Source organism: Salvia miltiorrhiza, chromosome 8, assembly GCF_028751815.1.
Source record: "Salvia miltiorrhiza cultivar Shanhuang (shh) chromosome 8, IMPLAD_Smil_shh, whole genome shotgun sequence".
NCBI classification, from domain to species: Eukaryota; Viridiplantae; Streptophyta; class Magnoliopsida; order Lamiales; family Lamiaceae; genus Salvia; species Salvia miltiorrhiza.
The window spans coordinates 11,844,995-12,131,662 of record NC_080394.1 but is presented as its reverse complement, the minus strand read 5'-3'; the positions used below and the strand labels follow the sequence as shown (position 1 = coordinate 12,131,662).

Here is a 286,668-nt window from a genome sequence, read left to right as displayed (position 1 = left end):
AAAGTCCATATAAATCTGGGTGTATTCGTTTCAGACTTTTTAAAATCCATACAAATCTAGGTGTATTCGTTATTCCATTGACTTCAAATCCGGAATGACTTTCATGGATTTCATCCAAAAAATACACACGACGAAATCCGGCCAAGAACCACGAGAATTGAAATCCATGGAATTTTGAGCGTGCGCTGAGTTCCAGCGCCCGCGGCTAAGAAGCCAGCGAGCGCCTGAACTCAGCATACGTTGAGAAGGCCAGCGCTCGCTGGGTTTGAGCATGCGCTGGGTTCCCAGCGGCCGCTGGGTTGCAGCGGTCGTTGGGCCCAGGCAGCCCAGCCCAGCAACGCCTTTAAATATCCCTCTTCGATTTTTTTAGCCTCTCACATTCGGACGCCTACCACCCCTTCAAAACTCTCACATTCGGACGCCTACCACCCCTTCAAAGCAGAAGACAAGTTCAGGGTTCTACTTTAGCTTTTAGCCAGGTATTTTTTTCTTAAATTTTATATCTTCATAATATTTTAATTATGCAATTTTTCTATAGCATGAATCTTGTATCTTCATAAATTGTTAGCAACTGTATGCTATGTTTCTATTGCATGTGAGTTGATTTTAGTTTTTTGTTGATGTTTTTTTTTTTATTATTATTCATTCATATAGTACTGTTCGGAGTTTAGTAATATTATTATGGGAGACTCTCAACCACAAGATTCCAAAAAAAGGGCAGTGTATGAAGCATGGACGCAGGAACAAAGTGATGCTTTGTTACGAATTCTGGCTGAATCTGCAATTAGGGGATGGCGCGATAATAGTGGTATATTTAGCAAAGCAACAGTAGAGGAAAGGATATTGCCTGTTCTCAATGAAAAACTTAGGTCCAATAAAAATTATAATCACTACCAAAGTCGTATCAAATGGTTTAAGAGCCGTTGGAATGCGTATTCAACACTGTTGAAGTTTAACTCTGGTTTTGGTTATGACAACGACACCAAAAAATTCACGGCCCCAGATGAAGTATGGGATGCGTATATAGAGGTAAATTTGTTATCAATTATTTTTTAAACACAATTTAATTTAAATATTATAGTTAATTAATAATTTTCTTATTTATGTTTTTAGGCTCACCCAAAAGATGCATACTTACGCACTGGGAGTTTTTCGGATTATGATGAATTGAGGCTTGCTGTTGGAAACGGTGTAGCAGTAGGAAGAAACGCAATTGGAGTGGGCAGTGCTACTGATGCTAGGACAATAGGAGTTGATGAAAGTAGAGGTCCGCTCATAGAGGAGTTGAATTACGATACTGCTACTGAGGCGTTTGTAGTACTGGCTGAAGATGATCCACCGTTATCCGCCTCCAAATCACCTTTGGAGCCCACTGAAGTGCCTGTGGAGTCCACTCAGAGAAGAGCTCCCGCCAAAAGAAGCAGAGGCCAGTTTGAGACAAATTCAGGCCACACTGAAAATAGTTCGCATCAGGAGCTCATGGTAGAAATTAAAAAAGTCACTAGCACAATGGATCGAGTTGAAATCCTCTTCGTGAAACGAGATACTATGATGGAGAAAAGAGAAAAGGAAAAAAGTTTTACAACTTGGGATGCTATTGAAGAAATTCTTGATTTGAGTGAAGAGGACCGCTACACAGCATTTGACTTGCTTGTTACAAAGTCACAAAAAGATGGATTTATGAAAATGACTGTTCCTCAACGCAAAAGATGGATAGAATTCAAGACTAGGAAATAGATGATAGTTTAGTCATGTTTTTTGACCTATGTTTTATGAGTACATTGTTTTGTTGGTTTTATGTTTTAATACTTTATTTTGTTGATTAATGAATGGTTTTTTATGAGTATTTTTTAAAGGCTATTTTTTGTGAGTCCCTTTTATTCTTATTTCAATTATTGTTTCATTGTTTTAAATGGCAGCATGAATTATGAAGATAAAATTAACATTGCAATTGAAGAAGACATAGATGAAGAACTTGAAGATGAAATCGAAACAGAGATGGAGATTGAACTTTCTGTTCATGCTAGGCAACTGATGGAAGCAGCTAAGGTAGTTATCACTCTATTGGGGAATATGATGACGCATCATCCGACTGCTGACAACGCTCTGATGCGACGACCAAAGACTAGGGAAGGATTCCGTTTTATTACGAGAATGATGGATGGAGATCCGAGCCAGTTTCGACAGTTGTATAGAATGTATCCTGACGTCTTCATCAAATTATGCTAGATCATTAGGGAGAAAGCTCATGTGGATGATACACGATATACAACTGTTGAAGAAATGTTGGCAACATTCCTCATCATTGTAGGGCACAACGATCGTTATTGTAACGTTCGTAATAGGTTTGGTCGTTCGCATTTTGCTACTAGTCAGAACTTCAACAAAATATTGAGAGCATTGAACACCATAGCACCGGACATGATGGTTAAGCCGACTGGCGCAATACCCGCTAAAATTCGGGAAAGTACCAGATTTTATCCTTACTTCAAGGTATAATATTTCTGCTCTTGTATTATATTAAATATTTTTTGTTTTTGTATAACACATTCACCTATTATTTTAGGATTGTATCGGGGCTATAGATGGCACTCATATCCCGGCCACGATAATAGGTAAAGACGTGAGTTGTTATCGTAACCGTCATGGGGTGAATTCGCAAAATGTTTTGGCAGCTTGCAACTTTGATTTGCAGTTCATCTATGTGCTTAGTGGATGGGAAGGCTCAGCCCATGATTCCAAAATTTTAAGTGATGCGTTGTCTAGAACAAATGGACTCCACGTGCCTCAAGGTAAATATTTTCTAGTAGATTGTGGATTTGCTAATCGTCGTCAGTTTTTGGCTCCGTTACGTGGCGTTCGATATCATCTCAAAGATTTCGGTGGTGACGGTCGTAATCCAAGAAATGCAGATGAGTTGTTCAATCTTCGACACGCATCATTGCGAAACGTGATTGAACGCATTTTTGGAATCTTCAAATCACGTTTCACAATTTTCAAAACAGCTCCTCCGTTCCCTTTTCAGACACAAGCAGAGTTAGTTTTGGCTTGTGCTGGATTGCATAACTTTCTCCGAAATGAGTGTCGTTCTGATGAATTTCCTGTCGAAGTTGAAGAAGGAAATGTTGCAGCAGATGTTGAAAACGATGCGAACATTTTGGATTATCTTTCTCAAAGCCAGCTGTCTCAGAGGAATGAAGCTAATGCATGGAGAACAAGTATTGCTAATGCTATGTGGGAAAATAGACAAATAACTGAAACCGATCAAGACACACAGGCGGAGACCGAAGATAATAGTTAGGGAGGTGTTCTGATGGATGTCGTTGAATTAACGCTTGTTTTTTCAATTTGGAATTTTTATGGATGTTGACGTTATTTTTTTTTTTTATGGATATTGATTGATTTTATTGAGCATGAATTATATAATTAGGGGTGTATTAGTTGGGTATTTGATGAATTCCACGGAATTGAGCATGAATCAGGGGGTATTTGTTTGGGATTTGATTAAAATCCGAGAATTGGAGCATTCTAAAATAGGTGTCCAGCGTCCGCTGGAAGGCAGCACACGCTGGGTTCCCAGCGCTCGCTGGGTTCCCAGTGTGTTCTGCCTTCCAGCGGCCGCTGGACCCCTAATTCAGAATGCTCGAATTCTGTGGATTTTAATCAAATCCCACACAAATACCCCCTGATTTATGCTCAATTCCGTGGAATTCATATTTTTTTGGGTTGCTTATGTTAATAATTTGTGTGAATTTTTTTTTATTATGATCATAAAAATTCTTTAACATGATTAAAATGTAATGAAAACATGAAACTCATGAATCAAATGCAAACATAATTCATGAAAACAAACATTAATCATTGTTCAAAAGATAAAATTATCCAAACTTATAAAATAATGTCAACATTAATATAAAAACTCAGAAACGTGGTCTCCAAGAATTCCACTGGCGCTGCAGCTCGGCAATCTGCTGGTCTTGTGCATCAAAGCGAGCATTCATATCATTCCTCATTGATGTCATCGATGAGTCAAAATGAGCTCGGAATGCTCCCATGGATGAATCAAAGTGTGCACGGAATGATGTGAGATCATTCTGAACCTGCTGATGGTAGTCTCTCGACATTGAACCACCAGCTGCTCGCTCTCCATTCCCCTCGTCTTCTTCCTCTGCCTCTTCGGCTTCCTCTTCAGCTTCTTCTTCGTTCTCCTCTTCTTCATCATCACCGGCGGTCCCAGATGGACCAGCACCAGGATCAATGCGGGGACGACGGCCTGCTGCAATCTCGGAGTGTATGTAGTTAACTACACAAGTCCTCTTCGCATGAGGAACCAGCGTGTATTGGTCAGAAATCAATTGAGCTGCTCTGAGCTCATTATAATCAATGTACTCCGCATCCAGCTCATCCTGACCATGGATAGGCCCTTCTGTCGCAGCAAGAACTCCATTCTTGTGTGCCAAACCAGTGATAATAGCAGCGAAAGAAGCATGGGCAGTAGGGCGCTTCTTCGCCCGAATCATAGCAGCCCAAATAAACTTTGAGATGCACACTTTTGTGCCATCTAAAGCACACTCCAGCAAAAATACCTCAACTGCATTAACCTTATTCGCCTGCTCCTTTCCAGACACATTATATGCAAGAAATTTATGAACAATAGCCAATGCCGGATCCTTAATGTACCCACTAGGCATACCCGAACTATCCCAATTATCACAGTCAGTCAATCGATTCCACGCTTGATTAACATTCCATCCCCGAGTTTTATCAGATAATCCACCAATACTGAAACCAAAAACAGCTTTCATTCTAGCCAAACTAATGCGATACTCTCGCTCATACATCCTAGCTTTAATCCATTTCATATCACCAGCCATTTCCACAGTAGTCATGAACTCATAACATAAAGGATCATACCCAGAAAAATCAATATTTTTAGCATATTCTTTCATCCCTAGATTTTGCAAATACAACTCAACTTGCTCCTCAAGATTCAAATCAGTAATCAACTCCCAATCAAAGTAATGCGGAGGAGTAATATAGTTCTCGTTAAATTTCTTAAATATTTCTCCCTCTAATTCGCTTTGCAATTCAAATGGACATTCATACCTTTGGCTCAAAGTAAGCTCCCCTCTACCGACGTTTACGTTCTTCGTTCGGACCATTATATCGTTGAAGGTGATTTTAGAGGGTAGTGGTATGAAAAAATTGTAGTTGAAGGTGATTTTTTGGGGGGGAGGTTGTGGAGCGGCGCTGGAGAGGAGAGGAGAGGAATGAAATTAGGGCACCAGCGCTCGCTGGCCCTTTATATAGCATTTATTTGGTCCCAGCGCTCGCTGGATTCCCAGCGGTGCTGGGTTTCAGCGTGCGTTGGCATCATGGATTTCAATTCAAGAATTATCCCCCAAATTCTTCGAAAATCTGTGAAAATCGGGGTGAAATCCAACCACGAATTCTTTGAAAGTCGTCTGGAATCTATGTGAATTCCATGGAATTTAAAATCCATGGACTTTTTAAAGTATGTGAAAATCCACAACGAATACACCCCCTGAGAGAATGAAGAGACATATAGAATCACCAACTGATCGATTTTAACCCATTTGAATCTGATCTAATCTTAGTCTAAATCTTATAACTTCTCTTAAAGATTGTGTATAAGTTGACAGTGTACATAACCGTGATAACTTGATCAAAGAAATACCTATTTATTGACGCTTTTATCGCTATCAAGAAAGCCAACATTACAAGTTTAGTATTTTCTCTAATGAAAGAGAGTGGAAGCTGTAACTAGGCTATTTTTATATATCTTACTCCTTTGCCATTCACACGCAATCATAATGCGTAATCTATACATATATAAAAGCTGGTCCATCTAGCCAAAAAAATTTCCCGCCCTTTTACTCAATTTATTTTTGGAAAGTTGATCTATATTTGGAAAGTTGACTAATTTATAGGATGATATATATATATACATTTATATTTATATATTTATATTCTTAATTAAATGTAATTAAATCTACATTTAATTGAACGACATTTATTCCCATCATCTATATATGAAATTTATATGTAAAAATTTGTAGATCACTAATTTCAATTAAATCTTTTGTGAGAAATATTTATCCAATAAATAAAATTCAAAATATAAATACATATAAATTGCATGGGATCTTGTAGTCATTTGCAAAAGTGAATATTCTTTTTGATTTACACGCAATTTTAGACTATAGATTGTTTTTGAATTCAAGAGAATAAAAAATTATTTACGAACTCGTAGCAATATCTCATATAAATTATTTTTGATTTACACGCTATCTCATAGATTGATTTCTAATTATTTTCAATTAAATCTTTTGGAGATAAACAAAAGAAGGGCTATATAAGGCGGCTATTAATTTTTTGTTGTGATTTTGCAAAGTATGACAAATAATAATAATCTATACATATATAAAAGCTGGTCCATCTAGCCAAAAAAATTTCCCGCCTTTTACTCAATTTATTTTTGGAAAGTTGATCTATATTTGGAAAGTTGACTAATTTATAGGATGATATATATATATATACATTTATATTTATATATTTATATTCTTAATTAAATGTAATTAAATCTATACATATATAAAAGCTGGTCCATCTAGCCAAAAAAATTTCCCGCCCTTTTACTCAATTTATTTTTGGAAAGTTGATCTATATTTGGAAAGTTGACTAATTTATAGGATGATATATATATATATATATATACATTTATATTTATATATTTATATTCTTAATTAAATGTAATTAAATCTACATTTAATTGAACGACATTTATTCCCATCATCTATATATGAAATTTATATGTAAAAATTTGTAGATCACTAATCTATACATATATAAAAGCTGGTCCATCTAGCCAAAAAAATTTCCCGCCCTTTTACTCAATTTATTTTTGGAAAGTTGATCTATATTTGGAAAGTTGACTAATTTATAGGATGATATATATATATATATATATATATATATATATATACATTTATATTTATATATTTATATTCTTAATTAAATGTAATTAAATCTACATTTAATTGAACGACATTTATTCCCATCATCTATATATGAAATTTATATGTAAAAATTTGTAGATCACTAATTTCAATTAAATCTTTTGTGAGAAATATTTATCCAATAAATAAAATTCAAAATATAAATACATATAAATTGCATGGGATCTTGTAGTCATTTGCAAAAGTGAATATTCTTTTTGATTTACACGCAATTTTAGACTATAGATTGTTTTTGAATTCAAGAGAATAAAAAATTATTTACGAACTCGTAGCAATATCTCATATAAATTATTTTTGATTTACACGCTATCTCATAGATTGATTTCTAATTATTTTCAATTAAATCTTTTGGAGATAAACAAAAGAAGGGCTATATAAGGCGGCTATTAATTTTTTGTTGTGATTTTGCAAAGTATGACAAATAATAATAATAATAATAATAATAATAATAATAATAATAATAATAATAATAATAATAATAATAATAATAATAATAATAATAATAATAATAATAATAATATTCTTACTAATGCTAAACACGACACAATAGATCATCCAATCATATCTCCATAAATCATGACTCACATTGATTATGTTTCTATGTTCTGTCTAACAAATCAAAATACCAATATACCAATCAACTATCAACGAAATTATGAAATACATATTAAGTAGAGTAAGGTATTGATTGGTATGCATGATTAATGGGATTTTTGTATCATCTTTACAGCTAAACAAAGGAGACGAAGAAGAAGCCCTATCTCAGGCATGCATAACATCAGATCTAAGAGAGAGAGAGGTGATAGTGTGAAATGTGTAATTTGGCAACATTCCATATATATCTCCAAAAAATGTAACAACTTTTTATTATCGTCAAACCAAAATCAACTCCATTATCAAAGCATCTCATTCAATATAATATATTAAATATATAAGTTTCATATATATTTCCCATCAAATGTGTATCCCCGTGGCCTATATAAACTAACTTTTGGTGTGAAATTTTTACTTGTACTCACTTCTTCTTTTGATATTCATCATTTCTCTAATCACAAACATGCCGACCATGTGGTCTTTAGTAAAAAAAAATTGCAACCAAATAATGCCAGATCTGCAATGAATTAAATATGAGGCTATTTTATTTTGGAAGGGAAAGTTCTCACAGACCATAATGCAGGACATCAAGTATTGATACTAAGGATGACACTGATACCAGTTGATCCAAGACTACCACTCAAGTTTCAACGGCAGCAGTTCCCTATTATTGTTTCTTATGCAATGACTATAAACAAAAGTCAAGGTCAATCACTCTCTCATGTGGGTTTATTTTTTAATAAGCCTGTTTTTAGTCACAGTTAGTTTTATGTAGCTATTTCTAGAGTTACAAGTCGAAGGAGTCTGAAAATCTTGATATGTAATGAAGACAAAGTAGATTATTAATTCTACAAATGTTGTATATAAATTATAAAGAAGTGTTCCAAAATTTATAATAATAAGATGACAAGTTTGCAATTGTCTTTTCATGTATTATTATTTTCACCTTTATTTTTAAGCTATGATGCACGGATTCTTAAAAAATTAGCATGTACGGCGAATCGGATTCTTTTAGGGTGCGATTTTCTCGGATTCTCGTCGGATTCGCACCCGATTCGCCACGTGGCGTATCTTTTAAAATAATTTATAAAAATAAACCGGATTCGCAAATTCTATAGGCGAAATTCACGTATCTCCTGCATGAAAGGCCTACACAAGGTTATTTTGATAATTTTATTTTCAGTTATGACTTATATATTGGGACTAATAATATTTGAATCGTTATATTGTTGCTCAATTAACTTATATAATTGAAAATGCTTAACTTTTGGGTAAAATAAAATGTAAATTACATATAATTAATTTAAGAAAATTTAAATTGTATATATTTTATAAGCATTATATATCATAAAATTTTAATAATTAGATGTATCATTGCCGAATCGCACCCTATAATTTTTAAAAATCCGTATTCCCGTACTCGTATCGTATCGCCCCCGCATCCGCACCCCCGTTTCTATGCAACATAGTTTTTAAGTAATTTAAAATGTTAGTCTTAAATACATTTTAGCAGTAACATAGTTGGTATAACAATTGTATAATAAAATATTTTAAAATCATTTATTTTAGAGATTATACAAAAGTGTCTTTCAGAATGTTACAATAAAATGTTTATATTGTTCGATGTCTTACTTAATCAGGTATAGACATCCTATGAACTTTTACGTAAATGGATGAATTTTAAAATAAATTATGATATTTTTTATTATTTTATATCTTTATTTTAATTTTAATAACTTTCAACAAAAATATATTCATATTTCTTTTAAAAAATTAGTTAAGCAAAACCAAATTTTAACAATATATGTAATCCCGTGCATCGCACGGGTAAAACACTAGTTAAGCTGTATTTTACCACTAACAAACTTTCCGCCCTTGTATCATGAGTACTAAATAACCATTCGAGTTTTCACTATAAATTCGTGAATTAAGAATTGCAAATGAATGGGTAACAACAAAATAAAGAGATATTAAAATAAGGTGATAAATGAAGGAAACATGTAATAAATCCAATCTACAATGGATCCGTTTGAGTAACCAAAATGGGGCTCCGAACGAGTCGCTTCCCATCCCCCCAAGTAAGCGACCCGAACACCACACCCGAATCACCCACCACCAAATTCTTCCCATCAACCGTCACATTCACATAGTAACCCAGCCTCCTATTTATCTCCGAAAATACCAGCTTCCTTGGCTTCACGCTCACCTCCACCCCCTTTGGCGGGTCGACCCTGACCCGGTACACCGCGTTCGCCTCCCCAACGTTTGTCACCATCCGGAAAAACATCTGGCTCGACGACCCGCCCGCCGGAAACACCGCCGCGATGGACGGATAGTTGAGATTCTCCGGCAACGGCTTCCTCATCGGGCAATTCACCCGCGAGCGCGTGATCACCTGGATCGTCTTGGGCCCGTACTGGATGGCACACAGGAAACTAACGTAGTCGTCGTTGGTGAGGTCGTAGACCAGCCCCGGATCCATGGCTAGTTCCAGGTTCAAGTGCCCGGCGCCGTAATCGTACGGAGTCGCCGCCTTTTTGCTGGCCTCGTCGATCATCGGGTTCATGGAGTTGTCCCCCACGCTCGCCGTCGTCATCATTGCCGACCTGATCACCGCCGGGCTCCAATCGGGGTGAGCCGATTTCAGCAGCGCCGCCGCGCCGCTCACGTGAGGGCAAGCCATGGAAGTTCCGGACAAGATGTTGAACTCTGCTTTCCGGGTGTCCGAATCCAGACCCGTCGGCCCCACTGCCTCCGTCCATGCAGCTAAGATGTTGACGCCGGGGGCGATCAGATCGGGCTTTAGGATCTCCGGGTTCTGCCCGTTCGGACCCCTGCCGGAGAATGACGCCACCACCGGCGCTGGTTTGGTTCCGATCACCGTGCCGCGGAATCTGATGGTTGCTTTTGCTTTTGGATTGGAAGCTAGATAAGCCTTGATTCCAACTCCTTGGGAAAAGCCAAGGGCGCAGGTTGGAATCAAATGAGCGTCTCCGACTAAACCCTCGCCGTTGGAAGCTCCGTTGGCGAGGATCATTCCGACGCCTCCGGCTTTCTTCACCACCAATCCCTTGGCGACACGTGGGCTGCTGCCGCGATCGCAGATGACGATTTTACCCCGAACTTGATTAGGATCGAGCGAGTTCTCCAAACAGAGGGAGGCAGAGAGCAACCCTAACTTTCCCGGATATACGACATGGTACATTTTGCCTTTCAGTGGCTTTCCGGCGTACAGAGACACGCCGGAGAAGTTTCTCCCGTCCCTGAGAATCACATCCGCCGGGAAATTCCGATCAATCGTTCCAGCTCCGACTGTGGTGAGCCAGGGGGCGAGATTAGTCACCGACATTCCATTAGGCCCGTCGTTGCCGGCCGAGGAGGAAACGAAAATCCCCCTCGATACGGCGCCATATGACCCTATCGCGATCGGGTCCAGGTAGTACGGCGAGGAAATGCCGTCGCTGCCGCCGATAGAAATCGAGATAACGTCGACTCCGTCGTTGGCGGCGGCGTCGAATGCAGCTAAGATATCAGAATCGAAGCAGCCTGCATCCTTCCAGCACACTTTATAGATAGCCAAACGAGCTTTCGGCGCTACACCTTTGGCTATGCCGGCGGCGTACCCCTCCATGCTAGCTCTGTAAACATATCTCCCGGCTGCGGTGGAAGCAGTGTGCGTGCCGTGTCCATCGGCATCTCTCGGCGACTTAAACTCGATCGTCTCGTTGATTCCGGCGACCGCAGGGTTGCCGACTCCCGCCGCCTCATGGCCTTTGGCGAAAAACCTAGCTCCGATAATTTTTCTGTTGCAATTACTTGCGCTGAATTTGACGCCTGTGTGACACGTTCCTCGCCACCGTCTGGGAACAGGGCCGAGATTGCGGTCGGAGAAGCTCCGCCGCTCCGGCCAAATTCCGGTGTCGAAGACTCCAATGATGACATCGGAGCCGTAATCGGATTCCGACCATAGGCCGCGCTGGTTGCGGAGGCCGAGGAATTGGGGAGAGCGAGTGGTGTGGAGTTGGCGGCGGTGGTCTTGGAAGGCGGTGAGGACGGAAGGGTGGCGGCGAATGGCGGCGAGTCGAGATGGAGTGAGGACGGCGGAGAAGCCGTGGAAAACGGTGTCGTAGGTGTGGAGGATGGCGGAGGGGTCGGTGAACTCGGCGGTGTACCAGTGCAGATGAGTTGGGAAAATGGAGGGCTTGGATGAAGTGTCTACTCTGATGATGTAGGTTTTGACTGTTCCGTCATCTGCTGAGGATTGTGCGAGTGAAAGAATCAGCAGTAGCAGTTGAAGAAGATGAAGAACCATGCCTGGCTAGTAGCTACAGAGAGAGAGAGTTTTAGTGAGAGAAGATGGAGTGATTACCATTTTGTGAATCAGTTATATATTGTGTATCATCAGTGATTTAAGCCGTACTTGTTTGTTTTAATCCTTAGTAATCAATGTTGTTGCATGTTAAATAAATGATTAATTACAAACAAAGTGATTATTAGTGAGATATATGGGGACATGATTTTGTCTCGAGCTAGCATGACATATTATTCTGCACAATCACATATTTTGCTGCGGAAATGGCGGGAGACAATATACGCACACAAAATACATTTAAATTAATTCATCACGAATACAAGCATGGTGTATCTATTAGTTGGGATGATTTACGATAATACCCATTGGGCAATATTTGATCTACTATCATAGATTCTCTCAAAATCCATCAGGTTTCTACTTTATGGATTGTTTTGTAATACTATGTACAGTTACGTAATGATCTGTTTGGAATTGCCAAGGAGATAAAAGCCCAGGGCCAGACGGATTTAACTTCACCTTCATGAAAAATTGTTGGGAGATTATCAAAGGTGATCTGATGGAAGTTTTGTTCGAATTTCACTCCCATGGCAAACTTGCTAAAGGCTGCAACTCTTCGTTCATTGCCCTTATTCCGAAAAAACAAGATGCAACGGAATTGAGAGATTTTAGGCCTATTTCCTTGATTACCTGCATGTATAAAGTCATTTCAAAGGTTCTCTCATCCAGGTTGATTCAAGTTATACCAAACATCATTTCAGAAGTCCAAAGTGCCTTCATTGAAGGGAGGAACATTTTAGATGGAGTTATCGTGCTTAACGAAATAATCGAAGAAGCCAAGAGAAGGAAAAAAGGTATCTCTTTATTCAAGATTGATTTTGAAAAAGCTTTTGATACTGTCGACTGGGATTTCCTGGACTCTATGCTGGTACATATGAATTTTGGTCTCAAGTGGAGGAGGTGGATTTCTGGCTGCCTTCGTTCGGCTTCGACAAACGTGCTTGTTAACGGAAGTCCATCAGGGGAGTTTTCTCTTGAAAGAGGTTTGAGGCAAGGCGATCCTCTCTCGCCTTTCTTGTTCCTGATTGTGGCGGAAGGATTGAATCTCCTCATTGAAAGAGCTATTCTCAAAGGGCACCTGGAACCGATTTCAGTTGGAAGTGGCTCACTTAAAATCTCACACCTTCAATATGCTGATGATACGATCCTTTTGGCAACCGACAAGAAAGAAAATGCATGGGCTTTCAAAAGCATCCTCAAGCTTTTTGAACTCCTTTCGGGTCTCAAGGTGAACTTCGACAAAAGCAACCTTGTGGGCCTTGGAATGGAGGATTGTTCTCGCGATGATATGGCAAGGACTCTTAACTGTCGAATCGGTGAGCTGCCAATCAACTATCTCGGCATCAAGGTTGGAAAAAGTCTTTTTCGAGCCTCGGAGTGGAACTATCTGGTTGAAAAAATCAAGAGAAGGATTGGCAAATGGAATAACCGAAAGATTTCTTTCGCGAGGAGAGTTACCTTACTTCGTTCGGTTCTGACATCTCTTCCTATCTACCAGCTGTCTTTTTCAATTGTTAATAAGAGTACGTTGTCTCAAATCCGCTCTGTTATGAGTCAGTTCCTCTGGGGTGGGGGGGACATATCGGGGAGGAAAATACACTGGTTTAAGTGGGAGGACTTGTGTCTGGATCTCCAAGATGGGGGACTGGGATTTAAACATCCTGAATGGTTCAATAAGGCTTTGATGTCCAAGTGGTTATGGAGATTTCTTACGGAGAAAGACTCATTTTGGGTTCGGGTTATTAGGGCGTGTCAAGGTGAAATTGGTTGGGATGGCGTTGGCTTCTCCATTGAAGGGAAGAGGATGATGAGACCGGGATGGTGGAAGAAGGTGTTGAGTTTGAGTTGGGGGGAATCGGGCAAGTGGCTGAGAGATAACATGGTTGCTAAGGTTGGAGAGGGCGATTTCTTTTCTTTTTGGCACCACTGTTGGAGTGGGGATAAGAGTTTGAAGGAACGATTTCCTAGGCTTTTCCGTCTCAATAATAATCAGGAAGGGTCAGTTTTGAGCATGGGTGAATGGGTTGAGGGAGTGTGGAAATGGAAACTTGATTGGGATCGGGAGTTGAGGGGGAGAGAAACAGATTCTTTACATGATCTTTTGTCTTTCCTTAATAATGTTGTTATTACAGCAGGTAAGCGTGATGGATGGAGCTGGATGGCAGACAGGAACGGAACTTACTCGGTCAAATCGGCATATAAAGTGCTAAGTGCGGCAGCAACTTCATCCCTCCAGCAAGAGACCTCCACTGAGCTCTCACAGATTTGGAAAGTCCAAGTGCCGTTCAAAGCAAAAACTTTCTCGTGGAGACTATTGAAAAGAAGGCTTCCAACCTGTGACAACCTTCTTCGTAGACAGGTACCTCTTTCGGCTTCGGATATTCTTTGTACGACGTGCGAAGAGGAGAATGAGTCAGCTGAGCACTTCTTTTTCGTATGCAAAAGATCGTGTGATTTGTGGAATGCCATTCTACTTTGGATTGGAAAATCTACAGCTCTTCATTTCAAGGCTAGTGAGCATTTTGCGGCTTTTTGCAATATTGGAGATAAAAAGGACATCCCCTTACTTACTGGGATCTGGATTTGCACCACTTGGTCTTTGTGGAAAGGTAGGAACGACTGCAGATTCAATCAAGGCAAATGGAATTTTGACAAAATGTTGGCGGAGATTAAGTCGAGAGTTTGGGGATGGAATGAAGTTTATGGCCTGATGTCACGTTCGTGTGAGTTTGGAGCTTGGTTTTCAAGCACAAATTTGCTTGGCTAGTTGCTGTATTGCTGATTGTTTGGGGGTCTGTTGTTTGCTCTGCTCTTCTTTTGTTTTCTGCTCTCTTTTCCTGAAGAATTGGTTCCTGTTTAGGGTGCCTTTTCTTTTCTCTTGTACTGTGTTGGTACTGCTGGTACCATTGTGGTTTTATTTAATTACTCTTTTTCAGATCAAAAAAAAAAACGTAATGATATCATCAATTTCTTTTCTAGTGATATAATCATATGTTCATATTCATTTATTGTAAATTAGTTAATTAATTTACTTTACCCCTTCAAAATAAAATAGGGACAGAAGTGTATAAAAGTTTTTCGAAGAGACTTCTGTGTTGGAAATGATGTATGATATACGTACTCCCTCCATATCTAATAGTAACATACTGCGTGGGTGCACATAGATACAAATTCTAATACTAAATTACTTATAAATTTCTTATTAAAGTGTGTAATAAAATATTTATGAATGTGAGTATTTGTATGTGTGTGGAGGTTCCCGTAGAACACATCTTCTATCAATTTTTTAGATTGAAATTTATTTGGAGGTAATTTAGATATTCATCGTTTTAGAAAGATAACAAAAAATATCAATTGTGTCTTGTGTTAAAAGATTGTGGCTCATTTCTAAATGTCTCCGGAAAAAATGAAAAAGCGTTGATCAAATTCAGTTAGTGGCAGTCGCTTTCTCAATATGTGTATGTGTTTCTTTCTTTATTTCCTCCTCTTTTTGCCTTTCTTGTTTGGAGAGCCAGGGTTATATATATTTTTATCTATTTATTTTGTAAGGGGATCGGAGTATATATATGTAGGTGTTCTACATGTTATGCAAGAAAATTGATGATAGAAAAAACAGCTAACTAAACCTATAAAGAATTAATCCTATATATATATATATATATAAAGGTTCAACAAAGAACCACTAAATAAAAGAAGAACGGAAAATTATTTTCAGCCATTTCATCATCAAAATATACGGTGGATGCATGATCTTGTTGGATGAATGTTGATCCTGAGTTCGAACTTTGAAGGGAGCAATTTTTTTTATTTTTTTTGAGTGCATTAATTTTAATAGTGAATGCATTAATTTTTACAGTGAATGCATTAGATTTGATGGTTTTCACGTTCTCACAAATAATATAGTTATCTCTTGAACCACACCATATATATGTATATATATATATATATATATATGGAGTGATTTATAATCGAGGTTTGCTACCTGGCGAGTGCCTACTAGGCCAGGATCTTTAAGTAAAACTATTTCTAACTAATATCACTGGTATTGTTATTATTATTAAAATGCAGTTTTATTAAAAAATAAGAAAGAAAAAAGAACCTAAAACCCTTGAAAGCACAAAAAAGCGGACTAAGGGCCGAGCCTCATTAAAACCTTTTCATGGAAAACCCAAAGGGAAAAACCAGAAAAGGAAAAAGAGTGCTCGTCTAGAGACAGAAAACCACGACCAGAAGAGCGGAAAGGGAAGTTTCTGAAACTCCGGCCTAACCATCGTCCCAAAACAATCCCGGCTCAAACCAGTCACAACCGAAACACAAAAACACAAAGCAAAAAGAATGATGGCCGGTGAGACGCCGTCGCCATCGTCCAAAAAAGAAAAGCAGGTATTCCTCAGCCGGTTATACGCCGTCGCTGAGTAAACCAGAAAAGACCAAATAAAACCGAGACATAGGCCGGTAAAACGCCGTCGCCCATGTCCAAACAAACGCCAAGTGAGAAGGGAATTTGGCCGGTTATATGCCGTCGCCAGAACTCTCGCCCTCACCCAAAACAGCCTCAAGGCCGTAAGCCAAGACCACCTGAAACCGAGCATCATTCCAACCAAAAGCCGGTTGAGAATCCGCTTCGAACTAAACCAACAGCACGCCAAACAAACGAGACAAAGGCCGGTGATACGCCGTCGCCGTTGTCTCCGAAAACTCCAGGTGAGAAGAGAGCTAGGCCGGTTATACGCCGTCGCCAAAGCTCTCTCTCTCGCCCAAAGCGTACCCAAATCAGCAGACCAGAAATCGATCTCCCACCAGAAAGCAAACACCCTCCCAACACAAATCCGAGACAAAGTCCGCATCCGAACTCCAACGGACGAGGAAACACCCACCGAACAGCAACCACACCAAGAACCCAGCTCAAGACAGCCCCGCAGCATCACACCTTAATACGAACACGACTGTGCGTGGCCATATCAAGAGCCACCGCAGTCTTAATATCCTCAATAGCAAAAGGCCACCACCCTTCGATCCGGGCATGATTAGCCATGATATCCGCCGCACTGTTTCCTTCTCAATAAATATGCGATATCTGAAGCCAAAAGTTCGAGAGCCAACTTAAAGTCTGTTTCCAAAGCGGTAAAAAACGCCAAGGAACATTCAAAGAACGTGAATGTAGGAGCTGAACAACATAAGACGAATCCGCCTCAATCCAAAGCCAGTGCCAACCACGAAAGTTAGCAATACGAACAGCATGCATGACCGCCAAAAGTTCTGCTTCGAAAGCAAGCCCCGCACCTCCTTTATAATGAAAACAACCACGCACTGCGCCCCAGTTATCACGAAACACTCCACCTGCCGCAATGCTCCCAGGATTCCCGAGCGCCGAACCATCAGTATTGACCTTAATCCACTGCCCAGCCGGAGGCCACCAGTGAACCTCAATCATCATAGGAGGAGGAACAGCACGCATGGCAACCCCAATCCGCCTAAGAACCAGATAATCCTGCCAAGAATTATGAGAACGCCCAAGCTTAGGGAAATTAGAATCCATCTCCTTAAACGAGACTTTAAGAAAACCGAGAATCATATTCGAATGGAAGCTAGCATCATTAAAAGTCACTTGATTGCGGCAGTCCCAAATTTTCCAAATAAGATTAATCACCCCAGCCTTCCAAAAGGACCTAACCAACGGACTGAAGTCAGTGTTCCAGATAGCAGCCAACACGCTATGAATATCTAAGCAATCCAGGATGTGCGCCTTGTCAAACCAATCAAGGAAAATCCCCCAAATCTGCCGAATCACACCACAATTCCAGAATAAATGGTCGATAGACTCCTCAGCCAATCCACACATCACACATCTATTGGGGCCGTACATGCCCCTTTTGATAAGACCATCCAAAGTCGGCATCTTCATGTGTAGAACCCGCCAGGTGACCAGAGATCTTCTGTCAGCATCTTCAATGGTATTGTTATTATAAATATACGTGACGGCTAAAAGAAAATATACCATTTTTAGTGTTTCACAATTCACATAACAAATATACCAATTTTTAGTCTTTCCTCATCACTGTGTTTCTATTTAATGGCTATGCTCACTATGTTATTTGGCATTCAAATGACATTTCTCGATGAAATTTAGCATCTTCGAAGATGCTAAATTTCAAGCAAATTAAGTATCATTAATGTACAAACGTAATTGCATTAAGTGACTGATGCTAGACAATCACATTGCGATTGCCCATAAATTAATTAAATAAAGAAATTATTTATATAATTTAGTATTGTAAATAAATAAATAAAAAATTACAATGTAGACAATATAATAAAATATTTATTTTTTTATTCTTAAAAATAAATTAAATAAATTAAAAAATATATTTAATTAATTTGTGGGCAGCCACAGTATTGTTGCAGAGATTTATTGTTGTACACTTAATACACATATTGGATTTGTATCTCAAAAAGAAAAGGAAGCTTTTCTTGATTTTGGTATGTTGCAAGTATGCCATATGTTTTCTAATTAAAATGCATGCAGGTTTAAATATCGAGGGTGCATAAATGCATGAACCAACTTATATAAAGTGAAACTGATATTTGCATGAGTCAACAACACATTTTAATTTAGTGCGTGCTCGTTATACGCATAAGTGGCAAAGTTTACCTAACAAGCAAAAATAAATTATTTATCAAAAATAATAAAATTGGGGAATATTGATCCACGCAGTTACGTTCGTATGAAGTGTTCTGATGTGTTCTCTTTGATGGATAAATTTATCATGCAAAAATGATGAATAATAAATATTAATGTCTTTAAATATTTTTCTTCTTTTCCCTCATTTTCTACAAAAGAAAAGTTTGTACCATTTTTCATTCTTTCTTTTCACTTCTAAGAAGAGATAATATTATCACATCAAAAATGGGGTGATCATATTATCCCTTCTTAAAGTTAAAATAAAGAATAAAAAATTGTGAACTTCTATTTTGTAGAAAATGAGGAAAAAGAAATGAGATATTTAAATGCATAAATTTTGTTATATTCCTCCTTTTCTCATGATCAATTTATCCATAAAAAAGAACACACTCTTAAGGTTGCGTTTATTTTGATGGATAAATTTATCCCTGGAAAAAGATTAATAATAAAAAATTTTGTAATGTCTCATTTCTTTCCGACATTTTACACAAAAGAGAAGTTCACCATTTTTTCTTCCTTATTTTCACTTCAAGGATGGATAATATTATATCCATCCTTAAAGTGAAAATAAGGAAGGAAAAATGCTTCTGTGTCAAATGTTGGAAAAAAAAATGAGACATTTAAAGGCATAAATTTTTATTATCCATCATTTTCCATGAATAAATTTATTCATCAAAGTATGCGCAGTCTAAAATTAATTTAAGCTAATTATAAAAGGTAATGATCTTCCCTGGCCTACAATAGATAATAATCCAAGTTTAACTGACTTTTGCAAAAACAATTGATTTTTAACTCTGTTCACTACAAATTAATATCAAATCATAAACATTTAAATGCATTTGTAAAAATAAAAATGATGTTTATATCGAGATTAATTAAACCTGCTGAGATGAAAGAGGCGGCTGTAATCCCTCATTTATCGTGTTAATCCCAAAGAAAGAGGCGGCTGCTGAGATGAAAGACTACTGACCTATTTCTCTCATAAATTGTCTCTACAAGGTGATCGCTAAAGTGTTGGCTTCGAGAATCAAACAGGTTATGCACTTTATCATCTCTGATTGTCAGAGTGCTTTTGTGGAGGGAAGGTTCATCCTTGATAGTGTTATTGTGTTGAATGAGATTATTGAGGATGCTAGGAAAAGGAATTTTGGAGTTTCTTTGTTTAAAGTGGACTTCGCAAAGGCTTATGATACTGTCGATTGGTCTTTCCTTGATTTTATGCTGGAGAAGATGAACTTCAGCCCCAAATGGCGCCAATGGATCTCGGGCTGCCTGACTTCTGCAACTGCCAATGTGTTGGTTAACGGCAGCCCGTCGGGTGAGTTTCCTCTTCAGCGTGGTCTTAGACAAGGCGACCCCATTTCGCCCTTCCTTTTCCTTATCGTCGCAGAAGGCCTGAACCTCCTTATTGAAAGAGCAATCCACAAGAATCTGCTGGAGCCGGTTAAGATCGGAAATTCTGGATGCCAAATCTCCCATCTGCAATATGCCGACGACACGATGTTTGTGGCTCCGGCCAAGAAAGAAAAGATCTGGGCGTTTAAATGTATCCTTAAACTTTTCGCTTTGATTTCAGGTCTCAAGGTTAACTTCGATAAAAGTACCCTCTTTGGAGTCCGGACTGAATTGGCTATTGTGAAAGAAATGGCGGATCAACTTAATTGCACAGCAGGGGTCCTTCCGACTAATTATCTGGGAATACAGATTGGAACTCGACTGACACGGGTGGCAGACTCTAAGCATATCGTCGAAAAAATCAAGAATAGAATTTCAAAATGGAAGAACCGAAAGATTTCTTTGGCCGGCAGGATTACCCTGATACGCTCAGTACTCTCTTCGATCCTAATTTACCAGCTATCTTATCTTTTACTCCCCAAGAGTATTCTGACTGAGATCCGGGTGATGGTGGGTAATTTTCTTTGGGGAGGAGGTACGCTTCAGAGGAAGATCCACTGTTTAAATGGGAGAACCTCTGTGCAGAGAAGGATACAGGTGGGTTGGGAATCAAAGACATGGAGAAATTCAATAAGGCCTTGATGGCTAAGTGGATTTGGCGTTTCCTCACCGAAAAAGAGTCCCTTTGGGCTCGGGTGGTCAGGGCAGTCAAGGGTGATATTGAATGGGACAAAGATGGGATTACCTTGAAAGGGGGGAGGGAATCGGCTTCTTGCTGGTGGAATAAAGTGTTGAGTCTGAGCAAGGGGGAAAGTGGCAGATGGTTCATGGAAAATCTGGAATTTCAGTTAGGAGAGGGTGAGCCAACATCTTTTTGGAATCACCACTGGACAGGGAGTTTGACACTTGCTGACCAATTTCCAAGACTTTTTCGCCTCAGTAACAACCCTGGGGGCAGCATTAAAAGTATGGGAACATGGAACGATGGAGTCTGGGAATGGAATCTTGAGTGGAGAAGAATCCTGCTTGATAGAGAGAAAGACCAAGTTTCTGCTCTCCTGTCCTCTATCAACAATTTTAAGTTGGTGAAGGGGAAACCGGATGGTTGGAAATGGAAACTTTCGCCGGATGGTTGTTTCACTGTTAAGTCGGCATACAAGGCAATCTGCGACGGGGTTTGTGCTCCTCAACAGAAGAATCATGCCTTATCTGTCATTTGGAATGCACCGGCTACACACAACGCTAAAGTGACTGCTTGGAGGATGATGTGTGGAAGAATGGCGACGATCGACAATCTCTTGAAGAGGCAGGTTCCTATCCCGAACTCGGAGACTGCTTGTAAACTCTGTTACCTAGAGGATGAAGACACAGAGCATCTTTTTTTCTCTTGCCAAAAGTCCACTGAAATCTGGTATGTGATCCTCTCCTGGCTCGGTGTTCAGTCGGCTCTTCCTTCTTCTAAAACTGCCCATTTTCTCGCCTTTATTAATCTGGGGCGTAAGAAGGATGTTAGATTCCTTTCTGGGGCCTGGATCTGTGTGGTTTGGTGTATTTGGAAACAAAGGAATAGATGCATTTTTGACCAGGGGAGTTGGATCAAAGAAAAAATTGTTGCAGAAATCAAATCTCGTCTGTGGGGATGGCAGAAGACTTTCCAAATGGGCTCTCTTCCTTCTGATTTCAGATCTTGGTTTGAAGCAGTTAGCTTAGTGGACTGATCTCGTTTCTCTTCTTCTTTTGTTTTTCTCCTTCGTCTTGTGACGATTGCTCTTCTTCCCTCCCATTCTGATGTTCTTCTTTTGGTACCTCTGGTACCTTTCGATCTTTCAATATATTTTCCCTTATCAAAAAAAAATTAAACCTGCTGATAGAATACCACTATTACTAAAAGTGATATTTGCAATTTCAAAATACAGTTGGTATCTTTTTCAAAATGGCTGATTTATAAATTACGAATAGCACCCAAAAACTTGTAGGAAAATTCAAATTGACGTAAATTAATTATGATGAGCTGCTGAATATATGACATTTTCATTTATCCTTACACATAAATACTTACGGCAAATATCGGTAATATTGTTAATGGAACCACTGTCAAACAAAGTACTAACACAACTAGAAACTTTATTCTGAAATTGGTTTTTCGGCTCGGTGATAATACATTTATGCTTAGAGTACCTTGTCCAGGAAAAACGAGTTGCTATTTGAAATTAAGATACAAAATAACTTATACAATAAGACTTTCTCTTTTACTATGCAATCGAACCTTCCCAAAACTTCATATGTGATAGACAATTGAAAATCACGACTTACTACCTAGGTGTGAACTCAACTCGTTCACCACCTAATCCCTTAATGATCATTTTATTAATCCTTTAGCTAGTAAAGTAATACTCTTTTGGAAGATCTAAATCTATTTATATTATGAATAAACAAGCACTCATTCGACATAATCAGTTATATTATTTGTTTGATAATATATGGGATAAGGTTTCATATATTTGGTTGGGATCACGGGCGGATCCAGATTCCTAAGGACTAAGGGCATTTTTGCCTATTAACACTTTTTTTTTCTTAAGAGAGAAGAATAGATCATAGAGAAAGAAGAAAATATAACACACTGTTTTAATAGTCGAAGTTAGCAAGAAAAAATCAGTTCCTACTTTTTAATACAAGCACTTTTTTTATATATAGAAAAAATTGTTCTCATTTTATGGCTCGTAGCATCCACGTTAATTGTTTAATATTTTGTGATGATTTGTTATATTAGTTTTTTAAGTTTTAGTCAATCCACTAATTGAAATAAGATTATGAACTATTAATAATAAAAATTAGTTGTAATTTATTTTCGTAGATGATGGAACAAGTTTTTAGAAAAATGTGTAAAGATGATTCTTCATGTGCTTTCAATGTACATGTCATTGAATCAATGAAAAAAAAATACTATAACAAGTGACTGAACCTTAATCCTAAGCCCATAAGCTCAGTCCCCCGTAGACAATTTCTGGATTTGTCATCAATTGAACATGTTATATTGTATGAGACGTAATATAATTTTTTGTTAAATGTATTAAATTATCCTCTTTACAAATAAATTATAGAAGAGGGAAGTCCTCTCTTGTTAATGATATCAAAGGTAGGATGTGGAGTTGGAATAAGTTGTATCACATAGTGGAGTCAAATGTACATTTTTCCAAGTGGTGCTCTAATGAGTATTCACCTCTGGCTTGATTTGGTTTGGTACTCCTGGTACCAAATTCTTTTCTTGAATAAAATTTTGATTGATCAAAAAAAAAAAAATTATAGAAGAGGGAAATCTGGCAATTGAATATATTAAACGTAATGGTTGAACATGTATTTATAAGCAATTAATTAAGCCCTAAAACCTAAGCCAATAAGTTAAATCATCAGAGTTAAACTCTACTGTTCAGTAACTTTAAGGTCTATCCAGTCCAACAACATATCCATATTTCAATATAAACATACGCAACATATTGTATATGTGGTAATTTTACCATAGTCAATTCACTAAACTGCATATCCATAATCCATCATTTTCCATCATTTTATTATCCTTTAAAATAGTAACTAGGATGGAATAACTGTGGGCTTTTGTTCTACTCCCTCCGTCCCAAATGAAATGGCCTATTTCGAAATGGCCTATTTCTTTTCGGCACGGAGATTAAGAAATGTGTATAAAGTAGATAAAGTGGGTTGGTGGAAATTATTTAAATATTAAGTGTAGAGAGAGTGTATTGCCAAAAAAAGAAACATGACATTTCGTTTGGGACAGCCCAAAAAGAAAAACAGAACATTTCATTTGGGACGGAGGGAGTATTTATTAAACAAGGCGATTCCATTCATATTTCATGGGCCGCCTTCATTACGCTGGGCTAGGCCTATCCCTTCCTTGTAGTATATGATCTCCCTAGCCTACGCTTAATTAAATAGTTGATGCATGGACTCTACTAATCATATTTCCACACGTCTGGAAATGTCAATCTAGTTCAAAAAATTTCGATTAGCTCGAGTAAATCGACAATTCCAGAAGAATTGAGTTAAAAAAAATTAGTTCGATAAAATTTCAACTTGAATAATCTATAATTTAATAGCATGATAATTTGATGAGATTAGCTCAAAAATAGCCGTCCCTAAAATAAGTTCATCTTTTTCCTTTTTGGGACATCCCCAAATAAGTTCATCTTTATTTCTTTTCATTTTTGGACAATTACGCCACACTAATAATACTTTATTTATTCTTACTTTTCACTTTTTCACCACTCTCAATACTAATTATAACACTTTTTCACCTTTTCACCACTCTCAATACTAATTATAACATATTTTTCTCCACTATCAATACACTTTATCACTTTTTCTTAAAACACGTGTCGTTCCCAAAGAGGAACTTATTTTGGGGACGGAGGGACTATGTGATAAGCGTAACTAATTAATGCAACTATTTTTATATCCTCGTTGCTCCTAATTGTAGTATATTGTAATTAATAATGTTTCCTCTCTTGTGTGAAAGAGAATGAACTTAATTAATTCATCTGGTACTGCCAATCTTTTGATTTTCACTGAGTTCATGCTTAGTTTTATTTTTATCTTTTTTTTTCTTTGTTGTAAATATTATTTTAAATGTACTTAAATAATCAAATCGTGTTAGAAATATGTCGTTACAAATCATGTCATAGGCTCGAGCTAATTGTTGAGAGATAAAATCCTCTGAATATGTGACAAACATGGTTTTCGTACCTCAATTCCACATGATTTGTTGTCATTTTCCTTCATGTTTTGTTTGCCAATGCGTGTTTGTACCATAATGTTGAGTTTTATGAAGATTTGATGTCTTGGTGTAGTTTTGGAGTAATTTCAGGAAAAATCAAAGATTAATTGGAGGATTTTGAAGATATGAGATTGAAGTACGTCTCGAGAGGAATCCGTGAGCGCAAACGGCGACCAAATCCGAGTCCGGACGAGGGAGAACGGAGCAAAACGAGCGGACTGTGCAAAACGCCCAGTACCCCGCGGTCACCACCCGCGGCCGCGGGGTGGGACCGCGGGTCAGCTGTTCCCGACTCCAGGAGTCACCCGCGGTCACCACCCGCGGCCGCGGGGCGGGACCGCGGGTCCCCTGACTCTCCCCCACGTTTGCCGGCCGCGGGCGCGGGCCAGGACCGCGGGAAAAGGACGGAGCCTCCCCAAGTGGGCCCCAGTCGGGTTTTTAACCCCTTTCTCCCCCTTTTCCTCACATCTTTCATCTTCCCCAACCTCATACTCACCCATTTTCCATCTTCCCCAATTCCTCCACACCAACCCTAGCCTCCATTACCACATCTTTTTACCAAGATTGAAGGCATTGAAGAGGAGAGAAGATTGAAGAAAGCTCATTAATAGGATTTGTCACTTCTTACTCTCTCTTTCATTTATGTATTTCTTTGATTTAGGATTGTTGTTTGTGCACATGTTAGGCTAAAATCCCCCATTGGTTTGGGGATTAGGCTAGTAGATTATGTAATTGATTGATTATTATGCTCAATATTTGTCTTTGATTATGCCTTCTTCATTATCTTTTCAAGCCCTAGCTTTAATTCTTGTATGGATTGTTGGCCACTTTCTATGCATTTCTAATTTGTGATTTGAATTGGGAGAGGATAATCATAATAGATTAGGAGCTTGAAACATATTGACTCAATAAACCGGGAGGTTGAGAGTTGGGTGAGAATTTACCGATCATTTGTGTTCTTGGGAGTTATAGGTTAGAAGTTGACCGGGGACGGCAACTATGACCCGTAATCTACAGTTTTAGTCGTCCGGGAGGGGGCTAGAACTAGTGGGGAGATCACTCTAGATAAATAGGAATATCAAGACTAATATTGAGCTAATTTGAAGTCCATTGCTAATCCATCGATGCCTAATCCCTAAACCACCTTCATCACTTAATTAATCCACTTTGTTTGATTGTTCTTATTTTGTCTTTAAATTTGTTAGTTAATCAAACCACTCACCTCCTTGTTTAGTCTAAATAGCTCTAGCATAATGACTTAAGGTGATCACTAGAATTTGACTTCTAATCCTTGTGGAATACGACCTTGCTTCCCTATATTGCAACTACACCGTATACTTGCGGCGTAGTAAAAATAATAGCGAACAATATGTATTTTAAAAAAATTATAAATAAGTATTTTATAGGTACAAGTTCATTTCTTATTTACTAAGGGCTCGTTTGATTTGCAGTTTAGGATTGATTAGAATTAAATTTATCTTGAGAAATTAGTATGGATTAGTGTGGATTTATACTATTTCATGGGTGTTTGATATCATGGCTACTTAATCCTATATTGTGTTTGATATCCATAGGATTATGTTGGATTATATTATCTAATACCAAAACTATCCTCATATAATTTTAAAAATACCATGTGTGTCCACCATTACTTGGGCATTTGCATCGATATGCGTGAGAAAGGGTAGAAGAATTTTTATCCAACTTCGCAGTATTAAAGTTATCCGAGGGGGAGGCCGGTTTAGTAGTATGGGTTATTCCCACAAAATAGAACATAGAAGTGAGATTAAGTAGGAGTTGACCACATTAATATAATATGATATCAAATATCACAATCTGTATTAATTTAATTTATCCTACCTATAAACTCATATCAAACATATCCTTAGTTACTAATATTTATCCCATCAAGAGAGGTTGGAGAATAATTTACTCTACTTTTCATTGATTGGAAAAGTCCGAAAATAAAGTTAGCATTGATATTTATTTATATACCTAAAAGCTGCTATGTCGTTGCACTTTTTAAATAACGTTTCAGCTATTCCCTTAGAAAGGAAGTCACAAAAGATAGGCCATAGCATCATCAACACCTATCAAGACTAAATTTATTGACAAAATTGTCTATATTAGGGAAAAATAAAAAGCGTAAGGAACATTGTCCTTTTCAAATCCACCACAATTAATTAAATAAATAGACTGGATCAGTAGCTTGCATATCTCAATTATTTTGACACCGACACCACCCACTTTAACATGATCTTGATTATGGGTGGGCCGATACGGTATGCTAAAAAAAAATTGTCATACTGTATACCGTATCATAAATTGTAGTATAAGATTTTTCATACGGTTGTCGAATCAAACTCTTTAGTATATCGAAGATCGGTATATCAAAAAATTCAGTATGAACTTTTTCATGCTGATATCGTGCCAATAGTGTGGTATACCGTTCCAAAATTCGATATACTATATTTGACGGTGTATCAAAATTATGGGTATGTTGTTTTATGTCTAAATCATCAAAATTATTAATGAATTTATATTTTGTAAGTTGTCATTAATTCTTTAATAATTATGATTTTTTATATATATAATTTATCACTAATTATATATATACATAATTTGTTTCAATTGATACGGTATGCCGGTTCGGTATATACCGATTATATCGGTTATATCGTTTTTTCAATATATACCGCAGTATCGGTATATAACAGTATACCGCGGTATAAAGAAAATCGATACCATTATTGTACCGAAATTTTTCCGTACAGTACCATGTCGTACCAAGATTTACGGTATACCAAAAATTCGGTATTTTGGTCCACCCCTAATCTTGATGCTCAAGTATGATTATACCTAATATAATATTATGTATTCTTATTGAGATATATATTATGTGAATTATGTGTACTTAATATATATATATATATATATATATATATATATATATATATATATATATATATATATATATATATATATATGATAGGGGGCCGCTCCAATGAGACCCCCTAATTTTAGTGAGATTTAGGGCACGATCTGGTGCGTTTATTTTATCAATCCTATGGCTGATATTGTATCTGGAGGGTGATTTTTTTTCGCAGGGTTCGAATCCTGAAGGGAGCAAAATATTTTAAATTTTGTTATTCTTCAGTATATACTGTATTGTTCATCAGTATATACGGCCATGTTCATCAGTATATATGTCTTATTCATTACGAATTTTTTAAATTTTATTTTTCATCAGTATATACATCTTGTTCATTAGATATACATTTTGTTCATTAGTATTATATGTCTTATTCATTGTACTCATGTTATACGAAAAATAGGGGGTCTCACTGGAGCGCGCCCATATATATATATAAAGGCTCGCTCCAGTGAGAACCCCTATTTTTCGTGAGACACTGGAAACAATGAATAAGACATATATATTGATGAACAAGGGTCACAAGACAATATATACCGATGAACAATGCAATATATAATGATGAATAACGAAATTTAAAATATTTCGCTCCCTCCAGGATTCGAACCTTGAGAAAAAAAATTCTCCCTCTAGATACAATATCAGTTATAGAATTGATGAAATAAACGCACGAGATCATGTCTCAGGTCTCACTAAAAATAGGGAGTCCCATTGGAGCGCTCTCATATATATATATATATATATATATATATATATATATAGAAAGGTTAAACAGAGAATGACAAATATGTAGAGAAAGAAGAATTAATCTAGAGCCTCCAAAATTATCAATCCAATGGCCGGTTTTTTTTTTCTGTTTCTTTTCCTTAATTATAGCCGAAAGGCTATATATGTAATTCAATAATTTTATGCAGCCGCTAATTAAGGATTATAAATCTTTAATTATCTTTTTTATTTTGGTAAGATATTATCTTTCCATATCTTCTTCTTTTTTCTTTTCTTTTTTCCGTCCATATCTGAAATCTTCAACATATTTTTCTCTCAAATCTCTGCATACTATAAAAAACAATCATCATTAACAATTTTTTTCTCTCTCCAATCTATTCGACCCCATTCCCCCACTTGTTTATCAATCTTGTTCAAAAATAGTGTTCGTAATTTTTTTAATCCTGTTCAAAATATTTTGTGTTAAATATTTTATGTCAGTAAGAAAAAATTCATATATTTTTTTTAGCTGTTCATAATTTGTTTATGCTTGTTCAAAATATTTATATCAGCAAGAAAAATTCAAAATATTTTATTTAGTTGTTCGTAATTTTTTACGCTTTGTTCGAAATGTTTTATGTGTAATATTTTATGCCAGCAAGAAACATTCGAATATTTTGTTTAGACGTTCGTAATATTATTACACTTGTTCGAAATTTTTTATGTTAATTTGGTGAATAATGTTTCTGAATAATCATAATAAGATTATTGAAAATTCATAAATATAACATGTAAGGAATAATAACAATTTTTAAATGAACAGATTACACTTTCTTAATGAACAAAACATAATTCTAAGGAACAGAAATTAGAAATTCAGATGAAAATCCAAATAATTCCCCTAATTTCGATGAAAAGAATTCAAGCCTGAGATTTCACCAAACACCCAACCCAACTGGTTCAGAAAAGAGAAGAAGAAACGAGGCAAACATGGTCGCGTTTTCACCGCCTGCGAGCGACTGCAACATCAACTCAGCCGTTCACGGCGTCGCGCAATTCTCAGATCTCACGCCGTGCGAGTTTCGGAGCAGATGCCGGTGAACGAAGCGACGATCCACCCTACTGTTTTAGTTTCGGAGCAGATGCCGGCGAACGAAACGACGATCCACCCAACTGTTTTGCACTACGTCGATGAGGAGATGGCGGGCGTTGCCGTTCACCGCTGCTATTGCCGGCGAGGGGGACGTGAATCGTCGTGGAAAATCCGTCGAATGGGGAGAAGGGATGAGGGAGGCGGCTGAGGGATTTGAAAGAGAGAGAGAGAGAGAGATTAAAATGGGGGAGTAAATTTCGCCCCATCCGTTTTTATCATTTTGAAAGTTTCTTAATTGTCATTTACCAATTAAAACAAATAAATAGAAATTTGGTAATAATAAATTAAAAGCTGGAAATCAGATTTATCTCAACCACATGATTAAGCGGTTTTAATGGTAGAGATTAATTCTTTATTCTCTATACATAGGATCATTCTTTGTTTAACTTGACCATATATATATATATATATATAGGGAGAGGTTCAAGAAAGAACCATAAATAAAAGAAGACCGGAGAACCATTTTCAGCCATTCGATCATCAAGATCTACGGTGGATGCATCATCTTGTTGAATGAATGCAGATCCTGGGTTCGAATCCTGAAGGGAGCATTTTTTTTTAGTGCATTAATTTTAACAGCGAATGCATTAATTTTTACAGTGGATGCATTAGATTTGATAGTTCTCCCTTTCTCACAAATAATGTAGTTCTCTCTAGAACCACACCCTATATATATATATATTCGTATGTTCGTCAGTTATATTTGGTATGTTCAAAGAATTTATTGATCTACATCATGTTCATCAAAATGTATTAACATGTTCATCTATTAGATTGCTTCTCAACTTCTCAACACATTATATATATATATATATATATATATATATATATATATATATAGGGGGCGGTTATTCAATAAACCACCCTTATTTTAAGAATTACGAACCAGCAAAAATGCATGAATTTTATGTATAACACGCATGAATGAACTGTATAAAGGTCTGAATTGCGAAAAATATTTTTTTGCTACCTTTGGGATTCGAACTCAGGACCATGAATTTATCCAACAAGATGATGAATCAACCGTAGATCTTGATGATCTAAGGGCTGAAAATGGTTCATAATTTATATTTTAAGAAGCGTTCTTATTTTAGCCTTCCCCTATATATATATATATATATATATATATATATATATATATATATAGGGGAAGGCTAAAATAAAAATCAAAGTTTGACTATAAAATAGGAACCATTTTCAGCCATTGGATCATCAAGATCTATTGTTAATTCATCACCTTGTTGGAATAATTTATGGTCTTGAGTTCGAATCTCATAGGTAGCAAAAATTTAATTTTCGTAATTCATACATTTACACAGCGGATTCATGAGTGTTCTACATATAATTCATACATTTTAATTAGTTTATAGTTTATAGTCTAAGAGAAGTTTTTTGAATAGCCCACCCCTATATATATATATATATATAGGGGTGGGCTACCGTGAGAACACATCTTAAAATAAGAAATAAGAGCAATTTCTAATGTATGAATTTTATGTAAAACACGTATGAATTCGCAGTATAAAGGTATGAATTGTGAGAAATAAATTTTTGCCACCTATGAGATTCAAACTCAGGACCATAAATCCATCCAATAGGGTTACGAATCAATCGTTAGATCTTGATGATCTAAGAGTTGAAAATAATTCTTATTTTATATCTTAAGAAAGTGAACTACATTATTTGTGAGAACGGGAGAACCATCAAATATAATGCATTCACTGTAAAAATTAATGCATCAGCTGTTAAAATTAATGCACTCAAAAAAATAAAAAAAAATGCTCCCTTCAGGATTCGAACCTAGGATCTGCATTCATCCAACAAGATGATGCATCCACCGTAGATCTTGATGATCGAATGGCTGAAAATGGTTCTCCGGTCTTCTTTTATTTATGGTTCTTTCCTGAACCTCTCCCTATATATATATATATATATATATAATCAATGGGGGCGGTTATTCAATAAACCACCCTTATTTTAAGAATTACGAACCAGCAAAAATGCATGAATTTTATGTATAACACGCATGAATAAACTGTATAAATGCATGAATTGCGAAAAATAATTTTTTACTATCTTTGGGATTCGAACTCAGGACCATGAATTTATCCAACAAGGTGATGAATCAACCGTAGATATTAATGATCTAAGGGCTGAAAATGGTTCCTAATTTATATTTTAAGAAGCGTTCTTATTTTAGCCTTCCCCTATAATCAATATACGTATCTTTAATTAGTATAAAGTGAACCGAAGTTTTAAATATCACAATCAAGATGGATCATTATACGCATATTTTACCTTAGCTCGTCAAATAAATAAATCAAATTTTAACATATGTAACATCCAACTACAGGCTACATCGAGCTTGAACTATGGTTGGAAGCTGTAATGACTAATGAGATAATAAAATGCAGATGCATTATTTAATCCGCAATAATTGAGTTTTGATTAATCATTCGTTCACATCCTCGAATTACACCCCTACTCTAATTTGGAATTAGAGCATCCATATAATAATAGTACAAAAAAATCCCCTCTAAACATAAGCTGCAAACATAATTTTCGCTATTATAAAATTTAAAATTTAAAAGGTAATTCTATAAGGGTCAAAATTTAAAATACCCACCTTCATAACCTATCTATCAAAAATGCCCACTTTCACAAAACACATATCAACCATATCCAACTCATTATTAATGCCAAATCTACCCTTCAACAAATCCTCAACAAATCCATCATTAAACCATTTCATGTTCAAATTATCAATTAATTTAAGACATAATCAGGCCCAACATGCATGCTTCCGTACAACTTCAAAATAAATCAAATCATAAATCAACAGTATACCTCTTGCCGACTGGTCACCTTCCGGAGCTTTAATCGCTTTTTACGGACTTCTTGCCTCCTCGGCCTTCGTCCAACCACACACTCGCAAGTGATGGTTGCAACCTTCTCCCTTCACTGTGTTCCGGCTTTCGCCGAATGGTCACCTTCAGGAATCAGTTTCCCTCCTTCACTGTGTCTCGACGCCAAATATTTTTGTTGAAAAATGAAAAGAAAATATTTTTACTAAACCGGAATAGTTGGACAAAAACTAAGTGTTTATAGAGGAATTATATAATAATTAATTTATTTCATAAAATACTCCCCAAGGGAGGAGACTAACTTGTTTTAGCTACTCATAGTAGCTAATACTTGTGTACATAAAAATAAAAAGGAACTAAAACTAAAAACGAAAAAACTTTGAAAATTAAAAATTACAAAGATAGTTTCTAGAGAGAGGAAGTGGTGTGTGAAAATGTTGTGAATTTTCGGATGTCTTTCTTCTCTCCAGCACTTGGGTTTATATAGAGGTTTGATCCCCTCTATAATTGCTTGGTTGTTGGCCTCGGATTCCATCCTCGTGGCCAGCTTGTTTGAATATGACATCCACCTTCTTTTGTCGGCCTTGATTGCCGACACTTGTTAGTGGCATCACATGGTGCTGGACCCTTGCTTTATCGCCTTGTGATAATGCTGGTAGGGGCCGACTACTTTTCTTTTTCCATTCACTTTTGTCCTGGAGCGTTTGGTGAGTGGTCCTCCTGTTCTTCCACCCACTTTTGTCGTTTCTTTTGTGGGTGCGATCCTTGCTGTGAATCACATGATTCACTAAGTTTTGTCGGCCACCTTACTTTTTTGGTGCCCGAGGTGTCCTTCCCTTTGGAGTCTGATGCTTGTCATATTCATCAGACCGGAACCTCCTTTTATCCGGCTTTGGAAAGAATCCTTTGCTGAACTCTGGCTCCTTCTGCGATGAGCATTGATCGCAGATTTTCTCGGTCCAATGGCCTAGATGAGCCATATTGCAAAACTTGCGACGAGTCTCCTGACTCCCCGCAATCCTGTTTTTCCAAATCATTTGCCGTTTCTTCTCGAAGGATTCTTCGGCAAAAGGAGTTGTTGTTCCTGTCATTGTATTAACTAGGAACGTTCCCAGATCCGAGCTTTGATAGAACTTGAATCTGGACTTCATTTTGTCCATCTCTGTGAGACAGACCCATAGACCCCATGCTCGCCTAGTGGAGATTTGATCCTCCGTGAATGTTGAGACGATTGCGGCCTGGAATTCGAGAACTTTGATCCTGTTAAGGGCTCCCGTATCAAGTCTCTGAAGCTTAATGAAGTGGAAAGCTTCACGGATTCCTTTTCCGACTGGCTCTGGTGCTGCACTGAAACAATACAATTCCAGAACATCTCCCCTTTTGAGGGACTCGTTGTTCTCCCATGTGTCGAACACCGTTTTCTGGATCCATTTTGGTAGACCCTTGATTTCGGTGAAGGCTGGGGCGGTGGTATAAACTGAGGCCAAAGCCCCGAACTCATACCATTCCTTGACATTGTTTGGATTAGCTCCTGGAGTCGTCCAAACCCTTGGATATTTTCCGGCAACATCAACCCGGCAATTTCCCGGATTAATGTCCTTCCTCGTGAGAAGTTTCTCCCACCTGTCCTGGTACATCTGCCAAGAAGGAGAAATTTCAATAAAGTCAGTATCAATCTTAACTTGGCCTGTCATGGGCCTAAGATTGATCTCTCCCTCTTTTACCCCAGAGGTGGAGGGTTGACATGTTGATTCAGGGTGTGACCCCTTAACAACATCTTTTCCTCGAGAGTCTGGCTGTGAAACCATTGTCTCAGGACTTGTGCTAGGGGTACTTGAATCCCCTGCTACAGGTAATCCGCCCTGTACGGAAAGCATTGCTTTAGCCCGATTTTCACGGACAGCGCGCAAGAGCGACTTGTTGGTTGCTTCCTGAAGATTGAACATTTTCATGAAGCAAACATCGATTTGGCTAGATACTTTGGCTTCGTCAGCCGCTTGTATCTTTCCTGCCTGTTTGGTATGCAGCACACACTTGTGCCACTCTTGTTGTAGCAGCTCTAAACTTTCAAAGAGCTGCCCCTGTATTGTCTCGATGGCCTCCACTTCAGGGAGCTCCATCCCTTGTAAGGAAATCTGCAAGAACATTCTGATCAGATTTCAAAACGACAATATCATAATCATAATATTGGCATTCTGCTTGCCATCTAATCAATCTAGCCTTTTCAGGTTTAGATTCAATCTTTTTAGTTAAGAAAGCTTTAACGTTAGTGTTATCTACTTTCAAAACAAATTTTTTAGCAAGTAAGAATAGCGGCCATTTTTTGAACGCCTTCCTGACTGCAAAAAACTCTTTCTCGTTTATGTGCCATCGCACACCCTCGTCGTTGGAGAAAAGACCGCTACAGTATCTGCAAGGTTCTTCTCCATAAGGGGTGATCTTTGTGAGCACTGTTGCCCACCATGAATCACTTGCGTCAGTGTAGAGGACCAAGTCATCCTCGTCTTGTGGTATTGAAAGTTTTGGGAGATTTTTGCAAATCTCTTTCAACTTCTTCATACCCTCCCGATGCTCCTCTTTCCATATGAATGGAACATCTTTTTTCAGTAGTGGACTGAAAATCTTTCTGTGTTCTGCAAGGTTTTTGATAAACATCCCTGCAAAATTGACAACTCCGAGAAAGCTTTGGAGCTGTTTTTTCTCCTTGAGATCCTCCGGAAATCCCTGGACTTTTTCTACAATATGATCTTGTAGAATTATTCCAGATTCATCGATCTCAATCCCCAGAAATTCCATCTTCTGGGTGGCTATGACTGCCTTCTTTTCAGACAGCACTAATCCTTCTTGTTGACAAACATCCGCAAAGATCTCCAGATGCCTGACATGTTCATGAATGTTCTTTGATGCAATGAGAATGTCATCAATATAAACAAACATAAACGAGGAATAATCTTTGAAGAGATTATCCATATTCCTTTGGAATATCTGAGGCGCATTGGCTAGCCCCATTGCCATGACATTCCAAACATAATGTCCTTGAGGAGTTGAGAAGGCTGTGAACTTCTTACTCCCTTCCTCCATGCGAATCTGGTAGAAACCTGATTTGCAATCGAACTTTGAGAATACCCTTGCACTTCTAATGCAGTTGATAAGGTGTTCTCTGCTTGGGATGAAATATCCATCGAACTCAAGAATGTCATTAATCCCTTTATAATTAATGACCAATCTTGGCTTTCCTCGCTTGATCTCCCCATGATTTCTCACCAGAAATCCAGGACTGCTGTAGGGTGATCTTCCTTCTTCGATCAGCTTTAAATCAAGGTGTTCCTTGATTATACTCATCATATCCTGTTGATCTCGAGGGTTCATCAGGATAGGTCTGAACCTTACGAACTCATGCTCCTTTCCAGTTTTGACTTTCAAGGTTGCTCTGAGCTGGTTCTTGTCCCACCATGCCAAAGGATCCTCGTGGTAACACTTCTGGATTCTTCTTTTGACGTCGGCAATGGACACCTGTTCTTCTTCCTTGATATCTTTGTGTGATATCAGAGATACTTTGAGGATTTGAGTTTCTTCCTCGGAGAGATTTGGAAATCCCTCAGTTCTGCATTTGAGCAAAACTTCTCCGAATCTCCTTTGATCCTTCATCTAAGGTCTCCGGAGTCTGCCATCATCACCACGCTTGCTGCGGAATTTGATTGGCATCGATCGATGAAAAGCTCCATTGAGCCTTTGCACAATGATTTTGTGGTCACAATTGGTTGTGAACACTAGCCTCCTGGCTTCATTGTCTTGTATATACCGCTTGAAGCTTTGCAGAAAATTATTTCCGAATAATATATCTGCTCCGGTATCATGGAAATAAATTGGTGGAGTCTTGACCTTGTACCAAGGTGTCTGACCTGCTCCGCCGATCAATATTTCCGTTTGTCTCACTCCCTTTGATAGAAGTAAGATCTTTTTGGAGAAATCCCTTCCTGCAATTCGAGGTAGATTTTCTTCCACTTCTGCTGGAAAAACTCCTCGTTTTGCTGTACAGATTCCTGCTCCTGAATCCACATAAGCAGCAAAATATTCTGCTTTGTATCTTTCGTATAACATCCCCACCGAGATGTATATTGAGAATGGACTTGTCATTGGATCATCACTCTTTGGCGTCCAATTGTAATCTCCATTCCTCCTGATTTCCATGACCATGGTTTATATTTGTCAAGGAAATCTCGTCCTAAGATCAGGACGTCTGCTTCTTGTCCGGCTTGGCCTTCAGTCTGGATTTCAAAACCTCCAACCTCCAGAGTTCCGATGTATCGGTTGTCTCCTGGATTTGCCAAATAATACAACGAGCTACAAGAAAATTTGTTCTCCTTGTTAGTTGTATCAAATCTTGTGGAAACCTGTCTCCATCCTTCGGGACATTTAAGCTTGACTTTCATGTCCGGAACTGGGGTTTCCTGAATCGCCCTTCTCTCATACGAATGAGAGAAACTTCTTGTTATAGGCCCTGAAGTTAGCCTATTTCCTTGGAATGATAGCCTTGGTGCTCCTAGTCTGAGACTTTGAGTATGGCTAAGCACCGGCTTGTCTCCGATGTCGATGTCGATTTCTCTAATTTGAGGAATCTCCACTTGGTTTTGATTGACTACCTTGGCAACCTCCTTGAATATTTCTGGAATTTCAATAAATTCCTTTCCCAGAAATAATTCCGTGTGATGGGAATTTGATAAGGCATACGAGACTTGATAAGTCAGTGAGTATGGCCTATTTCCATCTGTCATATACTCCTTCTTTTTGTAGTCCTGATAGAGAGTCAGAGCTCGGCTGAAGGATGAATCCTGTAGATTATAAGCGATTTGGGGATAGAACTCGGTTATAATCTTCTTGGCATAGAGATTGGCATCTCTAATCCTTTTGTCGCAAAGTGCGACGTCAATTGGTTGGTCTGTCCCTGGGAAGAGGGAAGATTTGATTACCAATTGAATTGCTCCAATATGAATCCATTTCATCCTGCTTGCGACTTCTGGCTTCATTTTCTTAAGATCCTGCTTTATATCTTCGGCAGGAACCAGCTGGATTTCCACCTGATTGCTAGTGATCTCGATTGGAAGCGCCATTTCTTGGCTTGTAACGCCAAAATAGACATGATGCTTCCTTTTGGTTGGAATCAAGCTATAAAGAACTCGATTCAATCTTCCATTAGAAAACCCTTGGTAGGTTTGTACCTCCTCGGTTTCCTTCTTGAGTTTTTTCACGAGCTTCTTCACCACCTCTTCTTGTGGAATCAGAAAATGGCTAGTGAATCCCTTCTGGTCCTCCTTCTGGATGTGGTGGACCTCGTGTTCTTTAGTCTGACTCGTCTCCGGTTGATCCATCGGTCATCTCCGAATCTTCAGAACTAAAGACTTCTTCTTGCTCATATATACTCTCATCAGAGGATATATCTTCAAATTGATACACGAGTATCAATTCCTGGTGGTAGATGGCGTCTTCGATATCCGGTATGGATTCGAATCTTAACATCTTTTTCTTGTTGTCTGGGCAATTGGTGGAAATATGCCCCTTTGCACCGCACGTCCAGCAGTTGCAATCCTTAAAACTTTCATTTGTTTTGGCTTGAGTACGCCTGAAAGTTTTTCTCACCGGATTCCTCTTTTGAGAAGGAAAACGGTTCCTGGATGGTCCGCTCCTTTGGCCTGATTTGTAGGAGCGCGCCTTCTGTCTAGTCCACATAGTTCTTGGCTTCCAAGAATTTCTTCTGGACTTTCTTTCATAGGGTTGATACCTATATTTCTTTCGGCTCCTCCTTTGATATAGCAATTCAGCACCAATCTCTGTTGGAAGATCAATGTTGTCGCACATCAATGGGGATTTCTTGTTGAGTCTTCTCAATCTCTTGAGATTCCTCTGGTCCGCCGCCTTCTGGCACCATTCGGACAGCTTCTTGTGAACATAAGACATCCTTCTTGAAGCACTGTCAAGTGGATATCCTCTTGGTGAAACATACTCATTGATGAGCATCTCCCTCCATGGACTTGGAAACTTTGGGAAAAAGAGGTCCATGGCCTTCTGATCTTCCACTTCCCCCATATGGACATATAGGGTATACAGACGCAGAAATTCATCGAGAGCTTTAGGCTCTAGCACCATCAATCTTAGATTGTAAAGTGCCTGTTGATATTTCTTGCGCTTCTCCTCTGCGGATCCCTCGAAAAAACCCATTCCCAAGAAATGGATTTTAATTTGTTTAGTAGTTTCTTTGATGACGTCATATAATGACGTTCCACTAAACAATTCTTCCCTGGTCATAACTTCAAGTTTTTCCCAGTATTGTTTTGCCATGCCTGCCAAGCTAGCTTCGAAGACCCTGGCAAATTCTTTTTTGTCGTAATCAATTGTAGCAACCACGACTTTTAATGATGAAGCCCATTCGTCGATGAGACCCTCCCATTCTTTGAAACTGGCTTCGTCAAGATTAAGAATCAATCCGTATGGATGAATTGGTTCTAGTGTGACCTTTCCTACAGGAGTATCCTGCATCTGAGGCCTCCGTCGCCTGGTTCTTTGGAACTGGCTTGCATCGTCCTGAGCTGACCCCTTCTTTGACGATTCTTCTTCTTGAGGCTCAGTTTTGGGAACCTCATCTCCTTGGTTCATCTTTAGATCAACCATGTTGAGGTTAGCAAAAGATTCTGCTAACTCTTGTAGATCTTCTAATCCGATTCTGTCAAGGCTATTCATGATATTTGCCTTTCATGATTCGGATTATGTCCTTCGGCTGCAACTCTTTGGGTGTTGCATCAAATATGGATGGATTCGTCGGATCTTTGGACCATTGATTCCGAATTTTCCCGGAACATGGTTTTCGCCTTTCGATCTCCTCCAATCTTTTCTGGATATCACCTAAGAGGGTTAGTATTTCCTCTTGTTTGAGTGATATTTTGCTCATCTCCATCGGTAGATCGTACAACTTGACGCCATAATATTCCACCGTCTTTTGGATCTCCCGCAAGTTGACGTTGTCGGAAGAGCTTGGCTCGATCTTCTGGTAGCCTGGATAGACTACTCCTGCTTTGTCTTTTGGTTCCATTAGTCGTGCGACCAATGGGCCTCGTACATGTTTTGTTCAATGGTCGTTCTGGCTGCGGCCATTCTCATGAGAATCTCATGATAAAATTGGATACTCGCGATAATATCGCGAATAAGCTCGATATCTCCTCCTCGTCGTAGGTTGGTCACGAGGGCTCGATTGTTCCATTTGAGATCGCCTATCAGGCGACTGGTTTCTATCTCCAAATTTTGGAGAGAGTTCCTGTAGTGTACACATCTCGGACACTCGTCCGGATCCATAAACTTTAAATGGAGTCTCCTCCCACATGGGTTAATCATAAAATAAATTAAAAATCATATAATTCCTCAATAAAAACCCGCTCTGATACCATTTTGAGAAGCGCGGGATCAATTTGAACAATTACCAATTAAATCATTTTTTGCTTAACAGTACGTGGCGTTGTCTCACAGTCCAGACCCAGTTTACCGAAGTAACCTATCGGGCACGAGGAAAGTTTCCAGCCTATATACTAGTCAAGCTTAATTAGGCAAAAGATGGGAGATAAAGAGAAATTAAGTATAAGGGTAAAAATGGTATTTCGCTATGAAGTGGGTATTTTTCATAGATGTTTTATATAGGTGGGTAAATTTGATAGATGTATTATAAAAGTGGGTATTAAAAACCATTTGCCCATTCTATAACGGGGTCTTGCTACTCCGTGGAGGAACCTAAAAAGGAAGTTTGCTTAAAGTTGTTTGCGTGAAGGCGTGAACGACTTTTTAACAGAAAATTAAAAAGAAAAAGAAAAAAGTTACACGTTAGATAAAAAAAGTAGGGGAAAAGTGGGCCTAATCATACAATGAATTACTTACCCATAGACAGTTATTTACTTTCTTTGGTAGGGGCATTTTTGCCTATTAACACTTCTTTGGTATCATGATTTTATCATTATTGGTTAGGTATCTATCAAATAATTATATTATTTGTAGTTCATAAGTGATATCCATAGGAAGAAATCATGATAAAAAAAACATGGGTTATTAGCACCTAAATACACCAACTTTGAGGGTAGTTTGGTTTTGCACATAAACTTTGAAAAGTGTAAAAAAATACATGAACTTTAATGTTGTAAAATTTTTATCACAAATTCAAATATAAGATATTCGAACTCCATAAAAATCTTACGATTTACGAGTTTAAAGATGTATTATACGATATCTTTTAGAGGTGTCCAATACGATGTCACAAATTCAATTTATTCTCAAATTAAAGCTAACGTGACAAATCGAAATATCGTGTATTCATCGGACATTTTAAAAAATGACACCATATAGGACATCTCTAAAAGATATCGTATAAGACATCTCTAAATTCGTAAATCGTAAGATTTTTATGGAGTTTGAATATCTAATATTTGAATTTGTGATAAAATTGCTACAACAATAAAGTTCATGTATTTTTTTACACATTTCAAAGTTAATGTGCAAAACCAAACTATCGCCAAAGTTGTTGTATTTAGGCGCCAATAACCCAAAAAACATTGTACAAATAAGAATATGGAACTATTGGGTAAGATTGTAAGAACAAAACGAAAGGAACATACATGGATTAACATGAAGATAAAAAAAGTGCTTCGTTGTTAAACTCTGCATAATTAGTTGATTAAAATTGTTAAGCAAAAATTATTACAAAAGTGATTACTGTCTTACTGATTAAGAGGAGCGGCTAACGATGCAGTTGGCACCACATGTTATAAAAAGTGATGGATGGGACACCCTAACAAGCAGAAAGCATAGGCCTTGCTAAGTGGGGATTATTTAATTAAATTAAGTTATTGGATTATTCCCAAACATGATTTGATTTATGATAATTATGAAAATGATAAAGTGATAAAACTATTTGACTCGATCCTTAATGACATCGAATCCCATCTCAGTTGGATCTGTGGCTTGCAATTCATAATGGATTCCATCTAATGCTCTCCTCAATCCATCTTTCGATGTAGCGTACAATATTTTTGCTCTTATTCTCGATGCGGTTGGGGCCCTGAAATTTAATATTAAATGTGGCATCATGAGGGAAAAAAAGAGCAATTAAAATGGTATAAAAGTGCACTTCTTCCGCATCAAAATAAAAAAAATACGATATTCTTTCATAAATATACGATGTTCTTTTAATCAAAATTAATTATCTTTCTTCCTTATTAAATTTCCTACTTTCTAACTCTTTAGTTAAGATTCTGCTTATTATAATTAGTATTAAAAATTATTTAAATTAATTAACTATGAAGTAGATGAAGAGATACATTAAATTTAAGAAGTCAGAAAAGATAATAAATCATTGAAATTTTATATATTAATTAATTATTCTTAATTCTAATATAAAAACTTAAAACATTTTATATTTTGATACAAGAGGAAGTAGTATTTTCACATTTAGGTGACATTGACTAATGCAATAAGACATGACAATAAAAGTTATTTTTAATAGTACATCATTAGTCTCCAAAATGCATTTTCATATTTTTCTTTTTGATCTATCCCATAAATGTATCCCCATTTCCATTTTTAGTAAATATATCACATACAACTCACTTGCAATAAATAAAATGAGCCTCTTATTCAACTCTACACACTCAACTAATTTTACTTATATTTGTGTCATTAATTTGTTGAAAATTGGGGCGTAAAATAAGAATTTATTAAAAGTTCAGTAATTTAAAATTCATTATAGTTAATGCGATTCACACTCAATACTCAATTCTATTGAATTCATGATTCTAAGTTCGAATTCAATCAAAGGGCCGTGAATTCGAATCCAACAATTATTGTATAGGTTCAATGCAATTAAGTTATGGTTAAGTGCATTTGTCTTATATACTTTATAAGTTAAATGTAATAAATTCGTAATTAAAAAAAAATCATATTTAAAACCCTAGACTATGTAAATAAGAAGTATAATTAGAATCTCTGCAGTTGGTGGGTGTATTTATACATATATATAGTGCGGTTATAGTGAGAACCACAATTATCGTGAGAACATAAGAACCAATAAAATTATTGCATCTGCTATACAAATTAATGCATCCGAATTTAATGCATCCGAAAAAAATAATTTTTTTTCTCCCTTCAGGATTCGAACCCACCACCTGCATCCATCCACCGTAGATCTTGATGATAATGACTTAAAATGGTTCTCCGTTCTTATTTTATTAGTGGTTCTTGAACCTCTCCCTATATATATATATATATATATATATATATATATATATATATATATATAGTTGGGGGTGTGTAAATATATATAGTTACCAAATGTAGTATAAATAATATAATAAACTTAGGTTGTAAAAGTATTTGGTGTTTTTTAATTGTGTATTTTTATCGTGTATATACGATGGACTAAGAATCACTATTAAAAAAAATAAAATATCACTTCAACGAATGAAAGGTCGTGATTATCAAGGTGAGCTTTTGATCCCCTCTATCTATATCATATTTTAGTTTTTTTACAAAGATATGTTAATCTCATATTTCAATGAAATCGATATATGCTGTCATGAAATAATATTGATATAGAAAAACACAATTAATTCGAAGGAGGGGTAGAATTGTAAATTAACTCAGCCAAGATCAACTTGCCGAACCATGATGCTCCACAGCAAGACAAAATTATTCTAGTAATTTAATGAAAAGTAGGAGGAATTAAATACCAGGCGATGAAGAAGATTCTGCTCTTGCGGCAGTTGTCAACGGTGACATAGTCGAAATCGAAGACGGCGTAGCGGCAGTCGTCGTTGGGCAGGGCGGCGGCCATCTCATCGTATCCCTCGCCGGCGGCGCCGACCTTGTCCACCGTCAGGCGCTTCGAGCCTTCATCGATCTTAAACACTATGTACCTAGACACCTTCTTCCACTTCATCTCCATGAACGAATTTTTGCACTCATCCGTCACTCGCATCCCCATCGTCGCCTGCAAAACGTCACCATCGCAGCATTTCCTAATTAATTACTACAATCTAGAGAGGGAGAGAGAGAGGAGAGAGAGATTAGTTGTGTACCATCTTGAAAGCCATCGCCATGGTGGTGAGTTGAAATTTGGGAAGGGGTTCCACTGACTCAGCTTTTCTGAAAGATAAGATCGGAGAGGAGAAATTGAGAATGGTTGAAATTTTGAGGGAAACAAGTTTATATATAAAGCGTAATTGAGAAATTGCCCCTCATGTTCTATCATAATTACAAACGAGGACCTCATCACTCATCAGATAGATATAGATCTATATGCATAATTCACCCCCGATTCGCGACTTATATATTCAATGAATTATTTAATTGCCCTTTTTCTACTAAAGGCTTTTCCTTAATAATTTGGATTTGGAATGTTATGTGATCATGAGGGTGTCCCGGTTTTCCCTATTTTGGCCATCATAGTTTGGTACACGCTTTATTTTTCTTTTACCCGTGTGAAATTAATCGGTTAGTATTATTATTATTATATAGGTCTTAAATTTATTTTAAAATATTTTGGAAATTCGATTAATCAACAGACTCAATATTTAAGCCCGACGGCGATGTGATACATATTCGATGAATAAAATAGTTGTTGATGGAGCTTGCAAATAAACACTAAAATTTGAAAGAATCAAATGTGGGTGGCATATGCAGAAAGAAGTAAAATCTAAGGATGTGGTCGGCACAAAGATTGCTTGTCCAGCAACATTAAGTGGTGATAAAGAACACGTTTGTAAGCATGGATTTGATCATGCCACGTTTTTCTCCCCTTCCATTTATTTTTCTTTGACGATGAAATTCTGAGACACAAGTTAGATGAATGAAAAGATCGATGCATCTTTGGGTTTCAAAAATGAAGTTTTTCTTTCTAATTTCTAGTATGGAGTATTATTTGCATTGCTAGCTAAAGTAGTAGTAGCACTTTGAGTGGCAAAAAGCTAGTGATATCACGGACAACTTGTCTAATACAAGAAATTGTAAAACAAAATACGAGGCTCAAAAAATAACGTAGCATGTCACATGCCTACCACTTATATCTGTATTTCGTAAATTAGTCTATAACCCAAATATATGTTTTCATTTGGAACGTTATTATTAGAACGGAGGGAGTATCATTTTATATATTTTTTCATTTGCTGAATTCTCATCTCAAGTTCGTATAGTAATTTCGTTGATTCCTCAAACTTGATCGTTTGAATTTATACAAATAAGTTGTTATAAATAATTAGTTATATGTCTCAATAAACTCAAATATTAAAATTAAATAATAAATACTTTAGATAAAAAAAATACATGCGGGATTCCAAATTATTTATAATCATCAATTTGTAAATTTTTTTAAATATCAATTAGTTAAAATTAGAATAAAGAGGGCATCTCATAAAAAATCAACATGTATCGTTTTGTTTAGATTTTCAATTGACGAATTCTAGATTTTTATGATGATTGTACGAAATTTATCCTTTTATATAGATTTTCAAATTGGTGAAGTCTCATGAAAAATCAATATGATATTCAAAATGAAATAGACCGAATGGTGTTGTTTTTTCATTATAATATTGTAAATATAAATCTCATTTAGGAATTTTGTGGTATTATACCATCCAATAAGATAAAGAGACTCAAAATATCAACCAATGAAAAGCCTAAAAAAGGAAAGATATATAATAATAATAATAATAATAATAATAATAATAATAATAATAATAATAATAATAATAATAATAATAACAATAATAATAATAATAATAATAATAATAATAATAATAATAATATATTTATTTTACTATCGTATAGGTTGACCATTTCTTTTTATACAGAGTTTGTAGTGTAAATACGATTTATTGAAATATTATATCAACAAATACTAGCTATATTTTATTTTTTAATTTTGGTGATTTAAGTGGTAAAAATGTTCAAGTAATTTGTGATTTTTGGTGGCCTTGATCATCTATGTAATGCAAAATATAGGCACACAAGGGAACAAAATTTAAGTAATTGAGAAAAATAGATATTGTAATTGGAATTAATTTATTTTTGCACGTAAATAATTGTGTAATAATTATGAATAACATGTGTTTTTTAAGTTAGAAAATCTACATTTCTTCTCATTTTCTAGGAATTCACACCCCTAGTCGAAGTCATATTTTCATAATGATGTACTATATTTTTATAGAATAATGTTATCGGATACATTTAGGGATGAGCAAATTAAATTAAATTAAATTAAATTAAATTAAATATTTATTAAGTTGAATTAAATAAACTATACGTAATAAAAAAATAATAAATAATGAAAATCGCACATAAAATACCGACTAACTTAATGCTACAAAATTATTAAAACATAATTTAATTGCATCATCCAAAAAAAATAAAAATATCATGAATAACCTAATCAATGTATTAGGAAGTCATACAAATTAAATTCCCCTCATTTATTAAAGATAATCATGAGCTTCGTTTACACACTAAACTATATGGGAAAGACACATAGAAGTGCAAATTTTCACGCACGATTATCAAGTTGTAAAAATATCACATACTATAATTGTTTTTTTTTAATTTGGATTCAAGGTTAATATTTTTAATATTGTTGAAACATATGTTTAAAGAAAATTATAATATTAAACCATATATTATTTGAATAGTTATCTTGATTTTTCTTTCACCAAGTCTTAAAACTCCATAAAGCAAATAATTACGTGTATAACTTTCTTATTTTAAATCTACTATTTACATTACATATCAAATTAAATCTCTTGTCAGGATCTTTAATTTGATATGTATATTGAATATTTTAGTATTAACTAAAAAACATATTTTTAGGAAAAAAGAAAGACAAAAAAAAATTATGTTTAATTTGATATTTCCATATAGGTTTTCATGTTGAGATTTTTGCAAAAAAATGTAGAATTGCAGAAAAATAAAATAAAAATTCCTTATTAATCTATGTAGGACCATGAATTAAGGAGAAAACATGAACTCAAATCGTATTATATAACGATGATATCACAAGACTTTGTTAAATTAGATAGAAATTAGAGGTGGTCTTAGGTACATCTGGGTTGTCCGGTACTCAGATCCTCACCCGTATCTTGATCCAAACCTGCATCATGACTCAAATCGTATAAATGACACTATTAGGTTATACAAATGACACTGTCTGTAATTGACACTATAAAATTTTAAATGACACTATAATATTTTAAATAACATTATAAGATTGAAAATGACACCATAACATTTTAAAATGTTACAATGTCATTTATATAATTGAATAGCGTCAATTATAAGCAGTGTCATTTACACGATTTGAGTCAGGATTCTCACCCGTCTTAGGTACATCTGGGTTGTCCGGTACTCAGATCCTCACCCGTATCTTGATCCAAACCTGCATCATGACTCAAATCGTATAAATGACACTATTCGGTTATACAAATGACACTGTCTGTAATTGACACTATAAAATTTTAAATGACACTATAATATTTTAAATAACATTATAAGATTGAAAATGACACTATAACATTTTAAAATGTTACAATGTCATTTATATAATTGAATAGCGTCAATTATAAGCAGTGTCATTTACACGATTTGAGTCAGGATTCGAGTTTAGATTAACATACAGGTTATGATTTAGGTACGGGTCAATCCGAGTGTACGGTACACCCAAGTGTACGAGAGATTTTGCGTAGAAATTATCAGGCAATTATTAGGATCTCTACCATGTTATAAAGGACAACACATTTATTTTTGTATGCCACATTCTTTTATCATATGCACCGCCTAAGTACAGAATAGTAATAATGTTGTATATATATCGTATTCATGAATGAAATAAAACATAAAGCCATAGGAGGTGGATGTAACATTGAGGAGGCAGTGTGGTGACCGGTGATAATGATATTATTACACTCCTTTGATCCGAAGCTGTCAAAATAGGCCGAAAATAGCTCGGTCCGATGAGCTTGCCCGACCCGCCCGTAGTTTTGGCCGGGTTGGGCTAGGATTTAAAAGGCCCAAAAAAAATCGGGCCTATTTGGCCCGATCCATGCGGCCCATCGAATCACACGGTCTGCGGGCCAAAAAGCCCACTGGGCTTTCGGGCCAAAGGGACTAAGTATTTGGAATCTTAATGCAGGATAAGAAAATTCTCGACCAAATTTTAACTGAATCACAACTTGTAGAAACCCATCGTTTATTGCTACCCTTTCCTTTTATCAATATATGGAGAGGTGCAACTACACTTAAAAATATTTATTGATGCAAACTATCAAATTAAAAGAGAGTAAGATTTGATAAAAGAATCGAGAATATTTAGAAAATTTACAAACGCTAGAGTCTAACAATTTTTGAAGCAGCGAACATGGTGAATGATTTGACATGATGCAGACACGTCGCCACTCCCATTTGGTAGCTAGGATTTTAAGGCACGCACGGCACGGACACAGTTTCCCCATTACTATATGTGAACCGGGCCGGATGGAATTGGATCTCCGCTAACCCATGCTTAACTTTAGGGCTCCACAACTTTACCCTTTCTTTGCTTTCTTGTTTCTCTCCTTCATTGAACAATTATTTTGTTTCGTTAAATGAATTTGCAGATGCAGATGCATTGAATGAATTTGCTGCGAGTATTGTGTAAGTGCACTATGGCACAACACAGGATTTTAAGGGATAATAGCCTGAAAATACCCAAAAAAAAATTTATTTTTGACATATATATATATATATATATATAGGGAGAGGTTCAAATAAGAACCACTAATAAAATAAGAACGGAGAACCATTTTAAGCCATTCGATCATCAAGATCTACGGTGGATGCATCATCTTGATGGATGAATGCAGGTGCTGGGTTCGAATCCTGAAGGGAGCAAAAAAATTATTTTTTTCGGATGCATTAAATTTAATAGCGGATGCATTAATTTGTATAGCATATGCAATAATTTTATTGGTTCTTATGTTCTCACGATAATTGTGGTTCTCACAATAGTTGTGGTTCTCACTATCATGACCTTTTTTCTTTTTTTGCTAAGAAATACATTAATTTATAATTTATTCCCAATCATTCCACGGCTTGCAAGTTTGTCCAAATCAAATCTGATGTGGCGGTCGAAATTGTCAACATATAATCGTTGTAATATACATGCAATAAACGACGTTGTTTGATCTCAAGCTATAATCTCTACGTCTCTCTCTCTCTCACACACACACTCCACTTTTGATTGAGCTGTAGATATTACATCATTTGCAAAAGAATTTGAATTAAACAAATACCGAATTTGAATTGAGCAGTAGATATTCCTCGCTTTCCTTCTCTATCCAATTCTAAAGTACTGTTTTCGTTCATTATTTCACTGATTTATGTATACATGCATAACGCAATATCATCAGTCATCACTACACACTTGAGCCTCCTCTAAAACGAACCACAAGATCGAAATAAGATGAAATAAGGATATCGCATATAACAAATATATCAATTACTGCAAACCCCGGAGACGCATTTCATTATTCCAAATTATACTATAGCTTAACAAAATATAGTGGATGGTATAATTTAACAAACATGATACAGAAGGATGCATAGTCCCAAAAAGACAGAAAAAAATGAAGGAAATTAGTAAGTTAACCTGAATTATTACTGCTTCTAGCATGTTGTCCAAAACCGATTATCTTCTTCCTACTCACCCTTCGATAGCTCCCCAGAATCTACAATGATAACCTTCTTTCTAGGATTCCCACTATATGTTCCTGCACCTCCCTCAATGGCATATACAGTATCCATGCCGTCAATGACTTTGCCAAAAACAACATGCTCACCATCCAACCTGTGCAATTTTCAAGATATATGATGAATCTTCACGATATTAATCTACACCTACAAGACCTCACGCAACAAGCTCCATATTCCCCATAGGTGTACGAGAGAGAGAGAGAGAGAGAGAGAGGCCATGCTGCACTCTGGGTATAATTCTTCACAGACTAATTTACAGTTGAGAAATCAGCTCCTGAGCTCGACCAAAAACAATTGCCGACAAAACTAGCAGAAAATTTTGTTTTGAATATATTAGCATCCAAACAGCTGATGTTCTCAACCATAAATTAGTAAAATTATGTGGTAAGATATATTAGCTCAATAGGTTGGTCTAGTCCATTTCTTTTCTTTTTTTAATAAAAAAAAAATGGATTGGATGTCCACGACTCCATTCATAGTTACAAAAGTGATAATACAAGAAAAAACCTTACCAGTATGTCTTGACCGTTGTAATGAAAAACTGCGAACCATTGGAATCAGGCCCTGAATTCACCATGGACACAACACCTGCAGATATCATGTTAAGATTTTTGTTATCTGTGTACATATTCTTGTTGGCAAGGTTTATGCAGAACCCACCACTAACCAAAAGAGAAGGCCGCACACACGTAAACTGAAAAGTTAGAAGTAACACTATAAGATAGCAGACCTGCATGTGAGTGCTTGAGCTTGAAATTCTCATCACGGAAGGTACCACCATATATAGATTGGTTTCCTCTTCCATCTCCAGAAACAATGTCTCCACCTTGTATCATGAATCCAGGTATAATACGATGAAATGGAGTTCCCTTGTAGTGTAGAACTTTTCCGTTGGGGGCTTTTCCCATCTTCCCTGGTTCCAGAAAAAGTAGGCCAGTGAATGAGGCAGAACATAAAGAGAAGCCATGTAAAAAAATGAGGATAATAAAGATTAAAAACCAAACAGACTTGAATAATGGTTAATTATTGAAGATACCTGTACACAAAGCCCTGAAATTCTCTGCAACAAAAATTTGAAATACATTCAGATATAAATGTTACCCAAAAACTAAAAAGTAGTTTAGTATAGAAAACAAAGTACTCCCTCCGTCCACGAAAAATCTTCCTAAGGGAGTGGACACAGGTTTTAAGAAAAGCAAGTTGTGTATTTGGTAAGTGGAAAAAGGGTCTCACAAATTAGAAAAAGTGATGATAGTTATAAGGATTATTTTCAAAATAGTGACAAACTGACAATGTATGCAAATATGTGGAAATTGTAAGGGTGACAGTTAGTGGGGTTGTTTCCAAAAATGAATTAAGAAGATGTTTCATGGACAAGACGAAAATGAAAAGTAGGAAGATGTTTCGTGGACGGAGGGAGTATTAATTACGTAAAGAAGTTCAAGCAAAAGATAAGATACATTACCTACAGTCTTTGGCACAACTTGACCATATAATCCTATGGTTATCCGTCCTGTAGGTATTCAAATGCAAAAAAGAAAGAGAAAAAAAGCCCAAATGGAAGGCATTAAAAAATAAAAAATACAATAAGTGTTAACTGAACAATATCATAAGTATAGCACTTTGGCTGGACACGAATTTTAATAAATGGTTGGTGAATATGTTTTTAATAGATAAAAGGGTAGAAATGAGTGATTGAGGTTGAAGCCACGGGTGGTATTTTTGTAAATAAGAGTATTTTTAAGAGTAAAGTATAAGGCTAGATGGTGGGGTCATATCTGACAAAGGAAAGTACTACACTTTTAACGGACACCAAAATGGTAAAAGTGATACTCCCTCCGTCCACCAAAGATATCATATGCCACTTCACTTTCGACACGGGTTTTAATAAAATGTGAGTGAAGTTGGTAGTGGAATAAGGGTCCCACTTTAAATGTGAGTGGAATGGTGTGGACCCTACTACTAAAAATGGATGTGGCATATTTTTTGTGGACGGACGAAAAAGGAAATTGTAGCATATCTTTGGTGGACGGAGGGAGTATAACTTTTGGCAGACGGAGGGAGTACTTCTAAATTCTAATAGCTTGACAAAAAATTATGTATCATACAACATATTAGGGCAAGCCTCTCAAACTACAGCAGAGGCAAATCATAGTACAACCCAACTTGGAAAATGAAAGCCTCATGCCTAGTGCATTAAAAAGATGGTTTGCACAGAGAAATACCAAATGTTGCAAGGGACCATACCTGCATGTTGCTTGTCTATGTCAACATCCAAAAATACTCTACGAGTGATTTCATATACCTCCTCCGGTCTCTCAACCTCCTGGAGATATAAAGAAGAATCAGGAAAGGGTGTCATAATAACATGAAATTAATATCAATAACTCTTGACCTTCTACATGATATCAAACTTTTAGGTTACAGGTACATGATAGTAAGAGAATAAACAAAACTGCTACTCTACCAATCGTGTTGACTGTTGCAAATGTGGGATGAAGACTTATGTGCTCTAGGGCATTTACTGATTAATGAAGCAAGCAAGTTCTTAACAGAACGAAAGTAAAGGAAATATATGAAACATGATAGTGCACAGTAGCAATAAGTGTCATACGACATCCATCATATAGACCAGGTCACTGCAGTCAATACTACTTGAACAGAAACTAATGACACAGAAGAAATTATGATATACAGAAACAAGATATAAATACTCAGCGCACAAGTTTATAGTCCGGTTAAGTTAAAACATAAGAATTTGTTGAGTGAAGCACTACTCTGGTACTACAAATGGTTACTGATGCCTCATATTTCGTGTGTCTCAGTACAAATCTCACATTCTAAATTTCTAACAGGAGCATTAGACTGCTGGTATCTTATCATTGGATTTTCAAGAAGCTTCATGTATATTTGAGTCCTAGCTCTGAAAAGAAAACAATCACAGTTCCAGTCCTACTGCTTACCTTCATATAGTTCCAACTACCAGCATAATGACTCTATGATTCTTTTTCTTTCAATAAGCATAAAAACTCGCCCAATATATTAAATCATTTGTTGACAAGTCATCGTTTCCAACAAATAGAATCAATGGACTCCATGTTCTTTAGTCGCAGTTGATATATTTTATTAAATTGAGCTTAGGAAGAAGAAGGCGCCATCAATTCGTCCAAAAAGTCACTTTTTCCCAATTCATTATACAATAATCCGCCAATTGCAGATAAAACCAACATCATAAAGCAACTAGATCCATAAGACAGATAGTTGCTTACCCCAGCTCGATCATCAGACAAATAAAAACACTTTTGAGCTACAAATATTATTATAAAAAATCCTCGAAACAACAAGTAGAGAGAAAATCATACCTGGGGCTGGGGAGAAAATGAAAGAACGAGAAAGATGAGAACCAAAGCCACAACGAAAAGAAGCAAAATTTTCGGCTGAAGCAACACTGAGATATCTCGCCTCATCTCTCAATCATTCCTTCTTCCATTAATGACTCAAATTATCCGTATTCTCCACTACAAACAACTGCCGATTTCACTAGTTAAGTACCATTCTCCGCTGCCTGAACAGAAACCTGAATTCTCACTCGTCAGAGCAATTAATACGATTGAATCGACAAATAAATTGATGAAGTGGTCGAAAATATAATTTTCTCTCGAATCAAGGCCACAGAAATGGTAGATACGATACGACAGGTTATTGCCGTTGCAAGCACTATTAATTATCGCTCGAGATTTAAGGCGATTTGAAAATTGATAATTTCTGAAATGGGTAATTGAGGCAAGATAACACTACAAATCAGACATATCTTTGGGCTCAACATGTTACTTCCTTAAACCCAAAAAGTTTAGGGCCTAGTTCGACCCACATAAAAAAGGCGCGATACATTTCAACTCCAACCCAAATTTATTTGTTAAAATCATTTAAAAATATACTTTTGGAAACGAATTGGTGATTCTATTCCTAGCCCCCATTTTACTCTTCATAGCTAATTATTTAATAAAATATTAAATATATTAATACTTTTAATATTTATATAAAGTTAAGATACTATTTTTTATTAATATTTTGAATATTTTATTAAATAAGGGGCTATGAAGAGTAAATTAGGAGTTATGAATAGAATCACCGGGTGAGAAATATTTATTTTTACCTCTTGTTTTTCAACTTTTTCACATATTTTGTAATGTGGACAATTTTTTTGAACATGATGGATTTTTTTCTCAGGCATCCTATATTCTCCCATTTCGACCCAAATTCATGATAATATTATTATGGGCGGGAGTGGATCCAATGTCCGGTATGCCTTGACTATCACATGGGTAATTTTTTATTGCTATTATATTTAGATTGTATTTTTTATTTTATTCATTTTTTATATGCAGAAAAATAATGTCGTATGTCCAAACATGTTTCTAAATACAAAAATATAATTTCGTTCGTCTATTTATGAAATCCTAAATCCACCACTGATTATGGGATATTGATGTAATAATATTTTTTATTGGTTTCTACCAAAAATAAGAAATAAAAAATATGAGAATCATTGAAATATGGAGTATATGATAATTTTTCCACGTTTTTTCTTCCCCCCCCCCCCTCCCCCCCCACCCCTCATTATGTAAGTTATTTGCCAATGCTTTGTGAAACATTCAAGGTGAGCACAGCTACACAAGTTCAATGTGCTTACCTTCTTGAATTCTGTCAAGAATTTGTGGGGTAATGTCAAGTCTCTTAAAAAGGTGTTTGAGTAAACTTATTTTAAAGAGCTTATAAGGTATTTTACAAGTTTATAAAATATAATTTATTAAAGAATTTGCATATTTTAGTTTATAAGCTAAATAGAGATTTTTTCGCTATAGAGAGAAAATCTTTATTACAAAGAGAAAATTAAAGAGAGATGAATTTAAAAAGAGTATATAATAGAAATAACAAATTGTGATTAAAAAATATTTTTGAAATGATTGTTGTATATAGATAAGATTATGAAAAATAAATTGGAGTAGAGTAACTTATTTATTGGTGAGGTATATCTCTTGTAGCTTATTTTTATAGTTTAAGTTTATATATAATCTAGCATATATATCACTGAAGTGAAATTGATTGACAAAGAATTAATATAAACGAATTATACTAAAGTTATTTACTTTATCAATTGGGTGATTTACATCATACTTGATTCGTATTATTATGAAAGAAATATTATTTTTTGAATTTTTTTAACACAAAACTAACCCAAACTCTAATAAACAAATTAAAAGACCCTTTGAATAAACTTTGATTCTTTTAGTAGGTGTAAATCTATATATAATATAAAAGATCAGTTCAACGGTCATTTTTTCCCGGTAATTTTTTTGACAGTTTTCTTCCCAAAATTTTAGGATTATTTGAACGAACGTAGGGTAGATTTTTCATGAATCAGAATTTACATCTTCGTGAAGATGCAGCAATAAATTTCCATAAACTTCCATTTCCATAAATTTCTCATTTCAACATCACAAAACGAGCAGCACGCCAACAAAAAGTATCTTACCAAAAAAAAAAAAAAATGAGATTCAATTTAACATAAAAACCTTTTCTTGAACTCTCAAAATAAAAAAACCTTTTCTTAAATGTGCTTCTTAATGTACTATAAGAATAAGCTGTTCTGAAATAAACACATTTAACTTTTGATTTTTCTAACGAATGACAAGGTAGACGATGCAAAAAATCGAGAAAAGAAAGAACTTTCAGAAAAGTGAAAGAAGACTCGAGAAAGAAGAGTGATAAACATGCATTTTTACCTCATGGTGTGTCATTTTTTATGTTTAGTTATGAGGATTTTGTGTGTTTATTGATTTATTTGAGCTTATATTGGTTTTTGGTCAAGAACTTGTCACTTGCTTGTGTTTGAACGTATTTTTCAGAAATAAAGAAGCAGAATTTGGAAGATTTGATTGAAATAGAAGTTGTAGTTCGTCTCGATAGGAGTTCGTGAGCGCAAACGGTTCGTAAATCAGAGTTCGGACGAGGGAGAACGAGCCAAAACAAAATCACTGCGCAAGGCCGCGCGAGGTCGCGCGGTCCAGGCGCGCGGCCGCGCGACCCAGCCGCGCGACGAAGACAGACCTGCTGGACAGCGCGCGCGGGCGCGCGAGACGCCGTTTTTCCGCCCAAAATTCGTTTTTTTGTGATTTTGGGTATTTTTGAGAGCTACAAGACCTAGGGCATATAAATACTCCTCAAGAACTTATTCTCTGCACCTTTTATCATCTTTTATCATATTCTGACTTTTCCTGAGAGCTGTGAGACACGGAGCAAGAGCAAGACTGAAGAATCTCGACTTCTCTACGGTTTTTCATTGTTTAATGTTCATTAGTTTTATTGAGATTGTGATTGTTAGTCATATGTCTATGTGTGGCTAAATCCCTTTTTCCCAGGGTTTAGGGAGTAAACATGATTCAAATTTCTGACTATTGATTTAATTTATTGAGATTTATATTCCTTTCTTTGTTCTTGTTATAACTGCTTGCTTTATTGCTTGATCACCAATTTAACATTATCATAGGTTTTAATTTGAGATCGGGAGATGATAATTAATACCTGAACTAAGAACATAGAACACATTAATTTTAATTCTAAAGGGAATTAATAATTGTGAAGGCTTTAATCCTAGGAACTTTTGGGAGTTACATGTTAGAAGTGTGATCCAGGGATGGTAACCTTGCATGTAATCAACGATTTGTATGCCACGGGAGTGGGTATGAATTAACTTTGAGATTGCCTTAGGAATTATCTCATTAATTGAATCAATCATGTTAGTTAGGAGAATCTGTTGAAACCTTTGCCTTGGGAAATCTTCTCTTATCTGTTACTCTGCATTTTCGCAGCTTGATTTATTTTCTTTCCTGTTATTTATTTATTTAGTTTTAAAAACAAAACTCTCAATTTCGATTTTCCAGATAGAGGAATAATAATTTAGGATAGGAATTGGTTAATTCAGTCTCTGTGGAATACGACCTTGCTTGCTACTGTACACAATTGCACCCGTACACTTGCGGCGTGTTAAAGAAAATAGCGAACAAAGAGCTTCCAATGAAGTGTCAGAAAGTGTAGGCCTTCCCCACAAAAAATCTCTCCTCTTTGGGTGTGACGCACTCCTTTTCACAGCGTATAAGAAGAAATTTCGTTCTCATGGCCACCACAATTCACGTTCACTGAATTTCGTTCTCTACACCTTCGTGAATTAATTGGACCTTCTGTTTTCTTGCTCTTCTATGAAGCCTCCGAGAAGAAGAAGCGAAGGAAAACAAATAAATAGGGAGAAAAAAGATGATGATCAGGAAAAACTATCCACACAATTGAAAAGAGAAAATGTGCATAGATGGACGAAGCGGCGCTAGATAGATGATAAAAGAAACTAGAGATTTTGATTGCATATAAAATTGTTGGGCTAATTAAGTTTGGGCCTTTGGACGAGAGAAAATAATTTTGTACATTTTCAATACTTAACAACTTATTCATGTTTTATTCGGTTTGATCTGTTTAAATTTTGCACATCTGCTCACATACACGTGATATATATATTTTTTAATCTTTTGATCGGTTTGAATTATGCACACATATTAATATTATACATCGAATTCTTAGAAAGTTAAATATGACATTATATAATTCAAATGTCATATATTATACGTGATTAATTAGCAATGTTATATATATATATATATATATATATATATGTAAATAATTATTTTCATTCAAAAAATATTAAATGTAACTTTATGGTGAAGGATTTTAAATTTAGTTTTTTTTTTCATCTTTTGATGTCTAGAAGGAATTTTATTTTTAAAATTTGTATTTAAACAAAATGACTCGATAAGTATGATTTGAATATGCATTCAAAATAATATATATGATTTTGTAAATCTTAGAATACATATATGATAATACTTATTATCATTTATATTTGCTTTGATTTTAGATGAATTTATGTAAATATATAATTATACACATTATCAATTAAAATTAATTAATTAATATTTTCATTATTCAAAATATAAATTTAAAATTAATATGTTTTCATGTTCAGGTTCTTGATTGAGTAATTGTTGTGATATATTTTATTTTTAAAATTTATTCATATTTATATAATTTTGATTATATTTAATATATATATATTAATTTATTCAAAATGTAATTTATTTTGATGCTTACCGTGCATCGCACGGACGGACGTATTAGTTGAATAAAATGGAATAGTTTATATAATGTTGGCGCGAAAGATGCCACCAATAAACAAAAAGAATTATGAAAAAAAGAGCAAGAGACGTGCCACCATATTACGTAATAACTTTATTTTTGTGCCTTTTTGTAATTTTAAGATCATGTGGTAGGTAATGGCAGGTGGTTCTTATAGTTAAATATATCTTTTTTTTTAAGAGTTAAATATCTTTAGTTACGAACTGCATCTTTCGGGTGCTATAATAAATTAATAAATTAATTTTGAAGTTATTTCAGTCGATCGAGTTGATCTATTCCTACCCGCTATATTAATTGCTAATGCCATCATGGCCATGCATGCTTAAACTTTAAGGGGGAACCTAAAACTTAAATTAACTTCTTTAATTGAAAGTTAATCGGACTTGAATTATCACTATCGGGGACAAATACAAGTCGAGCTTGAAATAATAGACCATTTTTCATTTTTTAAGTTTTTTTCCCATGCAGACCTCAATGGAAGGTTACATTAAGGTGTCAATAGTGATCTTACAATATATATTAAGGTGTCACTACAAAATACTATATTATCTCACGTTCCGTCCCCTACTATGCCCTAAATAATATATATATATATATATATATATAGGAATTGGTTCAATTGAGAAGCTCAAATGTGTTGAGAAGTTGAGAAGCAATGTAATAGATGAACATGTTAGTACATTTTGATGAACATGGTAATTAGACACTATATAAATAAATTCTTTGAATATACCAAATACAACTGACGAACATACGAATCTATTTAATTTGTTAAAAAATACGTCACCGCCAATGATCGAACCCCAGATCAAACTCGTGTTCATAAAAACTAATTGGCATGTTCATCTATTAAATTGCTTCTCAACTTCTCAACACATTTGAGCTTCTCAATATAACCTAACCCTATATATATATATATATATATATATATATATATAGAGGGTTGCATTCTACAGAAACAGAGCTGTTGAACGAAAAAAAAAAATATTGAACATGACAGTTAATGCCGTTGAACGTACAAAATGATTTGTTGAACTTTTGGGGGCTGGGGGTTCTATGATTGTTCATGTTCAACACAAATCCGTGTTGCACGTTGAACGAACGAACGCTGACCGTAAAATTAGATAAGATCAACAGCTGAGATTCTGTCTTCTTTCTCTACCTATATTTGTGTTTCTATAGAACTTTGCCCTATATATATATATATATATATATATAATCAAAATTAAGTTAACAACAATGTGGAATTTTGTGTAATTTCTTAAAATTATCAAACGTGCAAAATTTATTTCAAATTTGATCTTTTTCTTTATTTTTTCAAAATCATAAATGTTTATGATTTCTAACCTTTTGATAATGATATTAACTTCGGGCCCTCTTCAATTTTACGAAATTGCATAGAATCTCAAATCCTCATTTATTTAGCTATGATCAGAAGAAAATATGTTACTCCAGGTAATTAGATGTAAAACCGGAACAATATATAACAATACCGTTGCAATAACTACAATATGCAAGTCGAAACCTACGGACAAATTTATAAGTAAAGTCGTTTTTGTAGTATTACCATATTGTGTATTACAAAAATACTATGATATATGCATATATATGTGTTAGATATGCTAATTCTACTTACATATTTTATACGATTGTATGAAGAATGTGGCTCCTTAAAATGGTATGTAAAAAGGGATTCCAATTCTTGAATCCTGAAGCTATCCATTATTCTTTCAACTTTCCTCAGACAAAAGTGTTCTTAGCCGCTACTTATATTGCACTATTACATACTTATTCACAAGTCAATAGGAAGGACTTCCTCTACCAAGGCCACTTAGTGGTAAAGAAAATTAAAGGCTATTGTTAACAAAGGAAAGATTTAACAATTCCCACAAAGATATATCATTCAGGTTTCGATATAAGTCGTCTAGGATATGTGAGATCCCTTTATCTTTTCTTACTTCATAAATCCCCTAAGTTCTAGCTAATGGGAGCTCTAAAAGGCTCTCATATGTAATCCACGTCTTGTTAACTCATAGGGCCCACAGAGCTTTATGCTTTGGCCCACATAGTTCACGAGATCTATTAGGTTTCGGAGGATCTTTCAAATACCAATATATTTTTCAGTCATCAAAGAATCTTTTTAGATCTTCTGTGGTGTTTATGATCATATAATGGACCTATTTTATGGGATCATTTTCTAGTGCTCACGTGTAGAAGATCACATATTCTCTAACCATTCGAGTGAGTCTTAAACTCATTTTTTTCAAACATTATTCAAGATCTTGTGTACTTCTCAACTTCGTTCACCAAAAAAAACTCTTCATCTTTTTTTGAAATCATCAGGATCACTTGACTACTATTGACGTAAATGTTACCACATTCTCACCACGCATTTTCTAATTGTGAGCATAAACAAGTTACTCATTTGTCGTATACAATCTTAATTTTGACATTTTTTCTCATTATCCCATATAATATTCGAATCATCCTATCTTCATTATTGTAGTTGGGATCCTCCGACTACAATAATCTCTTTACACATTTTCTATATTTTTGGTTGCTCCTAGTAAACCTAATGGAGTATATAGATCTCTCTCTCTCTCTCTACTGTCGAGATAAGGGGAACCAATGTTCCTTTAAGGTTCTACAGGAGATCCCGTTAATTCTACTCGATGAAAGATTGAAGATCTAGCAATGTTGGCAAAGGGGAAGCTTAAGATCGTCATAGTGTTGGCGAACATGAATCAACATGGATCCTCATAAAGAACAGACTTCAATTTGATTTCATTGTGTCGATTTTATTAACCTTATTCCTCAAACTAAGGAGACAAATATGTCTTTTCATATTATCAAGGTAATTGTGAGTGAGATTTCTTTGGAGGATAGAGATAAGATGGTGCTAAAAAGGAAACGAAAGTCCATACTGATGCTACTAAAATAGGGAGTTGAAAAATCCTCATCGATGCAACGAAAGGGAAACTGAAGATCCCATGATGTTAACGTTTCTGAATGCTAACGTTCCTCTTAATTTCATTATTCTATTTTTTGCAAAACTTCTTATGAAGTTACTACATTTGCTTTTGGAACCTTTCTCGATGAGGAGCTACATCCACCAAGACATTATTGGTTTTTGTTCGTATAGGAAATCATCTAATCTGTTGATTAAGATTCATAAAATACCTAAAAGAACGCAAATACTAGTGAAATTCCGTTGATTCACAAAAGAAAATCAAAAGAACACAAGAGAAAGAAAATATACCCTAATTTGTATTTATCAAAATCCAACTGCATAATACATAATAAAATCTTCTATATATATACTAACTAAACAGACCAAGTAAGGATAGATTTTATCACGTGCAAAAATAAGGGATATATATTATCATATAATGGAAGTGCACGTGACAAGTGAGAATTGAGGCACAGGTCATTGATGGTTTATAATTGGTAGACACAACTAAGTAGAGAATATCTTGACCAAGGAGCGATAGAGTGAATATCTATGGATTCGACGTCCTGCCCATATTATCTTTTATTATTGATTTTATCTTGTTAGTGTTTCCAGTTTACTTTAGTTCATTTCGAGTTTGAGTCAAGAGCGAATAGACTTTACCCTTGAGACTACGGTAAAGTCTCTCATGACCAGGACGATACGTCCACCCCCCCATATTTTTCATTTTTGAGTTCGTGACACGAGATGTAAGACATCAACTCCCTGTGGAAACAACCCTAACTTATCCCCGACACTACCTTTGTCTTAGGCAAGGAGAATATAAATTTATTTGCACGAAGTTGAAACGACAGCTTTGTCAACGACGGTCGCAAAACGTCATTTATGTTACATGAATTGTCATGTATTCATCCTATTTACGCTGCTTCAGAAGTATCATGTATAGTCTCAAACGTGACACTTTATAAGTGTCATGTATACTGTATGAATCATCATATATGAGCGCATACATAATACATAATGATTTTTGAATGCCAACTAGTCTAGAGTTATGAATGACACCCGACATAATGTCATTTCTGAACGCGCATAGATAATACTTTATGAGTGTCATCTATGAGCTTTTTTTAATAATGAATTAAGGGTAAAAATGGATTTTACTTTATTACGACAAGGGTGTTGTGTTCCCTTGAGTGTATTTGTGTGCATTAGCCATTTACCCATGTCAGTGTACTTAGTCCACTGCCACCTTTACATTAATGGAAAAATGTACTTGTTTATGATTGTAGGGATTACTTTACATCCCGCACATGTGCCAATAATAGGGTTTCTTATCCAAAACTCCTTTTAAGTTGTTAAGGGATCCCTATAGGTTTTCTCGATTTCCTTGATCTTTCTATATGGATACTGAAATGCGAGTCAGGATATGTCGAATAATAAAGGGTCCTCTAGATGTTGAGGAATCTTTTCATAATTAGGGGTTCTTAAAGATTCAGATGAATATTCTTAGACCTTCTTAGATGGATCATTCGATCATTGAGGGATCTTCAAAGGTACTCATAATTCTTTATTGGATCTTAAAAAAAAATCCCTTTCAAGAGCTCTTTATCATCAAATCCAAGATGCCTCAATGATACTGAAAAGGGATCTTTATAGGTCTTTTCGATTTCCTTGATCTTTCTATATGGATACTGAAATACGCGGCAGGATATGTCTAATAATGAAGGATCCTCCAGATGTTGAGGAATCTTTTCATAATTAAGGGATCTTAAAGATTCAGAGGGATATTCTTAGACCTTCTTAGATGGATCATTTGATCATTGTAAGATCTTCAAAGGTACTCATAATTCTTTATTGGATCTTTTCAAAAAAAATTCCTTTCAAGAGCTCTTTATCATCAAATCCAAGATGCATGGCACATCTGATAGTGGGCTCTGGCTCAAATACTATAAAATACGTAGAGCGTTTAGCATTTCGTGTTAATATAAATAGGGTGAATTGCATTAAACCTCATGAACTTTGATCCAATTTTCATTTTTCCTATAAACTTTAAATTTTGTCTGAATTTTTATGAACTTAATAGGTGGTTCAATTTTGCCACAATTTTCGTCTTTGACGAACCCCGAGCTAACATGGCGCTTACATGGCATTTACTTCAATGGCGTCGTTTTATTTATATAATTGAAATTGCATCGCATTATTCCCATATAATAGGAAATGACGATGTTTCTATTCTATTAAGATTAAAATCATTTACCCTAAATCCTAACTGAGCATTTCCTTCCACTGCATCAGTGGAAATAAAGTGGTGAATCTATGAACCACATATATATTTTAAATTGAATCTATGCGTTGCATTTGTCAACGAGCTTAGACTCAGTTTGTGGTATTATTGTTGTTGTGAGAGTATAGAGTCAGGGAGAGAGTAAAGTAGGCGACGAAGGGGGCGGCGTGAGGTGCCGTTGGCTGAAAATGAGAGGTGGTCGGCGATGGCTTCACTGCATTGGTCTGACTTAGTAACAGAGGGAGATGAAGGCGACAACAGCATTCGTCGGGACGACGACAGCGTGGTGGCTGTGGGTTGTCCAACTGAGGAATTAGAAAGCGGTGGGACGACTGTGACCTTATTATTGGACATTGATAACACTCATGTTTCCATGGTTTTTAATGTTCTTATGATGTTAATTTTATAGGAAATTGAGTGTTTGATGATTGTTTTGTGCTTAAATTGCTTTATATTGTGAAATATGTTACTTGTTCGTACTTTGATGAATTTTACAGAAATATGGAGTTCGAATTTGGACTGTTGATCTTAATGAAAGTTGTAGTTCGTCTCGATACGAGTTCGTAGGCGCAAACGGTTCGCAAATCCGAATTTGGAGACTCAAGTTGGTCAGATGGCCAACCAAGCAACTGCGCAGCACAAGCCAGGCCAATTTCCTAGCAACACTCAGTTCAATCCGAAGAGCCAACATCAACAGCCTCAGCAAAATCAGCAATGTCATTCCATACGGGTGGTTGATAGTTCAGTTGAGGATGAAGGTATTTCTGTTTCTCCCCCTCTTCCATTCCCGAGGCCAAGATTAGATGAGCAAAGCTCCAAATTTTTGGAGACATTTAAGAAGTTGGCTGTGAATATTCCTTCCGTGGAGATCTTGAGAAACAAGCCAAATAAGGTGCAAATTGTGAAGGCTGTGATGGAAAAGAAGAGTGCGTTCAATGAATTTGAGGAGGTGCTCGCAGTGAAGGAGTATCAGTTGGCTCCAAAGAGAGAAGATCCGGGCAGCTTCAATATTCCTGTGAAGATTGGAAAGTTATTGTTTGAGAAAGTGATGTGTGACACCGGAGCAAGCATAAATGTCATGCCTCTCAAAGTTTATAGGAAGTTGCAGCTGGGGGATTTGAAGCCAACCAAAAAGACAATTCAGCTTATTGATAAGTCTTGCTCTAAACCTCTAGGAGTTGCGGAAGATGTGCTTGTGAAGGTGAGTGATTTTTTCTTCCCAGTCGACTTTGTAGTGTTGGATATTCCGGAGGATCCAAAGATGCCTTTGCTGTTAGGGAGACCTTTCCTTGCCACATGTGGAGCAAAGTTAGATATGCAAAGGGGAACGATGACATTGGGAGCCTATGGGGAAACTGTGATTTTCAAGAAACCTCTGCCAAAGGAAGTTTCCCAGAATGAAGTGGTTAATTTGGCTGACAGTTTTCTAGCAAATTCGGAGGATGAAGAGGTTGAGAAGAATGAGCTGCCCAAGTATGAAGCCAAGAAAAAGACTCCAAAACCAAAAGAAGTTCTGACTTTTGAGATGTGTTTGTTTTTGGAGCATGATGGGGGGTCTTTGAAAACCCATACCCCCAAGAAGAAGAAAGTGAAATTCCGGATTTTTCGGAACAAGAATGAGAAGGGGGCAATGCTTGTGGAGGATGTTCGAGCCAAGAGAAGTGTTTTGGTGGAGAGAGCACCCAAGAGTAGAAAAGCTTTCCAATGGTTAGAGTGTTGTTTCCGACCTCCATGAGTTTTTGAGGTATCGTCGAGCTCTAGACGTTAAATTAAGCACTTGTTGGGAGGTAATCCAACCGTTTTTATTTTGTTTTTCTTTCTTTTAGTTTCGTTTTGTTTCTTTTTATTTTGTTGTTTTGTTTGGGGTTTTAGTGCAGTGTTGAGCTTGGAAGATGGGGGAACTCGCGCTTTGTTCATACTACCACCATGGAGCATGTGTTTCTGTGAGTAGTGACACACATATCATCATCCCTCCAAACTTATTTTCGAACTTATGTTCTGTAATAAGTTTGGGGGAGGGGGGTGAGAATAGATATGTGTATCACTTTTATCTTTTTGTTGGCTTTATTGTTTTATCCTGCTTGGTTGGTGGTGTGTGTTTGTTTTTTGTTTTTGAGATGTTTAATGCTCAATTAGATTTCTGGTAAGATGTCAATGATGATTTCTGAAGAAAAAAAAAATTTGAATTTGATTTTCTTTGATGATTTGAGCATAATTGGAACTAATTTGCATAATTCTAGAGTGATTTTGACCTTGACTTTTAGACGTTGAATAAACCTGTGAGATTTTGAGCTATAACTGTTTATCATACACAGTTTATTCTTTGTTGTGAGTTTTGTCATGCATGTGGTGATCTTCTAGAACTTGCCATGGTTTTTGTGTCGAGGTTGCTGCTGTGCCCAGGATTAGGAGATGATTTTAGGCCATCTTTTGTTAGCCACATTATTATCCCAAACACTGTCCTTAACGAAAAATTATCCTTTGTTATCTACTTTGAGCCTATTTAGCTTTTATTTTTTAGCCGGATGATAGGGGGTGATGTAGTATATGGGGATCCTTATGTGGTGAATGTTCAAAGTGGGTTGTGAAAAAGAAGGGATGATATTGTGATACTATTTACTCTTATAAGCTCTAGAAAAGTTGTGAAAAGAAATGAAAAAAAAAATCGTTGAAAAAAAAGAAAAAAATAAAAAGAAAAAAAGAAAAAAAGAAAAAATATAAAGTCGAGTGTTTATGGAGAGCATAAAAGAGTGTTTAGTTCTGTTTTGTGATGAATAAATCCCTTGAGTTTTGTTGATTATGGTGACATAGTTGGGTGGAAGATGGAATTTATTCCATGCTTGATTTGTGAAGCTATAAGGTTGGTGTTCTTGATCTATTTGAGTCACTTAGCCTATATTTCCCTACCTTAACCAATGTCCCTACATTATAACCCAAAGAAAAAGACCTATTTGATCTTAGTCCTGGCATACTTTTAGCGATGGAGATTGTAGACGACTGGCAAGCTTATGGTAAGTGATCTGCATTGCATTGAATTCGATGAGAGCATACACGTCCTATATATTCCATCAAATTAAGAGTTGAGTGATACACATACCTTGTGAGATTCAATTGTTTGGAAAGTCAAGGTTGATTTTGCTATAGGTTGTGTTTATTGGTGAATTTTGTGCTTAATTATTGAGGATTTGAGAATTCTATCATTCTTTATTTTTCGGAGGCATCGATGAGCTAGATTTCTTACCCATTCGTGTTATTGATTGTGTTCTTCTCATTATTCGAGGACGAACAATGGATTAAGTTTGGGGGAGTTGATAACACTTATGTTTCCATGGTTTTTAATGTTCTTATGATGTTAATTTTATAGGAAATTGAGTGTTTGATGATTGTTTTGTGCTTAAATTGCTTTATATTGTGAAATATGTTACTTGTTCGTACTTTGATGAATTTTACAGAAATATGGAGTTCGAATTTGGACTGTTGATCTTAATTAAAGTTGTAGTTCGTCTCGATACGAGTTCGTAGGCGCAAACGGTTCGCAAATCCGAGTTCGGACGAGAAAGATATGGCCGAAATAAAAAAAAGTCGCGCGCAGCAGTGAATAGTACCCAACGGGAATTTCCGAATTTTCGGGATTTTGCGGGATTTTCGGATTTTATCAGTATTTTCGAGCTCTATACTGTATTTATCCCCTGTGCCTATATATAGGTCCTCTTTTGACCTATTCAGGGTTCCTTTTTAGTTCCCAACTTTTATTTTTAAAATTCATAGCTTTAGAATTTATTTCTTTCCAGTATTTACTGCTTGGATCGGATTTCCACAAGATTGAAGATTCAAGCTGCTACAATCGTTCTACTTTCGGTTTTATATAATTTAGTTTTTACAATTGCTTTCTTATTTATTATGTTTATGTTTTCTTTTGCGATGTCTGGCTAGTTTCGTTTAGTTGATTCTAGGGTTTGTAAATAGTTGATTGAATTTATGTGATTTATTTGTTAATAGCTTTGTGCCTTCCAGTTTATGATTCATAATTCCTGGTGCTTAATTTCTTGTGAATTATCTGATCAATAGTTTGCATGTTTAGCTATTCGGTTTGAGACCTAGCGGAGATAACTGTTTAGCGGATTCAGGAATGTATGATATGATTTTAACCTTGAGACCTAGCGGAGATAGGTGGATCATAGAGAGCTATTCTTAGGAGCTATTGGGAGTTAGTAGATTTTCTTGAGACTTAACGGAGATAGATAATTTACTAATCTACGATCGTTGCTGCTCTAGCGAGAGTGATTGATTAATTAAGTGATCTCTCATCATAACTGGATTAAATTGGTACATATGATTAATAGATTAATTGCATAGATTTAGTTAATGAATTTATTGCCCTAGGATCAGTTGTCTTTTATTAATTGAGTTTTCTATCCTATTTTATTTGGTTTGTTTTGATTTAAGTTATCTACTTCATTCTTATTTGTGATTGCCTGAATATTACTAGGGTTTAGTTAGAATTACTTATGGTGATTCGTCATAATAGTCCATGTGGATACGATACTCTGCTTGCTGTTTATGTGCTACAATTATACTGTTTAGTTACAGTTTTTGTTGCTATAATAATAGTGATCAGACATCCAGCGGGTGCGAGAGAAAAGAGGGATGGAGAGAGTTGTTGGTGTCGACGGTGGTATCTGGAGATGGTGCGACGACGGGTGAGGCAATTGTTGCGGCTACTGCCATCGACTGAAGAGGAGAGAAACAACAGTAAATTCGAAAGGGGGGAAAGTTATGGCTCGATTGGTGTGGATTCTGTCTGTGGTGTTTGAGTGTATCTGTGAGAGAGAGAGAGAGAGAGAGAGAGAGAGAGAGAGAGCGGGGGGGATAATATCTAAACGACGCCATATTACACCAACTAAACTATGTCATTTTATTAATCGTCTGACAATTCTATATATGTCATTGTTTTGGCAAATTAAAAAATGCTATATTAGCTTCTCATTTGAAAATTTATGAAAATTGTGACAAAATTGAACCGCCTATTAAATTTACGAAAATTTAGATAAAATTTAAAATTTATAGAAAAATAAAATTTGGTGTAAAGTTGATGAATTTTAATGTAATTGGCACATATAAATATAATATTCCGTAGCCCTCAAGTATTCAAAATCGGATATGAGCGGATGCAAAACCGGCTACATTATATAACAAATTGCATCCATGAGGATCTTACCTGGATATGAGCGGATGCAAAACCGGCTACACATACTATGTCTCTTTGCCTCTGATTTCCTCAAATAAAAAAGATCAAAACGTAAAATAGAAAATAGAAGACAGGATTAACTTAATAGTTACTTTAAAGTAAAAAATTCGTTTGCTGACAAAGACAAAACCATGGAAGATTCGGCGTAGTTTCTCCCTGCACAAATTAGTTTCCATGTCGGCTGCCACCCCCAGCCGAATTATTCTATACTGCACTAGACAAATACTATCTCCGTCTCTAAAATAAGTTTATCTTTTTTCTTTTTGGGACGTCCCCAAATAAGTTTCTCTTTCTTTTTTTCTATTTTTGGACAACTACCCCACCACTAATAATACTTTATTTATTCTTACTTTTCACTTTTTCACCACTCCCAATACTAATTATAACACTTTTTTAACTTTTCACCACTCTCAATACTAATTATAATATATTTTTCTCCACTATCAATACACTTTACTATTTTTTCTTAAAACCCGTGTCATCCCAAAGAGGAACTTATTTTGGGAACGAAGGGAGTAAGTTTGTTTTTATTGAAAATTAACTTTCTTCTTTTCTAAACGGAATTATATTTCTTTTGAACACAACTAGTTAATTCATTATTTCATCATCTAATGATGTTAACTTGATGGCTATGACAAAGGCTTCACCTAACTATTTTTATTTTATAAATATTGTCATACATCTTAATTAATAGAGATTGATCCTTCTCAATGCGCTTCAGTATCCCACCGTCTAGCGCTCAAAAGAAAAAGGAAAAAAAAAAGTGTCCCCACCGTCTAATCATGATTTTAACTTGATTAGTAGTATTTTAAATTGAATCTCAATATTGTAATTCAATTTAATGGATAACAAATACATCTTTTAAGTTAGACATAAAACAATGAAAATACCAAAAAAAATAGGCCAAAAGCTCTCCTCATTAGGTGCTAGCGATCTCATTAATATATATTCACATTCAAGGTCATTATAGTTGTCATGAGAAAAAATTAAAAATAAATAAATAAATAATTTGGATAGAAGTATCAACATTAATTAATTGGGAAGTTGGTACAAGGCAAAAGGAGTAAGTAGGCTCTTCTAGGTACTAAATTTGGTACATAATAAACTAGTGCGATCCAATATACGTACGCATATCATTCATTTTCTTCACGTAACATATATCCAGCTAGTGTATTATACGTTCTCTTATATCAACAGCAAAAATTCCATTCCTTTTTTTGCATTTCGCCTAAACACAACTCTTGACCTTCTTTCATAATCAAATATAAACCACAAAATCTAGCAGCAACCTTTATATTCTAAGGGACTATATTTGAATTTTTAATGAACTAACAAATGAAGAATTAAATGAAATATCTACATCCTTATCTATGTTCGGGATCTGCGCATCCCTTAAATATTTAAGTTAGATGTTTTATCTGTTCATATATATTTGACCCGTTTGAACTCCTTCCATCGGAGTCCACTTTCACCTATGCTCTCGACATTTTGCGGTTGCGGCTGGATCCCAAAGGTAATACCCAAGTTTTAATTTGTAATTTTTTTCTTACTTTTTACTTATTTAATACTCCCTCCGTCTCACAAAAACATGAACGTTTTTTCATTTTGGGGTGTCTCACAAAAATATGAACATTTCTATTTTAGTACATCATGGCCCACCACTACTTTTCCTTAATTAATTCATTACACTCACAACACCTTTTAAAGTGGGACTCATTTTCCACTTACTTTAACTCTCAACTAGCATTTCTTAAAACCCGTGCATTTATCTTTATTCATGTTTTTGTGAGACGGATGGAGTAATACGCATTTATTCATTTTAAAAAAAGGGGGGCTAGCAGCAACAAAGAAAACAAACATATTAGCTCGTCCTAAAATACAAAGGGGTGTTGAAATTGTATCACTATTATATACTTTTTGTTATAATGCACATTAGACATGTGTTCTGATAAATTTATTAATATAGTTTTCCGAGTCATTAATTTTTTTTAGGACTGTATAGTTATGATTTTATGTTTCCACTGTTAAAAATTAGCATCACCTTTTTCCAGAAAATAACTATAAGTATAACCTAGCTGTCCTTTTTTCATATTTATTCAACTTTTTAGAAATTCAAGTCTTCTGGTAATTAAAGTACCGTAATAAATATAACAAATTCTAATATAACACGATTTCTATGAAAGAGACTTAATTTAAAAAAAAGTATATGATATCTTTATTTTCTTTTTCAATTTGTTTTTTGAGTTGGAAGTATATGCACTCTTTAAATTGAAGTGTTGGTAAAAATTCTAACAAACTCTAATTAATTCATGTCATTAATTCTACGGAACTCTCGATACTTCTCCCATCTCTATTTCTTGTTGGTAAAACCTAACTTGTTTCTCTTGTGGTGCGATGAATGAAATTTTATATATTTTTATTATTTTTAAATATATATATACACACACACATATAGAGTTGGGTTTCGGTAGTACAAACGGCACCATATGCTTAGGTAATATAGTATCAAATCTAGACCACATATTTTGTACATGTGGCACGATAAGAACATAACATGTGGCAAAGAGCTTCCAAAGCCTTCTAAGACAAAATCCACGCATTATATATATTTTGAACCTGACATATTTTTATGCATAAATTTCACAAAATGAATAACATTACACAAAAATGTGCACTAAATTGTTGCATTTTTCGACCGATCAGATTTTTTTTTACCGCTGACCCACCCACTCCTATCCGTCATTTTTTTTTTGCATAATTTTGTATACAAAAATGCATAATATTGTACACAAAAATGCATTGCATTTTACAACCGATCAGATATTTCTCGCCACCCACCCTCCCCCCATCTCCTGTCGAAATTTTTGTGTGTAAAGATATGCAAAAAAAAAAAAAAAAAACGGGGTGGGGGAAAGTGGAAAGTTGGATGCGGGGAATAGGGGGCGAGAATTACTAGATTGATCGCAAAATACAATGCATTTTCATGTACAATATTATGTATTTTTATATGTAATGATATGCATTTTAGTTTGAAAACTTATGTATAAAAAACATGTCAGATTCAAATATATATATATATATATATATAAATAATGATTTTTTATACGTGCTAAACTTTAAGAAGCTTTTTGTCACGTATCACAATCTTGATGCGCCACATGAACAATATATGTGATCCATAATTAATACTATATACTCCTTTCGTCTCATTATAAGTGGCTCAAAACTTTTCGGCATGAAAATTAAGGAGAAAGTGTAAATTGATTAAAAGTGATAGCTAGGGCCTACACTTTTTAAGGGTTAAATTTTTTAATTTGTGGAAACAAATCACTTATAGTGGAACATTATAAAATAAAATATAAGTTACTTATAGTGGGACGGAGGGACTTAATTTGCGTCTTGTGCTTTCAAGGGGATTTTTTTCTTTTTTTCTTTTATAATAAATCTCTGTTTAATATAGTGGAACGGAAGGATTACTTAGATAAGATTTAAATACTACATATGTTAATCTCTTTCCCATATGTACACCTAATTTGAATATGACTAATGAATATAAATGCCTCCAGCGATATCAATGAAAAAAAATATAAATGCCTCCAGCGATATTCAATCGAGCGCAATAATATTACCCAACAAATGATAGAAATCGACTTTAATGAAGCGTTTTGGATATGTCGAAAAAGATATTTTCGTAATGGAGCAAGCATGCATTCATGGTCGTTGTCATGACAGGCTGAACATGAGCTGGGCCCATCTATATTTCTGTACAACCGTACATGTCTTTATCTTATCACAACCTTTTTCTTTTTTCTTTTTATTTTTTGTGGTAAGTTAGATCTTATCACCACTTTTGATAAGCAGCCATTCCTACTCAATCAATCGTTCTACTCAATTGTCTATATCACATTATTTCCAATCTTCTTTTATTATATATACTACTCCTATGAATTATGCAATCACTCCGTTTCTCTTAAGCAAATCATCATTTTTATGGCTTTTGTTTTTTCGGATAATTGCAAACTAATAACTTCACTTTTACTTATTTTGTGGTTAGAACATGTTTTTTCAATATTAATTTTGATGCCAACTGAAAATTTTAGTTAAAATATTCAATAGGGCGACTAAGTAGTGGTATTATCATAATATTAATAAAATAAAAAGATGTAATTAATGTTTTTACAGATATGGTCAGGATAAAATAGTTAATAGCCTCAATGCCTTAGAAAGCTTCGCTAAAATACAACGTATTGTTATAAACTAGAGAGAAGCGAGAGAATAGAGAAGAGAATACGAATTAAGTGTATACAATATGGAGGCTAAATGCCTCTATTTATACAAGTAGGAAGCAAGGGTTTTAGGGAGATTTCTTGGTCAACACACATAAGATATATCTTATAGATATATTTACAATACTTCCCCTTGATTGACCAATCCCTAAAACAAAAAATGTTGCCTCATTAAAACCTTGCTAGGAAAACCCAATGGGACAAAACCTTAGTCGAAGGAAAAAGAGTACAACTGCTTCCCCTGAACTTGAGATCATAGAAGATCTTTGAGTCGACGTATGCCGATCTCATGTACCAACTTTCTGAATGTCGATGTTGGTAATGCCTTGGTGAATAAGTCCGCCAGATTATCACTTCAGCGAATTTGTTGAACGTCGATATCGCCATTCTTTTGAAGGTCGTGTGTGTAGAAGAGCTTGGGAGAAATATGCTTCGTCCGATCGCCTTTGATGTATCCTTCCTTGAGTTGCGCGATGCAAGCAATATTGTCTTCATATAAAATAGTTGGTTTGGCCTTTGATGAAGCTAACCCGCATGACTCTTGGATATGACTCGTCACATTTCTCAACCATACACATTCTCGACTTGTTTCGTGGATTGCAATGATTTCAGAATGATTTGAGGATGTTGCAGTCAAGGTTTGCTTCACAGATTTCCATGATGTAGCAGTTCCACCACATGAGAAACGTATCTAGTTTGTGACTTAGCTTCATGTGGATCGGATAAAAATCCTGCATCCGAGTACCCCACTAGAGTATTATCAGATTTTTCTTGATAATATAATTCAAGGTCAATGGTACCCCTTTAGATAATGTAGAATGTGCTTAACACCATTCCAATGCCTCAAAGTGGGTGCAACGCTAAATCTTGCTAGAAGATTGACATAAAAAGCTATATCTGGTCTAGTATTATTAGCCAGATAAGTCAACGCTCCAATTGCACTTAAATATGGTACTTCAGGACCAAGTATTGTTTCACCCTCTTCAATTGGTCGAAATGGATATTTCTTAGTATCAATAGATAACGACCATTGGTGATGCTAATGAATGTGCATTATCAATGTAAAAGCGTTTTAACACTTTTTCTGTATATGTGGATTGATGGATAAACGTTCCTCCACGGATATGTTCCATTTGCAAACCAAGACAAAACTTTGTCTTTCCCAAATCTTTCATCTCAATTCTTTCTTCAAATATTCAGCAGTTTTATTGAGCTCTTCAGGAGTCCCAATTAAATTTAAATCATCAACATAAACTGCTATGATTGCAAATCAACTTTCTGTTTTCTTAATGAAAACACAAAGGCAGATATCTTTATTCTTGTATCATTTTTCAAAAGATACTCGCTCAGTCTATTATACCACATACGATTAGACTGTTTCAACCCACACAACGATTTTTGCAGTTTAATTGAATACATGCTTTTGGGTTTTGACTGCAATCCTTCAGGCATTTTAAATCCTTCGGGAATTTTCATATATACGTCATTGTCTAATGACCAATATAGATAAGCAGTTACTACATCCATAAGGCGCATATCAAGCCTTTGTGACACAGGCAGACTAATCAAAATCTGAAAGTAATAGCATTCATTACGGGAGAGTATATTTCCTCATAATCAATTCCTGGTTTTTGTGAGAAACCTTATGCTACGAGTTTTGCTCTATATCTCATAACTTCATTTTTCTCAGTTCTCTTTCTAACAACAATCCACATGTATTCAACATGGATTTTAGATTCCGGAGTTAAGGTTATATATCCAAATACTTTCCGGTTATCACAGGAATTTAATTCCCTTTCTATAGCTTCTTTTCACTTTGGCCAATCAAGTCTCTGTTTGCATTCTGCAACAGATTTTAGTTGAGGATCCTCATTTAAAATATGAAAAGCTATATGAAAGGCAAATATATCATCAACAATGATATTTTCTCTCTCAATGATATATCATCAACAATGATATTTTCTCAGTTCTCTTTCTAACAACAATCCACATGTATTCAACATGGATTTTAGATTCCGGAGTTAAGGTTATATATCCAAATACTTTCCGGTTATCACAGGAATTTAATTCCCTTTCTATAGCTTCTTTTCACTTTGGCCAATCAAGTCTCTGTTTGCATTCTGCAACAGATTTTAGTTGAGGATCCTCATTTAAAATATGAAAAGCTATATGAAAGGCAAATATATCATCAACAATGATATTTTCTCTCTCTAGTATCTGATGTAAATAATTTATTGAGATCTCATGATTTTCAGATACTTGTAATTCTTCAGAAATTACATCGCTTTCATTTGGTTGATTAGTCATTTTCGTCATTGTTTGGTTTCCATCTTGCCCCTTTCTTTTTCTAGGCATAGAATCTTTAGAACCAACTGGTCGACCAGGTTTTTGACGAAGTTTAGACTCATTTGCTGCCAAATTTATTTGTCCTTCAAGGACATCAATTTTAGCTGGAGTATTTGCAGCTTGTATGTGAGATTGTGTCACTTTTCTTGTATCTACAAAAAAGCATCAGGAATTTGATTTGCAATATTTTGCAAATGAATGATCTTTTCAATTTCTTGTTCACATTGATTTGTTCTATAATCAAAATGTGATAAGTTTTTCTCATTTCAAGAGAGTTCCTTGTGCTTTTCTAGATGTAGATTTATTCCTCATAATGTTGGAAATATCATTTCGTCAAAATGACAATCTGCAAAACGTGCAGTAAATAAATCACATGTTAAAGGTTCTATATACCTTATAACCGAGGGCGAATCAAATCCAACATATATCCCAAGTCTTTGTTGGGGACCCATTTTTGTTAGTTGTGGGGGGTGCAATTGGGACTTAAACCGCGCAACCAAAAGTTCGTAAGTGAGAAACATCAGGTTCTCAGCAAAAAATAATTTGCATTGGGAAGTATTCATGATTGGCTTATGTCGAACTAATGTTGCAGCATGTAATATGGCATGACCTCAAACAATAGTTGGGAGTTTTGATTTCATAAGTAATGGTCTAGCAATAATTATAAGACGTTTAATAAACGATTCCGCTAAACCACTTTGAGTATGGACCTGAGCGACTGAATATTCAATCTCAATTTCAATAACCATACAATAGTTTTCAAATGCTTGAGACATAAACTCACTAGCATTATCAAGACGAATTCTTTTAATTGAATTGTCTGTGAATTGAGCTCTTAATTTTATTATTTGAGCAAGTAGTCTAGCAAATGTTGCATTTCTAGTAGAAAGCAAGCATACATGTGACCATCTATAAAAGGCATCAATTAATACCATAAAATATCAAAAAGTTCCACAAGGTGGATGTATAGGTCCATAAATGTCTCCTTTAAGTCTTTCTAAGAAAGATGGAGATTCAGTATTATCCTTCGTATATGAAGGTCTAATGACTAACTTGCCTTACGCACAAGCATCACATGAGAATTCATTTGTAGAAAGAACCTTTTGATTCTTATGTTGTGCCCATATGAAATTATCCGCACGTAGGCGGAACTATTATCTATATAAAAATGAAAAATTATTTACACAAAAGTGAAAAAAATACCCACAAACATTTAAAATACTAATTTCTTATATTCAGTATGAAAAAAAAGTCGATCAACTTGAAAGTAGTCGAAGTAAAATACTAATTAGCCTCTCAATCGGGTGGAACACAGTCTCACAAGGTTTTACTTCACGCAGTTCGAGATGATATTTTGAATTAATGATAAAGTTTTATTTTCTCTAAAAAAAAATACTTCCTCCATCCGCCAAGATTATGTAAAATTGCTTAGACACAAGATTTAATAAAATTGGTGATGATTTTGATGTATTGGAGAAATGATCCCACCACTTTATGAGATGTGTGGTTGAGATTAAATTTAAAGTGGGTTTTTTTTGTAAATAAAGAGTGTAAGTAAGAATAAAATATTAAAGAGGATGGTGAGATCATTGTCTTAAAAGAAAAATGACATAATTTTGGCGGACGCCCGATATAGTAATTTTTACATAATCTTGACGGACGAAGGGAGTTATAGACTGCAGATGTATAAATTAAAATTAAAACTAAAAGAGATGTTTAATTATTCCACTAGCCGTAGTTGTTGAAACTGAATTATTGTATAAGTTGTGGGTCCTATCAGATACAGAAGAGAAGCAGCACAGATCTCATAAGACTTGTGCCTTATCTCCCTGATCATAATCACATTATCTTGTCGCACAGAGTTCTTATAATTTAAGAAAAACGACAGTATTTTATCCAACACCAGAAACCAATGTCATTATGTCAACATTTTCTGCTTAATCAGCATACTGAACTTTATACTTTTCAAAAAGAATATTCCTAAGATGGTATTTCAACAATTTTATATAGATATTTTAAATTGAAAATAATTGTATCAAGAAAGATACTCAAAGAATACTAACTTTTATATTCATGCTATTACAGCATGATGTATCTATAAAATATTTCATTTGTTCTATAATTAGAAACTTTTTTTGAAACACTTTTTTTTTCATCCTTTCCATAATTAAATATTATCACTTCCATTTTGAAACATGACTTCCACTTAACATATATAGTATTATCTACTAAATATTCTTTAAAATCATATCATCTTTCAAATGATATTCTCCTATGGGACGAAAGGAATATCTTTTTTAGATTCATGAAAATTGTCAATCGCTATATATTTTGAATGTGCATCGAATAAACTCACTCATCTTCTGATTCAATAACCTATGAAGTTACACAAAATAAGTAAATCGCGCTAAAAAATTTAATATTCAGGTGTAACAGACTCCAATATATATATATATATATATATATATATAAATATTGGTGGAATTCAAAGTTAAATCCTCTGATTTGAGGAATATACCCACACCGCTGTTGAACCGTTCCAAGAAGACGCATCATCTAATACTTCCGGAGACAGAGCCAATGTTATAATTGAGCATGTTCCAATCTACCAACTGTCGTATTCTAAGGTTCCTAAAAAAGTGCTTTCTGAATTACGTTCTATGTTGAGCAGGTTCCTTTGGGGAGGGGGAGAAAATGAAGCTAGGAAAATTCATTGGGTGAGCTGGAAGGAGGTATGTAGTGATCAATGTTCTGGTGGTTTTGGGTATTAAAAATTTGGAATGGTTCAATCAGTCACTTTTGTCAAAATGGATTTGGAGGTATCTTTCGGAGAGGGATTTGTTGTGGGCACGAGTTATCAGGGCAAGCCAAGGGGAGGTTGGATGGGACGGGGAGGGTTTCCGAGCAGAGGGGAGGAGGGGAATGAGAGCAGGTTGGTGGAAAAATGTTTTGAGTTTGAGTTGGGGGGAAGAAGGGAAGTGGTTCAGGGAAAACATCGGGCCACAAATCGGGGAAGTAGATAATCTTCTGTTTTGGCAGCAATGTTGGATAGGGGAGAAGAGGTTGATGGAAGAATTCCCTCGTCTTTATCGATTTAGTAACAACCAGAGAGGGTTGGTAAAAGAAATGGGGGAATGGATTGAGGGTGAATGGAAATGGAATTTGTTGTGGACTCGTGTGCTTTTGGGAAGAGAACTTGATCTGCTTGAAGAGTTGCTCTCGAGAATTCAGAATTGCCGTTTGGTTGCAGGAGTAAAGGATGGCTGGAGATGGAAAGCTTCTCCAAATGGGCTTTTCTCGGTAAATTCTGCCTACAAAATGTTGAGTTCTGGTGCCTGTTCCTCGTCGGTTAGCAGACAAGCTGTTGAGTGGAGCCTCATTTGGAAAGCTCCTGCTACATTTAAGGCGATCACAACAGCTTGGAAAGTGTTGAAGGGGAGAGTTCCTACTTGTGACAACCTCCGCAAGCGACAAGTGATCATCCAGGATTCGGAGGAGCTTTGTGTTTTTTGCAAAGGGGCTGTTGAAACCATTGACCACCTGTTCTTCGAATGTCAGGAAACCGAGGAAATTTGGAGCCATTTGTTACGATGGGTGGGGAAACAATCTGCAAGACATCATAAGGCGAAAGATCACCTGTTGTCTTTTGTTAATCTTGGAAATAAGAAGGACGTTCCTTTTCTTCTCGGAGTCTGGATCTGCACGATTTGGTGTCTGTGGAAAGGGAGAAATGAATGTAAATTCAATCAAGGTACGTGGAACAAAGAGAGAATGACAGCAGAGATAAAGAACAGGCTTTGGGGGTGGAGGACAGCTTTCAAAGTGTTTTCCTCTCCTTCGGATTTCAGGCGGTGGATAGTTGCGGTGAAATTGGATGGATAGTTTTTGTTGTTTGAGGCTCTCTGTTTGTGGGTCTTTTGACCCGCTTCCCCCTCTTTCTTTTTTGTGTTTGGTTCTATGTTTCTGTTCTTGGTACTGCTTGTACCGTCATCTATAAAATTCTCTTTTTGACTGATCAAAAAAAAAAAAAAATTCTGGTAATAAACAGGACTATAACTAATACTTAAGATGACAATATGCAAATTTATTTGTTATTTAAAGGTAAAATGTGTTTTACGTTTCCTATACTTTTGAAGTTTGTGTTACTATATCCCTATACTATTTATTTATTTTACTAGATCCTTTACTATTATATATTATTTCTAGAAACCCCTATATATACTCTACCATAGAAAGAAAAACTCGCAAGCGTTGATCCATATTTGAGGTGCGTTAGTAATTTCAACATGTAGATTGTTGGGGATGGATCCAACAACCACGAAATAGGACGTCGGGTACGTCCGGATCGGCGGGCACTAGCAACCTGAGAACCACAAACACGTTAGAGCCCTTCTAGGAACACCGATGGGGGTGTCGATGGAAGGGCCTCCGACGCTCAAGTCAGTTCAACAATAAAAGATATTTGACGGAATTCGTAAAAATAATAATAAAACGTAAAATTAATGAAATAATAGAGCAAGGTTGAAGTAGTCGGTCTGGCTGGTCGGACTAGTCAGCCTGACGGGTCAGGGTTGTTCTGAACTCCAGACTGTGAGAGCGTGGAAGCGGATTGATTGAGCAAAGAAGCAAATCGTGTAGAGTATGAGTGCAGGTAGCAGTGATTAGAGTATGAATGATTCTTCCATCTATTGACCTAGTTGGTCTTTATTTATACCCTGATGGCCTGACGGCTAGGGTTTTGCTGACACCTCCCCCTTAACCCTAGTAGTTTCGATATTTGTGGGGTCGATATCCCTGATCCGTTTTCTGCCTTCTTCCCTAAGTTGCTGCTCTCTCTAGGGTTAAGGTCGATGGGCCTTGATAACCTAGAGTACGGGCTGAATTAATTGAAATTAATTCAGTTTTTTGGATTGGGCTTTGATATTTTGGGCCGCGAATATTTGCTCGAATGGGCTATACGAAATTTGCCCACTACATAGATCGTTAACACATTAATTTTATTCAGATTGGTTTTGAGGTATTTGAAGTTCAATTGAAATTGTACGTTCATGAAATTATCAAGCAACCAACACAAACTAAAATTTGTTCCAATGAAATTTGTAGTAATACATAGAGATTGGTTCGAGCAATTGAAAGTCACCTTACTAATTGCAGTGATCAGCGATGAGAAAGTATAAATTTAAAGAATTATATGAACTTATTATAAATTTCAACTTTTAGTCTAAGAATTTAGTGAAACATAATGAACATTTTGATATAAAATATAATAATACAAGGACTTAGTAAAATAAAATAAATGGTACAAAGATTTAATAAATCATTTATTAAAATATAGGGACATAAATACGTGTTTTGCGTTACTTAAATAGATGAAGAACGAATATACTATCCTTGCGCGCATTACTTTGGAATATAATTCTGGCAATCTCCAACTTGGCACCAAAATAGTGTGCCAATTATAACGGCAAAATCCGCAAGTCTACGGAATTTACGCGCTTTTTCATTCTGCTTTCTTTTCCTTCTTCATTATCTGTTTTTTAGCTTTTATGATTGTTCGTCTTTTCTTCTTTCAAATTTATATGTTTCATATAAAGTTTAGGGATATTTGCCGTAAAATACACGAACTTTCAACAAATTCTGGTTTTTCTCATGACCTTTAAAATTTGAAAAAAAATACACAACCTTTCCATTTTTTCTAATTTTTCCCACGGATATGAAATACTCTAAAATAGAAGCCGATTTTAGGGCTTTTGACTTAAATTTTTTGATACTTAAGCGTGAGGGATAATAAAGATGTCATAATAAAGTCGATGTATAAGCTTAAGTATAAAAAAATCTAAATTAAAAGCCCTAAAATCAGCTTCTATTTGAGAGTATTTCATACTCGTGGGAAAAACTAGAAGAAATCAAAAGGTCATGTGTATTTTTTTTTTCAAATTTTAAAGGTCATGGAAAAAACCAAAATTTGTTGAAAGTTCGTGTATTTTACGGTAAATATCCCTAAATTTTAATGTATTGAATATATAGCTTTATTTATAATACTCTGTACATTAATAAGTATCCTATTTAATTTTTTTCTTGTTCTCGAATAAGTAGGAACAGAACTAAATTTTAAAATTGGATGAACGATATTACATCAAAAAATCTAATACAGTAATTTTTTTCCGAATAAAAATAAAAATCGCGCAAGTTGAATTTTGAAATATAAACAATATAAATTAAAAATTGCAAACTAATTAAGAGTATAAAATAAGAGCTTTTATAAAAGGGTAAATTGCATGAAAATACCTGACCTTATACCAAAATTTAGTTTTTTAACAAACTTTTAATTGCAGCAAAAAATATAACGACCTTACAATCGGTTTCAATGTAGGCCCGAAGACATTTCCCCCAAAATCGATGCTGAGGTGGATCTCCGGAAAGTTGAGATGGCTAGTCGGGCCGGCTAATGAAACAGTGTCGTTTCCATTTGCATAAAACGACGTCGTCTTAACAAGAAATAAATCGGTTGCAATACATATAAGGATTAGAGATTCGATCGAGCTTATCTCACCATCTCTACTTCCCATCGTTCTTCCTCTCATTCGATAGAATTCTTCCAAAAATACTTCCCAATTATCTCAAAAAAAAATAACTTCTATCCAAAAATACTTCCCAATTATCTCAAAAAAAAATAACAAAATTTACGGATTAAACACAGTGTGTCATCTTAAAAGGGAAAGATAGCTTTTTTTACTACTCCATTTTTTGACTTGAATATTCCTTATACGTAATGTATGCGTGTGCGTGCGTGTGTGTGTGAAACATCAAAAAGCTTTTTCCTCTCATTAATGGATTTGTTGTTGGGTTTTATGAAGAAAATTTGAGGAAACATTTATTAAGTGATTTGGATGTTAAGGCAAGAAATAAAATAGGTTTAAAGTGGTGCTTTCTCTGTCTTGATGCTTTTCCATACCTCCTTGCAACTAAATCATCACATGCTCATCATCATCACCATCATGCCATATGCCGATGTACTAAAATACGTATATCACTAATTGCGTCAAATCAAACTTGAATTTCTGTTACTACAACATGTTATTTAATTTGCATGGTTCACATTGTAATATAATACTATCATAACTTTGATTACGTGCAAATAATGAACATTAATATTTCAGTGGACATGAAATTATACAAATCAGCTGCGTATACTACAGTGTGTAGTGATGATATATCACGATTTCATGTTTCAATATGTTTTATTATAGTATATATTAAGCTAATCTATGAAGAAAAACTTATTATTTGGTGATGAAATTTCAAATTACTGAAAACTTCAATTACTAATTATGCGTGCAGTGGGGTTGTTAAAATGTGTACATTTTGTTTTTTCCCATCGATACAATCCAAATTTGTACTAGATACAAATAAGTATCGTTTGGGACATGTTATGATATGATAATATAATGAAATAAAAATGTATTTTGGTTAGACACGGTATTAAATTAATTATGAACCACAAAAGACTCCGGAAATCACAAAATGCATAAATATGATTTAAGTTGGAATTTTAAACCCTTTTATATATCGTGGTGAAAACGACAAAATATTAATTCAACACAAAATTGTTTATCACGTTGGTTTGACGACAACAAGTCTTATGTGTGTGTGTGTATATATATATTTGGCCTGAGAGTGATAATAAAGACTTTTCTTCTTCTTATAAGCTATTGCTTTTTTATATATAATTAATAATAATACTTGTTTTATAGTATTACTTCTATTTGTTTATTGTATCACAAAATCTTTCTGTACATCAGGATCGTATCCGACCCGAATCCTGATCCTGATCTAACCCAACTGGACTATCTTACTCGAATGTCAAGTGTTAGTATAATTTCAATATAGTGTTAATGTCATTTTCAAAATAGCGACATTTGTAAAACAAAATAGTGTTAGTGTTATTTTTTAAATAGTGTCATTTATAAAATAAAATAATGTTAGTGGCATTCCAAGATTGTGTTAGTATTAGTGTCATTTCGTGTTAGTGTTAGTGTCATTTAAAAAAAAAATGGATCAAAATAGTCCAACTGGATCAGGATCTGAGTCAGATACAACTCGGATGTACATAACACCACCTCTTATTATATTAATACATCCTTTTACTATAATCATAATTTAAAACACAAATGAACAAGTAATTACAAGTTTGAGCATAAATGCAGCTCAACCTTTTCTCATAAGGCATGGTCCCGCCATCAGTATTTGCAAGTTGCATTTTGACGATAAGAGTGAGAATGACTGATGGAAATTCTATGCTATTTTTCTGTGTGCTATATCAATGTTTGTAATTGTAGGTCTTTTGTATGTATTATATAAATTTTTTAGGGTCAAAATTTAAAATACCCACTTTCATAACTTATCTATCAAAAATACCCATTTTCACAAAACATAAATCAACCATACCCAACTCATAATTAATGACAAAACTACCCCTTAACAAATCCTCTACAATTCATCATTAAACAGTTTCAGTTTTAAAATTAATCAGGCCCAACATGCTTCCGTAACACTTCAAAATAATTCTTAAATTTAACCAACATTATACCTTTGTCGACTGGTCTTCTTCAGGAGTCAGTCTTGTTGCGTTTTACGGCTCGTCTTCCACCCCGGCACGCACCAACCACACACTCGCAAGAGATGGTTGCAACCCTCCTCCTTCACTAAGTGCCGACTCAATACTTTGTTGGAAAAATAAAGAAAATATTTTTACTCAACCGGAATAGTTGGACAAAAACTAAGCGTTTATAGAGGAATTATATAAAATTTATTTTATTTCATAAAATACTCCCCAAGGGAGGAGACTAACTTGTTTTAGCTACTCATAGTAGCCAATACTTGTGTACATAAAAATAAAAAGGAACTAAACTAAAACGAAAAACTTTGAAAACAAAAATTTAAAAATTACAAGATAATTTTTCTAGAGAGTAAGTGGTGTGTGAAAATGTATTCTGAATTTTCGATGATTTCTTCTCTCTAGAGCTTGGGTTTTTATAGAGGTCTGAATCCCTCTATTATTGCTTGGTTGTTGGCCTCGGATTCTTTCTTCGTGGCCAGCTCTCTTGAATGTGACCTCCACCTTCCTTTGTCGGCCATGATTGCCGACACTAGTTAGTGTCATCACATGGTGCTGGACCCTCGCTTTATCGCTTTGTGATAATGCTGGTAGGGGCCGGCTACTTTTCCTTCCACTCACGTTTGTCTTGGAGCGTTTGGTGAATGGTCCTCCTGTCATTCCACCCACTTTTGTCGTTTCTTTTGTGGGTGTGATCCTCGCTGTGAATCACATGATTCACTAAGCTTTGTCGGCCACCTTATTTTTTTGGTGCCCGAGGTGTCCTTCCCTTCGGAGTCTGATGCTTATCATGTTCATCAGACCGGAACCTCCTTTTGTCCGGCTTTGGAAAGAATCCTTTGCCGAATTCCGGCTCCTTCTGCGATGAACATTGGTCGCAGACTTTCTCGATCCAATGGCCCAGATGAGCCAAATTGCAAAACTTGCGACGAGTCTCCTGGCTCCCCGCAATCTTGTTCTCCCACAACATTTGCCGTTTCTTCTCGAAGGATTGTTCGGCAAAAGGAGTTGTTGTTCCTGTCATGGTATTAACTAGGAACGTTCCCAGATCCGAGCTTTGGTAGAACTTGAATCTGGACTTCATTTTGTCCATCTCTGTGAGACAGACCCATAGACCCCATGCTCGTCTAGTGGAGATTTGATCCTCCGTGAATGTTGAGACGATTGCGGCCTGGAAGTCGGGAACTTTGATCCGGTTAAGGGCTCCCGTATCAGGTCTCCGAAGCTTGATGGAGTGGAAAGCTTCACGGATCCCTTTTCCAACTGGCTCTGGCGCTGCACTGAAACAGTACAATTCCAGAACATCTCCCCTTTTGAGGGACTCGTTGTTCTCCCATGTGTCAAACACCGTTTTCTGGATCCATTTGGGTAGACCCTTGATTTCGGTGAAGGCTGGGGCGGTGGTATAAACTGAGGACAAAGCCCCAAACTCATACCATTCCTTGACATCGTTTGGATTGGCTCCTGGAGTCGTCCAAACCCTTGGATATTTTCCGGCAACATCAACCCGGCAATTTCCCGGATTAATGCCCTTTCTTGTGAGAAGTTTCTCCCACCTGTCCTGGTACATCTGCCAAGAAGGAGAAATTTCAATAAAGTCAGTATCAACCTTAACTTGGCCTGTCATAGGCCTAAGATTGATCTCTCCCTCTTTTACCCCAGAGGTGGAGGGTTGACATGTTGATTCAGGGTGTGACCCCTTAACAACATCTTTTCCTCGAGAGTCTGGCTGTGAAACCATTGTCTCAGGACTTGTGCTAAGGGTACTTGAATCCCCTGCTACAGGTAATCCGCCCTGTACGGAAAGCATTGCTTTAATCTGATTATCTCGGATAACGCGCAAGAGCGGCTTGTTGAGTACTTCCTGGAGATTGAACATCTTCATGAAGCAAGCATTGATTTGGTTGGATACTTGGGCTTCGTCAGCCGCTTGTATCTTTCCCGCTTGTTTGGTGTGTAGAACACACTTTTCCCATTCTTGTTGTAGCAACTCTAGACTTTCAAAGAGCTGCCCCTGTTTTGCCTCGATGGCCTCCACTTCAGGGAGCTCCATCCCTTGTAAGGAAATCTGCAAGAACATTTTGATCAGACTTCAAGATGACAATATCATAATCATAATATTGGCATTCTGCTTGCCATCTAAGTAATCTAGCCTTTTCAGGTTTAGATTCTATCTTTTTAGTTAAGAAAGCTTTAACGTTAGTGTTATCAACTTTCAAAACGAATTTTTTAGCAAGTAAGAAAAGCGGCCATTTTTTAAACGCCTTTCGCACTGCAAAGAATTCCTTCTCGTTGATGTGCCATCGCACAGCTTCGTTGTCGGAGAAAAGACCGCTACAATATCTGCAAGGTTCTTCTCCATAAGGGGTGATCTTTGTAAGCACAGCTGCCCACCAGAAATCACTCGCGTCGGTGTAGAGGACCAAGTCATCCTCATCTTGTGGTATTGAAAGTTTCGGGAGATTTTTGCAAATCTCTTTCAACTTCTTCATACCCTCTCGATGTTCCTCCTTCCATATGAATGGAACATCTTTCTTCAGTAGTGGACTGAAGACTTTTCTCTGTTCTGCAAGGTTTTTGATAAACATCCCCGCAAAATTGACAACTCCGAGAAAACTTTGGAGCTGCTTCTTCTCCTTGAGATCCTCCGGGAAATTCTGGATTTTTTCTACTATATGGTCTTGTAGAATAATTCCAGATTCATCGATCTCAATACCCAGAAACTCCATCTTCTGGGTGGCTATGACTGCCTTCTTTTCGGACAGCACTAGTCCTTCTTGTTGACAAACATCCGCAAAAATCTCCAGATGCCTGACATGTTCATGAATGTTCTTTGATGCAATGAGAATGTCATCAATATAAACAAACATAAACGAAGAATAATCCTTGAAGAGATTATCCATCTTCCTTTGGAATATCTGAGGCGCGTTGGCTAACCCCATTGGCATGACATTCCAGACGTAATGTCCTTGTGGAGTTGAGAAGGCTGTGAACTTCTTACTCCCTTCCTCCATGCGAATCTGGTAAAAACCTGATTTGCAATCGAACTTTGAGAATACCCTTGCACTTCTGATGCAGTTGATGAGGTGTTCTCTACTTGGGATGAAGTATCCGTCAAACTCAAGAATGTCATTAATTCCTTTATAATTAATGACTAATCTTGGCTTTCCTCGCTTGATCTCCCCATGATTTCTTACCAGAAATCCAGGACTGCTGTAGGGTGATCTTCCTTCTTCGATCAGCTTTAAATCAAGGTGTTCCTTGATTATACTCATCATATCCTGTTGATCTCGAGGGTTCATCAGGATAGGTCTGAACCTTACGAACTCATGCTCCTTTCCAGTTTTAACTTTCAAGGTTGCTCTGAGCTGGTTCTTGTCCCACCATGCCAAAGGATCCTCGTGGTAACACTTCTGGATTCTCCTTTTGACGTCGGCAATGGACACCTGTTCTTCTTCCTTGATATCTTTGTGTGATATCAGAGAGACTTTGAGGATCTGAATTTCCTCATCGGAGAGATCTGGAAATCCCTCAGTTCTGCATTTGAGCAAAACTTCTCCGAATCTCCTTTGATCCTTCATTTGGGGTCTCCGGAGTCTGCCATCATCACCACGCTTGCTGCGGAACTTGATTGGCATTGAACGATGAAAGGCTCCATTGAGCCTTTGCACAATGATCTTGTGATCACAATTGGTTGTGAACACTAGCCTCCTGGCTTCATTGTCTTGTATGTACCGCTTGAAGCTTTGCAGAAAATTATTTTCGAATAATATATCTGCTCCGGTATCATGGAAATAAATTGGTGGAGTCTTGACCTTGTACCAAGGTGTCTGACCTGCTCCGCCGATCAATATTTCCGTTTGTCTCACTCCCTTTGATAGAAGTAAGATCTTTTTGGAGAAATCCCTTCCTGCAATTCGAGGTAGATCTTCTTCCACTTCTGCTGGAAAAACTCCTCGTTTTGCTATACAGATTCCTGCTCCTGAATCCACATAAGCAGCAAAATATTCTGCTTTGTATCTTTCGTATAACATCCCCACAGAGATGTATATTGAAAATGGACTTGTCATTGGATCATCACTCTTTGGCGTCCAATTGTAATCTCCATTTTTCCTGATTTCCATGACCATGGTTTATATTTATCAAGGAAATCTCGTCCTAAGATCAGGACATCCGCTTCGTGTCCGGCTTGGCCTTCGGTTTGAATTTCAAAACCTCCAACCTCCAGAGTTCCGATGTATCGGTTATCTCCTGGATTTGTCAAATAATACAACGAACTACAAGGAAACTTATTTTCCCTGCTTGTTGTATCAAATCTTGAGGAAACTTGTCTCCATCCTTCTGGACATTTGAGTTTGATTCTCATGTCTGGAGCTGGTGTTTCCTGGATCGCTCTTCTCTCATACGAATGAGAGAAGCTCCTTGTTATAGGCCCTGAAGTTAGCCTATTTCCTTGGAATGATAGCCTTGGTGCTCCCAGTCTGAGACTCTGGGTATGGTTAAGCACCTGCTTGTCTCCAATGTCGATGTCGATTTCTCCGATCTGAGGAATCTCCACTCGGTTTGGATTGACTGCCTTGGCTACCTCCTTGAATATTTCTGGAATTTCAATAAATTCTTTTCCCAGAAATAACTCTGTGTGATGGGAATTTGATAAGGCATACGAGACTTGATAAGTCAGTGAGTATGGCCTATTTCCTCCCGTCATAAGCTCCTTCTTTTTGTAGTCCTAATAGAGGGTCAGGGCTCGGCTGAAGGATGAATCCTGCAGATTATAAGCGATTTGTGGGTAGAATTCGGTTATAATCCTCTTGGCATAGAGATTGCCCGAAAAGGCTCCAAGAACTGATGCTCTTGTATCTCTGATCCTTTTGTCGCAAAGTGCGACGTCAATTGGTTGGTCTGTCCCTGGGGAGAGGGATGATTTGATTACCAACTGAATTGCTCCAATATGAATCCATTTCATCGTGCTTGCGACTTCTGGCTTCATTTTCTTAAGATCCTGCATAATATCTTCGGCAGGAACCAGCTGGATCTCCACCTGATTACTTGTAATCTCGATTGGAAGCGCCATTTCTCGGTTTGTAACACCAAAATAGACATGATGCTTCCTTTTGTATGGAATCAAGCTATTCAAAACTCGATTCAATCTCCCATTGGAAAACCCTTGGTATGTTTGTACCTCTCCAGTTTCCCTATTAAGTTTCTTCACGAGCTTCTTCACCACTTCTTCCTGTGGAATCAGAAAATGGCTAGTGAATCCATTCTGATCCTCCTTATGGATATGGTGGACCTCGTGTTCTTTAGTCTGACTCGTCTCCGGTTGATCCATCGGTCATCTCCGAATCTTCAGAACTAAAGACTTCTTCCTGCTCGAATATACTCTCATCAGAGGATATATCTTCGAACTGATACACGGGTATCAATTCCTGGTGGTAGATAGCGTCTTCGATATCCGGTGTGGATTCGAATCTTCTTATCTTTCTTTTCTCGTTGTCAGGGCAATTGGTTGAAATATGCCCCTTTGCACCACACGTCCAGCAGTTGCAATTCTTAAAACTTTCATTTGCTTTGGCCTGGGTACGCCTGAAAGTTTTTCTCGCCGGGATTCTCTTTTGATTTGAGAATCGGTTCCTTGATGGTCCGCTCCGTTGGCCTGATTTGTAGGAGCGCGCCTTCTGTCTGGTCCACATAGTTCTTGGCTTCCAAGAACTTCTTCTGGACTTTCTTTCATAGGGTTGGTACCTATGTTTCTTTCTGCTCCTCCTTTGATACAGCAACTCAGCACCAATCTCTGTTGGAAGATCAATGTTGTCGCACATCAATGGGGATTTCTTGTTGAGTCTCCTCAATCTCTTGAGATTCCTCTGGTCTGCCGCCTTCTGGCACCATTCGGACAGCATCTTGTGGACATAAGACATCCTCCTTGAAGCGCTATCAAGTGGATATCCTCCAGGTGATATATACTCATTGATGAGCATCTCCCTCCATGGACTTGGAAATTTTGGGAAAAAGAGGTCCATGGCTTTCTGATCATCAACTACCCCCATATGGACATATAGGGTGTACAGGCGCAGAAATTCATCGAGAGCTTTCGGCTCTAGCACCATCAATCTTAGATTGTAAAGTGCCTGTTGATATTTCTTGCGCTTCTCCTCCGCGGATCCTTCGAAAAAACCTATTCCCAAGAAATGGATTTTAATTTGTTTAGTAGTCTCTTCAATGATTTCATAAAGTGACGTGCTACTAAACATCTCTTCCCTTGCTGAGACCTCAATTTTATCCCAGTATTGTTTTGCCATTCCTGCCAAACTGGCTTCAAAGATTCTGGCAAATTCTTTTTTGTCGTAATCAATTGTGGCAATCACGACTTTTAACGATGAAGCCCATTCGTCGATGAGACCCTCCCATTCTTTGAAACTGGCTTCGTCGAGGTTGAGAATCAATCCATATGGATGGATTGGTTCTAAGGTGACCTTTCCTACAGGAGTATCCTGCATCCGAGGCCTCCGCCGTTTGGTCCGTTGGAACTGGCTCGTATCTTCTTGAGCTGGTCCCTTCTTTGATGGTTCTCCTTCTTGGTGCTCGGTTTTGGGCACCTCATCTCCTTGGTTCATCTTTAGATCAACCATATTGAGGTTAGTGACTCATCCAAAAACACCTAACGGATGGACTCGAATTTATACGAGGTCGTCCTAGGGTGGTAAGGTGACTCAAGTCGTCTCACAAGGAAGACTTAGCAGGGCTCTAACCGTATTGCTCACAAGAAACTTAAAAGAAATCTAAACACTCTAATCGGGTAATTGGGTCTGGCACTCTCTCCGATTAACTAGCGCGTAATTAAATAAGCTTGTAATTATCTAATGCAGAATCAACAGAAAGCATATAAATCTATCTAGGCGGAATGAGAAAGAAGCAGATTAAGAACGCAGGAAACTAAGAAACCTAGGGTTTTAACTAGCAATCTAGAAAGCATTAGATAAATCAATCAATCAAAAACAACGATTATCTAGGCGAGATTAAAGAACAACGATTCATCAATTGAACATGGAACAACGATTATCTAAGCAATGCAATAACGAGAAAGCTTGTAAAGATTAACTAATCAAAATGAAAAACTTACAATCGATCCAATGAAATCAACGATCTAGCGGAATCCACAAGTATCTAGAATGTTTCTATCTATCTAAACTATGGGAAAAAGCATAAAATCGCAGGTGGAGGCTGCTGGAGTCGGAAGTGTGAAATAAAACCCTCAAAATCGGATTTTATAGCAATTTCCGTAACTGCCAGATCTGCACAGGGGCGGCGGCCGCCGTGAGACGGCGGCGCCGTGGACGGCGGCCGCCGTGGGACGGCGCCGCCGTGATGCCCCTTCGCGGTTTCCTCCAAAAATTGTACGGCCCGCGCCGTGGGGCCGCGGCCGGCGTCTGGACGGCGGCCGCCGTGAGACGGCGGCGCCGTGGACGGCGGCCGCCGTGACACGGCGGCGCCGTGGTCCGCCTTCGCAGATTGCTCCCAAGGTTGCACGGCCTGCGCCGTGGGGCCTCGGCCGCCGTCACCACGGCGGCCGCCGCCTGGCGGCGGCGGCCGTGAGCCTGACTCCAAAACATGCTCGAAACAATACCAAAACGCTCGGCAATTCGCGAATCCTGCACGCGACAATAGTACATCCAAAAAGATCATCAAGCACGTGAAATATAGATCAAAAAGACACGAAGCATGCTCGAATGCGCAGCAAGAAAACTCACAAAAACATCACAAAATAGGGCTAAACAACCCCCCCACACTCAATTCCTTGCTTGTCCTCAAGCAACAATCACAACATCGACAGAAAATCCACCAGCGACTCTTCTCACCAAGCAAACACAACCAATCCAAATCTTTCAAAATATCAAAGTCCCCCAATCAAGTGTTCAAAGCTAAGATTTAAAAGTGCAACAACAAGGTGATACAACTCAATCCGATCAGACCCAATTCTCCGCTAAGGGTGAATTTCCTAATGCAATTTCCTTTACAATCATGTCTCAATTCCTTTTTTCAAATTCTTTCACTTTTCAAAATACACTTCTCTTTTTTTTTTTTTTTTTTTTTTTTTTTTTTTTTTTTTGGGTTAAGTTATTTTCGCTCTTAATAGATGGGCCATAATTCACGAGATTGCACTTTTGGAGGTGATCCAAAATGTTCTCGTGTGGTTTCCCATGCTCATAATGAAAACATTAGAGGAGCAGAGATCCAGACTATCAGAAACTCAACAACCAACCAAACAATTCAAACAGAGACAGATATTAGGAAATTGCACTGAAAACACTCCACTTAGCATCTACCGGACAAATCACATCAAGAGTTGCTCATCAGGGTGTTGCACCAAAACCTTAAACTAATTACACTTCATTGGGAACAAATCAATCAAGAAAAATGAGGATAACAAACAACACAGACACAATCCAGAATCGCCAATGAACCACTATCAACATGCGATGCACTTAAAAACAAGCAAGAAAACAAGGCAAGGGGACCATTCGCCCCAACACAAGAAAGCCCAAGGACACAACAAGAAGACACCCACAGGATTTACAATTACCAACAAACGCCCCCCCACACTTAAAATCTGGCACTGTCCTCAGTGCAAACAAAAAGAGGGGTGAAAGAGGAAACTTCCCTGAATACCGATCCAGTGGTGAGTCTGTAGTGTCCCACGATGTCTGTCCAACTCTCCTCCCTAGAACAGGCAGTCTCCAACGCAACAACCTACACCAAACAACAGAAACAAAAGAACTCAAACACAAGCAAAACGAAAGATAAACGAAAACAAGAAAAAGCAAGCAAACATGGGTTGCCTCCCATGCAGCGCTAGATTTTAAGTCGCCAGCCCGACTAAGAGAACCCCTTAACCAAAATCCGATTGGAGCTCCAGCTGCCTTAGCGCCCTTGTAAACACATCTTCTTGAATTGCAGTTGCGGGTCCTCCAAATGGGCGTTCCATGCTCATATCATGAGATGCTCCTCTTTCCACCCATCCAAGGAGATCGAGTGACACCACCTCATCGAACTTCTCTTCCAGTAGCAAGGCAGTCAGAAAGCCTTGCTCTATATCACCTTCCTCGTGCAGCTTATCCAGAGATTCCTGCTCAATGTCAGCCTCATCCTCCAAGGTAGCAAGGAATTCCTCCACAATCTCGTCCTCCTCCTGCAGCTGATTAAGGAATTCCTGCACAATAAAGTTCTCATCCAAAACATCAAATGCTTCAACATAAGAGCAGGTTTGAATTAAGCGAGTGGGGGTAGTAAGTTTTTGATCAAAAACAGAGAAAGTTACCGCTCTACCTGCCCCTACCATACTTACAGTTCCCGTACCCACATCGATGCGAGTATGGGTGGTAGCCATAAAGGGTCGGCCAAGTAGCACGAGATGTCCATTCTCGCCTCTAATCCCTTTTCCCTCATCAAGAACAACAAAATCAGCTAAAACACTAATTCCCCTCACAACAACCTCAACATCCTCAACCAGGCCCCGTGGGCTACTAATAGAGCCGTCAGCTAGCTCTATCTTCATATTCGTGCATTTCAGCCTTTTATTACCTAATTTCTCAAAAATATCAAACGGCATCAAATTGACTGCCGCGCCCAAATCAAGCATCCCAAACACCTTTTCAACCCCACCTAAGCTAATATCAAAAATAAAGCTACCTGGATCTCCTTGCTTGGGTGGTGGTTGGTCTAGTGCAACAGTGACGGGTGGCAGTGGCTCACTGGGGCATTGGGTAGCCTTGATTGCATGCACAGTTTTGCTTCTCCATCTTCCCATGGTTATTGGGGCCTTGTCCTTGACTACCTCGACGGCATGAGCTTGATGCGGCTGTTTGTCCTGGTTCGGGAACTTCCCAGTTGGCTGTTCTTGCTGCAGCTGATTTAGGGCTCCTGTAAGTTGCCCAACTGTAGTCTCGAGGCGCTTGATGGTAGCACTCTGAGACTCCATGTTCTGTTTGGTTATCTCCATGAAAGACTGCATGGTGTCCTCGAGAGACGGCTTCTGCGGTTGAGCTTGCATCTGACACTGTTGGGAAGCATTCTGGTACTGCTGCGGCTGCTGAAAATTCCCTTGTTGCATAGGGAACTGTTGATACTGCTGATACTGCGGGGGCTGCTGCTGCTGATAAGCTTGAGTGCAGTTCTGCTGCTGAGCTCTCCAACCCGCATTGGAGCTTTGTTGCCCTTGATTAAAGATAGGCCGTTGTTCAAATTGAGGCCTCCCCGGGTAGCTCTGAGCAGCATAGACCTCTACTTCTCCTTCAGGTGGAGCCTCCACCTGGTTCATCCTGAGGTGCTGTACCTGCCTCATCAAGTCCGCTACTTGCTTCTGAAGCTCATTGTTTGGGGCTACTGCGTTGGCGTCGACCCTCCTTCCTCTGACTGACTTTTGTTGAGAACTCGCAGCAAGTGTGTTGAAAATCTCCTTGAGCTCGTCTGCTGTCTTCCGAGCAATGTTGCCCCCTGCTGTACTGTCCACCATAAACTGTGCCGTCTGGATCAATCCGTCATAGAAGAACTGCATCAACATGACGGGTGATAGCTGGTGCTGCGGGCACTGGCGGAGGAGCTCTTGGAATCTCTCCCAAGCCTCGTGGAAAGGCTCGTCAGCTCCTTGCATGAAGTCCATAATTTGGCTCCTAATCTCTTGAGTCTTGTGATTAGGGTAGTACTTGAGCATGAACTTCTCACACGCCTCTCCCCATGTAGTGATGGAGTTCGGCGGCAGGGACAGCAACCACGTTCTCGCCCGGTCCTTGAGTGCGTAGGGCAAGCACTTGAGTCTCAACTGATCCTCGGTGAGTTCCAGCAGTGGGAAGGTCTGCACTTGGGTGCAGAAATCACGGATGAACTGCAAGGCGTCCTCACTGGGCATCCCATAAAAGAGCGGCAACAGGTTTGAATCATTGGGCTTCAGATTATAATTTCGGACCGCCGTGGGAAGCACTATAGCTGACGTGCTAGTGGTCCCAATAACTGGTCTGGAAAAATCTCCCATGTACTGAACATTCTTCTCCGCCATTGCTTCTTGGTCAGGATTGGGCCAAGCTTCTTCTTCTTTTTCAGAATGCACTGAAAGTGTCTCCTCAAAAGCTTCCAGAATGGGATTGGAAGCAATTCTCTCTTCACAATTTTTCTCTCGAAACTGTGATTCCACAAAACTTCTCGAACTGGACTCGGACTCCTTCTCCAGGCTTGAAAGAACCTCCCGAGGTCGATGAATGTTGTCGTAGTAAGGTGCAAGCTTTCTCTTCAAGCTTCTACGTCCTTGCATACACAACACGAACAAACAAATCAAACGCACCGGAGGGAGAAAATAACCGAGTCAAAAGAAATAAACAAAAATAAACACGGAAAACAATGCAACACAATCAAATGCCTAAAGCCTTCCCCGGCAACGGCGCCAAAATTTGACTCATCCAAAAACACCTAACGGATGGACTCGAATTTATACGAGGTCGTCCTAGGGTGGTAAGGTGACTCAAGTCGTCTCACAAGGAAGACTTAGCAGGGCTCTAACCGTATTGCTCACAAGAAACTTAAAAGAAATCTAAACACTCTAATCGGGTAATTGGGTCTGGCACTCTCTCCGATTAACTAGCGCGTAATTAAATAAGCTTGTAATTATCTAATGCAGAATCAACAGAAAGCATATAAATCTATCTAGGCGGAATGAGAAAGAAGCAGATTAAGAACGCAGGAAACTAAGAAACCTAGGGTTTTAACTAGCAATCTAGAAAGCATTAGATAAATCAATCAATCAAAAACAACGATTATCTAGGCGAGATTAAAGAACAACGATTCATCAATTGAACATGGAACAACGATTATCTAAGCAATGCAATAACGAGAAAGCTTGTAAAGATTAACTAATCAAAATGAAAAACTTACAATCGATCCAATGAAATCAACGATCTAGCGGAATCCACAAGTATCTAGAATGTTTCTATCTATCTAAACTATGGGAAAAAGCATAAAATCGCAGGTGGAGGCTGCTGGAGTCGGAAGTGTGAAATAAAACCCTCAAAATCGGATTTTATAGCAATTTCCGTAACTGCCAGATCTGCACAGGGGCGGCGGCCGCCGTGAGACGGCGGCGCCGTGGACGGCGGCCGCCGTGGGACGGCGCCGCCGTGATGCCCCTTCGCGGTTTCCTCCAAAAATTGTACGGCCCGCGCCGTGGGGCCGCGGCCGGCGTCTGGACGGCGGCCGCCGTGAGACGGCGGCCGCCGTGACACGGCGGCGCCGTGGTCCGCCTTCGCAGATTGCTCCCAAGGTTGCACGGCCTGCGCCGTGGGGCCTCGGCCGCCGTCACCACGGCGGCCGCCGCCTGGCGGCGGCGGCCGTGAGCCTGACTCCAAAACATGCTCGAAACAATACCAAAACGCTCGGCAATTCGCGAATCCTGCACGCGACAATAGTACATCCAAAAAGATCATCAAGCACGTGAAATATAGATCAAAAAGACACGAAGCATGCTCGAATGCGCAGCAAGAAAACTCACAAAAACATCACAAAATAGGGCTAAACAGTTAGCAAAAGATTCTGCTAATTCCTGTAGATCTTCTAATCCGATTCTGTCAAGGCTATTCATGATTTTTGCCTTTCATGATTCGGATTATGTCCTTCGGCTGCAACTCCTTGGGTGCTGCATCGAATAGAGGTTGATTCGTTGGGTCTTTGGACCATTGATTCCGAATTTTTCCGGAACATGGTTTTCGCCTTTCGATCTCATCCATTCTTTTCTGGATATCACGCAAGAGGGTTAATATTTCCTCTTGTTTAAGTGATATTTTGCTCATCTCCATCGGTAGCTCATACAGCTTGTTGCCGTAATACTCCACCGTCTTTTGAATCTCCCGCAAGTTGACATTGTCGGAAGAGTCTGGCTCGATCTTTTGGTAGCTTGGATAAGCTACTCCTGCCTTGTTTTTTGGTTCCATCAATCGTGCGACTGATGGGCCTCGTCTCTGGTTCGTTCGATCGCCGTTTTGGTTGCGGCGAGTCCCATGAGGTTCTCATGGTAGAATTGTATACTCGTGATGATATCACGAATAATCTCGACATCTTCTCCTCGTCGTAAGTTGGTAACGAGGGCTCGATTGTTCCAGTTGAGGCCGTCTAGTAGACGGGTAGTTTCACTCTCCACATGTTGGAGAGAATTCCTGTAAGGTACACATCTCGGACACTCGTCCTGATCCATATTTTTCAGGGGAGTCTCCTCCCACATAGGTAAATTATAAAATAAATTAAAAATTACATAATTCCTCTATAAAAACCCGCTGTGATACCATTTTGAGAAGCGCGGGATCTAACTGTTTTAAACTGTTTTTTGCTTAAAAGTACGTGGCGTTGTCTCACAGTCCAGACCCAGTTTACCGAAGTAACCTATCGGGCACGAGGAAAGTTTCCAGCCGATATACCATTTAAGCCAAATCAAAATTATTAAGAGAGATTAAGTATAAGGGTAGGAATGGTATTTCACTATGAAGTGGGTATTTTTCATAGATGTTTTATATAGGTGGGTAGATTTGATAGATGTATTATAAAAGTGGGTATTAAAAACCATTTGCCCAAATTTTTATTCCTTCTTTTGTTGTCGTTCAAATTTCATGCGGCTCGAAAATTATATAAATTAAATAATACTATGTCTATCGACTTGAAGAGATTGCTTAATTTTCCCTAATATTACTTTATTTCTTTATTTTTTTATATGTCCATTAAAAAATACATCACATTTGTTTTGGGACATGAATTTAAATAACTTCTTATATTTTTTTCTCTTAAAAACATTATATTTAAAAAATAATAAATTTCTTTTTCTATTCAATACATTATTTATTAAATATTTTTTAAATTTTGTGTTGCCCACCAAGTGATATATTTATTGAGAACGAAAAGTAATTATTAATGCATATTGCCGCCGGTAATTAAATAATTATTTTAATTATATAATTATTTTATTTATTTATTTATTTATCTCCACTAATATTTTCGTATTTATACAATATTTCAAACCTTAGGCGAACTTCCCAGTGGTCACCCATCTTAGTTGTGCTCTAAGTCAAGCACGCTTAACCTTGAAGTTCCTTTTGAATTGTCCACAGTAGAGAACACTCGTATAATTGATATATCTATTACCTATTAAATCATTTAAAGGCTATTTCAATATACAATATATATCATATATTCATAACATTTGAATATGAGGAGATAATATCCAAGTAATGTTGTTGATTACGGACCAGTCTCGTGCCGCCGGTATTTTTTTTAATATTCAAACAACCTTTGCAGTCGGGGCGTCAAAGGAAAGTAGTACATCTGTTTGGCGGCCACACGTTTCTTTCGGCGGCTTCCAGATGCACGCAAGTTCTCCTTATATTGTGATGCACCACAAAAATTACAACTCTCTAGCTCACTGTCGTCCCCCCAATACAACATGCAGTTATTAACGCAACAATCAATCTTCTCTACTGGCAAACCCAACCCGCGCAGATTTCTCTTCGTACTGTAAAAGCTGTCAGGGCAGTTGTTATCCTTCGGTAAAGCCTTTTGAACCATCTCAGATATCTGATTAAAACATCTCTATGACATGTGATTTTCAACCTTTATGCTCATCATCTGTGTCATCCAGGATAACTGTGAGTAAGTGTCACAGGAAGGGTATAGAGGACTATCGGCTGCGTTCAACATGTCATAAATTTGTTGAGCGTCAGGATTAGGCGGCTCCTCAAGAAATTTGGAGGATCTTGATAATTACTAGGTCCAGCATGATCATGCACCATCCTTTGGTAATTACTGTATGACCCATCATCCTCATCCATTATAGTATGTTATGCTGGCATATACACTGGTGCTTCCCCTTGATAACACCAGTTCGTGTAATTGTGGACAAATCCACGCCTAGTAACATGTTCTCTGACTGTAGGTACAGATGCAAAGACTTTATTCTTAGACTTCCTACACGGGCACCTAATGTTACCAATTCCATCTGTATACGCCGTATGATTTATCGCAAACTCGAGGAAACTCTCAAGTCCCGTTTCAAGTGCAGCACGATCATTGTATCTCGCGTACATCCACGATCGATTATCACTCATTCTTGCAAATTCTAATTGAAAATAAAAATAAATCAAATACAATAAATTACTTGAATCTAAGAAAATTTCGACAGCATAACCGCACTATCCTAACTACCAAGTGCTCGACTCTACCAGCAACTATAGTGACCATAGTGGTCATAATTTACTAAACCTATACTAGGTCTACGCGGCCCCCCAATGTCGAAACAATAATAAAATAACATATAAAACAATAAAAAAAATAAGGTAATAAAATCAAACACAATCATTTGTTGGGAGAAGATCATTAAGAAATAATCAATTTCTATCCCAAAGGGAGAAGATCCTTAAGAAATTGATTAAATCTATCCCACAATATATAATAACATATCATTTCATCCGAAACAGTAAATCAATTTAAAATTAATCTAATTAACAAATTTCATCCGAAACAATAAATCAATTTAAAATTAATCTAATTAACATATCATTTCATCCGATACAGTAAATCAATTTATATTAGCATACTTAATATAACAAAATAATAGTAAATCAATTTAAAATTAATCTAATTAACAAATTAATTTCAATTAATCATACTTTAAACATCATATAAAGTAATTATAGTTAAATCAATTTAAAATTAATCTAACTAACAAATTAATTTCAATTAATCATACTTTAAACATTCTATAAATTAATTAGAGTTAAGTTAATTTTAATCAAACAAATAAATAATAAATAAATAAACAAATAAATAAAAGTCTATTAAAAACGAGAGTGTACCGTGGGAGTCGACGGCGGAACCGTGCGGTGGCAGGAGCGGTGAGGCGGCAAGATTGGCCTGAAATTAGGAGGAGAACGATGAAGAGAGGGTGAGAGAGAGAGAGAGAGAGAAGGAAATGAGGGGCTTACCTTGACGGAGGCGACGGCGGCGACCGGCGACGGCGAGCAGCTAGCGGCAGGGAGGCTGGGGGGCTGGAGGGGGGGGGGCTATTATGTTCTGGTTCCAGTTAGGGCTGGAAGCCCGAATTTGGGCTTAAAATTAGCGGCGGCCCATTCCCGCCGCTAATGGCCGACCCGCATCTCCAATTACCGGCGGCAATATTGCCGCCGCTAATCACCGGCAGTAAACTGCCGCCTCTATTGATATATTAAAAAAAAAATTAATTCACATTTACCGGCGGCCGATATTTTTACCCGTGGCGAGGCCGCCGGTGATCACCGGCGGCGATTTTGCCGCCGATATTAACGCCATATATTCAAAAACTACGGGTCGGCAGCTCCGCCGTCGGAAAGCCGCCAGTAATCGCCGGCGGCGGAGCTGCCGCCGGTAAATCGACGCTTTTTTGTTGTGCATGATCTTTAATTCACGATCCATATTGCATATAATTTCATGAACGAAGATTTTTAAAAATAATGAAATTAACGGAAATAAATAAAAAATAAATTTTTTTTTGCACAAAATTATGTGATATTTCCACTTTCTTAAATCCAAATGCAATTTATCAATCTATTGCATGAATGAAAGCAGTTTTTGGGCGCCCCTTGTGAGACATGTAATTTTAATTAAGTTGGTTTACTTAATTTTTGAATATATACAATACGCCATTATTTTTTAAATAAATTACAAAATCGCCATTGAAATCAATTTGAAATTGATTTCAAATTGGAAAGTCTATTAAAATTTTTAATATAGTACTAGCATTTGCACTCGTGCAACACACGAAAAATATTTTTATATTTAATACAAAAATTGATTATCATTTGATTATTATATAAAAATTCTAAATATAATTAAAAATACTATAATTTACGATAAATATATTTTAGTTTAATACAAAAATAATTCATATTAATAAAAAATGATATTGTGAAAAAAGAAAACAATATAAGTTAAAAGATAATTGAAAAAAAAATTATTAAAAAAAAATAGGAGAGAGGTGAGAGGAGAGAGATTTTTCTTAAGTTTTAATCTTTAAATAAATATAATTTTTATATTTTAAATCCAATATTTAGATAATATATATTAAATTAAAGCTCTTGTCATGATCTGTAATTTGATATGCATATCAAATATTTTATAATTAGTCGAATTTCACAATTTTAAAAAAGAAATAAAATAGAAAAATAAGAAGTTAAAGAAAAAAAAAGATGTGTAGCTTATGAATAAACCTTCAATTTTATTCTAACTACAAAATTGCCACTCAATTTTAAAATTAATTTGAAATCAATTTGAAATTGAAAACTCGCTTCTTAATATAGTATAGATATGATTGTTTTCTAAATCTTTCAAAGAAAATTTGATTGGTTCTAAAATATTTGCGGTATTTTTTTGCTCGACTACTCCTCTTTCTCAAGTTTAGTTGAATTAAAACATTATTACTAAATTAAAGGAAAATTTTAAAAATCAAATCAATTTTTCAGCAAAGTATTATTGTTTTATTATTTTTGTAAAAGAAGACAGAATTAAGATTTAACAATAAAAGTCGAGAATTGAAAAAAGGGTTGTTATAAAATATAGAAAACTAAAATTGAAATGTAAAATTTCTGAATAGAATGATTCGACAAGACATTTCTACACTTCTCGAATAAAAGAAGAATGTTCTAAACCAAATAACTCAAATCGCCATTTCTCAAAAGGCTAACATACCCTTTGGGAATAACAAAGCAATATAAAACAAAGGAAAATATTGAAGTAGTTTACCAGCAGCCTGCTTCGAAAAATAATCTTTAACTTCACACTCGCATCTAGGAATAAATGTTTTCATCATCTCCCACCTCCCGACATCTAAAAAATTACTAAAATTTTACCTTTTCCTACTATACCACATTCACGCATGCTTAGTCCTGATGTCAATTCTATATTATATACTCCTACTTCTTTCATCCTATAAAAATGATTTTTATTTTTTTACTTTTAGATGTTCATAGTATTTTTTTATTTATAAATATTATCCCATAACAACAATATATTCCTCTACTCACAATATACTCAATTATAATTATTTACACCAACCCTAAAACAAATATATTTCTCTACTCATAATATACTCAATTATAATATTAAAATTCTCTCATTATCTCCTATAACTATTTTTAAAGAACAAAAAAAGTATAATCTGTACTTGAGACATAATTTAAAAAATGGTTAATTGCCTGTAAATTCATAACGTTTACACGGAATTATATTGGTTTTTCCTCCTAATTTAAAAGGTATACTTTTAAATACATAACCTTCATTTTTTGTCTCAAATTTGTCCGGTTACTGGTTTGTTCTTACGCCGACGTCGAAAATCACACGGTGGTAGCCGGAATCGACAAGGTGGCAGCCGAAAATTGACACATAGGCGTATTATTGACATGTGGAGAAAAAACTTGAAAAAAAAAAATCCATTTAATATCTTTCCCAACCTCCCCACTTTCAAACCCTAATTCCCCTCCCCCGCCACCGCCGCCCCTTCCCCTTCCTCTACCCTCCACAGCTGCCACCTGCCCCAACGCACAAAACATGAAGACGACGATAGATCTGAAGCCCAGATCCGCCCAGACGCCGCACTCTCCGGCGCAGGTCGACGCCTTCGCGCCGGAGCTCCTCTCCTTCCGCCGCTCTATTTCTCGCCAAGTGCCTCAACCGAGCCCTATTTTCATCATAAACTGCCGCTCCTACTGTCTGTGAGTCAGCGAGGCCGCCGCATCGTAGCCCCTCTCTAGTTTGGTCCGGCGAGTAGCAAGCACGCAGGTCCGCCTCTACATGCATTCGAGAGTTAGGGTCGGCTCTCAATTCTTCATGAATAATCGTCGCCGCCTACTTCTCCGTCGTGCACGCCCTCTAAATATGTCGCGGTCGTCAGGGCAGTCATCGTTTCTCGGCCCAACACCTAAACAACGGCGGCCGCTGCTGCCACCCTCCCCCCGCCGCAGTCGCCCCTTCCCCTTCCCCTACCCTCCGCAGCTTCCACCTTCCCAACGCACAAAACATGACGGCGATAGATCTGAAGCCTAGATCCGCCCAGACGCCGCCGCTCTCCGGCGCGAAGGCGTCGACCTGCGCCGGAGCTCATCTGCTTTCGCCGCTCTATTTCTCGCCAGGCGCCTCAACCGAGCCCTATTTTCATCATAAACTGCCACTCCTACTGTCTGTGAGTCAGCGAGGCCGCCGCATCGTAGCCCCTCTCTAGTTTGGTCCGGCGAGCAACAAGCACGCAGGTCCGCCTCCGCTACATGCCTTCGAGAGTCAGCGTCGGCTCTCAATTCTCCATGAATAATCGTCGCCGCCTGCTTCTTCGTCATGCACGCCCTCCAAATATGTCGCGGTCGTCATGGTAGTCATCGTTTCTCGGTCCAACACCTAAACAACGGCAGCCGCACCCAAAATCGGAGTAGCTTCGCCAGAGGGAAACAGCGGCAGCCAAGTTTGGGAGATAGAGAAAGGACAGATCTGGGAAGGGGGAGGTCCGATGGGTTTGGGGAGGGGGAGGGGGCCATGACCAGCGGCGACGGTGGAGGCAGGGGCGGCGGCGGGTTGGGGAAGATGGGGAAAAAAGGGTTTGGGAGTGGGGGAAGTTGAGGAAGATGATGAGGTGTTTTTTTCTTTTTTTTTTAAATTTTTTTTCCCACATATAAATTCCGACTGCCACCGTGTCATTTTCGGCGCCGGTATAAGCAAAAACCGGTCACCAAATAAATTTGAGACAAAAATAAAGGTTATGTAATTAAAAGTATACTTTTTAAATTAAGAACAAATACCAATTTCGTGTAAATATTATGGATTTACATGCAATTGACCTTTTAAAAAATAAAAATCTAAGCTGTGTTCAGATATAGAAAAATCAAATAATAAATAAATAAATAAATGTTTCCTGTTTTAAATATTGTTTTCCTAAATTTAAAAGTAAGCTGCTTGTATTCTGTAGTGTACTGCAAGCCGCTGACCCACACGTACGGCGCATTACTACAGTTCCGATCTACTATAAAATATATTTATATTTATATAAAAGGAAAAAGTGGAAACTGAAAAGTATCCCTTTAAATAAAGGTTCCCCAACACGGCATATCTCACACCAACTTCCAAATTCCACCTCTCGTCTCTCCACATTCGAAATATTTCTCAAAATATATTTCGCCATGGGTGTAAAACTCTCACCGGCCTCCCCCGCCGGCAAATGGCTCGGCCTTGTCACCGCCGTCTGGGTGCAAGCGATTTCCGGCAACAATTACACCTTCTCTAATTACTCCGACGCCCTCAAAACACTGATGGGCCTCACTCAACTCGAGCTCAACAGCCTCTCCGTCGCCAAAGACGTCGGCAAAGCATTCGGTATCTTCGCCGGACTCGCCTCCGACCGCCTTCCTACCCCCGTCATCCTCCTCATTGGCTCCGTCGAAGGCTTCGTCGGCTACGGCGTCCAATGGCTCGTCGTTAGCGGCCGAATCCAACCCCTCCCTTACTGGGCCGTAAGTATTCACTCATAACACGTACTAAACCCTATTTTTCACGAAATCCCCAAATTGTGAAGTTAGAACTGACTAAATTACTAATTGATTCGGTTGCAGATGTGTATTTTTCTGTGTATGGGTGGAAACAGCACAACTTGGATGAACACGGCGATTTTGGTGACATGCATTCGGAATTTCCGGAAGAATCGGGGACCTGTTTCGGGGATCTTAAAAGGCTACGTCGGTTTGAGCACCGCCATCTTCACCGACGTCTGCTCCGCGTTGTTTGGCGACGATCCGGCAAAATTCCTGATGATGCTCACCGTCGTTCCGTTCATCGTCTGCCTGGCCTCCATGTTCTTCCTCCGCGAGATCCCGCCTTCCCAAACCGCTGGCGAGGAAAGGGAGGAGACGAAATTCTTCGGCATAATCAACGTCATCGCCGTGATCATCGCCCTCTACTTGCTAGCATTCGACGTGACCGGCACTCATGGCCGCCTATTCTCGCAATTCTTCGCCGCAATTCTCCTAGTTCTACTGGCCTCGCCTCTGTTGATCCCGATTTACCTCAGTATGAAAAATTTCATCCGTTCGGGCAGCGAAGGCGTGGACGTGGAGCAAAGTGTGAGGGAGCCGCTCCTTGTGGCGCCCGAGGTGGAGAAGAAGTTGGAAACGGTTTCGGCGGCGGAGAAGAGGCGGCCGGTGTTGGGAGAAGAGCACACGATTGTTGAGGCGCTGCAAACCGTGGATTTCTGGATCTTGTTCGGGTCGTTTTTGTGTGGAGTTGGAACGGGTATGGCTGTGATGAATAATCTGGGGCAGATGGGTCTGGCTCTCGGGTATGCGGATGTATCCATGTTCGTTTCGCTCACTAGCATTTGGGGATTTTTCGGTCGGATCTTTTCCGGGTCGGTTTCCGAGTACTTCGTCAAGTAAGTCAAGTTGCTTTAATTTTTATGTTTTCGTCACTCCCCTTTTCGCGTCATATCTTATTTCAATTCTACCATAAATAATTAACTCTATAAAGTATAAACTAAATTCAGGAATAGGATATGAATGCTGACCTCATAGAGCGGATGAGATCCTTCGGTCTCTCCCAACTCTTGTAAATATTGGACTGAGCAAATTATGTTAATATATACTCAATATTTGGCGCATTGATCCAGACAATTATTTGCCAGCGTGTGTATTTAAAATAGAAAGTGCATCAATTAAGCCCCAAGTCTCCCGTATTGTTCGTAGACTTAAAGCACGGGTTGAATCTACTTTACAATGACGAATAAACATATATATATATATATTGGTTTACTTTTGTGAATTTGGCGTTTTCGCCACTTTTTCCTCCATCTTTTGATATTTTCAACGCGTCAAGTCAAGGAATAATTTTCTGCTTCATTAAGTTTCTTTCTTTTTACTTTGGTTTTTGGGGGGAGGGTACTCCTGCTTATTGATTATTCTGGGCAAAAATGGAGAGAGTTTTTAAAGATTTCTGCTATGCACATGCAATTATACTTGAAATATACTGATGCCCTCTTATATCTATGAAATTGATAAGATATATATTTTCCGCAACTTTTGATTCCCTCATTCACAATCTAGGTACATGAATTGGGTATTTTTGTCTTTTTCCAAATGCTAGTAATACCATAGTGCATAGTTTGTCAATAAAGATCCACATTGATGATCTTTTAACTTTCCATAAAACGCCCCCCACTTTGAATTAGTATTATATGTGTGTAAATTCGTGGTCCACTAAAGTAAATGGGGTCGAAGTTTCCCAATTCTGTCTCTTTCTGATATAGACTTGGCAAGGCATCGAATAGTCACAACAAGTGTGTTAAGTTGCTGCTAAATACTTAATCAATGTTATAAACTTATTTTGAAAGATAGTGAATACAATTTCACATATGTTCATGGCTTTGGACATTATGATGTAATTAATTGTAACTGATGAACATATTATACTTGTAGGAGGGCTGGAACACCTAGGCCAATTTGGAATGCAGCTTCACAGATTCTAATGGCAGTGGGATATGTTGTGATGGCCATGGCTATGCCAGGATCACTCTACGTGGGCTCCATCGTGGTCGGGTTTTGCTACGGCGTGCGCCTTGCCGTCACAGTTCCCACCGCTTCGGAGCTCTTCGGCCTCAAATACTATGGTCTCATTTACAATATTCTCATTCTCAACCTCCCGCTGGGCTCCTTCCTCTTCTCCGGCCTGCTGGCGGGCTTCCTCTACGACGCTCAGGCGACCAGCACGGCCGGAGGCGGCAACACATGTATAGGCGCCCATTGTTACAGGCTGGTGTTTCTGGTTATGGCGGTTGTGTGCGTGATTGGCTTCGCCCTTGATGTTCTGCTCTGTATGAGAACCAAAACCATATATGCTAAGATTTATGGTAGCAGGAAATCTAAGAAATCTTCACCATCTAATAATGCTCAATAAGTCTAGACAGAGAGAGGACTGATCGGGAGTTTTAGTCTCTGAGACGTCCTATTGCCAATTTGTGTCTGTTAAGAATTTTTTTGTATTGCTTTAGCATCAAATAGAGGGTGATGTGATATTCACTAAAATTGTCTTTTGTAATTTTCAATTGCATGTACTGTAGAAAATTCGTGTCTTGTATTGCGTCTCGGATGTGTGTATTGCATTAATAGCAAACGCAAAATTGTTTTTAGTTTTTGGTATTTTCTTTTTTAGTTTTGACTGCTAACTTACAAAATATCTTCCAAGATGCACACAAGACACGGCGAACTAGCTTTTCGTAAATGATACCAATATATATTTATGGAGCAGGCTAATAATACATGCCAATTTATTTGTGGACCAGGCTAATACAATAATGTATTTGACTTTCATAGGCCTAATATCGTTCCTCCCTCGCTCTGTCTTTTACACCAAGCATCCACATCTCATAGCCTCTCAAAGGGCTCAAATTCGTGGCCACCATTTCGTCTAAAAGGTCCCAAACTACTTTCTGAGGGGTGGATCCAGAATTTATGTTTAGGGGGGTTGAATTTGTTGAACTGTGACGTCTGAACATATTTATACGGGGTTTGGGGGCGCCCCCGAGCCAAATTTTTTTGGACATTCCGTTCAGTAAGTTTTCATGCATTTTTTTTTAATAATCACTTGATATAATAAATATCTTTTTGCAATTAAATGAGAAGTCGATTTAAATAAGAGTGTTTCGAATAAATAATTAAAAATTATTCTACTCTATTTCAATTTTTAATATCATGAAATTAAATTCAACAAAAATAAATTCAATAATAATATTAATTCTAAGTTAGAATTTTAAACTACATTCCTTGTCGAGACGACAAAGAATTGTCAAATTCAAAAAATTGAAAGAGACGGGAAATGTTGCTTGTTCGCTTGTTGCTGATTATTTTGCTTAAAAAATCGTGCACTATTTATTTTAATTAAGAATTGACTGCACGTAGCATATGTTAAAAAATCTTATTCTTTTTTGGATTGGGTTGGAATGGGCTGGGGGCTGGGATGTGGGTTTAATTAAGTAGATACTATGAATATATATAAGAGGAAATATTGGGCATGCACTGGGCTCCAGCCCAATGCAACCATACATTAGATCCGCCACTGCACTGTATCATATCATATGTTTTTTCAAATCCATTTTAAAAACAAGCTTTCTTTATTTTTTCAAGAGATCCACAACCTCATTTAAAATCAAGACACTGCCAAATATTTGCTTCATGCCAACAAAAACACTTTGATTATCCGAGATTACTTTCCCCACAACTCTTGCAAGTCTCCGAGAAAGCAAATTTGCAAGAATTTTGTACATACACCCGATAAGAAATATACATCTTAAATTACTTATAGTTGAAGAGAGTTACCTTTCTTTGAAATTAAAGTTACAAAGCTTGCATTACCACCTTTCACAATCTTTCCATGCTGATGGAACTCTTCAAGAAATCTCAAAATATCAAGTTTCAGCAATATGGCCACATTCTCTTAATGAAGCAAAACGTGAAGCCTTCCCGTCCAGGACTATTATTACCTCCACAATCCCAAATTGCCTTCTTGATCACATCTCCCTTTAATAATATCAAATCAAATACCCGCATTGCATCAAAATTGTCATTACTAGCACTACAATAAAATTATTCAGTAATGACACAATTTTAGTTGCATTAAGAGTTGTGTTATAAAATTTGTTACATCTTTAAGTGTAACAAAGTTTAGCTACACCAACACATTTATCTACATACTTTAGTTACACATGAAAATGTAAGTAAATTTTGTTACATTTAAATTTGTAACAAATTTTGTGACATCCAAAACTTTCACAAATATTTTTATTACACGTATGTGTTACAATATATTTTGTGTGTGTGTGTCAGTGTGAATGTCTCATACAAACAAATATTATTATATTACTTTCAACTATTAATATTTTTTTTCTCAAATAACTAAGTAATTATAAATTATATTATCATAAAAAAATAAGTGCACTTTCACATGTCACAAAAATAACTACACTTTTACATATCACACAAATAATTACACATTCAAATGTTACTAAATTGGCTGATATGCCTTTATTTTTGTGACACGCATAATAGCTACCCAACTGTAACATGTCACAATTTTATATAATTACATTTATAAATGTCACTATTTATCAAAAAGTATGTCACCGCTGAAGCATTTTGTTGCAGTGACATAATTATGAAATTTCATTATTATTATTATTATTATTATTATTATTATTATTATTATTATTATTATTATTATTATTATTATTATTGCAACCAATCTCACTAAATAGAATATTCTCTAAAGCATCCGATCTAGGACTGGCAAATCGTGCGGGTCGGATCGTTATCGGGTCGACCTGATATCGATCTGACCTGATAAGGCCAAACCCGAACACGACCTGTTAAGGGAATGTCCGAACCCGACACGAACTCGACACGATTTAACTAAACTCGAACCCGACACAAACTCGATAACAACACGATTCAAAGCGTGTTGACACGACACGATAGCGACACGATCTGATTACAACCTGATAACAACACGAATTTGGAGCTGATCTGATAACAACTTGATCTGATTTACCCAAGTTCATTCACATCAATAATAATAATAATAATAAATACAAGCAAATATTTAATAAATGCTAAACTAAAGTGTAGAAAGAAATCATGAATAAAAAATTAAAAATAAATATTTAATAAGAATTTAATTCTATTGGGTTACCCGAACCCGACACGAACTCGACACGAAATTATCAGGTCCTTATCAGGTCGACCCGATAAGGACCCAAACCTTATCGTGCGTGTTACTAACCTATTAATTTCGTGCGATTTCGTATCATGTCAAAATTGCCAGCCCTAATCCGATCCACATTATCAATATACACACTAACTTTTTAAGCCTGTGAGTTGTATTCTTTTTCTTTTTTTTTATAATTAGAATTACAAGCGGTATTTATATATAATCAAATAAGTAACTCGTACACAGACGGGGGACCTCTACACAATACAAAGATGGGGAATTTGTGCGAGACCTCTACACCACACAAATGTGAGAAAATAATAGCACGCAAATGGAACAACTATTCACACAAAAGTGAGAAAATTGAACCCAAGACCTCTCACAAATGAGAGTCTTTCATGTTTGAGAGTTGTATTCTTAAAAATATTATACTACGGAGTATTACTTTTAGTTACTTCGAATGTTTCAAATTGGGCACTATTCAATCGTTTGGTTGAGTATTTTGTTTAAATTATTGAAATAGTTTATTTATTAAGATCATTTTAATTTCAATGGGTACTGTACACAAATTTTAATTATAGATAAATACTAATATAATTATAGATAAATACTCTCTCTATCCCAATAATAACGTCCCAAAATTTTTTTGGCGTCTCATTTATAATGACTCAACTTAAAAAGAAATAATTTACTTTATCAACTCTCTCTATGTCTCTTTTCATTTACTTTATCTCTTTTTTACTGTTTTACCTTTTTCTTTATCTCTAGCATCTTTTATTTTATCTTTCATTTACTATATTTATATACATATTTTTAATTTGTGTGTCTCATTTTTTTTAAGAGGGAGGGAGTACTTAATACTATGATTTACGATATGAAATCCCGATATCTTGTAGCTACGAATAAAATGATTGTAGAGCACGGACGGGCATGCGAAGTGCTGGTCCACACTTCTCCCACACAATTCACTTCAATTTCATAATTTTCATTTTGTCTTTTCCCATTCTAATACATGCCGCGTGAATTACGTTTTCACGCCTTCCCTCTTTTATCTTTCCCATATATTCTTTGCTTTCACCTTTTCATTTTTTCGGTCTCAAAACTCATGTCATAATACTTCACCAACATTTAACTAATTTCAATACTCTAACGTCCACCACAACTAATATAAATTTTTTAAGTAAGTGTTTCAATTTACTTAGGTATGACGACCTAAAGAAATCAAATGGATTTGTGAATAAAATATCCTTTCAATATTTCATAAAATGGCCGTGGGAACTATTCTTGCTGCTAAATTGTTGATTGTGTTGGATGCCGTGAGACTATGTTGAGGGCACTTTCCAATTTTAATCTATAGTAATATGTTCTTGAAAACGATGCAATTTGAACTTCATTATTACCAATTTTAATCTATAGTAATATATTCTTGAAAACGATACAATTTAAACTTTATTATTAAGCTCCACAAAATTTTTGGATGAGATATTTTGTTCCACAATTTATTGTGTGTCACCGTATCTCATTCTTAATTAATTTATTATTTATTTTTTAAATTTAATTTAATATAATTTTTTAAGATAATTAACTAGGATCCACTGATCCAGTTAGGATTTATAATTATTTTTTATATTTATTTGAATTAATGAAAAATTACTTGAGTTAATTAATTCAAAGTTAGAATAGTATTTTTTAAATTTTTATTTTTTTAGTGATAAATATTAATTATAATTTATTATATAATACTAATATTTTTTTCTTTTATAAAAAATAATTATAAAATAGAGAAATTAATAGTGGGATACGGTAGCACACAATAAATCATGGAATAGAGGACTCCATCCACAAAATTTTACTCATTTTGTCCCAATTCAATAGGTCACAAGACTTGGACATTGATGTTATATATATATATATATATATATATATATATATATATATATATATATATATATATATATATATAGGGGGCCGCTCCAATGAGACCCCCCAATTTTAGTGGTGTGACGCCCGGGGACGAAGTGCGGAGTGATCGCCGGTGCAAAAGAGGCACGGACAAAGAGCGGCTCCGATTAAGACTTCCAAGCGGAGGGGCGCAGGGATGAACCGAAACACACCCGAACGAGAGGGATTCCGAGAATATGTTGGAATGGGACAACATATTCAAGGAGAGCTTAAAGGATTTGATTAAACTACTCATATCAATAAGATGCATCTTCTTTTCTGGTGCCCAAACGGAAGAAACTCCAAGGTTAAGCGTGCTTGGCTTGGAGCAATTCCGGGATGGGTGACCCCCTGGGAAGTTTCTCAGAGAGCGTGCGAGTGAGGACAAAACACGCTAGAAAAGACTCGTATTGGTCTGTGGGGACAGCCGTCAAGTCTGGAGCCGGGCTGTTACAGGTGGTATCAGAGCCGAACCTCTCCCAGTACGGTGTGGTTCGGGGACGAACCAAGCGGAAGCTGGTGGGCCTGTGACGCCCGGGGACGAAGTGCGGAGTGATCGCCGGTGCAAAAGAGGCACGGACAAAGAGCGGCTCCGATTAAGACTTCCAAGCGGAGGGGCGCAGGGATGAACCGAAACACACCCGAACGAGAGGGATTCCGAGAATATGTTGGAATGGGACAACATATTCAAGGAGAGCTTAAAGGATTTGATTAAACTACTCATATCAATAAGATGCATCTTCTTTTCTGGTGCCCAAACGGAAGAAACTCCAAGGTTAAGCGTGCTTGGCTTGGAGCAATTCCGGGATGGGTGACCCCCTGGGAAGTTTCTCAGAGAGCGTGCGAGTGAGGACAAAACACGCTAGAAAAGACTCGTATTGGTCTGTGGGGACAGCCGTCAAGTCTGGAGCCGGGCTGTTACAAGTGGGATCTAGGGCACGATCTGGTGCATTTATTTCATCAATCCTATGGCTGATATTGTATCTGGAGGGTGATTTTTTTTCGCAGGGTTCGAATCCTGGAGGGAGCAGAATATTTTAAATTTTGTTATTCATCAGTATATATACTGCATTGTTCATCAGTATATACGGTCTTGTTCATCAGTATATATGTCTTATTCATTACGATTTTTTTAAATTTTATTTTTCATCAGTATATACATCTTGTTCATTAGATATACGTTTTATTCATTAGTATTATATGTCTTATTCATTGTACTCATGTTACACGAAAAATAGAGGGTCTCACTGGAGCGCGCCCCTATATATATATATATATATATATATATATATATATATATATATATATATATAGGGAGAGGTTCAAATAAGAACCACTAAATAAAATTAGAACAGAGAACCATTTTAAACCATTCGATCATCAAGATCTACGGTGAATGCATCATCTTGGTGGATGAATGCAAATCCTAGGTTCGAATCCTGAAGGGAGCAAAAAATTTATTATTTTCGGATGCATTAAATTTAATAGCGAATGCATTAATTTATGTAGTAGATGCATTGATTTTAATGGTTCTTATGTTCTCACGATAAGTGTGGTTCTCACTATAACCGCACCCTATATATATATATATATATATATATCCAAAAAGTAGGAGAAAGAAATGAAAATGTTATTTTTTAAATGAAATGAGAGATAATTATGTATGAGTCATAATGACATTTGGTGTAAATAATGAGTTGTGTGATGATATTTGTTATTTATTGACGTTCCATTTTAGAAAATAATCTATTAAAATACGACATTTAAATAAGGAAACATGACCTATTAAATTGAGATGGAGAAAGTAATTAATTACCATGTTCCGTATGTATTATATATATTTGTGGCATATTGTTTAATACGCCCTAAAACTCGATACTATAAGTGGATAATCATACTCACTTCATTCTTGTATCGAATGATTCTTCACTCCATCTCATGTCAACATAAATTTGGATCCATGTGCTTACACTTATTATTCAAAATGAAATATTAATATCTTTATATGTATGATATAACCACAGTAGGAAAAACAAAATAACGAAATAATTTTCTTTTTACAGGAAAAGTATTTTTTGTAGTCGTAGCAGCGGATTTAAATTATATTCCCTTTTATCACGATATTATTTCTATTTTGTTATTTTGATTCGTCCACAATATCATTTTCACTTCCATTTATAATAGTACGTAGGGTTCATATAACACTTGAGACCCAAACTCCACTCACACCAATACCCACTATTATCAATTGCTATCTATCATTTTTTGAAAATTCATGCTGTTCACAATGTGAAAACGATATTATAGACAGAGGGAGCAGTATATTTCTAGATTTTTACCGTTAGCTTAGTACACGGGATATGAAGCTTGACTGCTTGAGCAAGACTTTAAATAAGCTCCTTTCCTTTGTACTTATCTGTCACGGGAATGACACATGCATCCCACTTTTTAAACATCATATTCTTTCTCACTACTCTTTTGCAATATTATACTCCCTCCGTCCCATTATTAATGGCACATTTTTCTTTTTGGGCTGTCCCGTTATTGATGGCACGTTTTCTTTTTTGAAAAAAATTAGGGCTCATTAACTACAACTAATAAACTTAATTTAAGGTCAATTAAAACTTTAGCTCTCTCTCTCTCTATCGTATCGTCCCTCTCTCTTCTCCCCCCCAAAATTTCTCATTCGGTCACACCTCTCCACTGCGCCGCCGCCTCCACCTCCGCTGGATCTGCGCCGCCTCCATCGCGCCGCCTCCGGATCTGCGCCCACCTCCTCCACCTCCGCTTCCTCCACCTCCACCTCCGCCTCCTCCAGATCTGCGCCGCCTCTGCATCTGCACCACCTCCGTCGCACCGTTGCAGTGGCGCAACAACCTCCTCATCTCTAATCCACTTCCTTCTCGCCGACCTCCCTCTTGAACAACAAGTACGGGATGTGGGGGCTAGGGTTTACAGAGGGTGGAGCGGCCACCACCAACCTGTTGGTCGCCGGAGTTCTGTAAACGGGAGGGAGGGAGAGGTCAGGACGGAAAGGGGAAAATGATGTACTAAATTTCTTAAATTTCTTTAAGCACTTCTTGAATTTGGGGGAAATGATGTAGTGAATTTCTTTAATTTCTTTGTTGGTTGTTTGAATGATAGTGGTTGTTTGAATTTCTTTGGTAGAAGCCGGCAGCGGCCTCGCCGGTGGCGGCAGCGGCAGCAGCAGATTTTTGGAGTAACAAAGCCTCCTTTCTTAACCATATTTAACATTCAATTTTGGGAAGAATTTTTAATTTTTGTTTGGTTTCTGCCATGGAGAGAGGGAGAGAGGGAAGGGAGAGATAGGACGGGGGAGGAGCCGACGAGGCGGCGCTCGCCGGCGCCGGCGCCGCCGTGTACCGGTGAGGCAGAGAGAGAGGCAGTGTGTGTGTTTTTAATTAAAATAACAGTACACATCTAATTCCCTTAATTCTACTTTTCTTAATCTCCGTGCCGAAAAGAAACATGCCGTTAATAACGGGACGGAGGGAGTACATAATTACCCATGTCCCATGTTTATGTGCTTATAAATATAATACATATACAGCTTCCTTTTTTATTCTTGAGGTATATCTTTTCAGTTGAGCTAGAGAATGTGATTATTTTAGAGTACGAGGAATGTGATTTGGCAATTGAATGATTGCTTAATTATATATATACTCGTTTTGTACATAATTAACTATCAAATTGCTTAGTAAGATTTTCTCAATTTAATTACTCGTTTAGTCTCGAATAAGTGTTCGGTTGGAATATGAATCTTAAATGATATATTGATGTCAAACAACTTTCAAATCTGTGCTTGTCCTCAATGCAAACTTGTTTACTGTTTCGATTTTCTATGTTATAATTAAGCATAATAAATGAGTAAATTTGATAAGAAACGAAATTTGATAGTTGGATATGGATATATATACTTATTCGTAAACGAAGAGACTAAATTAGTGATCGGTCTATAATTTTAAGAGGTATTTTATAAGATTTAATTTATTACAATAAATTAGCTGGCAATTTATATCCCGAGTCACAGGTCGCAGCGCGCAAGACAAAAGTTTCTGCATATATTCAGCTTTTTTTTTAATAATTTGTTACCATGCGAAAATAGTGAGAGCGAATTTTTCCTCCCACATTGTTGGTCACTATTCACAAATTAATAAAACAATAGTATATGTTAATTTTGAATTCTAGTTTTTTTTTTTTTTTTTTTTTGACTTGGGGAGGGGGAGCAGTGGAGTTTGATTCCTAAATTTCACTGTTTGCAGAAAGGAGTTCGCACCGCTCGGGGACAATTTTGAATTCTAGTTAACATCAAAAGAAGTGCGGATCTCAACTATACAATAAAACTAAGCAGTTTTCTTTTATCTTTTTTCTAAGGACAAAAAACTAGTGATATCTCCAACTAATTTACATTAAGTTGTAGTATATGTAAGAAATTAGAGCAGTGAGGCATGCATGTGATATATAAAACTTGAGGAAGAATAAAAAGTATTTCGTGTAATACATAAAACAAGTGTAGGAAAGAGGCATGCATGTGAGAAGAGGCATATATGGTTCTGGTTCTGACCTCAGAATGAATCAACTGTTGGACTTGTGATGCTTCACTGTCATCCCATCCTTCTCTTATATATTTTCTCATCATTCCTTTTTTATTTCCCTGCAAACACAATTTTAGCTCTCTTCTTCTCTTCTAATTAAGCTCATGTATCAACTACCAATCTTCGCTCCTCTACTTTTGCTTTTCTTCTCCTTCTTCTTCTTCACATTCATCCCGGTTTCATCTTATGGTTCTCTCTCTCTCTCTCTCTCTCTCTCTCTCTAGATCTCTTGCAATCTTCAGTTTATATAATGACGCTTCTTGTTTATTGCAGATGGGCCGCTTTATGATTCATCTGCTTACACTGAGGTAGGCACGAATCTAATTAAGTTTTCTTTTTCTGTAATTATGGCTATTTGGACGTCTCCTCATTCCTCAACTCTATGCGGAACGACAACATTTTTAAGGCTGAAAACCACCTGAGGAAATCAATATACTAATGTTACATAATATTTTTTAATCTAGAAATGTTATTATGCATGTTTGAACAGTGTAAATTGCAAGCTGAGCGGCCACTCTACAATGGAGGGATGCTCAAGGACAATGGAGATGGACTCAATTCATCATCATTTCCACTTGAAAATCTACACGAGGCCACTAAATATTGTTTTTCCAGTTGAGTCATACTATTTCATTTGATTAAAATACATGTGTTTTGTGTATATTAAAGCATGGAGAGGATAGTACAGTTTGGATCAGGCTCAAGGATGCAGAATCAGCTCTGGTAACGGCTAGTCTAGTCACACAGGAAGGCACACGCCTCAAATGCATTGGAACTGTCACAGCATATAAAGGATGTTGGTCGTTTCTCAAGGGTGGATTTGTATTGTCTTCACCTTCAAATTCATCTACGCTTTACATCAAGGTAACATTGAATCAACTACAACATTACATATATATATATTCACTAACTAGTTTGTACGTACCCCAGAATTCAGACAATAGAGATGTGGGTATAGAAATCGCGAGCGCCTCTCTGCAGCCTTTCACTCAACAGCAATGGCGACTCAATCAAGACACCAAGATCAATCAGGTTAGGCGACGCAACACATCCAACAAAATTAATCAAAATCAATCAATGCATGCCTCCAATCTCTGCAGGCCAGAAAACGAGCCGTTACACTTCATGTTTCAAGCAGGCAGGGAAGGGAAGTGCAAGGAGCTGCAATTAGAGTAGAGCAAGTCTCCAAAGACTTCCCCTTCGGATCAGCTATAGCCCAAAGCATAATAGCAAATCCACCTTATCAGAAGTGGTTTGTGGAGCGATTCAATGCAGCCGTATTCGAAAACGAACTCAAGTGGAACGCAACCGAATTCACACAAGGCCAACTCAACTACACTCTCCCAGATCAGATGCTTGAATTCGTACGAGCAAACCAGATCACAGTGAGAGGCCACAACATTTTCTGGGAGAATCCGCAGTTCGTCCCGAAATGGGTCCGAAACCTGACCGGATCCGACCTCGAATCAGCTGTGAAATCAAGGATAGAGAGCTTGATGCACAAGTACAGAGGAGAGTTCGTGCACTGGGATGTCAACAACGAGATGCTGCACTACGACTTCTACGAGGAACGCCTCGGCCCTAACGCCACGCTGCACTTCTTCAAGACAGCGCACCAAGCTGACCCCTTGGCAACGCTGTTCATGAACGAGTTCAACGTGGTGGAAACGTGCAGCGATGTTGAATCAACGGTTGATACTTATGTCTCGAGAATGCGAGGCCTCAAACAGGGAGGCGTCGCGGTCAACGGGGTGGGGCTTCAGGGTCATTTTGATGTGCCCAATTCTCCATTGATGAGAGGTGTTCTCGACAAACTAGCCACTCTTGGCCTTCCAATTTGGCTCACAGAAGTTGATATAAGCAACAAGTTCAACAAGGAAACACAGGCTGTCTACTTAGAGGAGGTTCTCAGAGAAGGGTTCTCGCATCCGGCAGTGAACGGGATAATGTTGTGGTCGGCGCTTCGTCGTGGCAGCTGTTACCAGATGTGCCTAACTGACGGTAACTTTAGCAACCTTCCGACAGGGGACGCAGTCGACAAGCTTCTGAAAGAGTGGAGTAGCGATGTGTTGGAAGGGAGAACTGATGAGCATGGTTCCTACAGCTTCTATGCTTTCTTAGGTGAATACAAAGTCACCGCAAACTATGGTAATAAAACAGTTGATTCCACATTTTCTCTCTCACAAGGCAGAGAAACTAGACATTTTAACATCCAATTGTAACATGTTATTGTGTATTATGTAGTTCCGGCCTCAACAAAAAATATCATAGCACTTATTCAAACTAGAATACTAATTTGATCTTTTCTTATTTTATGACAAAAACTTAGTGGCACAAAATTGAAAATGCTGGTTTGGCGAAAAAGGAGCATACAAATTGAAAGCTATGCTTGTAGTTTGGGCAAAGGAAACTCCTTTTTCCAGACATTAGAGAGCAGCATTTCCTGCATGGCACAGACTTTTTTCCCCCTAACAAGACAAATCTTTACCACTTTAACTTTAACTAATTCAAGAGGAATAAAGGAAACCAGCAGTAGATATACACAATTGAGAGGAAAAAATAAAAATAAAAATAAAAAGATTTCCCTCAGACTAAGATACTAAGAGTGAGACAATGAGGATAGTAGAAGCAGACATCCAGGACCAGAATCTGGGCGACGGGCAGTTAACTCTAGCAGAAGCAGAACTTCCCATCGCCAATCCAGCCAACCATGATTTATCTGTCACCATGGCTTCCGATCCTGATCCGGATTCCGACTCGGAGCCCGATCCACTTACCCCTGTAGGGTCCGACTCCGAACCTGATACAGACCCGTCAGCATATGTGCTACTGGTTGTTGGGGTTGGATCTTCTGAAGATTTCTGACTGCAAATTATCACATCAATTCAAAGAAAAGAGTTTACATATTTGTAGACTCAAAATCAAATATCCTTTTTTTGCGAGTCATACATGAATTTGGACAAAATAAAGGCAAAAACTTGTGCATCCACTCTAATTAAAATTTATTAATATCAATTATAATAAGAACCTAGTTAATAAAAGAAAGTGAAAATGTAAAAATTCAATTGAATTTACCTAGGCATAGAGGGGCAAAACGTGAGCGTATAATCAGCGGCGGAGCAAGTAAAGGTGCTGGTGGGATCATCGTAGGCGTAGCTGTAAGATCTGGGACAAGCCGCCTTAAACATCTGCGAGTAAACCGACGGCCGGCACGAGTTGGGTGAGCTAAACGCGCCGCTGCAGCAATACTCCGGGTTACCAAACGCCTCACACGCGCTCCTACATGCATCTCCGTCGCCGACCCGGAGCTCCGACGGGCAGACCCGGTTCAGATCCGTCACGCAACCGGTCGAGGCGCACATGCCCGAACCGCCGCTGGCTTCGACTATCATAGGCAGATTGTAGCCGTCGACGAGGCTGACGTCGTAGAAGTCTAGGCCACCGGTCCCTAGAGTGAACTCCGCCAGCGTGGCGGGCGGAGTTGCGCCGGCGCCGTTGCATTCGGCCTGGCCCGAGCCGCAGTCTCCGGTTTGGCAGGAACCGGAGCTGTGGGAAAATGTGCAGCCGGTTCGGCCCCAGAAGCGGCCGGACCAGCCGGCTGGAGCGGTGAATGTGCGGGAGGAACCTTGGGGGAGCTCGAATCCGGTGGTGGCGAGTCTAGCGCTGCCGGCGTTGGAGAGTATACCAGGCCATACGGTGTGGTCGCATTTGTTCACGAATGTGAATGTGCCTCCAAATGCAGCTGTTGAAGACACAAACAACAAGACCGATAAAGCTCACTTCATAAATAACATTGGGAAATGCCAACCAAGCTCAAACGGTCCAAAAAAATAATCAAAATGGTAAATCTAGTTCAGAAAAATCACAGTGAAAAACGCAAAACCTAGTTCAGAAATCATGTATCTATCACAATTCACAAAATAGCAAGAATCTAAATTCAGAAGTTGCCAAATTATCTAAAATTAAACTGGCATCGGAAAAACCTGATCAGAAAATTAAGTTCACAAAAGAAAATTGAACGAAACAGAAGTAAAATGGCAAGACCAGTTTCAGTGTTTCACCCAAAAAAAAAACATAAACAAGTTGCAAGAATGAGAGCGAATTACCTCTATAAAAAAGAAGAAAAGAGAAAGTGAGGGTGCAGAGTATGAGGGAAGCAGGGAGAGCCATGGAAACAGTATGGTAAACTGCAAATTCTGTCTCTTTTAAAGGATTGGGTGTGTGTAATGGAGGTTCGTGTTTGTGTGGGGAGCGGAAGCTAAGGTTCGTGTTTGTGCTGCCGCCGGTGTGGTCTGCAGATTTTTGTGGTTAACTGAAATCGTAAACTCATAAAGAATACCAAGTGCTCTCAGATTTCAGGGTGGCGTAAGTACCGTAACGGCCTTTACGTTTTGCACCCACAATTTTTCACTAATTTTGTGCAGCAGAACCATCTTTTTTAATTAAAAATTATTATAATAATTTTATATTTGTATAGAGTTTAACTATCTATACAAATTATTAAAAATTTGTCTCCTCTTTGCTATTTACTGAAGATAAACGCGTTCAACCCTCAAAATTTTGAGGTTATCAATTTGAACGAAACTCAGTTTATTCAACATTACAAAGTCTTCAAGATTCATGTGCTCCTCAAGACCGTAAAGATGGGCGCTGGTAACACTCCGATAGAGACCGAACTCATTTGCTTTCTATGGACCGAGACGACCCTCAAGGGTGTCTGTAACACCCTAATCTAATTAAGGAGTTAAATATAAAATTTAAATAAATATTTAATGCGGAAGTCTTTTAAAATAATTTAAAACTCACTTTTAAAATAAATATTTTCGAAAATAATTTTTTTAAGAAAAAGAAATCTTTAAATAAAATTGGTTTTTAAAGCACTTTTAAAACGATTTATAAGATATCAAAATTTTCAATAATGTATTCAAATATAAAACTTGATTTTGAATTCATAAATTTAAACAACTTTATTTTCAAAGCACGACATGAAGATGTCAGAAAAATAATTAACTAATTAATAAAACTTGTACTAAGAAAAAAAAAAAAACTCTAAATATAAAATCATATCTTTTTAGCAGCGGAAAATATATCAAAATAAAATCTTTATATAATTAAAAATTATGTATGTATCCATGTATATATACTCGTAAAGATATAAATTCTTAAATAAATATTTGAAATGAATTTAAATATAGATTAAACAAGTCATGACATTAAAATAATATAACAACATTTATTTAAATAAAACACACACAAATCTCAAATAATATAGAATTTCAGAGTTTACATAACCAAAAATATCACATGAAATAACACAATATGTTTTAAGAAACATTTATTTTTAAATAGATGTGACGCGCCCATTCGACTCTCCACGCGCCTCCGATATCAATCACCTGAAACTGTTGAATATGGGATGAGCATACAGGGTACACTCAGTGTGGGAACATGCAATAATTGTCCATGTTAATAAAATGGTAACACATATTGTCATAACGTAACATAAATTCCATACGCACTGTGGCAATCCAAGGACTTTAATGTCCCGGACCCTATATGTGGGCCCCTGGCGACAATATAATGGTTGCAACCCTGTAACATGAAATCGCATTGTGGCATACCAAGGACGGTGAAGTCCTGGACCAATTATGCTGGCCCCTAGCGATAAATATTTTTACAACACATACGGTAAACACATAATATTAAAATGGACAAATATTAACCACGTGCATGTACTGAAAATAAATCCCACACCTGAAAATATGGATTTGATAGATAACTTGAATAATTTCAGATCAACAGTTATGTCCTAGTCGCGCCGCACCTAGTCAGATAAATTCAAATAATAAACATAAAGCCTAATTAAACTTAAAAATAATAATAATAGTAGTTTAAATCTTAAGAATTTATTATAATAAAATCATTTGGAAAAATCATTGGTCTAATAAATTATAAAAGAATTTTTCTTATAATAATATTTGAGCTCAATATTTAATTAAAACTAAGTTAATAATGTAAATCGAAATATAAAAATTTAATGATATCCTTTGTATAAATGTATGCAAATGCAGTCCATAAAAATAAGTTGATTTAAGCCCAAACATTTAATAAAATTAAACCTAAATTTAAAACCCATAAAAACCACCCCAAGCCCATTCTTCCCTTCACCCTAATTTAATACCCACTTTTGACCTCTACTTCCATCACACACCCATAACTCACGCACACACCCTCCCTTCTCTAACAGCTACTCTCTCCTCTCTCATCCCCTTTCTCTCCCTCGGCCTCCTGCCGCCATCGCCGGCACACCGTCGCCGGAGGCCGGCGACTCCTCTTCTTCCTCCCTCTTGGCCGACCGCAACGCCACCACCGCCGTCCCTGTGTCGACGGAGGCGCGCCCAGCCGCCTCCCTTCCTGTACTGCCGCCATCACCTTCTCTCCCTTTCCTCACCTCTAGTCTTCCTCTCACTCTCAACATCTCACTCTGTCACGCCCTCTCAGCCTCTCTCTCCGGGTCGGACAACAACATACGGCAGCGGCGCCATCGCGCCTCTTCCAGATCTGGACTGTGCCCTGCTTCTTCTCCTTCGCCGGCCGCCGTGGCGTGAAGCGCCGGCGGTGCTGTTCAACCGCTTCCCCTCCTCTCCGCCGCTGCCTCTCATATGTGGCGGCGGTCATAGCTCCGGCGAGTAGCTCATCACCCCACTTCATCCCAACTCCCTTTATCAATAAAGGTTTCTAAATCTAAGTTTGTTTTCTGTAAAATTAATGAATATGTATTCCTTTTCGATTTCTTATGAATTAAATACCTGTGTATGCATGTTTGAATTTATAAAAACAAGAATTTTTGTGGGAGTTTGGTTGTTTTTCTGTAAATTAAAAGAAAGCAGAGATCTTTGCATATGAAAATAAAACTATACAAGTTTATGAGAATTACCGATGGAGATTCAACAGTGGGAAGAAACAGGATGAATTTTAAAAGATTGAATTTGTTTTGTTGATTTGTGAATTTGAGGATGATAAATGAGGTTTAAATAGATTGAATTTACTCGTTCGTCGTCAAAGATTTGAATGTGAAAGAGATCAAAATTTTGCTGCTTGTGAAGAAAAAAAAATCAAATCTTACGGAAATTGAAATCAAATTTGGTTAGCTGAAAGAAAAATACACGTTAATCTCATTTTCATTTCAATAAAAAGTTAATTACACAATAATTATATATATATATATATATATGGGCTTGGAATGTATTATAAGTAAATGGGCCGGTATAATGTATATAAGCTTAGATTAAAAATTAAACAAGGTCCAACATATATTAAATTGCAAATAATAGTATTTAAGCCCAAATTAAAGTAAAATTAATTGAATATAATCTTCCATTTCCATAGATATAATCTATAGTTCGAAATCATACATCTAACTAGGGGCGCGATTAGATAATTAATGACATAGACTAAAATTTGAATAACCTCACAATTTAAATATAAAATGCTTCAAAATAATTTAAATATGAAATAATTTAAAACAAAAATTTAAATGAATTATTTGGTTTCGGGCTGTCACAACCCTACCCACTTAAATAAAATTTCGTCCTCGAAATTTAACTTACTTGGTTCTAACTAGGGATATCGAGCTAGAATTTCTTCTTCACGTTCCCAAGTAGCTTCATCAGGTCCGTGCCTAGTCCATTGAATTTTGACTAAGGGTATTTCTTTACCTCGCAAGACCTTTACTTTTCGATCTAATATAACACTTGGCTCTTCTTCGTATGTAAGGTCCTTGTTGATTTGGAGATTTTCATAATGGACGATGTGACTAGGATCGTGCAGATACTTTCGCAACATGGAAACGTGAAACACATTGTGCACTGCTGACAATTCTGGTGTTAAAGCTAGACGATAGGCAACATCACCTATGCGTTCTAGGATTTCAAACGGTCCAATAAATCGAGGTCTCAATTTTCCTTTCTTTCCGAATCGTAGAACTCCTTTCATTGGTGCTACTTTGATAAATACTTTTTCACCAACCTCGAAATATAACTCCTTTCTTCTGCGATCTGCATAAGATTTCTGTCGATCCTGCGCCATTTTAATCCTCTCCTTTATCTTCTCAATGACCTCAACCGTCTTCTCAATGATTTCCGGACCTAACACTTTTCGTTCACCAACTTCGTCCCAATATAATGGCGATCTACACTTTCTCCCATATAATGCCTCATACGGAGCCATTCTAAGAGTTGTTTGAAAACTGTTGTTGTATGCAAACTCGATTAATGGTAGATGAGTTTCCCAAGTGCCTCCAATATCCATGATACTAGTCCGCAACATATCTTCCAAAATTTGTATAGTCCTTTCGGATTGTCCGTCTGTTTGAGGATGATATGCTGTTGAAAAGTTAAGTTTAGTTCCCATAGCTGCGTGTAAGCTTTTCCAGAATCTGGATGTAAATCTTGGATCTCGATCAGAGACAATAGATACTGGCACTCCATGTAGTCTAACCACCTCTTGAACATACAGTCTCGCCAATTGGTCCATTGAGTATGTCATTTTTACTGGAATGAAGTGTGCGGACTTAGTGAGTCGATCTACAACTACCCAAACTGCATCGTGTCCACGTATTGTTCTTGGAAGTCTCACCACGAAGTCCATCGTAATGTGTTCCCATTTCCATTCGGGTATCTCCAATGGATTTAGCAATCCCGACGGTCGTTGATGTTCAGCTTTCACTTGTTGACATGTCATACATCTTCCAACATACTCAGCTATTGACCTCTTCATTCCTCTCCACCAAAATATATTTCGAAGATCTTTGTACATCTTGGTGCTTCCTGGGTGTGCTGTGTAAGTCGTGCAGTGCGCCTCATCCAAAATTTCTCTTATCAATTCTTTATCCTTAGGGACGCAAATTCTCCCTGCATATGTAAGTGTTCCATCACTTGCCAATGAGAAACTTGTATTATTGTCTTTTAACCCCTTACTTTTCATTTTCTGGAGGAAGCTGTTGGTCTCCTGCGCTTTTCTAATACGATCACGCAATGTAGGTTTAACAACTAGTGCTGCAAGCGTAGCCTCTGGGGTATTTGGACTAACCACCTCGAGATTCATCCTTTCAAATTCTTTTATCAAGGTTTCTTGTTGAGTTATCATTGAGGCTAGTTGTCCTTCTCCTTTTCTGCTAAGTGCATCGGCCACCACATTAGCCTTTCCAGGGTGATACTGTATGGTACAATCATAATCCTTCACGAGTTCTAGCCACCTTCTTTGCCTCATATTCAACTCCTTTTGCGTGAAGAAATATTTCAAACTCTTATGATCTGTGAAGATCTCACATTTTCCCCCATACAAGTAATGTCTCCAAATCTTTAGCGCGTGCACTACGGCTGCTAGCTCCAAATCATGCGTAGGGTAGTTATGTTCGTGCGTCTTCAACTGCCTTGACGCGTAAGCGATAACCTTTCCTTTCTGCATTAAAACACATCCCAGACCTTGCTTCGAGGCGTCGGTATAGATGACGAAGTTTCCTGATTCATCGGGTATGGTCAACACTGGTGCTGTTGTTAACCTTCTTTTCAATTCCTGAAAACTCTGCTCGCATTGATCAGTCCACTTGAACACGACTCCTTTTCTGGTTAATTGTGTCATTGAGCCTGCTATCTTTGAAAATCCCTCGATGAATCTTCTATAATAACCAGCGAGCCCTAAGAAACTTCTCACTTCACTGGCGTTGGTAGGTGCCTTCCAGTTATTTACAGCTTCCACCTTTGCTGGGTCCACCTTAATTCCATTAGCACTCACCACATGACCGAGAAAGACAACTTGATCTAGCCAAAATTCACACTTCTTAAATTTGGCGTAGAGTTTCTCATTTCGTAAGGTTTCCAAAGTGATTTTGAGATGTTCTTCGTGTTGCGCTTTGTCCTTAGAATATATCAGAATGTCATCAATGAACACTATGACAAACTTATCCAAATAAGGATGGAAAACGCGGTTCATCAAATCCATAAATACCGCAGGGGCGTTTGTTAAACCAAAAGGCATGACTACGAATTCGTAATGGCCATATCTCGTTCGAAAAGCCGCCTTTGGTATATCACCTTCCTTTATTTTGAGTTGGTGATAACCCGACCTCAAATCGATTTTTGAAAACACTCCTGCTCCTTTCAACTGATCGAATAAATCCTCTATCCTTGGCAGAGGATACTTGTTCTTGATGGTGAGTTGATTGAGTTCTCGATAGTCGATACACATCCGCATTGTTCCGTCTTTCTTCTTGACAAACAAGACTGGCGCTCCCCAGGGTGATACACTTGGTCGAATAAACCCTAGGTCCAAAAGTTCTTGCAATTGTGTTTTCAATTCCTCCAATTCCTTTGGTGCCATTCTATACGGTGCTTTCGAAACAGGTGCTACTCCAGGTAACAAATCGATCGTAAACTCTACTTGCCTATCAGGTGGTATTCCAGGTAGATTTTCGGGGAAAACATCGGGGAATTCGCATACTACTGGAACATTTTCAAGGGTGAGTTCATCATTTTCTTTGCCTACTATGCTCACCAAATAAGCGTTGCAGCCTCCTTTATTCAATATCTTCATCGCCTTCATAGCAGATATCACCATGGGCATTTTCCTTAACTTTGATCCTTGAATAGCAACTTCTTTCTCCCCTGGTATTTTGAACACGACTTCTCTTTCGCGGCACTTAATTGTTGCATGGTTTCGACTTAACCAATCCATCCCCAGAATCACATCGAAATCGTGCATTTCGATAAGGTACAAGTCAGCTTCAAGCTTTCTATTCCTAAAATTCAAGGAAATTTTTCTAGCAATCCTATTAGTCTTAATGGATTCTCCAGAGGGAATACTTATGTTCAAGTCTAAGTTCTCTACCTCCCAAATAATCTTATTCTTTTGACAAAACTTAGGGGAAATAAATGAGTGTGAAGCTCCAGAATCAAATAGAACAACAGCAGGTGTTCCTGATATAATTAACGTACCCGTCATTGTGTTGTCATCCTCAACTTCTTCTTGTTGTTTTAAGGAAAAGAAACGAGCATTTCCTTTTCTTTCTGGCTCTTTGCCACTTCCTTTGTTTAGCCCAACGTTCATTCTCCCTTCTGGCACATTCCGCTTGTTCTTAGAACAAGTACTCACTGTATGTCCCGGTTCATGGCAAAAGAAGCAAACTCCTTTTCCCCACAGACACTCTCCATTGTGGAACTTTCCACACTTCTGACATTGTGGTTTGGTTACTTGTGTGTTTGCACTGGTGTTACCGCCAAATCTCGACCTCTTATCTTGGAAGTTTCCTCCACTTTGGTTAGGATTTTCCCATTTCCTCTTCATTGGTTGATTTGTCAATTTTGATGTAGGATGGTTTGTTCCAAGAGCCGTGCCCACTTCTTCTGCTCGCTTAACCAGGTCGCTGAAATCGTCAATCACATGTGCAGCCATAATTCCTTTGATGTCAATTCTTAACCCTTTTCTGAACCTAGCGATCATCTTATCTTCTGTATCAACTAGGTGTGGAGCAAAACGGGCCAACTCATTGAATTTCCTTTCATACTCCTCTATAGTCATATTCCCTTGTTTCAACTCAAAGAACTCGGTCTCCTTCTTTTCTCTGAATGAGAGAGGAAAGTATTTATTCATTACCACCTCCTTGAAAATTTTCCAATTTAGAACATTGCGATCTTCCTCTCCCAACAGACGATAGAAATGTTTCCACCATTGTCGAGCGTCCTCTTTGAGTTGAAAAACAGCGCATGAAACTTTCTGCTCATCACTACAGTTGATGTGAGTGAAGATACGTTCAAGCTCTTCCAACCACTCTTCGGCTGCTAGCGGTCCATCACGTCCATTGAATCGTGGTGGATTATAGTTTCGAAATCGCTCTACAGCTTGATCTATCGTGTTAGAGGTTCGGTTTAGGTCGGTTTGGGTAGCCTGAGTTTGGGCCTGCTGTTGGACAAAACCCTGTAAAGCGCTCAAGAATTGACTCATGAAGTCTCCTCCATTTGTTGGATGAGTTCGTCCTGCTTCTGCTTCGTGATTAGTATTTGAACTCTCGGCGTTGTGGGACTGTGCGCGTGTATTCCTCATTGTTCTATATTCAAAGGCACTATCAGTTTCTATTCTACACTCGCTTGAGAGAATGATACTAAAAGGAAATTCTAGGTTATTCGTAATTCGAGGACTATGTTCAGAAAAATAAATTTTTTCGTGAATCATACTTTAACATCATGAACTGAAATAATTTCTGAAATAAATTCATTGCTGCAATTAATCTTCAACATAATAACTTGTATACTGAACTTTCTCATAATAACTTGCATAATGAACTTGAACTTTCTGATAACAACTTCAATTATTGCAGCAAATTTCAACATACTTTCAACGTAAACAATTTATACTCATCCCTATAAAAATATTTTGAAATACTTTTAAAATACATTTACCTTGAAGTCGGAGCACGTAGAGGTCGAATGGATTTTCTCACACATGTCATTTAAGAATTTTATGTAAAATATTTTGCAGAGTCTACAGGAAAGTAGACCTGCTCTGATACCATGCTGTAACACCCTAATCTAATTAAGGAGTTAAATATAAAATTTAAATAAATATTTAATGCGGAAGTCTTTTAAAATAATTTAAAACTCACTTTTAAAATAAATATTTTCGAAAATAATTTTTTTAAGAAAAAGAAATCTTTAAATAAAATTGGTTTTTAAAGCACTTTTAAAACGATTTATAAGATATCAAAATTTTCAATAATGTATTCAAATATAAAACTTGATTTTGAATTCATAAATTTAAACAACTTTATTTTCAAAGCACGACATGAAGATGTCAGAAAAATAATTAACTAATTAATAAAACTTGTACTAAGAAAAAAAAAAAACTCTAAATATAAAATCATATCTTTTTAGCAGCGGAAAATATATCAAAATAAAATCTTTATATAATTAAAAATTATGTATGTATCCATGTATATATACTCGTAAAGATATAAATTCTTAAATAAATATTTGAAATGAATTTAAATATAGATTAAACAAGTCATGACATTAAAATAATATAACAACATTTATTTAAATAAAACACACACAAATCTCAAATAATATAGAATTTCAGAGTTTACATAACCAAAAATATCACATGAAATAACACAATATGTTTTAAGAAACATTTATTTTTAAATAGATGTGACGCGCCCATTCGACTCTCCACGCGCCTCCGATATCAATCACCTGAAACTGTTGAATATGGGATGAGCATACAGGGTACACTCAGTGTGGGAACATGCAATAATTGTCCATGTTAATAAAATGGTAACACATATTGTCATAACGTAACATAAATTCCATACGCACTGTGGCAATCCAAGGACTTTAATGTCCCGGACCCTATATGTGGGCCCCTGGCGACAATATAATGGTTGCAACCCTGTAACATGAAATCGCATTGTGGCATACCAAGGACGGTGAAGTCCTGGACCAATTATGCTGGCCCCTAGCGATAAATATTTTTACAACACATACGGTAAACACATAATATTAAAATGGACAAATATTAACCACGTGCATGTACTGAAAATAAATCCCACACCTGAAAATATGGATTTGATAGATAACTTGAATAATTTCAGATCAACAGTTATGTCCTAGTCGCGCCGCACCTAGTCAGATAAATTCAAATAATAAACATAAAGCCTAATTAAACTTAAAAATAATAATAATAGTAGTTTAAATCTTAAGAATTTATTATAATAAAATCATTTGGAAAAATCATTGGTCTAATAAATTATAAAAGAATTTTTCTTATAATAATATTTGAGCTCAATATTTAATTAAAACTAAGTTAATAATGTAAATCGAAATATAAAAATTTAATGATATCCTTTGTATAAATGTATGCAAATGCAGTCCATAAAAATAAGTTGATTTAAGCCCAAACATTTAATAAAATTAAACCTAAATTTAAAACCCATAAAAACCACCCCAAGCCCATTCTTCCCTTCACCCTAATTTAATACCCACTTTTGACCTCTACTTCCATCACACACCCATAACTCACGCACACACCCTCCCTTCTCTAACAGCTACTCTCTCCTCTCTCATCCCCTTTCTCTCCCTCGGCCTCCTGCCGCCATCGCCGGCACACCGTCGCCGGAGGCCGGCGACTCCTCTTCTTCCTCCCTCTTGGCCGACCGCAACGCCACCACCGCCGTCCCTGTGTCGACGGAGGCGCGCCCAGCCGCCTCCCTTCCTGTACTGCCGCCATCACCTTCTCTCCCTTTCCTCACCTCTAGTCTTCCTCTCACTCTCAACATCTCACTCTGTCACGCCCTCTCAGCCTCTCTCTCCGGGTCGGACAACAACATACGGCAGCGGCGCCATCGCGCCTCTTCCAGATCTGGACTGTGCCCTGCTTCTTCTCCTTCGCCGGCCGCCGTGGCGTGAAGCGCCGGCGGTGCTGTTCAACCGCTTCCCCTCCTCTCCGCCGCTGCCTCTCATATGTGGCGGCGGTCATAGCTCCGGCGAGTAGCTCATCACCCCACTTCATCCCAACTCCCTTTATCAATAAAGGTTTCTAAATCTAAGTTTGTTTTCTGTAAAATTAATGAATATGTATTCCTTTTCGATTTCTTATGAATTAAATACCTGTGTATGCATGTTTGAATTTATAAAAACAAGAATTTTTGTGGGAGTTTGGTTGTTTTTCTGTAAATTAAAAGAAAGCAGAGATCTTTGCATATGAAAATAAAACTATACAAGTTTATGAGAATTACCGATGGAGATTCAACAGTGGGAAGAAACAGGATGAATTTTAAAAGATTGAATTTGTTTTGTTGATTTGTGAATTTGAGGATGATAAATGAGGTTTAAATAGATTGAATTTACTCGTTCGTCGTCAAAGATTTGAATGTGAAAGAGATCAAAATTTTGCTGCTTGTGAAGAAAAAAAAATCAAATCTTACGGAAATTGAAATCAAATTTGGTTAGCTGAAAGAAAAATACACGTTAATCTCATTTTCATTTCAATAAAAAGTTAATTACACAATAATTATATATATATATATATATATATATATGGGCTTGGAATGTATTATAAGTAAATGGGCCGGTATAATGTATATAAGCTTAGATTAAAAATTAAACAAGGTCCAACATATATTAAATTGCAAATAATAGTATTTAAGCCCAAATTAAAGTAAAATTAATTGAATATAATCTTCCATTTCCATAGATATAATCTATAGTTCGAAATCATACATCTAACTAGGGGCGCGATTAGATAATTAATGACATAGACTAAAATTTGAATAACCTCACAATTTAAATATAAAATGCTTCAAAATAATTTAAATATGAAATAATTTAAAACAAAAATTTAAATGAATTATTTGGTTTCGGGCTGTCACAACCCTACCCACTTAAATAAAATTTCGTCCTCGAAATTTAACTTACTTGGTTCTAACTAGGGATATCGAGCTAGAATTTCTTCTTCACGTTCCCAAGTAGCTTCATCAGGTCCGTGCCTAGTCCATTGAATTTTGACTAAGGGTATTTCTTTACCTCGCAAGACCTTTACTTTTCGATCTAATATAACACTTGGCTCTTCTTCGTATGTAAGGTCCTTGTTGATTTGGAGATTTTCATAATGGACGATGTGACTAGGATCGTGCAGATACTTTCGCAACATGGAAACGTGAAACACATTGTGCACTGCTGACAATTCTGGTGTTAAAGCTAGACGATAGGCAACATCACCTATGCGTTCTAGGATTTCAAACGGTCCAATAAATCGAGGTCTCAATTTTCCTTTCTTTCCGAATCGTAGAACTCCTTTCATTGGTGCTACTTTGATAAATACTTTTTCACCAACCTCGAAATATAACTCCTTTCTTCTGCGATCTGCATAAGATTTCTGTCGATCCTGCGCCATTTTAATCCTCTCCTTTATCTTCTCAATGACCTCAACCGTCTTCTCAATGATTTCCGGACCTAACACTTTTCGTTCACCAACTTCGTCCCAATATAATGGCGATCTACACTTTCTCCCATATAATGCCTCATACGGAGCCATTCTAAGAGTTGTTTGAAAACTGTTGTTGTATGCAAACTCGATTAATGGTAGATGAGTTTCCCAAGTGCCTCCAATATCCATGATACTAGTCCGCAACATATCTTCCAAAATTTGTATAGTCCTTTCGGATTGTCCGTCTGTTTGAGGATGATATGCTGTTGAAAAGTTAAGTTTAGTTCCCATAGCTGCGTGTAAGCTTTTCCAGAATCTGGATGTAAATCTTGGATCTCGATCAGAGACAATAGATACTGGCACTCCATGTAGTCTAACCACCTCTTGAACATACAGTCTCGCCAATTGGTCCATTGAGTATGTCATTTTTACTGGAATGAAGTGTGCGGACTTAGTGAGTCGATCTACAACTACCCAAACTGCATCGTGTCCACGTATTGTTCTTGGAAGTCTCACCACGAAGTCCATCGTAATGTGTTCCCATTTCCATTCGGGTATCTCCAATGGATTTAGCAATCCCGACGGTCGTTGATGTTCAGCTTTCACTTGTTGACATGTCATACATCTTCCAACATACTCAGCTATTGACCTCTTCATTCCTCTCCACCAAAATATATTTCGAAGATCTTTGTACATCTTGGTGCTTCCTGGGTGTGCTGTGTAAGTCGTGCAGTGCGCCTCATCCAAAATTTCTCTTATCAATTCTTTATCCTTAGGGACGCAAATTCTCCCTGCATATGTAAGTGTTCCATCACTTGCCAATGAGAAACTTGTATTATTGTCTTTTAACCCCTTACTTTTCATTTTCTGGAGGAAGCTGTTGGTCTCCTGCGCTTTTCTAATACGATCACGCAATGTAGGTTTAACAACTAGTGCTGCAAGCGTAGCCTCTGGGGTATTTGGACTAACCACCTCGAGATTCATCCTTTCAAATTCTTTTATCAAGGTTTCTTGTTGAGTTATCATTGAGGCTAGTTGTCCTTCTCCTTTTCTGCTAAGTGCATCGGCCACCACATTAGCCTTTCCAGGGTGATACTGTATGGTACAATCATAATCCTTCACGAGTTCTAGCCACCTTCTTTGCCTCATATTCAACTCCTTTTGCGTGAAGAAATATTTCAAACTCTTATGATCTGTGAAGATCTCACATTTTCCCCCATACAAGTAATGTCTCCAAATCTTTAGCGCGTGCACTACGGCTGCTAGCTCCAAATCATGCGTAGGGTAGTTATGTTCGTGCGTCTTCAACTGCCTTGACGCGTAAGCGATAACCTTTCCTTTCTGCATTAAAACACATCCCAGACCTTGCTTCGAGGCGTCGGTATAGATGACGAAGTTTCCTGATTCATCGGGTATGGTCAACACTGGTGCTGTTGTTAACCTTCTTTTCAATTCCTGAAAACTCTGCTCGCATTGATCAGTCCACTTGAACACGACTCCTTTTCTGGTTAATTGTGTCATTGAGCCTGCTATCTTTGAAAATCCCTCGATGAATCTTCTATAATAACCAGCGAGCCCTAAGAAACTTCTCACTTCACTGGCGTTGGTAGGTGCCTTCCAGTTATTTACAGCTTCCACCTTTGCTGGGTCCACCTTAATTCCATTAGCACTCACCACATGACCGAGAAAGACAACTTGATCTAGCCAAAATTCACACTTCTTAAATTTGGCGTAGAGTTTCTCATTTCGTAAGGTTTCCAAAGTGATTTTGAGATGTTCTTCGTGTTGCGCTTTGTCCTTAGAATATATCAGAATGTCATCAATGAACACTATGACAAACTTATCCAAATAAGGATGGAAAACGCGGTTCATCAAATCCATAAATACCGCAGGGGCGTTTGTTAAACCAAAAGGCATGACTACGAATTCGTAATGGCCATATCTCGTTCGAAAAGCCGCCTTTGGTATATCACCTTCCTTTATTTTGAGTTGGTGATAACCCGACCTCAAATCGATTTTTGAAAACACTCCTGCTCCTTTCAACTGATCGAATAAATCCTCTATCCTTGGCAGAGGATACTTGTTCTTGATGGTGAGTTGATTGAGTTCTCGATAGTCGATACACATCCGCATTGTTCCGTCTTTCTTCTTGACAAACAAGACTGGCGCTCCCCAGGGTGATACACTTGGTCGAATAAACCCTAGGTCCAAAAGTTCTTGCAATTGTGTTTTCAATTCCTCCAATTCCTTTGGTGCCATTCTATACGGTGCTTTCGAAACAGGTGCTACTCCAGGTAACAAATCGATCGTAAACTCTACTTGCCTATCAGGTGGTATTCCAGGTAGATTTTCGGGGAAAACATCGGGGAATTCGCATACTACTGGAACATTTTCAAGGGTGAGTTCATCATTTTCTTTGCCTACTATGCTCACCAAATAAGCGTTGCAGCCTCCTTTATTCAATATCTTCATCGCCTTCATAGCAGATATCACCATGGGCATTTTCCTTAACTTTGATCCTTGAATAGCAACTTCTTTCTCCCCTGGTATTTTGAACACGACTTCTCTTTCGCGGCACTTAATTGTTGCATGGTTTCGACTTAACCAATCCATCCCCAGAATCACATCGAAATCGTGCATTTCGATAAGGTACAAGTCAGCTTCAAGCTTTCTATTCCTAAAATTCAAGGAAATTTTTCTAGCAATCCTATTAGTCTTAATGGATTCTCCAGAGGGAATACTTATGTTCAAGTCTAAGTTCTCTACCTCCCAAATAATCTTATTCTTTTGACAAAACTTAGGGGAAATAAATGAGTGTGAAGCTCCAGAATCAAATAGAACAACAGCAGGTGTTCCTGATATAATTAACGTACCCGTCATTGTGTTGTCATCCTCAACTTCTTCTTGTTGTTTTAAGGAAAAGAAACGAGCATTTCCTTTTCTTTCTGGCTCTTTGCCACTTCCTTTGTTTAGCCCAACGTTCATTCTCCCTTCTGGCACATTCCGCTTGTTCTTAGAACAAGTACTCACTGTATGTCCCGGTTCATGGCAAAAGAAGCAAACTCCTTTTCCCCACAGACACTCTCCATTGTGGAACTTTCCACACTTCTGACATTGTGGTTTGGTTACTTGTGTGTTTGCACTGGTGTTACCGCCAAATCTCGACCTCTTATCTTGGAAGTTTCCTCCACTTTGGTTAGGATTTTCCCATTTCCTCTTCATTGGTTGATTTGTCAATTTTGATGTAGGATGGTTTGTTCCAAGAGCCGTGCCCACTTCTTCTGCTCGCTTAACCAGGTCGCTGAAATCGTCAATCACATGTGCAGCCATAATTCCTTTGATGTCAATTCTTAACCCTTTTCTGAACCTAGCGATCATCTTATCTTCTGTATCAACTAGGTGTGGAGCAAAACGGGCCAACTCATTGAATTTCCTTTCATACTCCTCTATAGTCATATTCCCTTGTTTCAACTCAAAGAACTCGGTCTCCTTCTTTTCTCTGAATGAGAGAGGAAAGTATTTATTCATTACCACCTCCTTGAAAATTTTCCAATTTAGAACATTGCGATCTTCCTCTCCCAACAGACGATAGAAATGTTTCCACCATTGTCGAGCGTCCTCTTTGAGTTGAAAAACAGCGCATGAAACTTTCTGCTCATCACTACAGTTGATGTGAGTGAAGATACGTTCAAGCTCTTCCAACCACTCTTCGGCTGCTAGCGGTCCATCACGTCCATTGAATCGTGGTGGATTATAGTTTCGAAATCGCTCTACAGCTTGATCTATCGTGTTAGAGGTTCGGTTTAGGTCGGTTTGGGTAGCCTGAGTTTGGGCCTGCTGTTGGACAAAACCCTGTAAAGCGCTCAAGAATTGACTCATGAAGTCTCCTCCATTTGTTGGATGAGTTCGTCCTGCTTCTGCTTCGTGATTAGTATTTGAACTCTCGGCGTTGTGGGACTGTGCGCGTGTATTCCTCATTGTTCTATATTCAAAGGCACTATCAGTTTCTATTCTACACTCGCTTGAGAGAATGATACTAAAAGGAAATTCTAGGTTATTCGTAATTCGAGGACTATGTTCAGAAAAATAAATTTTTTCGTGAATCATACTTTAACATCATGAACTGAAATAATTTCTGAAATAAATTCATTGCTGCAATTAATCTTCAACATAATAACTTGTATACTGAACTTTCTCATAATAACTTGCATAATGAACTTGAACTTTCTGATAACAACTTCAATTATTGCAGCAAATTTCAACATACTTTCAACGTAAACAATTTATACTCATCCCTATAAAAATATTTTGAAATACTTTTAAAATACATTTACCTTGAAGTCGGAGCACGTAGAGGTCGAATGGATTTTCTCACACATGTCATTTAAGAATTTTATGTAAAATATTTTGCAGAGTCTACAGGAAAGTAGACCTGCTCTGATACCATGCTGTAACACCCTAATCTAATTAAGGAGTTAAATATAAAATTTAAATAAATATTTAATGCGGAAGTCTTTTAAAATAATTTAAAACTCACTTTTAAAATAAATATTTTCGAAAATAATTTTTTAAGAAAAAGAAATCTTTAAATAAAATTGGTTTTTAAAGCACTTTTAAAACGATTTATAAGATATCAAAATTTTCAATAATGTATTCAAATATAAAACTTGATTTTGAATTCATAAATTTAAACAACTTTATTTTCAAAGCACGACATGAAGATGTCAGAAAAATAATTAACTAATTAATAAAACTTGTACTAAGAAAAAAAAAAAACTCTAAATATAAAATCATATCTTTTTAGCAGCGGAAAATATATCAAAATAAAATCTTTATATAATTAAAAATTATGTATGTATCCATGTATATATACTCGTAAAGATATAAATTCTTAAATAAATATTTGAAATGAATTTAAATATAGATTAAACAAGTCATGACATTAAAATAATATAACAACATTTATTTAAATAAAACACACACAAATCTCAAATAATATAGAATTTCAGAGTTTACATAACCAAAAATATCACATGAAATAACACAATATGTTTTAAGAAACATTTATTTTTAAATAGATGTGACGCGCCCATTCGACTCTCCACGCGCCTCCGATATCAATCACCTGAAACTGTTGAATATGGGATGAGCATACAGGGTACACTCAGTGTGGGAACATGCAATAATTGTCCATGTTAATAAAATGGTAACACATATTGTCATAACGTAACATAAATTCCATACGCACTGTGGCAATCCAAGGACTTTAATGTCCCGGACCCTATATGTGGGCCCCTGGCGACAATATAATGGTTGCAACCCTGTAACATGAAATCGCATTGTGGCATACCAAGGACGGTGAAGTCCTGGACCAATTATGCTGGCCCCTAGCGATAAATATTTTTACAACACATACGGTAAACACATAATATTAAAATGGACAAATATTAACCACGTGCATGTACTGAAAATAAATCCCACACCTGAAAATATGGATTTGATAGATAACTTGAATAATTTCAGATCAACAGTTATGTCCTAGTCGCGCCGCACCTAGTCAGATAAATTCAAATAATAAACATAAAGCCTAATTAAACTTAAAAATAATAATAATAGTAGTTTAAATCTTAAGAATTTATTATAATAAAATCATTTGGAAAAATCATTGGTCTAATAAATTATAAAAGAATTTTTCTTATAATAATATTTGAGCTCAATATTTAATTAAAACTAAGTTAATAATGTAAATCGAAATATAAAAATTTAATGATATCCTTTGTATAAATGTATGCAAATGCAGTCCATAAAAATAAGTTGATTTAAGCCCAAACATTTAATAAAATTAAACCTAAATTTAAAACCCATAAAAACCACCCCAAGCCCATTCTTCCCTTCACCCTAATTTAATACCCACTTTTGACCTCTACTTCCATCACACACCCATAACTCACGCACACACCCTCCCTTCTCTAACAGCTACTCTCTCCTCTCTCATCCCCTTTCTCTCCCTCGGCCTCCTGCCGCCATCGCCGGCACACCGTCGCCGGAGGCCGGCGACTCCTCTTCTTCCTCCCTCTTGGCCGACCGCAACGCCACCACCGCCGTCCCTGTGTCGACGGAGGCGCGCCCAGCCGCCTCCCTTCCTGTACTGCCGCCATCACCTTCTCTCCCTTTCCTCACCTCTAGTCTTCCTCTCACTCTCAACATCTCACTCTGTCACGCCCTCTCAGCCTCTCTCTCCGGGTCGGACAACAACATACGGCAGCGGCGCCATCGCGCCTCTTCCAGATCTGGACTGTGCCCTGCTTCTTCTCCTTCGCCGGCCGCCGTGGCGTGAAGCGCCGGCGGTGCTGTTCAACCGCTTCCCCTCCTCTCCGCCGCTGCCTCTCATATGTGGCGGCGGTCATAGCTCCGGCGAGTAGCTCATCACCCCACTTCATCCCAACTCCCTTTATCAATAAAGGTTTCTAAATCTAAGTTTGTTTTCTGTAAAATTAATGAATATGTATTCCTTTTCGATTTCTTATGAATTAAATACCTGTGTATGCATGTTTGAATTTATAAAAACAAGAATTTTTGTGGGAGTTTGGTTGTTTTTCTGTAAATTAAAAGAAAGCAGAGATCTTTGCATATGAAAATAAAACTATACAAGTTTATGAGAATTACCGATGGAGATTCAACAGTGGGAAGAAACAGGATGAATTTTAAAAGATTGAATTTGTTTTGTTGATTTGTGAATTTGAGGATGATAAATGAGGTTTAAATAGATTGAATTTACTCGTTCGTCGTCAAAGATTTGAATGTGAAAGAGATCAAAATTTTGCTGCTTGTGAAGAAAAAAAAATCAAATCTTACGGAAATTGAAATCAAATTTGGTTAGCTGAAAGAAAAATACACGTTAATCTCATTTTCATTTCAATAAAAAGTTAATTACACAATAAATATATATATATATATATATATATATATATATGGGCTTGGAATGTATTATAAGTAAATGGGCCGGTATAATGTATATAAGCTTAGATTAAAAATTAAACAAGGTCCAACATATATTAAATTGCAAATAATAGTATTTAAGCCCAAATTAAAGTAAAATTAATTGAATATAATCTTCCATTTCCATAGATATAATCTATAGTTCGAAATCATACATCTAACTAGGGGCGCGATTAGATAATTAATGACATAGACTAAAATTTGAATAACCTCACAATTTAAATATAAAATGCTTCAAAATAATTTAAATATGAAATAATTTAAAACAAAAATTTAAATGAATTATTTGGTTTCGGGCTGTCACAGTGTCGATCAAAAGACACTCAACGATATAAATAAATGAAGCGAGATGTAACCAACACCCAAATTTATGCCCTCGATACTTTGTGAATGGAGCCGACTCAATTAGTCATGCGTCGTGGATGAAACTTTTAATTTTAATTGCAATTTTTTAATTTTATTTTTTAGTATTATAATTTTTGAATTTAAATTTAATAAAAATTTAATTTTAAAATTTAGTGTTAAGTTTATTTAAGATTCAAGTTTTAAAAAATAGAATGAAAAGTCTACATAGTTCCTCTTTAGAATCCCCATTATGGAAGGAATGACGGGAAAAAGATCCCCAGAGAAATAAGAAAAAAATAAATAAAATTAAAAAATAATAATAAAAGAAAATCAAATTACCTTGTTTTTGTGCACAAGTGTTGTGCTCTGTAGAGGATCTAACCGAGGAATGACTCCTTATAGAGCAAGGAGTTCTTGTGAATGCTCAATGAGGATATTCGACAAGTTACTGCCGAGAGACAAGAAGGCTCTGATTGGTGTATACAGGTGTGAACGTAAAATCCGAAGCCTGTCAACTACATCGGAAATAGAGACAGCTTCGCTAGAAGTATCCTATCTCTATGATGACCGATGAATCCACACTGGTCCTAGGTATAGGTAGATTGACCGAGCTAAGAGTCAAATCTTGCTTTCGGTCCTTCTACCTAAGATTAGGAGGAAAACAGAGGGTCTTAGCTCTAAAAAAAATGAACATGAAAAAATAGGATTTTTTTTTTTCAAACCAAGGAAAAAGAAAAAAGAAAAAAAAACAGGATTCGTGTTTCCTTTTGCTCGTCTTTTGATGGGCTCTGCTGCCATTTAGTGCTGCAATACAACTTTGGGCCGTACGTGCCAATCACATAAAGAACTCTTCAACTATATGGACAAGTTGCACTTCGGATTCTACATTTTATTTATATAAATATTTTTTTTAGATTAATAAGTATTAAAAAATAAATTAAAGATCGTGCCACTATATATTTGAATTCAATATTTTTTTGTCTTAAACATTAATCGCACTATCGTTTAGATAACACACTATACAAATGATCTTTGATATCGAACAGCTAAAATTTAATTTGTTGGGAACAATGCCTCATTCTCCATTTTAGGCAAATAAATTCATTATTTAGGTACACTTTGAAATAATGATCGTGCGTAATAGTCTATGTTTGGAATATCTATATCTATATCTCTCTATATATAACAGAATAAATGATGAATAAAATCAATTTGAATGATAAAATTGTCATTTAAAATTAAATCATATAATAAACAAATAATCACCAATTATTTATATCATCTCATGCATGTAATACAAATAGTAGGGTTGTTAACGAAATAAATATTTTTACTCGATTCGGTATTTAATTTGAAAGTTTAATATTCGTATTTGAAATTATTCTATTCAAATTCAAATACAAATATTCAATTCTATTCAATTAATATTCAAATATAAATATGAAATTATGATATTTGGTTCGATAAAATAAAGAATTCATTTTAAAATATAAATTAGAAATCATTCTCAACCTTTATGTCGTAAATATTTAAGGTGAATCCATCACTTTATTGGATGAATTCCATTCTATATTCACAAATATTTACTTATGTATATAAGAATTAACATTATAAAAAAATTATAATAAAATAATAATGATATTATATAATACTCCCTCCGTTCCGCGAAACTTGATCACTTTCTTTTCGGCACAGATTTTAAGGATCTAGTATTTAGTGTGTTAAGTGTGTGATAGGTGAAAAATGAAAATATGAATAAAGGAAAAAAAAAACTTTTGTCATATAATAAAAATAATTAAGTTTCGCGAGATAACTTGAAAAAAAAATACTGATCAAACTTTGCAGGACAGAGCGAGTAGTTGATAATTTTAAGAAAAGAAAATGCTAAGAAACTTTACAATTGGAAAGTTAAGAACTTTGAGAAAACAAGTTTTTGAAGGATAAAGTAACATTTCCGTTTCACTTTTGTCCAAAATGTCTACACAAAAGTAATTTAATTTTAACTAGGCTAGTTTACAATTTAAATTTTTGGTGGAAGTATCTACATCGGTCATCGGCTGAATTTTATCTAGCACGAGATTCAGTAATTCATAATTTTGTGTGTATTAAATCTATTTTTTAATAATATTTGTTATAAAAATAAATTTCTTATTATAATATTATGAATTATACATAATAACTTTCAAAATAATAAAATTTAAAAAATGATATAGTATAACTTTGAATTTATCAACCTTAATAATTAATTATTATGTAATAAAACTGAAATAAAATAATAACAGATAATTATATACCATGATTGGATAGGATAAGTCCTGGTAAATAATTTTAAAAATTAAACTAAATCTTACAAGATTAAAATCGAAGAAAAAAAGATAAAAGAAAATGAATTACTTAAAGTGAGACATCAAATATACTCCCTCTGTCTCATTATAAGTGGCTTAAAATTTTTCAACACGATAATTAAGCAGAAAGTGTAAATTGGCGTACACTTTTTTAAGGGCTAAATTTTTCTATTTATGAAAATAGGTCACTTATAGTGGTACGATCCAAAATAGAATACATGCTACTTTTAGTGGAATAGAGAGAATAGTATATTCGATGTGATTTGTTTTGGTTTTAGTTACTTTATATATTGGTTCCGCAGCTAGTATGTACTGGTGTATGGAAAATAAATATAGTACTCCAGAAAGAGGCAGATCATCATATTGAGGTATGTTGACTATTGTTTAAAAATACTCATGCCAAATAGATAATCAGTTATTTACTTTGCTTATTACTTGTCAACAGGTCAGTTAAAATAAAAACTAAAGCGTGTGCGGGATAAATTACGGTAACACTAAATTAGCCCTTCTATTGGGCTACTCTGATCCCAGGACTAAGCCCAAATAAAACGGCCCATAATAGTTTACTTCTTTTAGATCAGTTTAGCCCAATCAATTTTCAGACCACAACTCTTTTGTTCTTTCCTTTCTTGTTGGGGTCTAACGATCATCTCCTTTTTGTTAATTTTGGGGGAAATAAATATATTAGTATTATACTTTGTGTACAAATTCCACTTAGCTTTTCCGTTGCTAACGCGACTGTCAGGTATTGGATTAATGGGTCCTATGCTATCTAAATTTTAAAATGAAACTAATTTATTGAGTACTATTTTATCAATATCGAAAGTGTGTTCTATTTTTCAAAAAGATAAAAGGGACAAATTTTGATTTAAAAAATTGATAATAATTCATACACTAATGTGCAGTAATTTTTTTAAAAAATATATTATGGATTCGAAGGAGGCAGAGAGGCCAATTGTATGATAAGGTTTGTTGTGAAATGAAAGAACATAGTAGAATAATACTAGTATTATGCGGAGACAAGGGCAGCCACAGCATATTGGTAATGGAAATTCATCATCTCTTCCAAGAATGCATGCCAGTTGATGAAAATTATGTCACACCCACTAATTCTTTCTTTTTATTTAGTGCAGTTTAACATTCTTTTTTGTTGGTTCTTTTCCTGTTTACAAGTATGAAAGTCAAACGAATTTCACAATATAAATAAAATACACTGTTTCTCGTGCGAGACGATCCTCTTTACCCTGCACTCGTTGTATGAACGGTTTGACAATCACTAACAATCATGAATAACATCATTTCAACAAATTTAATAATTAATCCATTTAAAATGGAAATATGTCTATAATTTGGGACGTGAAAAGGTGGTGGAGGATTGCAAGGAAAAAAAGACTAACTGTAAAGCTTGACTTGCTTTCAAGGACATAGCATATTTAATTTGTTATCCAATAAATAAATGTACTCAGATTAATAGTCACAGCAGGTTTGTTTTGACTCATCTAAAATTTTAAATCCATCATGTTATGATTATTCCAAAGTATAGAACAAATATATATGCCATGTATATATACTATATGTTGTTATGAAATCAATAAAATTAAAATTAGATCGCAATCGTAGTAAGATATAAATTCCTAACTAAAGATACAAATATTTATGTGATTCGATCGTGATGAATCTATGTCCACAGACAGGTCAACTAAACTCCACTATCAATCAACGAAGATGAACAATCACAACAACATATTACAATCTGCAACAATGAAAAACGCAACAACTATTCTAATACGATGAATCAATGTAAACTATCTCGCTCCTATATCACTTCTTTGTTTTTCACGCTCTCTCTCTCTTTCTTACCATTCAATTCTCTATTATATATACAATAGAGAGAATGAATCTAGACAAGATACATGTACAAATGCATAATTCAATAATAAAATAAAAAAAATAACTGCCACATAAATCATCCTGCCCTGCTGATTATCAACTGGGACGATCTATATATTGAGCTGAAAACCATGAGCTAAGCTGATCCGTCATGAACTGAAAACATTCCGCTAGTTTGAAGACCATCAACAAAGCTGATCTGACATAAGCCGAAATTCCTCAGTTGTGCTGATTAGTTTCATCACCAACATGCCAGTAAGCTGAAGCAGACTTTGCAACTCATGCTAATGCAGTCCCACATCTCTTCCGCATCCGTCTAGGTATGCAATTAACTATTCACATATGCAATACGCGAAATTCATGACATGGTTATTCCATATATTTTTTGGTCGACACCAACATATAACCAATACATATTACATTACAATCTCAATACATTTATACTCGATAATTAATCATTATATACAAATTAATAACCAATACATATTATATTACAATCTGATCAATACATTTATACTCAGATAATTAATCTGCGCTTTGAACTTGCTGCATAACTCCAAAAGCTTCTTAATTAAAGTGCAATCCCTTTCTCTTTTTGCTTTTTAATTTGCTATATGAACTCAATTTTGAGTTTTTTTTTTTTTTTTTTTGCAAGAATTAACCGAAACATGTTTCTTTTTGAGGAGCGAAAAATATGTCTTGACAAAGAGCAAGAACAGTATGATTTTTGAAGGTATGCTACAATATATTATTTCCAAAAGCAAGAAATTGATCATTTCTGCAAATATAAACCAGTCAGAGGGAGACAACATTTTCAGGCAATGTTGCTGGTCCCAATTACTGTGAAGAATGACATGACAAGCTACAATTTTAACATTTTATCCAAATTTTATATGGATTATGGAATATGTATGGATTTAATGTATGAATTCATAAATTGAAATTTTCTCTCTTTATGGAATTTGAATTTAAAATTAGAAAATTCCTCCAACAAAGTGATGAATTTATCGTAATTTTCAGGATCAATTATATTAATTGAGAATAATTCCTAATTTATATTTTAAAATGAATTTTTATTTTAGTCAATTCCTATATCTTTATATATATAATTTTCGCCTTCCCACTATTGAAATCCTTGGCAATAATTGGATAATATTTAAAGGTCCACTTATGAAGAAAAATAATGGCATGTGGTAATTAATTAAGCATGTCAGAGCTAATTAAAACGAAAACATAATGAGAAGAGAAAGAGAAGAAACAATAAAGGTAAAGATTGGTAAAAGATTGTCTTGTTGTACTTTGAAGTGGGGGAAAAAACAAGCCAATGGCGGAATATAAATGATGATGCTCATCAAGTATGCTACACAAAATCATACAACTCCATAAAGTAAATAGGAAAAGGAGAATATTCGTTATTTCACTTTTGCTGCGCACTCGACTTAATTTCTTTTATCATTTAGCTACAATGTAATTTTGGGTTCCAAGGTATGATGAGATCATAAGGGAATCACAATTTTAATCAGTTCCACGAAACGAAAAACACAATATTTTGATTCTTAAATTTTTCAACCAGTTCCAATTATTCTCCTAGCTAATTAAAAAATTTCGTGTGTTGAGACACGTTCGCGACTTGGTTAGATTATGAAGCCCGAAGTTTTTTGGACTATTGTATAATTCATTAATTAGATTCAGTTAATTAGAATTTAATTATTACTATTTATAATAGTTGTGTCTTCTATATATCTTGTATCTGAAATTTATTATAGTAAAAAATTTAGTTTGGCATCGCCCCAAACATAGTTACATATTGTAACGAATGAGTAAACAATTCTCGAGTGTTTTTTTATTGCTTTTGTAATTTGTGCGTGTGTTATTTCCTAACAACTGATATTAGACCTTCAGGTTCGGTGAGAGCAATCACGATGAACGATGGAAAAATTCATATCGAAAAGTTTGATGGTTCAGATTTCAGCTTGTTGAAGATATAAATCGAGAATTACTTGTACAGTAAAGATCTGTACAAACCCCTCACGAAAAAAATCAGAAAAGTGATGAGCGTGATACGTCTATTGTTGTCTAAGGACGTGGCTTATCACACGACTGAAGCAAGGTCAACGAAGAAGATGCTGAGTATTCTGGAGGAGATGCACTAGAAATCATTGACGGTGAACAAGGTACATCTGGTAAGGCGTTTATTCACTCTGAAGATGACAGAGGGTATACCGATGCAATAATATCTAAACAAGTTCGGCATGATTGTCATATAATTGAACACGATTGAGATCAAGTTCGATGAAGAACTACATGCCCTAATTATGCTTTCTTCTCTGCCAAAGATTTGGGCCAGACAGTGATTGCAGTTAGTGCCTTGAAGGCTAAACTGTGATATAACTATGTTCGAAATCTGATGATTGGTGAAGAAATTCACATGAAGAAATTTGAATCTAGTCCGGGGTTAGCATTGAATACATAGAGGTGAGGGGGATCAAATTTTATTTATTGTTTATTATTTTTTAAGGTGACATGTATTTCATGCATAACTTTGCATACAAAAATGCATATGTATAAACACAAATATGCATAATATTGCATACAAAAATTCATGCATTTTATGCATAGTTCAGATGGGGGTGGGGGGAGGTCAGCAGTGAGAAGTACCTGATCGGTCGTATAATGCAATATTGCAATGCATTTTGTGTACAATATTATGCATTTTTGTGTGAAAAATTATGCATGAAAAATATGTCAGCTTAAAAAAAATTAAAAAGGTCCATGGGGGTTGGGGGGATCAACTGCGAGAAATACTTGATCGATTGTATAATACAATGCTTTTTTGTGTGCGTTTTTGTGTGAAAACTTATGCATGAAAAATATGTTTACTTCAAAATATTAAAAATTAAAATAAAAAATATGCTTCATTTGTCCACGAAATGTTGTCCTAAGGGAGGGGGATCAAATTTTATTTATTGTTTATTATTTTTTAAGGTGACATGTATTTCATGCATAACTTTGCATACAAAAATGCATATGTATAAACACAAATATGCATAATATCGCATACAAAAATTCATGCATTTTATGCATAGTTCAGATGGGGGTGGGGGGAGGTCAGCAGTGAGAAGTACCTGATCGGTCGTATAATGCAATATTGCAATGCATTTTGTGTACAATATTATGCATTTTTGTGTGAAAAATTATGCATGAAAAATATGTCAGCTTAAAAAAATTAAAAAGGTCCATGGGGGTTGGGGGGATCAACTGCGAGAAATACTTGATCGATTGTATAATACAATGCTTTTTTGTGTGCGTTTTTGTGTGAAAACTTATGCATGAAAAATATGTTTACTTCAAAATATTAAAAATTAAAATAAAAAATATGCTTCATTCGTCCACGAAATGTTGTCCTAAGGGAGGGGGCACGGATTTTAAGAAAATTTATGTTGTTTATTTAGTTAGTGGAGAAAGAGGTCCATAAATGAAGAAAAGTTGAAAAAGTTAATTAAGTTAGTGAGTGGAGAATGAAGCCCACATGTTAGTGAGTGGAAAAAGAGACCCACAGATTTACTAAAAATAGATTAGGACATTTTTTTGTGAACGAACCAAAATGATAAATTAAGACATTTCGTGGATGCAAAGAGTATCAAAATAGTAATAATTTTTTTTAATAACTGAAATTTTTATTCTGATTTTACCCGTACGTATTTTAACTTGAAGGCCTTGGAAGCCCTCTGTCATGTGTCTTGTTTTTGATGCACCACACAGATAAAATGTATAGTTCAAAATTGATACTATATACTACTACTTAAAGCTTGGATACCATACGACCTCATTCATATATATATATATATGTTAACTTCAAGAAAAGAAACCAACCTACTTTTCACAATAATAAAAAAAATGCTAAAATATACACTTCATTCAACCAAATTTAAAATTTAATGAATTGGTCTTAGACTCTTTGCTAGGTAACAAAATGAAATTTATTTTTGTGGCTAAAAATTCAACGTACTATAATTATATCAAAATTATTTGCGTGATAAAAATCTATATGAGATGATAGTATAGGGATTTTCAAATAAACGAGGTTAATTTGAAATAACAAAGGAGCGGCTAATTTCCCAAGACATTGTCAAATATTTAAATCATACTAATATTGTGTTATGGGCAATTGAATTTTGATAGATTTTGGAGGGTTCGCGTAGAAAAAGAGGCATGATAAAATCATAAAAGCGACTTTCTTCTTCTTCTTATAAAGCGCCAAGCGACCACGCCCGTTGCCCCTATCATTTCCCCTACTTTTTAATTATTCCAATTATTTTCACTATTATTATTGCTTTAATTAGAGGTGAACTTAGCCCTATATATACTATACACCGACTTATTAATTAATTTTACATTTCACAAAAAATAACAATCTCAAAAACTTTAAAAACTTAGCCATTAGTGCGCGCTTGGATGTTGCAAAAATTTAGAGTTTCTTCACGATCTTTTCACTTAACTAGCAGAGATGACGTGCATTCGCACATAATTATTTTAATAAATAATTTTTTAAGATTATAAATTTATATTTTATTTCATTTTATAGTAACATTTATCATTTTAATATATTTTTTAAACCAATTATTGGATAATGTTTAAAAATATATATCATAAAACTCATAAAATCGAAAAAAAAAATCTAAATTAATATAAATAATTAATATTAATTAATTAAGAATTATTTAATTTTGTCATCATTGGAAGAACAAAATCGCGACGTAAAAGAAACGAAGATTGATATGAAATTCATGTTTAATTTCTAGGTTTCATCTTTATATAATTAATTTTAATTTTATGGATTCTAGCAAGGTTAAACTTCTAATAAAACTAATACATGAATCAGTTGTATTGTAATTCTAAATTATTAGATTTACAAAATAAAAAATACTCCCCCCCTATCCTTCAAATATTTTTTAATTGGGGGAGAAGAGCACGAGTTTTATGACGAGAATGTGAAAAGTACGGGTAAATGAGTATTGAGAGTGGCGATTAGGTGAATGTAAGGGCAAATGAGTGTTATTAGTAGTGAGATATGGTCTAAAAGTAAAAAAGATAAGTTTTGGGGGACAACCCAAAAAGAAAAATTAAGAAATAATTTGAGAGATGTAGGGAGTAGTAGACTAGTAGTAACTTATGTAGATATGGAGTTTTAATGGGTACTACTACTTAAATAATTATTAATATATAAAACATAAACTATAATATATTTTTAGATTTATTATATGTATGATATATTAAATTACACAATTAACAAGTATATATGAAGGATATAATAGACATATCAAATTTTATAAAACAATGCACTTTTATAATAGACAAAATTGACTAAATTGTTTGAAATTACTAATGATACTTAATAAACCAGACTAAAAGTATATTTTTTTTTAATTTGTATATTTTATCCAACTTAATTAAGTAGAAAATACACCCTTATCGTTTATAGCAAAAGGTAAATAGATCCCTAACATTATGTTTTATGCAATTAGGTCCTTAATGTTTATAAATTGGGCAAACAAGTCACCAACGTTCAGAAATTAGGGTAAATAAGTCCTTCTAGCTAATGGTTGTGAATGTTAAGGACTTATTTTTGCGCAATTTGTAATATTACGGGTCTATTTGATTTTCAATGTGAACGTGAGGGATATTAACCTTTTTTTTTTTCTAAATTCTTAATTTATGCCTTTTAACTTCATATTATATTTTTAAAGATTTTATGAATAAATTATTGCATTAAAGGTAATTTGTGCATTTTTGGTATGATAATATTATCCGTCATTGAAGTGAAAAGAATGAATGAAAAATTGTGAATTTCTCTTTTACAGAAAATGAGGGAAAAAATATAAGGCATTTAAATACATAAATTATTATTATCCCTCATTTTTCCATAATATATTTATCTATCTAAGAAAACACACCCTTAAAGTTATAATTCACACATATGTATTACATGTATTTACCTATTAGTCGGAGGGGATTGTTGAATTGTGATTGACCTATGCAGTACAAGCTAGTGATCAAAATTACAAAATCCAACCAAGCATGCTAATTTTCAGGTGTAGATTACGTTGATTAAAAGGAAGGGTGTTGGAAGTGGAGAAACCCGAGTGGTGCGGTGCGGACAGGCCTCCCACGCTTCTATAATTATCCATTAAACAACAACTAAATAATCTAATCTCGTCTAACAAAAAAAGACAAAACAAGGTTTAAGCAATCAAGAAATCGCGTCTTCTCTCATCCTCCAAAAAGCGTGTCCACTCCTCTTCCCTAAAATCCACTCTCTTTCTTCACTTGGCCACCACCACCGCGCTTTCTATATATACACACCCCGGTTGTATGTATTTTCGCACAAATTGAGTAGTTAATTAAGCAAACATGGCGGCGTCCGACAAGGTGGTGGAGAGCGTCATCGCCGGAAACTACGAAGAAATGGAGAGCGACGGGAAGCCCCGAGGCATTAGGTCCACCATTTCCAACTTCTTCTGGCACGGCGGCTCCGTCTACGACGCTTGGTTCAGCTGCGCTTCTAACCAGGTTACTCTCTCTCTCTTCTCTCTCTCTCTCTCACAACGATTTAAACTGAAGCTGGAGGTAGGGTTTGTTTCAGGTGGCGCAGGTGCTGCTGACGTTGCCATACTCGTTTTCTCAACTAGGGATGACGTCAGGGATTCTGTTCCAGCTGTTCTACGGCCTCATGGGGAGTTGGACGGCCTATCTCATCAGCATTCTCTACGTCGAGTACCGAACCAGAAAAGAGCGAGAAAAAGTTGATTTCAGAAACCATGTTATTCAGGTTAATTCATTTTTCAATTAATTACGCTTACGTGATTATTGTATATATATTGTTGATTAATTAACTTATGTTACCAAAAACCAGTGGTTTGAAGTTCTTGATGGGCTCTTGGGAAAACACTGGAGGAATGTGGGTCTGGCTTTCAACTGCACTTTCCTTCTCTTTGGATCTGTCATTCAACTCATTGCTTGTGCAAGGTATACAATTACATATTATCATTAGCTAGCTAGATCAAAATATATGTAATATTGGATTTTAACGTATGCAGCAATATTTATTACATAAACGACAATTTGGACAAGAGAACTTGGACGTATATATTCGGAGCATGCTGCGCAACCACGGTCTTCATCCCATCTTTCCATAATTACAGAATTTGGTCTTTTCTTGGGCTTATCATGACCACTTATACAGCTTGGTACCTCACCATTGCTTCCTTACTCCACGGACAGGTACTAATACATAATTAATCATATATCAATATTATCACTACAAATTAATCCTTATTTAAGCTCTTTAATTTGATTTTTAGGTTGTCTGAATATCTACCAACCGAATCTTATTTACGTTTTGATAGGACAGATCTCAAATCAGTTTGTTTTAAGCAAGAGTCAAGATTCGTAGTCAAAGATGTGATTTGATTGATTATTCTCAAATTACTTTAATCATTTATGTAAATTAATTAATAATAACAGGTGGAAGGTGTGAAGCACTCTGGGCCCACCAAGTTGGTGTTATACTTCACAGGAGCCACAAACATTCTCTACACCTTCGGGGGACATGCTGTCACAGTGTAAGACATCCTCACACATTTCCAAATCCATATAAATTCTTGTATTAGTTTACAATATTTGGATGCTCAATCTTGATCTATATGAATTTTGAATATATACGTACGAAATTAATTATCACAAGGCATATGATGCTTTCTGACTAAATAAAATACGGCAGTGATAATACATATTATAATTAAAAGTAAAGAATTTAATCTCTGAAAAATCAGAAGTAGAACGAGCTTTATTGTTTGGCAGTGGTCAGAGAGGGTCATTAGGAAAGGGACACAACCTTAGGTATTATAGAGAATGACATAATCTGAGCATGTGATGTATAATATACAATAATCGATTTCATTTGCTTGTATAGTGCAAGAATTGGTCGATGTGTCATTTTCCTTGGAATTTAAAATACGTTTCCGACAGTGGCCTTCTAGGCATGCTAGAGCCAAAAGTTGCACTTTTTTCGTACCCTTTGGCCTTTTCTCTCATCTGCTCTGAATAATAAATAGTAAAAGTGAGAGATCTTTACTTCTCCAATCACTTTCCATCTATACTCTTAATACTAAATCCATATTACTTATGATGAAATTTAACACTTTATCTGTTTTATTTTCCTTGTATGGTTCAAGATTTTGATGACATGTCGTCTCCTTTCTTGGAATTTAAATAATAGGCATACTTGTGCAAAAAGTGCAACTTTTCTGTACCCTTACATACATAGTGTGAAGAAATATATTTTCTATCACTTTTCTAATTATCTGAACCAAAACCACATGTTAAATTAAGATTTTCTATATATTATGATATGTCTAAACCAGATCCGATTCTACAATCCAAAGCCTACTTCTTACATGTCAATTCATGTGAACTACCCCGCCGCTCATTTATTTCCTCATATAATAGAACGCAAGAACTGCATTGAACAAATCTTACGAGATGTACCATTAATTAAGTACTGGAAAAATAGTCCAAGTTTTTTCGTTTTGGGACGTTTATATAAAATAGTCGCATTTCATTTATTGATATTATCACACGATACATTATCCTCAATATATATATCAATTTTACATACTCTATGTATCACGTAGTGGACCTCTCTTTTCCATTCATAATACACTTAATTATTATTATTAACACTATTGTTAAGGTGCATGAGATCCTTTCTCCACTCACAAGCTTAATTCGACGAGATTAATAAATTGTAAAGTAATTGAGGATTAATGCAGCATAATTGAAGTGGAATATGAATGAATTGAGTGAATGAAAATTTGGTATTGGACAGAGAGATCATGCACGCAATGTGGAAGCCACAGAAGTTCAAGGCAATATACTTATTGGCGAGTGTGTATGTATTAACGCTGACAATTCCGTCGGCATCAGCTGTGTACTGGGCATTTGGGGATCTCCTCCTCAACCACTCCAATGCCTTTGCCCTTCTTCCCAAATCACCCTTGAGGGATATTGCCGTCATTTTGATGCTCATTCACCAGGTACCTAATCAATTTCATATTGATTATATATGGACTATTGTATTGTATTGTATTTACCTAAATGCCATGCAGTTTATAACATTCGGCTTCGCCTGCACGCCTCTCTACTTCGTGTGGGAGAAGGCCATCGGCATGCACGAGTGCCGCAGCCTGTGCAAGAGGGCGGCGGCGCGCCTGCCCGTGGTGGTCCCCATCTGGTTCCTGGCCATCGTCTTCCCCTTCTTCGGCCCCATCAACTCCACCGTCGGATCGCTTCTCGTCAGCTTCACCGTCTACATTATTCCCTCTCTCGCCCACATTTTCACCTTCCGATCATCTGCTGCTCGCGAGGTCAGCTTCATGCTCATATCATTTTCATTACTTTATGTCACTCAACACCACTCTGCTTTCTACTACAACTTCCTTCATGCTTTCATTTGCCCATTCAATAAATAACACTCAATTAGAATTTATTAATCACTAATAATCTAAATCTGTGTTTGGTATTTAATGACAGAATGCGGTGGAGCAGCCGTCGAAATACATGGGAAAATGGGTGGGGACGTATACGATCAACGTATTTGTCGTAATCTGGGTCTTGATTGTCGGGTTCGGGTTTGGTGGATGGGCCAGCATGACTAACTTCATCCACCAAATTGATACATTTGGACTTTTCACCAAATGCTACCAATGCCTACCCCAGCTGCCGCCGCCGCACTTGCACAATGCCACCGCTCCTCTTCCACATCCGCCGGCTAACCTCACTCACGCGCCGCCTCATGTTCATTTCCTATGAACTCAATCTTGTTTCTGGAGTTGTTCAAGGCCCATTAGAAAACAATTATGAAAAATTGGGCCTAAAACAATGTCGTAGTTTAGGATGTCTAATGTCTTAATGTATTTTAGTTGATGAAAACTATGGATCTCGTAATCATAGAAATTTGTATCTATGTTCTGCTAATTTTATTGTTCTCGCCTCAAGGAAAAAGATGCAAAAGTAATGATATGTTTCTAAGAGCATCCGCAATGGAGTTACATGATAGTCTACTTTATGATGGGGGACCACATGGTGTAAAGATACTGCAGTGGGGTTACATGATAACTTACATGATAGAATTAGTTTTGATTTTTTCATTTTTCATTTAAGTTTAATTTCATAAATTTAAATTACACAATTTACTTCAAATTTAAATTGCATTAATTTTTAAATTCCTAAAAATTACATAAAATTACATAAATCACACGTCCCGCCTCCGGAGCCGGCTGGCCATAGATGTGAGCAAGCAGTTGTTTCTGCAACTCTATCTCCTCCATGATCGCATTAGCTACACCGTCGGATGAATCAGACGAAGAACCGTGGTCGGATTCCGCCATTGTCGGAAGAAATAAGATGAAAGCGCTTGAAAGAGGAACAATAATGAAAGAAATTGAAAGAAGAAGGAGAATTGTAGAGTGAAAGTGAGGAAGAGGAAGGAGGAAGATGTAGTTATAAAGAGAAGAAAAAATTGAAAAAAAAAAAATTCAAACGGTCAAATTTTGGCACACAAACCGAGGAGTCAAAGCAGTCAAAGCCTACAAATTTTGATTTAAAATTCGAATTTCCATTTTTTTTTTAAAGAGGCGCGTGTAAAACACGCGCCTATATATTACCGTTTAAAGGGCTACACGATAGAACGTGTAGCCCTCGTGTAAACCTCTCCCGCAACGGTTACACGATAGCTCATTTACACGATAGCCCTATCGTGTAATGGCTATCGTGTAACCATTGTGGATGCTCTAAAAGGGAAATGTTAGGATAACATAATGGATACTAATAAACTTATTAATTGTTAGTGATTTTTTTTTAGTTATAGAATTATCTTCTAAGAACAAGTTATATTGAAGCCGGCCCAATATCTGTTATTTATTGGGCATTACCGTGTGTGGCATTCAGCCCGGCCCATGTTCTCTCTTGCTTAGCCAGTTTATTTCACGAGAGGTCTTGATATCTCCATTCCAGCCATGCGCTACTTTAAAAAAAAAATGTTTTTATTCGTGGTGAATAAGTAAAATTTAAGCTCGAGATTTCTATCTTTACAACAGGGAGATCCATATGTAATACTTAGGTAGTTAGGTTGGATGTCTACGAAAAGGCTATTTTTGTGGTATTATTCATTAACGTATATCTGTTTACTTTGGATGTCTCATTCATTTGTTTCTTTTCAATGTAGTACGTGGGTGAATTATTGCATATGTAGTTTATGAATTAAGCTAGCTAGAAGCATGTGGAGTTTGCTTCATAATTGGTATGTCATCACTTGAATTTGAATTATCTGAATTTGGTTCTTTCTTGATTGGAAGTCGGATATTTTTGCAAAGGAAATGGTTGATGTGGAAAAACTGCTAACACGTATTTTGGAGATATTTTATCCAAATTGAGTTTTTGAGTTTATTATTATTAATCAAATTCTCAGAGATTTTCACAAATTTGGGGTAATGTGATAAGAGAGAACCAAGGTAAAAGAGCCAAATTGTCATAAAATGCCAAAAGGAAACAAGAGAAATTGAAGTGAATTGAGAGTGGGAAACTCTCTCCATGTCTGCCTTTTGGTATACACAAAATGAATGGTTGGAAGCAACTTCTACTACTTTACTCTTGTCTTCATTATTTCTTCCGAATATATATATATATATATATATATATATATATATATATATATATATATATATATATTCTCATTTTATACAGATATTATAGTCTACAATACTTATGTTTTTGACCTCCCAAATTTTATTTGTGGTTGCCAATTCACCGTCATAATTAGTGTAACATGGCAGACAAGTGATTGACTGTTGGGGTTCTCCACTAATGTAAAATGATTGCCATTGTCACAAGGAGACATTATATGTTAATGTTACGGTAAGTAAAAGGTCAAAATAAATAAATAAATCACATGTAATGTGAATTTAATTCACAGACGATCTTATATTTAGGGCTGAGCATCAACCGAACCGGACCGAAAAAACCGACCGAACCGATCAAATTCGGTTCGGTTCGGTTTCGAGTTTTCTGGTTCGGTTTTCGGTTCGGTTTTTAAATTGAAAAACCGATGCTATGTCGGTTCGGTTTCGGTTTCATAATTTTGGTTCGGTTATGAACCGAACCGAACCGATACTATATATATATATATATATAAAACCCTAGAAATTATTCATTTCCCACCCCAAACCCAAACATGCGCTGGTGGGCGCCGCGCCTCCCCTCCCCTTTCTTTCAAAATGGAAACCTAAAATCTAGTCTCCTCCCTCCCACTCCCAGCCGCGCCTCCATTCTCCACACTGCACAGCCGAGTCTTCTCTGACCGGCGACCTCCCCCACCGCCTCCATTCTCCGCGTCGCTACTCCTCCACGGCGAGCACGAGCAGACCAGCACGGACCGCCGCTGGAGCTTGAAGCAGACGCTGCAGACCTCCCCCCGCCTCACGAGCAGACTGCAGAGTGCAGACACACCGGCAGCCGCCTCCGCTGGAGCTTGACGCCGCTGGAGCAGACTACAGACACGCCGGCAGCCGCCTCCGCTGGAGCTTATTTACGAATTGTTGCACGGCCTCCCCTCCGTCCGTTCAATGTAATACACGAATTGTGCTTGAAAATCCTAATGTGTTATTAAAGGTTTTAATGAAATTCTTTACCAATTAAATACGTGCACTACAATAGCTTATTTAGCATGTTTTGGAAGGGATTTGATTTCTTTGTTCTTTTCTTTTTTTGTAATGATTTGAGAGTTGTTTCATTTTTTTCACCCTGGCGGTAGAGATGTGTTATGGTTCTGAAATAGTTGTTTTGATACAGAAAATTCAGTTTAATGGCTGAAAAATAGAAAATTCAGTTTAATGGCGGTTCGGTTCGGTTACCGACCGAAACCGATCGGTTTCGGCCGGTTCGGTTTTGGTCGGTTTTGATGTTCTAGCGGTTTGGTTCGGTTCTACATCTTCTAAGGTCGGTTCGGTTTCGGTTTTTCTATATTGGGTCGGTTCGGTTCGGTTTTGAACCGATGCACAGCCCTACTTATATTCGTTGAAACGCCAAATGTAACCAATAAAATTAAGACGATAAAATGTTCTAAGACTAAATTATACATTCCCATCACAATAGATAGAGAAACATCACCGTACATGTATTAGAACATCCAAACAATCACACATATTTTGAACTTTATATATATATATATATATATATATATATATATATATATATATAGGGTGTGGTTCTAGGGAGAACTACATTATTTGTGAGAACGTGAGAATCATCAAATCTAATGCATTCACTGTAAAAAATAATGCATTCGCTGTTAAAATTAATGCACTCAAAAAAATAAAAAAAATTGCTACCTTCAGGATTCGAACCCAGGATCTGCATTCATCCAACAAGATGATGCATCCACCGTAGATCTTGATGATCGAATGGCTGAAAATGGTTCTCCGTTCTTTTTTTATTTATGGTTCTTTCCTGAACCTCTCCCTATATATATATATATATATATATATATATATGCCAAGGTTCAATGAAGAAGGCCTAAATGTAAGAGAGAAGAGAAAAGTAATTTGATCCGTTGATCTTATCTAATCTAAAGGACATGATTTTTCACGCCATGTTCAACGAAAAAATCCGTTGAACATATGGGGTCGAACCCCAGAACCCCCAAATATTTGATGAATGTTCAACGAAAAAATCCGTTGAACATGGCGTGAATAAATCATGTCCGTTAGATTAAATAAGATCAACGGATGAGATTACTTCTCTCTTCTCTTTTACATTTAGGCCTTTTTCATTGAACCTAACCCTATATATATATATATATATATATATATATATATATATATATATATATATATATATATATAGGGTGTGGTTATAATGAGAACCACATTTATCGTGAGAACATAAGAACCATTAAAATCAATGCATCTGCTATATAAATTAATGCATTCGCTATTAAATTTAATGCATCCGAAAATAATAAAAATTTTGCTCCCTTCAGGATTCGAACCCAGGATCTGCATTCATCCACCAAGATGATGCATCCACCGTAGATCTTGATGATCGAATGGCTTAAAATGGTTCTCCGTTCTAATTTTATTTAGTGGTTCTTATTTGAACCTCTCCCTATATATATATATATATATATATATATATATATATATATATATATATATTTCATTGCAAATGTTTTGTATGTAATCATCAACAATGATATTTATAAGGGGGTTTTGCAAATAAAATCACGAACAATTTTGAATTTGCAATTTTAACGCGACTTTTAAAGTGTGGCGAATTAAATCATAACCTTTTCAATTTTTACAATTTCGTCCCCTCAATTTTTTTCGGCCACCGGAGTGATGAGTTGGAGCTTATGTGGATTATTTTTTCCACGTAATTAATTTCTGACTAAGATTAAATTGCTGACTAAGATTAAAATAAAATCAAAACCTAATTCTTTTATTTTTCTTCTTTTTCGTCGAACTTATTTCAGTATCCCCCATTTTCCTTAAACTAGTATGCCCTCCCGTGCGATGCACGGCCATGATATATTTATTTATTTTTAAAATTTGAAATTATGTAAAAATATTATTATTTATGAATCAAATTAATTAATAACAAAAAATATATTAATTTAAATATTAGTATTTGATTTAAAATAGTGTATAGTAATAATTTTATCAACTTAATGAGTAGGAGTATAATATTAAGTTCAATGAGTATTGTATAATAATAATTAAATTTACCGAAAGTTTTTTGTTATTGATTATTATTTTCTATTAAAATTAAAATTGATAAATACTTTTATAATATTGTCTCGATATTTGTTGATAATTGTGCATTATATTTTTTAATTAATATTTTTAATCTAAATATTTTTATGTATGCTTTGATAAAATAATTCAACAAATAAATATTATATTTTTTTAATCAAAAGATAAGAGAAGATATATAAATTTTGTAGGAGAAAGAGATACAAATAGAAATAATATAATAACAAAATAAGGAGAAAGAGAAAAAAAAAATAAAGAATATTGTAAAAGAGATAGGAGAGAGAAAAATAATCACTTTAAAATTTTAAATTATAATAAATTATTTATTTCAAATTCATATTTAATGAATTTTAAATCAAATTAAAGAATTAGGTTTTGATTTTGTTTTAATCTTAGTCAGTAATTTAATATTAGTTAGAAATTAATTATGTGGAAAAAAATAATCCACATAAGCTCCAACTCATCACTCCGATGGCCGGAAAAAATTGAGGAGACGAAATTGCAAAAATTGAAAATGTTATGATTTAATTCGCCACACTTCAAAAGTCATGTTAAAATTACAAATTTAAAATTGTTCGTGATTTTATTTGCAAAAACCCCTTTTTATAAACTATAAATAGACAACGAAATAAAAGTGTATATTTTTAGATTTATTGCTTCCTCCCACTTCTCTAACTTCTCTACTATATTTTTGACTTTCCTTGCAGCGGGCAACTTCCACCACCCATGACAATATAAAACAATTCCTAATTGGAATAGATTTATAGTATTTTCAGACGTATTAATTCTTACAACTTTGTGTTAATTTGAAATATTTCCTACATCGCCATCTATTTGTACATTGTGGTCTACAAAGCGTGGTCTATGACAGCTCTACTCATATTTTAACAACAAATTATATCTTTAACTATAAAATTTGTAGGGACAAAATAATATATATCCATTTTTAGAGATAAAACTTAAAAAAATATTCATCTTTTACAAAATATATTTATTATACTTATGTAGGACTTTTTTACTCTTTTGTTGAGCATCAGTGCATTTTGCACTGATACTCAATTCGTAATGATCGAGTATGTCGAGCATTAGTGCATTTTCTAAGAATGCTCAACCACTATTTGCTCGACTCACAATGGTCAAACTTGTCAAGCATTTATGCATTTATCATTAATGCTCGACTCGCAATTTATTACAAATGCATTAATACTCGACCAACTCGGCTCGTAGTGGTCGAGGATGTCGAACATTAATGCATTTACCACTAGCGCTCGACTTGTATTGGTCGAGCATGTCAAGCAAAGTTTAGAATTTGAGTAAAGTTCGCGATTTAAGTAAGGGCAACTATGTCCTTTCAAACCCAAAACGAATAATTTATATAATTTTATTTTATAGTGAGTATTTTTTATTTTTTTTATCTTTAAAAATGGATAAAAACTACCATCAACTCAAATTTGTAATCAAAACTATGATTTCTATTGTGGTAATACATGAGATTGACCAAAAAAATAGTATTAAAACTTGTAAAGTCACAGGTATATATAAAAATATGCATTTTAGTTATTTTAAAGTAAATAGATAAAAATGTCATTTTGTTAACATAAAGTAATAACTAAGTAAAAAAAAAAGTAAATAGATAAAAATGTCATTTTGCATGGGTTTGTTGTTGCCATGAGCAAGAAGAGAATGGATAGGAGACTGGGAGTGTTGCAGCCAAGCTCATACCGTCGATCAAGATGTCGACCTGACTACCGTTCAAAGTCTGAAGTTCATCATAGAAAAGGTGACGCAAGATGAAGTGACTGGAAGGGAAGCAAGCAGATTGACCAATATGAGGAAGGAAGAAAGTAAGCAGAGAGAGGAGCATAAATGAATGGCGTCGAGGGCTTGACACTAATGTGGCAAATGCAGTAAAATCAGAAAAGATAAGGAAAAAAGATGTGTATCTCTCCTCAAATTACGTAAATGATAAAATCAAATCCAACCGATAAGCATAATGCAAGCAAAGTTAACCTGAAGATAGATAAGTCCAGCATGAAGGAGATTCGGGCGCAATTGCACATGGACAATTTCTTTCTCATTTTTTTTTTCATTTTGTTTGTGAAAAAATAACTATATATATGTCATTTTTTCCTTTAAAAAAATATTTAAATGGCTGTTTAATTATAATTATTTTAAATTTAAATATTTTTAAATTATAGTAGTTTTTAATGCAATTAAGAATAAGAAAATATGTATTAATTTTAATATGAATTCATACATAAAAAAAAAACCTAGTTATATATCTAAAAATTAAAAATTAAAATATTCTATAGATATATTTAACTATATATGTGTAGATTTATTTATTTATTTATATAAATATATTTGTTGTTATATTTTCTTTTTTTATATTATTCATATTTTTCCTAATTGTGTAATTAGTTTCTAACTATTAGGCCCTACCAGTGTTGAGAGCGGCAGTGGCAACATAATTTTGGAGGAAGATAAGGTTCTTTTACTAATAATATTTAAGATCAATTAACAATAATATTAAATATGTGGTCATACAACTTTTCTTTTAATATAACTTTCCTGAATATTTATGTCGAAAATAAACGTGTCGAGAATATTGGGATGGAGAGAGGAAAATATATCGTGAATGTATGGGAGGATGTATGAATTTTATATTTTCTATTGGTGGTGATTTTTATATAATGGAGAAATGATTCCATTATTTTTAAAAGGAGAGTGGTTGGGATTAAATTAGGGATAATTTTTCTTGTATATAAAGGGTATTTATAAGGGCGAAAAATAAGAAAAATATGTTGGAACAATAAAGAATTAGGATTAACAAATTAAAAACACGTGACTTTGTACAGTCACCGCTCAGAAGCACCTAACCTTCTTCTCCACCTAGCCATTATAATGATTGAGCCCCCACCTACTCTCGCTATAACCATACTTGTACTCAACTTTTATTATCATTTTCTCAATTTCCAATAATAAATTGACTACATAGTAGGAGTATTTTACATATCAATCACGCGATCTCTCCGTATAAAAATTTAAGTCATACTCCCTCCGTCCCATTAGAATTGACACTTTTGAGTAGAGCACGGAGATTAAGAATAAATGATTAAGAATATAAAGTAAATAAGATTCACTTATTTTATGTGTGTAGAGAATGTAGGAGCCACATATTATTTTAAAAAAGTGTCAATTTTAATGGAACAAACGAAAAAGGTAAGTATACCAATTCTAGTGGGACGGAGGGAGTATGTTATTTTTTTAGACAAACTTACAGATTTAATTTCTTCTGCATTTGTCGATGGAAAGTTTTGATCTCTAAAAATATGGTGATCAGGTATTTTCAAGGGAGAAAAAAAATGTAGGAAATAAAATAAAGTGGCGTGGTGTTAAATACTCCCTCCGTCCATCAAAGATATGCCACAATTTTCTTTTATGCCCGTCCACAAAAAATATGCCACATCCATTTTTAGTAGTAATGTCCATACCATTCCACTCACATTTAAATTGAGACCCTTACTCTTTAGGGTTAGCAAAATATCCGAAATCCGAATATCCGATCCGAACCAAACCGAAATTTAAAATTTGGTTCGGATTTTCGGATCAGATCGGATTGAATTTTAAGCAAATTTCGGATTTTTGGATCGAATCGGATTGACACTTTAAAAATCCAAAAAAATCCAAAAACCGAATTATATTTATAATATAATTAATATTATAATATTATAAATAAATATATATAATTATTAGTTTTTAAATAGTTAAATATTTCTAAATTCTAACCCTATACTCTCATTTTGGTTGATTATAATTAATTGCTTGTTAATTATGGCCTTAATTTGATTGTAATTATCTAATAGGTTAGGTTGACATCTATTTCGCATTTATCGGATTTTTTCGGTTTTCAGATTTTTGTTAACATTTCAATTTTTTTTTCACATTTCGAATTTTTCGGTTCGGATCGGATTTTATCCGAAATTTTTCGGATTCGGATTTTCAGATAATACGGTTCGGATCGAATTGAATTTTAGGGAAATTTTGAATTTTCGGATCGGATCGAATCAGGCAAAAATCTTATCCGAAATCCGAATGCTCACCCCTTACTCTACTATCAACTTCACTCACATTTTATTAAAACTCGTGCAGAAAGTAAAGTGACATATCTTTGGTGGATGTAGGGAGTATAAATATAGGGAGTCTGAAGTAGGTATCCATGACCCGAACCCGTTTAGCCGAAAGAACCCGTCCGTTTATGTCATATTCTCTTATCCTCAATTTCACCTACTATACAACGTCTGTACACTATTTCAGCTTTATAAATTTTGACGACTCCCAGCGGAAAAAGTTCCTTTCTTCTTCGTCTTCTCTTCTTCTTCGATCCCTAACCAAACCTCATTTCTCTCTCTCCACGCCCCCTCTTTCTCCTCTCACTCCACTTTCCCTCTATCTCCTCTCCCCATTCGTCTTGCCTGGTGAGTTATTCAATGTTGTTAATTTATCTGTTTCGTAGATTTTGTTTTCATTGATATTGAATCGTGTTAAACCCTAGTTATGATTCATTATAGAGATCTGTTTATCATGTACTTTCCTTCTATATATGTCGTCTTTGAGTAGTAATTAATTAGTTGATTTGAAAATGGGCTCTTTTTTCCATTTTCTCTTATTCGTTATGATTTGGAGTGTGCTGGGATTGGGGTTTGTTGCAATTTCTCATTTCGGAGTTGGGCGGGCCGCTGGTGACAATATTATGTTTGCTCTGATTCTCTTTATGAACTTTTTTCCTTCCTGATAATTAGGTTATTGTGAATCCAAGTGAATTTAGTTTACCAGTTTGGCTACAGACTCTCCTGCGTATGAGCTCATTGTGATGAAATAACACAGAAACATTTAATCTTTTATTGCGTCTTTTACACGATAGAGTAGTTGATCGTTGTGACTCTTAGCTAATCATTATGCACCCCTGTTTCAGTGAATCCAGGCTTTTGTGGGTTATTCTGTGATGGAAAATGGCATTGGCATTGCAGAGGATGCCAAGCTAGACGATAGGAATGCCAAAAACAATGATGAACCAGAGCCCAATGTAAAGGAACATGTCCACTCGAAGTTGGATGGATCAAACTGCTCTCATGATGAAGAAGTATTTGAGGAGGCCGTTGAGGCCAAAACCCCGATCAATGGTCCTGGAGATAAGCTAATTGCTGAAGGGGAAAATTCTGAATCAATTAGAACTTTGGAAAGAAATCCAGATGAATTTTATGAAACTGTTGGGACTCCAATAGTTATGGGCTCAGATGACCCTGGGGTCAAGCCTGATATTGTAATGAATGAGGAGAATCATGATGACAAGGAAATTGCTACAGAGAAAGTTGTGAGGGACGAAAGCAATGGATTGGTGGACGAGATTATTACAAAGGAAAATGGCCATGATGTTGTGGATGGTGATTATAAAGAAATTGGTGAGTTGGCTGCTGTTGCTAGTGAACCTGAGAATCTGGATGACAAAAATGAGAAGTTGGAGAAGTCCAATAAAGAGTTCGAGGATGACCAATCATATAAAAAAATGAGCTTTCTTGAAGCTTTGACTTCTGGGGATACAAAAGTTGCTGATATGGACAATACAGAAAAACTGATTCCTGAGAATCCAGAAACTTCAGAGTCCAATAAGCTAATCAGAGCTGAGGCTGACCCTGAGAAGCTTGAAGTTAAGAAATCTCCTGCCACTATAACAGAAACTCATGATGACGGTAAAGTAGGAGGTGATGCTGCTTACATCAATCGTGAAAATGATACCTCGGACTATGAGGATTTGGTAGGCACTTTGGATCATGAAAACGTGAAGAGTGAATCTGTTGATGTACTGGAAGATCATATTTATGAGATATCGGTGGATATTAAAGATCAAAATGGGGAAAAAGGAAGTGAAGCTGGCATTAGGTCAGAGTCTGAGTCCATTGAGGATGCTTCTCATGACAATGAACAGAATGCTGTTCTAGGTCCTGGACACCAGCAGGAAAAACATGAAACTGAGTCAGCTAATATGCATCTTGGACTTCAAGAGGATCAGGTTATGGAGGAGGAGAAGTTGTGTATTTCTTCTGCCAATCCCAAAGATGATGAGACCATCGAACTGAAGATGGTAGATGTTGAATTTGTGCAAGGTGATAAAATTGATACTCAGCATGTGGATCAGAAAGAAAACAATTCTACTTCGGCTTCAGAGACTGATCATGCTAAAGAAAGTGCTGGAGTCGAAAGACTCGAAACTAACTTGCATGCTTTCGATGATACCACCCTGGTCAAGGAGATACCAGAAGTTATCCCTCAATCCAGCTCCTCACCTAAGTTATTAGCAAAAGGTTCTAGTTATTCTCAGCCAAATCTTACCGATTCTAGTGCTGAAGTGAGTGCTAAAATTAATGAAAGACCAGAACAGGTAGGAAAGGAAGATGAAAAACCAGAAGTATCTTTGTCGGAGAATAAAGATGAACAACAGGAAGCATCTTTGTCTGGAAATATACGACAGGAAGTCAGACCAGGTATTGGTATCTTATCATCTGCTGGAAACTCTTCTTCAGCTGACTTTTCTCCTGCTCATCCAGCCAGCTTTAAGGATTCTGCTAAGGTACAGGAACCTGTTTCTCAGGATAATACAGCAATTGCAACTCAGGAGCCTAAACCTGCAGCAGACATATCCTCCTCTGCTAAATCTGTAACTACTCATTCTTCTGGTGTGAGGCATAATATTCCGCTGTTAGAGCCTACTCCTCAAAATAAGAACAACAGGTCCAGGTCCGCGACTGATACTTCGTCTGCAAACAGTAACTCAGCAACTCCTTCTCGTCCCGCTGGCCTTGGGCGTGCTGCACCACTATTAGAACCCAGCTCTCGGGTAGTGCAGCAGCCCCGAGCAAATGGAGCTGTTTCTGCTACGCAGAACCAACTTATTGAGGATCCCACAAATGGGGAAACTGAGGAGTATGATGAGACCCGTGAAAAGCTCCAGATGATTCGTGTCAAATTTCTACGTCTTGCACATAGACTTGGTCAGACTCCACATAATGTTGTTGTGGCTCAGGTCTTGTATAGATTGGGCTTGGCCGAACAGCTCCATGGGAGAAGTGGGGGACGTGTTGCTACTTTTAGCTTTGATCGTGCAAGTGCAATGGCTGAGCAGCTTGAAGCAGCTGGACAAGAACCCCTGGATTTTACGTGTACCATCATGGTTCTTGGGAAATCAGGAGTTGGCAAAAGTGCAACTATTAATTCCATATTTGACGAGGTATTTTTTGGTACTGATGCTTTTGAGTTGGGCACAAAGAAGGTTCAGGATATTGTTGGGACTGTGCAAGGAATCAGGGTGCGTGTGGTTGATACACCTGGACTTCTTCCTTCTTGGTCAGACCAACGTGAAAATGAAAGAATCCTTCGTTCGGTCAAAAACTTTATCAAGAAAACACCCCCTGATATTGTTTTGTATCTTGATAGATTGGACATGCAAACCAGAGATTTTGGTGATATGCCATTGCTGCGGACGATCACTGAAACATTTGGACCATCTATTTGGTTCAATGCCATTGTTGTACTGACTCATGCTGCATCCGCTCCGCCTGAAGGGCCCAATGGCACTGCAACAAGTTATGATATGTTTGTGACACAGAGGTCTCATGTTGTTCAGCAAGCTATACGTCAAGCCGCTGGAGACGTGCGGCTAATGAATCCTGTTTCTTTGGTAGAGAACCACTCAGCTTGCAGGACTAACAGAGCTGGGCAGAGGGTGTTGCCCAATGGTCAGGTTTGGAAGCCTCACTTGTTGCTTCTGTCGTTTGCTTCGAAAATTCTAGCTGAAGCAAATACTCTCCTAAAGTTACAAGATACGCCTCCTGGGAGGCCTTTTGCCCCTCGAACAAGATCACCTCCTTTACCTTTTCTTCTATCATCTATTCTCCAATCAAGACCTGAAGTTAAACTTCCCTCTGAGCAATTTGGTGATGAAGATGATGATGATATAGATGATGGTTTAGATGAATGCTCAGACTCAGAAGAAGATTCGGAATATGATGAATTACCTCCATTCAAACCGTTGACTAAAGCTCAGCTGGAGAAGCTTAGTAAAGTGCAAAGAAAGGCATACTATGATGAATTGGAATATAGAGAAAAACTTTTTATGAAGAGGCAACTCAAGGAAGAGAGGAAGCGGCGGAAGATGATGAAGAAAATGCAGGAAGCTGCTAAGAATATGCCTGCTGAATATGGTGACAATGGTGAAGAAGAGACATCAGCTGCTGCATCTGTACCAGTTCCAATGCCAGACTTGGCCTTGCCTGCTTCATTTGATTCTGATAATCCGACTCATAGATATCGATCTCTTGATTCCTCGAACCCCTGGCTTGTGAGAGCTGTCCTAGAACCCAATGGTTGGGATCATGACATTGGATATGATGGCATAAATGTTGAGAGATTATTTGTGGTTAAGGAGAAGGTACCAATATCTTTCTCTGGTCACATTTCTAAGGACAAAAAGGATGCAAACCTTCAAATGGAAGTTGCAAGTTCAGTGAAGCATGGAAAAGGAAAAGCAACATCTCTGGGCTTTGATATGCAATCTCTTGGAAAGGACTATGCTTATACTTTACGAAGTGAGACAAGATTCAGCAATCACAGATTTAATAAGGCAACTGCTGGTCTCTCAGCTACTGTTTTGGGGGATGTTGTAACTGGTGGACTGAAGTTAGAGGATAAATTAATAATTGGCAAGCGTGGACAGATTGTTGTTTCCGGGGGTGCTATTTATGGTCGAGGAGAGGTTGCCTATGGTGGTAGTTTGGAGGCAACCCTGAGGGACAAAGACCATCCTTTGGGACGATTTTTATCAACTTTTGGACTTTCTATCATGGATTGGCATGGAGATGTTGCTATCGGGTGCAATTCCCAGACGCAGATCCCTATTGGTCGACATTCAAACTTGATTGGCCGTTTTAATATCAATAACAGGGGTTCTGGACAGTTTAGCATCAAAATCAACAGTACAGAGCAGCTGCAGATAGTATTAGTTGGCCTAGTTCCACTGGTAAAAAAGATACTGGGTTATTCTCAACAGGCGCAGTATGCATAAAGATGAAAGTGGATAGAAGAAGATAGCAACTCTTGAGTATTCCAAATAGCTTCTGCAATGGCATACACATTGCACGATCAGCAATCAACATAGGTACAGGATCTCATGCTTTTCGTGGCAGTGCAGGTCTTGCTGTTTGTTTCTTGAGATGCATCGTGATAAATGATTATAAACGACAATGTTTTATTAGCTTCTAAAATTGAAAGGGTGTTATTATTTATTAGATATATGACATAGACCCTGCTGTGTTGCCTCATTTGAGGGGGTAAAAAAAAAAGCGAACTCTCTTAGGTTTCATCAGCGCTTTATTTACTAATGTCTTTGTTCATAAGGGAATAGGCTTTTCTGCTTGTCATGTGGAGCTGTGGGATATGTCTACAGCAAAATGCTTTAATTTGTTAGAATCTAAATTATTTCATTCATATGCAATGCATAAAATCTTATGTCATTATTACATATTTTGATTAGTGGTAGTATGAATCCTGCTCATCTCATGCGCTCTCTGTTCTTCCTCGCTTTTTGGTTTCTTTCCCAAGTCAACCTGATCACGCTGCGGATACTGCGTTGTTGCCTTGCAGGTAGGTAGAAGAGAAGAAATCGATACAGAATTGTCCCGGGAATTAGCATTTGGCCTGGCTCCAGAAGCAGAAGATGTCACATTCTTCGGTTATTTTGAAGAACTTAACTGAAATTTACTTTTATTTGATCAAGGGTGTATTGTTATGGGATTTGGTCTAGTTCAGAGTTTTGTAGGATGTTATCACTGTTGCGATTAAATGAGGATATTTTTGTGAGTGTTGAGTTTTACATAAGCTGCGAATATATCGTCTTATAATAATGCTCAAGATTTGAGGCTGCTCTCATCACTGCAGACTAGAAATACAAGCAAATTCTGAATATATTTGAGCCTTATTGGAGCTGAGGGCAGAGTTTGCGTACTTTTAATTTCGTATGATATTTACTCTGTTCTATTAATTTAGTTTTGATCTAAATCCAGATTTAGATCTTACAAAAAGATAAATATATGTTCTTTATATCTGTAGTCCGTATGATATTTATTTAACACTCCATAAATTTGGATTTAGATCTTACAATAAGATATCATATCTATTGAACCAAATTTGGAGTGGAGCAGGTTACATCAGTGGAAATACGACAAACTTTTCTCTTTATGTTGAGGTTGGGGCAGAGACTTGGCATTGTAATATTGCAAATTGCATTTCAAAAACATTCCATTATAGTCTCGAGCTCGATTGGGGATTTGGCCAGCCTTGGCCTACTTTTGCTAAAATAAACAATCTACCTTACCTCTTACTAAAGCTGAGCTGGCTTTATTGTCAATTGTAATAAAAGGAAAAAGGAATTACATAAATTATAGTGCAAACTGAAGTTTTTATCAGTGCAGCACATCTCTTTATGACAAAACTCAAAGCTTCCACCTTACTCTTAAATCCTTAAGGATCATATCTGACAATCTTTTTATTCTCAGTATCATCATTGTCAGCATGCCCATCTTCAGTTTCACCACCACTGCAAAACAATTAAAAATTAACAATAATGCTGAATTTAAACACAGCACGATACTAAAACTCAAGGCATGATAACATTGATAAACCCATGGTGGTAAGGGAGCTCACATGAAGAAAACAGATAAAGAGGAAGGATGAAGTTCACAGTCAATTAAAAAAGAAAAGACTGTATGACAACATAATTGCCCTCGCCTCCATGGTTATGCCTCCAACAATATAATGACTCGTGCTAAAAAATTTTTTTTTTTTGAAGCGGACTTGTGCTAATTTTATTGGTCAGTAATACAGAGACAAACCCCATGGAGGGAGATGATGAGGACAAGGATTGCCCATTCAAACAGTCTGCAACTCCACAAATAACTACTAATATAACAACACAGGTGTTGTAACTGGATGAAAAAGCTTTAACTACAATCATTTCAAAAGGGAAAAGAAATTCTCAAAAAATGAATCATATGTGAGAAGATAAGAACAAATCTCGAATGAAAGAAAGAACGCAGTCACAAATAAGATGAAATGTCAGTATTCTTGCTGACAAACACTAATCTGAATGCAGACACACTTACATATAAGTATACTTCATGGCAACACACAATGTATACACACCACATGCATATCTTAATCTGCTAGGACTAACCCTATGGGCAATTGTTTAGCATGCTCACATTCTTACTACCCGGTGAGAAACACTTAAACACTATACATTGAGTATGGTGAATCAAGACTTCAGTATGCATCATCAGAAAGGCGAATTGATATAAACTTACCATCATTCATAAAAAACCTTATCACTAATTAACAAGCAAAAGGAGCCAAAAAAAATCCAACATATTCCATGATACTTGCAAGCTTCATCAAAATACAGAAATATCTCCAAAATATTTCAACAAGAAACATATCAATAACATCCACAAATCATAATAGCTTCACGAATTAAAGCACGCACGAACCTCTGTGGAGGATCAACGGAGTCCAGCTTCCTCCACGACTTGTCAGTCCTATCTTCCGGCTGCATCCTCTCTCTCCCACTCCAAACGCTCCTTTTTGGAATGGACTGCCCATCAGAATCAACGGTAACAACCTCGAGCTTCTCCTCAATTTCCTTCATATCTTGAGCCTTCTCCTTGAGCACCTCCTCCCTCGGCCTCGCCTCACCAAATGGATTGCTCCCCTTGGGCTTCACAATACCAGTATCCTCACTCTTGCCTTCCTCATTCACTGGCAGCGTCCTTGGCTGCAGATTCAACCTCGGCCTATTGCCACCGCTAGATTCCTCTCTCTTCCTTCCCCAGCTCTCCGAATCAGCCTCCATGCCGCCTCTCCTCTCCCTCAAGCTATCGAAAGCTCCACCACTCCTCCGCCCCTCTTCTTCCTTCCTCTTCCCCCAATTACTCGAATCGGAACCACCATCAGCCGATTCCAACCCGAATCCGCCTCTTTTCTCGTACCTCCTCGGCTCCGATGGAGCGAAATTCTTGTTGGACGCCCAATTATCGACCTCATCCGCCCGCGATTGCGTATCCCCAAAGAAACCCCCTCGCTCTCCCCTCTCTCTCCTCTCAAATCCAGTACTCCCAGACGTTTTCTTATTTGCACCCCAATCATCAGTCTCGTCAGCCCTAGAAGGCCCTAATTCGCGACCAGATTCCCGATTGAAGCTCCCCTGATGGCGCGGCTGCTCGTCCCTGGAACCGCCGCCGTAAGATCTAAAACCGCCGCCGAGCTTATTCCGGTCGAGCTCCTCGGCGGAGCGCTCGCGCGGACCGGTGGGAAGCGCTGATAGCTCATCGTGAGTCAATCCCTTGGGCTTGGGCGAGCTGTAGGCCGAGAATTCCTGAAGTGATAGCGCCTGCGGCTTCTTCTTCTTAGTCTTGGAGGAGGCGGCGGAGGAGAGTGATGGAAAATCAGGCGTTTCTCCGCCGAGAGGCGCAGAACAGTCTTCCTTGGTCTGCTGGAGAAGCTCGGACTCGTTCTCTTCGGCATCCAATGCCCACGCGCCAGGCTTTCCCCACGGGCTCACCGTTGCCGCCATTCTTGTCTATGTACAAGAAAAGCTATTGCAGTTTGCGTTTTTGAAGGTGCAATAGTGCGTGTAAGGGTAGGTTTCCTGAAGATCCTGCGTTTCTTAAAAGCCAAAAACGCATCTCTTCCTTCTCTCAGAATATGATCTAACGCCACGAATTTCATGCTTCGTCTACGGTTGCGATTGCATTTACCAATTTTCATGAAATTTTCCTCATATTGTCACCACGTAAATTCTACTTTGGTAATCAAACCAAATCATTCATATTTTTATAATTACAATTAAATACCCAAACTTTCTGCTTAGCCAAATATGAGGATTTCCGAAATAAAAATCCACGTCAGCCACCCTCGACCGCTGGCGCCTATTTACAATGGCGGGAACCATAGTTGTAGTGCTTTGATGAATAATTTTGACTTCGTTAATGGAAATCATGAGTTGGGTTAAAAAATGCTTGAATTATTGGGATTAATTTGGTGGTGTATAAAATTTGAGGACATGTTTTGCTCTTGGAGAACAGCTTCCGTTTGCCATCTAATTTGGCTTGGGTTTTTTTAATGAAAATATGTGTATATTAAATAAATAAAAAAGAACAAGAAAAGATAAATTATAAATTAAACTTTGAGCATATCCAACAGCCGCAATGACAAGGTCGTGGACGGGTGAACTCGAGAAGGGTGAATCCTAATAAGATTTTAGTCTTATTGACTAACAAGAAATTTTAAAGTATTATTCGCTTATTATTTTTTACTTTAAGCAATTTTAACAAATTATTTGCTTGATTCATGTAGTAAAAATTAAAATAAAAAGATAAAAAGCTCTGAACAACGGAAAAATCCTTGGTGCTTTTATTTTAACTCTACTAGCAAAGAATGATATCGTTTTGTAGTCTGAGGTGCGCTACTAACGAGAGTGGTGCATTTTGAAGATTTTTAACTCAAGCAGGAGAGGACTAGGCAAGTTTAGCTTCTATAACTATAAGAGCATGATGAAAATCAAAGAGCAAGTGAGCGCAGTGAGATACGAGTATTCTTCCTTTGCGTTAGAAATGGATATTGGACTCATTCCTCTTTTAAAAGGCCTTATAAGGGAGAGGGTTGTCTCACCATATAGAGTGACTCATGCCACTATCTCCAATCCAATGTGGGACACTTCAACAGCAAGAGACTCCAATCCATCAAGAATCCACAACTCCATTACCAATCACACATACACTTTTTTTTTTTATGAAATTACATTAAATAATACAAACCACACACACACCCCACCTAGTGGTTATTGTGACCGAGAGTATTCGAACCTGTGACCTCTTGGACAACAGGCAACCACCCCAACCACTAGGCCATCCCAAGGGAACCACGTACACTTTTTTCATTAAGAAGGCCGGGTGTCCAGCCCTAACAATAAATGCTGTTGAAGATTTCGGAATAATTAAGCAGAGGTCAGAAAATGAAACCACAATCTTCTTTTCCCCAAACATTTTTCATTAGCTCGTACACGATAAACAAATTGTATATAGTGATGATAGAAAATAATCAATACAGGAACAATCGAAACAATATAGTATTGGAGTATTCATATATGGAGGTACATATAGTTTGTTAAAAAGTTGTCACTTTACCACAAGTCTCGACTAGGCACAAACCAATCTGCATCACACAACTCAAAAAAAAAAAAAACATTTTTATCCACCTCAAATTCCGGCATGCTGCATGACATCACTGAAAATTTAGGTTCGAAAGACAATTGTAAAAATTTCAATAGTTGAGTATTTATTTTAGATCGGGACATAATTGTGAAAGATTAATACTCCCTCCATCCATCATGGATGGATCACATTTTAGTCAAATGGATAGTGATTTTAATATAATGGAGAAATGATCTTATCATTTTACAAAATGAGCGATTGAGATTGAACTAAAGATTGTTTATTTGTAAATAAAAGATATTTATAAGGATAAAAAATAAAGAAAAAATATGGACTCAAATATTAAAAGAGAAAGTGCTCAATTTTTCATGGTCCGAGCGAGTAGTTAAGATAGTAAAATATATATCTCCATAATTATATATTGATTTGAATTGACTTTTTTTATATGTATATTAGATGAATACATATATTTGAGGGGAAACATAAATTGATGAATGTAGGTCTCATTCAGTAATCCTAAAACTGAAGAAGCCGCATATATCAAAAAATAGAAGAAACTACAACCTCGAATGAAGAAACCAAACCAATGAAGACACAAACCTTTTACCAGAAAATATGAAGATATGTACAGAATCCCAGCCCTGTTAGATGCAATGCCGCAATCCATTGCAGTCGAACCTCCAAACGCATTAAACAGAAATGGGGGGCGTTCAAGTGCTGATATGGATTCATTGCAATGATATATAATTTCTCTGAAAGTAATGATCAATCAAAGTAATCAGAATTATCCAATGTAATGAAATGAGTCTCTTCTCGACCTTTCGACCGATCTCCATCAAACCAACTTACAGTTCCTGCAAGGAAGTTAGCAGTGCATATCTTATATAAGTGTCGACCACAACAAAACCAAAGATATGATCAACTCTGCACGAATCTTGAACCGACATACCTGTAGCGCTTGGTTGTTCCTCTTCTCGTGTCATGTGAAGTATGATGGTACCAGTGAGAACAGTGACGAATCCACATATCTCAGAGGTAATGCTGCTCGCGTCTTGACCCGACCAGTCCTGTAGAATCAGGAGTAAATATTGTCGCTGAACCACATTTAGCCAAAAACTGAGTGAATTTAGAGGATGCTGTTACCTTAAACATTATAGCACTTGCAATAATAGTCAGAGTGGTGAACATAACGTAATATATAGGAGAAACAATTGCTGTATTGAAAGTATCAAGTGCCTGACCATTACATTTTGCAGAAAGTCAAAAAAAAGTTAGAAACAGAAACAGAAACAGAAACAAAAAAAAGAAAGGATCAAAGGCGAAATGAAAAATTTGGCTACCTTGTTCAAATAATTCAACTGTGTGATCACAAAGACTACTGCAACTGAAAGGAAGAACCAAGTCTCTGCATATTTGAACTGATTGATCCCCTCCAAGGTTAGCTTAATGGCAATCCCGATCGCCTTTATGCTGACAACCTACATGACTTGTAACTCATATTAGCGAAGCATAGAGCAAGAAAGCTTCTTCAAGTAGTATACAACTGCAAATCGATTCAGAGTTCAACTGATGCATGTGAAGAACAGAAGAAGAGCAACTACCGTAAGCGCTCCCATCAAAGAACAAATCCCCAAGTAAACTAAGATATTTGTCTGCCCATAGAGAGGCTCGAAATGCAGTATCAACACTAGCGCGATGGATAATGTAGCTGCTACATATATAAGAAATGCTGTCGACAGAAGCAATAGGCAAAAATAAGCAATCGTGTGTTTCAAGGTGGTGGAGATGGAGGGGGCAGGGCGAAGAGATAGGAACCTGGTTCGGTGGCCAGCTTCCAGACTTCTTCAACTGAACTAGGAGTATGCTCTTCTGGCGCATGAAGAACAATCACGACAGACCCTACAATACAAGAAACGCATCCCAGTATCCCCATTTGTCGCAAACGTTCCTTCAACATAAAGTGTGCCAGAACAGCACTTTTGCGATTCATGAAATGTGTCAGTGAAGAAGATATCAAGGACGTCTCACCAAAAGGTTTCAGTCCATCTATGATCACAGTAGTCATGAAGTTTTGAGACATACCTAACAATGATACTTAATGCACCAAGGGGGGTCACAAGAACAGCTGGAGCATAAATATAAGCAACAAAATTCGCAACCTCTCCAACAATCACTGCTCAAAAAGATAATCGAGGATTACTAACATAAGAAATGAAATGCTTATATGGCAAGGAGTGAGAGCACAACATACTTGTGATCATGCCCACCCACCAAAGAGGTTCTAATAAGTAAGTGTAGCCTCCACCTCCTGCAACAACAATAGCATGAACTGTGAGTACTCAAAGAAGATAAGCTGAGATAACATACAGCAATGAACAACAGCAAGAATTTCTATTTTACTGGTAATCTGCCTTAGCAATGAGGAATAAGCATAAATTATCACATGCAGGCGAATATACTTTGGCTATATCAGCACAAAACAGTCATTAACAATCAATAGTTACATGGAATACCTGTTTGCTAGCTAAGCCCTAAATGCAAAATGAAGTACAAGATCACATAAGCAAGGAAGGGTATAATAAAATGATAGCACATTTCCTAAGAGAATATGGAAGAAGAGGTTAATCAAGCTTACCTGCACTAATAGACCCCTTTAAGTAGGATATGTTCAAGTATAAACCAAAATTCGCACCGGACTACCTAACCTCGAGCAATCACAATTAAAAACATAATTAGATCTCAGTATTTCCACCAATCCACCATTGTTCCAACTCAAGCTTACATGTGAATACAGAGAGATTTTGGCAAATTCTAGCTGTGCATCTACAAGGGCACACTCAAAAATACATTTTTCTAGTCTTTGCAACATGACAAAAACCATACATAAACACCACCAACATATTTCTACTATGCTCTGTAAACTATTGTCATTTAGACCGACACAAAAAGACCGACTCTCAAGAACCAAACGGGACCTTAATTTCCCTAGAATCAGTATCTCCAATGCCAAAACACAATCCAAAAAACCAAATTCTCCTCAATGCCACACCCTCGCCTCAATCCATATACATACCAAGCACAAATTATAACTATCAATTCTGATTGAATCAATTAAGCACATGATCGGGAATGCTGCATCAAATTACTAATCGACAATCTCTCTCCAATCCAAAACAAGCCCACTCATACTAAGACAGATTAATCCAATCAAAAGATCTCTTCATGCACAACTAAACCCCAAAAGGCTAAAATTAAAAGCAAAAAACACATATTTTGGTCCTAACTAAATTAAATCCAACATCCATATGAAAGTAAAGTTCACATTCCCACCTGCGCGTGTGCCAGCTGCAGCGGCTCGCCGCAGCCCTTTCTTCTTCAAGATGAAGCTCATCCCTACAAACAAACTCGACAACACTGCCAGTATCAGCCCCCTCGTATTATCTGAAACCCCCATCTCCCTAATCTCTCTCAGATTCCGTTCCCGACTAATCGTACCTGGTTCCGAACCAGTAAAGTTAATCTAACTACTATCAAACGACTACGGCTTGACGATCCCTGAAACAGTATCCTAACAGAAACATCAATCTACGATTCCGATGAAGACAAATATCCTAATTCACCAATCACCGGGAAAAAAAAGAATATGATACAGTTGGATAAGGCGAGGTGTCGGGGAGCAGCGGAAGAGAAATAGGTGTGTTTGGAAATGTATGATTGCGGTGAGACATTGACGTCCTAATCCTATACTGTAATCGAATTTTGAAGAAAAAAGGGAGACTGACTGTCAACGACTCAATTAAGATACTTCTATGCTGCTTCTCTGCCAGCTGTATTCTCTTTAGTGCATTCTCTATACCTAAATCATTTATGTGTTTAGTACCTTAAATTATTAATTAATTTTAATAATATAATAATTATCTACTGTATTACTTAATTTAATTTAATTAATCAGTTCATTTTTAAATATAAATACCAAACAAGTTCTTAATGCGTATGTTTCGTCCCACTTCACCTGGCCTATTTTTTTTTACACGATTATCAAGGAGAGTAAGATTGTAGTGAAATAAAGTAAAGTATGTAAGCTTATATTTAGGGGCTGTTTGATTGAGTTGCGTAGATATGCAGACATTAATTATATGTGGATTATTAATACAGAATTAATGAGTTTGATTAACTATAACATTGTTTGGTAGATATTAATATAATAACAAGATAACTCATTTTCTATGTTTGATACACTCTACAAAATTTATAGATTGTTTTACGAGAAAGACTAACGTGTTGACTAACACCTGAAATTACATTGTTACCCTGCACTGTTATACCAAAATTACATAATTCTCCCTTGCGAATTTTGGGGGGAAAATAAACCTCCAGCCCCCATTAAACTTCCAGTTCCCGTTTTTGTTCTTCGTCTAGGGCAAATAATTTCCGCCAGCAGCAGAAATTGTAGAACTAAAATCTTCCTGCGATAGATTCTTTGTAGAGGGTAGTACAACATGATATTCAAAGCCTTCGAGAGTGATAATCCGACCCTTGCAACTTGACTGATACTTTCTTTTCCCTTGGAGGTTCATAGCGTCGTCGTAAGAAATCCGTCAACACCATGAGTGCATTCAATCAAGGTTAGTTCCTTTCAATGTTTATAAGGCTTTTTGGATGCCCACTCGGTTCCTTGATGTAGCTCTCATCTTTGGGTAGACGACCCTTTTAAATGAGAATTTCGAGTTTCCCTCTGGTATCTCTTTCGTTATTGTGCTTTCCTGTTACATAGATTCTTCAATTTTCTGGTTCGGTGGCTATGATGCTCATATTTTGATTGTTATAGATTATACTGCGTGATCGTGGAGTCATTCTTGTTTATTCCTGTATGTTATTGTTGTTGAATTATTCAGTTGTGTAGTGGTTAGAATCGTTTGCTTGCCTCTGTGCTTCATATAAAATATGGCTATGGTGCTCATACTTTGATTGCTTACAATTATAAAATGTCTTCGTTTGGGTGTCTCTTTGGTTCATATAATCATGTACTTGATGTCTTCTTTTGTGTGAATTTGCGCAGCCTCGCCACGTGATGAAACAGGCCGTGGCAAATCCAAGAAATCCGACAAGACTAGAAGAAGCTGGTCAGTGAGGGAAGAAGAGGTTCTTCTCGCTGCTTTGAAGGAGCTCGTTGTGCAGGGCTGGAAGTCCGACAATGGCTTCCGAGCTGGTTATCTAGGAAAGCTTGAGGATGCTATTAAGAATGTGTTTCCAGGAACGGACCTAAAGGGCATGCCTCACATTCATTCAAAAATAAGCATATGGAAGAGGAATTATGGTTCACTAACAACTATATTAGGGAAGAGTGGAATTGGTTTCAACGTAGATGGCAAGTATATGATAGATTGCGATGACGATCAGTGGGATTTAATTGTAAAGGTAACGTTATCCGTTTTTTATTAAATATGTCAATTGAAAAGTATATACCGCATAACATTCGTAGTAATTGTATTATTGAAGAGATTGTTTTTGTGTTGTGTAGAATGATCGTAATGCGGCGGGCATGCGCAAGAAGAGCTGGTATTACTTGGAAGACTGGAAAGAGATCTTCGGGACGGATCGTGCGAATGGGGCTGAAGCGGAAGATGTGGCAGATGCGATATACGAAATGAATGAAGGAGATAACTTTGATAACGATGGGACGCAAGGTGATGACAACGTACAGTTCGAGGAAGAGACTGAGAACGAGACAGCCGATGATAGTGTATGCCAGCCTTCGAAAAATGTGGGTGCTGCAAGATCAGGGAGCAAGAAACGGAAGGCGAAGGATGGCGTTGACGTACTTGTCGAAGTGTTAGGAGAAATTAGCAAGAATGCTGACAAAAGGGTAGACACAATAGCGTCACGCATTGGCTATAAGCAGGACTTAAGCAAGGCAAGAAAAGAAGTGTACGAGCAGTTGAATAACATGCCCACTTTGACAATCAACGATAAATTCATAGCGTATGAACTTCTGGCAGGTGATGTACAGGCTTTGGAGCTGTTTATGGCACTTCCGGAAGAGGCAAAACCACAATATGTGGTTCACATACTCATGTCCAAGAAGCCATAGTCAGACTAGTGGATGGTTAAAAATATATATGGGAGAATGGATGTGAATGAATCCTACTTTCTACTATGTTTTGGGTTGCCATAGCTATAGGTTCATTTGAATCCTTCCATCTGTAAATTCTGACTTTACCCTATAGGGTTCTTTTGCTTAAATATCTTGTATTTTGACTTCACTTCATATTATTAGATATGGTCTAAAAAAGGATGGTCTATGTTTAATGATATGAAGTTCTTGTGAACTGTTTTATTTCCACTCAATGATATGTGTGTTCCTCGTATAAGTACATATAATTGTTGCTTGCTGTGAGATAGAATAAAGAATAATTTGGTCGACATATCAACCATATTGTAGATTACTCCAACTATTAAAAGCTGAATTTAAAACTTCCATTAGTAGATAATACAAACTTGACATTTTTTTTTACAAAACTAACTACAGCTGCATATTACTTCAAAAGAGAACATGGATTTTGTTTCCAGAAAAAGGAATAGCAAAGCAACCATAAGCTTCCTGCATATAATAATATAGGGCATATGACAAAATATAAGGCATACAACCTGACGACGCATTCACGCACTATCACAGGAGACCTCCTAATTGAACGGGCTTGATGACGCACAAGAGCTATGCTCAGCGTCATTCGCTTTACCCGCACCAAACGTGGGCGTCTTAGGAAATGCGTTTGCCGGAGGGAAATCAAGGCGGCGTTCGATCGGTGGCCAAACATGGTAGACTTGAGCAGTAGGTGATACTGATGGACCAATCCTCGACTCTGCGTCGTCGTTGAAAACTAATTTCCAGGCTGTAGGACGAGGTGCGGCGGATATCACAGGAGATGTAACTTCGTCATCGGAGATTGAGATGATAGTGGTAGTAGAAGGAGCACGCATAGGACGAGGTGAGTCGGATATCACGATTATAGTAGGGGAAGGTTCTTCCTTGATTGAGTTGTAGCCGAAAAGTCGGCATAACTTGTGCCACAGTGGGTCTCCTTTCTGATAGTAGGCTTTTGCGAATGGATCTTTCTTTTGAATAGATAAAAGGAAACAAAGAAAAAAGTTAGATCATATATATGTAATAGACAAACATAACCAATTTTTTTTATAGCTAAAAGCAATTCATTTCCTTCAAAAAAAAACTTTACCCCAAAGATGACCTTCCACACTTTGTCGTCTGCGGTCACTCGATTATTTTGAACGTCCCACGTAGTCTCAATGCGGGACGCGAGGTGCTTGAAGCATTCGTAGCGCATCCGTAGGAATTCCACGCGATCGAGCACCTCGCTGTATGTGAGATCAGCTTGCATTTCCTTGTTAAGAGCCTCCATCGCACATATTAGAGCATGTGGTGAGTCGGCAGGTGACGGAAAGGGTTTGCACTCGTGTTCGCGCTCCACCAGCCTGTTGATCAAGTAGGTATCCTTTCCAATGTTCCACTTGTAATTATACAAGTACCAATCCTGATCTGAAGGTGTGTTAGGCTCCATTCAACGGCTGATTTTTTTTTTTACTATTGTTGCTTGTAGATGGTGATGCTTAGACTTGCATGAGAACACATATATATATACCCAAATTGGTGTTTACCAATAAAATGGTTGATAGTGAATTTGTTATTAATTACGGTAGTTGAGGGTTGATGGTGGATCAAGATGAGTTGACACAAATATGCCTTTGCTTTCAAGGTTATATCCATTACGCAGCCAAATTTGGCAAAAGTAAGAATCCCAAACCTGCACATTTATGTCTATGTTGTTGAAATAATTTCTCTTGGCTTAAATTGCAGCCACCTAGCCTCCACTTACATGGATCAATATAATAATATGTCTTTGCTGCATTAGATTTTCATGTTATGAGAAATATAAAATACATAGCAATTATTTGAATGAGTAAGGAAACGAGGAAACGAGAAATGAGTAAGGAAACAAGGAAATATAAAATTGTCAATCAACCTGTTATACGAAATACTTAGGAATATAAAATGCAAAAGAAAAGGAAGGCGGCGAGGAAACGAGAAATTAAAAATACATGGCTAATTGCCAATCAAACTGTTATACACACAACATAATCATAGTCGGGCAACAGTAGTTTCTATAGCTATGGCACTGTCGTAAGGAAAATTGCCAATCAAATAGAACTAGCCTCCATATTTATACAAAATATGTCAGAAAATATACCCTAGTCTTTGATGCATAGCAAACGCTAGAATAGTCTACCGATGCCAACACCAATCGCAACTGTGATAAGCAATAAAAACATAAGTGGAACTTGAACGTCATTTTCACGCCCAAATCGTTCGGCATTGTTGGCAGGTGGAGGTGGAGAATCTACGGCAGCAGAGGTTGAAGCATTCTCGGAGTTTTGTATCCCATAGTGCTGTGCGGAATAGATGGAGGTACTCGGAGTATTTTCAGCCCACAATTGATGGTACTCGTCATACCATATAAAGCTTCTTCGATGATTTGCTAACACCGGGCACTTGTAATACCATCTTCCCGGGAAATGCGCATTGGGACCGGCACACATCAACACCATTCTTCCGCGGCCACACAAACAAGAAGGCACATGTCGTCCTTCCATGGCCTAAAATAAGAAGGAGCAGTTGTATTAGAACGTCAACTTCTAAAGCTTGAGAACGATGTCGACATATCAGCTTCTCAAATTCAATATCCATAGCAACATAGCAGCAAACATATATAAAGTACAAATATATTCAAATCATACAGCAACATAGCAGCAAACATATATATATATTCATATTCAGCAACATAGCAGCAACATAGCAGCAATTATATATATAAATCATGTCAGCAAACATAGCAGCAACATAGCAGCAAACATATATAAATCATATTCACTATCCATAGCAGCACAACAGCAAGTATATATATATATATATATATAATCCACATAACCAACAAAGTAGTTAACATTGAAGAGCATTCAAATATATAGCAGCAAGCTTCATGGATTAATAAACATATATAGGAAATACTTTGCAGCTAGCATAGATCATATTCGATCTCTAGCATATATACTATAGAATCCATAAATTACCAGAAATGCTCCCCTGTTCTAAATGATGCAGCAACTTGTTTGGCCAAATGACAGACACAACTACCTAAGTATCTATGAAGTACAAAATACAGAAAATACCCCAAATTCTACACATATATTGTCTGCTCAATTGTTGTGTAAATAGGTTTGCCACATTTCCCCTGCTAGTGCATCTCTCAATGCATTCCATTGGGGTGAGGACTCTACTGCATCTATGAACTCACGGTCCCCTTCGCCATCATCGTCGGCCTCCATGTTAACTATGTCAAATTCTTGCTCGATAGGATCGTTCGGCATCTCAGTTCGAATGTAATTGTTCAAAATGAAGCACGCCATGATTAGACGGTTTTGAGTCTTCACCGGATAGAAAGAGTTGCTCCTCAAAATTCCCCAGCGCATTTTCAATACCCCGAAGGCTCGTTCGATCACGTTTCGTGCCTTGGAATGGCGTAGATTGAACAGCTCCATTTGATTCTGTGGTCTAGCTGCATTGGGCCCCCATTCCTTCAAATGATAACGAGTCCCTTTATATGGAGCCAAAAACCCTTCACTGTTTGCGTACCCATTGTCGACAAGGTAGTAGTTGCCTGCATTCAAGCCATTCAGAACTGGCAGCAACCAAAAAATAGACAAGGTTTGCAAAATCTCTATATATGATAACACACTGGAACTTTATTTACCTTTGGGCACCCTCAAACCATTCACACGTGTGAGTGCATCACGCAAAATTCGCGAATCCGCCGCCGATCCTTCCCAACCAGGCAACACGTATACGAATTTCATATTTCGGTCACAAACGGCGAGTGTGTTTGTAGAAATCTGACCTTTTCTGGTTCGGTACCTTGGCTTGTCAGCATTGCTTACCATTACATTTATATATGTGCCATCAAGTAGGGGTGAGCAGTCGGTCCGGACCGGACCGAACCGGACCGGACCGACAAAACCGAGGACCGAATTCTTAGAATTTGTAGGACCGAACCGGACCAACCTAAACACTAGGACCGAACCGGGACCGGACCGAAACCGCCGTCGGTCCTCGGTCCGGTCCGGTCCAAAACCGAAAAAATGGGCAGTTTGCGAAATTAACCCAAAAATCACATTTTTACACATATTTTAACTTGTTTAACAACAATAATTAAAATATTAATGATATTAATAATTAAAATATTAATAAAAATATTAGAAATAATTAAAATATTAATAAAAATATTAGAAATAATTAAAATATTAGAGAATTAGGGTTTTAGAATATTAGAAATAATTAAAATATTAATAATATTAATAAAAATATTAAATATATATTTAATATATATATATTCGGTTCGGTCCGGTTTTCATCGGTTTTGGCCTCCTCCGGACCGAAACCGAACCGACCATAAGTTGGTCCATGAAAATGGGACCGGACCGGACCAATCACTGGACCAAAACCGGCCCGGACCGACGAAACCGACCGGTTCGGTCCGGTCCGTCGGTTTTGGTCCGGTTTTGCTCACCCCTAATCAAGAGCACCCAAACAACCCTATATTCAATTTCAATATTGTCATTTCATCACGTCAATCACATACAGAAGACATTGAATAAATATTTGAGACATAAGCTATGGAATTGAAAACCAAACATTTCAGATCAAGATTACCTTGAACCATCGCCACCTATTGTCCATGCAATCGTCTGGAACGGGCATAGGTTTGACAAGTAGAACCGTGTGCAATTTTAAAATTGCCTTCAGAACGATATGCACAAATTTTGAAACTGTTTGGCCGGAACGCCAGAAATCAAACCTAACAACTCTGTTTTTTTTATGGTGTGCTAATACGGACAAAAAAATTGCCACCTGTTCTTCAACCTTTATGTACCTCCCATCGGTTAACCCACCTAGATCACGCAGTACAATGCAAAGCCTACCGAATGTATTGCGGTCCATTCTTAGGTTTGCTAGGCAATCAATATCGCTAACCCCTACGAGTCTATTCATATGCATAACTTGATCGGGAACACGTTCAATCATTCCAAAAGATGCAACATTATTAGTTCTCTTTCGTTTACGTGATCTCAATCTAGCCATAATGTGATATGTAACCAGTATTAAAATTATGTTTTGCAGCAAAAGCTCTTCCATCAGAAGATATATGCACACAGTGGTATCATCGTCAATCGGCATTCTGATTCTCAACCAACAATACGCAAAATATGTTCCCGCAAATACGTAACAAGTTTTGTCCTACGAGTTAAAAGCATGAGTGTCAACACAATTTCCTTTGGACTCATTAATCAAGTATGCTATGCCATACTAAGCACAATGACAACAATTCAAAATTACAACCAAACAAGCTGTTCATAATTTTACTAAGCACAGTTCGATTCACATATAACTTGTAAATACCATAATCAAAACTAACTTCAGATACATGAAGACAAGAATCCAGAAAACAAACATCTCAGAATCCAGCTAAACAACAGGCCCCAAATTCTTATGTAGACAGACATATATATATATATATATATATATATACATATACGCAATCAGCGGCTATAAAGTAGAAAAAATGCACAAAACAGCAAACACCATTTTAAACACGTCCTGCTTAGAAATAGGAGTTTCAATTCACGAATTCCCTTATACCTCGTTTCAATCAGAGTGGAGATGGCCAAATCAATCCAATATATTCACCTGCGATGAACGACGACAGATCGAATCTGCAATTATTTGAAGGAAAAAATAAAATGGAAAGAAATAGCATCAAAATGGAAATACTCTTTCACAATCAGACATACTTTACCTCACACAAGAAATAAGCAGTATCGAAATGTTTAAAATTATCCACACCCATATATCTATATATTTCAAAAAAAAAAAATCGAAAATTCGGATTTGCTTCTGCCCACCCTTATGCCTATGTGGATCCGCCTCTATCTCTAATGAATATAACCAAACGTGATTAACTATAGCATCCAATGTTAGAAGCGCACTGCAGCAAGATGAATGATAAAAATGGAACGAGGTGCAACTGAACAATCAGAAATCGTCAATTCCGTTCATCAATTTCTTATTTCGAACCGTCAATCTCATCCAACGTAGACGGCATTGATGCAGAGCGACAATGGGATCGAAGAAGTAAAAGGTTTTTTTTGCAAAATTATCCACACCCATGAAATGCCCAATTCAATTTATAACGAAAACAAAAAACAAAAAAAAAGGACAAGAAAATTTGAAAACCCTAACCATCAAATATGAGCAGGATATGGTTTTTGAAGTGCAAAAATGAGAAATATGTCTCCAAAACCCACCTTCCAATGGATCTGCAGAAGAAATTCGATGCTCAGTTTTGCTGCGCCTCCTAATTTCTCTCGCAGGAGATGCCTTTCAATGGAGCGGGATTTGCAAGTGCGGCTAGATTTTAAGTATTTCAGGGATAAAAAGGTAAACTTTCAATATAATGTCGAGTTACTGTTCATAGCAGCTTATTAAACTTGGGGGGGGGGGGGGCGTGGGTTAAATTAGTTCAGCGGCACAGTGATATTGAGTCGGGCTTTGTGTTAGTAGCGGGCCGCGGCTATTAATTATGTTGCCTATCAAACCGAGAGTTAAGGCAATAACTATAATTTATATCACCTAATATACCCTCTCAAACAGCCCCTTATTGTAGTGTAAATTTATTATCAAAAAAAGAAATAGGTCAAATCAGATGGAATAAGCCGAAAAGAATTTAGGTCAAATAAAGCGGGACGGAGGAAATATTAACTAAGGATTATATTATATTTGGAGGAATATCGGTATAAAACTCCCCTAATTTACATGTTTATCAACTTGTTCTAAATATAAATGGTAAATATCATATTAAACCTCAAATTATATATATTTTATAAAAAATATCCTGAATTATAAGAAATATTTTGAAAAAGGGTTATTGGCGCCTAAATACACCAACTTTAGGGATAGTTTGATTTTGCACATGAACTTTGAAAGATGTAAAAAAAATACATGAACTTTAATGTTGTAGCAATTTCATCACAAATTTCAAAATAGTATTAGATATTCAAACTCTATAAAAATCTTACGATTTACGGGTTTATAGATATCTTATACAATATCTTTTAGAGGTGTCCTATATGATGTCATTTTTTAAAACGTCCGATGAATACACGTCGATATTTCGACTTGCCATGTCATCTTTTTTTTTGAAGGGCTTGCCATGTCATCTTTAATTTGAACAAAAATCGAATTTGTGACATTGTATAGGACATCTCTAAACTCGTAAATCGTAAGATTTTTATGGAGTTCGAATATCTAATATTTGAATTTATGATACAATTGCTACAACATTAAAGTTCATGTATTTTTTTCACACCTTTTAAAGTTCATGTGCAAAACCAAACTACCCCAAAGTTGATGTATTTAGGCGTTAATAATTGTTTTAAAAACCCTAAACTATTAGGTTTGTATCAAAAATATCCTATGTCTATTTTTCTCCTCACCCTTATGCTCAAAGCTTACTTGTAGTCAAAACCCTTTGATTAATTAGTGATCAGTTAATTACTTAAGTTGTCCAAGCCATATTGAATCAAATCTAGTGTATCATGAACATATTCACACAATTATTAGGACCAATTTGACCTCACACGTTTAAGTGTTTATGCTTAATCATATTGCCCAAATCAGGTTAATAAACTTAGCTAGACATAAATGAAATAAACAAGGCAAAAGACATAAAAGAAACCATGCTTAATTGAAAATGATTTTTTTTGAAATAAAATACTCCCTCCGTCCACGAAATGAGTACCCATATTTCCTTTTTCGTCCGTCCACGAAACGAGTACCCATTTCCCTTTTTGGCAAGTGTACCCCACACATCTCTTTAATTAATACACTAAAAAAGTGGGACACTTAAACTATTCACACTACACTCCATACATTTCTTAAAACCCGTGCCGTCCACAAATGGGTACTCATTTCGTGGACGGAGGGAGTAATATTTACCACCACAAATATCATACAAAACATGGACAGAAAACAAAATACTTATGCACACAAATGGGCGAGTTTTGCTTCCTTCATAATCTCACAAATTACAACACAACAGTTGGTCTATGAATGGTACCATCAGACAAGAAGCCTCCAGGTATTTATAGGTGTGATTTGGGCTCAAGAAGGTCTGGCCCATTGAGAGTCAGCTGGAGTAAGGAAACTTTCATTCTCACGATTCATCCATATTTTTTTTTGAGTGAAAATTTATAATGCCCTATTCTTTAAGTTGTATGTGAAAAATGTCATCTTTTATAAACATAAGCATTTTATGCCATATTCTTTAAATACCATTTGATTTGATGACTTTGCTTGGTTTTTTGCGAAAGCCTTACATATTTGACTGATTTGACAGCTATCAGTCATAAAAGTCAACGATTTGACAGCCATCAGTCAAGAGTACATGTGACCGGTGGATGGTTAGATCATATGTCCGACCGGGCTGACACATAATTTCACCAGACGGACACATGATTTTATCGATCACACACATGATCTGGATGATAAAATCATGTGTCCGCCCGGGCGGATACATGATTTCACCGGGCGGACACATGATTTTATCAGCCGGGCACATGATTTGGGTGCTAGATCATGTGTTCGACCGATAAAATCATGTGTCCACCGGGTGAATTATGTGTCCGTTCGGGCGGACACATGATCTAGCCACTCACCGGTCATATGTACTCTTGACTGATAGCTGTCAAATCGTTGACTTTTATTACTGATAGCTGTCAAATCGATCAAATGTGTAAGACTTTCACAAAAAATCAAGCAAACCCATCAACATCAAAGGGTAAGATAGGTACTTCACATAATTAGGGCATAAAATGCTTAAGTTTATAAAGTATGATATTTTTCATATACAACATAAGAAATAGGGCATTTTTGCCTATTAACACTTTTTTTTTTGTAATGGTAAATATACCAGAGCGAGTGAACCTAAAACTGTGGATAAAAACAAGTGGGTTATCTTACCTTACGATTCATCCATATTTTCAGGCTTAATCTCGGAGATTCGAATGCTTGCTGAAAAATTAGTATTTGTTCAAAAATTAAAATTTGAGTATATTTCATGTATTTATACGTAAATAATTAATTTTTTTTTACAAAAATCCTACAATTATATAGATTAAAAAAGGTAGAGAGAGAAAAAGAGGAGAGAGAAGGCGGAGGAGAGCAGGTTGGTCCGAAGAGGGTTTTCTATGTCTTCGGGTCGATGCGCTTCGGTTGAAAAAAATTCACACTTCTTCAATTGCTCCGCCTTCATCTCAGGCGACTCCTCCGCCGCCTACTCTACCACTACCCTCGTGTCAAGTGAAACCCCTATGATGTGATCCCCACTTATTTTCTCTCTCCTGCTCATTAATTTATCACTGTTTCTCTCTAATAAGTAAGAATCCAACTGCTTATTCTAGCTCTTTCCGAATGTGTGCACATATATATAGTATCTCTGAAAGCTTCTATTTAATTATTATTTTCTGGGCTCTTAAAATCTTCATCCTATCTGTTTGGAGTAGTGTGCGTCCTTTTTATTTTCCCATTTTTGTTTAATTTGTGGTTATTCTTCGCTGATGAGGTGAGTTCTTGTTGAGGTTGTTTGCATAGTTTGTTGAATGAATTCTAGGGTTCGTATCCATTTATTTTCCTTGTAAAATCTAGTAAATGAGGATATGTTTCCAGTATGAATGTACCAAATTAAGAGTGGCATTGGCGTGCTATGCTGAATTTCTTTTTCTTTTTCTTTTTCTTCTTTTGAAATCACAATTCTTGTTTTTTGTTATCATTTATCTGAGGATTAATTTGGTTTCCAAGCCTTCTTTATATGAAGGCAACTTGGAGTAATGTATTTCAAAAGTTTTGATAACACATTTATATTAAGAATGCTTAGAGCTAAGCAGTGAATTAGAATTCATGTGTGCAATAAATAAGCATAAGCTGCTATAGATTGAAGATGGTTGGAAATTTGGTTTTTGTAGATATCAACAGGAAATTAATGTTGCTTGATTGAATGCAGGATGATTCTTTGAGTTTGTACTCTTTGGAGCATTAGGTGAGTCACGAGATGGATGAAAGCGAACGAGAGAACAGAAGACATAGGATGGACTACCATAAAATGCCACATGCATATATATAAATCAGCAGTACTAGCCAATAAATTTGTTAGTCATTATTCTCAAAATGATGCATCGGTTGAACTTAATTTGCGACTAGTTTCTTTGTTTCAATAGGATTGCAGTGGAATGTGATGCCCCAGTACCAAATTAAGGAACCAAATGCTTTCCAAATGAATGCCAAACTCGTGATGCTCTGCAATTAAAGGGATGATGCAATAAGAGAGCGGGACAGAGCACTTACTGAGAAGAAGTTGGCATTGGATGAAAGAGACGCTACTACAAAGCAACTAGACGCAACAATCATGGAGCGGGATGATGCCCTAAGAGAACGCTACAATGCAATTGCTGCCCTCCAATTTCACGAGAGCATAGTGAATCCTCTATTGAGCGGTGGTGTGCGTGGATCAAAGCGCACAAACCATCATCCCAACAGCATGCAATCCGAGGATTGCATACATGATCACGATGCACTTCCAGTGTCCCATGTCCCACATGAAGCTCCTCTTTCGAAGAAAGGGACGAGGGCCAAAACTAACAAGGATGCTCAGATGAGGTCTGGTAGATCGCCAAAGAAAGTGAAGAAGATAGGGGAGGATCTGAATAGATCCAAGGCTGAATGGGATGCTCGGGATCTTAGTTCCATGAGCCAGATAATGGAATGGGATGCCCAAGGCTAAAATAACTATTTCGGCCCTAGAGGTCTGAAACGTGCCCAAACATGCTCGATCAAATCATGTTGGAGCTGAGCATGTATATGCCTATCTCGGAGAATTGCATCTCTTTACACGTATTCCTCGAAGCAAGGCAGGGTTGCTCGAGCACTCTCTGTCATGCCACTGCTAGACGCCTCGTGTCCTGCGTCGTCATCTCTCCAGTGGGTAGCTCATTCACCTTCGTTCTCCGCAATCATGTTGCGGAGAATGATGCAAGCCATCATGATGTCCTTGAGATTCTCGACGTACCATCATTTCGTGTCGATTCTTGCATCTTCTTGAACCTCGCCTCATTTGGATTGGTCATCATCGGTGGACTCTTGACGAAGCAACGCCACTCCAGATATATGTCATCGCATAAATAGTAGCCCATCTGGTAGTATCGCCGATTGGCCTCAAAGATCACCGACGCTGACGTTAATTCCAAGACGTCGGAGAACAAAGGCGACTGGTTCAGAACGTTGATGTCGTTGTTTGAGCCGGCGACACCGAAGAAGGCATGCCAAATCCACAAATTATGGGAGGCAACGGCCTCCAAGATCAAGGTGGGCCCCCTTGATCACTGCGTGTATATGCGCCATGCCACGCCTTTAAGCAATTCTTCCACGCTCAATGCATACAATCAAGACTCCCGAGCATCACGGGGAAATCCATGTTGCGCCTCGTGCATCTAAAGAAGACGCTGGACATCCGCCATCGTAGGACGTCGAAGATACGCGGCACCGTATGCCCGAATAGCAGCTTAATTTGCAGAATTTCTTTAGGCTTATACGCCTCGTCGTATCAGCAACTTTGAGATACTCGTCGAAAGTATCCGCACTAACCCTGGTGGCTAATTGGCGGATAGCCACCGTGCATTTCTACAAAGGCCTGAGAGAGTCCTGGCCCGCAGCATCATGGCTCATCCGGAAGTAACCATCTTCACCTTGCACAGCATCGACGATGCGCAAGAATAACTCCTTCTGCATCTAAAAACGCCGTCGAAAAAACTGTAGCCCGTACGTCGGATTGTCGTTGAAGTAGTCTTGCATAAGACGTAGATGGACAGCCTCACGATCGCGATAAACGTAAGACCGGTGGTGAATAACACGTTCCGGCTCCAGTTGGGAGAACATTTGAGCAATCACTTGTTCCTGCTTGTTGATCTCATTGATGATTTCTTGCGCCACCCCGTCGGACGAAGACGACGAAGTATCATCGAACCATTCGAGCATTTTTGGAGGAGGAAAAAGAATTGTAATAGAGAAAGAGAGAAAAATTGAAGGAGAGAATGAATTGGAGGTGTGAATGAATTAGAGATGCGAGGGGTATTTATAGAAAGGGGCAAAAAAAGGGATAAACGGCGACATAGCGGTTGAAATCAAAAGAAAGAAAAAAAAAATAATAATTTCGGCTAAGTAGCTGTTGAAATTTAAAATTCAATTTTATTTTTATATACAGCGCGTGAAATTTAAAATTCAATTTTATTTTATATACACGCGCTTGATTCAAATACTATCGAGACATACTCGAAATTTCGAGTAGGACTTGAGTAGGGGGAGGGAGGGGGGCTGTAGTGGGGGTGACTCGATGGGGTGGTGACTCGAGTAAGTCCATCGAGTCACCACCGTGGATGCTCTAATAAATTAATTAATAGATTTATGTTTAGTGAATAAAAGGTTACACTATGTAGAAAGTAAAATGAGTTATTGTAATTAATGAATTGAGTGTGAGCTAAATGTGATTATTTAGTAAATAATGAGTATTGTAAAATTGAAATATGTTCTAAAAATAATACTCCTAATAGAATATTTTTTGTAAACCTTAAATAACTCATTATTTGTAAAATTTAAATATAAGGAAAATGTATACATCATTTTCTAAAAGAAAATTATAGAATATTTTATAAACCTTAGGGCAAATAGCACCAAAATCCTTGTAGTTTTGCCAAATTCGCATTTTGCCATTGACCTTTAAATTTCTTGTTAAAATCCTTGACCGTTGCTCCGATTCTCGTTTTTCCCTTAGTGACGTTTTCCGACCATTAATTAGATGACGTGTCGTCAACATGGCACACTTATGCTGAGTAGATTAATTAGAAGCTAAATGGCGTCGTTTTGCGTCTAACCTAATAGCGTTAAAATCCCTGAAGTTTGACGCGATTCTCATTTTTCCCTTGACCTTAAAAATCTCGCGTGAAGGACAGAGAGGAAGATTCAGAGGGTGTTTCAGTTTGAGGGAGTACAGATGAAGGACGAGGTCGACGCACCTCGTCGGAGTTATAGCGGCGGCGGCCTCGTGCTTGTGTGTCCGTATGCGTAGGTCCAGATCTGTGGGCGTGTTTGATGGGGAGAAGAAGGGTTCACTTGAGTAAAGAGAGGTGAGAGAGGTAAGCAAGAGAGAGGAGGTCGACGGCCTAGTCGCGGCGGCCGGAGGAGAAGAGAGAAGAGGAGATCTGTAAAGAGAGGAGAGAGGGGTTAGCGTGGGAGAGGCGGCCGGCGGCCTGGTCGCGGCAGCCAAAGAAGAAGAGAGGAGAGGGGATCTGTAAAGAGATGAGAAAGGGGTTAGCGGGAGAGAGGCTACCAGCGGTCTAGTCGCGGCGGCCGAAGGAAAAGAGAGGAGAGAGAGAGATCATCTTTAAAGAACCCTAATTTAATTTAAGACGACGACGTTTAATGTTCTCACTTGAACACAGTCAGTGATTCGTCGAAAATTTAATCCTACGTGAATTTCCGACCGCCATATCAGCAGCAGTTTAGGGGCCGATCAATTTTATGGAAAAAAATAAGAATCAAAATTAAATTCAAGAATTTTAACAAGAAATTTAAAGATCAAGGGAAAAATACGAATTTGGCGAAACTACAAGGATTTTGACGTTATTTGCCCAATTGTTATATACTGTTGGCGGAGGATGGAATGGAATGACACATTTTTCACATAAGTCCAATTAACTCAACATCTTAAGAAATTAATTAATCCTATTATTTTGATTAAAAAAGAAAAAGTGGAGAGAGTGAAAAGTGGAGAGAGAAGGCGGAGGAGAGCAGGTTGTCCGAGGAGGGTTTTCTGTGTCTTTGGGGCGACGCGTTTCAGTTGTAAAATTTCACACTTCTTCAATTGATCCGCCTTCATCTCCGGCGACTCCTCCGCCGCCTACTCCACCACTCTTCATATAGGCCATGAATTAATCCAAACCCTTCTCTTTTTCTTCACTGCACAAATTGAAACCCTCTCTCTCAGACTCTCGCACGGCACAAATCGCTGCCACTGCTCTCTCTCGACTCGCCGTACACACCATCATCTCCCTCGCCAACAGAAACCCTCATTCACCAATTCCGGCGACATCCGCCATTTAAAGTCGCGCTCCACGGCTCTGCTCTGTTTCTCCCCACTGATTTCGCCACCTTGCTCTCCTTTCCGTTTTCAAGTAGATTCAAAAAAAGGTATTTGGACATTGATTGACTGAATTTGTTGGTTTCATTACTGAAATCCTTGTTTATGACTAAAATTGTTGCTCAAATTACATCTGAAATTTTGAAATTGTTGTTGAAATCATGTATATTTAGATAATGCCTGAAATTTTGGAGAAAAAAACTGTCAATTTTTTTACCGATATTAATGATAGAAAACTGTGTTTTCATATAATATATAGATTTTTTGGGCTCCTCCTTCTAAAATCTCCATCCTAACTGTTGGGAGCAGTGTTTAATTTCCCCCCTTTTTTTATTTTTGGATATTCTTTGCGGATGAGGTGAGTTTTTGTTGAGATTGTTTGCATATTATGTTGAATTAGCTAATCAGTTCTAGGGTTTGTATCCGTTTATTTTCTTGCAAAAATCTAGTCAACGAAGATATGTTTTAACCTCACATACCAGTGAATGTACCAAATTAAGAGCGGCATTTGGTGTTTCTCTGCTGAATTTCTTCTTTTTCGAAATCCCAATTCTTACCTTTTGTTTTTGGTATCATTGCTGCATTCCTAAAGTTGATGAAGTTTGAGTTTAAGATGAATGAGTAGTAATCCTTCTTTAAATGAAGGCGACTTCGAGTAAGGAATTTCAAAAGTTTTGTAAGAATTCTTAGAGCTAAGCACTGAATTGGAATTCATATGCTGCATGTCTCAATTTCATTTTAGCATAGCTGCATAAGCTTTTGTTGCTGTTGTGTCGATTCCAATTTCGAGTCAGCTAGTAATTAAGATGGTTGCTTGTGCGTGGGAAGTTTCTTTTTGTATATATCAATGGGAAATGCTGCTCCATTGCATGCCCAAGTATGGGATTTGAATGGATCTCCGATTTTGTCAAACGCTGTTGTTTCCAAGTGCAGGAGAATTCTTGACCTCAACACAGTACATAACTTTCAAGCATTAGGTGAGTCACAAGATGGATGAAAGTGGACGAGAGAACAGAAGACATAGAATGGATTACCACAAGGTGCCACAGGTAATATATAAATCAGCAGAGTCTCTATTTGGATACACTACTAGCCAATAAATTTGTTATTCATTGTTCTCAAACATGATGCATCGGTTGAACTTTATTTCCAACAAGTTTCTTTGTTCATTTACAATTGCAGTGGAATGCGATGCCCCAGTATCAGATTAAGGAACCAAATGCTTTCCAAATGAATGCCAAACTCGTGATGCTCTGCAATGAAAGGGATGATGCAATAAGAGAGCGAGACAGAGCACTTACTGAGAAGAAGTCGGCATTGGATGAAAGAGACGCTGCTATGAAGCAACTAGACGCAGCAATCATGGAGCGGGATGATGCCCAAAGGGAACGCGACAATGCCATTGCTGCCCTCCAATTTCACGAGAGCACGGTGAATGCTCTATTGAGTGGTAGTGCACGTGGATCAAAGCGCACACACCATCCTACAAACCATCATCCCAACAGCATGCAGTCTGCCCAGAGTATGAGAGAAGAGTGCATACATGATGCACTTCCAGTATCCCACGTCCCACATGAAGCTCCCCTTTCAAAGAAAGGGACGAGGGCCAAAACTAACAAGGACCCTCAGATGAGATCTGCTAGATCGCCAAAGAAAGTGAAGAAGATAGGAGAGGATCTGAATAGGCAAGTCACAACCGATGGATCCAAGGCAGAATGGGATGCTCAGGATCTTGGTTCCATGAACCAGATCATGTTTGATGAATCAAGCATGCCAGTTCCCGTTTGCTCGTGCACTGGAGTTCCCCGGCAGTGTTACAAGTGGGGTAACGGGGGTTGGCAATCTTCTTGTTGCACCACCTCCCTGTCATTATACCCTCTACCCCAAATGCCAAACAAGAGGCATGCACGAATGGGAGGCCGGAAAATGAGTGGGAGCGTCTTCAGCAGATTACTTACGAGACTGGCAGCAGCCGGGCAAGATTTGTCAATTCCTGTTGATCTGAAAGAGTACTGGGCTAAACATGGAACAAATCGCTACATTACCATCAAGTAACTCCATGTCAATGTTGTTTGTTCTGGATGAATTAAGCAGGCCTTAAATTGGTCTAGTTTATATTTCATTTCTTGAGGGCAGTTGGTTGTGCACTTTGTAATATAGTGATTTAGATTGCAGATGGGGTTTTTAATGTTGTAATCTTGCAGTTCGAGAAGCAGTTTTCATCCTCATTGAGTACTGCTATCTGTTATTTGTGTTGTCACATGAATCATCATTTCAAAGCTTACATCGAAAACTGCCCACAAGGGTGGTCGTATTGAGGTTGTATATGGAGGAATTTTATTTGTTGAGTTCATTATTCAGCTAGCTCAACCCATGAAAAGGATAAAAATAGTATAAATATGAACATTAACGTATAGAATCATACACGATACAGGGTAACATTACAGCCTCTCTCTGATGGTGATGGATAATTACGAACAAGCATTCCACAATTCTAACAAAGTCGACAAACAGAGGCCATGTCTCATTGTTCACATGCAACCACAACATAATTGAATACCTATAAGCACCAGTTCCTTGATATCTCCTCCATGGCTACCTCAGGACAACCGCAGCATTTCTGAGAGCCAAGTACCGTTGGACATAGTCGTTCGGGAGAGATCTAATCATCTTGAATACTTCCGCATTGGCATACCGAAGCTTGGTTCTTGGATCAACATAAGGTGCCTGCATAAGATACACAGTTTTAAACTAGAATCAGTACTTCATAATGTATCACAGAGCACAGATCATTGAATTGCATCAATTTTCTTTTCTCAACATTCAGCAAGATGAGCAAAGGATCCACAAACCTAGCTTGTTGTGTTCAAATAATCATATGTAATTAAGGAAGTGAGCCTTGATTAACAAGGTATACAGAAAACAGAAGAAGTAGATAAACAAAAAAAGAAAAGAAAAGGTGAACTGCATCATTTCCTAATTGGGAGATGTTATGGGCATTGACAGGCACTGAATGAAAATTTGAAGTTGGGTAAAACTGAGATCGTAATACAAATACTATCGGAAACAGAAGTCCCTTGAAGGAGATAACCTAAAACTCAGTAGTAGTTATCCAATTTTTTCATAAGAAAACTCTACTATTTTTGTTTGTAGTTCACTTCGAACAGTGGAAGGACACAAAATCCCAATATACAGGTGTAACTGGGGATGTCCAAATATGTGATTCTGTCAAGCGACAATTGTAATTATTTTAACACAGACATGTATTTCTTGTTTCATTATAGAAAACAGGGATGGATCTGGGAATTTATCTTGTACGGGCTACAAAAGGTGTTCTCAAATAATTGCTCAGGCTGGAAAAAAAAAAAAAGTTACATTTGGGCTAAGGAGTGAAACCCAAACAGATATATATATGCGTGTGTGAGTGTGAGTGTGAGTGTGAGTGTGAGTGTGTGTGTGTGTGACTTGCCGAAGATTAACATGGACTGGAACATCACTGAACTCTCCCCCCACTCCAATCTATTCCTGATAGAGACATGTCAATATGAAGCAAGAAACATACTAGAAATATTACCTCATATCCAGTTATATCACAGATTCTTCTACATGGATGCATAGATGGTGGTGTTTCAATGTTAACATCTGCAAATAACAGCAACAACCAACAAGTACATAATTAATCATTCCCTCTAAAAAAAGTACATTAACCATAAATAGTAAGAAAAGCACTATATAGTGATTCTTGCAATTCTTTGTCTAACATATGTAACATAATACTGAGAGTAGACCATAAAATGGTTCCTAAATGAAAATTCAAGTTTCTAGCAGCCTAGCAGGGTACATATCAAACTGCAACTCAAGGAGTATGTCAGCATGGAAAATACTTTCTCCAAAAACAATACCATTTATGCTAAGCTACTAGAGAACACTGAATCACTAATATAAACTAACAAGACTTTTTCCACATCCTTCTTGACCTACTTTAAATAGAGTAGCAGATAGCAGCAAAACTTGGGATTCATTTCAATCTTTGATATATAGTCTGGAAGCACTATTAATGACTTATCTAACCGAAATTCAGACACTCCATCTCTTAAGGGAGTAAAGATGATTCAAACACAAAACTACCATCTCGCAATAGGAAAGCAGAAACTCACAATTTGGTTCCTCAGGAGGATAATTCTGGTAATTCTCAGCCGGAATGATCTGCTTGAGATGTTTCCACCTGACTCTGGCTTGTCCTTTTGGATACTTATCATACGTCTGAATCTTCTTAAACCTCATGTGAGTAGGCAACACCATTTCCGCGTCGACCACTTCAGGCTCCATATCTACTACCAGATAACTCTGGACCCAAAATTATACCAAGCGTGAGAATACACTTCAAAGACTGGTAATCAGTTGTTGGCACACAAAGAAACGATAAAAACGGAGACTTGGTTGCACGCCTATTCCACAATTATGCAAAAGATCACATGAATTCTCCATTACCATTATTGAATTGGCATAACAAAATTCACTAAGAAAATGCATCAATTTCATTTGTTTAGTCCAAAATAAAACCTAAGCAACAGGCCGAAAACTCGCATACTCTAATACGGCTCGAATTCTGGATAATCTATAACTAGATTTGCGCGAATTTGGGTAGTACAGGAATTATTGACGCATCCGGACAGCCATAACTATGATTCCAGCACCCGGAACTAAGAAAGCCGATTATATAACGAATGAATCCCAAATGCTACTGAAATTTGAAGAATTTAAACGAACCTTGAGGCGGCAGAGATACCGGTCTTCGTAGAGAAGTGCTTTAACTAGCGTCGGCCCGGGATTTAGGCACGGCGGCGCTCCGGTGATAGATTATAGACATGTCTAGAACGATGAAGATCATTCAAACAAAAGGGAATTTGGCCCATCCTAGAATGGGCCCAGTATAATTTAAACTGTTCTTAACTGTAAACGAGCTCAAAAATAAAAAATGAGGGAATTTACTAATTTAGTACCGTGATATTATTATTGTTATGATATTTATTTTTTTAAGGGAAGCCAAATAATGAGGATGAACATAATTTTTTGTATTAATTTACTATGTGCATAATTGAACACTCACGCAAACTATATGCCTCCTAAGAGCATCTGCCATGGGGTTCCTTGATAGCCTACTTGATAGTGTTTGTGTTATTGAGTAGGTAGTGCTGCATTGGGGTTCCTTGATAGCCTACTTGATAATATTAGTTTTGATTTTATGTTTTTCATTTAAATTTTATTGCATAATTTAAATAACATATTTTTGTAATTGTTAAATACACCATTAAACATAAAATTTAAAATTACCTAAAACATAAAAAAAAATTACATAAAAATTTAAAATTACCTAAAACATAATTCAAAATTACATAAAAATTTAAAAACACCTAAAACATAAAATAAAGCCTAGGATAAACCACGACGCCTGAGCACGTCGGCGACCATGGACGCGTGCAATGCACGTTGTGCGTCCGTCATGTGCGTTGTATCCGTGTTCAGGAGCTGCATATCGAACTCCCTCTCCCTGATATCGTTCCTCCGTTGGTACTGGGCGGTGAATGCCCTCATCTGCTCGTCGGTCCTCTCCAACCTCTCCACTATTTCTGGTGGAGGATCCGAGCTCGTATGCGACGCTGATGCCTTCCCTTTCCCCTTCGCCGCCTTGTTGCCAATGGGCCGGGCAGAAGAGATCTCCTCGCCCGACGCCGAGGTGGTGAAGCCGCCCTCTTCAGTAGTCTTTGTCCTCTTGGAGGCATGCACGTCTCCAAGGAGGTACATCGACTTGAACTTTGGATTGTTCCGGAGAACTCTCCACGCGTTCCAGAAATTGAAGGAGGCCCTGTGTGGGCTTCGAGCCCTGAAGAGGGTTTGGGCCTTTTCACGAATCATATCATCCGAATGATCGGACGACCAATTGTTGCGCGTCTCCACCCAAACAGCTTCCCAGAGACGCACATCCGCGCTCACCCGGGACCAGTGGCCTTGAAGTTGCTTGATCTTAAGGTCGACGCCGAGGATGGGGTTCACACGTTCGCGGATTCGGCCCCAATATGCCTCTCCCTTCTGATCCGTCCCACGGATCGAGTCGTTGGTCTCCTCCGCCCAAATTTGGACGATGAGATCCGTATGCTCTGGAAGGTAAGTATGACAGTACCTAGCTGGAGTGTCGTGCTTGATTTTGGTGGCCTTTTCCTTCCTCCGGCCGCCTTTCTTTGGTGGGGAGACACTCTGCTGTGCACTGACCGGTTCCTCCTCGGGCGGGCTCTCCTCCAAGTTGATTCCTCCCATATCGGGATGATAATCGGAGGAGAGATCGGGGCACCAATTTGGATCGTAGAAAGGGTTGCGTGGATCCATGACGGAGAAAATTGTATTGTTGATAAATGGAGGAGAAGAAAATTGGTGAAGAAGATGTGTGAAGATGGTGGAGAGAAGGTGGGGTTTTTTAAAAGAGGAGAAGAAGGAAAAAAAAATTGAAAACGGTCGGTCAAAGGTGCGCAAATCGAGGAGGTGCAGTCAAAATTCGAATAAAATTCGAATTTTCCAATTTTTCCTTTTTAAATAAAAAAAAATTGGGCGCGTGCATTGCACGCGCCATCCATTCCCCCCTTCGAGCATACTCGAAGACTCGAGTATGCCTCGAGTAGATCCACGCCGCAACGCCCTCCCTCTCCTCGAGTACCCACTCGAGTACCCGCGTTGCGGGTGCTCTAAGAAAATAAATGCCAATTTTGAATCAAATGTATTAGAGCATCCGCAATGGGGTTCCTTGATAGCCTACTTGATAGTGGTTGTGTTATTGAGTAGTAGGGGTGTGCAGCGGGTCGGACCCGGACCGACCCGGACCGACCCGCCGGGTTTGTAGACCCGAATTTTTTTAAAAAAGGGACCGACCCGGACCGAAAGTAGAGAGTGGGCCGACCCGGGACCGGACCGAACCCGAGCAACGGGTCCGGTTCGGTCCGGGTCAGACCCGTCTGGGCAGGAGAACACTGCGATGGGCGCGCGGAGTTAGGGCAGCCGGCAGCGGGCGCGCGGAGTGGCTGTGGTCGCGCGGCGAGGCGTCTGGACTCTGGGCGCGCAGGGGAGAGACCGGGAGTCGGCGTCACCGCGTCTGCACGTCAGGCGCAGGCTCGCAGCGGTGCTGGGCGTGGTTGGACCGGTAGGCGGGGCGGCGACTCTGGGCGCGCAGGGGGAGACCGGGAGTCGGCGTCACCGCGTCTGCGCGTCAGGCACAGGCTTGCAGCGGTGCTGGGCGTGGTCGGTCCGGCGGACGGGGCAGCGGGGGGTCTGGACTCTGGGCGCGCAGGGGGGAGACCGGGAGTCGGCGTCACCGCGTCAGGCGCAGGCCGCAGCGGTGCTGGGCGTGGGCGCGGCGGTCCGGTTGGCGGGGCGGCGGGGCGGCGGGTTAGGGTTAGATTGAGGAGTGGATGATAGGTCAGGGTGTGCGGCGCGGGTGTGAGAGTGTGAGACAGACGAGAGCAGCATTAGGGTTAGAATTAAAAGTATAACTTATTAATATTATAAATATTAATTATTACATATAAATATTAAATATTAAATTTAAAATGGAACGGGTCGGTTCCGGGTTCGCCGGGTTTCGACCGGGTTCGACCCGGACCGACCCGAAAAAGTTTCGGTCCACAAATTAGGACCCAACCCGGACCAAACACCTATAGTGGGCCGGTTCGGTCCGGACCGAACCCGTCGGTCCGGGCGGGTTCGGCGGGTCCGGGTTGGGTTTGCACACCCCTATTGAGTAGGTAGTGCTGCATTGGGGTTCCTTGATAGCCTACTTGATAATATTAGTTTTGATTTTATGTTTTTCATTTAAATTTTATTGCATAATTTAATAGCATTCAAAATTTCTTGAGTATGATATAGGGTTCAAATCCCATCATCTCCAAAAATTTTAACTTCTAATTTATTGCATAATTTAAATAACATATTTTTGTAATAGTTAAATACGCCATTAAACATAAAATTTAAAATTACCTAAAACATAAAAAAAATTACATAAAAATTTAAAAACACCTAAAACATAAAATAAAATTACATAAAAATTAAAAACAACTAAAACATCATTAAAATTACATAATTAAAAGCCTAGGATAGACCACGACGCCTGAGCACGTCGGCGACCATGGACGCGTGCAATGCACGTTGTGCGTCCGTCATGTGCGTCGTATCCGTGTTCAGGAGCTGCATATCGAGCTCCCTCTCCCTGATAGCGTTCCTCCGCTGGTACTGGGCGGTGAATGCCCTCATCTGCTCGTCGGTCCTGTCCAACCTCTCCACTATCGCCGGTGGGGCACCAATTTGGATCGTAGAAAGGGTTGCGTGGATCCATGACGGAGAAAATTGTATTGTTGATAAATGGAGGAGAAGAAAATTGGAGAAGAAGAGGTGTGAAGATGGTGGGGAGAAGTTGGGGTTTTTAAAGAGGAGAAGAAGAAAAAAAAAATAATAAAAACGGTCGGTCAAAGTGCGCAAATCGAGGCATTGCAGTCAAAATTCGAATTTATCAATTTTTCCTTTTTAATTTTTTTTTAATTAGGGCGCGTGCATTGCACGCACCCTCCCTTTCCCCCCTTCGAGCATACTCGAAGACTCGAGTACTACTCGAGGAGCTCCCCCCCGCAACGGCATACTCGACTGCAACGCACTACTCGAGGAGGCGCTCGAGTAGCTGCGTTGCAGGTGCTTTTAGAATTGTAATTATGGTGATTCTTTCACATTCTTTCGCATTCACAGAAATGTTATTATAATAGACGATGTATTTGTCTCTACAATTGCATGTACTATTTCAAATGATAATCTGGATCCAGAACCAAAAACAATAGCACAGTGCCGGAAGCGCTCTGATTGGTTGAAATGGAAGGAAGCAATTGATGCAGAGTATAACTCGCTAAAGAAAAGAAAAGTTCTTGGTACTATAATACTTATACCCGACAATGTTGAACCATTGAGATATAGATGAGTATTTGTACGAAAGAGAGATGAGAACAATGAGGTGGCAAGATATAAAGCGAGATTAGTAGCTCAAGGGTTTTCGCAGAGACCTGGAATTGATTTTGATCAAACATATTCTCCTGTTTTAGATGGCATAACATTCCGCTATTTGATATCTCTGGCATCATCAATGAATTTAGAAATGCAGTTAATGGATGTCGTGACTGCATATTTATATGGGTCACTAGACGCTGATATCTATATGAAAATCCCTGAAGGATTCAAAATTCCTCATATGAAGGAAAATGAAACTCGTGACATGTATTGTGTGAAATTAGAAAAATCGTTTTACGGTTTAAAACAGTCGGGAAAGATGTGGTATAACCGACTTAGTGAATTCCTCTTGAAGAAGGAATATGTGAACAATGATATATGCCCTTGTGTGTTCATTAAAAGATCACAAAATGGTTTTTGTATCATTTCTGTTTATGTTGATGATATAAATATAATTGGAACACGCAAAGAGGTTGAAGAAACACGTTCATGCTTAAAGATGGAGTTTGAAATGAAAGACTTGGGTAAAACTAAGTTTTGTCTCGGCCTGCAGATCGAACATCTCCATGAAGGAATTCTTGTACACCAGTCAACTTATGTGAGTAAGATTTTAGAGAAATTCTATATGGATAAATCACATCCACTTAGCACACCTATGGTTGTCCGATCACTAGAAGTAGATAAGGACCCATTTAGACCTAAAGAAGATAATGAGGATATTTTAGGACCAGAAGTTCCTTATTTGAGTGCAATTGGAGCACTACTTTATCTCGCAAATTGCACAAGGCCTGACATAGCATTTGCGGTTAACTTGCTAGCAAGATTCAGTGCTTCTCCTACACGAAGACATTGGAATGGTGTTAAACACATACTCCGTTATCTTCAAGGTACAAAAGATCTTGGTTTGTTCTATCCAAGAAACCAAGACATGACATTGGTAGGCTATGCGGATGCTGGTTATTTATCTGAAATTAGAAAAATCGTTGTACAGCTATTTCTTGGAGATCTGTTAAACAGACTCTAGTTACTACATCCTCAAACCACTCAGAGATTATCGCTTTACATGAGACCGCTAAAGAATGTGCATGGTTAAGATCATTGATACAACATATTCGCGGATCTTGTGGTATTGCAGATGATAAATCTCCCACTGTCCTATATGAGGACAATGCTGCTTGTGTTGCACAAATGGATAGCGGGTACATTAAATGAAATTTAACAAAACATATATTACCTAAATTCTTTTACCCGCATGAGCTCCAGAAGAGCGGCGAAATTAAAATAAATAAAATTCGCTCTTGTGATAATCTGGCAGATTTATTCACAAAATCCCTTCCTACGTCAACTTTTGAAAAACATGTTCATAATATTGGAATGCGTAGGCTTAGTAGATTATTAGTTTGAGGGGGAGCGAATTCATTATGCCTTGAAGGTATATTTTTGTTGTACTTTTTTTTCCTTACTAAGTTTTTCCCATTGGGTTTTCTTAGTTAAGGTTTTTAATGAGGCAACAAATGCAACACAAAGTTATACATATTACATGTACTCTTTTCTTTGACTGTTTTTTCCCACAGGGTTTTTCAGCGAGACATGAACATAATCAAGTAATGTCCAAGGGGGAGTATTGTAAATAATATTATTTATTATATATTGTACATTACTTATTCATATATATATATATATATATATATGATGGAACGGTATGATACGGTTAATGAGAATACTGAATCTGTTTTTCTCTCTTCTTTCTCTCCATCTCTTCACTCACTGAATCTTCCATTCTTTACTTTGGAATTGCTTGCTCAAGGGATATTACAATAAACAGAAATTATTATGAGTCGGAATGAAATTGAAATTCAGTCCAAATGCAAATCTTGTCCAAATGAAATTGAAATCCATGTTAAATTAAACGCTCGCGAGTAGAGGCAGTAGTGGAGCGATAGCATTAGCACTATTTATTCACGAATCTGTGTAAATATAGTAAACTTGGATTTTTAACTTATTTATTTATGTATATATCTATATGTATGCGTCTGCACTCTGCACATATATATACTAACTTGTAGTAATAATCAACGTCTACTTCAACCCAAAAATGCGGCGGATAAACTCTTGCTGAACCACCGCCGTGAAGCAATGTCAGGGTAATTCACCTCCAGATTCTCTTCCTCTTTTTGCGCTCATTAATGTATATTGGTAAACTGATCGCGATTGTGTTGATTGATTCGTATGTGTATTGAATTATTTGGTAATGAATTTCAAAAGTTTTGTAAGAATTCTTAGAGCTAAGCAATGTTTTAAAAGCGGTTCGGCAGAATCCCGTTCCTCATGCGCCGTTTATCCCCCTCCCCCCTGAACGTGCGCCTCTGTCTCGCCGAGGAGTGCGCCTCTACACTTTGTCAAATTTATGAATTTTCTTACCTAATTGAGTATGTATGGGCTGCGAAAATTCATGGGCTTCATGAAATTTAGCCCTAAATTGAATGGGGTTTTACAATTTAGGAGTAATTAGTATTTTAATTAGAGAAAAAAGTTATAAAAATTAAAAAAAACCTAGGATTCTCTACACTCACGCACGCACGCACCCACCCAAGCTCTCCATCTCCTCCTCTCCTGTCTCTCCATCTCAGTTGAGGAGCAGACAGCCGGCAACAACAGAACAAAGCATATAGCAGCAGTTAAGATTTTAAAGATTTATTAGTAGCTAAGATAGCAGAACAAAGACTTTCGAGTTTAATAGCAGAACTTATTAGTAGTTAAGATAGCAGAACAAAGCTGAGAGCAGCAGTTAAGATTTTCGACTTTAATTCAAGATTTAAAAAACTTATTAGTAGTTAAGAACTTTTGTGTTTTGGAATAATTGTTATGTTTTTAAGTGTTTTGGAATATTTGCTATGTTTTTATGGATTTTATGATATTAGGTATAATTTATATGTGTTTATGAATTCCGTTTTTTCCCTCCGCCTCACCCTGTTTCGAAACTTACGCCTCGTGAGGCAGACGAAAAACGTTTCGCCTCACAAAACGTACTTTAAAACATTGGAGCTAAGCACTGAATTGGAATTCATATGTTGCATGTCTCAATTTCATTTCAGCATAAGCTTTTGTTGCCGTTGTGTCGATTCCAATTTCGAGTCAGCTATATAAATTATAATTAAGATGGTTGCTTGTGCGTGGGAAGTTTCTTTTTGTATATATCAATGGGAAATGTTGCTCCATTGCATGCCCAAGTATGGGATTTGAATGGATCTCCGATTTTGTCAAACGCTGTTGTTTCCAAGTGCAGGAGAATTCTTGACCTCAACACAATATATAACTTTCAAGCATTAGGTGAGTCACAAGATGGATGAAAGCGGACGAGAGAACAGAAGACATAGAATGGATTACCACAAAGTGCCACAGGTAATATATAAATCAGCAGTCTCTATTTGGATACACTACTAGCCAATAAATTTGTTAGTCATTATTCTCAAACTGATGCATCGGTTGAACTTAATTTCCGACTAGTTTCTTTGTTTCAATACGATTGCAGTGGAATGTGATGCCCCAGTACCAGATTAAGGAACCAAATGCTTTCCAAATGAATGCCAAGCTCGTGATGCTCTGCAATGAAAGGGATGATGCAATAAGAGAGCGGGACAGAGCACTTACTGAGAAGAAGTTGGCATTGGATGAAAGAGACGCTGCTATGAAGCAACTAGACGCAGCAATCATGGAGCGGGATGATGCCCTAAGAGAACGCGACAATGCAATTGCTGCCCTCCAATTTCACGAGAGCACAGTGAATCCTCTGTTGAGCGGTGGTGTGCGTGGATCAAAGCGCACAAACCATCATCCCAACAGCATGCAATCCGAGGATTGCATACATGATCACGATGCACTTCCAGTATCCCATGTCCCACATGAAGCTCCTCTTTCGAAGAAAGGGACGAGGTCCAAAACTAACAAGGATGCTCAGACGAGGTCTGGTAGATCGCCAAAGAAAGTGAAGAAGATAGGGGAGGATCTGAATAGATCCAAGGCTGAATGGGATGCTCAGGATCTTAGTTCCATGAGTCAGATAATGTTTGATGAATCGAGCATGCCAGTTCCCGTTTGCTCGTGCACTGGAGTTCCCCGGCAGTGCTACAAGTGGGGTAACGGGGGATGGCAATCCTCGTGCTGCACCACCTCCCTCTCGTTATACCCTCTACCCCAAATGCCAAACAAGAGGCATGCACGAATGGGAGGCCGGAAAATGAGTGGGAGCGTCTTCAGCAGATTGCTTACGAGACTGGCGGCAGTCGGCCAAGATTTGTCAATTCCTGTTGATCTGAAAGAGTACTGGGCTAAACATGGAACCAATCGCTACATTACCATCAAGTAACTGTGTATCATCTTCTTTGTTTCGGATGAATTAAGTAGGCCTTAAATTGGTCGATCAAGGTATATTTGGCTCTGCACTTTGTAATATATGGATTAGATTCCTTGATGGGATCTTGATGTTGTAATCTTTCAGTTTGAGCAGCAGTTTTCATCCTCATGTGCTACTGCTATCTGTTAGTATTTATGTTTTCTTATGAATCATCATTTCATAGCTCTGCATGTGCTTCTCAAATTCAAAAGCATCATATGGGTCCATATATTAGTATAAACGAAAAGTATTTAACTTTTGTAGTATTATTTTTATTTTTATTTTTTTTGATAAATTACGTAAGTAAATAAAGAAATTCAAATGTTCGAAGGATCTCAGATCCTGGCATTAATCTTCTATGATTAGCCAATACACGTACACATTAATTTTGTATTATTCAACAAGGGTGGTGTAATCAATTCAATAAAATAACAGTATGTTTTAAAAAAATTCCTTTCATTATTACTTAAAATATTTAGTTACTGTCATTGTTGTCTCTCATGTTGTTGGTGAAACGAGATTAGCATGATATATGCTAGGATATGGAAAAATAATTAAATACATGTATGATATTATGCAAAGGATAATGTTTAAGAAAATCTATTAGTCTATTTATTTGACTTACCAGTTAACTACATAGTCAAGCGAATCTAACGATAATAATCGATCATGACATGGTTTGCTATTTTTCTTGTTATATTAGAATTGGAAAATCAATGGAAATGAACTGAGTTTAAAGTTAATCATCAATATATAGGATATTTGGTTGAGATTATAATTAGTTGTTTAGGAGCTTATATAAGCTCTTGAATTATTTGATAAAATAATTAAACTTCTAAATAGTTTATAAGTTGTAAAAATAAACTTCAACTTAATTATAGTTTTCCAAACAAAATAAGTTTTCTCAATCTCAACTTATTTTTTCATAATCTTATAAGCAATAATCATTTTACAAAAATAATCCTAACTACTATAATTTGCTATTGCTATCATATACTCTTCCAATTTCATCTATTTTTAATTTTCTCTTTCTAACTATGCTTTTCTCTCTCTTTCTAACTATGAATTTTTCATTCTAAAAACTCAAATATCCAAATACTTTAATAACTTATAAGCTCTTGAAACCTTAATTCCGTCTTATAAATTGTTAAAGTTTATAAATTTTCTAAAATTAGCTCAAATATTAGTCAAATATCCTCCAAAACAAAAGGAAGAGTGATATTCTTTAAACAAAATATTAATGAGAAGCGATTATGATATATAGGATATTAAACAACATATTAATTCACCCAAATTATTTTACACGAGTAGCGATTATGATATATTGAATACTTTTACAAAATATTAATGAGATGCTCAGCTCCTAAACAAAATATTAATTCACCCAAATTATTTTACACGAGTAGCGATTATGATATATTGAATATTTTTGTCACAATCTGAAAAATATATTCTTCTACTCAAAATAACCAAAAATACCCCTCAGTCACGTTCAACATGCTGCATGCATAACACAAAATGACAAAATTTAAACAAATTTTTCTTTAATATTCACCTAAATTAAAGTATCTAAAAACTACTTCATATGTTTTAAAATTTGTGACTAAATACTCTCTTAACGATCTTAAAGTGACAAACTATTAAAGCACGTCGTTGACATAAAATCATCATCAAGGAAATGTATGGACATATATATATACACTATTCAAAGACTTGGATATATATAAAAACTAAAGCTAAAAATAAAACTAATTCGAACGTAATTCAGTGAGGAAGCAATTCAAATATCTGCGCAATAGTGAAGCATGCAGTTTGAAGTTGATATCACGCGGATAACGCAATACTGAAATCTAAAACACAGATAACAGATTTGAGATCACGGAAATATATATGCACATACACAGATATACACTATTATTCAAAGACTGCATATAAAAATTTAAAGCATACGATAAAAATAAAATGAACGCAATTCAGTGAAGAAGCAATTCGAAGCGCCGAATATCTGCTAACAGTGAATTAAGCATGCAATTTGAAGTTGATATCACGCTGATCAAGCAATACTGGAATACTAAGTAAAGAAACAGTAATTCATCATCATATCGTCAACATTATTAATAGATCTGAGATCAGCATGCGACATATCTAGATAGATCTATGAAGCTCACCGCAGTCGGCGATCACCACCGTCTTCGAGGTCCGGCCTCCGCGGCTAGTGTCGCGAGAGCCATACTTCTCGATCTGCTTGACGACGTCCCATCCCCCAAGAACCTGCCCAAACACGACCTGCTTCCCGTCGAGCCACTCCGCCTCCGCCAAGCAGATGTAGAACTGCGAGCCGTTCGTGTCCGGACCAGCGCACGCCATGGACAGCACCCCCTGTTCGCTGTGCTTCTTCTCGAAGTTCTCGTCGGCGAACTTCACGCCGTAGATCGATTCGCCACCCGTGCCGTCGCCGGCGGTGAAGTCGCCGCCATGGAGAAAGAGGTCGGGGACCACGCGGTGGAAGGTTGAGCCTTTGTAGTGGAGCGGCTTGCCGCATGTTCCGATGCCTTTCTCGCCGGTGCAGAGCGCGCGGAAGTTCTCCGCTGTCCTCGGAACGATGTCGGCGTAGAGCTCCATCACGATCCGGCCGATCGGTTTCCGGTCGACGGTTATGTCGAAGAAAACATAAGGGTTGTTTACCATTTTTCTGGAGGAGTGTTAGTTTTAGCTGAGTGGTGGTGGTTGAAGTTTTTAGTTTTGAATGATCGCGGGAAGGAAATACGGTTACGCGTCTCTATTTATAATCACTTGAGCGGAGCTTCCCATGTGGAAGGGGATGGGTGATCCTCACCGTTGATTTTTTTTTTTTTTTTTTTAAATGTGATATATGGTTTATAAAAATATTGTGAGGTAAATGTCTATACTTTACAATAATAATCAACAATTTTATACAAATATTTTTCATGGAAAAAACAGATGTAGAGAATATATATTAATTATAAGTAGTGTATAGTTAATTAAAGTGCATTTTATTGCTGGGTTTTATATTTCAGTTTCATTTACTGAAAATATCCTATATGTTTTCCACTTCATTAATTACATTAATTTTGAAAAAAAATTATGTTGTAGGAGTATTATATGTTATCCAATAAATTTAATAAACGACTTTTATCATATTATTGTTTAAAATGTATCTAAATGATCGCCAAATAATTAACAAAACTCAGAAAATGTAGTACAAATTAAGTTTCTATTTTTCTGATCCCCATTCAATATAATCGATTTACCTACATATGCAGGAAAAGATCAATTTAATTAGGTGTTGTTTCTAGTCACTTGTCTGTTTTTACAACATTCGTGTATCAAATTTCACATTGCCTTTTGTAGCGTGTTAAATATAGAATTGTATATGAACATAGCTATATGTAAATTATTTTGACTAAAAAAAGTTTGTCTAAAGTTCAATTCGATAGTAATGAGCTAAGCTTGTGTCTGATTTTGATCTCAATAATTTTATCAAGTCGAGGTCAAATCTGATAGCACTCATCAGTATGTAAGCTCGCGAACATGTTTGAATTTCATTTGTTCACAAACCTTCAATCGAGCAAATTCACAAACCTTAAATGAGTCAAGTTCGAGCTCAAATAACATATTGATTAAAAGAGTACATTTTGAACATTTTTCAAGTTTTTCATGAATTTTTAATGAGTTTGAGCTTGAACGTTTATATGAATATTCGACGAGCCGAGCTCAAGCTCGAATTTAGCATGCGCATTACCTAGTATTACACAAGCCGAGCTTTATAAAACAAAATAAAAATTCGAGTCAAGCTCGAGCCCAACTCAAACATCCAAATATTTAAATGAATTGAGCTCAAGCTTGCTAGTAGCTCGCTTCAACTTCTTTAGAACTCTAGTATTATATTTAAACAAGCATAAAATTTCTCAACCATCTTATCCCCGCCTTTTATCTATTAATTATATAAAAGAAAACATATTGAACTTATCATATTCATTCCCACTATGTGGCATCCCTTTCATTCGTTATTTTTAGTTATTTTAAATTTTTTATTCCACTCTATCTAAAAGAAATTTTCAATTCCGCATTGAATTCATAATGAACTTTAATTCATCAATTCATAATCTAAATAAAGGCTCTATCTCAGTTCATACATTATGTTCATCATCATTCTCACATTGACATTTTATATATTAAACTTATAATATAAATTTCAAATAAATAGTTTCCCACATTATTTTTAAGGTAAATACTCCATCCGTCCCACTAAAAGTGACTTGTATTTCATTTTGGGCCGTCCCACTATAAGTAGCATATTTCCATAAATAAAAAATTTTAACCCTTCAAAAAGTGTAGGCCTCACCACTTTTAATCAATTTACACATTTTTCTTAATTCTCGTGCCGAAAACTTTTGAGCCACTTATAGTGGGATGGAAAGAGTATAATATTAAACCTCAAACTATACCCACTTTATAAAAAAGATCCCAAACTATAAGAATTTTTTTAAAATCACAAACTATTAGGTTTACATTAAAAGTATCCTACGTCTATTTTCTAATTCCCTGAATTGTGACGTGGCTCGTTAGAAATCATATGTTATATATATATATATATATATATATATATATATATATATATATAGGGTGTGGTTCTAGAGAGAACTACATTATTTGTGAGAACGGGAGAACCATCAAATCTAATGCATCCACTGTTAAAATTAATGCACTAAAAAAATTAAAAAAAAATGCTCCCTTCAGGATTCGAACCCAGGATCTGCATTCATCCAACAAGATGATGCATCCACCGTAGATCTTGATGATCGAATGACTGAAAATGGTTCTCCGGTCTTTTTTTATTTATGGTTCTTTCTTGAACCTCTCCCTATATATATATATATATATATATATATATATATATATATATCATTTTTAAATTTCACGTTGGATTAGTGAGAACAATCGTGTTTATTCCTTTTACTAAACAAATTTAAATTCTTTTAATTAACAAAATCCTAAATGAACAAAAGTCCCCAAACTCTCATGTTAGGAGAAAGCTTTAAAAAAACTTCAAAGATTTTTCATGGTCGATCCCAGACGCCCAATAATTTTATAACAAACTATATAGTTTAGGTTTTAATCCAATAATTTCACTATTCAAATATATATACTTCGATGTAAATTTGGATGTGGAGAAATATAAGGACCACCTAACAAATGTAGATTGTATGAGTACCATTAATATGTACCCAGTCATTTGCGTATTTTTTTTTTTTTGTAATACTCTCGGTATTCATAAAAAGTAGTATATAATATTAAATTTGTGTTGGAAATATGAATTTAAGACCATGGCTGAAAATTATTATTTAATTAAATATTTATTATTTAATTAAAATAATTATTGGATGTTAATCTACGTCTCAAGTAGATGAACGTAGTATACGTGATGTCTCAAAATCGATTTCCGGTGACACTACAAAATTCGCGAAAAATAGCTACGAAAATTTCCGTAGCTAAAAACATTAATTCCGTAGCTAAACAGCTTTAACTACGGATCGGAAACGGAAATCGTCCGATGGTATATCGCTCGTCGCTAAATTTTTAGCTACGGAAATTCGATCCCTCGCTAACGTTAGCTACGGATTTAGCTACGGAAATTCCCTCGCTCGAGTGTGTCGCCGTAAACGTCGGCTAATGTTCAGCAACGGATTTAGCTACGGAAAATCCGTAGCTAAATGGCTACGGAAAAATCCGTAGCGAGTCCAACAATAGACCGGCGACAGGAGTTTCTTCACCAGCTATTTGGATTTAGCTACGGAAAAATCCGTAGCTAAGTTGCTAAAATTTTGTATTTTTTATTTTAATTTTTGTTTATCTAGATACAACCTGTTATATATTCGATTTCCAGCAAAACTAGGAACAATTACTATTATTTCAATATCCAACACACATACTCATTATCCCAAAATAGTCAATATCAAAGTCATAAACAAAAATAGTCATAAACCAAGATAGTTTAGAAATCACATATAAGTATCTCAAAACCAAACACCTAGAAATAGTAGTCATAAACCAAAAAAATAGTTTAGAAATCACATCTCTAACAAGTACTTCAAAACCAAACACCTAAAGATAGTCGATATAAAAATCAAAACACATGTATGATCATGGAACATGTGATGGTGGATTTGGATGGCTAGTGGCGCTACTTGATTGCCCTTGCAACTGCTTGATAATCTCCATTGCAACTTTGACCTGTTCTTCTAATCGAGATGTCCTTTCTCGCTCCGCTTGAAGCTGCTCCTCTACATCTCCTAGGCGAGTGGCATACTGCTCTTTGTCGATGTCGGGCATAGATGAAAGCTATTATTGCTTCAAGACTTCAAATCCTAGATGGCAGAAATCTAATTAAAATACTCAACACAAATGAACATATCCACAAAATGCAGCAAAGAATATCAATTCCAACAATATTTAAAAATCAATGTCAGATAGTTCTTCTATCTTCTTAAACATCACCAAAAATCACTTTTCTTAATCACTTGGGAATTCCTATCCATAAATTGCAAAGGTCACATGATCTGCATCTCATTTTAAGGCTGCCAATAAAAATAATAATAATAATAATAATCCACCAATCATTCAAGTGGGGAACCTCTTGTCCAAAACTGCAGTTCTTCAAACAAAGCATGCAGTTAGCTAACACTCTGTTTTAATTTATCTTTTTCTGATTGATAAATAAGTAAAGGAGAAAGGCATGCAAGAATTCCGGGAAATCATGATGTAACCTGAAGAGAATAACACAAAGCGATGTTCAGCTAGGTTTCTGCACCAACACCATCTCCTCAGATTTCCAGAATGTAGAAAATGATAATTCTATTCAATGATGGCAAAATTTGGAAGTGAATTAGCACAACTGATGGATCCAAGGCTGAATGGGATGCTCAGGATCTTGGTTCCATGAACCAGATCATGTTTGATGAATCAAGCATGCCAGTTCCCGTTTGCTCGTGCACTGGAGTTCCCCGGCAGTGTTACAAGTGGGGTAACGGGGGTTGGCAATCTTCTTGTTGCACCACCTCCCTGTCATTATACCCTCTACCCCAAATGCCAAACAAGAGGCATGCACGGATGGGAGGCCGGAAAATGAGTGGGAGCGTCTTCAGCAGATTACTTACGAGACTGGCAGCAGCCGGGCAAGATTTGTCAATTCCTGTTGATCTGAAAGAGTACTGGGCTAAACATGGAACAAATCGCTACATTACCATCAAGTAACTCCATGTCAATGTTGTTTGTTCTGGATGAATTAAGCAGGCCTTAAATTGGTCTAGTTTATATTTCATTTCTTGAGGGCAGTTGGTTGTGCACTCTGTAATATAGTGATTAGATTGCAGATGGGGTTTTTAATGTTGTAATCTTGCAGTTCGAGAAGCAGTTTTCATCCTCATTGAGTACTGCTATCTGTTATTTGTGTTGTCACATGAATCATCATTTCAAAGCTTACATCGAAAACTGCCCACAAGGGTGGTCGTATTGAGGTTGTATATGGAGGAATTTTATTTGTTGAGTTCATTATTCAGCTAGCTCAACCCATGAAAAGGATAAAAATAGTATAAATATGAACATTAACGTATAGAATCATACACGATACAGGGTAACATTACAGCCTCTCTCTGATGGTGATGGATAATTACGAACAAGCATTCCACAATTCTAACAAAGTCGACAAACAGAGGCCATGTCTCATTGTTCACATGCAACCACAACATAATTGAATACCTATAAGCACCAGTTCCTTGATATCTCCTCCATGGCTACCTCAGGACAACCGCAGCATTTCTGAGAGCCAAGTACCGTTGGACATAGTCGTTTGGGAGAGATCTAATCATCTTGAATACTTCCGCATTGGCATACCGAAGCTTGGTTCTTGGATCAACATAAGGTGCCTGCATAAGATACACAGTTTTAAACTAGAATCAGTACTTCATAATGTATCACAGAGCACAGATCATGGAATTGCATCAATTTTCTTTTCTCAACATTCAGCAAGATGAGCAAAGGATCCACAAACCTAGCTTGTTGTGTTCAAATAATCATATGTAATTAGGGAAGTGAGCCTTGATTAACAAGGTATACAGAAAACAGAAGAAGTAGATAAACAAAAAAAAATAAGAAAAGGTGAACTGCATCATTTCCTAATTGGGAGATGTTATGGGCATTGACAGGCACTGAATGAAAATTTGAAGTTGGGTAAAACTGAGATCGTAATACAAATACTATCGGAAACAGAAGTCCCTTGAAGGAGATAACCTAAAACTCAGTAGTAGTTATCCAATTTTTTCATAAGAAAACTCTACTATTTTTGTTTGTAGTTCACTTCGAACAGTGGAAGGACACAAAATCCCAATATACAGGTGTAACTGGGGATGTCCAAATATGTGATTCTGTCAAGCGACAATTGTAATTATTTTAACACAGAAATGTATTTCTTGTTTCATTATAGAAAACAGGGATGGATCTGGGAATTTATCTTGTACGGGCTAGAAAAGGTGTTCTCAAATAATTGCTCAGGCTGAAAAAAAAAAAAAAGTTACATTTGGGCTAAGGAGTGAAACCCAAACAGATATATATATGCGTGTGTGAGTGTGAGTGTGTGTGTGTGTGACTTGCCGAAGATTAACATGGACTGGAACATCACTGAACTCTCCCCCCACTCCAATCTATTCCTGATAGAGACATGTCAATATGAAGCAAGAAACATACTAGAAATATTACCTCATATCCAGTTATATCACAGATTCTTCTACATGGATGCATAGATGGTGGTGTTTCAATGTTAACATCTGCAAATAACAGCAACAACCAACAAGTACATAATTAATCATTCCCTCTAAAAAAGTACATTAACCATAAATAGTAAGAAAAGCACTACATAGTGATTCTTGCAATTCTTTGTCTAACATATGTAACATAATACTGAGAGTAGACCATAAAATGGTTCCTAAATGAAAATTCAAGTTTCTAGCAGGGTACATATCAAACTGCAACTCAAGGAGTATGTCAGCATGGAAAATACTTTCTCCAAAAACAATGCCATTTATGCTAAGCTACTAGAGAACACTGAATCACTAATATAAACTAACAAGACTTTTTCCACATCCTTCTTGACCTACTTTAAATAGAGTAGCAGATAGCAGCAAAACTTGGGATTCATTTCAATCTTTGATATATAGTCTGGAAGCACTATTAATGACTTATCTAACCGAAATTCAGACACTCCATCTCTTAAGGGAGTAAAGATGATTCAAACACAAAACTACCATCTCGCAATAGGAAAGCAGAAACTCACAATTTGGTTCCTCAGGAGGATAATTCTGGTAATTCTCAGCCGGAATGATCTGCTTGAGATGTTTCCACCTGACTCTGGCTTGTCCTTTTGGATACTTATCATACGTCTGAATCTTCTTAAACCTCATGTGAGTAGGCAACACCATTTCTGCGTCGACCACTTCAGGCTCCATATCTACTACCAGATAACTCTGGACCCAAAATTATACCAAGCGTGAGAATACACTTCAAAGACTGGTAATCAGCTGTTGGCACACAAAGAAACGATAAAAACGGAGACTTGGTTGCACGCCTATTCCACAATTATGCAAAAGATCACATGAATTCTCCATTACCATTATTGAATTGGCATAACAAAATTCACTAAGTAAATGCATCAATTTCATTTTTTTAGTCCAAAATAAAACCTAAGCAACAGGCCGAAAACTCGCATACTCTAATACGGCTCGAATTCTGGATAATCTATAACTAGATTTGCGCGAATTTGGGTAGTACAGGAATTATTGACGCATCCGGACAGCCATAACTATGATTCCAGCACCCGGAACTAAGAAAGCCGATTATATAACGAATGAATCCCAAATGCTACTGAAATTTGAAGAATTTAAACGAACCTTGAGGCGGCAGAGATACCGGTCTTCGTAGAGAAGTGCTTTAACTAGCGTCGGCCCGGGATTTAGGCACGGCGGCGCTCCGGTGATAGATTATAGACATGTCTAGAACGATGAAGATCATTCAAACAAAAGGGAATTTGGCCCATCCTAGAATGGGCCCAGTATAATTTAAACTGTTCTTAACTGTAAATGAGCTCAAAAATAAAAAATGAGGGAATTTACTAATTTAGTACCGTGATATTATTATTGTTATGATATTTATTTTTTTAAGGGAAGCCAAATAATGAGGATGAACATAATTTTTTGTATTAATTTACAATCTGCATAATTGAACACTCACGCAAACTATATGCCTCCTAAGAAAATAAATGCCAATTTTGAATCAAATGTATTAGAATTGTAATTATGGTGATTCTTTCACATTCACGTGCTACACTTGATGAAATTAAGCAGCTGCAGAGTGTGGACTATAGTGTACGATGTACAGGAAATTCTGAATTATTAAAAAAATAAATCACTCTATTGAGGCTATTTATGTTTCTGCTGAAAATTCAAGACGAAAACAAACGTGATGAATTTAGGATAATGTTTTTTTTTCTGTATGGAGCTTGTTACAGTGCTATATATAAAGTTACTGGTTACTCCTATTTACTATGTGTAAGATAAATACTAACAAACACTAAATAAAGATATGTATATGTAGCATTGGCGCATTATTTTTAGTTAGTGAATGCTTAACACGTTAGTGAATGATAACTGAGCATTTGGTTTGTTTTAGGAGATTCCATTATTTGATTGTTTGAAAAACATATTGTGTTCTCATTTGGAGACCACGAATTTAATGAAATGCAATTAATATTTTTAAAACATATGCAAATGGCCAGATGGGCCTTGTTGAAGACAAAATCACATTAGCAGCCACCACGTTGGGAGGCGGCTTAACTCCTCCATTGTTTCGAGTAGACACATGGTATTTATTAGTTTAATTTTATCTACTTATTTAGTTTAATTACAAATTGTTGTATTATAACCATGATGACATGTATCCGGACATAGACCATATACATAGGGGGTGGTTGGCCCATGACCATGAGGTGGCCGCCTCAGGACTCCCCCACAAAAATAAGCCCGCCAAATGTAAAATGATTCCCTCCATCGTAATATCGGTGTCATCTCTTTAATTCATCAATTTATTATGGAAAAGCGTGAATGATAAAAAAATTTCCCTTTAAATACTTATTTTCGTTTCTCTCATTTTTTATAAAAAAAAGAATTTTATCATTTCCCATTCATTCTTTTCACTTTAATGAGAAATAATATTATCCATTTGTTTTTAGCGTGATAATATTATCCTTATTTGAAATGAAAAAAATGAATGAGAAATGTTGAAATCTTCGTTTTGTAGAAATTAGGAAAAAGAAACAAGACATTTAAAGGGCAAATATTTTGTTATCTCTCATTTTTCCATGATAAATTTATCAACTAAGGAAAACACACTCTTATTGTCATTTTTGTTGTTTTAATCCATACACAACATATTTGTCACTTTCATTTATAACAATAAGAACTACATACTTCACTCACAATAATAGTGGGATGTAAACCTCACTCGCAAAATACCTACTATTATCAACTACTACCTACAGCTTTCTTACATCCCGTGGCGTCCACAAAGTGGCAATGATATTGTGGACACAAGGAGCTTTATTTAGTGTCAAGGGTGTGAAATGTCTATTGAAAATAGTGAAAAAATTAACAGTTGTCCATTCAATATTATTTTAATAAATTATAGTCAATTTTTATTATTTCGGACATAATTATTCCCGTTATTTTCTCTTGTACGTACAAACTATCTCAGAGGCTTATTTTCTTTGTTTCTTACTCTCTCTCAAATCTTAAATCTTCGATCAGTTGTTCTCTCTCTCTCTCCGACGACCTCTTCTTTGTACGTTGTCGTCAATATCATTTTCTCCATAGATCTATGAGTTTTAGATCTACGAGAGTTATGAGATGCAAATTCTAATCTAAGAAAATCTGAAACGAAATTATACGAATGAACAAATTTGTATCATATGTTCCAAGATCCGTCGTGTCAGCCAAATTTATCGCACATATGCGCGGCACAAATGGTACGAAATATGTCATTTGCATCATTCATACCAAGTGTACTGACAAATACTTTTGGGGTGGTGCCGAAATCAATCTTCAACCTTCCCTATAATGCATGCCCAGAACTATAATTCATTGCCGCAGCTCGATGGTATATGTTTCAAATTAGTATGGATTTAGTTATGGCATATAGTTAGATTTGCGAGATTTATTTATATTATGTTATTTTGTAAGATTTGTACTTCTATTTGTAGTTGAATTTGTTGTAAAATGAAGAAGGTGAATAAAATATTATTCCGAATTTGTGTTATCTCAAATTTTGTGTTATTTTTTTGTAGATTTGTATCATTCGTTCCAAGATATGTCGCGATAGCTCTTGAGAGGAATGATACGAATATGTCATTTCATACCACTCGTCCAAGAGTTGTCGTGCCAAGTGTTGACATGAATGGTACGAAATAATTTATTCACACCATTCGTGCCAAGGTCTGGCGCGTAAGTGTTGGCATGAATAGATTATTTCATATCATTTGTCTCAAGGTCTGTCACGCCAGCAGTTAGCATGAATGGTGTGAAATGGCCTGTTTTTAAAACCAAATTTTATATATATGGAACTATCAGAACAAAAAATAAAAGTATATGGATAATAATGCGTTTTGCCTATTATTTAGTTGCACTTGTTCTTGCATGTAATCTTATATTTCATTCGTCCCGAAAAGTGCGCACATTTCTTTTCGGCACGTGTTTTAAGGATGTTAGTTGAGCATGTTGTGAGTGGAAAAAAAGACTCACATTATTTATAGTATTGTGAGTGGAGAAAAAATCCGTAATTGGTATTTATTGCAAATAATTTGAGATATTAAAGTTAAAAAATAAATAATAATATAAAAAAAACATTACATATTTTCGAAAGACGGGTAAAAATATCAAAGTGTACACCCTTTTTTATGGAACGAGGAAGTATATGGTACAAATGTCAAGTATTAAGATATTGTTCTAATTGTAAATTTTACTTATGATAACTTATGATCAATGTATTTTTATTGGAAATATTACCTATATGGCTATATTTTAGATTTTAGTTACTCAACATGAGCAAACTCTTAGTTACAATTATACAACAATAGACTATCATCATTGTAGGGGTTTAGAATCTAATTAAATCATAAAATTTTCCTAACAATTATTTATCGTATCACAATAAATTATTAGTTGACTTGACCAAAGTAATGATTAATCTCAATCAAATAAAAAAATTCTCCCATTTATTTTGAATATTAATTTGATTAACGTTTTTCAAACGAGTTAAAATTATATATTTGTCACATAAATATAATTTTATTGCTATATTCAATATACAAAATATGAGAATATAAATTGAATTACTCAACACTATAGAATATAAATTTAATAACCAAAAATAGTACATTTAAAATGTATATAATAAAAGAGCAATTTAACGAATGATAGTATTTTATTTATTTATTTAAAATTATTAGTGTTTGCATTCAAAATTTTATATCACCGCGTTAATTGATATTTTTATGTGAAATTTTTATCATATTTAATCTTTATTATTTATACATTTATTATTAATATTTATTTTAAATTGTTCGAATTTTTATTGAGACATATAACCAATTAAGGTAATAAACTACATTTAATTATTTATATTTTATAAATTTAAATGAGTTGAAGGTAATATTATAAATTGGTTTGAAACAATAATGAGTAGTAAAATAAATTTTTATTGATGAATTTCAAATAGTTAAGGGATGTGAGTTAATAGATTTGAAATGAGTTTCATTAATCATATAATAGCATCCAAATTTATCCTTTCATTTTTGTTTTTATCTTTTAAATTGTTATTTATATTATTTGCTATAGTACTATATTTAATTTTGTAGATTTTTATAAATTTTAAATCAATTCGACAAATTTAACATGTATTACTATATGAGTTTGACTAAAATGAGTAGTAAAAGTCACTTACTAATTGAGATTGGGACGAATAAAAGTGTGTCTATAAGCTATAAACGAGGAGCTCAAACAGTTGAACTTTGTAATTAATATACGAGTTTGAGATGTGAACTAATAGTAAATTTATATATACATATATATTTTTTATTATTTTGAGAATGATTATATATTATTTTGAAAATGACTATGCTGTATAGCGAAGAATCATACTGAAAATTAAAAATATGATTTATAATAAATGATTCTTTTTGTTAGTGTATGTTTAATAATTTTGCTAAGGGTGAATATTGTTAACTAGTAATTCATGTCGACGAACTACTCTATGAACTAGTTGAAACTAAAAATATTACTTGCATATAATTAGCTAAAACTATAATCCTTTTTATCTGGCAAATTAAAATAAATATATTCAAAAGCTTATTTGATGGCAGAGCTTATGAGCAGGCAGCTAATGATTAAAAGGTAACTATATCAATATATTCCGCTTCAAAAAAAAAAACTATATCAATATATTCTAAGATCGGATTTCGATAAATGGAGTGGTTTTAAAGAGTTACGATTAAAAAAGAAGGTAAAAAAAATATAAAAACAGAAAACAGAAATTATTATGAGTCGGAATGAAATTGAAATTCAGTCCAAATGCAAATCTTGTCCAAATGAAATTGAAATCCATGTTAAATTCAACGCGTCTCGCGAGTAGAGGCAGTAGTGGAGCGATAGCATTAGCACTATTTATTCACGAATCTGTGTAAATATAGTAAACTTGGATTTTTAACTTATTTATTTATGTATATCTATATGTATGCGTCTGCACTCTGCACATATATATACTAACTTGTAATAATCAACGTCTACTTCAACCCAAAAATGCGGCGGATAAACTCTTGCTGAACCACCGCCGTGAAGCAATGTCAGGGTAATTCACCTCCAGATTCTCTTCCTCTTTTTGCGCTCATTAATGTATATTGGTAAACTGATCGCGATTGTGTTGATTAATTCGTATGTGTATTGAATTATTTGGTTGCTGATGAGATCATTGAGATGGATATATTGTTTTTTTGAATTTGATTAGGTTTTGCGATCTCAGCTTCGATCCATAAAGTGTATGATTAAGTAAAAGGTAGTTTGAACTTGAAGAAATGGGAGGTGATAATGAGGAAGATAATGGTGAGACTATGCAGAGACTCCAGTCATCATTTGGAACTTCATCATCTTCGCTTCATACACAGCACCACTCTTTTCAACTGAATCAATCAAGTATACCTCAACTACACATGCCGCAATTTCGCGGTCAGATTCGGCAACCGTCGCCTAATTTGTGCGGGGAAAACGGTGGAAAAAGGGTGGGCATTCCGCCGTCTCATCCACAAATTCCTCCAATCTCGCCTTATTCGCAGATCCCCTTTAACCGCGCTGGAAATCAGCAGAATTTTGTTACTAGTCCAGGGCCATCGCATGCTCGATCTTTGTCACAGCCGGCTTTTTTTGCCGTTGATTCGCTGCCGCCGCTAGTCCCTTCCCCATATAGAGAATCGACTCCCGACCAGGTTTCGACTGATGTAGCTATGGAGGAGAGGGGGGGTGGGGGTGGATCTCATTCCATGTTGCCGCCCTCACCTTTTACAAGGGGAACTATGTCTAGAGTTGGAGAGAGTCTCCCTCCTCGTAAGGCGCATAGAAGGTCCAATAGTGATATCCCGTTTGGATTTTCGAGCATTTTACAGTCGTCGCCTCCGCTTATACCTTTGAGGAGTCCTGGTGCTGTTGATAGGCTAGGATCTGCAAGAGAGAATTCAGGAGCCCAGCCAGTGCAATTGGTTAAGAAAGAGTCGAGTTGGGAGAAAGTAGAGGAGAGTGCAGAAGGGATGGGGGAGAGAAAATATGAAGGTGAAGTTGTGGATGATTTGTTCTCTGCTTATATGAATTTGGACAATATTGATGCCTTCAACTCATCTGAGACGGATGACAAGCTGGGAAATGAGAACCGAGACGATTTGGACAGTAGAGCCAGTGGAACAAAGACAAATGGAGGTGATAGCAGTGATAACGAAGCAACTAGTAGTGTGAATGAAAGTGTGAGCAGTGCTCAGAAACCGAGAGTGTCTACATTGACTGAGAGGAGGGAAGGGATTAAAAGGAATGCTGGGGAAGATATTGCTCCAACCACTCGACATTATAGAAGTGTCTCTATGGATAGTTTTATGGGAAATATGAATTTTGATGAGTCGCCCAAAATGCCTCCATCTCCTGGAACAAACCAACTCTCACCCACCAATTCACTTGATGCCAATACAAATGCTTTCAGCTTGGAGTTTGGTAATGGGGAATTCAGTGGTGCTGAACTTAAGAAGATAATGACAAATGAGAAACTTGCCGAGATAGCCTCAAGTGATCCCAAGCGTGCAAAAAGGTAACATTGGCTTCTTCCAGACCGCCTTAGCTGTATGCTTGTGGTATTCTTGTATGAACTTGTAACGTGTGTGAATGTTATATTCTTGTTAAGTACATATGCATTATTGTAGGATCTTAGCTAATCGTCAGTCTGCTGCTCGGTCAAAAGAGCGTAAGATGAAATACATTGTGGAGTTGGAACACAAGGTCCAGACATTACAGACCGAAGCTACTACATTGTCTGCCCAACTTACTATGCTTCACGTAAGAGCATGTTGAGTTTTGAATGGTTGATAGTTGTAGAGTGTTCGCTTTCATCATTACTAATTGTTTTGTTTGCATTCAGCGAGACTCTACTGGACTTAGTAGCCAAAACAATGAGCTGAAGTTTCGGTTGCAGGCCATGGAACAACAGGCTCAACTGCGAGATGGTATGGTTCTCTATTCAATGCTTTAGTTGTCTTCACCCTATTCCATTGCATAACAGAATAAAATATGGTGTTCGAATGCAAAAGGTAATGCTTACCACATCCACAGGTTGGAGAACTGTTTTCTAGGGTAACATACTTGAGTAATTGAGTTAGCTGGCCTTCTTCTCGTCCAACTCTTGTTGGCTGCCTGAAAGCCGTCTAGGGCTCTCCAAAGCTGTCAGCAATGGCCACCTGATCATTGCAAATATGTTTCCTAGTTTTTTATTGCGGTGCTTTATTACTTACTATAGTAAATTGTTGTATCAATAAAATAATCACAATTATCATGAGAAAAATGGCCTATGCAATAGCAGTTTTCTCATCTTCTGACATGTGATTGAAATTTTTCCTCAGCTCTGAAATTGAGTATGTTATGGGGTATGTTATATATCAATAAAACTTGAGTTTCATTATAGTCTAACATTATAGATGTGCATTCCATTTTGACGAACTGATAAATATTGATTTTGTGTAATCACTCAAGTGTGTTTGAGAAGTTTGTGCTGTTTGCTTATTTTTTTCTTACATTTGTATGCTGATTTTGATGTTTTACCTGAAACTAAGTTAGTTATTTGTCTATCATTGTGCTTGCTTGGATGAATTTTACTCAAGTTTTGAATGCATTGCTGGATCACAGTAAAATTTTGGTAGTCTCTTTTTGTGGTTTGCCCTTCGGCTGGATGAAACCTTATGAAAAGCGTCATCTCATTACACTGCATGTTGGTATTGTGATACTGTGTAGAAACATGTTGGTCACACTTTACTGTGCACTGCATTTTGGTTATTGTATGCAAACTAATCTTAGTACAGTTAAACATATCCAGAGTCTTGTTTGTAGCCCCACAACTGTCACTTATATAGTTATATTTGATCCGGAGCATGGCTTTAAGTTATATCATTATCATCTGTTTCCTTCTTTACCCTAACATGAATCATCTTGTGTCAGCACTGAATGAGGCATTGACGGCAGAGGTGCAACGTCTGAAGTTTGCAACGGCTGAATTAAGTGGTGACCCCTCGAAGTTTCAGCAGTTCTCGGTCAACCCTCAGATGTTTCAGTTACGACAGCAACAGGCCACCCAAATGAACATGCATCAATTGCAACAGCAAAGGCAACAACAACCACAGCAACACCAAGTGAATGGCAATAACAACGCCAAAGATGAGACAGAGCAATAGGCGGCCTTTGAGGTGTGCAGATTACGAGGTTGTCTCTCCTCATCTTTATCTGCTTTTACGGAGTTTAATTCATTCATTAGTTTTGCACCTACAACATACGTTGAGGTCAGCAGTTTGGAACCTGTTCTACAAGACTTGCATCTTCATACCTGTCCGTTTAAATTAGGTTCAAGAATACGAGCTCTAGGAAAACTATTGCGCCTAGCAAACAAGTCCTGGATTGCAATAATTTTCACCAGTCACCTTCATATCTTCTCATCTCGAGTTACATTTCATCACTGTATATAAGAAACATGCTTGTCCTGAACAAATTAGGTCAACCTCTATTTATCATCCGTCGACATTGTGCTATGACGTTCTATTCTTGTAATATTTTGGAGTAATTTATTTTTTTGACCCGGAATATTAGGGTTTTCTTTATTGATCTTTGGAACATGTATTTTTGTCGGATTGAGCGTGAGATGTTTTAAATAGTTGTTTTTCTGTTCACTTTTTTTTGCTTTTAGAGACTATTTTGTTTGTATTATACGCTCTAAAAACTTTTAAAGATGTCTTCTAGTTCTAGGAATTGCAAAATAAAAGTTTGAGGACTCAATGCAATCAAAGTTGAAATTAAAGTTGAAATTTGAAACGGAATTGGAGTATTTGTTGATTTTTTATAGGAGTGCCGATCATTAAACGCTATACTAGAGGATTAATTGTACTGTAATTAACAAGTTTGGCGCTCTTTTCTGATGGCATGTATCTCGTTTATCCTCAAATGAGGTGATTTTGTAGGTTGAATTGCTGTGTAAGGGTTCCAGTATCCCTTGTACTCGTTTTATCAATAAATTTTTTTACTTTTCCAAAAAGAAAACATTTTGACAATGTAATATTCTAAGACGTCAGTGATGATAGTGTAATTTAATATGCATTCCTATTCTTACATATGTTTGTTTTTTATTGAATCCATGAAATATTTAGTTATGGAAACCTTCACACATTCCTGTAACGGTTAAATAATTTTTTTGAAGCTGCTTTATTGATAGTGTGATTGGATCGTCTCTAACGTCAAATGACTAGATTAACTTTTTACACTTGTGATTTGTCATTTCATTGATTAGCATTACAGTAATGTCCTAATGTACATGTCATCAATGAGCACCTTATGTGTTCAACAGCAAATAATTGCGAATGAGGAAGCATTCCATTATATATGTAGGTCTGTTCCACTATAAATGATTCAAAACTTTTCGGCACGATAATTAAGAAGAATGTGTAAACTGATTAAAAATGATAGGACCTACACTTTTTTAAGGGTTAAATTTTTTCATTTATAGAAACAATCACTTATAATGGGACGACCCAAAATTGAATACATGTCACTTTTAATGGGACGGAGGGAGTATTATGGAAATACATTTTAAAAGAAATGCTTTAAAATCTAAAGTGCCAAATCCACTGTGTGGAGAGTGAATTTGGAGAAAAAATTGTTCTAACCATCGTTCTTCCGTGGATCTTTGCTTGATAAACGTTAAACAAATTCATTATAATTCGTGTTTGGGAGCATGCATGGTTGCTTTTTAGATCCAAAAATAATGTATCGAACTATGAAACTTTATTAACAACTAATACACAAAATATAAATATCAAGTCAGGATGGCCGAGTGGTCTAAGGCGCCAGACTCAAGTTCTGGTCCTCTTACGAGGGCGTGGGTTCAAATCCCACTTCTGACATTTCATTTTATTTTTTGGAGTATATATTTGAGGTTAAGTTCTCTTAATTATTTCTTATTTTTGGAGAACATTTTTTGGAGTATATATTTGAGGTTAAGTTCTCTTAATTATTTCTTATTTTTGGAGAATATATTTAAGTTTAGGTTGGAGTATATATTTGAGGTTAAGTTCTCTTAATTATTTCTTATTTTTGGAGAACATTTTTTGGAGTATATATTTGAGGTTAAGTTCTCTTAATTATTTCTTATTTTTGGAGAATATATTTAAGTTTAGGTAGTTCTTTTAGTTAATTTCTTAGATAAGCATGAATTAAATCTAGTAACACACACATATATATACACACATTTTTGGAGTATATATTTGAGTTAAAGTTCTCTTAATTATTTCTTATTTTTGGAGAATATAGTTCTCTTAATTATTTCTTATTTTTGGAGAACATTTTTTGGAGTATATATTTGAGGTTAAGTTCTCTTAATTATTTCTTATTTTTGGAGAATATATTTAAGTTTAGGTAGTTCTTTTAGTTAATTTCTTAGATAAGCATGAATTAAATCTAGTAACACACACACACATATATATACACACATTTTTGGAGTATATATTTGAGTTAAAGTTCTCTTAATTATTTCTTATTTTTGGAGAATATATTTGAGTTTAAGTAGTTCTTTTAGTTATTTTCTTCGATATAAGCATGAATTAAATCTAATAACACACACACACACACACACACACACACACACATATATATATATATATATATTATTTAGCAATAGCTCGCTCGATCACTATGAAAAAATTATTATTTATCAAATTTAATATTAGTCTACAACACTATTTAAATGGAAAATTTCTTTGTGAATAACTTTTTTTTCAACCCGTGAAACAATATGATCTTGTGAAAGTCCCTCATCTATCTTAAATAGATACGTAGCTATAGAAAGTATGAATGTAGTATTTTCTTTCTTCTTCAAATTTATAAATGGCTATGTGTTACTTTCTATTTAGAATTTGAAGCTCCTTTTTGTTTTATTTTTTTTATTTTATAGAGAGGTATACATGTTCTTTGTTCTTAATTGTTTAAATTTGTGGGCTAAAGAGAATAATTTAATTGGGGAGTACACGATAGAATAATACATTTGCATACATATTTTAAATAAGATGTTATCAAGAAAGGAGAAAATTAAAGCATTAAAATAACCAAGTTGTTTATTTTATAGTCCAATTTAATAGCCCAGTAATAATAAAAATATACTCTTCCGTCCACAAAAAATAATCGTAGAAATGAACCATACAAATTTTAATAAAAATAGTTAATATATTATTAAGTGGAGAAAATGTCACATTTAAAAAGTAAGTAGTGTTAATAATGATAATTAATTATATTGTGGGTGGAGAAAAGGACACGCCAAGTGATAGAAAGTTTTCAAAAATGAAAAAAAAAGACTAATTTTTTTGAACATCCCAAAATGACAGAAATTGACTATTTTTTATGGACGAATGGAGTAACATTTTAAAAATCCCTAATCTTTTATCATTTCTGCGTCGCGCCTTCTTCTTCTCTTCTGTTTCTTCTTCTTTCTGTCTTCTGCTTCATCTCATAATTTAACATCGTCTCCTCTAATTCTTATAATCTTTAGGCTTCAAGTTTCCATTTTATCTCTCAAACAGAATTCGAAAAGAAATTGATTGTAGATTCAAGAAAATGTGTCCTCTTCTTCTTTTACTAAGTTCTCTTCTATTCAAGTTTCACCTTTTACCTCAATTAAGAAGAAGAAGAAGAAGGAAAAAAAAAGGCAGATTGACTTCATTCATTTATTTTCTATGGTGAAAATGTTGGATGAACATCAATTGACAACGTGCTCTTTTGGTTTTGACTGAAGTTTTTCAAAAATTGCTATTGTTTTCTCAATGTTTCTCTATTAGAATAAATCTCTCAGAAATTGTGTGCTGCTGTTTGAAAATAGTCGGCTGAAATCTCTATGCTGTTTCTTTCTCTTCTCACAAATTGTTCTTGTTTTGTGTTGATGTTGAAATCAGTTAGAAAGACACATGTTTGTTTAAACCTCTTAAATTGAGAATTAAAATTTGCGAAAGAAAATGTCAAAAAAATTCGGAAAAAATTATCCGTTAAAAACCGTGTTTTCATATATTATCCTATCTGTATACGAAAAGTATGATACTTTTGATATCCACAAAAACTATAGCATTTTTTAATTTTAAGACATGACCCCACCTTCTTTTCTTATCTTTTATTTTTTTTTACAAATGCTCTTTATTTATTAAAAATACATCATTAATTCAATCTCAACCACTTATTTCAAATTTTGATGGGACTCTTTTTTTTTTTTTGATGGGACTCTTTATACACTGCATAAAAGTCCTCACTCATTTTTTGTTTAAAATTCGTGCAAAAAATGATCCTTAATTCAATCTAGGCTATATATCAAAGTATGGCTTTTTGGTGGAAAAAGAGAATAAGAGCATCCGCAATGAGCTTACTTGATAGCCTACTTGATAGTGGGTTGTGTTATTAAGTAGGTAGTGCTGCATTGGGGTTACTTGATAGCCTACTTGATAACATTAGTTTTGATTTTTATGTTTTTCCTTTAAATTTAATTGCTCAAATTTAAATAACACAATTTATTTCAAATTTAAATTACATTAATTATAAAATCCTAAATATTACATAAAACTTAAATAAAATAAAAACAATTCCTAAAAATTAACTACTCTGGCCCTAGAGGTCCGAAACGTGCCCAAAGGTGCTTCACCAAATCATTTCGGAGCTGAGCATGTAGATGTCTATCTCGGAGAAGTGTATCCCTTCGCACATATTCCTCGAAGGACACCGGTGTTTGTCCAGCACTCTCCGTCGAAGCACTGCTAGACGCCCCATCATCATCTCTCCAGTTGGCAGCCGCTTCACCTTTGTGCTCCACAATCATGTTGTGGAGAATGATGCAACACAACATGATGTCATTCAGGTGCTCTACGTACCAATTGCGCGCCGGACTTCGAATTATTCCCCACTGAGCTTGAAGGACCCTGAAGGCGCGTTCGACATCCTTCCGTGCCGATTCTTGCATCTTCTTGAACCTTGCCTCCTTCGGATTGGTTGCCATTGATGGACTCTTGACGAAGTAACGCCACTCCGGATATATGCCGTCAGACAAATAGTAGCCCATCCGGTATTCGCGCTGGTTGGCATGAAAGACCACCGGCGCCGCAGTTCCTCCTAACACGTCGGAGAAGAGAGGCGACTAATTCAGCACATTGATGTCGTTGTTTGAACCAGCAACGCCGAAGAAGGCGTGTCAAATCTACAAATCGAAAGATGCAACGGCCTCCAATATCAAGGTGGGCTCTCCCTGATCCCCGCGTGTGTAGGCGCCGTGCCACGCCTTTGGGCAGTTCTTCCACGCCCAATGCATGCAGTCTAAGCTCCCGAGCATCCCGGGAAAACCATGTCGCGCCTCGTGCATATGAAGTAGGCGTTGCACGTCAGTTGGCGTTGGACGGCGCAGGTAATAGGCTCCAAAAGCCCGTATGACCGCCTTGCAGAACTTCTTGAGGCATACACGCCCGGTTGAGTCCGCCACTTTGAGATACTCATCGAAAATATCCGCACTAACCCAGGTGGCTAATTGGCGGATAGCCAACGTGCATTTCTGTAAAGGAGAAAGAGAATCTCGACCGAGTGCATCAGTGCTCATATGGAAGAAAATATCTTCACCTTGAACAACCTCGACGATGCGCAAGAACAGCTCCTTCTGCATGCGAAAACGACGCCGGAAAAAAATAGGGTCGTACGTTGGATTGTCGATGAAGTAGTCTTGCATGAGACGTACATGGGCCTCTTCACGATCACGGTGGACGTATGATCGGGGACGTTTGACACGCGCCGGCTCTGGCGCCGGTTGGGGGCAGTATGATTGAAGCACTTGTTTCTGCAACTCAACCAACTCCATGAACTTTTCAGCTACTTCGTCGGAATCGGGCGAAGAATCATGTTCGGGTGACGACATTTTTGGAAGAACGAAGATGATATTTTGCAAGAAAAAATTGTAGGAGGAAGAAGGAGTGAGTTGTGATGAATGAAGAGTGAGTTGTGATGAATGAGGGAGGGAGAAGTATTATTTATAGGGAGAAAAGAAGAGGAAAAAAAATGCTCAAACGGCTAAAAGAGCGCGTGCTGAGCGCCGTTCGAGTGCTACACGAGCACTCGAGCAATACTCGAGTCGCCCCCCCCCCCCCCCCCGCAACGCACATACACGAAGGCAACGCCTTACTCGAGTGCACTCGAGTAAGGCGTTGCCGATGCTCTAATAGATGTAGAGCCTAAAGTGGAAATAGAAGAACGAAACAGAATTGAGTGCATAATTTTTTCCAGCTTGGTAACTATTCGCCTTTCTTCAAAATTTGATGTATCTAATTTCAGTTTCTATTCTTCCAATTCGGCCAAATTTTTGAATGACTTGAAATTGAAGAATTCAAATTCATGGCACCAAGAATGTCAAACGACAATTATGCCTTTTTCCCTCAGAAAAACATATCAAAACACATTCTAATTCGTCGCCAAAATTTTGTACTTGTTGTTTTGAGTGTAGATGAAAAGATAGAATTGCGACATGATTCAAAATTCTTGGCAATATTCCCAACAAAAGAAGCAAAGATACAAGCGATTAGACTAGGCAGAGAAGTTGAGCTCCTCCATCTTCCTGTTTCTGGTTCCACTGAGCCAACCTCCATCGATGGACTCCATGCTCCCGCTCAATCCATCATCAAGAAAATCGCCGACCCTCTTCACCTTCCCCGTCGGCTCCACCGGATACTTGCCCGAAAAACATGCGTAACAGAAGTTGGGGGCGTCGCCCCCCAGCAGCCTCTTCAAGCTATCAATTGGCAGAAACGCGAGCGAATCGCAGCCAATGAAGTCCCTAATCTCCTCCACACTCATCCTATTCGAGATCAACTCATCGGGGCTAGGCGTATCCACTCCATAGTAGCACGAAGCTATGATCGGAGGGCTCGAAATCCTCATATGAACCTCCTTCGCCCCTGCTTCCTTGATCAGCCTCACTATCTTGGACGACGTCGTTCCTCTTACAATCGAGTCATCCACCACCACCACCCGCTTCCCCTCCAGCACCGCCCTCACCGGAGACAGCTTCAGCTTCACGCCGAAGTCCCTAATCTTCTGCGACGGCTCGATGAACGTCCGCCCCACGTAATGCGACCTGATCAGCCCCTGCTGAAACGCCACCCCTGCTTTCGCCGCGTACCCTAGCGCCGCCACCACACCTGAGTCCGGCACCGCAATCACTACATCGCAATCCACCGGCGACTCCGTAGCTAAAATTTCCCCAAACGCACGCCTCGATTCGTACACGGATCGCCCGAACACAACCGAATTAGGCAACGCGAAGTAGATATGCTCGAAGATGCACGATTTTGGCTCGAAATGAGGCATCAAACAAACCGATTGAACCCCTTCTTTATCCACCACGATGACTTCGCCGGGATAGACCTCTCTCTCGTACGTTGCCTCTATCAGATCCAACGCGCAAGTCTCCGACGCGAACACCACCGCGCCGTTGCTCCTCCGCCCCATCACCAACGGCCGGAACCCGAACGGGTCGCGAACCGCAACCAGCTTGTCCTCCGTCAGGAAAACCATCGAATAAGCCCCCTCCAGCTTCTCGCAAGCTTCAACAATCCTCAGAAAAAACGGCCGCGCCTTCGATATCGCAATCAGGTGCAGAACGACCTCCGTATCGGAGCTCGTGTTGAAAATCGAGCCGTTTTCCTCGAGCTCTTCCCTAAGAGCCTGGTAGTTCACCAAATTCCCGTTGTGCGCGACTCCGACGGAGCCGAATCTGTATCCGGCGACGAAGGGCTGAACGTTCTTCAGCATGGAGGCGCCGGCCGTCGAGTACCTGACGTGGCCGATGGCCATGTCTCCAGGCAATTTATCCAGCTTCGACTCGTTGAAGACCTCGGAGACGAGGCCGACGCCAGTCACGGAGTGGAGGACGTTATCGTGGACGGAGACGATCCCGGCGCCCTCCTGGCCGCGGTGCTGCAGCGCGTGGAGAGCTAGGTAGCAGAGGCGGGAGGCCTCGGGGTCGCCGTATATTCCGACGACGCCGCATTCTTCGCGGGGCTTGTCGTCGCCGTCGAAGGGGATGCTCGAATCCGAATCTGAGGAGGTTTTGTAACTGGAGATGATTTCTGAGATAGGGTTTTTGGAGAGGGTGACGTGGAGGGATTTTTGGGGGGTTATGGAAGGGAGGGTGAATGAGGTGGTGGACGGCGGGATGAGAGCGTTGAGGCGGGTGGAGGAGGTGGCACGATAGGAGGTGGCGGCGGTTGAGGCGGTGGAGGCGGCCATGGAGGGTTTAGGGAGAAATGGACTATGAATAGCCGAAGTGTGTTGCTAGGTTTTGCCTTAGATATTGTGTTGTGATGAGCGAGACTGGAGAGAAGGATGGAGGAATGTTAGGGTATGCAACCGGTGACCCTAGTGAGCGTGAAGGAAGGATGTCATTGGTCGGTTAGTTTATATCATAAAGAATTTAGACTAATTAAATGTAAATAAACTAAATTTAAAACTCCGTTGTTTATGATAAAATTTTATACTAGTATATTTTTTTAGCATGTTCAAGAAAAAATTCTACTTATATTTTTGGAATATACTCAAACCACTTATAGTACCTTATTATTTACCTTTATTTTTCTTTATATTTTCATTACTCTCAATATAAATTAAAATAACACAATATTAATTATAACATATTTTCACAATTTATAATACACTCGAGAGTCTCGTCTTAAAATCTGTCCCACTTTTTTCTAAGAAGTTTATTGTCATGAAACGAGAGAGTAGTTTTCTAAAATGGTACCGTCGAAGAAGACTTTGAGGGGTCGATGATGATTATCATGGAAAGTTTATTAGTAATTAATTATAGGTTGGATGCTCAGAATAAATTAGTGATGTCCACGGGCCGAAAATCGCCGATTCCGAGTCTAAATCAGCAGTTTCAGTTTATCGGGAGGGTGAATCGTAAACTGTATGTTTGAGGATGGAGGCGATTCCAGGCCAAGCTTTGAACTGCGGTTCAAGGGTCGAAATCGTCGATTTTTTTTTTTTTAAATTTAGATGTAATGTGTATATTTTTCTTTTGAAATTACATTATTTAATACATTACATGTAATTAAATTGTTAAAAATATTAAATGAAATAAAATTAAACTAACACTCAAACTATAATAAAATTCACATTTTTATTGAATTCAAAGTAAAAATGTTACAATTTACACGTAAAAATAAATTACAATAATCTTTAATTTACAAAATCTAATTAGTGAATTAAACAATAGGATTATATGAGTAAACTAAATACTAATTTTAAAGAATGAAGACTAATTTCTAATCCTAAAGAATAAAAGGAGGAAAATTACATCTTTGAAAATAAAATGTAAGGGAAGAAAATGAATAAATGACTTGAGCTCAATTTTAATATTAATATTTAAATTAAGTGACCTATGTATCTTAGATGAATGAAAAATCAAAGTCCACGTAGTTCTCTTACCTTAACTTATCTATTCGGCTCGGCGTGGCTTGTCCCTCCTAATCAGCAAATTTCCATCGGCGTCGAATCTTTCAAATTCAGCGACTTTATATTTGGGCTCTCGTCGGCTTGATCTCATTTGTTTTCTTGAGCTCTTAACTCAACTTTGGACTAATGTCAAGCAACATGGCGACCTCCATATTTTGTGTATCCATGTTGCTTATTATTTCGTCCAACACGTGCATGCCAATGTTAAATGCTTGCTCGATCGATACAGTGGAAGCTGAAACAACAAAGATCTCATTCGTCATGATGGAGATAATGGGAAAATCATTTTCGTGCGTAGACCACCAATTCAACACTTTGATTTGAGAACATGGTCATGTGTCTTCCAAAATAGAAATACTAGACAAATATATATCTAACTCGTTACGAGCTCGGCCCTTAGGGTAAACGAGAATGGTCTTGGAACAAAGGTGATACGGTTTGAGTGACTACTACTACTTGTTACATTTCTTGAAGAAAGTTTAATTGAGCATATTTTTCTTCATATTTATTAAAGGGTTAAAGTACAAATCCACCCCTGAAGTGGACACCCCTACAGCGTTCCGCTCCCCATACTCGACGTTGGCTCAAACAACTCTTCATAACCCATAAAAATACTACATTTAAACCCACCTGATAAACGGCCCGTTCATGCCATTTAAACCCACCTGATAAACAGCCCACTATCCACCACCACCCCCCTTTCACCTTCTCCATGAGTCGAGCTTCTCCGGCAACAGGTCAGTGAGCCTGTTTATGTACAGCGATAAATTCACCAAATTCCTCAACTCCCCGAGCTCTGCCGAAAAACTAATTCTCGTTTTGTTGCGGTTCTATGTCGGAATCACAAACCACAACATAATCATCAATCAGAAAAAGAAGATACAAAATACCAGAAGTAAAAGATACACGCACTTGTATCCAATTAACACTGCAATAAACACAAAAGCCATACTCGCAGTACCTGAATTTTACCTCTCCACTGCTATACGGACATCTTCAGCCCGTGCTGTGCTAGATGGTTTCAGTAAAACCTCAACTGTGGAAACAATTTGGGATCAAATTACACAAGATACAACATTGTACTTGGATATAGGAACAAATTAAAGCTTCCACTACCAAAAAACGATCTCTAGTTAGACAAACAAACTATGAAATTTGGCATTTTCGTAATTCACACATCCACGCATTTACCTGAAACGAGGACTTTCCCATCGTTGATTAAAAGCGACGATGGCGGCGGAGTAGACGCTGCAGCAGGTAGCTCAATAATGGCAGCTTCCTGCTCGGGGACATTGCCAAAACCCTAGGTTGATTGGGGATTGGAAAAGCGCCGCGACGCCCTTTTCTGTAAAGCCAGTGAGCTCGCCGTCCTCTGCGGCGCCGAAGTTTCGGTCCTCGTGCAGTCTCCCGCCGACAAGCTCTTCACATTCAGCTACCCCTCCGTCGGAGCTCTGATCGACCGCGTGTCCCCCTCGCTGAAGGCCGCAGATTTCGCACAAAGATTTAAAAATAATAATAATAAGTTAACGGCGTGAACGGGTCGTTTATCGGGTGGGTTTAAATGTAGTATATTTATGGGCTATGGGGAGTTATTTGAGCCAACATCGAGTATGGGGAGTGGAACGCTCTAGGGGTGTTCACTTCATGGGTGGATCTGTACTTTAACCCTTTATTAAATAGAGCCCTTAACATTTTTTCTATTACATCCTTGATTTATTCTACATTGGAAAGTACCCAATCTCATGTTTCACCGTTTTGGTAATCGAATTTCATAAAATGGTATTTCTCCAAAGGATCTATAATAGATTTCTAATATTTGAAAAATATCTACAAGTTTTCATTTAGGATCTAAAATTTTAGTAATTAAAAATACATTAAAATTTTGAATAAAATATTCAACAGTTGCAATTTGAATAACTTTTAACAAATTAAATAAATCCATGCAATCATACCAATAAGTGGGCAACAAAGTCACATTGACTTCTTGAACTTTAAAAAAAAACCACATAAATGTTCTTTATGCTATAGGGTATAATTAAACATATTTTATGTTGAATTTAGTTGAAGTATCTTTAATAAAAGTTGTATAACTAGTAGTATTTTTTTGACAACAATATATTTGCCATTTTTTAGCAATAAACATTTTGCTATGTAAAATTTTAACATCATTTCTAATTGGTTCAACAACCTTATTAAAAAGAAAATAAACATTTTGTACGCATAAATTTAAAATGTGACATATATATCTAGCATGAAAATATTCAAATTCAAATGAAGGTCAACATGCTTCAATTAATTCGGGTATAGTAGCGATATTGGTAACCGTATTATCAAAACCAACATAATTTTTTTAAATATATAATTAAACGATATTTATTTAAAATAACAATTATATATCATTTGAGCTATATTATAAATAGTGTGAGATTCATTAAACTCTCTAAAAGTAATTAATCATTTTTGCATATATCAAGAAGCATCAATTCAATGACATGTAACACTCATATTAGCATTTTTATAATAAGAATCCGTCCAAATATTAGAACAAATAGACACCTTATGATTTAATGTAACAAATATTTATTAATTCTACTTCTTTTTCCTTTTTTCTTTTTTTTTTCTTCGGCTTATCTTCTAATTCATCTAAGCATAATAATGCAATAAAGATAGATCTACATAACCCAACAATCAAATTGTTGGTGGGTCCCACCACCAATGAAAAAAAAAACTATTTAACGAAGTTAAACGATTGTTAAAGACACAGACTTAATTACATTGAAATTGGGACATCGGGGGTTTGATTGGTCTAATGTCTAGTATAGGAAGTTGAATGTGATATGAGTATCTATGTTAGAGATCTATTTGATATTTAACCCTTATAAATATGATAATTTGCAAATGGTAGTATAAAAAAATGACCAGAAATTCTGTAATTAGAGGTAATTATCCCATTAATTTAATTAGCTCGGTAGTACGAGTATGCATGACACTAGATAACCTCCCGCTTGAAGCGCACGTGTGGTATAACAGGATCTGACTACTTCCTTCTTTCAGCCTCTGAGCTTCTACATTTGGGTTTATTTTTTCTCATCCGTCATATTCTCCGATCAATGGCGCCGCCTCCTGGACCTTACTCTGGCAAGAGCACCTTCGCTTTGGTATGGCCGCTACCAATTCTATCTCCGATCTATTACTTTCGCTGCACTGATTTATGAACATTATCTGCATTTTCATGAATGACAGGTGGCTAGGGTTTCCGCTTTCACGGTCGGACTCGCTTATGGCAGTGTAAAGCTTAAGTTTCTTAAGGTATTCCCCTTTTTCTTTCAGTGAATTTTCCTTGCTTCTCTCAATGCTTATTGATTTTGTCGATCCTTGCTTCTATATGTATGTGTATGTATATGTTGAGCTTTAGGTTTCTCCAGCGATCTCTGAAGGTATTTTTTTCACTTGTCTGCGGATTTAATTATTAGGATATCTAAATTCTGTTGGTCTGAATTTTGACCATCTAGATCTGGAATTAAGGGATGATGATGCTGGAAACGTGAAATAGCTTACCTTTTAATTTATTTGTATTTTCCTTTCAAATGAGGTCGTACTTTTAGAGCTGCTGTGTACTTCATATTGGTTTAAGATAATTTTGCTAGAGACAGGCAACAAACTTTTCATAACTTCTGATGTATGGATCAAAGTGTAATTGTCACGAAGGAGGGATTCATTTTTCGGTTACAAAATGGTGTTAGTTACAGAATGGTGCTGGGGATTGTGATAAAGAAATGGTGGCAGAATTTGTTTGTCATCTTGTTGTTGCTAATGCATACATAATTGATCTCTTACATTCATAAGTTTTTTAGGAATGCTGATTCCTGTTCTCTTCTATTATAATCACCAAAAGAAATGGTGGGACTAGAATTACTAGAGAATGCTAATATCCTGATGCTGTGCTTTGCTTGATTTGGCACCAGATGTTATAGCATTGCAAGGAAGTCTGCATTTGCAATAATAATAATCAAGTATCTTGTGTGTAGTTATTGTAGTGCCTAAAGAGTGAGAGCTATTTCTTCTGCGATTGAAGCACCCTGCAATTCCTAGTTCTATGGGATATTCTGAGTGCATGTAAAGTTTTTATTTTACTATACAGTGATTCGTACGAACCATCAAAAAATACGTATGGTTTCATGATATTGGCGGTGCTTGTGTCACATTCAAAATCATACTATTATACTAAGTAGGGTTGACATATTAGATAGTTGAGTACAAGATTCATGGGGACTGAATTCCGCCCTTGTTTAAATTTCAACAGATGAAGGCAAAGAGTCAGAAGAAGGCTGAAGCAAAGAGTCAGAAGAAGGCTGAAGCTGAGGGACATCACTAGAGGAGCAGTGTGTGACTCTGTTTTTGTTCTACAGTGATCACAATAATAAAGAGAGAGAGAGAGAGAGAGAGAGATTTTCCGTCATGGCCTGATGAGAAGGAGCATCGTTTTCACCGTGTAAACTGTTGGGATTTAACCTTCGATTTTGTTTCAATTATCTTTAATATGGGAAATCAGATAATACAGTTCCATGGGAAACGCAGTTACTTTAGTCATCTTTAAAGAAGAAAAGAAAACACCTGGCTGCTCTATGTCTGGTTCTGTCTAAGTGCTAGAGTGGTGTTGAATCACTAGGTTTATCTTGTGGTGGAGAAACTGGAACAAGAAGTGGATGTGAAATATAATTAAGCAGAATGAGATGAAAATGAAGAAGAATATTATCTCTAATTTGCAAAATTTTGGGATCCTTGATTAGCTAATTCATCTCGGTTGTTTTATATGTAATGAGGGACAAGACAATCAGTCTTGTTCAGGGATTAAAACCATCTTCTTGTGGAAATTATTTTCATCTTCTGGTTATATTTTCTTAGCTCCATCCATGGCTTGGATATTGTTGTTAGGTATTTTCCTATTTTTTTTTAGGTATTTCAAGAATGATAAAATTTACTGTTGACACTTACTTTTTTAAAAATGCCTCCTTACATAATTATATACAAAAGGTTACTTGTTACTGGCTTGTAGTCGGTCAAATATATGCTAGCGTGTAATTCATCAAAATTTGACGAAAAAATGATTTATATTCTAATTTATAATTAATATAAAAATAACTTCATACTTATGTAAGAGTCTAGTCATTTGAAATCGTTAATTGTGATAGAGTATAATACTATAACCAAAATCATTTGATTGTGGCAGAGTGTAATAATAATCAAAATGATGAGATTAGTACAGCTCAATCATCTAAATTCGTTTAAAATATCGATACTAGTACCCCTCTTAAATTTAATTTTAAAATAATTTTTTTACTCGTTTGAGTTTCAAACACATATAGCAATACTTACTAACTATGTTGCACATGTGTGAGGGGTGGGTGCGGGTGCGAAAGCAATACAATTCGAGTGCGAAGATACATATTTTCAAAAAATTATAGGGTGCGATTCATAAATGATACGTCTGTTATATTTATATATTTTATTATATATAACCAATCAAATTGAAAAAAGAAAAGAACATTAATAAATTAAATGTTGCATTGCAAACGAATAGACAACGTCAATCTATCTCGTATATAATCTTCATTGTTGAGGGATCGAATAGACACAAATAATCAGTGGTGGAGCTTAAGCAAGTGGGGCAATTGCCCCCCCCCCCCCCCCCTCCCTCAATTTTTTTTAATATAGCTAATATATTCATATATATATATATATATATGTGTATAATTATATATAAAAAAAATCTTGCCCCACCAAAATTTTGAAAAAAAAGGGGCAAAGTTTTTGCCCCCTAATCTTTAGGGGCCTGGCTCCGCCCCTGCAAATAATTGTAGGGCAATAAATTAAAAAAATTGCAAAAGAGCCTAAAAATAATGAAGTTATTCAAAACAACCCTCAATGCACCCTAAAACGACCCGATTCGCGAATCCAAAATTTTTTTTTCTAGGCGGCGAGTCCCGTGCGAATTGCACCCGCACCCGCCCCCTGCGCGTATTCAATACTGCAATGTGCTATTTTTTGGAGAATCCGTGCATCATAGCTTACTAATTACCTAAATTCAATTAAATTTATAATTTTAAGTTTTATTTATTAAAATAATTGAATATATTTAGCAATAACAACTTGAACATTACAAAATAAACATTAGAAAATGAATAGAATAAATAACAAAAGATTAAATATTAAATAAAAGTTAACGTAAGTTTGAACCCGTTTAAAAAAATAATTTTACTACCTGCTTTTTCCAAAATCAGTATAATAATGCCTGATATTTACCAAACTAATTTTAATTTATAAAATATCCAATTAATTAAATACTCGTATAAGTGATTACAATCATGGTTATCTGTCCCATTAAAACTCGAATTTACAGAGTAATCACTAAAAATACACAGTGTAAATGTCCACTAATTATCAATTTTCAACTCAATCCTTACAAGTAGAGACTGTGCATGCAAAAAATGGATGAATTTCTAAAGGCAATTGTTGATTCATTTGAAAGACTATCACCTACTACACTTAATAATGAAATCCTGGATCTACAAAAATGCATGACTGGGATAATGAAGTTCAAATGCCAAAATTACTAAATAAAATTTCACACATGTCAATAAAATATGCTTAGAAGATCAGATCAACTACCAGGAACTTGAAAGTGCCCATGGTATTAATTAGCAATGTTGTGCATCAACTTAGAGCAACAGTTTCGAGAGAGAGAGAATTTAGAGCAACATGGGACATTAGAGTTCCATGGCATGTGATGTGGGCAAAACCCAATTTCTTGTAGGATTTATAATGACTGTTATTCCCAAATTTTTCCATGATTATTTTTATTTTATTTTATAAAGAGTAAAAGGGTGACTATTATTATTATTAACTAGCTATTGGGCCCAAGTTTCATGCAACTCAAGTCCATTTCATTGGACCTTGTGGCCCGACTCAAGCTCACTTAATTGGACCTTGTGGCTGCTATCAGAATTTGACACAGCAAAAATAAAAATAATTCAGACGTGACTTGGCTTAGAAAAAGAAATTCTTTACAAAATTATTTATTGTTTCAAATTTTCAATAGCTCACACTAAAATACTATTCTAATTTTCCTTCACGTTCATAATTTATTGTCGATCTGATTTACCGATGAGCACAAAAGAAGGGTCATCGAAAAATTTCACAGAAATTTCATTGGTTTTTGTATAATGGTAATCTAGACTAGCTTCATTTAATTCCTGACCCCCCGTGCAAGGTAATGTATGCATGAGGTCTACGGATGGCAACGGGCCGGATCTGGATCGGGTCTGGCCAATACCAGATTTAGATCCGTTTTCATATACCAGATCCAGATCCATGGATCTGAAAATTTTGGATCCAGATCCAGATTCGTCAGATCCACAGGTCCAGATCCATGGATCTACTATTTTTAAATTAAATAAAAAAAAATTCACAAAATCAATAACATAAAATTTTCATCATGAAAAATATAACACAAAATATTTTTATCTAATTACTTTTAGTTTTTATTCTTTTGAATATAATTTATTTACTATTTTTAATTTAGTTAATATTATTAGTAAACTAAATATAAAATATAAAAAATATATATAAAATAAAATGGATCCACGGGTCGGATCTAGGCCGGATCCGGATCTAAAATTTTAAGATCCAGATCCGTTTTCAAAACTGAGATCCAGATCCAGATCCGTCGGGTCCAAAAAATTAAGATCCAGATCCGTAAAAACGGTTGGACCGGGTCCAAAATCCACTGTCATCCCTAATGAGGTCATGCAACGATCTATATTAAATAAATTAAAATAGAAATGAAACAAGAAAAAGTAAAAAGTGGATTAATTTCCTCTCTTTTTTTCCTTCCTATATATTTTTAGCTTTCTGAGGGGAATAATTAAGTGGATTGACAATGCTAATAGAGAACGTTGTGAATAATTTCGTCATTATCTATGATTAAACGTAATATGGTCCATGAAATGATAGACGGTCGGCCGATATATATAAACGAAATGAATCTCAAATTTGATTGAGAAAATGAAAAGGTGATGGATGAGGACTTAAAATAAGAAAAAAGAAATCATTTTTCTAGTCAACAACATTTAAATTGGAGAAAGGGTTAATGGTGGAAATCATGTCACCTATATTTCTAGAAGGGGTATTGGCCAATAAATACATCAACTTTCCCATTTTTCTAGAATATAAAATCACCTTTAGTTTTTGCTCCATAATACACCACTTTTATGATTCTTCTAGTTTCTCCCATGACTATTTTCTGAAAATTCTAAAACTACCCCAAAATAATCAAATTTGCAGAATAACCCCCAAATCAAATCATGCCAAGACAAAATACCCTCATTATGATTTCAAAACAGTTTAACAATTTATCAGGCCCAACATGCTTCCGTAACACTTCAAAATAATTCTTAAATTAAACCAACACAATACCTTCGTCGACTGGTCTTCTTCAGGAGTCGGTCTTGTTGCGTTTTACGGCTCGTCTGCCCACCCGGCACGCACCAACCACACACTCGCAAGAGATGGTTGCAACCCTTCTCCTTCACTAAGTGCCGACTAAATAATATGTTGGAAAAATAAAGAAAATATTTTTACTCAACCCGGAATAGTTGGACAAAAACTAAGCGTTTATAGAGGAATTATATAATAATTAATTTTATTTCATAAAAACTCCCCAAGGGAGGAGACAACTTGTTTTAGCTACTCATAGTAGCCAATACTTGTGTACATAAAAATAAAAAGAAAATAAAACTTAAAAGAAAACAATTTAAAACTGAAAAATACAAAGATAATTTCTAGAGAGAAGATGTGTGTTGTGTGAAATGGGTGTGGATTTTCTGATGCTCTCTTCTCTCCAGCACTTGTGTTTATATAGAGGTTTGAGCCCCTCTATTATTGCTCGGTTGGTGGCCTCGGATTCTATCTTCGTGGCCAGCTTGCTTGAGTATGACATCCACCTTCTTTTGTCGGCCCTGATTGCCAACACTGGTTGGTGGCATCACATGGTGCTGGACCCTTGCCTTATCTTCTTGTGATAATGCTGGTAGGGGCCGGCTACTTTTTCTTCCACTCATTTTTGTCCTGAAGCTTTTGGTGAGTGGTCCTCCTGTTCTTCCACCCACTTTTGTCGTTTCTTTTGTGGGTGCGATCCTTGCTGTGAATCACATGATTCACCAAGTTTTGTCGGCCACCTTACTTTTTTGGTGCCCGAGGTGTTCTTCCCTTTGGTGTCTGACGTTCATCATGTTCATCAGACCGGAACCTTCTTCTGTCAGGTTTCGGGAGGAAACCTTTGCCGAATTCTGGTTCCTTCTGCGACGAACATTGGTCGCAGATTCTCTCGATCCAATGGCTCACATGAGCCATATTGCAGAATTTGCGACGAGTCTCTTTGCTCCCCGCGATCTTGTTTCCCCAAATAGTTTGCCTCTTATTCTCGAAAGAATTTTCAGCAAACTGAGTTGTTGTTCCTGTCATTGTGTTAACCAGGAACGTTCCCAGATCTGAGCTTTGAAAGAACTTAAATCTGGACTTCATTTTGTCCATCTCTGTGAGACAGACCCATAGACCCCATGCTCGCCTCGTGGAGATTTGATCCTCCGTAAATGTTGAGACGATTGCGGCATTAAACTCAGGAACTTTGATCCGGTTCAAGGCTCCTGTATCTGGTCTTCGAAGCTTGATGAAATGGAAGGCTTTGTAGACTCCTTTGCCAACTGGCTCTGGAGCTGCACTGAAGAAGTACAATTCCAGAACGTCTCCCCTTTTGAGGGACTCGTTGTTCTCCCATGCGTCGAACACCGTTTTCTGGATCCATTTGGGTAGACCCTTGATTTCGGTGAATGCCGGAGAAGTGGTATAAACTGAAGCTAATGCCCCAAATTCATACCATTCTTTAACATCGTTTGGATTGGCTCCTGGCGTGAACCAAACCCTTGGATATTTTCCTGCAACATCAACCCGGCAATTTCCCGGATTAATGCCTCTTCTTGTAAGAAGTTTCTCCCACCTGTCTTGATAATTCTGCCAAGAAGGAGAAGAAATAATAAGATTAGTATCAACCTTAACTTGGCCTGTCATGGGCCTAAGGCTGATCTCTCCCTCTTTTACCCCAGAGGTGGAGGGTTGACATGTTGATTCAGGGAGTGACTCCTTAACAACATCTTTTCCTCGAGCGTCCGGCTGTGAAGCCATTCTCTCAGGACTTGGGCTAGGGGTACTTGAATCCCCTGCTACAGGTAATCCGCCCTGTACGGAAAGCATTGCTTTTGCCCGATTTTCACGGACAGCGCGCAAGAGCGGCTTTTCAGTTGCTTCCTGAAGATTGAACATCTTCATGAAACAGACGTCAATTTGGCTAGATACTTTGGCTTCATCAGCCGCTTGTATCTTTCCTGCTTGTTTAGTGTGTAGTACACACTTCTGCCATTCTTGTTGTAGCAGCTCTAGGCTTTCAAAGAGCTGCCCCTGTATTGCCTCGATGGCCTCCGCTTCAGGGAGCTCCATCCCTTGTAAGGAAATCTGCAAGAACATTCTGATCAGATTTCAAAATGACAATATCATAATCATAATATTGGCATTCTGCTTGCCATCTAATTAATCTAGCCTTTTCAGGTTTAGATTCAAACTTTTTTGTTAAGAAAGCTTTAACGTTAGTGTTATCAACTTTCAAAACGAATTTTTTAGCTAGTAAGAAAAGCGGCCATTTTTTAAACGCCTTCCGCACTGCAAAGAATTCTTTCTCGTTGATGTGCCATCGCACAGCTTCGTCGTCGGAGAAAAGACCGCTACAGTATCTGCAAGGTTCTTCTCCATATGGTGTGATTTTTGTGAGCACTGCTGCCCACCAGAAATCACTTGCGTCCGTGTAGAGGACCAAATCATCCTCGTCTTGTGGTATTGAAAGCTTTGGGAGATTCTTGCAAATCTCTTTCAACTTCTTCATACCCTCTCGATGTTCTTCCTTCCATATGAATGGAACATCTTTCTTCAGTAATGGACTGAAGACCTTTCTGTGTTCCGCAAGGTTTTTAATAAACATCCCTGCGAAGTTGACAACTCCGAGAAAGCTTTGGAGCTGTTTTTTCTCTTTGAGATCCTCCGGAAATCCCTGGACCTTTTCCACAATATGATCTTGTAGAATTATCCCAGATTCATCGATCTCGATCCCCAGAAACTCCATTTTCTGAGTGGCTATGACTGCCTTCTTTTCAGACAGCACAAGTCCTTCTTGTTGACAAACATCCGCAAAGATCTCCAGATGCCTGACATGTTCATGAATGTTTTTTGATGCAATGAGGATGTCATCAATATAAACAAACATAAACGAAGAATAATCTTTGAAGAGATTATCCATTTTCCTTTGGAATATCTGAGGCGCGTTGGCTAACCCCATTGGCATGACATTCCAGACATAATGTCCTTGTGGAGTTGAGAAGGCTGTGAACTTCTTACTCCCTTCCTCCATGCGAATCTGGTAAAAACCTGACTTGCAATCGAACTTTGAGAATACCCTTGCACTTCTGATGCAGTTGATAAGGTGTTCTCTGCTTGGGATGAAATATCCGTCAAACTCAAGAATATCATTAATTCCTTTGTAATTAATGACCAGTCTTGGTTTTCCTCGCTTGATCTCCCCATGATTCCTCACCAGAAATCCCGGACTGCTGTAGGGTGATCTTCCATCTTCAATAAGTTTTAAATCAAGGTGTTCCTTGATTATACTTATCATATCCTGTTGATCTTGAGGGTTCATCAGGATAGGCTTGTATCTTACGAACTCATGCTCCTTTCCAGTTTTGACTTTCAAGGTTGCTCTGAGCTGGTTCTTGTCCCACCATGCCAAAGGATCCTCGTGATAACACTTTTGGATTCTCCTTTTGACGTCGGCTATGGACACCTGTTCATCTTCCTTGATATCCTTGTGTGATATCAGGGATACTTTGAGGATTTGAATTTCCTCCTCAGAGAGATCTGGAAATCCCTCAGTTCTGCATTTGAGCAAAACTTCGCCGAATCTCCTTTGATCCTTCATTTGAGGTCTCCGGAGTCTGCCATCATCACCACGCTTGCTGCGAAATTTGATTGGCATTGCACGATGAAAAGCTCCTTGGAGCCTTTGCACAATGATTTTGTGGTCACAATTGGTTGTGAACACAAGCCTCCTGGCCTCATTGTCTTGTATAAATCTCTTGAAGCTTTGCAGAAAATTATTTCCCAATAATATATCTGCTCCGGTATCATGGAAATAAATTGGTGGAGTCTTGACCTTGTACCAAGGTGTTTGTCCTGCTCCGCCGATCAATATTTCCGTTTGCTTTACTCCCTTTGATAGGAGCAAAATCTTTTTGGAGAAATCCCTTCCTGCAATTCGAGGTAGATCTTCTTCCACTTCTGCTGGAAAGACTCCTCGTTTTGCTGTACAGATTCCTGCTCCCGAATCCATATAAGCAGCAAAATATTCTGCTTTGAATTTCTCGTATAACATCCCAACAGAGATGTATATTGAGAATGGACTTGTCATTAGATCATCAACCTTTGACGCCCGATTGTGATCTCCATTCCTCCTGATTTCCATGACCATGGTTTATATTTGTCAAGGAAATCTCGTCCTAAGATCAGGACATCTGCTTCTTGTCCGGCTTGGCCTTCGGTCTGGATTTCAAAACCGCCAACCTCCAGAATTCCGATGTATCGGTTGTCTCCTGGATTTGCCAAATAATACAACGAGCTACAAGGAAATTTGTTCTCCTTGTTAGTTGTATCAAATCTTGTGGAAACCTGTCTCCATCCTTCGGGACATTTAAGCTTGACTTTTATGTCCAGAACTGGGGTTTCCTGAATCGCCATTCTCTCATATGAATGAGAGAGACTCCTTGTAATAGGCCCTGAAGTTAGCCTATTTCCTTGGAATGATAGCCTTGGTGCTCCTAGTCTGAGACTTTGGGTATGGCTCAGCACCGTCTTGTCTCCAATATCGATGTCGATTTCTCCGATCTGAGGAATCTCCACTCGGTTTGGTTTGACTGCCTTGGCTACCTCCTTGAATATTTCTGGAATCTCAATGAACTCTTTTCCCAGAAATAATTCTGTGTGATGGGAATTTGATAAGGCATACGAGACTTGATAAGTCAGTGAGTATGGCCTATTCCCTTCTGTCAACAGCTCCTTCTTTTTGTAGTCCTGATAGAAGGTCAGGGCTCTGCTGAAGGATGAATCCTGTAGATTATAAGCGATCTGTGGATAGAACTCGGTTATAATCGTCTTGGCATAGAGATTGCCTGAAAAGGCTCCCAGAACTAATGCTCTAGTATCTCTGATTCTTTTATCGCAAAGTGCGACATCAATTGGTTGGTCCGTCCCTGGGGATAGGGATGATTTGATTACCAACTGAATTGCTCCAATATGAATCCATTTCATCGTACTTGCGACTTCTGGCTTCATTTTCTTAAGATCCTGCCTAATATCTTCAGCAGGAACCAGCTGGATCTCCACCTGATTACTTGTAATCTCCATCGGAAGCGCCATTTCTCGGTTTGTGACACCAAAATAGACATGATGCTTCCTTTTGGATGGAATCAAGCTATTAAAAACTCGATTCAATCTCCCATTGGAAAACCCTTGGTATGTCTGTACCTCTCCGGTTTCCTTATTGAGTTTCTTCACGAGCTTCTTCACCACTTCTTCCTGTGGAATCAGAAAATGGCTAGTAAATCCATTCTGATCCTCCTTCTGGGTGTGGTGAACCTCGTGCTCCTCTTTAGTCTGACTCGGCTCCGGTTGATCCATCGGACATCTCCGAATCTTCAGAACTAAAGATTTCCTCTTGCTCATATATACTCTCATCAGAGGATATATCTTCAAATTGATACACGGGTATCAATTTCTGGTGGTAGATAGCGTCTTCGATATCCGGTGTGGATTCGAACCTTCTTATCTTCCTTTTCTCGTTGTCTGGGCAATTGGTTGAAATATGCCCCTTTGCACCGCACGACCAGCAGTTGCAATCCTTGAAACTTTCATTGGCTTTGGCCTGAGTGCGCCTGAAAGTTTTTCTCGCCGGGATTCTCTTTTGATTTGAGAATCTGTTTCTGGATGGTCCGCTCCGTTGGCCTGTTTTGTAGGAGCGTGCCTTCTGTTTGGTCCACATGGTTCTTGGCTTCCAAGAACTCCTCCTGGACTTTCTTTCATAGGGTTGATACCTATGTTTCTTTCTGCTCTTCCGTTGATATAACAACTCAGCACCGATCTCTGTTGGAAGATCAATATTGTCGCACATCAATGGAGATTTCTTGTTGAGCTTCCTCAATCTCTTGAGATTTCTCAGGTCCGCCGCCTTTTGGCACCATTCGGACAGTTTCTTGTGAACATATGACATCCTCCTTGATGCACTATCAAGTGGATATTCTCCTGGTGACACGTACTCGTTGATGAGCATTTCCCTCCATGGACTTGGAAACTTTGTGAAAAAGAGGTCCTTGGCGGTTTGAGCATCAACAACCCCCATATGAACATATAGGGTATAAAGACGTAGAAATTCATCAAGAGCTTTTGGCTCTAGCACCACTAATCTTAGATTGTAGAGTGCCTGATGATATTTCTTGCGCTTCTCCTCTGCAGATCCCTCGAAAAAACCCATTCCCAAGAAATGGATTTTAATCTGTTTAGTAGCCTCCTTAATGATATCATAAGGTTTTGTACTAGTAAACAGTTCTTCTCTTGCTGAGATGTCGATTTTATCCCAGTATTGTTTTGCCATTCCTGCCAGACTTGCTTCGAAGATTTTGGCAAACTCCTTTTTATCGTACTCTATTGTGGTGACTACGATATTCAATGATGAAGCCCATTCATCGATCAGATCCTCCCAATCTTTGAAGCTGGCTTCGTCGATGTTGAGAATCAATCCATAAGGATGGATTGGTTCAAGTGTGGCCTTTCCTACAGGAGTATCCCGCATCTGTGGCCTCCGTCTTCTGGTTCGCTGGTAATGGCTGGCATCATCTGAAGCCCCACCCCTTTTTGACGAACTTTCTTCTTGGTGCTCGGTTTTGGGCACCTCATCTCCTTGGTTCATCTTTAGATCAACCATGTTAAGGTTAGCAAAGGATTCTGCTAACTCCTGTAGATCCTCTAATCCGATTCTGTCCAGGCTATTCATAATATTTGCCTTTCATGATTCGGATTATGTCCTTCGGTTGCAACTCCTTGGGTGCTGCATCAAATAGAGATGGATTCGTCGGGTCATTGGACCATTGTTTCCGGATTTTCCCGGAACATGGTTTTCGCCTTTCGATCTCCTCCATTCTTTTCTGGATATCACGCAAAAGGGTTAATATTTCCTCTTGTTTGAGTGATATTCTGCTCAGCTCCATTGGTAGATCGTACAGCTTGACGCCATAATATTCCACCGTCTTTTGGATCTCCCGCAAGTTAACGTTGTCGGAAGAGCTTGGCTCGATCTTTTGGTAGCCTGGAAAAGCTACACTCGCCTTGTCTTTGGGTTCCATCAGAAGTGAGACCAATGGGCATCCTCCATGTTTTGTTCAATGGTCGCTCTGGCTGCGGCCATTCTCATGAGGTGTTCGTGGTAGAACTGGATACTCGCGATAATATCGCGAATAAGCTCGATATCTCCTCCTCGTCGTAGGTTGGTTACGAGGGCTCGATTGTTCCATCTGAGGTCACTAATAAAGTGACTGATTTCTATCTCCAAATTCTGGAGAGAGTTCCTGTAGTGTACACATCTCGGACACTCGTCCGGATCCATAAACTTTAAATGGAGTCTCCTCCCACATGGGTTAATAATAAAATAAATTAAAAATTACATAATTCCTCTATAAAAACCCGCTCTGATACCATTTTAAACAAGGATCTTTTTAAACTGTTTTTTGCTTAAAAGTACGTGGCGTTGTCTCACAGTCCAGACCCAGATCACAAAGTAATCTATCGGGCACGAGGAAAGTTTCCATCCGATATACCATTTAAGCCCAATCTTATACTTGTTTTAGGTATAAATTGTCTTTTAGTCAAAAATCAAAAGTTTTAGGGGTCAAAGTACAAAGAATTTTATAATGGGGTTATTTTTGAATATTCCAAACTTTGGCCATGGGAGATTCTAGAAAAAATTGAAAGGTGATGTATTATAGGGCAAAATCTAAAGGTGGTGTTATAAACTAGAATTTGGTCATAGTTCATGTATTTAGGGGCAATAACCCCTTTCTAGAAATGCTGAAATTGCGACAATTGACGCGATAGTTAGCTCACATGCTTTTGGGGCCAAATGACTTGACCCAGCCAGCTACTCCAATAAATCCACCCAAGTCAAATATTAGGTAAAATCTGGTCCATTGAAAACGAGGACTCACCAAGTAATCAAAATATTTGAATAATTGATGACTGCATTTTATTTTTGTTTCCTTTATTTTTATATTTTCCTTGGCATTGGTTTGATTCCTACCATCTCAAACTATAAATTATAATGTACAAGATCATCATTAGGCCTTATTGATTTTGCTTTGAAGATCTCTTTGTTTAAAAGTTTTTTGGAGAATGACCAACTCAAACAACTTTAAATGAGACAAGTACTCCATGATATTTCATGTTCAACCACATAAATTGCAAAATGCAAGTACAACTTATTAGAGTTAGCTCACTTATTCCAAATGAGCCACCACCAATAATTTAATTTCTATATAATCTCTTTGTGTGTATTGGTCTAATTGGTAGAGTAATTAAAGTTTAAAGGTAAAGATTTTAATTTTAAGTATATCATCGCATGATCTTTAAAATTATTTATTTAACATAAAAAACAGAAAATATAACAATTAATATATACATGCTGTACCTAGCTAAATTAATATAAAGAATTTGTCTTCCCCTAAATTAATATATTAATATAACAATAAATTTATACATGATGTACCATATAAAATTGCATAATACTCCCTCCCCAAAAATTGTAATCCAAGGGAGATGACACAAGTTTTAAGAAAAAATGTAGTAATTGTGTTTGAGTGGAGATTGGATTCCACATTTTTTTTTTATAAATAGTGAGAGGAAATGTTTGTGGGATCAATTTTAAATAATAATAAAAAAATCATAATATGTAAGGATGTACCAATGTAGTAATAAAGTCACAATGTAGTAATATGCAAGAAGAGTATAATTTATCGTTTTGTTGGGCCGTAACAACTATTTGAGTTTCTCTAGTCTCTAATAAATAAAACTAAATAAATAAAAATATGCAAAATAAATTAATAAAGGTAGGTAGTGAAGTACATAATAAAATATATTGAGAAAAACAATATCTAAAGCGAAGCTGATTAAATATTAATATCTTCTAAAAAAAAATATTAATATAATATTTGCATATGGTGTGGAGGGGTCAGTGACATGTCACCTCATATGTCCTGCAACTTGCACGGAAGAATTGGGCATTGCTGGGAAGGGATCCACTGTCACGTGCCTCTTCCCCACACCGATTTTTTCTACACCCCCTAAACCCGATCCGGTTTACATTTCGGATCCTCATGCTGAAGCCCCTCCCAATTTTTTTCTTTTTTTATTTTAAAATATATATACATCTATTTCTAATTATAAAAGAGTTTTGTTTTATAAAAAATGATTTTCTTGTTATATTCCCTCATGTAGATTTAATTTAAGTTTAATTGTGTCATTTAAAATTATATAATTTATGAAAATGTTATTCATTATTATTATTATTATTATTATTATTATTATTATTATTATTATTATTATTATTATTATTATTATGCTTTTTGTTAATAAAAAATGCCTAAAATGTACGGAATGCCCTGCCCCAAAAAATTGTAATGTATTGAAACTAGTTTTTAATGTGTTAAAATTATAAAATCTATGAAAATGTTGTTCTTTATTATTACTACTATTATGCTTGTCTTTTAATAAAAAATACCTAAAATGTATGGAAATGCCCCATTTTTTTTGTAATGTATTAAAACTAGTTTTTAATGTATTGAAATTATATAATCTATGAAACTGTTGTTCGTTATTATTATTATTATGCTTGTCTTTTAATAAAAAAATGCCTAAAATGTACGGAATGCCCCAAAAAAATTTGCAATGTATTGAAATTATATAATCTATGAAAATGTTGTTCTTTATTATTACTCTTATGCTTGTATCTTGATTAAAAAAAATGCCTAAAATTCACATTTTTATTGAATTCAAAGTAAAAATGTTACAATTTACACGTAAAAATAAATTACAATAATCTTTAATTTACAAAATCTAATTAGTGAATTAAACAATAGGATTATATGAGTAAACTAAATACTAATTTTAAAGAATGAAGACTAATTTCTAATCCTAAAGAATAAAAGGAGGAAAATTACATCTTTGAAAATAAAATGTAAGGGAAGAAAATGAATAAATGACTTGAGCTCAATTTTAATATTAATATTTAAATTAAGTGACCTATGTATCTTAGATGAATGAAAAATCAAAGTCCACGTAGTTCTCTTACCTTAACTTATCTATTCGGCTCGGCGTGGCTTGTCCCTCCTAATCAGCAAATTTCCATCGGCGTCGAATCTTTCAAATTCAGCGACTTTATATTTGGGCTCTCGTCGGCTTGATCTCATTTGTTTTCTTGAGCTCTTAACTCAACTTTGGACTAATGTCAAGCAACATGGCGACCTCCATATTTTGTGTATCCATGTTGCTTATTATTTCGTCCAACACGTGCATGCCAATGTTAAATGCTTGCTCGATCGATACAGTGGAAGCTGAAACAACAAAGATCTCATTCGTCATGATGGAGATAATGGGAAAATCATTTTCGTGCGTAGACCACCAATTCAACACTTTGATTTGAGAACATGGTCATGTGTCTTCCAAAATAGAAATACTAGACAAATATATATCTAACTCGTTACGAGCTCGGCCCTTAGGGTAAACGAGAATGGTCTTGGAACAAAGGTGATACGGTTTGAGTGACTACTACTACTTGTTACATTTCTTGAAGAAAGTTTAATTGAGCATATTTTTCTTCATATTTATTAAAGGGTTAAAGTACAAATCCACCCCTGAAGTGGACACCCCTACAGCGTTCCGCTCCCCATACTCGACGTTGGCTCAAACAACTCTTCATAACCCATAAAAATACTACATTTAAACCCACCTGATAAACGGCCCGTTCATGCCATTTAAACCCACCTGATAAACAGCCCACTATCCACCACCACCCCCTTTCACCTTCTCCATGAGTCGAGCTTCTCCGGCAACAGGTCAGTGAGCCTGTTTATGTACAGCGATAAATTCACCAAATTCCTCAACTCCCCGAGCTCTGCCGAAAAACTAATTCTCGTTTTGTTGCGGTTCTATGTCGGAATCACAAACCACAACATAATCATCAATCAGAAAAAGAAGATACAAAATACCAGAAGTAAAAGATACACGCACTTGTATCCAATTAACACTGCAATAAACACAAAAGCCATACTCGCAGTACCTGGTAGTGGAGTTGAGAAGGCTGTGAACTTCTTACTCCCTTCCTCCATGCGAATCTGGTAAAAACCTGACTTGCAATCGAACTTTGAGAATACCCTTGCACTTCTGATGCAGTTGATAAGGTGTTCTCTGCTTGGGATGAAATATCCGTCAAACTCAAGAATATCATTAATTCCTTTGTAATTAATGACCAGTCTTGGTTTTCCTCGCTTGATCTCCCCATGATTCCTCACCAGAAATCCCGGACTGCTGTAGGGTGATCTTCCATCTTCAATAAGTTTTAAATCAAGGTGTTCCTTGATTATACTTATCATATCCTGTTGATCTTGAGGGTTCATCAGGATAGGCTTGTATCTTACGAACTCATGCTCCTTTCCAGTTTTGACTTTCAAGGTTGCTCTGAGCTGGTTCTTGTCCCACCATGCCAAAGGATCCTCGTGATAACACTTTTGGATTCTCCTTTTGACGTCGGCTATGGACACCTGTTCATCTTCCTTGATATCCTTGTGTGATATCAGGGATACTTTGAGGATTTGAATTTCCTCCTCAGAGAGATCTGGAAATCCCTCAGTTCTGCATTTGAGCAAAACTTCGCCGAATCTCCTTTGATCCTTCATTTGAGGTCTCCGGAGTCTGCCATCATCACCACGCTTGCTGCGAAATTTGATTGGCATTGCACGATGAAAAGCTCCTTGGAGCCTTTGCACAATGATTTTGTGGTCACAATTGGTTGTGAACACAAGCCTCCTGGCCTCATTGTCTTGTATAAATCTCTTGAAGCTTTGCAGAAAATTATTTCCCAATAATATATCTGCTCCGGTATCATGGAAATAAATTGGTGGAGTCTTGACCTTGTACCAAGGTGTTTGTCCTGCTCCGCCGATCAATATTTCCGTTTGCTTTACTCCCTTTGATAGGAGCAAAATCTTTTTGGAGAAATCCCTTCCTGCAATTCGAGGTAGATCTTCTTCCACTTCTGCTGGAAAGACTCCTCGTTTTGCTGTACAGATTCCTGCTCCCGAATCCATATAAGCAGCAAAATATTCTGCTTTGAATTTCTCGTATAACATCCCAACAGAGATGTATATTGAGAATGGACTTGTCATTAGATCATCAACCTTTGACGCCCGATTGTGATCTCCATTCCTCCTGATTTCCATGACCATGGTTTATATTTGTCAAGGAAATCTCGTCCTAAGATCAGGACATCTGCTTCTTGTCCGGCTTGGCCTTCGGTCTGGATTTCAAAACCGCCAACCTCCAGAATTCCGATGTATCGGTTGTCTCCTGGATTTGCCAAATAATACAACGAGCTACAAGGAAATTTGTTCTCCTTGTTAGTTGTATCAAATCTTGTGGAAACCTGTCTCCATCCTTCGGGACATTTAAGCTTGACTTTTATGTCCAGAACTGGGGTTTCCTGAATCGCCATTCTCTCATATGAATGAGAGAGACTCCTTGTAATAGGCCCTGAAGTTAGCCTATTTCCTTGGAATGATAGCCTTGGTGCTCCTAGTCTGAGACTTTGGGTATGGCTCAGCACCGTCTTGTCTCCAATATCGATGTCGATTTCTCCGATCTGAGGAATCTCCACTCGGTTTGGTTTGACTGCCTTGGCTACCTCCTTGAATATTTCTGGAATCTCAATGAACTCTTTTCCCAGAAATAATTCTGTGTGATGGGAATTTGATAAGGCATACGAGACTTGATAAGTCAGTGAGTATGGCCTATTCCCTTCTGTCAACAGCTCCTTCTTTTTGTAGTCCTGATAGAAGGTCAGGGCTCTGCTGAAGGATGAATCCTGTAGATTATAAGCGATCTGTGGATAGAACTCGGTTATAATCGTCTTGGCATAGAGATTGCCTGAAAAGGCTCCCAGAACTAATGCTCTAGTATCTCTGATTCTTTTATCGCAAAGTGCGACATCAATTGGTTGGTCCGTCCCTGGGGATAGGGATGATTTGATTACCAACTGAATTGCTCCAATATGAATCCATTTCATCGTACTTGCGACTTCTGGCTTCATTTTCTTAAGATCCTGCCTAATATCTTCAGCAGGAACCAGCTGGATCTCCACCTGATTACTTGTAATCTCCATCGGAAGCGCCATTTCTCGGTTTGTGACACCAAAATAGACATGATGCTTCCTTTTGGATGGAATCAAGCTATTAAAAACTCGATTCAATCTCCCATTGGAAAACCCTTGGTATGTCTGTACCTCTCCGGTTTCCTTATTGAGTTTCTTCACGAGCTTCTTCACCACTTCTTCCTGTGGAATCAGAAAATGGCTAGTAAATCCATTCTGATCCTCCTTCTGGGTGTGGTGAACCTCGTGCTCCTCTTTAGTCTGACTCGGCTCCGGTTGATCCATCGGACATCTCCGAATCTTCAGAACTAAAGATTTCCTCTTGCTCATATATACTCTCATCAGAGGATATATCTTCAAATTGATACACGGGTATCAATTTCTGGTGGTAGATAGCGTCTTCGATATCCGGTGTGGATTCGAACCTTCTTATCTTCCTTTTCTCGTTGTCTGGGCAATTGGTTGAAATATGCCCCTTTGCACCGCACGACCAGCAGTTGCAATCCTTGAAACTTTCATTGGCTTTGGCCTGAGTGCGCCTGAAAGTTTTTCTCGCCGGGATTCTCTTTTGATTTGAGAATCTGTTTCTGGATGGTCCGCTCCGTTGGCCTGTTTTGTAGGAGCGTGCCTTCTGTTTGGTCCACATGGTTCTTGGCTTCCAAGAACTCCTCCTGGACTTTCTTTCATAGGGTTGATACCTATGTTTCTTTCTGCTCTTCCGTTGATATAACAACTCAGCACCGATCTCTGTTGGAAGATCAATATTGTCGCACATCAATGGAGATTTCTTGTTGAGCTTCCTCAATCTCTTGAGATTTCTCAGGTCCGCCGCCTTTTGGCACCATTCGGACAGTTTCTTGTGAACATATGACATCCTCCTTGATGCACTATCAAGTGGATATTCTCCTGGTGACACGTACTCGTTGATGAGCATTTCCCTCCATGGACTTGGAAACTTTGTGAAAAAGAGGTCCTTGGCGGTTTGAGCATCAACAACCCCCATATGAACATATAGGGTATAAAGACGTAGAAATTCATCAAGAGCTTTTGGCTCTAGCACCACTAATCTTAGATTGTAGAGTGCCTGATGATATTTCTTGCGCTTCTCCTCTGCAGATCCCTCGAAAAAACCCATTCCCAAGAAATGGATTTTAATCTGTTTAGTAGCCTCCTTAATGATATCATAAGGTTTTGTACTAGTAAACAGTTCTTCTCTTGCTGAGATGTCGATTTTATCCCAGTATTGTTTTGCCATTCCTGCCAGACTTGCTTCGAAGATTTTGGCAAACTCCTTTTTATCGTACTCTATTGTGGTGACTACGATATTCAATGATGAAGCCCATTCATCGATCAGATCCTCCCAATCTTTGAAGCTGGCTTCGTCGATGTTGAGAATCAATCCATAAGGATGGATTGGTTCAAGTGTGGCCTTTCCTACAGGAGTATCCCGCATCTGTGGCCTCCGTCTTCTGGTTCGCTGGTAATGGCTGGCATCATCTGAAGCCCCACCCCTTTTTGACGAACTTTCTTCTTGGTGCTCGGTTTTGGGCACCTCATCTCCTTGGTTCATCTTTAGATCAACCATGTTAAGGTTAGCAAAGGATTCTGCTAACTCCTGTAGATCCTCTAATCCGATTCTGTCCAGGCTATTCATAATATTTGCCTTTCATGATTCGGATTATGTCCTTCGGTTGCAACTCCTTGGGTGCTGCATCAAATAGAGATGGATTCGTCGGGTCATTGGACCATTGTTTCCGGATTTTCCCGGAACATGGTTTTCGCCTTTCGATCTCCTCCATTCTTTTCTGGATATCACGCAAAAGGGTTAATATTTCCTCTTGTTTGAGTGATATTCTGCTCAGCTCCATTGGTAGATCGTACAGCTTGACGCCATAATATTCCACCGTCTTTTGGATCTCCCGCAAGTTAACGTTGTCGGAAGAGCTTGGCTCGATCTTTTGGTAGCCTGGAAAAGCTACACTCGCCTTGTCTTTGGGTTCCATCAGAAGTGAGACCAATGGGCATCCTCCATGTTTTGTTCAATGGTCGCTCTGGCTGCGGCCATTCTCATGAGGTGTTCGTGGTAGAACTGGATACTCGCGATAATATCGCGAATAAGCTCGATATCTCCTCCTCGTCGTAGGTTGGTTACGAGGGCTCGATTGTTCCATCTGAGGTCACTAATAAAGTGACTGATTTCTATCTCCAAATTCTGGAGAGAGTTCCTGTAGTGTACACATCTCGGACACTCGTCCGGATCCATAAACTTTAAATGGAGTCTCCTCCCACATGGGTTAATAATAAAATAAATTAAAAATTACATAATTCCTCTATAAAAACCCGCTCTGATACCATTTTAAACAAGGATCTTTTTAAACTGTTTTTTGCTTAAAAGTACGTGGCGTTGTCTCACAGTCCAGACCCAGATCACAAAGTAATCTATCGGGCACGAGGAAAGTTTCCATCCGATATACCATTTAAGCCCAATCTTATACTTGTTTTAGGTATAAATTGTCTTTTAGTCAAAAATCAAAAGTTTTAGGGGTCAAAGTACAAAGAATTTTATAATGGGGTTATTTTTGAATATTCCAAACTTTGGCCATGGGAGATTCTAGAAAAAATTGAAAGGTGATGTATTATAGGGCAAAATCTAAAGGTGGTGTTATAAACTAGAATTTGGTCATAGTTCATGTATTTAGGGGCAATAACCCCTTTCTAGAAATGCTGAAATTGCGACAATTGACGCGATAGTTAGCTCACATGCTTTTGGGGCCAAATGACTTGACCCAGCCAGCTACTCCAATAAATCCACCCAAGTCAAATATTAGGTAAAATCTGGTCCATTGAAAACGAGGACTCACCAAGTAATCAAAATATTTGAATAATTGATGACTGCATTTTATTTTTGTTTCCTTTATTTTTATATTTTCCTTGGCATTGGTTTGATTCCTACCATCTCAAACTATAAATTATAATGTACAAGATCATCATTAGGCCTTATTGATTTTGCTTTGAAGATCTCTTTGTTTAAAAGTTTTTTGGAGAATGACCAACTCAAACAACTTTAAATGAGACAAGTACTCCATGATATTTCATGTTCAACCACATAAATTGCAAAATGCAAGTACAACTTATTAGAGTTAGCTCACTTATTCCAAATGAGCCACCACCAATAATTTAATTTCTATATAATCTCTTTGTGTGTATTGGTCTAATTGGTAGAGTAATTAAAGTTTAAAGGTAAAGATTTTAATTTTAAGTATATCATCGCATGATCTTTAAAATTATTTATTTAACATAAAAAACAGAAAATATAACAATTAATATATACATGCTGTACCTAGCTAAATTAATATAAAGAATTTGTCTTCCCCTAAATTAATATATTAATATAACAATAAATTTATACATGATGTACCATATAAAATTGCATAATACTCCCTCCCCAAAAATTGTAATCCAAGGGAGATGACACAAGTTTTAAGAAAAAATGTAGTAATTGTGTTTGAGTGGAGATTGGATTCCACATTTTTTTTTTATAAATAGTGAGAGGAAATGTTTGTGGGATCAATTTTAAATAATAATAAAAAAATCATAATATGTAAGGATGTACCAATGTAGTAATAAAGTCACAATGTAGTAATATGCAAGAAGAGTATAATTTATCGTTTTGTTGGGCCGTAACAACTATTTGAGTTTCTCTAGTCTCTAATAAATAAAACTAAATAAATAAAAATATGCAAAATAAATTAATAAAGGTAGGTAGTGAAGTACATAATAAAATATATTGAGAAAAACAATATCTAAAGCGAAGCTGATTAAATATTAATATCTTCTAAAAAAAAATATTAATATAATATTTGCATATGGTGTGGAGGGGTCAGTGACATGTCACCTCATATGTCCTGCAACTTGCACGGAAGAATTGGGCATTGCTGGGAAGGGATCCACTGTCACGTGCCTCTTCCCCACACCGATTTTTTCTACACCCCCTAAACCCGATCCGGTTTACATTTCGGATCCTCATGCTGAAGCCCCTCCCAATTTTTTTCTTTTTTTATTTTAAAATATATATACATCTATTTCTAATTATAAAAGAGTTTTGTTTTATAAAAAATGATTTTCTTGTTATATTCCCTCATGTAGATTTAATTTAAGTTTAATTGTGTCATTTAAAATTATATAATTTATGAAAATGTTATTCATTATTATTATTATTATTATTATTATTATTATTATTATTATTATTATTATTATTATTATTATTATGCTTTTTGTTAATAAAAAATGCCTAAAATGTACGGAATGCCCTGCCCCAAAAAATTGTAATGTATTGAAACTAGTTTTTAATGTGTTAAAATTATAAAATCTATGAAAATGTTGTTCTTTATTATTACTACTATTATGCTTGTCTTTTAATAAAAAATACCTAAAATGTATGGAAATGCCCCATTTTTTTTGTAATGTATTAAAACTAGTTTTTAATGTATTGAAATTATATAATCTATGAAACTGTTGTTCGTTATTATTATTATTATGCTTGTCTTTTAATAAAAAAATGCCTAAAATGTACGGAATGCCCCAAAAAAATTTGCAATGTATTGAAATTATATAATCTATGAAAATGTTGTTCTTTATTATTACTCTTATGCTTGTATCTTGATTAAAAAAAATGCCTAAAATATACGGAATGCCTAAAAAAATATCGGGGGGCTGCTGCCCCCGAACCCCCGTAAAAGTTCAGCCCTCCCCCCCTCCCCCCAAACAAAATTTCTGGCTCCGCCACTAATTGTAAATGATATAAATTTTATTAAAATATAAATAAAATTTTAATAGAATAAGAATCCCATTTTTAATGTGAATAGACTTATATGAACCTTACTACAATAATTAGAAGTGGCAAGTTTTCTATGGACGGAACGAAAAGGAAAGTGCCAAATTTTTGTGGACGAAGAAAATATATCATATATTTCATCTATCTCTCAAATGAACATTGATATGTTTTTTTCGATTCATCTCTCAAATAAGCATCCATATTACCTTTTTCGGTAAATGTATCTCACATAACTCACTCACAACAAAAATGAAATATTTATTCTACTCATACACACACAATCAATTTCTTAAAACTCATATCATTCTCAAATGGATACTCATTTGAGGGACGAAGAGAATATCATATACTCCTTCCGTCCCATTAAAATTTATTTTTATTATTTTGACACATCATAAAAATAGTCTATTTTCATTTTATAGATACTAGTCTACCCACAGCATATTATCCTCAACATATATATACTCTCTCCGTCTCGCGAAGCTTAATCAGTATTATTCACAAAAGTTTTTTTCTTTATTTGCCTTTTTCACTTTTTCACCTGTCATTCTTAATACAATTAACTCCTTAAAATTTGTGCCGAAAAAAATTTATCATGCTTCGTGGGATAGCGGGAGTAACTTATTTATCTATTTTACCATATGATGAGCTAGCCACTTTCTTCACTCACATATAATCAATCAATTAATTAATTAATAATATTATTTTTAAGGTGATACTATTTCTTCACTAACAATACACTCAATCACTTATATTAAAATTCGGATGATTGATTCTTAGAATTATTTATTGAGGAGGAACGCGGAACGCAGTTTCATATACATAGATGGTGTAAATTGACGCTTCTGACGTTAGAATTTCTGTGTTTCAATTTGAACAAAGCAAGATAAAATAACTCTTTTGGGTACAAGATAATATATTATATGATACTCCCTCCGTCCCACGAAGCATGACACAGTTTCCTTTTTGGTCTGTCCCACGAAGCATGCCACGTTTCTAAAAATACCAAAAAATTTACCCTTTATTCACATTTTCACTTTTTCACCTACCACATTTAACACACAAAATACTAATTTCTTAATTTCCGTGCCGAAAATAACTTCATGAGACGGAGGGAGTATTTAATTGTAGTTATAAAACTTATAATCTGTACAAATTTGTTTGTTGGCACACATATATATATTAGGAGCAGGGATTAAGGGATAGTAAGATGTGTCATTAAGATCCATAATTTTATTAATTCATATTTAGCAAGCTGAATTATTCTTTGTATGATATAATTTTTTTTAATTAAAACTTGTTTATGATTAGTCAATCGATTGAATCTTGATAGTACATACAATGTTGTGTTATTTAACAAAAAATTACCCAATTTTTATACAACATGCGCGCACGGGTAAATATATGTGTCTAACAAAATATTAAGTGTCAATATTGCCCACTTGTTAAGTGTAAAATTAAAAATGTCCACTTTTTATATATAAAAACTTGATCATACGCCCACATTAAAGTGAAGAGCTGAAATTGTCCTTGGATGTTGATAACTTTGCATTAACTTTTGTGTAAAGTATTACACTTTTCTGACACAAGTACAAATATGTAAGAAAATGTAGTATGCTCTCGGAAAAGTAGGTTGCCTCCCTGGCGTCAACCTACTTAGTGAAGTTGTCGCCCGAGCAACAAACTACTTTTCCGGCTGACAAGCTACTTTTTTTTATTGAAATTTTTAATTTGCTACAAGAAAAAGTAGGTTGCCGAACGGAAAAGTAGCTTGCCACCCGGGTGCAACATGCGGGCGGTAAGCTACTTTTTCGAGCTGACTATTTTTTATCTTGCAAGTACACTGATTGAGACATGAAGGGTAATTTATGTATTTTGGACATAAAATCAAATTTTTATAATAAGTGGACATTTTTAATTTTTTACTTAACAAGTGAGCATAAAACATTTCGCCTCAAATATTAATAACATTTAACTCTTTTTTTTTCGTTCCCCTCGATCAATTATCCAATAATATATTGATGCGAGTTTGGGGTGGATTTGTTTAAATTAATACTAATTTCTAAAGATTTCGAATTATTTTCTTAATTTTCAGTGAACCCCACCAGCAGTAAAAGAAAAACATCTAGTACTAGTATATCAAACTTAATTCTGTTAGTCAGAGGGGGTTATTAATCCTTACTTAAAAGAGTAAAATCAAACTCTTTATTTATTTCTAGGCGAAAAGAGAGAAAATTAAAAAATAATAATAGAGCGATGCTAATTAATTTCTCCATGAATACATCAGCTTGTATCGATACCCTAATTTACAATTATTATTAGTTTTCATAAGTTTACCCTCATTTTTATAATGATAATTGTTATTAGTCTTAATCATGAAAAAAGGAAAAAGGTTTGATGGTAACATCGAAGACAAAAAGGAGAGCAACGTAACATGTGGAGTGTACGTGGACTGATTATTAAAATAGTTGGTCCCCAATTCTTGTGTACGAATTACGTACTCAACTAAAAACACTGTTCCATAAATACATCTTTGTTTTATTTTCCTCTTTTTTAGTGGGCAAAAATTAATCATAAATACTTCCTTTTCCTGAATTAAATATAAATTATAAATATAATATGAATGACACTTTTCTGGAAGAACTATAAAAGCTGGATCTTATGACTCTCTTTCGAAATATTTACATGCAATATCGGAGTCAAAAAAATTTCAGTAATTATAACCTAACTAATACTAGTAATGACCAAATCTAAGTTTAAAGCGAGCTGTAAGTTTAAACTTAATTTCAATGAGGAAAACTAAGAAAGAAGAATTATATATGTAGGGGTTAGGTTCAAGGGAGAATTCTATGTTGATCATTCTGAATAATTAAGTCAATAACTTTTTCGAATAAATCAAGAGACTGCATGGACAAACATATACGTACACATAAAACACATACGCCTTCTCTGAGATTTGAACCTAGGCGAAAATACATGTTTAGTAAAATTTGTTGGCGTATTCAGTAAAATCATTGGCGTATATTCGAACCGATCAGAAATTCATTCTCCATTCTCTCTATATATATTCAGTATATATTGATCTTTTCTCTATATATGCATATACATACTTATTTTTCTAAGGCTACCCTTAATATATACTAGTATTTTTTTTTCTAAAACTTCAGGGGCCAATTATGCCCCTGAAACCATCTCTCACTCCATCACTGTTTGCATGATAGTCATATGCTAGCTACGAACACATATATATATATATATATAGCATATAGCATCTTGATTTTAATTCTTCGTTGTGTCCATTCATACTTTCCTTTATGTCTCTCTTGATTTAATTATTGAATCTAATAATTTCAATAGAAATCATCCAAAGCAAGGAATACTCGGTTTTGCTTTATAATTGCCATGATTTAGTCATGTGAGTTATTTCAATAAATATATATTAATGCAATAGATTTTAAATATATATATTCATGATTAATGAATATTATGTAAAATAACAAAAAAATGCAGGGAGAAAGATGCCATGATATAGATATAAAAATAGATATATAAATAAATGATTGGTAAATATATCTCATTTATTAAGATGCCATGATATAGATATATAAATATCGTGGGCTAATTAAGCCTTGAAAACACGAAATCCTTGCAAATTTATAAAGAGTTATCAGATTATTCATGACATTGTCTATTAAAAAGAACAAATTAAAAATGAAAATTCTCTAATTTGATAGCGTCTTTCATTTCATTCGCAGATATCGTATTGTTTCTATATATCTCCATTGGGATTGTTTTCTTCCCTCACATGAGAAATATGGTACGTATTCCCTCTTTTGAGTACTGGAAGTACTTTTTTTTTTTTGTCATATTCAATTAAAGATTTCTTTCAATGCCCATAACTCTCTTGTACTTGCGACTTGTATTAATGGAATTTCCTCTTCACCTCTCCCACAAAAAAAGAAAGAAAATTCATGCAGAAGAGTTGCCATTGTCAGAGAGAGAGAGAGGAAGAGAGAAAAAAAAAACTGTGGCTGAAATAAAAAGAAGAAAATCACAACTAAATTGCTTTTATTAGTTACTCCACATTATAAGGGTGGAGGACCAGCTCAACACCTTCAATGTTATGGTCCCAATTCAATAAAGTTGGTGTTATCAATCATATATTTCACACACTACACATACACACAGACACACACAGTGTATTAGATTCTTTTCTTGTCTAATTTCTTTTTTTCCTCTTCTTCAAATTGTAAGGTGAACCTCTTCTTTTTGTTAAAATATTAATTTATTGAGCGAACCATGCAGTCCATGCAGATGGATTTATGTTAATCTATTATGTGATCAATTTAGTGAAAGAAATTTTAAGATTTAGAGTGTGACAAGAATGTATACTCGACTTTTCACTTTCACCACCAACCTCGCCTTTAAAATGGCTGGCCCAAATTTAAAACGAATTGATTTGGGTGACTATGATATGTATTATAATACTAGTATATACATACACATGCACATTGAATGTAAAATATATACTATCACTCCTTTATCATTTTTTTTTCCTGGATTATAATCTTTTGATTTTGAAAAACTGTAGCACAATTTACAAATTGTATAACCCCACAAACTGAATTAACGTCATGCATTAATTAACTAGAGGATAAATGAACTAGATTGTTCAATTAACAAATTATGCATCTATTTCCAACAGAAAGAAAATGATGTGCGGGAGACAATTAATTATTTTAGAGTTCGAGAAACGTAAGTAAAATAAGTTCGAGAAAAGTATATTACTAGATAAATTCAGAACTTAATTGAGCTCAAATGATTAAAGCTAAGTTAAGACCCACTTGATTAATAGTGTCATTTATATTTCTTATTTGAATCTCGAAATATTGATTAATTGAGCATCCTAAATCGAAAATAGTACAAGATGGAGAGGAAACTCGTGAAACCGCAAATATAATTAATATGGATGCATCTGCCCAACAGTCCCAATTTAATTTGGGTTTTTGAGTTTCGTGAATCATGTTCCTTGCCTTTTCAAATTATATTTTCTAAAAATAAAATTCTTAATTAGTAAATCCTAAATTCCTAATTAATGTATGTTCTACATCATCGGTTACTATTCTTAGTGGTCCTAGCTATACTCCTATTCCTAATTCACTGTATGAGAGGATTTCTGATATTTATTTATTTAAAACATATATACTGATCCCTCTATTTTTTAAGGGTCGTATCAAGAAATGAAATTTATCCCCAAATAAGTGTTCTCATTTAATGCATAACTTGGGCAAAATGTTAATGGCATTTTTTTTACTTTTTTAGTTTAATTTCCATGATACTTAGAGGTAAATAGAGGAAAATTATCCACTTTTTTTTGACGGCATGAGACAACTAAAAAACATGGAGGGGTATAGTATCTCCGAGGATTATCTCTATTTTACATTAGAATTATATACTTCGTCCCCAATCATTTACTACTCTATTTTACAGTAAAAAAAGTTAAATAATGTTTTGTTTATTTTTTAATATTCATAATCTGTCTAATTTATTTTAAAGTGAAATTAACTATATATTAATGCAAAGAACAATCCTAATTAATGACGTTTAATTTGAAGGATTAGCCTTGATAGATAGAAATAGTAAGACTACAATCCTTGGTTAATTGATGGATTGAAACTTTGGGATATCACAATGCCCTTGATAACTTATATCATTTGAGCTAGATTTGCTTGATTCATATTAATTAAAAATTAAAGGTAGAATTGAAACAATCCTAGCTAGTATGAAACATAAAAATACTCAATTATACACATTATAAATCATGCAATCTAATAATTAAAAGATAGATCCGTTTCCAACTCCGCCCAGAATCGCATTTTGCTCTATGTATAAAACCCATTTGCAAGCATTTGATATCCACTGTTAGAAATGGATATTAGGCTCATTCCTCCCTTAAAAGGCCTTATAAGGGAGATGGTTGTCTCACCATATAAAGTGGCTCATGCCACTATCTCCAATCCAATGTGGGACACTTCAATACACCCCCCGCACGCGCAGCGTGGACTATCCCAAACGCCATCTGTTGACAACGATATTGGGGGGGCCCATCATTGGATTGGGTTGGCTCTGATACCATGTTAGAAATGGATATTGGACCCATTCCTCCCTTAAAAGGCCTTATAAGGGAGATGGTTGAACTGATTTGAGCTAACCTAACAGCCTTCTAACTACTCTCTATTCAATATCCACAAAAAGCATAGAAATAAATCAACCAAATAATCGAAAATTAAAAAATAAATAAACAAAAATAAAAAGTGCAGCTATAGTGAAGTGGGCATTTTTGCCTATTAACACTTAACACTATATATATTGTAGCTGCTCCATTTTACATCACAGATTTGGCGCATGGTTGTCTGCATGCATATTAGCGCTCGTCGCTGCTATTTTGCGACACTGTTGGAGATGCTCTAATTACCTGCAAAATCTCCATTATACAATTAGAAACAAAATATTTTAACTCTCTAAAAATAAATTTATAGTTTAATTACGGAACAATTCAATTCAATTAACACATAATTCTTTGGATTAATTAATTGACACCATATATATTTGACAACCTCTGAGTTTTATTACGTCACCATCTTATGATTTTTAAAGCCATAAAATAAAATAATCAAGTAAATAAAATTCATTATATGACCGTAACATATTATTTACTTCTTCATATATGAATGTTTAATTCAATATACTAGTAGGATAGTGAAATTGAAATATAGGAGTAGTAATAAACAGTTTCGTGGTTATTATATTTGTAGAATAAAATAACAGCTGTCCTCTTTTTCTTTTGCCTGCCTTATATGTAGTAAATGTTTGTGAAAGGTTTGGTTATAGATTCCAAAAATTGTTGCTTCGGTAAGACTGATAGTCTAATCCTAATTCCTTAATGGGACAAACACGACTTTCATTCTTACTGTTTAAATAACGACATTAACGGAAAATAGTAGACTACTAGTGTGTACGTACGGAATTTCAGCCCGTTACGGACCGCTGACTAGTCAACTCCCTTTCTAGTTTATTTCTATATTGTATTTTCTTTTTTTCTCATATAATTGGCAAAAAAAAATCTGTGGTTGCTATTCAAGAGCATGTTATAAACTTATAAGTTTTAAAGTGGCTAAATTGTAGTAATCTGTAAATCATATCTTTTAGACGATATACAAAATATAATTGTCTAAATTATACTAGTAGTAAATCACAGTTAAGTGATGAAGTATTGAGTTGCCCTCATCGCTTCCTACTCTTTTGTAAGTTCAAATTGATTTGTTACTTAAATATTGTATAAATTTATCTAAGTGTTGATCAAATCTTAATCACTCTATGTTGTTTAAGCAGCGTTTTGAGTGTATAATCTATATATTATATGAAAACACAGTTTGTGGCAATTTAGTAAATAAAACAACATATAAATGGCAAATTTATATCTATTTTAATTAATCTATCTATATCTATATATTATATTATATGAAAACAGAGTTTTCAACAGTTAATTTTCTCAATAAAATCATCTCTCACACGTTCTCTTGCAGCAACAACTTTCTCTCTCTGTCTAACACGTTCTCTCACTCACTCGCACAACACGGTTCTCTCACAATATCTTGAAGCAAAGATAAATTCTCATAAATTAATGCGATCTTCTTCGAGTTCTCTCCATCCATTCATGCATAAAGATGTGGATGTTTTTTTATGGAGCCAGATCCGAGAGCGACAACATGGACGACACATCTGGTGGTGATGATCAAGATGCCAAATCTCCGAGGAAGAAGAGATCGACCGCTAAAATTCTTTCTCATTTCTCTTTCTATAATGTTTGGTTACATTACCAATATATGTGGATTATATTTTGAATACTGGTATAGAGAAGCATGTATAGAATGATTTTTTTGGAATAATACATGTAATTTAGAGCATATGAGTATATGTTACGATGTTACTGGGATATGATTATTATGTTATGGTTTGCATTTTTTTTCCCAATTATTATTGACATTGTTATTGATATTATCAATATAATTTTGTATCTTTCTTCTGGTATGTTATTCTAGATTTGGATATAAAGCTATAGTTTTGGAGCAAGATAAGGAGGCGGAGCAATTGGGGCAGAGGTTGGCCGTCTGCGGCAGCAACTGCCCAAAAGAGAGATTTTTTATAAAGAAAATATTGATGCGGCAGTGAAGTGGAACTCTAGAGAGACACCTTTTCCAGCACAAGGTAGAAAAAACTAAACTGTAAATTATGATAAATCTCTAATAAAGAAGTCATGAATTTTAATCGTCTAGCTGTTTAATTTTGGCTGGGTGCACATTAATCTAAAAGTCAAAGATCAGGATGGGAATAGAGTGTTTTTTATGATTAAGAGAAGCATATATATAACTAAAGAAGCGAATGAGTCTTTTATGTAACCCTCAATTAATTGATTTGAACTCAAACAATTGTTTCAGTAAATTAGTTAAAACATGTCTCTAGAAAACGAGTTGATAAGTTAAGTTAGTTTTTTATAATTTTTTGTACCTTGCAATTTATAAGTGAAGTTCCTGCAGGAACATGAGGGAATATATCTATGTTTGTCCTTTTGATTTTGTTGTTTCTCTAAAATGTTCATTGTATGATAAATGAGAACATACATTAGAAAGTGTTGTATGTAGGCACATTGTTTATGTGATGTGCCTACATGTATCTAAGCTTAGGATCTAAGCTTTCAAATGTACTGACGATCAATCCAGCTGAATTCGGTATATTGATAGAGAAGTGAAGGAAATTTTGGTAATTTGAGGAGGCTAGATTGAGCATGGGCCTTAACATGTGGGAAGAGGGGACCGGGAGCATGAATACGGTCATTCATCTCTTTGAAGCTTTTGGTGGTGCTTCTATGGATAAAGAGGAAGTGAAGAAAAAAGGTGAAGATGTAAGCTCCGGAGGCGATTATACGGAGTGGGGCGGCAATGGAAAGGGACTCGCTGCAGAAGAAGCCGGGGTTGCTGCGGTGGAGGACCTCAAAGATATGGAGAGGGAAGGCGTGGAGGTCGAGGGACATAACCACCAGGACAATGATGGATAGGGAGGATGAATTTGTCGAGCTCTACCATGGACACCATTCTGGATATAGGTAGTGGACTATTATCTTCAACTTAACTTAATTCATCTCATCCAAGCTGCTTATATATCATCTAGCTACTAATCAGGATTGCTATTGGTCAATGTTCGAGGCAACAATGGTCACAAGTTCACCTATCTTCACGTATAACTATTGGCTTTTAATTGTTAGTACTTTGCAATTTGCAGTTTGCAACACGAAAGTGATGTCAACAACAATGACCAATATTTCACCAAAGTAACTGTTATTACTTTGCAACTTGCAGGACGATTAGATGGTAGCTTTGTCTATTCTTTTTCTTTTCTTTCTTTCAAGTTATGTTATCTTCAAAATGATTTTTAGAATTTTAAAATCTAGAAATTAGATTAGAAGATGTAGAGCGATATGAAGAAGTATTTGGAAGAAGGAGCTAAGAAGAAAAGCACCATTTGGGAGAACAAGCGTAGGAGCGAAGAAGTAGAAGACCAAAGAAGAAGAAAAAAAAAAGTTGCGTTAATACTGATATGGATCCTTAAATATATTTTTATATTGTTATTGGGCTAATCAGTTTGGACCGTGAAATGAAATAATTTTATATATTTGATTTTGTGTTAATAATGAAAACTATCCATTTCAATTTGTAAGAAAAAAAATGGAGTACCTATTTTTACTATTCTATAATTTCAAGATGGAAAATAAAGGTTTTCATCAAACCAGATGAAGCTTAATAATAATAATAATAATAATAATAATAATAATAATAATAATAATAATAATATGGCTGGAATGAATTATATCTATATGATATATGACTAATATTCATTATCATTTAGGGTAAATATCATTTTAAACCTCAAACTATTCGTGGACTATCAATTATATCATGAACTATTGAAAATATTTTTTTAAATTTGAACTATCAATTTTGTATCAATTGTACCCTTCATTCATTTTTCACCCTTTAAATATTCAATTAGTGTGGCATATACTAACTTCGTTTTGTACAATGTAGGTTAAAAAAAGAATACTCCTTCTAAATACATCGGACGAGCCTGGTCAAATTTTCGGAGAAAAAAAATGGACGAATGGTACAATTGATACAAAATTGATAGTTGAAGGTTTAAAAAAAATATTTTCGATAGTTCAGGATATAATTAATAGTGCACAAATAGTTTGAGGTTTAAAGTGATATTTACCCTATACATGCTTTTGATTTTAATGAATTTAGTTATTTATACTCATGTTCTTTATCGAGTAATTGATATGAATTATTTTATTTTAAAATATCGTCCAATTTTGATGTTTGCCGTGCATCGCACGGGTGGACGTACTAGTTCAAAAAAGAGAGAGAGAGAGAGAGAGAGTAGGGTCTTGGGTCTTCTGTGACATTTATAGGCACACTACATATTTTGTACGGAAAAAAAATCGAGGGCTTACTCCATTTATATCATTGTATGAAATTCCAGATTTCCCACCTTCAACTTTCACTCATTAATTTTGTGTGTTCTAAATCTTCTACTTTTAATTGAAGCGTGGTTTGTACACGTAACAACAAATTAAAGACCTTTAAGTAAGACATGAAGTGAATTTTGTTTGAATATTACAAAAACATTATTAATATTTTTCTAGGGTGTCCTTTTTATAGTCTTAATTAGTAGCTTTATACTAATTCAGTTTTTGTGTAAATTGTGAACTTCTACAATGTTATTTATGACGTCATAATATAAGTATGACACACCAATAAGATAAGGAGTAGAACGCAACAAAACATGTGTGACAAACGGAATAAAAAGCTGAAAAAAACTAGTAGAAAAGTAGTCGAAACCGTCGTTGAATTAACGTTAAATTCTCTCGCAGGGTGTAAGCAAACACCTCTGTGAGGAAAAATCACAAACACCTCCTTTACAAATCCACAAATTCACGGGTCTTAATGTTAGAACAAAAACAACCACCCGAAAACAGGGCTGAAATCATAGATCCCTCCAAAAAAAAAAAAAGAAATAAATGCGAAGAGAGATGTTGAAAAAAGAAAGAAAAAAAAGCAGGCAACAATGAATTACTCTGCTGAATTTTCATCTTGACCATCTCTCCCCAAAAATCAGAGAAATATTATCGAAGCCTTGGTCGTGTCGTGCGGCGACACGTATAATACAGTTTGAGAAAGCGCAGCAGCGGATAAAAACTCTTGTCCCTTCATCGGATCATGGAAGTGAGCGATCTGAAAAAAACCTCCTCGCAGGGAAGGGTTAGGCCCATTTCGTGGTCGAATCCGAACTCCTCCTCGGCTCTCCGGAGCAGGCATTGGAATTCCGGGTGAGAGAGGAAGGAGATGGGGACGATGTAGCGGCTCCGGTTCTCGCCGACGTAGACGGCGAAGTGGCCTTTGGGGACGTCGACGGGGAGGCCGTCTTCGTCGTACCCGTGTTTCTTGCCCAAACTCGAGCATCTTTTCAGGATTTGTTTCAGGCTCGCTGCTTGAGAGAGTCTGTTAGATTTCTTGATCGCCATTTGTGGGAAGAAGAAGAAATTTTGGGGTAGAAATTGGGGGAGTGTGAAGAATTTAAGGTGGTGGTGGTGGTGAAGATGGAGATGGGGCTGTGGAGGTATTTATTGATGAAAGTTGTGACCTTGCGGGGCTGGGACGTGGGTGGGCCCCAACGTAGTGAACTCACTCACTTCAATTTCGCTTTAATAATTCTTTTTTCAATTACCGGACTCAGAATTCTTAAGCTACCTCAATATTCAAATTCAAATACGATTAAATATCAATAAATTTATTTTTTAATGAACTACACTGATTACTAGTTGAAAAATTAGCATGCAGATTACTAAATTTGTACAAAATTATACCTTTGCACACCGTAAAAAAAGATTTTATCATAAATTACTTTTGTTTTAATTAATTCTAATTTTTTGACCGTGACCAATTTATTCTTAAATTAGACTAGTATCGCAGTCAAATCCTCTATCCCAGGCAACATTTTTTGGGATTAATTTGAAACTGATAACCATTTAACTACCTTCTAGTCAGTCAGGCCCATATGTTTGTATCTTCTAATCTAATTTGGGGGTACTCCAATTCCGATCGCAAAATTGAAAAAAAATTAAAATATTATACTCTCTTCCTTCTATTTATAACGTCCCAAAAGAACGAGATACACAAATTAAGGAAATATAAATAATGTAAATGAGGAGAATGATAGAGAGGGTAGTGAAAAATTAAATTATGATAAAATAAATGAAGAGGGAGGTAAAAAGAGTAAAAAAAAGTAATTTAATTTATTTTTTAGGTTAAAATATTATAAATGAGACAACCTAAAAATAAAATTAGAATGTTATTAATGAGATAAAGGGAATAGTAATTTACAGATAAAAACTTTTATGGTGTGTTAAATATTAAAAAAAAATGACCAAAATTTAATAAGCCTTACAATTTTACTATTCATAAGAAGATAGCAACATACATGTCCGTTTGTGTGTGTAGCCAATAGCTATAGCCTACCTACAGTGATGAGAAGATTTCTTATGAATCACAAAATATAATATCTAGAATATTAGTATTAAAATAAAAAACGAATACAACTAAGAGAAGTAAGTGATGGAGTAAGGGAAGTGGGGTGCATGTGGGGTGAGGGAGCTTAGGACAAACCATGGGTTTGTGGGCTGTGTGTTAGTTTGCAAGGACACAGTGGGGCCCAAGCCCATTTTTTGTACGTTCTAGTTACGGTGTGGGCCCTTTATCTAAATCCCCATACATTTAAAATTAACTATCCAACATCCACTTAACGTGTACTTCCTTTTTCTTTTTTCTTTTTTTTTCTAATAAAAAATAGTATTTCATTTAATATATCAATTTATTTATTATATGATGAACTTTTTTTCATCCACAATACAATTAATTATTATTATTAATACTACTATTTGATTGAGACATTTTTCTTACAATATATTCAATTATTTTTATTATGATGAACTTTTTTAAATCCACAATACAATTAATTATTATTATTAACACTACTATTTGATTGAGACATTTTTCTTACAATATATTCAATTATTTTTTATTAAAATCCGTATCATTCACTTCTACAATTATTTTTAAGGATGAAATAGAGAAAATAGCTGGAGCGAGATTTGAGAGTTTAACCTAAGTCAATCACCAATATAATGACAATCTAAAAAAATGTCGCTAAATTATACTCCCTCCGTCCCATGAAGCATGATCCAGTTTTTTTTGACACGAGAATTAAGAAATTGATATTTTGTGTGTTAAGTGTGGTAGGTGAAAAAGTGAAAAGGTGGATAAAGAGTAAATTTTTTGCTATTTTTAGAAACAGATAAAGCTTCGTGGGACAAATCAAAAAGAAAACTGAGTCATGCTTCGTAGGACGGAGGGAGTAAGTTTCATATCGATTTAATAAAGTAATCACATGTATACGTTGTAACGTTGTTAATACAAGCAACACTTTACTCTAAGGTGTGTTTACTTTGATGAAAAATGAGAGAAACAATATATTTTCACCAATTTTTCACCATTTTCACATTATAACTTTGATGAATTTTTTTTTTTGAGCAGGATGAAATATTTTTTCGGCCAGCTCATTTTCACTCATTTTCTCTCCAATGTTGGATAATATTATCCTATGGTAGGAGTGTGAAAATATTATCCAACATTTTCTCATCTTTTCATCTCTAATGAACATATGATAAAATAAGAAGAAAAAGATAATATTTTCTTATTCATTCTTCTTCAAGTAGACGCACCCTAAATAGTTTTGACAAAGGCAACACATGCTATCATTTTTATATCATGTTTAAGAATAAATTAAGCATGGATTTAAATGCTTCACCCACCATCGTGCAAACAAAGAGCCAACAGAGTTGTGAGTGTTTGTTGGCTTAGCAGTAAAATGATTAATGTCTAAAATTAAAGGTTTTGGGTTCAAATTCACCATGGCGAGGAATCTTAATTTTCTTTGTTTAATTAATAATTTATCAAAAAAAAAAACCTAATAGGATTAAGTTATATGAGAGTATGAATGAATATTGATAGAGGCAACTACTATACCAGGCACCAGCCTCCCAAAATACATATATATATTGTGAAGGAAATGTGAAATGGTATGTTTGGACATAAAGAGCATAAACATTAAAGAGTTTTGGATGCATAGCTTTCACTGTTTGGAGTGGGTTTCAGGTTTCGGCATCACCCCTGCCTCAATACTTATTACTACTTCCAACATTCTGTCTCTTTGCTAAACCTTCTAACCCTTTTTTTATTCATTATTCTCTTTCACATATACTTTGTGTTTTTTTTTTTTTTTGTTGCTCTGATAAAAATATAATAAATAAATTAATACCATAAATCACGAACAAGATAATAAAAGGAACTTAAATGGTCATAAATTAGCTAGATACTTACGTATCATATTAACAACTGCAACAGCAGTTAATGAGTTGTGTAAATCTACCTAATTCCACGACTTGTCCTACACACTGCACTCATATGAAGGACAACTTCTCAAATTGGTACTCCCTCCGTCCCACGAAGCATGACACAGTTTCCTTTTTGGTCCGTCCCATGAAGCATGACACGTTTCTAAAAATAGTAAAAAATTTACCCTTTATTCACATTTTCACTTTTTCACCTACCACACTTAACACACAAAAAATCAATTTTTTAATTCTCGTGCCGAAAAGAAGTGTGTCATGCTTTATGGGACGGAGGGAGTATTTACTATTTTATGATCCATGTATGTATGCCATGTGTCCTAAGTTATTTCAATCAAATTCCAAATTTTAGGGAATTTCTTGTGTTGTTTCTTTGAAAGGTATCTCAATCAAGTAACATACTCCCTCCGCCCATCAATTCATATATTAATTTCTCATTTTGGTCTGTTCACTAATTAATGTCCTAACCTATTTTTAGTAACCAGCAGAAAGAACGTACGTTGTACATGTAATTAATGTTATTTTATTTAATAATCTATTATTTTAGAAAATCTATTAATTTATTACTTTCATTAGATAATTTATTAGATGAATATATTTATTTATAAGCCTTATCAATAGCTATAGATATATATCACATAGATTTAGTGTAATATCTAATGAATAATATATTCTTATAAATATATAATATTGTAACCTTAAAATAAAATATGTAATAAATTAAATAGAATTCTAATGCGATAAGATTTTGGAATCCCCTTGATCGTTGGTTTAATTGATGAACTTCTTTTTGGGAAAAACGAATTGTGATGCATAAATACCAATTATATTAGGGATTTATTTAGAAATTATAATTAGATTAGATGAGGGAAACAATAATATTGGACCTAAGTAGAGAATAAATTTTTGATCTAATTAATTTGACAACGGTTTTATGTATATATTTGGTTTTATAATATAAAATATTATTTATAGATTTGGGTGACAAATAAATATATATCAAATAGATTTATTTTATAAATATATAATACAAAATAAATAATAGGGGTAAAATAAGCAATCCACAGGTTGTCCCATAGAATACTTAGGCTCTTTTTCTATTAGTATAGATTATTTTTTTAACAAATAAATCATTTTTTCTTAAAAATCGTGCTTCTTTCTTTACTCAACAAATGAACAATATATTTTTTCTTGAAACTCGTGCTCTCCTTCCCCTAGTATACGAATTAGTGGACGGATGAAGTATTAAACTAGGAGATATAATTTGTAGGAATAAGGTGCAAAATATCATCAACGTTTATAATGGTCTGCATATAATCCAAGAGCTTGTTTAGGCACGTCTATAGTCCCGAATTAATGATGCAATTACACTCATGAATTGGTAACAGATATTTTTGAAGAAATACTGTAATACCTTAATTGCAGTCGACCATTTTTTTTTGGAGTAAATAAAATTTATTAAAAAAAACTACACGCGCGGGTTGCAACCCATAGCAGATACAATGTTCAAAGAAACAAAGCAAAAGACATTGTCCCAAAGAATTAAAACAAAGAGACGAATTACACAGCTAATCCCCCAAACTAAAACATGAAGTACTAGAATAAAAATTCAAAATCAAAATCTCACTTTAATTAACTCGGTCAAATCCTCACTACTATTTAGTACATCCCCAAAGACCTTTTCATTTTCATCATTTTTATTTATGTGATTCCAAATATTCCATGCCACACAAATTCATAAAGCCTTCCACACTCCTAAGTTCTTCTCTTCCTTGATAACCCTAATTGTTGCTCAAAATGAGAGCTAGGATTGACATGATTAACATACACGAGCCTAAACAAATTATAATAACTAGCCCAAATTCTATGAGCAAACTAACATGAGAAAAATAAATGATTCATATTTTCATAACAGTCAAGCAAAATGGGCACCTGCCATTAGGGGTAATGAGCGGGTCGAGTGCGGGATAACCGTACCCAAAAATCGGGTACTCATACCCAAAATTTAACATTTATGTTACTCGTATCTAAATCCAAACGGTATTCGGTTACCGATTAAACGGGACGGTTATATGGGTCAGTTAAACGGGTAATCGAAATATTATAAAAAAAATTAACTATATTAGATGGTAGCTATTTAGTAGAACTTATTTAATTAATTCACCTTCACGATTCCTCGTGCGATGATACCATGAACAAGTTGATGATTTCATTGAGTTGAGTTAATATTTTAATAGAGTTTAATAGTTTATTATTGATTGTTCTATTATACTTTGACTATTTATAAGTTTATTTAATTTATTGATTTTTAAATTGATACATTTCCTTTCACGTAAAGTTATAGTTATATTATAAATATCAAATTAAATATATTTATATTAATAAAATTATATTTTATAGTTTTAAAATTAATTAAATTGGTTAAACGGGTATACCCGATAACCTATCGGGTATACCTGGTAATAAAAAAATCTCAATACTCATACCATAACCGATGGGTTTTGGTTCGGTTCAAATATAACCAATACCCAATCCAAATAAGCAGCCCTACCTGCCATCATCCAGTTGAACACATCTTTTCGAGAGATTTTGCCTAGTCGGAATCTTATTCGAGTGAAGCTTTCAACAAAAAGTTTAGGCTTTACGTGGAGCAAACTTACAACAAATGTGCTTCAAAACTCCATGGACCAATCGACTAAATTCCTCCTCCACCTCCACACCCAAACCCAATTCATCTCACACTCCTTTATCAATATTACTAATTAACATCTCAATCTGTTGACACCTTAAACAATCTATTGAGGCTATCTGGCAAACTTATTTCTCCTACCCATTTTTCTTGCCAAAAGCTAGTCTTATCTCCATTCCCTACATCCTTCGTAATGTTATCTTTACACCAATTATTTGAGAGGACATATTTGCATGTGTCCTTCCACCAGGCTGACCTTATTTTTGTTACCAAGTTTTCGAGCACCCCAACTTCTACCTCACCTCTTCTCATTTTCCCATATTTTGAGCGAAGCACCTTACACCATAATGATTCGCTTTCAATATTTATTCTCCAACCTCATTTCCCCAGATGTGCCTGATTAAATTAACCTATCGACTTTTCTAACTTCTAAACCTCCATTATCTTTTCATTTATAAACACTCTCAAATAATCCATGCAATCCTTTTATTTTATCCCATTCATCTACCCTACAAAAATTCTCTCTGAAGCTTAGCTATTTGATGGATGTGACAAACATGGTTTTCGTACCTCAATATCGCATGAATTGTTGTCATTTTCCCCCATGAATTGATTGCTAATATGTGTTTGTATCCCAATTTTGAGTTTTGTTGAATTTTGATTCCTTGGTGTAGTTTTGGAGTGATTTCAGGAAAAATCAAAGATTAATTGGAGGATTTTGAAGACATGAAATTGAAGTACGTCTCGAGAGGAATTCGTGAGCGCAAACGGCGACCAAATCCGAGTCCGGACGAGGGAGAACGGAGCCGAACAAGCGGACTGCGCATAAAGCCCAGGCACCCGCGGTCCGGGCCGCGGCCACGGGCCCGACCGCGGGCCTCTGCTCCAAATTTGCCCAGTAACCCGCGGTCCGGGCCGCGGCCACGGGCCCGACCGCGGGCCTCTGCTCCAGAGCAGTCCAGAACGTTTTTTAGAGGCACCCGCGGTCCGAGCCGCGGCCGCGGGCCATGGCCGCGGCCTCCCCTGCTTCCAGCCGCGTTTTCAACCGCGGTTCATGCCGTGACCGCGGGGAAGAGGCGGGGATCCGCCTTTTGGTGGGCCCAGACGTGATTTTTAGCCCAAAACTCCATTTTTCCCCTCTTTTCTCAAATCATTCACCACACACACCCACTTCATCTTCCCCAACTCTCCAATCCCAAACCCTAGCCTCCATTCTCTACCATTTTTTCTCTCTTCCACACACAAAAACAACACCAAAATCAAATAAAGAAGGGGAAGACTTGGAAAGGAGCTCATCAAGACTACATGATTGAAGATCAAGATTATAGGATTTGTCTATGAATCTCTATCTCTCTATATCTTTATTTATGTTTTCTTATGACTTGAGATTTGCTTTTATTATGAATATGCTTGGCTAAAATCTCTTATCTTAGGGATTAGATTAGATGGATTTGTAATGGATTGATTTCTTTGTTCAATATATATCTTGATTGTGCTTATTGTTATCTTTTCAAGTCCTAGATTTATCTCTTGTATGATTGGTTGGCCACCTTTTGTGCATTTCTAATTTGTGATTTGAATCGGGAGAGGATAATTACAATAGATTAGGAGTTTGATACATATCATCTCAATAAACCGGGAGGTTGAGAGGTGGGTGAGGGCTTGTTGATCTTTTGTGCTCTTGGGAGTTATAGGTTAGAAATTGACCGGGGACGGCAATTATGACCCGTAATCTACTGTTTTAGTCGTCCGGGAGGGGGCTAAAACTAGTGGGGAGATCGCCCTAGATAAGTAGGCCATATCAAGATTTATATTGATTTAGATTGAAGTTCATTACGATCCATCGAAATCTAGTCCCTAGGATAACTTTCATTCGAGTCATTCCCCAATTTATTAACTAAGTTTATCTTGTTGTTATTTTATTTACTTGCTTTATTTAGCTTTGTTTTAGTTCTCAATATCTCTTCATCTTTGGTTTGTCTAAATAGATTGAAAACAACTTATTAATATTATTTAGAAGTTTGAATTCACCAATCCTTGTGGGATACGACCTTGCTTCCCTATGTTGCAACTACACCGTATACTTGCGGCGTGGTGAAAATAATAGCGAACAAGTTTTTGGCGCCGTTGCCGGGGATTGGTTGAGTTTTTACTTTTGATATTGTGAAAAGTTGTTTTTATCTAATTTAGATATTGTTTTTATGTTTGTTTATTTATATGTTTATTTATTTTTGTTAGAGAAAATTGCTCCACAACCGTAAAAGCGGCACCAAAAATGGATGATGGAAGGAATGAGTTGGTTGCGCAACTCCAACTACAATTGGCGTTGATGCAACTTAAGTTGCGTGTTTTGGAAGCCAAAAGAAATTATGGGCAACCATCTCTCCAAGGAGTGTTCCATCTAACTCCTTTATATGGTGACTTTTATGACATGGGGTGCAATGCCATGGAGTGGCAATCACCATTGGAGTATGAGGACCATTTCAATAGTTGGAATTATGAAATTTCTTATTCCACTCAAGAAGGCTTCCAAGGGGGAAATCGATACTATCCAGAGGAGAAATCAAATTCAAAAGACGATCTCCTTCAATGCTTCATAGCTACACAAGCTTGGATAGAAAAAAGTCTAGCAAAATCGGAGGTTATGCTAGAAGAGCAAAGAAGGTCTTTGGCTACCACTATGGAAAATCAAAAGCGAATTGATGATTTGTGCATGGCCATTAGCTTTCAAAATGGAACCTTGTATGAGGAACCAATGCCAATGCTAAGTGAAGAGCCTCAAGAAGTTGAAGAAAAGTATGAAGAAGATGAGGATCAATTCTCCAAACCCCTTGAAGTCGAGAGCCCAACTTTTCCGACACAACCTCTTCAATTCCAAAAAGATGAAGATTTCACAAGCTTTAAAGAAAGCAAAGTCAAAAATTTTGTCGATCCTTACCTCGACACGGGCGATTCTATGAAGGCTTGCTTCTTTCACTTTTATTTATCTTCATCTTTTGATTTTCATTTTGATTTATCTAATAAGGAATTGTTTGAGTGTTGTGGTACTTTAGATGGTGAACGAGATTACCATGACGCCCGTGATGTCTCAAGAATTGCAAAGCCACCATATTTTTGGGTCGCGGTGGATGGAGCATACAAATTTGATGAGAAATGGCCACCGCCTAAGCCTCCACCTTCCTTGTGAGTACGAGACAAGTAGCCATTTTCTTCTTCTTCGTCCAAATTTATTTCTCCTTTGTGTGAAATAAGTTTGGGGGAGGGTGAAGACGGGTTACTTATCTCATTTATCCGTTGTTTATTTATTTTATTTTTTTTCTTGTTTAGTTACTTTAGTTTAGTTATTTTACAATAATTAGTTTTGTCTATGTTTTTGAGCTTTTCCTTGTCTTTTATTTTTGAGCTTGATTGTTGAAAAACATGAGTTGGATGAAATGTGTGTTGGGCTTATGATATGAATGTTGCTTTTGAAAATAAAATTGTGTGTATCACTTGTGGATTATGCATGAAAAGTTTGAACTTGTGACAAGTGAGCTAAATGTTATACCTCCAAGAACTTGAAAAAGAAAATGAGCTTGTGAGAATTGAGCATTCGATTGTCATACATTTACAATCTCATTTTGTTCTTGAGTGTAAATCATTTGAGCATGTGTGTTGATCTCTAGAACTTGCCATGAGTCCTCTCTTGAAAATAAAAGTAGATGTGTTGTTAATATTGAAGTGATTTAAGGCCATCCTTGTTAGCCACTTGACTTAAATTGTGTCCAAATTCTCATATGATCCTAGTTTACCCTCTTTATGCCTTGTAGCATTTCTTTGAATTAACCAATGATGGGTAGAACTTAGATTGTTAGTGGTTACTTTGATAAAAATGTTTGGGAAATGATTGAAATTGCTTATCAAGCTTTGATTGAGTAAAAATCACTAGTTCCCTATGAGCTTAAAAAGAAAAAGAAAAAAAAAATAAAAAAAAATAAAAATGAATGTGAATAAAAGAGCATAAAGGGGAGTGATTTGCCTTTTGAATCATATCATGATAAGTATCACTAAGGGTGAAAAGAAGAAATGTGGGGATATTGGTTTTTGATTGATTAGAAAAGAGAAATGGTGAATTTGAATTGTTCATTGTGATTGTTAGATTGTGGGATATGAGTCATTTGCCTAAAAACACCTCACCTCACCAAAGAGCCCTCATTACAACCTTATGAAAGCCCTTGTTGATCATTATTTATAACACATTGAAGTATAGAGAGTTAGGATAAATGGCAAGCCTATGGTAGATTGCATACATGATTCAATTTGAGTGCAAACACGTCCAATCTAAACACTTGAGAGTTGAGTGCATCATTGAAACATCCACATTTGTGAGGATTCAAGTTTGGAGGCTATAATGTTGAACTCATTATCACTTGTGACTTCTTGGAATGCATTTCTACTTGTGATACACTTTTTAAAGATTTTTGAAAAATTTGAAGCCCTTGAAATGACACCAATTCATTCTCACATGTTTGTTATCTTTTATTTCTCTTCTCTTTGTTGTTTGGGGACAAACAACGCTTTAAGTTTGGGGGGGTTGACAAACATGGTTTTCGTACCTCAATATCGCATGAATTGTTGTCATTTTCCCCCATGAATTGATTGCTAATATGTGTTTGTATCCCAATTTTGAGTTTTGTTGAATTTTGATTCCTTGGTGTAGTTTTGGAGTGATTTCAGGAAAAATCAAAGATTAATTGGAGGATTTTGAAGACATGAAATTGAAGTACGTCTCGAGAGGAATTCGTGAGCGCAAACGGCGACCAAATCCGAGTCCGGACGAGGGAGAACGGAGCCGAACAAGCGGACTGCGCATAAAGCCCAGGCACCCGCGGTCCGGGCCGCGGCCACGGGCCCGACCGCGGGCCTCTGCTCCAAATTTGCCCAGTAACCCGCGGTCCGGGCCGCGGCCACGGGCCCGACCGCGGGCCTCTGCTCCAGAGCAGTCCAGAACGTTTTTTAGAGGCACCCGCGGTCCGAGCCGCGGCCGCGGGCCATGGCCGCGGCCTCCCCTGCTTCCAGCCGCGTTTTCAACCGCGGTTCATGCCGTGACCGCGGGGAAGAGGCGGGGATCCGCCTTTTGGTGGGCCCAGACGTGATTTTTAGCCCAAAACTCCATTTTTCCCCTCTTTTCTCAAATCATTCACCACACACACCCACTTCATCTTCCCCAACTCTCCAATCCCAAACCCTAGCCTCCATTCTCTACCATTTTTTCTCTCTTCCACACACAAAAACAACACCAAAATCAAATAAAGAAGGGGAAGACTTGGAAAGGAGCTCATCAAGACTACATGATTGAAGATCAAGATTATAGGATTTGTCTATGAATCTCTATCTCTCTATATCTTTATTTATGTTTTCTTATGACTTGAGATTTGCTTTTATTATGAATATGCTTGGCTAAAATCTCTTATCTTAGGGATTAGATTAGATGGATTTGTAATGGATTGATTTCTTTGTTCAATATATATCTTGATTGTGCTTATTGTTATCTTTTCAAGTCCTAGATTTATCTCTTGTATGATTGGTTGGCCACCTTTTGTGCATTTCTAATTTGTGATTTGAATCGGGAGAGGATAATTACAATAGATTAGGAGTTTGATACATATCATCTCAATAAACCGGGAGGTTGAGAGGTGGGTGAGGGCTTGTTGATCTTTTGTGCTCTTGGGAGTTATAGGTTAGAAATTGACCGGGGACGGCAATTATGACCCGTAATCTACTGTTTTAGTCGTCCGGGAGGGGGCTAAAACTAGTGGGGAGATCGCCCTAGATAAGTAGGCCATATCAAGATTTATATTGATTTAGATTGAAGTTCATTACGATCCATCGAAATCTAGTCCCTAGGATAACTTTCATTCGAGTCATTCCCCAATTTATTAACTAAGTTTATCTTGTTGTTATTTTATTTACTTGCTTTATTTAGCTTTGTTTTAGTTCTCAATATCTCTTCATCTTTGGTTTGTCTAAATAGATTGAAAACAACTTATTAATATTATTTAGAAGTTTGAATTCACCAATCCTTGTGGGATACGACCTTGCTTCCCTATGTTGCAACTACACCGTATACTTGCGGCGTGGTGAAAATAATAGCGAACAGGATGACACTAGCAAGTGCACGAAAGATGGATAGGTAATAGGTGACATGTTTGATAACACGACTTTCAGTAAAATTAGTTTTTCGTCGGAAGAAATGTGACTATTTTCCCATCGGTTCAATCTTATTCGGATAGTGTCCACAATGAGTGACCACATGGGCTTTCTTTCTCGGATTTGCACCAATCAGCATGCCAAGATGTTTGAATGGTAATAAGCCCACTTTGCAATTTAGAATCGTTTCAAACTCCTCTGAATCAGCCTCCGATTTGTAAATTCCCATCAAGGTACTCTTCCGAAAATTAACGTTAAGCCAGACACTACTTCAAAGCTTTGAACAATCCCTTTAACACTCTTGATATTGTCTAACACTTATCTAAACATAAGAGTGCCATTGGTAAAATGGAGGTGAGAGATTTTGACTTGATCGTTACCCACTTTGACACCAGAAAATAAATTGGACTTTCTTGCGTTGTCAACCAATAAGCTGAAACCTTTTGCCGCAATAAGCAAAAGAAATGGAGAAAGTGGGTCACCTTGCCACAGTTTTTTTTGTAATTTGAATTCACCACAAGGACTCCCATTAACTAAAACTGAAGCTGAAGAAAAACATTCTTTCTTCTATAAGCACCACTTATTGTTAAAGCCAAACAACTTTGAATCATAAATTTTCTCCAAATCCATTCTAAAAACTTTGATTTTTTTCCCTAATCTCTTCAAGGGTCTCGTTTGCTATCACCACGCTATCTAGAATTTGTCATTTTTCCAATAAAAACTGACTAATTAATTGAAATAATGTTATTCAAAATTTTACTGATGCGATTTGCATGTAGCTTGATCAATGTCTTGTACATGCATTCAATTAGAGAAATCGGCCTAAAAACTTCGATCTTAATTGGATTAGAGACCTGTTGGAATAAATGGCTTAATTAGTCCATAATTACTTTGTAATTAATGGGATTAAATGGCATATTTGGAATCTACATTTTGAGTAGATTAATTTGGTATATTTACTTGTTCAAATCTATTAAGAATTGAATGAGTAATTAAATGCCAAAAGATAGCCATTGAAAATGGAAATGTGGAGTGTCATCCCACATTGGAAAAATAAGGAAGTTGAAAGCTATTTATAAAGTGCTCTCCACCATAAAGGAACAATCAAGTGTGCTTCTCTATGGTGGACCTTATGGTGCACCCAAGTGGGTTTTGACTTAGCCTTTTAAGGCTAAAACTCAAATTCCTACGAGGAAGGTGCGAAGCACCTTCCGAGTCCGAGTCCGAGTCCGAGTCTGAGGCCGAGGCCGAGCACGTGCACGTCGCACTTGTCGCAATGGGCGCTTTGTAGGCGCACTTTGCACTTCGCTGAGGTGGGGGTGGTTGGCTCGCACCCCTTTGACCGAACCAGTGCGATGGTTTGGACCATTGGTTGGTTCGAACAGCCACCTCCTGGCAGACACCTCTTCATCGCACCCTTTCTTCTCCTATAAACACAGCCCTGCAAAATGAGATTAGAAACACCAAAAAATTACTTCAGATAATTATTCTACTCATTCTTCCTTCTAGTTCATACTCAAGTCCCGAGTATTCTGTAGTTCGCTGGAAGTTCGAGTTCCTAGTACAAGGTCTCGTACTCATTAAAACCGTTGTATCTTGGGGACATTTGCCATCGAACCGTGTGTACTGTGCGGGGCAATTTTGTCTTACGGAGAAAGAGTCCAACTCTTGCCTCGATTCCTACATTCACGTCGTTATTCTGTCCACATTTCTACACCCGTCAATAACAATCGTAAGACAAAATTTTGTGTAGAAGATGACGACACCACCTAACAACAATGCTCCACCACCCAACAACAATGCCCCACCAGTTCCGACCAACGTTCCACATGCTCCAGCACCTGCTGCTGCCGAAAAGCCGGAAAAATTCGCAGGTTCTGAGTTTAAACGTTGGCAGTCAAAGATGCTTTTTTATCTTACTACCTTGAATATGGCTCGTTTTGTGAATGAATCTCCTCCAACTTTGGGGGAAGACGATACTGATTCGCAACTGCGGATCGCATATGATGCATGGCATCATAGTGACTTTCTATGTCGTAACTATATACTGAATGGGCTAGACAACACTCTCTATAATGTCTACCCTAGCGCCAAGACGTCCAAGGAACTATGGGACTCCTTGGAGACGAAGTACAAGGCAGAAGACGCCGGCTTAAAGAAATTTATAGTCGGTCGTTTTCTAGACTTCAAGATGGTTGATAGCAAAACTGTTGTGGAGCAAGTGCAAGAATTTCAACTGATCTTGCACGACATTCTTGCCGAAGGTATGGAACTGTCTGAATCTTTTCAGGTGGCCGCGGTGATAGAGAAATTACCACCACATTGGAAGGACTTCAAGAACTATCTCAAGCACAAACGCAAGGAGATGAGACTTGAAGACTTGATCATTCGCTTGAGAATCGAAGAGGACAATAGAATCTCCGAAAACAAGATGAACAAAACTTCCATGGAGGCAAAAGCAAATCTAGCCGAGTCTAGCAACAAGAAGAAACGCAAGGTCAAAGGCAAAAATCCAGACTCAAAATGTCAGAAGAGGATCAAAGGAGATTGCTTCAACTGCGGCAAACCCGGTCACATGGCAAAAGATTGTCGCAAACCAAAGAAAGACAAGCACAATGGTCACCATCAAGCCCACGTGACGGAGACAAAGTCTGTGCCCCTCGGCTTAGGCGAACTTGACTTGTGTGCCGTCGTAGACGAGGTCAATATGGTCGGCAGTCCAAAAGGATGGTGGATCGACACCGGTGCTACCCGGCATATCTGCGCCGACAAAACAATGTTCTCCTCGTATGAAGCTCTCTCCGGCGACAGAAAACTGTATATGGGCAATTCTACCGCATTCTCTATCATCGGAGTTGGAACCATTGTGCTCAAGATAACGTCGGAACTCAAGATAACCCTACAGAAGGTGTTGCATGTTCCCGACATTCGCAAGAACTTGATCTCAGGATCCGCTTTGTGCAACGCCGGATTTAGACTAGTGTTTGAAGCAGGCAAAGTTGTAATGACCAAGAATGGTCGCTATATAGGAAAAGGCTACCTAGATAATGACCTTTTCAAGATTAATGCTATCCCTGTACTTGTACGTGATAATGAAATAAAGAAAAATGTTACTTACTTGGTTGAGTCTCCTAATTTATGGCATGATAGA

At 36.7% G+C, this 286,668-nt stretch overlaps 23 protein-coding genes, 2 long non-coding RNA genes, 1 other non-coding gene and 1 pseudogene across 36 annotated transcripts; 13 read left to right on the top strand and 14 right to left on the bottom strand.

Moving 5' to 3' along the window:
• Nucleotides 1-9,540: 9,540 nt before the first annotated feature.
• LOC131001044 (subtilisin-like protease SBT1.6) lies at nt 9,541-12,153 on the bottom strand. Its single transcript, XM_057927216.1, has one exon. It carries the CDS (start codon nt 11,944-11,946, stop codon nt 9,649-9,651), a length of 2,298 nt encoding a protein of 765 aa, XP_057783199.1. The 5' UTR covers nt 11,947-12,153; the 3' UTR covers nt 9,541-9,648.
• A 29,050-nt stretch (nt 12,154-41,203) lies between these two features.
• On the bottom strand, nt 41,204-43,957 carry LOC131001043 (actin-depolymerizing factor 5-like). The gene is made up of 3 exons (XM_057927215.1): nt 43,632-43,957; nt 43,284-43,543; nt 41,204-41,617 (listed from the first exon to the last, which is right to left on the bottom strand). Exons 1-3 carry the CDS (start codon nt 43,650-43,652, stop codon nt 41,467-41,469), a joined length of 432 nt encoding a protein of 143 aa, XP_057783198.1. The 5' UTR covers nt 43,653-43,957; the 3' UTR covers nt 41,204-41,466.
• A 5,093-nt stretch (nt 43,958-49,050) lies between these two features.
• On the bottom strand, nt 49,051-53,098 carry LOC131001042 (peptidyl-prolyl cis-trans isomerase CYP21-1-like). 2 transcript variants are annotated; one of them, XM_057927213.1, is made up of 7 exons: nt 52,689-53,094; nt 51,574-51,652; nt 50,792-50,839; nt 50,363-50,386; nt 50,057-50,239; nt 49,839-49,914; nt 49,051-49,420 (listed from the first exon to the last, which is right to left on the bottom strand). In XM_057927213.1, the coding sequence occupies exons 1-7, from the start codon at nt 52,791-52,793 to the stop codon at nt 49,273-49,275; spliced, it is 663 nt and encodes a 220-aa protein (XP_057783196.1). In that variant the 5' UTR covers nt 52,794-53,094; the 3' UTR covers nt 49,051-49,272. The 2 variants fall into 2 exon arrangements, with proteins under 2 accessions (XP_057783196.1, XP_057783197.1); XM_057927214.1 differs by lacking the exon at nt 50,792-50,839 and having other exon boundaries at nt 52,689-53,098.
• Nucleotides 53,099-98,303: 45,205 nt separating this feature from the next.
• LOC131001041 (uncharacterized) lies at nt 98,304-99,405 on the bottom strand. Its single transcript, XR_009093847.1, has 3 exons — nt 99,309-99,405; nt 99,180-99,237; nt 98,304-98,443 (listed from the first exon to the last, which is right to left on the bottom strand). It is a non-coding gene; the product is annotated as an uncharacterized LOC131001041 (long non-coding RNA).
• A 3,972-nt stretch (nt 99,406-103,377) lies between these two features.
• On the top strand, nt 103,378-106,513 carry LOC131001040 (protein NUCLEAR FUSION DEFECTIVE 4-like). Its single transcript, XM_057927212.1, has 3 exons — nt 103,378-103,850; nt 103,950-104,764; nt 105,804-106,513. Exons 1-3 carry the CDS (start codon nt 103,521-103,523, stop codon nt 106,279-106,281), a joined length of 1,623 nt encoding a protein of 540 aa, XP_057783195.1. The 5' UTR covers nt 103,378-103,520; the 3' UTR covers nt 106,282-106,513.
• A 9,117-nt stretch (nt 106,514-115,630) lies between these two features.
• LOC131001038 (endo-1,4-beta-xylanase 5-like) lies at nt 115,631-117,926 on the top strand. Its single transcript, XM_057927209.1, has 6 exons — nt 115,631-115,832; nt 115,917-115,951; nt 116,134-116,257; nt 116,332-116,507; nt 116,574-116,675; nt 116,744-117,926. The coding sequence occupies exons 1-6, from the start codon at nt 115,748-115,750 to the stop codon at nt 117,863-117,865; spliced, it is 1,644 nt and encodes a 547-aa protein (XP_057783192.1). The 5' UTR covers nt 115,631-115,747; the 3' UTR covers nt 117,866-117,926.
• Nucleotides 117,927-117,995: 69 nt separating this feature from the next.
• Nucleotides 117,996-120,044, bottom strand: LOC131001039 (thaumatin-like protein 1). Its single transcript, XM_057927210.1, has 3 exons — nt 119,750-120,044; nt 118,719-119,385; nt 117,996-118,508 (listed from the first exon to the last, which is right to left on the bottom strand). The coding sequence occupies exons 1-3, from the start codon at nt 119,811-119,813 to the stop codon at nt 118,235-118,237; spliced, it is 1,005 nt and encodes a 334-aa protein (XP_057783193.1). The 5' UTR covers nt 119,814-120,044; the 3' UTR covers nt 117,996-118,234.
• Nucleotides 120,045-120,856: 812 nt separating this feature from the next.
• LOC131001037 (uncharacterized) lies at nt 120,857-122,649 on the bottom strand. Its single transcript, XR_009093846.1, has 2 exons — nt 122,581-122,649; nt 120,857-121,467 (listed from the first exon to the last, which is right to left on the bottom strand). It is a non-coding gene; the product is annotated as an uncharacterized LOC131001037 (long non-coding RNA).
• Nucleotides 122,650-149,414: 26,765 nt separating this feature from the next.
• LOC131001036 (auxin transporter-like protein 5) lies at nt 149,415-153,235 on the top strand. The gene is made up of 8 exons (XM_057927208.1): nt 149,415-149,770; nt 149,844-150,029; nt 150,114-150,226; nt 150,298-150,481; nt 150,725-150,822; nt 152,088-152,295; nt 152,368-152,625; nt 152,792-153,235. Exons 1-8 carry the CDS (start codon nt 149,612-149,614, stop codon nt 153,068-153,070), a joined length of 1,485 nt encoding a protein of 494 aa, XP_057783191.1. The 5' UTR covers nt 149,415-149,611; the 3' UTR covers nt 153,071-153,235.
• Nucleotides 153,236-162,359: 9,124 nt separating this feature from the next.
• LOC131001033 (translocase of chloroplast 120, chloroplastic) lies at nt 162,360-167,979 on the top strand. 3 transcript variants are annotated; one of them, XR_009093844.1, is made up of 3 exons: nt 162,360-162,545; nt 163,043-167,278; nt 167,764-167,979. XR_009093844.1 is itself a non-coding variant. In XM_057927203.1 (2 exons), exon 2 carries the CDS (start codon nt 163,073-163,075, stop codon nt 167,183-167,185), a length of 4,113 nt encoding a protein of 1,370 aa, XP_057783186.1. In that variant the 5' UTR covers nt 162,375-162,545; nt 163,043-163,072; the 3' UTR covers nt 167,186-167,979. The 3 variants fall into 3 exon arrangements, 1 of the variants encoding a protein (XP_057783186.1); XR_009093845.1 differs by having other exon boundaries at nt 162,375-162,545; nt 163,052-167,278; XM_057927203.1 differs by having other exon boundaries at nt 162,375-162,545; nt 163,043-167,979.
• Nucleotides 167,980-168,378: 399 nt separating this feature from the next.
• Nucleotides 168,379-170,965, bottom strand: LOC131001034 (eukaryotic translation initiation factor 4B3-like). Its single transcript, XM_057927205.1, has 2 exons — nt 169,665-170,965; nt 168,379-168,715 (listed from the first exon to the last, which is right to left on the bottom strand). Exons 1-2 carry the CDS (start codon nt 170,744-170,746, stop codon nt 168,640-168,642), a joined length of 1,158 nt encoding a protein of 385 aa, XP_057783188.1. The 5' UTR covers nt 170,747-170,965; the 3' UTR covers nt 168,379-168,639.
• A 1,238-nt stretch (nt 170,966-172,203) lies between these two features.
• On the bottom strand, nt 172,204-176,230 carry LOC131001035 (probable magnesium transporter NIPA6). Of its 2 annotated transcripts, XM_057927207.1 has the most exons (10): nt 175,716-175,800; nt 175,021-175,085; nt 174,637-174,693; nt 174,468-174,558; nt 174,201-174,361; nt 173,987-174,114; nt 173,726-173,863; nt 173,529-173,621; nt 173,335-173,452; nt 172,204-173,239 (listed from the first exon to the last, which is right to left on the bottom strand). In XM_057927207.1, the coding sequence occupies exons 3-10, from the start codon at nt 174,644-174,646 to the stop codon at nt 173,151-173,153; spliced, it is 828 nt and encodes a 275-aa protein (XP_057783190.1). In that variant the 5' UTR covers nt 174,647-174,693; nt 175,021-175,085; nt 175,716-175,800; the 3' UTR covers nt 172,204-173,150. The 2 variants fall into 2 exon arrangements, with proteins under 2 accessions (XP_057783190.1, XP_057783189.1); XM_057927206.1 differs by lacking the exon at nt 175,021-175,085 and having other exon boundaries at nt 175,716-176,230.
• A 577-nt stretch (nt 176,231-176,807) lies between these two features.
• On the top strand, nt 176,808-178,679 carry LOC131001032 (uncharacterized). Its single transcript, XM_057927202.1, has 3 exons — nt 176,808-177,010; nt 177,445-177,803; nt 177,907-178,679. Exons 1-3 carry the CDS (start codon nt 176,992-176,994, stop codon nt 178,474-178,476), a joined length of 948 nt encoding a protein of 315 aa, XP_057783185.1. The 5' UTR covers nt 176,808-176,991; the 3' UTR covers nt 178,477-178,679.
• Nucleotides 178,680-178,840: 161 nt separating this feature from the next.
• LOC131001030 (uncharacterized) lies at nt 178,841-185,096 on the bottom strand. Of its 3 annotated transcripts, none has more exons than XM_057927200.1 (7): nt 184,818-185,059; nt 184,153-184,226; nt 183,166-183,750; nt 183,034-183,048; nt 182,210-182,420; nt 181,890-182,116; nt 178,841-179,501 (listed from the first exon to the last, which is right to left on the bottom strand). In XM_057927200.1, the coding sequence occupies exons 3-7, from the start codon at nt 183,688-183,690 to the stop codon at nt 179,070-179,072; spliced, it is 1,410 nt and encodes a 469-aa protein (XP_057783183.1). In that variant the 5' UTR covers nt 183,691-183,750; nt 184,153-184,226; nt 184,818-185,059; the 3' UTR covers nt 178,841-179,069. The 3 variants fall into 3 exon arrangements, with proteins under 3 accessions (XP_057783183.1, XP_057783182.1, XP_057783184.1); XM_057927199.1 differs by having other exon boundaries at nt 184,153-184,200; XM_057927201.1 differs by lacking the exon at nt 178,841-179,501 and adding an exon at nt 180,516-181,055 and having other exon boundaries at nt 181,629-182,116; nt 184,153-184,200; nt 184,818-185,096.
• A 2,617-nt stretch (nt 185,097-187,713) lies between these two features.
• Nucleotides 187,714-189,346, top strand: LOC130998080 (protein BASIC PENTACYSTEINE4-like; annotated as a pseudogene).
• A 3,002-nt stretch (nt 189,347-192,348) lies between these two features.
• Nucleotides 192,349-195,079, top strand: LOC131001028 (protein BASIC PENTACYSTEINE4-like). Of its 2 annotated transcripts, none has more exons than XM_057927196.1 (3): nt 192,349-192,804; nt 193,688-193,803; nt 193,937-195,079. In XM_057927196.1, the coding sequence occupies exons 2-3, from the start codon at nt 193,744-193,746 to the stop codon at nt 194,807-194,809; spliced, it is 933 nt and encodes a 310-aa protein (XP_057783179.1). In that variant the 5' UTR covers nt 192,349-192,804; nt 193,688-193,743; the 3' UTR covers nt 194,810-195,079. The 2 variants fall into 2 exon arrangements, with proteins under 2 accessions (XP_057783179.1, XP_057783180.1); XM_057927197.1 differs by having other exon boundaries at nt 193,683-193,803.
• Nucleotides 195,080-195,128: 49 nt separating this feature from the next.
• Nucleotides 195,129-197,740, bottom strand: LOC131001029 (protein EIN6 ENHANCER-like). Its single transcript, XM_057927198.1, has 4 exons — nt 197,525-197,740; nt 196,912-197,101; nt 196,329-196,396; nt 195,129-195,481 (listed from the first exon to the last, which is right to left on the bottom strand). The coding sequence occupies exons 2-4, from the start codon at nt 197,081-197,083 to the stop codon at nt 195,350-195,352; spliced, it is 372 nt and encodes a 123-aa protein (XP_057783181.1). The 5' UTR covers nt 197,084-197,101; nt 197,525-197,740; the 3' UTR covers nt 195,129-195,349.
• Nucleotides 197,741-203,788: 6,048 nt separating this feature from the next.
• Nucleotides 203,789-206,367, top strand: LOC131001025 (protein BASIC PENTACYSTEINE4-like). 3 transcript variants are annotated; one of them, XM_057927191.1, is made up of 3 exons: nt 203,789-203,931; nt 205,069-205,189; nt 205,295-206,367. In XM_057927191.1, the coding sequence occupies exons 2-3, from the start codon at nt 205,134-205,136 to the stop codon at nt 206,151-206,153; spliced, it is 915 nt and encodes a 304-aa protein (XP_057783174.1). In that variant the 5' UTR covers nt 203,789-203,931; nt 205,069-205,133; the 3' UTR covers nt 206,154-206,367. The 3 variants fall into 3 exon arrangements, with proteins under 3 accessions (XP_057783174.1, XP_057783173.1, XP_057783175.1); XM_057927190.1 differs by having other exon boundaries at nt 203,790-203,931; nt 205,074-205,189; XM_057927192.1 differs by having other exon boundaries at nt 203,906-203,931; nt 205,074-205,189; nt 205,320-206,367.
• LOC131001023 (bZIP transcription factor 29) lies at nt 203,814-224,760 on the top strand. 2 transcript variants are annotated; one of them, XM_057927189.1, is made up of 5 exons: nt 203,814-203,931; nt 221,304-222,641; nt 222,754-222,886; nt 222,969-223,053; nt 224,039-224,760. In XM_057927189.1, exons 2-5 carry the CDS (start codon nt 221,371-221,373, stop codon nt 224,269-224,271), a joined length of 1,722 nt encoding a protein of 573 aa, XP_057783172.1. In that variant the 5' UTR covers nt 203,814-203,931; nt 221,304-221,370; the 3' UTR covers nt 224,272-224,760. The 2 variants fall into 2 exon arrangements, with proteins under 2 accessions (XP_057783172.1, XP_057783171.1); XM_057927188.1 differs by lacking the exon at nt 203,814-203,931 and adding an exon at nt 220,931-221,147.
• LOC131001026 (peptidyl-prolyl cis-trans isomerase 1-like) lies at nt 208,133-208,946 on the bottom strand. Its single transcript, XM_057927194.1, has one exon. The coding sequence runs from the start codon at nt 208,866-208,868 to the stop codon at nt 208,326-208,328; it is 543 nt and encodes a 180-aa protein (XP_057783177.1). The 5' UTR covers nt 208,869-208,946; the 3' UTR covers nt 208,133-208,325.
• LOC130998079 (protein BASIC PENTACYSTEINE4-like) lies at nt 213,141-213,455 on the top strand. The gene has a single exon (XM_057923513.1). It carries the CDS (start codon nt 213,141-213,143, stop codon nt 213,453-213,455), a length of 315 nt encoding a protein of 104 aa, XP_057779496.1.
• LOC131001027 (protein EIN6 ENHANCER-like) lies at nt 213,774-216,340 on the bottom strand. The gene is made up of 4 exons (XM_057927195.1): nt 216,143-216,340; nt 215,530-215,719; nt 214,956-215,023; nt 213,774-214,126 (listed from the first exon to the last, which is right to left on the bottom strand). The coding sequence occupies exons 2-4, from the start codon at nt 215,699-215,701 to the stop codon at nt 213,995-213,997; spliced, it is 372 nt and encodes a 123-aa protein (XP_057783178.1). The 5' UTR covers nt 215,702-215,719; nt 216,143-216,340; the 3' UTR covers nt 213,774-213,994.
• A 1,143-nt stretch (nt 224,761-225,903) lies between the features above and the next one.
• TRNAL-CAA (transfer RNA leucine (anticodon CAA)) lies at nt 225,904-225,987 on the top strand. Its single transcript has one exon. It is a non-coding gene; the product is annotated as a tRNA-Leu (tRNA).
• Nucleotides 225,988-230,555: 4,568 nt separating this feature from the next.
• Nucleotides 230,556-232,514, bottom strand: LOC131001022 (amidophosphoribosyltransferase, chloroplastic-like). Its single transcript, XM_057927187.1, has one exon. It carries the CDS (start codon nt 232,376-232,378, stop codon nt 230,675-230,677), a length of 1,704 nt encoding a protein of 567 aa, XP_057783170.1. The 5' UTR covers nt 232,379-232,514; the 3' UTR covers nt 230,556-230,674.
• Nucleotides 232,515-236,599: 4,085 nt separating this feature from the next.
• On the top strand, nt 236,600-238,216 carry LOC131001021 (uncharacterized). The gene is made up of 3 exons (XM_057927186.1): nt 236,600-236,763; nt 236,849-236,914; nt 237,909-238,216. Exons 1-3 carry the CDS (start codon nt 236,716-236,718, stop codon nt 237,978-237,980), a joined length of 186 nt encoding a protein of 61 aa, XP_057783169.1. The 5' UTR covers nt 236,600-236,715; the 3' UTR covers nt 237,981-238,216.
• A 30,829-nt stretch (nt 238,217-269,045) lies between these two features.
• Nucleotides 269,046-269,667, top strand: LOC131001020 (uncharacterized). Its single transcript, XM_057927185.1, has 2 exons — nt 269,046-269,221; nt 269,398-269,667. Exons 1-2 carry the CDS (start codon nt 269,058-269,060, stop codon nt 269,549-269,551), a joined length of 318 nt encoding a protein of 105 aa, XP_057783168.1. The 5' UTR covers nt 269,046-269,057; the 3' UTR covers nt 269,552-269,667.
• Nucleotides 269,668-271,003: 1,336 nt separating this feature from the next.
• On the bottom strand, nt 271,004-271,762 carry LOC131001019 (protein SMALL AUXIN UP-REGULATED RNA 12-like). Its single transcript, XM_057927184.1, has one exon. It carries the CDS (start codon nt 271,694-271,696, stop codon nt 271,382-271,384), a length of 315 nt encoding a protein of 104 aa, XP_057783167.1. The 5' UTR covers nt 271,697-271,762; the 3' UTR covers nt 271,004-271,381.
• Between the last annotated feature and the right edge of the window lie 14,906 nt (nt 271,763-286,668).

Coding starts and splice junctions, on each gene's coding strand:
- LOC131001044 (XM_057927216.1), bottom strand. CDS start 11,946: ATGGTTCTTCATCTTCTTCAACTGCTACTGCTGATTCTTTCACTCGCA.
- LOC131001043 (XM_057927215.1), bottom strand. CDS start 43,652: ATGGCGATGGCTTTCAAGATG. Junction 43,544..43,631: donor TGGCGATGGCTTTCAAGATG/GTACACAACTAA, acceptor GACGTTTTGCAG/GCGACGATGGGGATGCGAGT. Junction 41,618..43,283: donor AGAATCTTCTTCATCGCCTG/GTATTTAATTCC, acceptor ATTAAATTTCAG/GGCCCCAACCGCATCGAGAA.
- LOC131001042 (XM_057927213.1), bottom strand. CDS start 52,793: ATGAGGCGAGATATCTCAGTGTTGCTTCAGCCGAAAATTTTGCTTCTT. Junction 50,840..51,573: donor CATAGACAAGCAACATGCAG/GTATGGTCCCTT, acceptor GAATACCTACAG/GACGGATAACCATAGGATTA. Junction 50,387..50,791: donor AGTTGTGCCAAAGACTGTAG/GTAATGTATCTT, acceptor TTTTTGTTGCAG/AGAATTTCAGGGCTTTGTGT.
- LOC131001040 (XM_057927212.1), top strand. CDS start 103,521: ATGGGTGTAAAACTCTCACCGGCCTCCCCCGCCGGCAAATGGCTCGGC. Junction 103,851..103,949: donor AACCCCTCCCTTACTGGGCC/GTAAGTATTCAC, acceptor ATTCGGTTGCAG/ATGTGTATTTTTCTGTGTAT. Junction 104,765..105,803: donor GTTTCCGAGTACTTCGTCAA/GTAAGTCAAGTT, acceptor TTATACTTGTAG/GAGGGCTGGAACACCTAGGC.
- LOC131001038 (XM_057927209.1), top strand. CDS start 115,748: ATGTATCAACTACCAATCTTCGCTCCTCTACTTTTGCTTTTCTTCTCC. Junction 115,833..115,916: donor CATCCCGGTTTCATCTTATG/GTTCTCTCTCTC, acceptor TGTTTATTGCAG/ATGGGCCGCTTTATGATTCA. Junction 115,952..116,133: donor ATTCATCTGCTTACACTGAG/GTAGGCACGAAT, acceptor ATGTTTGAACAG/TGTAAATTGCAAGCTGAGCG.
- LOC131001039 (XM_057927210.1), bottom strand. CDS start 119,813: ATGGCTCTCCCTGCTTCCCTCATACTCTGCACCCTCACTTTCTCTTTT. Junction 119,386..119,749: donor TTTTCTTCTTTTTTATAGAG/GTAATTCGCTCT, acceptor TGTCTTCAACAG/CTGCATTTGGAGGCACATTC. Junction 118,509..118,718: donor TTTTGCCCCTCTATGCCTAG/GTAAATTCAATT, acceptor GATAATTTGCAG/TCAGAAATCTTCAGAAGATC.
- LOC131001036 (XM_057927208.1), top strand. CDS start 149,612: ATGGCGGCGTCCGACAAGGTGGTGGAGAGCGTCATCGCCGGAAACTAC. Junction 150,030..150,113: donor TCAGAAACCATGTTATTCAG/GTTAATTCATTT, acceptor ACCAAAAACCAG/TGGTTTGAAGTTCTTGATGG. Junction 150,227..150,297: donor CAACTCATTGCTTGTGCAAG/GTATACAATTAC, acceptor TAACGTATGCAG/CAATATTTATTACATAAACG.
- LOC131001033 (XM_057927203.1), top strand. CDS start 163,073: ATGGAAAATGGCATTGGCATTGCAGAGGATGCCAAGCTAGACGATAGG.
- LOC131001034 (XM_057927205.1), bottom strand. CDS start 170,746: ATGGCGGCAACGGTGAGCCCGTGGGGAAAGCCTGGCGCGTGGGCATTG. Junction 168,716..169,664: donor TCCGTTGATCCTCCACAGAG/GTTCGTGCGTGC, acceptor ATTGTTTTGCAG/TGGTGGTGAAACTGAAGATG.
- LOC131001035 (XM_057927206.1), bottom strand. CDS start 175,839: ATGGGGGTTTCAGATAATACGAGGGGGCTGATACTGGCAGTGTTGTCG. Junction 174,559..174,636: donor GTGGGTGGGCATGATCACAA/GTATGTTGTGCT, acceptor CTTTTTGAGCAG/TGATTGTTGGAGAGGTTGCG. Junction 173,864..173,986: donor CTTTGATGGGAGCGCTTACG/GTAGTTGCTCTT, acceptor CAAGTCATGTAG/GTTGTCAGCATAAAGGCGAT.
- LOC131001032 (XM_057927202.1), top strand. Junction 177,804..177,906: donor AGTGGGATTTAATTGTAAAG/GTAACGTTATCC, acceptor TGTGTTGTGTAG/AATGATCGTAATGCGGCGGG.
- LOC131001030 (XM_057927200.1), bottom strand. CDS start 183,690: ATGCCGATTGACGATGATACCACTGTGTGCATATATCTTCTGATGGAA. Junction 182,117..182,209: donor TGGTTTGAGGGTGCCCAAAG/GTAAATAAAGTT, acceptor GCTTGAATGCAG/GCAACTACTACCTTGTCGAC. Junction 179,502..181,889: donor GGAGCAACTCTTTCTATCCG/GTGAAGACTCAA, acceptor TCTATTCAAAAG/AAAGATCCATTCGCAAAAGC.
- LOC131001028 (XM_057927196.1), top strand. CDS start 193,744: ATGGATGAAAGTGGACGAGAGAACAGAAGACATAGAATGGATTACCAC. Junction 193,804..193,936: donor ATTACCACAAGGTGCCACAG/GTAATATATAAA, acceptor TTACAATTGCAG/TGGAATGCGATGCCCCAGTA.
- LOC131001029 (XM_057927198.1), bottom strand. CDS start 197,083: ATGGAGCCTGAAGTGGTCGACGCGGAAATGGTGTTGCCTACTCACATG. Junction 196,397..196,911: donor TCCTCCTGAGGAACCAAATT/GTGAGTTTCTGC, acceptor TGTTATTTGCAG/ATGTTAACATTGAAACACCA. Junction 195,482..196,328: donor GTGATATAACTGGATATGAG/GTAATATTTCTA, acceptor TATCTTATGCAG/GCACCTTATGTTGATCCAAG.
- LOC131001025 (XM_057927191.1), top strand. CDS start 205,134: ATGAAAGCGGACGAGAGAACAGAAGACATAGAATGGATTACCACAAAG. Junction 205,190..205,294: donor ATTACCACAAAGTGCCACAG/GTAATATATAAA, acceptor ATTTCCGACTAG/TTTCTTTGTTTCAATACGAT.
- LOC131001026 (XM_057927194.1), bottom strand. CDS start 208,868: ATGGTAAACAACCCTTATGTTTTCTTCGACATAACCGTCGACCGGAAA.
- LOC130998079 (XM_057923513.1), top strand. CDS start 213,141: ATGAACCAGATCATGTTTGATGAATCAAGCATGCCAGTTCCCGTTTGC.
- LOC131001027 (XM_057927195.1), bottom strand. CDS start 215,701: ATGGAGCCTGAAGTGGTCGACGCAGAAATGGTGTTGCCTACTCACATG. Junction 215,024..215,529: donor TCCTCCTGAGGAACCAAATT/GTGAGTTTCTGC, acceptor TGTTATTTGCAG/ATGTTAACATTGAAACACCA. Junction 214,127..214,955: donor GTGATATAACTGGATATGAG/GTAATATTTCTA, acceptor TATCTTATGCAG/GCACCTTATGTTGATCCAAG.
- LOC131001023 (XM_057927189.1), top strand. CDS start 221,371: ATGGGAGGTGATAATGAGGAAGATAATGGTGAGACTATGCAGAGACTC. Junction 222,642..222,753: donor GATCCCAAGCGTGCAAAAAG/GTAACATTGGCT, acceptor GCATTATTGTAG/GATCTTAGCTAATCGTCAGT. Junction 222,887..222,968: donor CCCAACTTACTATGCTTCAC/GTAAGAGCATGT, acceptor GTTTGCATTCAG/CGAGACTCTACTGGACTTAG.
- LOC131001022 (XM_057927187.1), bottom strand. CDS start 232,378: ATGGCCGCCTCCACCGCCTCAACCGCCGCCACCTCCTATCGTGCCACC.
- LOC131001021 (XM_057927186.1), top strand. CDS start 236,716: ATGGCGCCGCCTCCTGGACCTTACTCTGGCAAGAGCACCTTCGCTTTG. Junction 236,764..236,848: donor GCAAGAGCACCTTCGCTTTG/GTATGGCCGCTA, acceptor CATGAATGACAG/GTGGCTAGGGTTTCCGCTTT. Junction 236,915..237,908: donor TAAAGCTTAAGTTTCTTAAG/GTATTCCCCTTT, acceptor AAATTTCAACAG/ATGAAGGCAAAGAGTCAGAA.
- LOC131001020 (XM_057927185.1), top strand. CDS start 269,058: ATGGAAAGGGACTCGCTGCAGAAGAAGCCGGGGTTGCTGCGGTGGAGG. Junction 269,222..269,397: donor GGACACCATTCTGGATATAG/GTAGTGGACTAT, acceptor TGCAATTTGCAG/TTTGCAACACGAAAGTGATG.
- LOC131001019 (XM_057927184.1), bottom strand. CDS start 271,696: ATGGCGATCAAGAAATCTAACAGACTCTCTCAAGCAGCGAGCCTGAAA.